The 288,358-nt window shown below is 42.2% G+C and overlaps 3 protein-coding genes, 1 non-coding gene and 1 pseudogene across 15 annotated transcripts; 2 read left to right on the forward strand and 3 right to left on the reverse strand.

Annotated features, from left to right (window-relative positions):
* Positions 1–18,487: 18,487 nt before the first annotated feature.
* MERTK (MER proto-oncogene, tyrosine kinase) lies at positions 18,488–150,599 on the reverse strand. Its single transcript, XM_021087030.2, has 19 exons — positions 150,407–150,599; positions 120,553–120,970; positions 105,889–105,989; positions 101,216–101,389; positions 81,923–82,009; positions 78,039–78,154; positions 71,243–71,426; positions 62,292–62,443; positions 55,526–55,679; positions 51,769–51,922; positions 48,834–48,919; positions 46,159–46,254; positions 44,509–44,589; positions 42,234–42,326; positions 39,945–40,063; positions 31,956–32,065; positions 29,370–29,529; positions 28,440–28,576; positions 18,488–19,537 (listed from the first exon to the last, which is right to left on the reverse strand). Exons 1-19 carry the CDS (start codon positions 150,465–150,467, stop codon positions 19,024–19,026), a joined length of 2,997 nt encoding a protein of 998 aa, XP_020942689.1. The 5' UTR covers positions 150,468–150,599; the 3' UTR covers positions 18,488–19,023.
* Positions 137,842–137,976, forward strand: LOC146404642 (small nucleolar RNA SNORA70). Its single transcript, XR_014842637.1, has one exon. It is a non-coding gene; the product is annotated as a small nucleolar RNA SNORA70 (small nucleolar RNA).
* Positions 150,600–176,886: 26,287 nt separating the features above from the next.
* ANAPC1 (anaphase promoting complex subunit 1) lies at positions 176,887–266,452 on the forward strand. Of its 12 annotated transcripts, none has more exons than XM_021087032.2 (49): positions 176,887–177,148; positions 177,777–177,890; positions 179,430–179,666; positions 180,663–180,824; positions 185,645–185,696; positions 185,912–186,012; positions 186,684–186,766; positions 187,825–187,898; positions 189,579–189,724; positions 190,191–190,411; positions 191,156–191,365; positions 194,077–194,172; positions 196,252–196,342; positions 196,440–196,505; positions 199,871–200,005; positions 201,599–201,739; positions 203,080–203,140; positions 204,490–204,677; positions 209,130–209,204; positions 211,803–212,071; positions 213,644–213,735; positions 214,916–215,064; positions 218,524–218,602; positions 219,287–219,323; positions 219,418–219,488; positions 222,337–222,515; positions 225,361–225,587; positions 228,636–228,754; positions 232,810–233,081; positions 235,211–235,445; positions 237,754–237,845; positions 239,119–239,253; positions 239,427–239,509; positions 240,408–240,486; positions 241,234–241,308; positions 243,055–243,131; positions 243,646–243,736; positions 243,833–243,886; positions 244,813–245,006; positions 245,760–245,846; positions 248,501–248,618; positions 249,545–249,622; positions 249,923–249,990; positions 251,428–251,566; positions 253,347–253,433; positions 254,350–254,445; positions 257,450–257,648; positions 262,105–262,239; positions 266,085–266,452. In XM_021087032.2, the coding sequence occupies exons 3-49, from the start codon at positions 179,454–179,456 to the stop codon at positions 266,198–266,200; spliced, it is 5,847 nt and encodes a 1,948-aa protein (XP_020942691.2). In that variant the 5' UTR covers positions 176,887–177,148; positions 177,777–177,890; positions 179,430–179,453; the 3' UTR covers positions 266,201–266,452. The 12 variants fall into 12 exon arrangements, 11 of the variants coding, with proteins under 11 accessions (XP_020942691.2, XP_020942696.2, XP_020942693.2 ...); XM_021087037.2 differs by having other exon boundaries at positions 225,373–225,587; XR_014841196.1 differs by lacking the exon at positions 177,777–177,890 and having other exon boundaries at positions 225,398–226,234; positions 227,315–228,754.
* On the reverse strand, positions 228,912–230,768 carry LOC146404643 (large ribosomal subunit protein eL33 pseudogene; annotated as a pseudogene).
* Positions 266,315–272,584, reverse strand: LOC100520015 (putative speedy protein E7). Its single transcript, XM_085020114.1, has 9 exons — positions 272,572–272,584; positions 271,701–271,808; positions 271,398–271,514; positions 271,011–271,205; positions 269,179–269,237; positions 268,791–268,876; positions 268,198–268,372; positions 268,022–268,119; positions 266,315–267,800 (listed from the first exon to the last, which is right to left on the reverse strand). The coding sequence occupies exons 1-8, from the start codon at positions 272,582–272,584 to the stop codon at positions 268,060–268,062; spliced, it is 813 nt and encodes a 270-aa protein (XP_084876240.1). The 3' UTR covers positions 266,315–267,800; positions 268,022–268,059.
* Between the last annotated feature and the right edge of the window lie 15,774 nt (positions 272,585–288,358).

Below are 288,358 nucleotides of genomic sequence, written 5' to 3' on the forward strand. Positions count from 1 at the left end.
CCAAAAAAGACATACAGATGGCCAATGGGCACATGAAAAGATGCTCAGCATCACCAGGTCATCATCATAACTAAACCATAAAGAAATTCACTTAACACCTACTGGTATGTCTACTGTCAATAATAAAAAATACATAAATGATTAAATAAATAAAAAGGAGAGAAAGCAAACCTCTTCCTAGGATACCAACAAATAAATATAGGGTGAATGATGGAGTTAGAAAATTGTCACACTTGGTAGCTGTCATACACTTGATTTGGAAATAATCATCAATTGGATTCTAAAATTACTGAAAGTTTGATGAGGAAGTATCAGCCATAAACTATGTAGTTACAATAAGAAAAATAGTAATTTTAGAGCAGAGAAAGCTGGTAGACACCACTTTCATAATCAAGGTTAATATCACAAGGAGTGGGACAAGTGGACAGGCTGTGTCTCACGATATGATGCCTTGAGAAGAAAGAAATGGCATCACCTCTGTTGTACCCCTGCCAAAAGTGCATTACCTGAATTGGATCACGAGGAAACCTCAGATGCACTCAAATTGAGGAACATTCTACAAAGTAACTGGCTAGACTGAATTTCTAACAGTTCCTTTTCACAAGAAATTTGTAATTGTATATACATATAATAGAAATAGATATAATAGAAAAATAAAAAAATATATAATAGAAAAATAGGTATATATAAAAATATATATTTCTATAGTATATATAATAGAAAATATATATATAATAGAAAAATAGGTGTATATATATTTTTTATGTGTCAAATTTTTCTATTGTGTCAAATAGAAGCCATACAACTCAATAGTGATATTTTTCTATTATGTCAAATATTTATTGGTTACTAAGACTTCATGCAGACCCCTTGTTATGCAACCATCAAAATTCAAAAGCACCAAGAAATAGGATTGTTTCTAGAACACTAACCAATCCTCACCAGCAGGTGACACTAGCAGATTGAAGATATTTTATACAAAATAGTGTCTACTCTAAATAGCTTTTTGATCCAGAGTTTTCATCTTCCAACTTTAATTAATGATGCTCTATATTCCTCTAATCTAAAACATTAAAAACCTTAACCCAGTCAATGAATTTTGTATGCTTTACTCAGTGCTAATTATCACACATTTGTACAGATTGCTGGGGATGGATTCAGCAAAGATTTTACATTATTAAAGAACAAAGGCTTTGAGGATCTAGCATTTTCACTGCTATGACTTGGGTTGCTGCTGTGGTACAGGTTTAATTCCTGGCCCTGGAACTCCTACATGCTGCAGGTATGACCAAAAAAAAAAAAAAAAGAGCAAATGTTATTATTTGTTATTTAGATTTTTTTTTTTTTTTTTTTTTTTGCTGTTCTATTATAACCTAGTTTCCAAGGAAGGTTAGAACCAACATCACTCAGAGCTCCCACTGTGGCTCAGCTTAATGAACCCAAATAGTATCCATGAGAATGCAGGTTCGATCTCTGACCTCACTCAGTGGATTAAGTTTCCAGTGATGTCATGAGCTGTGGTGTAGGCTGCAGATGCAGCTCAGATCCTGCATTGCTGTGGCTGTGGTGTAGGCTGGCAGCTACAGCTCTGATTAGACCCCTAGCCTGGGAACCTCCACATGCCACGGGTGCAGCCCTAAAAAGACAAAACAAACAAACAAACAAAAAAAAAACCCCAAACAAAAAACTAACGTCACTGACTTAAGTAGATCAAGCAGCATTGTTACTTCCTAAATCCAAGGCAGTGTCTGGATAAAAGGTACGAAGATCTCTGAAGCAAGGTCCTGTCCATCACTGTGAGGAGATGCATCTGTAAAGAGACAATACCAGGAAATACAAAAGAGGCGATACTGGATTGTGGATATCAAGAGTGTATTGGGGGAATTTGGTTACTTTTTTTTTTTTTTTTTTTTTTGGCTTTTTGGCTTTTTGGCTTTTCTTGAGCCACTCCCTTGGCATATGGAGGTTCCCAGGACGGGGTATAATAGGAGCTGTAGCCACCGGCCTATGCCTGTGCCAGAGCCACAACAACAAGGGATCTGAGCCTCGTCTATGACCCACACCACAGCTCACAGCAACGCCAGATCCTTAACCCACTGAGCAAGGCCAGGGATCGAACCCGGGACCTCATGGTTCCTAGTCGGATTTGTTAACCACTGCACCACGACGGGAACTCCAGATTAATTTTTTTCAAGAGTCCTTATCTTTTAGAGATTTCCTCCATTTGCATTCCCCCCAAAGCAAACTCTGAGAAAAGGATCTGAGTGAAAGTTGTTCATCTGGGGGCGCAGTAAAGGGGTTGTTATTGGCTGAATTGTTCTCCCCCCCCCAATTCTTATGTTAAAGTCTTAACCCCCAGTATCTCAGAATGCAAATGTATTTGGAGACAGGACCTTGGAAGGGATAATGAGATAAAAAATGAGGTCGCAGAGGTGAGCCTGACTTCCAATATGACTGGGTGCTTCTAAGAAGAAATTGGGACACACACAGAAGAAAGACCATGTGACGCAGGGGAAAGGCAGCCAAATACAAGCCAAGAAGAGAGGCCACAGAAGCCAACCCTGCTGGCACCTTGATCTCAAACTGTTAGCTTCCAGGATTGTGAGAAAATAATTGTTTTCCCACAGAGGCTGTGGCGCTTTGTTATGACAGCCTTAGCAAACTGCTCTCAGGACTGAGCAAATATGGCAGGGAAGGAACACAGATAACATGAGGTGTGGTAAGTCAGCTGTCCCTGTGGGCAGGGGAGTGAAACTTAGGGGAAAGATGAGGGGCACATGCCTCAGTCAGCTCACACAAAGGATGAGGGAGCTAGGATGTGTGTATATAAAATTTTTTTAACCCATTATTTCTTGTTGAGGGCTGTCCACTTTAAAAAAAAAAAAAAAGGAGTTCCTGTCGTGGCACAGTGGTTAACGAATCTGACTAGGAACCATGAGGTTGCAGGTTCGATCCCTAGCCTCGTTCAGTGGGTTAAGGATCTGGCGTTGCTGTGAGCTGTGGTATAGGTTGAAGACAAGGCTCGGATCCCGAGTTGCTGTGGCCGTGGTGTAGGCCCGCAGCTACAGCTCTGATTCGACCCCAGCCTGGGAACCTCCATGTGCCGAGGGTGTGGCCCTAGAAAAAGACAAAAAGAAAAAAAGGAAGAAAGAAAGAAAGGGAGTTCCCACCTTGGCGGCGAAGTGGAAACAAATCCGACTAGGAACCATGAGGTTGCAGGTTTGATCCCTGGCCTCATTTGGTGGATTAAGGATCTGGTGTTGCCAAGAGCTGTGGTGTAGGTTGTAGACATGGCTTGGGTCTGGTGTTGCTGTGGCTGTGGTATAGGCTGGCAGCTGTAGCTCCAATTCGACCCCTAGCTTGGGAACCTCCATATGCCTTGGGTGCAGCCCTAAAAAGCAAAAAAAGAGAAAAACCTGAAAGTTAAGTTTTTGGGGGGCAAAATTAGGACCTAAGCATCTCAATTAGCCCTGAGAAAACCGCTCCAAGGAGGCAAGGGTAGGAGATAGGATATATAGGTAGGTAGTAGGAACAAAAGCTTATAGAAAACCAGATATCTCAAGTTAAGGAATTCAGCACGTTGCTATGGGAAGGCATAAAGGTCTGGGCTTCTTGGACTCACTCCTTTGATATACACCTCAGCTATGGCTCTGAAATACCCCTCCAAAGAGGCAGGGGGATGTCATGTCAGTGACTATGTGATAAAGGTGCAGGGGCAGGTACATGCTGCCATGCTCACAAGTTTGCTTCTGGTCTTGTGAAGGTTACTACTAAGCACAAGTAGCAGACATCACCATGAGAGATTTTAGTATTTTTCTAGATATGAGGAGTTGCAATAACTGGGCTCATAAATCTAAAAATATAGAACTATCTGAAGACCTGTTCCTTCAGTTTTCCCAGAGCACAGAGGGCCTCACTGCTGATCTCCTCCCTGAACTCTGCTCGGGGGGTGTTGCAGTCAGCAGCTGCAGTGTCTCCTGATTTAAGCCATGTAGAGGCTGGATGGCAAGTGCCAAACTCCAGTTCACAGTGCTGTGCTGGGGAGGGCACCAGTCACACTGGCAATTCTGATAGGGATGGAGTAAGTATAGGTAGTTGTAGAAGTCCCTGTAAAGGACCACAGATAACGAGGGAAACTTAGGGGACGTTGGGAGATCACTGTAAGTAAATACCATCAGCACAAGGCAGTGGAAGAATTGCCTCAGGTTGTTGGGTGGGGGGTAGTGTGAGGCCTGCATTCAGAACCAGACCAAGGGCAGGAGTTTGAGGATCGCCCTTCTGCTGATTTGAATACACGCCTTACCAGATACCAAGGAGGAGCTGCTACTCCTGGAAAGGAAGAAGCAATCTTTTCCAACCCAATTCCCCTTGGATGATAAAACTGTAGCCCACCTGATCCTCAGGACAGAATCTCCTTGCCTGCCCGCTTGCATGTTTCACAAGTGGCCTATCTTAATACATCTCTTTCTTGCCTATCACTTTGTGTCTCGCTGCATTCCTTCTGCACGGACATCTGAAGAACCTGAACCTCAGTGAGTCCAGACACAGGGTGAGTGATTCTAATTTAAAACCTTGGGTTTAAGTCCCAATCTGGGTTTAGGCTGGGTTTGAGTCCTGGCATGTGGGTTCAAGTCCCAATCTGTGTTCTGGCTAGGTTTAGGCCGTTAATACTGTCAGTTTCAATTCCAGCCTGCTGTGAGCAGGGCACAGTAGCTTTCCCCACTTTTAGGGAAAGCCTTAATTTTTAAAAACAGTTTATTGACACATGTGTTACACAGGATTGTGGGAGGACTTGGTGATGAATAACTCAAAGTTATAGTTAGAACTTGGGGCTTTAACAGCGTTTTGGGGGGACCTTACCCGAGGCATGCAGAAGTTCCCAGGCCAGAGATTGAACCTGTGCCACAGCAGTGACCTGAGCCATAGCAGTGACAACACTGGATCCTTAACCTGCTGGGCCACCAGGGAACTCCTATTTTTAACTTTCTTTAAAAGTTAAAAAAAAAAAAAAGTTTCTTTAAATCTACCAAACTGTTTCCTACCATTTTCTCCAATAGCACCAAATCAAGAATTCCAGTTTCTCCATGTTTTCACCAACACTTGGTATTTTTCTTTTTCTTTTTTTTTTTAATCTCATTTTCTTTTTATAGCTGCACCTGTTCCCAGCTAGGGGTTGAATCAGAGCTGCAGCTGCTGGCCTACACCAGCAACACTGGGTCTGAGCTGCATCTGCAACCTATGCCACAGCTTGAAGCAATGCTGGATCCTTAACCCACTGAAATGGTAGGGATTGAACTGGCATCCTTACGGAGACAATGTTTGGCCCTGCTGAACCATAACGGGAACTAACCGGGCATCTTTTTTTTCTCCTTTGCTTTATTGCACTGGCTAGACCTCCCACGATGATGAATAGAAGCGGTAAAGAAGACATTCTTGTCTTGTTCTCAACATTAGGGGAAAGCATCAGCCTATGTGAGCCATAGGGTTTTGGTAGCTGCCCTTTATCAGATTGAGAAATGTCCCTCAATAACAAGTTTTGTGAGAGTATTTACCAAGAGTGGGTGTAGGTTTTTTCTATATCTACTGAGATGACTGAGTGGAGTTTTTTCGTTTATGCTTCTAGTATGGTTTATTATATTATTTTCGACAACAGCTTTATTGAGGTAGAATTTACATACATAAAATTCACCCATTTAGCTCCATATTTCAGTTGTTTTTAGTATATTCACAGAGTTGTTCAGGCAGCATCATCGATTTTTTTTTTTTTTTTTTTGTCTTTACTGTCTTTTCTAGGGCCAAACCCAAGGCATATGGAGGTTCCCAGGCTAGGGGGTCTAATCAGAGCTGTAGTTGCCGGCCTATGTCAGAGCCACATCAACATGGGATCCCAGCCACATCTGGGACAACACCACAGCTCATGGCAATGCTGCATCCTTAACCCACTGAGCGAGGCCAGGGATTGAACCCGCAACCTCATGGTTCCTAGTTGGATTCGTTAACCACTGAGCCACAACAGGAACTCCATTTTTTGTTTTGTTTTGTTTTGTCTTTTTATTTAGAGCCACACCCGAGGCATACGGAGTTTCCCAGGCTAGGGGTCTAATTGGGACTGTAGCTACAGGCCTACACCACAACCACAGCAATGCCAGATCTGAGCCGTGTCTGCGACCTACAGCACAGCTCATGGCAACGCCGGATCCTTAACCCATTGAGCGAGGCCAGGGATCAAACCCATGTCCTCATGGATGCTAGTTGGGTTTGTTAACCACTGAGCCACAACAGGACCTCAGCATCACTGATTTTTGAACACTTCCATCACCCATAAAAGAAACCTTGAATCCATTAAGCAGTCTCTTTTTATTCCCTTTGCCCCAGTCCTTGAAACCACTAATCTACTTTCTGTTCCTGCGGATTTGCCTACTCTAGATATGTCACTTAAATGGAATCATACAATAGGTGGTCATTATGATTAGCTCCTTTCAGTTAGCATATTATTTTCCAAATTAATTCATATTGCATCATGCATCAGTATATCTGAATATACTTTTATGGCTGAATAATTCCTTGGTATATTTATCCCACATTTGGTTGATCCATTCATCCGTTAACGGACATTTAGATTGTTTCCATCTTTTGGCTATCGCAAATAGTTCACATATAAGTTTTTGTGTGAACATGTGTTTTCAATTCTTTGGGGCATATACTTAGCAATGGAATTGGTGGGTCATGTGGTAATTCTGTGTTTAACTATTCAAGAAACTGCCAAACCTTTTCTAAGGCAGCTGCGCCATTTTATAATCCAATCACCAACATACAAAGATTCTGATTTCTCCATATTCTTATCAACACTTTTTATTGTCTGTCTCTTAGATTATAGCAATTCTGCTGGCTCTGAGATGGTATCTCACCTTGATTTTGATTTGCATTTCCCCAGTTGCTAATGCTGTTGATTATCTTTTCATTGTTAATTGGCCATTGTATATCTTAGGAGAAGCAGCCTACATTGTCTTGAACTGTTCAGACTGTATATAATGGAATTTTCATTTTCAAACTCCAACTGATGGCTCTAATTTTAGGTGCTATGGGGCTGGGCCTTAGTGCCTGCTTCCAGGGGAAGAATTTGATGCCTAGTTCTGAGGTTTGTTACAGAGTCTAAGCAGTGTCTGCAGGCTCGGCTAATCTGCTTTACTGTGGTATTAATAGACTTCAACACAATGTATGAGTCAGAGCATTCTGAGGAATATTCTCTTTTTTTTTTCTTTTTTATAATTTAATTTTTTTTCTGCTGTATGGCATGGGGACCAAGTTATACTTACATGTATACATTTTTTCCCCACCCTTTGTTCTGTTGCAATATAAGCATCTAGACATAGTGCTCAATGCTACTCAGCTGGATCTCCTTGTAAATCCATTCCAAGTTGTATCCAATAACCCCAAGCTCCTGATCCCTCCCACTCCTTTCCTCTCCCCCCGGGGCAGTCGCAAGTCTTTTCTCCAAGTCCATGATTTTCTTTTCTGTGGAAAGGTTCATTTGTGCTAGATATTAGATTCCAGTTATAAGTGATATCATATGGTATTTGTCTTTGTCTTTCTGGCTCATTTCACTCAGTATGAGAGTCTCTAGTTCCATCCATGTTGCTGCAAATGGCATGATGTCATCCTTTTTTATGGCTGAGTAGTATTCCATTGTGTATAAATACCACATCTTCCGAATCCAATCATCTGTTGATGGACATTTGGGTTGTTTCCATGTCCTGGCTATTGTGAACAGTGCTGCAATGAACATGCGGGTGCATGTGTCTTTTTCAAGGAAACTTTTGTCTGGATATATGCCCAAGAGTGGGATTGCAGGGTCATATGGAAGTTCTATGTATAGATTTCTAAGGTATCTCCAAACTGTTCTCCATAGTGGCTGTACCAGTTTACATTCCCACCAACAGTTCAGGAGGGTTCCCTTTTCTCCACAACCCCTCCAGCACTTGTTATTTGTGGACTTATTAATGATGGCCATTCTGAGTGGTGTGAGGTGGTATCTCATGGTAGTTTTGATTTGCAGTTCTCTTATAATCAGTGATGTTGAGCATTTTCTATGTGCTTGTTGGCCATCTGTATATCTTCCTTGGAGAAATGTCTATTCAGGTCTTTTGCCCATTTTTCCATTGGGTGATTGGCTTTTTTGCTGTTGTGTAAGTTGCTTATATATTCTAGACATTAAGCCCTTGTCCGTTGCATAGTTTGAAACTATTTTCTGCCATTGTGTAAGTTGTCTTTTTGTTTTCTTTTTGGTTTCCTTTGCTGTGCAAAAGCTTTTCAGTTTGATGAGGTCCCATGGGTTTATTTTTGCTCTTATTTCTGTTGCTTTGGGAGACTGTCCTGGGAAAATATTCATGAGGTTGATGTCAGAGAGTGTTTTGCCTATGTTCCCTTCCAGGAGTTTGATGGTGTCTTATCTTATATTTAAGACTTTCAGCCATTTTGAATTTATTTTTGTGCATGGTGTGAGGATGTGTTCTAATTTCATTGCTTTGCATGCAGCTGTCCAGGTTTCCCAGCAATGCTTGCTGAATAGACTTTCTTTTTCCCATTTTATGTTCTTGCCTCCCTTGCCAAAGATTAATTGACCATAGGTGTCAGGGTTTATTTCTGGGTTCTCTATTCTGTTCCATTGGTCTGTGTGTCTGTTTTGATACCAGTACCACACTGTTTTGATGACTGTGGCTTTGTAATATTTCTTGAAGTCTGGGAGAGTTATGCCCCCTGCTTGGTTGTTTCTCAGGATTGCTTTGGCGATTCTGGGTCTTTTGTGGTTCCATATAAATGTTTGTATTGTTTGTTCTAGTTCTGTGAAAACTGTCATGGGTCATTTGATAGGGATTGCCTTGGATCTGTAGATTGCTTTGGATAGAATGGCCATTTTTACAATATTGATTTTTCCAATCCAGGAGCATGGAATATATTTTCATTTCTTTACATCTTTTTTAATTTCTTTGATTAAAGTTTTGTAGTTCTTGGCATATAAGTCCTTTACCTCCTTGGTCAGGTGTATTCCTAGGTATTTGATTTTTTGAGGTGCAATTTTAAAAGTTATCGTATTTTTGTATTCCTTTTCTAATATTTCATTGTTGGTATACAGAAACACGACTGATTTCTGAATGTTAATCTTATATCCTGCTACTTTGCTGAATTTATTAATCAGTTCAAGTAGTTTTTGGGTTGAGTCCTTAGGGTTTTCTATGGATGGTATCATATCGTCTCCATAGAGTGACAGTTTTATCTCTTCTCTTCCTATTTGGATGCCTTTTATTTCTTTTGTTTGTCTAATTGCTGTGGCTAGGACTTCCAAAACTATGTTGAATAGCAGTGGTGAGAGTGGGCATCCCTGTCTTGTTCCAGATTTGAGTGAGAAGGCTTTCAGTTTTTCTCCATTGAGTATTATATTTGCTGTGGGTTTATCATAAATGGCTTTGATTGTGTTAAGGAATGTTCCCTCTATACCCACTTTGGTGAGAGTTTTGATCATCAGTGGATGTTGGACTTTGTCAAATGCTTTTTTCTGCATCTATTGAGACGATCATATGGTTTTTGACTTTTCTTTTGTTAATGTCAACCTTGTGAACCTGGGATGAAGCCCACCTGGTCATGGTGTATGATCTTTTTGATATGTTGTTGGATTTGGTTGGCTAAGATTTTGTTGAGAATTTTTGCCTCTATATTCATCAAAGATATTGGCTGATAGTTTTCTTTTTTGGTGGTATCTTTGTCTGGTTTTGGAATTAGGGTGATGGTGGCATCATAGAATGTCTTTGGGAGTGTTCCTTCTTCTTCTTCAACCTTTTGAAAAAGTTTAAAGAGGATGGGTATAATTTCCTCCTTGTTTGGTAGAATTCACCTGTGAAGCCATCTGGTCCTGGACTTTTATTTGTAGGGAGTGTTTTTATGACATATTCAATTTCATTTCTAGTGATCAGTCTGTTCAGTTGGTGTGTTTCTTCTTGATTCAGTTTTGGAAGGCTGTAAGATTCTAGAAAATTGTCCATTTCTTCCAGATTGTCCAATTTGTTGGCATATAGTTGTTCATAGTATTCTCTTATGTTATTTTGTATTTCTGCAGTATCTGTTGTGATTTCTCCTTTTTCATTTCTAATTTTGTTCTTTCTCTTCTCTTCTTAGTGAGTCTAGCCAGGGGTTTGTCAATTTTGTTTACCTTTTCAAAGAACCAGCTCTTGGTTTTATTAATTTTCTCTATTGTTTTTCGAATCTCTATTTTATTGATTTCCTCTTTGATCTTTATAATTTCCTTCCTTCTGCTGACTTTAGGTCTTTTTTGTTCTTCTTTTTCTAATTCGTTTAGGTGGAGGGTTAAGTTGTCAATTTGAGATCTTTCTTCTTTTTTGAGGAAGGCCTGTATTGCTATGAATTTCCCTCTGAGCACTGCTTTTGTGGCGTCCCATAAATTTTGAGAGGTTGTGTCTTCATTATCGTTTGTCTCAAGGTATTTTTCAATTTCCTTGTTGATTTCCTCATTGACCCATTGGTTTTTTAGTAGCATGTTGTTTAGTCTCCATGTAGTAGGTTTTTTCTCATTTCTTTTCCCATGGTTGATTTCTAGTTTCATGCCATTGTGGTCAGAGAAGATACTTGAGATAATTTCTATGCTCCTAAATTTGTTGAAGTTAGCTTTGTGCCCCAATATGTGGTCAATTCTTGAGAATATTCCATGCGCACTTGAGAAGAATGTGTATTGTGATTTTTTTGGATGTAGTGTCCTGAAGATGTCAATTAAGTCTAACTTTTCTATTGTTTCCTTTAGGATCTCTGTTGCTTTATTGGTTTTCTGTCTAGAGGATCTGTCCATTGATGTGAGTGGGGTATTAAAGTCTCCTACTATGATTGCATTCCCTCCAATTTCTCCCTTTATGTCTGTTAATATTTGTTGTATGTATCTAGGTGCTCCTGTATTTGGGGCATATATGTTGACGATAGTAACATCTTCTCCTTGGATGGATCCCTTAATCATTAAATAGTGTCCTTCTTTGTCTTTCTTTATGTCTTTTGTTTTAAAGTCTATTTTGTCTGACATGACTATTGCAACTCCTGCTTTCCTGTCATGTCTATTGGAATGAAATATTTTTCCCCACCTCTTTACTTTCAATCTATATGTGTCCTTTGTCTTAAGGTGAGTAGCTTGTAGGCAGCAGATTGAAGGTTTTTGCTTTTTTATCCACTCAGCCACTCTGTGTCTTTTGATTGGAGCATTCAGTCCATTGACTTTTAAGGTGATAATTGATAGATGATTATTTATTGCCATTTTAAATCTCCTGTTCGAGTGGATTCTATGATTCTCCATTCTTCCTTTCTTTTTTTGGTTGGATGGTCTGCGATTATTTTCTGCTTGAGTGTTTTATTTTTTATTTATTTTTTTATTTTTTGCGAATGCAATGTTTGGTTTTGATTTGTGGTTGCCCTGTTTTTTAAGTATGCTAACCCCTTCCTATAATTGTGTGTTTTAGCCTGATGGTCCTGTAGGTTCAAACACTTCATTACTGTACTAAAATTAAGAAGAGAAACAAAAAAAAAAAGAAAAGGAAAAAAATTTTTTAAAAAGAGTCTATTTATTTCCTTACTACCCTTGCCCACATTTTATGATTTTGATGACTCTTTTTTTCTTTTTAATTTTATTTTGTTTTAAACATGTTCATGATTAAATCTGTATGCTGGCTTATTTGAGTGACTGCTCTTTGATTGTGGTTTCCTCAATCCTAGTTCTTCCTCTTTTTTTTTTTTTCTTTTTCTTCCCTTTCTTTCATTCCTTTCTTTTTGGTTTAGAGAAGCCCTTTCAATATTTCTTTTAGCCTGGGTTTTGTATTGCTGTATTCTTTTAGCTTTTGTTTGTTGGAAAAAATTTTTATTTCCCCTTCCATTTTAAATGATATTCTTGCTGGATAGAGTATTCTAGGTTGCATATTTTTTCCTTTTAGCACTTTAATTATCTCTTGCCATTCTCTCCTGGCCTGTAGGGTTCCTGTGGAGAAATCAGCTGATAACCTTATGGGGGTTCCCTTATAGGTAAGATTTTGCTTTTCTGTTGCTGCCTTTAGGATCCTCTCTTTATCATTAACTTTTGCCATTTTTATTATAATGTGTCTTGGTGTGGGTCTATTTAGGTTCAACTTGTTTGGTGCCCTCTGTGCTTCCTGTATCTTGAAATCAGTATCCTTTAGATTTGGGAAGTTTCCAGTGATAATTTCTTCAAATATATTTTCCATCCCCTTATCTTTTTCTACTCCTTCTGGAATTCCTATTATGTGTAGATTGGCCTGCTTTATATTATCCCATAGGTCTCTTATATTGCTTTCATGTTTTTTCATTTTGTTTTCTGTCTGCTGTCCTGTTTGGGTGATTTCCATTATTCTATCTTCCACATCACTAATTCGTTCTTCTGCATTATTCATTCTGGTTTTTACTGCCCTTAGCTCAGTTTGTATCTCTGCAAATGAATTTTCTAGTTTTTCTTGACTCTTCCTTATATTTTCTAGTTCCTTTCTGAGGGCATCTGCATTACTGTTCATATCTTCTCTTAATTGAGGAATCTTCTTTAAAAGAAAGTATTCATTTGAAGCCATCTGTTCCCTCCTCTGGACAGTTATCCAAGACAGCAAGGTCTACATGGCTGTGTTTGCAAATCCTGATGTCCCAATTCTGTTCAGAATATAGTCTGAACATTCACCAATATTCTCAGTGAATATCGTTTGAATGGGTGAGTTGATTGTATGTGCCTTCACATGGCTGAGGTCCAAAAACACTTCCTTGGTTAGAATTTATAGTTGTGCAGTCTCAAATCCACTGGTGAATTTTAAATTATTGTGTCCTTAGGAGGTTAATATATGTCATTCTCAAGTATCTTACAAATATCTATATGTGGAATTTACATTTTAGTAAAAGATATTATATATGAAAATATTTTAAAATAGTGATCTTTGGGTGATGGTTTTTAGAAATAATCATTACGGAGTTCCCGTTGTGGCGCAGTGGTTAACGAATCCGACTAGGAACCATGAGGTTGCGGATTCGGTCCCTGCCCTTGCTCAGTGGGTTAAGGATCCGGCATTGCCGTGAGCTGTGGTGTAGGTTGCATACGTGGCTTAGACCCCGTGTTGCTGTGGCTCTGGCGTAGGCCGGTGGCTACAGCTCCGATTCAACCCCTAGCCTGGGAACCTCCATATGCCGTGGGAGTGGCCCAAGAAATAGCAACAACAACAACAACAACAACAAAAGACAAAAAGACAAAAGACAAAAAAAAAAAGAAAAAAAAAAAGAAATAATCATTACATTAAAATATAAATAAATAGGAGTTCCTTTGTGGTACAGCAGGTTAAGGATCTGGTGTTGTCACAGCTTGGGTTGTTGCTGTGGCATGAGTTCAATCTTAGGCCCAGGAATTATCCCATACTGTGGCATGACCAAAAATAATAAATTGATAAGTAAATAAAGTAATTTAGACATGTTTTTTTAAGTTAAATAGAATTGGCAGTTTTAATTTTGCTCTTAGAGCTTTTCAAGGGAGAAAAAAATCTACATATAGAAATATTACACGGTACTGAGATGTTCACTAAAGAAAGTAAAGCTTCCCGTTTTCTTATTTGTCATGCAAGGTTGCCTAAATGTCTTTAGAGAAGTTAAGTTGCTGTTATAACTGGTTTATGTTGAGGTCAGTTATTTTCCCATTGACTTAGCAGAAGTTACGACTCGCTTTTGCCATTGACCAGGAGAAGTTACAGAGGTCTTTGCTTTCATGAGTCAGGACAAGTCTGGTCAGAATTGACCTGATTTGTAAGATAAGGGCTGTGGTTTGGCCAGTTTCCTGAGTAGGAAACTCTGTTTGGTCTGGGGAACTGAGAGGCAGAGGGAGGGACTCCCATGGAGGGTACTGACATCTTAGGTCCCCAAATCCTGCTGATAAGGCCACCACTGCTTGCCATCACCTACATATGGAGAGAGAATGGGCACCATGGCTCAAAACTCCAGGATGAGGAGTTCCCTTTGTGGCTCAGCGGAAACAAATCTGACCAGTATCCACGAGAACGCAGGTTCAATCCCTGGCCTTGCTCAGTGGATTAAGGATTCAGTGTTGCTGTGAGCTGTGGTGTAGGTTGCAGACATGGCTTGGATCCCACATTGCTGTGACTGTGGTGTAGACAAGCAGCTACAGCTCCTATTTGACCCCTAGCCTGGGAACCTCCATATGCCTCAGATGTGGCCCTAAAGAGACAAAAAAAATAAAAAAATAAAAAAAAAAAACACCCACACACAAAACAAACCCAAAACCTCCAGGATGAGATGGCTAGGAGAGGCATCTGGGATCAGTGATGTGCAGGGAGCTGCCAGCCTTAATGAGGCCCAGGCCCCTTCACTCTACCAGCTTCTCTGTTGGCAAAGGTTAAATCCTTTTCTTTTTCTCTCTCTCCTGTTATTTTTTTCTTTTTGGCCACCATGCAGCATATTGAATTTCTGGGCCAGGGATCAGATCCCAGTTGCAATTGTGACCTAAGCTGCAGCTGTGGCAATACCAGATCCTTACTCCACTGTGCAGGGTTAGGGATGGAACCTGCCTTCCAATGCTCCCAAGATGCCGCTGATCCCTTTGCACCACAGTGGGGACTCCAAATCCTTTTCTTTTTGAGTTAGTTTGCATTACTTTGGAGAGAGTTGATAAACTCATCAAGGACAGTTTTTCTACTGTGACAAATGGTGAGTTTGCACTGCATAAGGAATGAAATGGGGAGAAGCCTCTATCTGGGAAAAGCCTGAATAACAAGTATAATATTCTTTCAAAGACTTTGCTGCTTCCCCTTCCTACCCAACTACCCAGAGGGGTGCAGAAGGCGTTGCTATCTTTATTGCACGATGATGGACATGTGGGCCCCAGGAGAGCAAAGTGACCTGCCCAAGAGTGCTCATGGGACTGGTTCCTGTTTAGCCTTTGCTGCCAGCTGTGCGGCCTGAATCATGAAGCCCTGATCCTCACTGCTCTTTTTCAGTTCAGAAAGAAAGCCCAGGAGTTCCCATTGTGGCTCAGCAGGTTAAGAATCCACCTAGTATCCTTGGGGATGCAGGTTCAATCCCTGGCCTCGCTCAGTGCTTTAAAGGATCTGGTGTTGCCGCAAGCTGCAGCGTAGGTCACAGGTGCAGCTCAGATCTGGCGTTGCTGTGGCTGTGGTGCAGACTGGCAGCTGCAGCTCCGATTCAACCCTTGGCCCAGGAACTTCCATTTGCTGCAGGTGCGGCCCTAAAGAGAAAAAAGTAAAAGAAAAAAGAAAGAAAGGCCAGAAAGAGGCGGGAGGAGAAAAGAAAAGGAAAAAGAAAAAGGAAAGGAGGGAGGTAGGGAGGGAAGGAAGAAAGGGAAGAAAAAAAAAACCTTCCCAAGACAAGACCTAGTCTCAACCTGTAGGTCACAAGTGAGTATTTCCGGTGTTTGTTTCTTTCTCTTGCCCTCCCCAGCCATGTCCCCCAGCCAAAGAGAATGACTTGCCTTGTTTCTCCCTGTTTCCTCTCTCCCACTTTTTGTCCATAAGAGCCACTTACAAAAGTAATTTGAGTTTATACAAAAGAGAGCTTGAAAGGCTATTTTCAGTTCATGCTCAAAAGACTGCACAAGTTTGCTGGCATTGGCTCCTCTGAGAATTAGTTCTTTCAAACCTTGCAATGCGGCTGGAAGAACTCGGTGGTTCTGATGTTCTCAGGGAGATTTTAAGTGTCTGAACATTGGTAGGCCAGCTCCATTCTCCTCTTGGGAAAAGGAAGCTGAGATGGGAGGTGCTGCCTAGCTTGTCCCATTTATCCAAGGCCCTGGTGTATCACTGTGGGTTGAATGAAATGAATTTCTCCACTTTGTTAATGTCTCAGGAAGAGCCAGAAGCCACAGCTTTCTCTTTAGGGCAGAACTGGCCCAGGCTTCCCAGCCCTTCTCAGGCCACACAGCATATGCTGAGCAAACAGAACTATTCCTTATGTATCTGTTTACATTATGTAATTAAAATTAGAAATATTAAACACAAAGCATATTAGTTTAGATATGTAACATTAAATGTATATGAAATGTCTAGGGACATTTTTCAATCTGCTTATTATCTTACAGCGGCAAACAATCCTTTTTAACTTGGATTTTTTTTGTCTTTTTGTCTTTTGGGGTCACACCCCCAGCGTATGGAGGTTCCCAGGCTAGGGGTCTAATCGGAGCTGTAGCCACCAGCCTACACCACAGCCACAGCAACGCGGGGTCTAAGCCACGTCTGCAACCTACACCATAGCTCATGGCAATGCCGGATCCTTAACCCACTGAACGAGGCCAGGGATCGAACCCGCAACCTCATGGTTCCTAGTCGGATTTGTTAACCACTGAGCCACGACAGGAACTCCTGGATTTTTTTTTTTTTTTGGTACATCTAATCTTTTGATATATGTATGTATGTATTATGTATATTTGCTTTACATACTTTGGGGTTCTTTTGCTTGAATTAACCAGTCAGTTCCTGATCAAGACATTCTCAATAGTTGCCATCAACAAGAAACTTTATTTGCACAAGTGGGTGATTGTAAGTTTTTTATTGATTTTTAAACCATTCAAAAATTTCTAACAGTGGAAAATTCTTTCTATAGAATCTAAAAGCCTTTTCTATTTTCATTCACTGATAAAAAATGTGAGGCTGACATTTCTCATAACAATGCAGATTCTTTTCCAACCCTTAGAACTTTCTTGTCTGGAGCATTTCACAGGAACAGTAGAGCCAGCTGACCCTTGAGACTGGGGCACCTGCACTGGCAGCTAGGACCAGGAGCCAGGCAATGAGGGCCACACCTCTGAGCCCAGGGCAGACATGGATTCTTGCAGGCTGTGGTAGCTTGAGTGAGGCTGTTTGCAAGTGCAACAGGCCTGAGGATGCCAGTGGCCCTGGGCCTACATGGCTGCTCTGGGGGCTGAGGGAGCTGAAGCTGATCCAATCAGTCTACTGCTTTACTAGCAGACTAAGTTAGCTTCCTCTTGCCTCAGTCTGCCCATCTGTGAAGTGGAGATAATATAGTACCTACCTGGTAGGGTTGTTACAAGGATGAAATAAATGCCAGGCCTGGCCACACAGTAAGTGTAATCTATGTGTGAAATAAAGTTAAAAGGCCAAGAAGCTCTGGAACAGGCTCCCAAATCACACACTCAGAACTAGCCATAATCAGGTACTTTGTTCTGAATTCTGGCTCCAGCCCTCTTGAGATGTGGGCCACATGTGGTAACAGTAGGTTACCCAACCTTTCCAGCCTGGGCTTCCATGCATGATGATGGCTCTAGGACCCATGTTAATGATGCACAGATTAAGTGTACAGTTCACATTCAGTGCCTGACACATGACAAATGCTCAACCAGCAAAGGCTGTTATGACCCAGCAGAGCCAGGACGTGAACTCAGGGGTCCTGAGCTCTAAGCTTGTTTCCGCCCACTGCCTGGGTCACCCTCCCAAGAGTCATGCCTTCCCACAGAAAAGTGCTTCACTTCTTGGACTCTCTTCTACAATTTATTTTATTTATTTATATTTTTGGCATGTGGAAGTTCCCAAGTCAGGGATCGAACCCAGGCCACAGGTGTAGCAAGAGCCACAGTAATGACAATGCTGGCTCCTTAATCTGCTGAGCCACGAGGGAACTCCTATTTTCATTTTATTTTATATGATATTATTTTATTTGCCACACCTGCAGCATATGGAAGTTCCCAGGCTAGGGCTTAAATCAGGGCTGTAGCTGCCAGCCTACACCACAGCCACAGCAATGCTGCAGCCAAGCCGCATCTGTGGTGAGCTTCATCTGTGACCTACATGCAGGTTTCAGCAAGGCTGGATCCTTAACCCACTGAGGCCAGGGATCGAACCCGCATCCTCATAGATACTAGCTGGGTTCTTAGCCCACTGAGACACAGCAGGAACTCCCTTACAATTTATTTTAAATCTTTCCACTCAGATTGTATTTTTGAACCCTTTAATATTTCTTGTTCTTCTTCCTCTGGGCTCTCTGGAGTGATTTTTCCATATCTTTAAAAAAACAATGCCAGGGAGTTCCTGTAGTGGTGCGGTGGTTAATGAATCTGACTAGGAACCATGAGGTTGTGGGTTCGATCCCTGGCCTCGCTCAGTGGGTTAAGGATCTGGCATTGCTGTGAGCTGTGGTGTAGGTCACAGAAGTGGCCCGGATCCTGCGTTGCTGTGGCTGTGGTGTAGGCTGGCAGCTGCAGCTCTGATTAGACCCCTAGCCTGGGAACCTCCATATTCCGCAGATGCAGCCCTAGAAAAGACAAAAAGACAAAACCCAAAAACAACAACAAAATAAAACAATGCCAGGAATGGTCAGAGCAGCTGCATCAAGAACCAGGCATCAAGGGAATTTCTTTGCAAAGGCAGTCAGCCAGTGACCATGGTCTTCCCAAGTCTGGAGTAAGTACTACACCTCCTTCCTCATTCACATTTTATTAGGAAGCCATATTGGAGGATGAATCAGTCATGCACCTTTAAGTACGAAATGAATCATTCTTAACAAATAGATGATCTGTGGGAGAACATCAGATTTTTCTTAAGACCAGAAGCAAAGTCAAACATGGCATTTCATTTTACAAATATTTAACAGTCATGAAAAAGAAAGAGAACTTTAAGAAAAACAACTTTGGGCAAATGTTAACATCCAGGGACTGTCGTAGAGATGAGGCTGTTAGAGCTTAAATTTTAAGATCTGTAAGATAAGTGACAGGAGATATGTCATCTTTTATTAAAATAGAATATCTTCGTCTCTTTCCACCATATACATATAGATATTTTCTCTTTAAATAAATATATATTACGTATTTTAAATGATGACGTACTTGGCAACATTCACGTGGTGCTTTCGGGCTGTGGCGTTTCCCTGGTAAGGGAGACAAATACCCCAAATATCAAGCGTCCGTGGATTCTGTTAAGGTGGAATTTCCTTGGTGGGGGAAGGTCTCAACTCCCCTCACTTGAGGACTTCTGAGTCTTCTGAGGAGTCGTCAGCAAACAAGAGTCCATCTGGTGATGGGCTCCCCAAGGGCAGCGTGCTCGACTGGGACCAGGATGCCCCATTCCTTCCCCGTCTGTCCTCCGGGAAAGTACCGTTCTTTCCCGCTGGCCCCGGGGCCAGGCTGGCAGAAGCCTGATCTTCCCATCCTTCGCTGCCCCCGTTGAGGATGTACCTTCCCTCCTCAGCTCTGTTCTCGTGCACTTCCGCCGTGACTACGCTGACCGCAGCGCCGGAAGCACAAGAAGCGATTACAGAGTTCGGATCAATGTTCAAGTCCAGCTGGACCAGGGCCGAGCCCTCGGCCAAGCCCTCGCAGCTCTCCGGAAACTGTGTGTTGATGTAAATGACGTCCGCTTTGTCCCGAACTTCAGGGAGACTTTCCAGGAGCTTTTCTAGCTGCAGCCTCAGCACTGAAAAGGTGGGGCGGTCCAAGGGCTCAGCTCTCCAGCACGAGTGCATTATTTCATACCTAGAAGCAAAGAGTCAGTTACCTTCTGGCACAGTACGTGGAGCCCTTAATGCAAGTCAGCCCTTATTTTCACCTCATGGTTGATTTTATTATCTTTTAATCGGCAGTAGTCCTACTTTTAGGAAATTACTGAAGTCTTCCTTGTATTATAATATTTTTGCAAGCTTTTTATTTTTTTGGCTGTGCCCTGGCATGCAGAAATTCTCCAGCTAGGGATCAAACTCTTGCCAGGCTGCCACTCACGCCACCTCTGCAGGGAACCCTGGATCCTTATCTGCTGAGCCACCAAGGAACCCACCATGCGACTTTTATAAATGTTCCATGGGTGCATGATAAGGGATCCTCTGTCTTCGGGAACAGAGGACTATGTGGCAATTGTATCTGGGAGAGAATATTTCAGGTCCTTTTTTTAATTCTAGAGGTTGGCAAACTATGGCCCATGGGCCAAATCTGGCCCACCTTCTGTTTTGTAAATACAGTTTTTTGTTTTGTTTTGTTTTGTTTTTTGCTTTTTAGGGCTGTATCCACGGCATATGGAGGTTCCCAGGCTAGGGGTTGAATTGGAGCTGCAGCTGCCGGCCTATACCACGGCCACAGCAACGCCAGATCCGAGCTGCATCTGGGACCTACACCACAGCTCACAGCAATACCAGATCCTTAACCCACTAGCAACCTCATGGTTCCTAGTCAAATTTGTTTCCACTTCGCCACAACAGGAACTCCTGTAAATACAGTTTTAATGCAACACAGCTACATTTATTTGGTTACATATTGTTTAAGCTGCTGACCCCACAACGGCAGAGTTGAGTCGTTGCTAGAGACCTTAATGGACTGCAAAACTGAAAATATTTACTATTTGGCACTTTACAGATAAGGTTGTCTGACTTCCATTCTAGACCACTGAATTGGGTTTGTCATCAAGAGAGATGAGTTAGGGAGTTCCCTGGTGGCTCAGTGGGTTAAGGATCTGGCACTGTCACTGGTGTGGTGTGGGTTTGATCCCTGGCCCAGGTGCAGCCAAAACATAAATTAATAAATTTAAAAAAGCTGAGTTCAGAGTTCCCATTGTGGCTCAGTGAGTTACCCAACTAGTATCCATAAGGGTGCAGGTCAATCCCTGGCCTCATTCAGTGGGTTCAGGATCCGGCATTGCCAGAAGTTGCGGTGTAGGTTGCAGATGTGGTTCTGATTTCACCCCTAGCCCAGGAATTTCCACATGCTGCAGGTGGGGCCCTAAGAAGAAAAAAAAGCAGAGCTGAGTTAGAAGGTCTAAGTGAGGGCCAGGTATATTTAATTTGCTTTCATTTATTCCATGTCTCAGGAGAAAGCATTTAAATAATCTTTTTTCACACAGCATAGTAGCCTTGTTACTTTGAAACTTCTTTTACTTTCAGTATTTTATGAAATAGCTAAAAATAGAAACATGACTTTTAAAAACATGGTGAACATGTATCCTGTCTAAGCTGCTCCCACAAAAGGGTGACTCCATAGCAGTGGACCAAGAACAATACAAGAGGGCTTGTACTGATGAGTAATGGGAGGGCTGTCATGGTGAATGATTTTGATTTTGTGGGTGGAATGAAAAATAAGTTTGGTAGCTGCCTTTGTAAATAGTCATTTTATTTTTCTGTTGAGATTTTATAAAAGATGCAATCACATGGTTGCCAGGGGTGGGGGGGGTGGAGGATGAGGAGTTGCCGTTTCATAGGTACAGAGTTTCAGTTGTGGCTTTTTTTTTTTTTTTTTTTTTTGCAGTGGGAGGCAGTATGTAGAAGTACCTGGGCCAGGGATCAAACCTGTGCACACAGCAGCCACCTGAGCCACAGCTGCAACAATGCTGGATACTTAACCCACTGTGCCACCAGGAAACTCCTCAGATAAAAAGAATTTGGAGATGGAGAGCAGTAAAGGTTGCATGATTATTTCAGTGTCCTTGTCACTCCTGAACCATACATTTAAAAATGGTTCAGATGGTACCCTATTACGTTACGTATATCTCACCAGAACCTAAAATTTGGATTTAAAAAGATGTGATGATGCAGATGGATGGAATTTATAAATGTATGGATTTACCCATATTCTTCAAGCACCTGCTCTGCTCCTGCCTCTGAGCATGGCTCAGCACAGAGCTTCAAGTTGCGTACCATGCGGAGGCGTGTACTGTGCAGGCAGCATATGGGTCTGATCCCAGCGCTGCCCTTAGCCCACAGCGATGCTATCTCACTCCCTCTTGGGGCCTGGGATGCCTCAGATGGGAGTGGAGGGCCTGGGGGAAGCTGGGGGTGAATGGGAGTCCTCGGAGTAGGCGGGGGCGTCAGCTCGTCTCCACTCCCACTGTCGTCTGGTCCCTGAGAGGCTCGACGAATGAAATGGAGAGGTGGGCTGGGGTGGGCAGGTGTGTGAAAAATGAGGGCAGTGCTATGACAGCGGCAGGTGAGTCCTGGGCAGAGACAGCCCCTGCTTCCCGGCGGTCACAGCTTCCTGGCTGGGAAGGGAGGGGGCTGCTCTGTTTCAAAGTACCTGCTATTGCTCCATGAAGGACAAACACATGAAACCTGTCTGTTTGCAGACACCAGGGCCTCTGCTCTTGTCTGTGACCTCTACCTCCTCCAGTAAAAATAATAATCACTGACTCAATAATAAATCATGAGTGTTTACTATTTGACAGCCATCGTGTAAGGTACTTTCAGGGATACTAGCTTGTTCAGCAGCATAACGCACACATAGGTACTGTTATCCCCATTTCTGCAGATGAGGATCCAGAAAGGGTGATGTTGGTCCCAGGACCAGGGTGAAGCTGTGACCCACATCAAGGAATATCTGGCACCACAGCCCATATTCTTTTATTTTCTTTTTCCTTTTACAGCCACACCTGCAGCCTATGGAAGTTCCCAGGCTAGCGGTTAAATCGGAGCTGCAGCTGCTGGCCTATGCCAGAACCACCACAACGCTGGATCTAAGCCCCACCTGTGACCTATGACGCAGCTTATGACAATGCTGGATCCTTAACCCACGGAGAAAGGCCAGGCCACATCCAGATGGATACTATGTCAGCCACAACAGGAACTCCCGCAGCCCATGTTTCTGCCTGGTGGGCAGTGGGGAACCACGGGAAAGATCATGTGTAGCTGCATCCTATGGTCGGGTCATAAATTTTAGAAAAGTTGCTTTGGATGCCACCCAAAGGATGTATTAGGTTCCTGGAGGCGATGAGAAGAATAAGACAGGAGACAGAAGAGCCAGAATCTCCTGAAGGAAACAGGCACCCTGACCCACTCATTTACATTCATTGCGATGTCACTGTGCCAAAGTTCCCACAAGTGTGGCAACCCCAGGCCCTGCCCAGCCCTGGGCTTCTGTGGTTTGCTGGTATAGGCAGAGCCTGTTTTATTGCGCTTAGTTATTATTATTATTATTATTATTATTATTATTATACTTCACAGGCACTGCATTTTTTTTTTTTTTTTTTTTTTACAAATTGAAGGTCAGTGGCAACCCCTACATCCAGCAAGTCTATTGGCACCATTTTTCCAACAGAATTTGCTCACTTGGCATTTGCTGTGTCACATTTCAGTAATTCTCACAATATTTTGAGTTTTTCATTAATATTATATTTGTTAGGGTGACCTGTGATCAGTGATCTTTGATGTTACTGTTATAATATTTCTGAGGTACCACAAACTGTGTCCATGTAAGACGGCAGATTTAATCAGTGAGTGTTGTGTGAATTCTGACTGCCCCCCTAACTGGTCCTTTCTCCTCACTCTCCCTTCCATTCCCCGAGACACAATATTGAAATTATGCCAATTATGTTGCCATGAGCTGCAATGTAGGTTACAGATGCGGCTCAGATCCTGTGGCTGTGGCTGTGTCTGGCAGCTGTAGCTCCAATTGGATCCCTAGCCTGGGAACCTTCATATGCTGCTGGTGTGGCCCTGAAAAAAAAAAAAGTTTCAAAGGACAGGCTGACCCTCTTATTTGGGACTAAGTTAGCAGGCGACTAAGTTGAAGCCAATGCTTGTTTACCATTCTAAAAGTCCTAGGGCCCTTGAGAATGATGTTAAATCTTTTCTTCCTGTGCTCTATAAATAGGACAACAGAGCCTGGATGACAGCATATTCACAACATGGCTTACTGAATATTTTCAGCCCACTGTTGAGACCTACTGCTCAGAGAAAAAGAGTCCTTTCAAAATATTCCTGTTCATTGACAATGCACTTGGTCACCCAAGAGCTCTGATGGAGCGTACAGTGAGACTAATGTTACTTTCATGACTGCTAACATATTCTGCAGCCTAAAGATCAAGGAGTAATTTAGATTTTCAAGTCTTATTATTTAAGAAATACATTTTGTAAAGCTATCACTACCACAGACAGAGCTTCCTCTGATGAATCTGAGCAAGGTAAACTGAAAACCTTCTGGAAAAGATTCAGCATTCTGGAGTTCCTATTGTGGCTCAGTAGAAACGAATTTGACTAGCATCCATGAGGACACAGGTTCAATCCCTGGCCTCGATCAGTAGGTTAGGATACGGCATTGCCATGAGCTGGGGTGTAGGTCGCAGATCAGATCTGACATTGCTGTAGCTGTGGTGTAGGCCGGTGGCTACAGCTCTGTTTCCACCCCTAGCCTGGGAACCTCCATATGCCGTGGGTGCAGCCCTAAAAAGATGAAAAACCAAAAAAACCAAAAAAACAAAAAAACAAAAAAAAAAAAGAAAGAAAAAGATTCAGCATTCTAGATGCCATTAAGAACATTTGTAGGAGTTCCCTAGTGGTCTAGTCATTAAGGACTCACTGCTGGGGCTCAGGTTTGATCCCTGGCCCAGGAACTTTTGTACACCACAGGTGTGGCTGGAAAAAAACTGTAATTCATAGCAAGAGGTGAAAGTATCAATACACACTGAAGTTTGAAAGAAGTTGTTTCCAGTCCTCATGTATGACTTTGAGGGGTTCAAGCCTTCAGTGGAAAAACTGCAGATGTGGTGGAAATAGCAAGAGAATCAGAAATGGAGCCTGAAGATGTGACTGAATTGCTGCAGTTTTATGATGAAATTGTAATGGATGAGGAGTTGCTTGGTTGGGGTGGGGGGTGTGGCACGCCCGTGGCATATGGAAGTTTCTGGGCCAGGGACTGAACCCTCACCACAGCAGTGACAACCCTGGATCCTTAACCCACTGAGCCATAGGAAGGAATTGCTTCTTATGGATGAGGAAAGAAGGAAGTTTCTTGAGATGGAGTTTCCTTCTGGTGAAGATGCTGTGAAGACCGTAGGAATGAGAACAAAGAATTTAGAATATTACATAAACTTAGTTGATAAAGCAGCAGCAGGGTTTAAGAGGACTGACTCCAAATTTTAAGGAAGTTGTACTGTGGGTAAAATGCTATCAAATAGCACTGCCTGCTGCAGAGGAATTGCTGGTGAAAGGAAGTCAATTAGTGCGGCAAACTTCTTTCAAGAAGTTTGTCTTATTTTAAGAAATGGCCATGGTCACCCCCACTTTCAGTAACGGCCACTCTGATCAGTTGGCAACTTCCCCCATCGAGGCAAGATGCTCAAGCAAAAAGATTATGACTTGCTGAAGGCTCAGATGATGGTTTGCATTTTTTACCAACAAAGGGTTTTGGAATTAATGTCATGTATGTTATTTTTTTAGCCACAATACTATCTTGCACACTTAATATTCTACAGCATAGTGGAATCATAACTTTTTTTTTTTTTTTTCCTTTTTAGGACCACACTTGAGGCATATGGAGTTTCCCAGGCGAGGGGTCAAATTGGAGCCACAGCTGCCAGCCTACATCAGAGCCATAGCCATGCCAGATCAGAGCTGTATCTCCAACTGGCAATGCCGGATCCTTAACACATTAAGCAAGGCCAGGGAGTAACCTACTTCCTTATGGACACTGTGTCAGGTTCTTAACCCCCCGAGCCACAATGGGAACTCCCACTATCACTGTATTTCTTAGAGCTGACTATAAAATGACTGAAGAGCAACTCAACACAGGAGTCTGCTCATCTCCACTAAGATTAGATAGCAAACAGATGAGAAGCTCAGAAGTTATCTGTCTTGGAGTTCCCATCGTGGCTCAGTGGTTAACGAACGCAATTAGCATCCATGAGGATGAGGGTTCGATCCCCGGCCTCGCTCAGTGGGTTACAGATCTGGTGTTGCCGTGAGCTGTGGTGTAGGTCACAGACACAGCTCAGATCCTACATTGCTGTGGTTCTGGTGTAGGCCAGAGGCTACAGCTCCGATTCGACCCCTAGCCTGGGAACCTCCATATGTCGCTGGTGCAGGCCTAAAACACAAAAAGACGAAAAAAAAAAAAAAAAAAAAAGGGAAGTTATCTGTCTCGTTTTTAAAAGAAGACGCCTCAGATATGGAAACACACATGGCTCTCTGGGGGTGGATGCTGTTCACCAGCATTGAGAGGGGACCTGAAAGTAGGCCTGGTTCACCAGAGCCTCTGCAAACCTGAGGCACAGAGGGCCAGCTGGGGCCTGGGGACCACAAAGCCGCTGCTTCCGCCCTGCTTCCCCAGCTACCCGCCACGTGCTGACACTGCAACTCTTTCACCTACCAAAGCTCCCAGAAAACCGACTCAGCATGGCTCCACATGAAACATCTAAAACCACAATGTGACATGGCTTAGACCTTGCTAAGACCCCAGATAATCAACTTCTCCTGGAGCACAAAGGCAGCCAAGAAAGAAATAGCAACAAAACTCTTCATTCAGTATTGTTTCATAGAAATGGCTTCCTCATTTTCAGAAGCAAACATTTCATTCCTGTGGCCCTTTCAGAAACTACCGTGAAACCCCAGGTCTAATTGAATTAGGATTTCACGGTATTTTTAAAGGGCTCACATTTTTCTTTCTTTCTTTTTTTTTTTTTTTAAGCCGCACCCCCGGTACATGGAGGTTCCCAGGCTAGGGGTCGAGATGGAGCTGCAGCTGCCAGCCTACATCATAGCCTCACATCTGTGTCTATGACCTACACCACAGCTCATGGCAACACTGGATCCTTAACCCACTGAGTGAGGCCAGGGATTGAACCCGTAACCTCATGGTTACCAGTTGGGTTTGTTAACCACTGAGCCACTACAGGAAATCCTGTTTCTTTTCTTTCTTTCTTTTTTTTTTCTTTTTTTTTTTTTTTGGTCTTTTTGCTATTTCTTTGAGCCACTCCCACGGCATATGGAGGTTCCCAGCTAGGGGTCTAATCGGAGCTGTAGCCACCGGCCTACGCCAGAGCCACAGCAACGCGGGATCCGAGCCGCGTCTGCAACCTACACCACAGCTCACAGCAACGCTGGATCGTTAACCCACTGAGCAAGGCAGGGACCGAACCCGCAACCTCATGGTTCCTAGTCGGATTCGCTAACCACTGCGCCACGACGGGAACTCCCTGTTTCTTTTCTTAATGTGATGGATTTACCATCATAATCACCAGCACCACCACCACCAAGCAGAGTAAGGTTCTGATCAAAGAAGTTTCCTCATGGTTGGCTGGGATGGGATCTGGGAGGCCCACATGCAAACTGACGGAGGTCCTCTCATTGACGTGGTGTGAGGAGGCAGGGCCAGTGTGTGTTGGGGGTGGGGGGGCAGGGGGACCCCTGCAGTCCTCCTGCCCCAGAGCCCCAGCACGGTGTTCCATGACAGAGCCCGTGCAGGCCCATGGTCCTAAAATGTTCTTGCTAAATATGGTGAGAACACCCCTCTTTAAGCCTGTGTTACTGGGGAGAGACTTGGCATTAGGAAGGTTTGGATCACCACACTAGAGGCAGTGCCATAAATATTTTTTTTTTTTTTCAGAGCCACACCTGCAGCATACGGAAGTTCCTAGGCTAGGGGGTCTAAATTTTGAGATATTCCTGGGATGAGTTTGTTTAAAATGTGGAATAAAAAGAGAATCATTGGAGTTCCCTGGTGGCCTCATGTTAAGGATCTGGTGTTGTCGCTGACGTGGCTCAGGTCACCGCTATGGGGCTTTTTTTTTCTTTTTCTTTTTAGGGCCCCGCACAAGGCATAAGGAAGTTGCCTGAACTACGGGTCAAGTTGGAGCTGCAGCTGCCAGCGCACGCACAGGCACTGGCAACACCAGGTCTGAGCCGCATCTGGGACCTAAGAGCACAGCTTGTGGCAACGCCCAATTCTCAACCCACTGAGTGAGGCCAGGGATTGAATCTCTGTCCTCCTAGACACTAGCTGGGTTCTTAACCCCCTGAGCCACAACAGGAACTCCTGTGGGGTGGGTTTGATCCCTGGTCCGGAAACTTCCACATGCCATAGGCACCGCCCCCCTCCCAAAAAAAAGTGAGAAAGAGAAGCACAACTGCAGCAAAAGAGGGCAGGGAATTATCTGAGTACCTCATGCATTTTTTTTTCAATTTTTATTTATTTTTATTTTTTGGCCACTCCCACACGTAGCAGTTCCTGACCCAGGAATTAAACCCTAGCCACTGAAGCAATAATGCTGAATCCTTAACCACTAGGCCACCAGGGAACTCCCCTCATGCATTGTTAAGTCAACCTGTTTATCTATAAGTGATATAGTGCTCCCTCGGTACCCGTGACAGATTGGTTCCAGAAGCCCTGGAAAACACCAAAGTCTGCCGATGCTCAGGTCCTGTACAGTCGGCCCTCCGTATCTGCGGGTTCTGCATCCCCCCATATGGAGGGCAGACGGTATTTCCTAGGGGCACTTAGGGAACCTCAGATCCTGTGTGGGGGGCTCATTAGAGATGTGCACACACCACTTCCCACCCCAGGAGAGGCTTCCGGCCTGTTCCTGCCACCTTCTGCCCATAAACCCTTGGCCAAGCGTCCCCGCCCCCGTGGCCATGTGTCCCCAGGTGCTTGCCCGGTGCTCTATGATATAGAGCGGCTGACTCACAGTTCATCCAGACAGTCCTCGGGCTGTTTCAGCCTGTGGCCGTGGAGAAGATAGTCATACATTTCGTGGTTCTGGACTCCGGGATAGGGGGTCATTCCTCGTGTGGCTATTTCCCACATGGTCACGCCAAATGCCCACTGAGGACAAAGCGACAACATCAGGACGCAAGTCTTTCCAGCACAGCTGAATGGACTTTTTCATTGGGAAAGGTCACTTCCTTAGAGCCCTGACGAGTGTGCACAAAGCTGACAATTATGTTTGAGACACGCTGCCCTCTCAACATGGCAATAACGTGGGGTTGGAACGTCACAGTTCCCCATTTTTAACTGAAGCTGTTTGGGAAATTTGACAAAGGCAGCTCTAACTATCCGTTGCCGCAATGCTCTGTTTAATACTCTGTTCTGAGAGTGGTGGGCAAGTGTTTTCTTTTCCTGATCTATGGTTAAGGGTATCATTACACAGCACCTTTTATAGAGCATCTTGGTTCCAAGAGCCACTGGATGAATTCATTTAATTTAATATGAATATGAAATAGCTTAATTGTAAGTAATAAGTCACTATATTGTAGCAAAGCAAAGTGGGAATAAATTAAGGGCCTGTGCCGTCCTTTGAACGTCAAGATGCTTCACTAGAATCTAGTGTTCCACTTGAATGAAAGCATCTAATGATAAAGAGGGCTGTGAGCGTGCCCCAGTCTTCAGTTTACTGAAGAGGAAGATGTCCTGCTGCACCAGCTTGAGTCACTTCTTTCAGCATGCTTTCACCATTTTTTTTGGCTGTACCCATGGCACGCACAAGTTCCCAGGCCAGGAACTGAACCTGTGCCAGAGCAGTGATGACAACGGATCCTTTAATCACTAGGCTACCAGGGAACTCCAGCAGGCCTTCATCTTTGCAGTGTGGGGCCCTGAATCAAAACTATGTACATACCACGTCACTTTTACTGGTGTAGACTCGGTCTGCGAGACTCTCTATGGCGATCCATTTCACAGGCATCTTAGCGATGCGACCTTGGCGGTAGTAATCGCCGCTGTAAATCTTCTTAGAGAGGCCAAAGTCCGCCACGCAGACGGTCATGTCATCTCGCAACCTACAGAGAGAGACAGAGTGAGTTCATGTCCCCAGCGACCTCAGAGGCAAAGCCTTACATCACAGGTCTGCACCCAATGCAGCTGAAAGCATTCATGGTAAGTCACGAAAAGATACAGACCCTGTCAATCTGCGAGGGTCCTGTTTGAGGACCAATGGCAGAGCCAGTGAGGGGGCATCAGAAGAATTATAACCGGGCAACCCTCTGTTCTGTGTAGGGATCTGTACCAGCCAGGGTACCTGGGCACTGAGGATGGAGCCATCTGGAGGGAACAGAAGTGCCACGCAGAAGTAGAAAGAGCAGCAGCTCTAAGCCAGGTCCCAGGGGCAGACTCGTCTAGAGCTCAGGAGCCTTCCTGCTGGATGCAGCAGCCCTGGCTCTGTGGACTAAGTGAGCCTCCTGACAGTTTGGGGGAGGTAGGGAAGCACCTGCTGTAAGAAGAGGACATTGGACTTACTGCTAAGATGGTGGGGTGGTACCTGAGGAATTAACTGGAAAATTAAAGGAACACAATGGTATTTACAGCCCAAACTGCGACAGGAAGGAGAGGAGGAGGAGGAATAAGTGGTCTGGATATAGGGTGACCACCTTGTCCCTATTTGCCCAACAGACTTTTCCTTTTAAATTTATTTTATTGAAGTATAGCTGATCTACAAAGTTGTATTAATTTCTATTGTACGGCAAAGTGATTCAGTTATACATGTATTACACATATTCTTTTTTCATATTTTTTCCATTATGTTTATGACAGGATACTGAATATAGCTCCCTGTGCTATGCAGTGGGACCTTGTTCTTTATCCATTCTCTATATGATAGTTACATTTGCTCATCCCAAACTCCCAATGCATGCCACATCCCCCCCACCTCCCCACCGGCAACCACAAGTCTATTCTTCTATCTGACACTGACTTTTAAAATTAAAAGTCCCCTGGAGTTCCCATTGTGGCTCAGGGGGGGTAAGGACCTGACGTTGTCTCTGTGAGGATGCATGTTCGATCCCTGGCCTCAGACAGTGGGTTAAGGATCTGGCATTGCTGCAAGCTGCAGCACAGGTCACAGATGAGGCTTGGATCCAATTTTGCCATAACTGTGGCATACACCTGCAGCCCCAGCTCTGATTCAACCCTTAGCTCGGACATATGCCACAGGTGCAGCCATAAGCAGAAAAAATTAAATTAAAAGTGCTATATCTGGGGAAACCCCTCAGTTCTGGGCAAACGGAACTGGTGGTCACTTTATGTGGTGGGAAAAACATGAATATATTAAGGAGGAAAAAAGGTTTTCATGATTCTCCCCCCCATGGTAGATAAGTTATTTAAATTAAAAAAAAAAAATCAAGAGTTCCCATCGTGGCTCAGTGGTTAATGAACCTAACTAGTATCCATGAGGATGTGGGCTCGATCCCTGGCCTTGCTCGGTGGGTTAAGGATCCGGCGTTGCCATGAGCTGTGGTATAGGTCGAAGACGCGGCTCAGATCCCAGGTTGCTGTGGCTGTGGTGTAGGCTGGCAGCTACAGCTCCAATTAGACCCCTAGCCTGGGAACCTCCATATGCCATGGGTGCAGCCCTAAAAAGAAAAAAAAATATATGTTCTTTATGTGTATACTATATATATATATATATATATATTACACACACACACACACACACACACACACTAAATACTATATAGTTTATGTGTATATATATTCTATATGTACATGTATACTATATATATATATGTTATATATATGTATGTTCTTTATGTGCATACACACACACACACACACACACACACACACACACACACCTGAATCACTTTTCTATACGCCTGAAACTAACACAACATTGTAAACCAACTATACTTCAAAAAGAGAGAAGCAGTAATTGTGTTTTGAAGATTTACAGCAGATAATGGCTTTGTTGAAGTGGACTGAGGAGCTGGGGAGCGCTGAAGTTCAAAATTCTTGTATAAGCCCCTGTCTCTCTGGGGCAAAAGGAAAGCTTGTGTACAGTCAGTACAATGCATCTTCACAAGGCAGCATCATGAAAATGGAGAGACAAAACTGTTATGATTTTCATTACTGTCTTCACGATTAGCTGACTTCTATGTAACTCTGGATCCATGTAAGCTGATGGCCATGGGGCAGCATCTCACAGATCACACCAAGCCCTCCTGGCCGAGTGAGAGTGTGAAAATAAGTAAGGAGTCGCTGGGGAAAGTTTTGGAAGCCAACCAGACCCTTGGAGGCAGACGTAGCGAAAAGCCCCAAGCAAAAACCCAGTCATTCATCAGAGCCGTAGAAAACCCATCTCCACACTATCCCCTCCCAAACCTAGCCCTGCTTTATATTTTAACAGCAACAGGCCATCCCCGCCTCACCAAAGATCTAACACCACAAAGTCCAACCCTCCCCTTCCTCCAGGAAGGGCCAGGACGCTTACATGCAGTTCCGAGCAGCTAAATCTCGATGAAGAAAATTCCTGTTGCTCAGATACTCCATTCCCTGGGCAATGTCCACCATGAACTTCAACAGTGTCTGCAGAGGAATATGCTATGGGTGGGAAAACAAGAATACACGTTATTATAGACATATTTTTTGGTTGTGCCCACGGCATGCAGAAGTCCCTGGGCCAGGGATTGCATCTGTGCCACAGCAGTGACAATGCTGGATCCTTAACCTGCTAGGCCATCAGGGAACGCCATAAAGATTTTTTTTTTCTTTTTAGGGCCACATCGGGGATTATGGAGGTTCCCAGGCTAGGGGTCAAATTGGAGCTATAGCTGCTGGCCTATACCACAGCCACAGCAACACCAGATCTGAGCCTCGTCTGCAACCTACACCACAGCTCACAGCAATGCTGGATCCTTAACCCACTGATTGAGGCCAGGGATCAAACCTGCATCCTCATGGATGCTAGTCAGATTCATTTCCACTGAGCCACGACGGGAACTCCAGAAAGATTATTTTTTAAAAGGAAAATCTGGCAAGTTATTTCCATTTGGGGGGGGGGAATTATGGGTTCATTTCTTAGAAGTGGGGCCAAGAAACAAGGAAATTTCTTTATCACTAATGTTACAAATAAGGTTTTAAAAAGCAATGAAAAATAAACAAATAAAAAAACAGTAAACCCTAAACTTCTTGGCAAATATCATGTTTTCTTCTCCCCTTCTTTAAAAGTATTGACAGTGAATAAGATTCTTTTCACAAGTTATGAGGTCATATGCGATCCTTGCGTCCTTCTGAGTGGTGGCAGGATAGGGAGGGGACAAGAGGGGAAGTCTGACTTGGGTGAGAGAGGGGCGTTGGGGGAGAGCCTAATATTTTGAGGGCAAAAAGCCCACGGAGACGGTGCTGTTTCCAATTATGCAGCCACATCTGCTATCAATTTTTACTTTGAAATGTTTTGAAAGATACTTTTCTTCTTCTAGACCGAAAGACGGATAGTCTTTATTCCCCTTTCCCAGGACCAAAGGATCGCAAGTAAGTATTTGGGAATTTTCTTTTTTGTTTTTCTAGGGCTTTCCTGTGAGTTTTAACAGTCTAGTGTTTTTTGTTTCTTTTTTCCCTATGTTGTAAAAGTCAAACCAGGCTGTGTGTTAGAAAACCAGCTGTGTTGGGATTGACTATGAGGATGACAACTGAGGAAGACTTCTGAGTAGGTACTCAGTATTTCAGTGCAGTCAGAGCCCCAAAGATGAGGGTTTACAAGCTTCTGGAAATCAGAAATGGTCCATCTGGGATACGTTCTCCCCATGGCTTATCCTTTATGACACATGAATCTGAGACAGGCTGGGACATGGAACCTGGGACCCTTTGCTGCAGTGTTTGTACCGGGACAAACATTTTCTTGAGCAACAGATACAGAGAAACTCTATGGGACTAAAAAGCACTGCATGCATGCTGCAGAGGGGCAAGGTATGAACAATAAGATACAAAAAGGCCAAAATCCAGCTGCCACTTCCGAAGGGCCAGGAGCAAAAGCAGGTACCAGGCATGATCCCTGCACACAGCACCACCAAGGGGGTGGACGACCACCCCTCCGGTCTGACCCAGGATCCACCCCGACCCTCACCCCATTTAGGGAACAAGCCTCCCTTCACCCCCGCCTCCCATCCCTCGGAACGAGGAGCAAGGGCACCTGTCACATGTTCTTCCTCCTTGTCTGAATCTCTCATATGGCCTCTTATCAATTTCTGTGATTAAAGAGCCCAAGAAACTTGGTTTGTAACAAGTCTCCTAAAGTGGTGCTCATGAAGAGGATGAATTTTTCATGATTGATATTTCCCAACTAAGATACATGTCAATCGTAGACAACAAAAACAATTATCCTTTACCCTCATATGATGGGGTTGTTTAAAAAATGTTAGCAAATCAGGCATGAAAGCCCTAATGCTTCTGTTCTGTATATCTGGGGCATTTGATTTTTCTAGATCCTAGGTTCTTGGAAAGGATTTGGGTGCCAAAAAATATCAAATCTGCTGTCATTTGCGAAAATATAATGAATATCAGGTACTACTCATTTGTGCTTCTTTTTTTTTACCAGCAAAACTATGTTATTGTTGCAGACTGTGACCAAAAGTCATTTAAAAGAGAATTATGTGGGAGAACGAATAAACGAGTTCAAAGAGGTAGCAGGATACTTGACTGACGCACAAGATCAACTGTATTTCTACCCACTAACAATGAACTGTCTGAAAATGAAATTAAGACAACAAAATACTTAGGAATAAATTTAACAAAAGAGGTACAAAACTTATACTCTGACAACTACAAAATCAAAGAATTAAGTTAGTACTAAATAATTGGGAAAGTATCCTGTGTTCATGGATTGTAAGACCAAGGACACAGAGGACAGAATGACACCTCGGACCTGCTGGTGAAGCACATTTATATGGCTGAGACCTAGCTTTGGGCCATTCTAGCAGGAACAGAAGGTATTTCTTCCCAAGGAACTGACTAGTAAGCAGTAGAGATTTGAATAAAAGCTTGATTTTCCATTTTCTCTATGATGCATTTTGTACTTTCAGCTTTACCTGTGGCTACATAGTATCAAACTGTGAAAAGACATCCCTTTTTAGTATTTATAAAAGCTGGGAGTTTCCATCATTGGAGATACACTTGTATTTTTTTTTTTTTTTTTTTTTTTTGGTCTTTTTGTCTTTTCTAGGACCGCGCCTGTGACATATGGAAGTTCCCAGGCTAGGGGTTTAATCTGAGCTGTGGCTGCCAGCCTACGTCACAGCCACAGAAATGCGGGATCCGAGCTGTGTCTGTGACCTACACCACAGCTCATGGCAACGTCAGAGCCTTAACCCACTGAGGGAGGCCAGGGATCGAACCCACAACCTCATGGGTCCTAGTTGGATTCGTTAACCACTGAGCCACGACAGGAACTCCGACACTTGTATTTTTGTACAATGAAACTATTCATTAGCCAGCCAAATGCTGTGTACTTGTTTCCTTACTTGCTGTTTTGTTCAAAAGAACCTAAGATGACAGCAGTACTTTTGGCAGACATCAACAGACCAATTCTGAAATGTATATGGGAGGGCAACAAAATTGGAATAGCAAAAACAATTCTGAAGAAGTAGAATAAATTTATCCAATTTTAAGACTTACAATAAAGCCACAGTAACCTAGATGGTGTGGTAGGGGTGAAGGATGGCTCATAGCTTCATAGAGCAGAACAGAGAACTCAGAGAGAGACCCACACATGCACAGACAATTGATTTTTTTGACAAAGGTGTGAAAGCAGTTGATTGATCAAGACAATTGATTTTTCTGACAAAGGTGTGAAAGCAGTTGACTGATCAAGGATAGTCTTTTCAGAGTTCCCGTCGTGGCTCAGCAGCAACGAAACTGATGAGAATCCATGAGGGCTCGGGTTTGATCCCTGGCCTCGCTCAGTGGGTTAAGGATCTGGTGTTGCCGTGAGCTGTGGTGTAGGCCAGTGGCTGTGGCTCTGATTCAACCCCTAGCCTGGGAACTTCCATGTGCTGCAGGTGTGGCCTTAAAAAGCAGCAACAACAGCAACAAAACAAAAAAAAACCTACGCATGAATTTTTATAGCAACTTCATTCAAGACTCTCAAAAACTGGAAACAACCCATAGGCGCCTCAGTAAGTGAATGGAAAAAGCAAAACTGTGATAGAACCATACAAGACAACATGACACAGCAATTAAAAAAAAAAAGAAATGAACTATTTTTTTTTTTTTTAAATGTTCATTATTTTATTTTATTTTATTTTATTTTTTTTTTTTGTCTTTTTTATCTTTTATCTTTTGTTGTTGTTGTTGTTGTTGCTATTTCTTGGGCCGCTCCCGCGGCATATGGAGGTTCCCAGGCTAGGGGTCGAATCGGAGCTGTAGCCGCCGGCCTACGCCAGAGCCACAGCAACGCGGGATCCGAGCCGCGTCTGCAACCTACACCACAGCTCACGGCAACGCCGGATCGTTAACCCACTGAGCAAGGGCAGGGACCGAACCCGCAACCTCATGGTTCCTAGTCGGATTCGTTAACCACTGCGCCACGACGGGAACTCCAAGAAATGAACTATTGATACACGCAACTTGGATGGATCCTAAAGGCATAATGCTGAATGAAGGAAGCCAGTCTCAAAGAATTAAAAACTATATGATTCCACCTACATGTCATTCTCTAAATGACAAAACAATAATGATGGGGGACAGATCAGCGGCTACCAGGAGTTAGCCATGGGGGCAAGGGTGACTACCAAGGGGTAGCAGGAAGAGGTGTTTGCGGTCAGGAAACTGTTTTACGTCCTAATTGGGGTGATGGTACATGAATTTATCTGCATCAAAACTTATATAACAATAAACCAACACGAGAAAAATTTATTATTTTCTGTATGATAATTTAAAATATTTTTATGGCCCCTCTATTTCTCATTTACAAAGATTCAAGTAAGACATCCAATATGATGTCTTTTTTCTTTCAATATGAAGCCATCCAATATATCTGCACAGGGGTCCAAAAAAGGAGGGGTTAGGCTTCACAAGACGTGTGATTGTTGGCCATCAAACAGACCTGTGAATTTTTTTTTTTTAACTATAGAAGTCACTCTTGTGCAATATGCAATGCCCACCCCCTCAAAATAAACTGTTAGGAAAAATCATACAATGTACCAGAAAATGACATGTGGGTAAAATCACTCATCGACATGGAACAAAGTCTGTTCAAGAGGATGCTGTGCAGCCATTCACAGCCATCTGTCTGGGGGTTGTCCTGGGGCACCCATGGGATGGGGCAGGGAAGAGCTGAGGGCACGGGGTCTGCAGCGTGGAGGCCAGTTCTGCCCCTTCCGTTGCTGATCTGTGCCTCGGTTTCCCCACTTGCCATTCTATTAGTAACTACTTCTTAGGGTTGTGGTGCCTTTAACACATTAATATTTGTAAAACACAGGCTGGCCTCTGCTCAACGTTTGACAAGTGTTCACTCCTGCTGTTGGCCTACAGGCAGGTGTGTACATACTGAAGAACAGCCTGTGAAACACACAGATGTGGAATAAACAGCGGGGCTGTACCTAGAGAGGATGCCAATGATAATGCTAAGATGTTGGGGATTGTGGGTAATTTTTCCTTCTTCTCCAGGCTTCTTATAATGTTACTGTGTCTCTTGGGGGACAGAGAAGAGAAGGAAAACACTCAGCCATGCCGAGTCCTCCGCTTTTGCATTAGGCCCTTCACCTCTTCAGAGGAGCCCCAGTGACTTTGTAACAGCTCTGTGATGTGGCCAGAGTTTCCTGTTGCTGGTTAGTATTTGTGCTGGTGAAAGACTTAAAAGAAGCCACGAACAGAGCACCTGTGCGCACGAGACCACAGGGGGAGCGAGAAAAAGAAAGGAGCTGGCTCTCCAATTTAGGTCCCTTCCACCTTCCCTGGAAAGAGCAGAACAGGAGCAAGAAAAAGGAAAGCGAACATCTCCTGGCCTAACCACAACCCACAGGCATAAACTACCAACAGCAGCAGCCATACACAGGAAATGAGGCTCCAGAAAGACGGTCCCCCTAAACTGAGTCTCAGCTTTAACATCTTTTCCAACCACCTTGACAAATGTGGAACAATGTTCCTATAGGTTCAGCTGTCTCTTGGGATGAGGACCTTCCCATCAACCCCCCACCCCCCGCCCCCACCCCGTCATCATCTCATTATTAGTCTCATCATGACTCTTTTACCACCTGTGACTGGTGGGTGCAGTACTTCAGTCTGGGCGCCTTTCTGTTTGGCTTTCTTTTCCAAACTGTGGAAAAGGGCCTCAGGACGGGTTTGTCCTCTGTGTGTGTGTGTGTGGCGGTGGGGGGGGGGGGGTCATGGCTCCTCACAGGGGCACTATGGAAGGAAAGCAGGTAGGTCTGACAATTCCCCCTTTTTTTTTTTTTTTTTTAGGGCGGCACCTTCGGCATATGGAGGTTCTCAGACCTGGGGTCGAATCGGAGCTGAAGCTGCCGGCCTATAGCACAGCTACAACCATGCTAGATCTGAGCCACATCTGCGACCTACACCACAGTTCACAGCAACACCGGATTCTTAACCCACAGATCAAGGCCAGGGAACGAACATGCTCATTTCTGCTGAGCCTGGGTGGGAACTCCCCAGCATGTTTTTGATTCTGAGGATGGAGCCAGTTTCCTCTCAGGGTCTCTGAAATGCAACTCAAAGCCACTTCCTCTTGGGAACTCAGACAGATCCAGCATCTGGGGATTTCAGAGGAAACCTAACTGTCTCTAGGCTTTTGGTGTCTTTAGGTCCTTACAGGGGCTCCTAACTGTCAGGGGCTAAACTGACAAGGGATTACTGACAAGGGATTAATCTCCAAAATATACAAACACCTCCTGTACCTCAATATCAAAAAAACAAACAACCCAATCAAAAAATGGGCAGAAGATCCAAATAGACATTTATCCAAAGAAGACATACAGATACCAAAAAACACATGAAAAGATGTCTAACATTGTTAATTATTAGAGAAATGCAAATCAAAACTACTATGAGGTACCACCTTACACCAGCCAGAATGGCCACCATCAAAAAGTCTACAAACAGGAGTTCCCATTGTGGCATCTTGGGAGCCCTGGGATGCAGGTTTAATGCCTGGCCTGGTAGAGTGGGTTAAGGATCTAGAGTTCCTGCAGCTGCAGCTTAGGTGGAGACTGTGGCTTGGATGTGACCCCTGGCCTGGGAATTCCATATGCCATGGGGTGGCTAAAAAAGAAAAAAAAGAAAAAAGTCTGCAAACAATAAATGCTAGAGAGGGTGTGGAAAAAGGGGAACTCTCTTACACTGTGGGAATATAAATTGGTATAACCACTATGGAATACGGTATGAAGATTCCTTAAAAAACTAAAAATAGAACTATGATATGATCCAGCGGTCCCACTCCTGGGCATCTATCAGGAGAAAACCATGATTTGAAAAGATACATGCACCCCAGTGTTCACTGGAGCACTATTTACAATAGCCAAGACATGGAAGCAACCTAAATTCCATCAACAGAGAAATGGATAAAGAAGATGTGGTACATATATACAATGCAGTATTACTCATCCATAAAAAGGAAATATTGCCATTTGCAATAACATGACTGGACCTAGAAATTATCATACTAAGTGAAGTTAATTAGACAGTGAAAGACAAACATCGTATGATATCACTTGTATGTGTAATCTAAAAAAAGGATACAAATGAACTTACTTGCAGAACAGTAACAGACTCACAGACTTTGAAAAACTTATGGCTACCATAGGGGACAGTGGGAGAGGGGGAGGGATGGACTAGAGGTTTCGGACTGGCATATGCACACTGAGATATATGGAATGACTGGCCAACAGGGACCTGCTGTATAGTACAGGGGACTCTACCCAATATTCTGTGATAATCTATGCAGGAAAAGAATCTGAAAGAGAACAGATGTGTATACATGGATAACTGAATCACTTTGTGGTACAGCAGAAATTACCACAACCTTATAAATCAACTATACTTCTGTAAAACCTTAAAAAGTGAAAAGGAGTTCCTGTTGTGGCTCAGTAGGTCAAAGACCTGAAAAAGTCTCCATGAGGACGCAGGTTCAATCCTTGGCCTCGTTCAGTGGGTTAAGGATCCAACATTGCTGCGAGCTGCGGCATAGGTTACGGATGCAGCTTGGATCTGGTGTTGCTGTGGCTGTGGCTGTGGCTCCGATTCAACCCCTAGCCTAGGAATTTCCATATGTAGCCAGTGCAGCCCTAAAAAGCAAAGCAAAACAAAACAAACAAAAACCTACGGGCAAGCCTGCTGTGAGGATGGACACAGAGGCCAAGGTCCCCTCCCTCCCTCCTTGGTTTTCTAGGTTAGACCCTGAGCTGGTCCAGGCCCTGTCATGGGAGCCCCGAGCACTGTTCGGAGGAAACGCCACTGGGTGATGAATGACCTTTGGTCCTGTGTCCAGTCGGGAGTAGAGCAAGTAGGTGTGCAGGTCCCCGTATTTCATGAAGGGTAAAATCACCATGGGCTTGGGGATGCCTTGAGGGCTCATTTCTATACATACGCCTGGAATGAAAAACAGAGAGGAAGTTACAAAGAACCCTTGTCACCAGTGACCAGAAAAAGCACGGTGGAAGCACCGGCCAAATTGAGGCCATGTGGCTCTCAAGTTAACAGTTAAAAAAGCAAAACAAAACACTCATAACTCAAAGCCCTAATTTGAGTTCTAGAATATAAAATGTACACAGGGTCCACTTCTCGATATACATTTTTCTTTCTTTCAGACTAGTCAATCTTTGCACGAAAGCTCCTCCAAATTAACAGATACCAAGGATAACCATAGAACCCCCTGGAGATTTTGTTGTACTGAGTCTAAGTGAGGGATGGTGTCTGCAGCAGAATTCAAGGGCAAACTAGTTTCCTGTGATGGGTTAAGTACTTGGTCATATGATGAAGTGCCCTGCAACCAAATGCTTAAGACTATTAAAAGAATTCTGAGGCCCAACATGTGAAATCTGTGTCTCTAAATGTCAACCGTTATACACAGGAAAAGCTCCACCCCATTTGTCGTGGATGAGATGCTAGAGTCAGAGCCTGTCTGTCACCTGAGATCAGGCTTAACAAAGCTCTTGCACACCCTGGTTCAATTACAAAGCACCACTGTTCTACAAGTCTGCTGAAGTCAATAGTTACAAATGAGCATCAGTGGTATCTTTGGCATAATATTGTCTCCAAACATTAGTTTTCACATCTCTCTGCAGTGTCCATTGTAAGAAAAACTTGAAAGTTCCACAAGGAATTTAGCAGTTATCTTTTTTTGTTTTTGTTTTTGTTTTTGTTTTTGTCTTTTTTGTCTTTTTGTTGTTGTTGTTGTTGTTGCTATTTCTTGGGCCGCTCCCGCGGCATATGGAGGTTCCCAGGCTAGGGGTCTAATCGGAGCTGTAGCCACCGGCCTACGCCAGAGCCACAGCAACGCGGGATCCGAGCCGTGTCTGCAACCTACACCACAGCTCACGGCAACGCCGGATCGTTAACCCACTGAGCAAGGGCAGGGACCGAACCCGCAACCTCATGGTTCCTAGTCGGATTCGTTAACCACTGCGCCACGACGGGAACTCCTTTTTTTTTTTTATTTTTTAATTTTTTTTATTTTTTATTATTATTATTTTTTTAGCAGTTATCTTTTAAATCATAGGACAGCAAAAAAAATTAAAAAGGTTGGCAGAATATTCAATTATTTTTTGGTTACTCTTCCCTCTGGAATGGGTTCACACCACACCCATTTGATACAGGCTGTTCATTTTGAATTTTTTAGCTAACGGTGCCACAAAACCAAATTCTGACTATTAAATCACTGACTCAGTTAAATCAACTGAATCAAGGCTCATGAAATTGTCCATGTAGATGCCAAGAAGTCAGTTCCTTGAAAATATGTTAAGAGGGAGTTCCGGTTGTGGTGCAGCGGAAACAAATCTGACTAGGAACCGTGAGGACTCGGGTTCAACCCCTGACCTCGCTCAGTGGGTTAAGGATCCAGCATTGCCATGAGCTGTGGTGTAGGTTGCAGACATGGCTCAGATCTGGCATTGCTGATCTGATTAGACCCCTAGCCTGGGAACCTCTGTATGCAGTGGGTGTGGACCTAAAAGGCTAAAGACAAAAAAAAAAAAAAAAAAAAAAAAAAAAAAACTAAGAAATTGTTTCTCAAAGATGTGCTATGAGCTTGTCTGCTGCTTTACCCCTTAGCATTTGACTCATGATCTCTTTTTATCTTTTATTTTTGTTTTCTTTAGGGCTGCACCCACAGCATATGGAGGTTCCCAGGCTAGGGGATGAATTGGAGCTGTAGCTGCTGGCCTACGCCAGAGCCACAGCAACGCCAGATTTGTTACCACTAAGCTACAGCAGGAACTCCCATGGATTACTTTAAATTACTACAAATTATAGTGTGACCAGCTTTCATGTCTTGTAACTGGGATACCTGGAAGCTGTTTTAATCCACAGTCCCCTAGAACTCTGTGGACACAAAACACTTCTGAACCCATTGGTGTCCAGGAATTGCAGGCCTATTTTTACTACCAGCCTCAGAAAAAGTAACCAGAAGTCTTGTGGGTAAAAAACCCAATGTTATAAATTACTTTGGGATTATATTTGCCCCAGAGGTTTTTCCTTTGGCCCAGAATGGACCAGCCAAGCCCCCACCCCAGGCACCCAATCCTGCATTTCCCTGAGATACCTAAGAGTCGGATGACATTCGGGTGGTTGAAGTCTTTCATGCATGCGGCCTCACTGAGGAACTCCTCAATTTCTCTATGCGAAAAGTTGTCCACTAAAAGAAAAGACAGAAAATGTTAGGCACAAATAATTCCCTTGGTGAAGGGGAGGAGAGAAGGGCAATTCTGCTCTCTCAAAGTCAAGTCAGGAAAAGGTGAACCAATAGGGACAGTAAGCAGATGAGGGGTTTCAGGGGCTGGTCAGGGAGGGATGAGTAGATGGGTATGGGGTTTTAAGGAGGTGAAACTTCTGTGTGATGCTGGAATGATGGTCACAGGACATGAGGCATTTGCCAAAGCTCACAGGACATACAACACAAGGTGAACCCTTATGTAACCTATGGATTTCAGTTGGTAATGGATCAGTACCTGTTCATCCCACACCCAGCCAATATGTTAATAGGGGTGACTGGAGGAGGGGAGGGGGGATGTGGGAACTCTTTCTGCACCATTTTCCTATAAACCTCAAACTGCTCTAAAAATTAAAGTATAAGAGTTTAAAAAGAAAACTGAAGTCATACCCAACTGATCTGTTGCAATGATTTTTGCCTTAAAAAAAAGAAAGAACTCATGCTTCTCTCTCAGCACATTTCTGGCAAGTCTGGTTGCTCAATCACGCCATGTGAACTAGACGGTCTTTCTTACCATGTTTCTGGAATTAAGCCAACTTAAGAGAGACATTTAAAATTCTATAGTATGCTAAGTGAAACAGGTCAGTCACAAGAGGACACATACCATCTGATTCCACTTTTATGAGGCACTTAGAAGCGTCAAAATCACAGAGACGGATATAGAACGGTGGCTCCCAGGGGCAGGAGGCGGGCAGAGGGAGTGGTGGGAGGGGGCTGTTGTTTCATGGTTCTGGAGTTTCAAATTCGCAGGAGGAAAAAATTTTGAAGATGGATGATGGTGATGGTTATACAACAATGTGAATGTCCTTAATGCCCCCGGAATGGTACACTTAAAAATGGTCAGGATGGTATATTTTATGTTATGTGCATTTTACCACAATTAAAATCAAACCTGGAGGTCCCACTGTGGCTCAGTGGTAACGAACCCAACTAGTATCCACGAGGATGTGAGTTCGACCCTTGGGTTAAGTATCCAGCGTTGCCCTGAGCTGTGGTGTAGGCCGGTAGCTGCAGCTCCACTTCAATCCCTAGCCTGGGAACTTCCATAAAAAGAAGAAAAAGAAAGAGAAAGAAAGAAAGAAAGAAAGAAAGAAAGAAAGAAAGAAAGAAAGAAAGAAAGAAAGAAAGAAAGAAAGAAAGAAAGAGGAAGGAAGGAAGGAAGAAAGGAAGAAAGAAAAAGAAAAATCAAACCTAAAGGCAGGCTTGCCTTCAGGAATTGTTTCCATGGGGGGAAGAGTTGACTGAAATCACATCTGAGAGCACCAAGCACAGTATCTGTACCCTCTATGGGCTTAATATAGATCTATCTTCCTTTCAAAGCGAATTTAAGAAAACAGTTTCTACAGACCTGCACAAGGTCTGCCAACATTGCCCCAAACAACCAGGTGGGAGGGCCAACCCCTCCCCAGGGTCCAAAATCCCCAGGCAAAGGTAGGTGAGCCTGGGGTTCAGAGGCCAGAGACTGGGCTTTCAATCTTTGATAATTAGCATGGATGCGATTCACATACCAGTTATTCTACTTAAGTTAAAGAAGGCCAAGGCCAGAGAGTAAACTTCAAAACCAAAATTTAATGGTTGTATCTGAATGGAGGAACTATAGGTATTTTTAACTCTTCTTTCAGCATATCCATGTCTTTTCAATATTCTATAATAAATATGTACTTGTCTCTCTTTTTTTGGCTCTGCCTGCGGTCAAAACAACTGTGGAAGTTCCTGGGCCAGGGATCAAATCCGAATTCCAGCAGTGACAACGCCAGATCCTTAACCACCAGACCACCAGGGAACTCTAATATGTAGTTGTCTTATAATGAGAACAAAAGGTGTTTTTAAAATATCTTGATCTGAGAAACACAGGCTTATCAATTGTAATACTACGATTGAGTCTTATCAATTCCTAAAAAATTTTTAAAAAAGAATAAATAATGCGGGAATGAAGAGCTCATCACAGCAATGGTCCCTCTGTGACCTGACCGTGCTCTGGAGGGTCTTCTGGCCCATCGATGATGGAGATCATGACATGTGAACTCCAGCATCCATCACTGGCCAGATGAGGCGCAGATACTGAAGCAGCTGCCCACCCTGAAGAACAGCATCAGGGATAACTCACACTTCATGGTTTTCACTGCCACCTTCTGAGAGGTCCCATCTTGCTGATTAAGATTTCCTTCCATGACAGACCCGAACTCTCCTGTGAAGTAAGACAACATCTATGTTGACCTTGTGCTAAACCTCTCCTGCCCACAGAAACGTGATAGCACCAGAGCGGCTATTTGCATGTGGTCTGAGAGTTACTCACACACAGCAGCCAGCAGGGCCTGCTCAGGCCACCCATGCTTGTAAACCTGGGACTCAGGTCCTGCGCTAAGTGATCATCACAAGCTTGGCTGGCTCAGACTTAGCTTAGCTCATTACTTAATTAAGCATTATCATTATAAGTGACTGAAGAAACTTTCAAGAGAACATGGAAATTGTTATTGACGTTCATCAAGTCCGAACTCTTTTTTTTTTTTTTTTAGGGCTGCACCTGCAGCATATGAAGTTCCCAGGCTGGGAGTTGAATTGGAGTTGCAGCTGCTGGCCTACGCCACAGTCACAGCAATGCTGGCTCCAAGTCACATCTGCAGTCCACACCGCAGCTTGTGGCAACACCAGATCCTTAACCTGCTAAGTGAGACCAGGGATTGAACCTGCACCCTCGTGGATGATAGTTGGGTTCTTAACCTGCAGAGCCACAATGGGAACTCCAAGTCCAAACTCTTAATACCACTATCATTCAGCCTAAGATCATTTTGACAGATTAAGTATATATTTTCACCTTTGTTCCTCTTTAACCAAGAAGGTGCCAAGAATAGTAAAGTTAAGAACTGGAGGAATAGGAGATCCCATTGTGGCTCAGTGGAAACGAATCTGACTAGGAACCATGAGGTTAAGGGTTTGATCCCTGGCCTTGCTCAGTGGGTTAAGGATCTGGCGTTGCTGTCAGCTGTGGTGTAGGTCGCAGACATGGCTTGGATCTGGCATTGCTATGGCTCTGGCATAGGCTGGCAGCAACAGCTCTGAATAGACCCCTAGCCTGGGAACCTTCATATGCCGCAGGTGAGGCCCTAAAAAGACAGAAAAAAAAACCAACAACAAAAAAGAACCAAAAAAAAAAAAAAAAGAACTAGAGGAATAAACTGAAAGTATATAGGAAGCCAACCAATGAATTGCATGCTTTTTTTTGGTATGCTTTTTAAAATGAAGGAAGGGAATTAATATTATTCAAGAGCCTATTATATTTGTTAGGCTCTGTAGAGGCCCTTTTAATATGCTAAATCTGAGTTTCAAAAATCACTATTTAGTGGCTTAATGAGATAAGAACCTGACATAGTGTCCCTGAGGATACAGGTTCGATTCTTGGCCTTGCTCAGTGGGTTAAGGATACGGCATTGCCGTGAGCTGGGTGTAGGTCACAGATGTAGCTTGGATCCTGTGTTACTGTGGCTGTGGTGTAGACCGGCAGCTGTAGCTCCAATTCAATCCCTAGCCCGGGATCCTCCCTATACCACAGGTGTGACTATTAAGAAATAAATTAAAATAAAAAATAAACAACTAAATTAAAAAAATCACCGTTTACTTTTCACTTTAAAAGTTATAAAAGTATTTGCACTATTTAAAGTTACACAAATTGTATTTTATTTAATAAATGCGTATTTTTAAAAATTACTGTGAACTGCTTACCTTCTTACTCACATTTTAAAAGAATTAAACTACCTACCTTCGCCCAGAATTTTTCCAAGAATTAGAAGGTTCCTGTCAATCACAACATCTTCTAGTTTATTCTGCAATTCCTCACTGACTCCCAAGCTCTGTACTATAAAAGAAGTGACAGAATGGAATGAGCTGTCAGTGTGCTTCTTTCCCTTTGAATATAGTTAAAATTACATAAAAAGACCTATTTAAAAAGTTAAACATTTCTCTCATTTTATACCCAGAACTCTCCCCCAAAATGCCAGAAATAAAATATCATGCTTAATCCTACTATGACTCAACTGAGTAAAATGAATCCTTCAGGGCCAAGATTAATCCTGAAGAATTAGCAAAATCAGAACCATATTTCTCTTCCCGTTGTGCAGTAGCAGCAGTTGGCAATCACATTCACGTACAAGAGGTTTGCCCTTAACTCAGTGATAAGTCAATATTCTTTCTAGGGGAGTATTTACTCTCATAGCTCTAACTGTAGTACACAAAAATGTATATATACCAGGACGTCTCCCCCTACCCTTTCAGCCAGGGAAGGCCGAACAGAATCCATAGGAAACATGGAAAGAACAGGCTACAGTTTGTTTTACCTATAGTATATAGTCCCTCATTAGAATGTCATAGAAAGTGTTAAATTGAATACTTGGTGGGGGATTGAAAGATTTTCTGTAATAAGGTGTAGACAGTCAGCAATGACAATCAGTGTTATCAATCTGGAGAGGGAGACCGATTCAATAACCATTTGGCAAATGGTTCAGTTTGTGCCAGGATTAGGATAAGAGGAAGACTTTGAAAGAAAAAAAAAATGTGGGAGTTCCTGTCCTGGTGCACTGGAAACAAATCTAGGAACCATGAGGTTGCGGGTTCGATCCCTGGCCTTGCTCAGTGGGTTAAGGATCTGGCATTGCCGTGAACTCACAGACTCGGCTCGGATCCCGCGTTGCTGTGGCTGTGGCATAGGCTGGCAACTGTGGCTCTGATTCGTCCCTAGCCTGGGAACCTCCATATGCTGCAGGTACAGCCCTAAAAACCAAAGGCCCCCCCCCCCAAAAAAAAAAAACCAAAAAACAAAACAAAACAAAAAACGTGGATAACTGAAAGGATCTATTAGCTTTTAGCAAAAAAAAAAAAAAAAAAAAAAAAAGTGACACAAATGGTCCTCCAATCAACTGAAGAAAAGTGGTCTAAATGAAGGATTTTTTTTCCCTTTTTTTTAGGGCTGCACCTGCAGCACATGGAAGTTCCCAGGCTAGGGATCAAAAGGGAGCTGCACAGCCACAACCACACTGGATCTGAGCCCCATCTGCAACCTACACTGCAGAGTGGGGCAACATTGGATCTTTAACCCACTGAGCGAGGCCAGGGACCGAACCTACATCTTCATGGATGCTAGTTGGGTTCTTAACCTGCTGAGCCACGATGGGAACTCCGAGGGTTTTGTTTTTGTTTTGTCTTTTTGCCATTCTCCTTGGGTGGCTCCCACGGCATATGGAGGTTCCCAGGCTAGGGGTTGAAACAGAGCTGTAGCCACTGGCCTACGCCAGAGCCACAGCAACGCGGGATCCGAGCCGAGTCTGCGACCTACACCACAGTTCACGGCAACGCCAGATCCTTAAGCCACTGAGCAAGGCCAGGGATCGAACACGCAACCTCATGGTTCCTAGTCGGATTCGTTAACCACTGAGCCACGACGGGAACTCCCCGAGGGTTTTTTTTAATGCAAAAATAGACATCTAAAAGTCAAAATTTATGGGAGAGAACAGTAATGAATAATAACATTCTACATCACAGGCATTTTTGTTTCCTAGCAATCTGCATTCCATTATCCTTATATTTATTTGTTGCTGTTTGTTTTTGTTTTCTGGCAAATATCCAGAAGATTGAATGTGATAATATGTGCACACTTTCTACACTGTTTCTGAAATTATTCAAGAACACAGCTCTCTGTCAATTCTCATTCTTCAAACTAAAGAGTTCTCGCTCTCTGATTCAGCAAAGCTCAAACCAAAATTGTCACAAAGTATGTTAGCAAACTTCTCTGACTTGGTTGCCAAGAAAAAAAAAACGGGAAATGAACTCAGAGATGATGACCCTTGCTTTGCTGGTTCCTTTAAGTCCTGATTTCTGCTCACATCTTCTCTCCTCACCCTGAGAGTTCCTTCTTCCCTCTATTTTTCTCAGCATCAGGAGTCCTTACCCCAGTTATTTCACCACAGATCCAGCTCTGGATTGCCAGTAAATGGGCCAGCAGGGAAGTCCAGGCCTTGTCTGACACTCTCCTTGTTAGGTTTCTGAAGAACTTTTGCACATTAAAAATAGACATTCTTTGGGAGTTCCCATTGTGGCGCAGTGGAAATAAATCTGACTGGTATCCATTAGTTCGATCCCTGGCCTCACTCAGTGGGTTAAGGATCCAGTGTTGCAGTGAGCTGTGGTGTAGGTAGCAGACACGGCTCAGATCCTGTGCTGCTGTGGCTGTGGTGTAGGCCTGCAACTACAGCTCCAATTCAACCCCTAGCCTGGGAACTTCTATATGCCGCGGGGAAGGCCCTGAAAAGAAAAAAACAAAACAAAACAAAACATTCATTGCTCCTTTGGCTTTTGTTAGAAATCCATCCATTATTTTGTGGTTTTTTCTTTGTTCTCAACTATTTTAATTTTTGCCCAAAAAGAGAACGCAAGTCAACTTACAAGTGAGTTCGATGGCTCGCCGACAGAAGGACTTCTTTGCTATATAACTGACGACTAATTCCGAATCTTCCTCTGTGAAGGCGCTCCTGGGTGAAAAAGGACAGATATCTTACCAAGAAGATTAGGGCTACCCAAGCTGGCACTGAGCCCACAAGATGCTACTAAGCTGCCACCTGTTGAAAGGGCTCCTCTAGGACAAAAACACTTTCCACTGGGAGGAACAGGTTTCTTTCTCAGGCCCATTTTAGGTTTACCTGGCAATGTCAAAACAACACTGTCTGGGTACCATCTAGAGTGGAGAACAATTGATAAGCTCCCAAGAGACAAAGCTGTGACAGTCTGAGGAACATGATAAAGTCATATTGGAGTTCCCATTGCAGTGCAGTGGAAATGAATCTGACCAGGAACCATGAGGTTGTGGGTTCGATCCCTGGCCTTGCTCAGTGGTTTAAGGATCTGGCTACAGCGCCAATTGGATCCCTAGCCTGGGAACCTCCATATGCTGCGAGTGCGGACCTAAAAAGACAAAAAAAAAAAAAAGAGTCGTGTTGCTTATAGGCCAAAGTATACCATGAATAACCCGTCTAGACTGACATATGTATACATATGCGTGTGTGTGTGTAAATAAACAAATAAATGGGGGAAAGAGACAAGTCCCCTGTGCAGAAGAATTCCAAATACTTTATATAGATGTTCTGTCCTTAAGAGGTGGGGGGAGCGTAACTCTTCATCATGTAAGTGTGAGCTGCACACACTGACTTGCTTCCCAAGAGTTCTGTATGGAAAGGGAGGAAAACTGACCATGGTAGAGAAAATAGGAAGACATCGCCTCAGCCAGGAGGTCAGGGTCAACATCAACAGTGAAAAATCATGTTGTCAGTGTGTATCCTTGACGCAATGGGCTGAAGATGATGTTCTACCTCTGGGGTCTTCCTCTCAGTGACCCATAACCTCAGTTTAATCATAAGCAGAACACCACACAAAGTCAAAGAGAGGGCATCCTACAAAACACCTGACCAGGACTCTTGAAAATTATCGAGTTCATTGAAAACAAAGAAAGTTGGGGCAACTGCTGGGGCCAAGAGGAGACTAAGGTGACCTGACAACGAAATATAAGGTGGTGTCCTAGAAAAGACGCTGGAACAGAAAAGGGATAATAGGTAAAAAAACACAAAGATATCTGAATTAAGTACGGACTTAAGTTAATGATAACGTATTGACATTGTTTGGCCGATTGTAGTAAATACACCAGACTAACATAAAATGCTAAGAAGAGGGGACCCTAGATGCAAGATATATGGAAAGTCTCTGTACTACCTTCTCATTTTTTCTGTAAATTTAAACCTTGTCTAAACAATCAAGCCTATTTTTAAAAATCCATTTACCATTTTAGACTAATTGGTGGGAAGGTATTATGAATGAGTGAGTCTAAATTATAAACTCAACCTTACTTTATCATGGGTATAGAGATTATTTAAAAAGAGAGAACACATTTTAAAAATAATATATTTGTATACAAAGCAAAGAATTTGGAAGGATTTATGCCAAAATAACAACTGAGAGGTGATAAACCCTAGAGTTACAGATAGGTTTCATATTCTACTTTTGACTATTCTATATAATCTGATTTTTAAAAACTATAAGAATGATACTTTTGTACATAAAAAATAAAGGTATTTTCATTAAAATGTGAACAGATGAAAGGTATAAAACAGAACAAATGGATAGGGCTTTGTATTGAAGACTGACTTAAGGATAAAAACAACCTGTGATCAACCTTTCACTTGTTTTAAGCTTCTGCTCAGCTTAATGGTTCCTGGAGATAATTTTATTTCTCATCATAAAATTATATTGTACTTTTGTTAATGTATTTGCTGTACATCAAATCCTGTTTTTTTATAAGTTCTAAAATATTCAACCTCAATCTTTCCTAAATTATTACAGCTGGGGTTGAATAAGCATGTAAGATCTACTTTGGTGGTAAACTTTTAGGTTCTGTGGAACCATGAGTTAGTGAAGGCTTAGTTGATAGGAATATTTTCAGATAGAGCATTTTCTTCTACATTTCTTAACTGCTAGACTATAAGCTGCATGTGGGCAGCCCCCATGTCTGTCCTGTTCATCTCTCTCCATCCAACACCTAGAGTGGGTTCTGTTTTTTGAACATTCTTTCCTTTCTCCAAAGATATGAAATGCAATCTTCATTGTATATTCCATTCCTGCTTATGTATGGGCACTCTGTGATGTCCAGAGTGAGTTCTCTCTGCTTTCAATAATACATTGTTACTATAATCATGCAAACTTTTGTGTTTGCAAAGCCATCATGGCTCTCTCTGATCATCTACTCCTCAAGATACATTTTCAAATCAGCTTTCATCAACAACCCTACAGCAACTTAGATCGTGATTATACTGAATTTATGGTTAATTTGGGGAAAAAGGATCTCAACAAAACTGAGCCTTCCCATCCATGGACATGGTATACATGTTTTCATTACAATGCAGACATTTCTCTTCTGAAATGTCAGTAAAGTTTCATAATTTTTTCCATGAAGCTCTTTCATATATATTGGGTTTCTTCTTAGGAACATTATAGTTCTCATGCCATTGTGGATGGGATGTCATTCTAGCACTTTGACTTTAATGCATTTTAAAGCCATAATCAAAATTGTTTCACAACATTTAATGTCCTGAGAAACACTGTTTCTTCCTAAAGGAAAACAAGAAAGGGGGAGAGACCTTTGAAAAAGAAAAAGCTTTCACTATTGGCTACCTTTGTGGCACTGGCCTAAGTAAGGAAGCTGCTTTCCCCAGGGTGTGCATAAGATAGGGACTAGGCTGGGTACAGGATCTGGGTCAGCAGAAGAGACATTGTCACTTGGCAGAGCAACTTCATCAATATCACTGAGAAAAACATCTTAAACTGAGAAACTTACCCAAATTTTGTCTCCTGAAACCTTTTCCTGATGGCCAGAGAAATATATAACACCAACCCAATCAAAACAAATCCACAAAAGCAGCCAAGGATGATGAGCACAGGATCTGCATTGCCAGGTGCTGGGGTTGACGAGGGTGCAAAATCTACCCGACCTGGTAAAATACCAATAACATCAATTCAAAACTCCTCTTTGTGTTTTGGGATAGTTGATTTACAATACTGAGGAAACTCTTTATGTCAGTTATAAATGTATAAGGAATTGAAAAAAATGGTAAAACTAATATTTAATGGGTACACTATAATTTAAGGCACCAGAAATATTGAGAATTAAAATGCTTTATTTCTTTGCTAAAAAAAAAAAAGAAAAACTTACCAAGAGTAGTTTGAACAGTGCTTGCCAGCTTCTGGTCACACAGTTTAGGATATGTCATACTTTTTCCTATGTTTGGATCAGTTTCCAATGTTTTATCCTTTGTGCTTTCAATGTTGTAAAATATCTCTGCAAGTTCCTTTAATGTTGTGATAAGAAAGCAGCTATTTTTGAGTTGCTGCTTAGATATTTTACGGTATGACAACCCTGCTCACACTAGAGTCTGGACATTTCAAAAAGCATCTGAGTTTAGGATTCCTGGTGCAAGTTTCTGTTTTGCTTATCCTGGGGCACCTTTTAAAATAATGGCTGAGACTTGAGCCCTTAACAAGTTAAATATAGACATTTGCTACCCTGCTCTCTCCCACCGGCTCTGACCTGGGATGGAGAGTTGCCCCTCCCCCGGGCTCACCCACCCCCTCACCCCACCCCTGTTTCTGGGATCTGTAACAAATCTTGTGACTGTACTTCCTTCGTGTGGGTGTATTGAAACTGCTCAATCAAAATGACCCCAGAGTTTTCACTTCCCCAAAGTGGGATCTTGGATGCTGAGGGATCTCCTGCCTACCCTGTGTGGGTGTCTGGCTTGTGCCTCCTCATTCAGCAGGTCATCATCTGCACATTTGCATTCAGTTCACAGCTATAGGGCCCCCGACACACATGTGGAGATTTTGGCCAGTGTTAACTTCCTCTGGGACATCTTCCTCTTTTTCAGCACAACCACTTCGTTCATGTAGGTAAGTCCATCTTTACTGAGCTCCCTGGCCGCGCAGCTCATGGACAAATTCACAGCAGCATCAACAAACCCACGGTCAACAATCTCTTCCAGAACTCCACATACATTCAGTTATAATTTCACTTCCAACACTATCACCTTTTCTTACCTGGCTGCATTTTCATCTTTGTTTGCCAGCTCCCTCTTTCAAATATTTATTTTTGTGAAATGTCATGTGGGTTTGCCCCTGGGAGACAAGAAGTAGCACAGCTCCAGGCCTCTAACATTAGATGTGTGTGAATACCGAAAGGGCGGTAACCAAGCCTGAGTAGACTTCAGAAGTCGTGACCTGATATGTCACAGCCATTATGCGCCTGTTGTTTACGGAGTGATTTGTGGACTAAAGAGCTGGTCGTGAAGTTTATAGTTATTTGATATATACTGGCAGCTCAAATTTGAACCATACTGTTGGGGAACAGGTGTGATTTAACTTGGCCATGGTAACTGAAATGTATGTAGACCAGAGCCATAGAAAGCTTTTCACAACTCTAGCCAGTTTATTGTGTATGAGGATGAAAGCTGTCATCTTAAACTCTGATTTTTTTTCAAATTGAAGTACAATTGATTTACAATGTTGTGTTAGTTTCTGGTGTACAGCAAAGTGATTCAGTTACACACACATACATGCACGCACACACACATCCATTATGGTTTATTATGAGATGTTGAATAGAGTTCCCTGTGCCATATGGAAGGACCCTGTCATTTATTTTTATATAGTAGTTTGTATCTGCTAATTCCAAATGCCTAATTTATTTCCCCTCCCCCTTTCCCTTTTGGTAACCGTAAATTTGTTTTCTATATCTGTGTTAAATTCTTTTTTTTTCTTTCAATGGCAGCACGGGCAGTGTATGCAAGTTCCTGGGCCAGGGACTGAACCTGAGTCGTAGCTGTAACCTACACAGCAGCTGTGGCAACGCTGGATCCTTTAACCCACTGTACTGGGCCAGGGATCAAACCCCCACCTCCACAGTGACCTGAGGTGCTGCAGTTGGATTCTTAACCCACTGAGCCACAGTGGGAACTCCTGTGCTAAATTCTGATTTTTTAACCTGTGCCTTTAGAATTAGAATTTCATTGTCTTTGAATTTCTGCCAGGGGGACACACCTTGTGTCCCCATCAGTAGTTATGAATGTTCCCTTGGGACAGAGCCTACGGGCTGTAGGAGCTGTAATATGGCTCCAACTTGGCACTAAAAGGGCAGCATGTTTGAAGGTCACTGGGACAGACAGATGGGAAGTCAACGGTCTGCTCACAAATCCTATCTGCTGCAGGTATAAAGGCCATATTTGGCAAGAACTTGTCAATACACAAATCATACCCATATAGATGTCTGCAAGGAGTTTATGACAGCAGTTCATTATCAAGCAACCTAGCTCAGGTAAAAAACAGAACAAGACAGCTTCCTTGGTCTATGGAAGCAAGTACAGCATTTGGAACAGTTGGGGCACCATGGTGTCAGCTTGCCAAAGGCGCTTCCAACAACCTACAGAAGCCAGCACACAGGGCTGGACATTAGCTGAGTTTTAGCCTAGCACCATCTGAAGATGGTTTCTGTAGGAAAGGCTTCGTGTTCTGTACCCACCAACCCCCAAGCACGTCACCCTAGTGAATGACTGACGACAAGGCAAGTTGCGCCACTTAAGATGAACACTGGCTGGAGTTCCCGTCGTGGCTCAGTGGAAATGAATCTGACTAGGAACCCTGAGGTTGCTGGTTCGATCCCTGGCCTCGCTTAGGGGGTTAAGGATCCAGTGTTGCCGTGAGCTGTGGTTGTAGGTCCCAGATGTGGCTTAGATCTGGTGTTGCTGCAGTTGTGGTGTAGGCCAGCAGCTGTAGCTCCGATTAGACCCCTAGCCTGGGAGCCTCCATGTGCCATGGGTATGGCCCTAAAAAGCAAAAAAAAAAAAAAAAGACAAACACTGGCAAAATAAACAAAAAGTCACATAAACATCGTTTAAATTAAATTCAGGTTGAATTTACAGTTCTGAAAGGACAGATCTTCCTAGTAAGAAGCTAGTATCACCATTAGTAGTAACGATACTGTAATGGCAGCTCCTTGGAGCATTATCCTATTAACCTATCCTTATCATTCCAAAAATTCCTTTTGGTCTTTTTTTTTGTCTTTTTAGGGTTGCACCTGCAGCATATGGAAGTTCCTGGCTAGGGGTCAAATCAGAGCTGCAGCCTGGGCCATAGCCACAGCAACACCAGATCCGAGCTACATCTGCAATCTATGCCAAAGATTTCGGCAATGCCGGATCCCCTAATCCATGATTAAGACCAGGGATCAAACCCAAATCATCACAAACACTATGTTGGGTTCTTAACCTGCTGAGCCTCAGCAGGAACTCCCTTCTTTTTCTTGCTCTCTCTCTTTTTTTTTAGTGGCACCCATAGTATGTTTGGAAGTTCTAAGACCAGGGACTGAATCTGAGCCACAGCAGTGACCTAAGCCACAGCAGTGACCATGCTGGATCCTTAACCCTCTGAGCCATCAGGGAACTCCTTTATTTTTCATTCTTAAACAAGCTGCCCATCCCACCGGCTACTCTGTGACAATCCATGTACCACTCGGACCGATGTCTCATCAGGATGCCAGCTCTCACCGTGTGCAGGGATGAATATCTTCACAGGGTCACTGAAGGGCCCGACCCCCCCTGTGGTGACGGCCGCAATCCTCACGGTACACGTGGCATTGTAGGCTTGGACAGAAAGCTGAGCAAGGCTGCTGTTCTGGCCGGCTTCTTCAGAGAGCTCTTTCTGGGGACAGAGAGGAAAGGAAAGGAGAAATGGAGGCACCAGGGCTTTGTGGCCTGTTTGCCCGCAGTTCCTCTGAGGGAAGCTGCTCCACCCACATCCCAGGGGTGGCGGCTGCATTTCCACAGCATCCCTTCCTCACTCTGGCCACAGCCAAGGGAGCCAAAAGGCGGGCAGAGATGCAGGATAGGATGCTGCATCCTCGGGCCTTGGGGACCCTGGCTTACCAGGCCCAAGTGGGCATGACACTTAGAGTGGTCAGTGAAGAAGCTTCTACAAGAAAGGGAGATGTGGCAGATGTACCCCAATGGCAAGAACATGACTGTCTCCTCAAGACCCCGCCCTAAAAACCCCCACAGGGCACTGCCCAGGAGCCACAGTGTACCTTGATCCTGCCCACCTGCCAGCTTCCTTGAACATGAGTGGGCTCCTGCTCCTCGCACTTCTGAGTTGTGACTAAAATCTACATTTAGCAGGGCATGCCACTGTTTTCTTCCAGTGTGACAACTATATAATGCATTCCATTTTCAAAAATCTGTCTTCACTCATTTTTTTTGGTTTTGTTTTGTTTTGTTGGGGGGGTTATTGTTTTTCTTTTTTCTTTTCTTTTTTGGCCTTGCCTAAGCCACTGCAGTGACAAAGCCAGATCCTTAGCTGGCCGAGTCACCAGGGAACTCCTGTTTATTTTATTTTAAAGCCAATGCCATGCAACTTGATCCATTAAAACATAGGGGCGGGGAAGAAAGATGATTTTTGAAAAAAATAACCCAACTAAGTGCTTATATAATACTTTCCCTTTTGTTTCCAAACCTTGACTCCGATGATGTTCCCTGGCAGAGGAAACTAATTTTGTGTTTGGGGTTGGGGTTGGCTTTTCAAATGGGAATGGCAGGGGTTGTGACGGTTGCATTTAAGCGCGAGGAACACGTCTTTTTAAAACATTCTTTTCTTTTTTCTTTTTGGGGCTGCACCTGCAGCATATGGATGTTCCCAGGGTAGGGGGCGAATCGGAACTGCAGCTACTGGCCTACCCCACAGCCACAGCCACACTGGATCTGAACTACGTTTGTGACCTATACTGCAGCTCGTGGCAACACCGGATCCTTAACCCACTGAGGGAGGCCAGGGATCGAACCCATATCCTCAGGGATACTAGTCAGGTTCTAAACCCACTGAACCACAATGGAAACTTCAGAACACGTCTTTAATCTGTGGAGATTTGTTCTCACAGAGGGATGTCACGTGTGCAGCACAGGCATCACAGACACCCCATGAACAGCATGGGTCTGATCTAGTGTTCTTTATGCCCTGGTCACCCGTGCTGATCACTTCTACCAATAGTGCAGGTGGAGCCAGCGTAGCCCTTACAGAAAGGGCAATCCCATCACTCAAGACCAAGGGGGCAGTAGGGTCAGCCACCCAGAGACTGTCCACCCAGAGACTGTCCATCATCTAAACAGGCAGTGAACAGTGGAGTTCCCGTCATGGCTCAGTGGTTAACGAATCCGACTAGGAATCATGAGGTTTCAGGTTTGATCCCTGGCCTCGCTCAGTGGGTTAAGGATCCTGAGTTGCTGGGAGCTGTGGTGTAAGTTGCAGATGCGGCTTGGATCCTGCGTTGCTGTGGCTGTGATGTTGGCTGGCAGCTACAGCTCTGATTCAACCCCTAGCATGGGAACTTCCACAGGCCGTGGGTACAGCCTTAAAAAAAAAAGACAAAAAAAAAAAAAAAAAGACGAAAAAAAAAAAAAAGGAGGACATACATGATTTTGAAAGAATTTTAATTCCCTAGAAGAGTAAGCCTAACAAAATGAAAATGATTCATTTGAAAATAATAAAAGCAGTTTACCACACCTATTCTCATATAGGGCCTATAACTCACTATGAAAACCCAGAGGAGGTACTTTTTAATTTCCACCTCCTATGCTTTGACTTCATACGTGTAAAGAGCTGATCTAAGTGAAGCGCTTAAAACAGTGCCTGGCCCAGAGTAAAGGTGATCTAAGGGGAGATGTGGCCACATCCCAGCTGTTATCACTCTGAATCCTGACTCCCGGAAAGGGTGCCAGCCGCCCCTCACTGGAACCCGTTTTGGAAATACATAAAGAATCATCCCACTTTCAGGAGTGAAATTATAATCAATGTTGAAGAGGCGATTAGAAAGATATATGACTAACATTTTAGTGGAGATGTCACGATTTTCCCTAAGAATATCCTCAAATGGTAACCTCAAATATGGCTTTAAAGCGATTGCTATTGCTAGAAACGGACGCAATTTATCCATGTTGTTTTGATGCCAAATAGGTAAGGAAAGACATGACTACATTCATATCCCCAAATATTTAGATTTACTTTTCATTTTGAAAGTTGGCAGGGAGCTATCTAAATTCAGCTACACGGAGTTCCTGTTGGGGCGCAGTGGAAATGGATCCGACTAGGAATCGTGAGGTTGCTGGTTCGATCCCTGGCCTCACTCAGTGGGTTAAGGATCTGGTGTTGCCTTGAGCTGTGGTGTAGGTTGCAGATGCGGTTCGGATCTAGTGTTGCTGTGGCTGTGGCGTAGGCCTGCAGTTGTAGCTCTGATTAAACCCCTAGCCTGGGAACTTCCATATGCTGCAGGTGCAGCCCTAAAAAGCAAAAATAAAAAATAAATTAAAATAAATTTATCTACATGCATGGGAGTTCCCATTGTGGCTCAACGGGTTAAGGACCTGAAGTTGTCTCTGTGAGGATACGGGTTGGATCCTGGGCCTCCCTCAGTGGGTGAAGGACTCCGTGTTGCCTCAAGCTGTGGCAGATAGGTTGCAGATGCAACTCAAGTCCAGTGTTGCTGTGGCTGTGGTTTAGGCTGGCAGCTGCAGCTCCAATTTGACTCCTAGCCTGGGACTTGTATATGCCGTAGGTTCGGCACTGAAAAGAAAAAAAAAAGGGACAAAACAAAAACAAAACAAAACAAAACAAAAACACCATAATATCTCCAACTCTGAAAGACTCCATAGCCTCATACTTTATTACTGTAATTAAGAATATGGCCCATTTTGTTACCCCAAGGAACAGTAACTTTCTTTCTTTGTCTCTTTCTTTTTTTGTCTTTTTAGGGCCTCAACTGCAGCATATGGAGGTTCCCAGGCTAGGGGTTGAATCGGAGCTGCAGCTGCCGGCCTACACCACAGCCACAGCAATGTGGGATTGGAGCTTTGTCTGAGACCTACACCACAGCTCACGGCAACGCTGGATCCTTAACCCACTGAGCAAGGCCAGGGATCGAACCCAAATCCTCATGGATGCTAGTCAGATTTGTTTCCACTGAGCCACAGTGGGAACCCCAAAGAACAGTAACTTTCAATGGGGAAAGAACTGCCAAATAAAAGTGTCTGTGGTGCTACAACAAAGTTGTTCAAAAGGGCTTCAGGTTTATAGGCATCGACGCAAAACCCTCATCTTACTGTACATTTGTGTCCTGTTTTTACTTCTTTCTGCTAAGAGGCCACACTGTGAATATGAATGTGAGACATGATATTACAGAGAAAGTGAAAGGCATCTGGGGAAGAGCAGTGAGCTCTGAAAAGCACTGGCTTTGGAATCATTCACACCCGGGTTCCTATCTCAGTGCTACAGTTCCAAGCTTTGTGACTCTGGGTAAGTTATTCAACGTCTCCGAGCTTCCGTTTCCTCAAATGAAAACAGAAAATAGTATCTTTCTCACAGAATTTTTTTAAGGGTTAAATCAGTTCCTTTTTGTAAAACCTGCGACACAAGGTCTTACAGTGATGTTTATTATTATTTCTATAATCCTTTAGTACCTATAAGGTGCCATATTTAAAAAAAAATTCTCTAAAAATTTTTTCTTTTTAGGGTCAACAAGCTTGAACCAAAGGACAAACACAGAATCCTGCGCAGAAGTTAATTAGCTATTCTAACACTTAAAACAATCTGAAATCTTGGAATCATGCATCAAGTGGAGAGTCTGGTCAAATGACCTCTAAGTTCCTAATTAACTCTGGGATTGTTCAGTCTAGTTTCAATAAATATTTCACTCAAACATTTAAAATAAATAAATAAATAAATAAAATTTTTTTTCTTTTTAGGGCCACACTGGCAGCATACGAAAGTTTCTGGGCTAAGGGTCAAATTGGAACTGCAGCTGCAGGCCTGTGCCACAGCCACAGCCACACCAGATCTGAGCTACATCCGAAACCTACACCATAGCTTACAACAATGACAGATCCTTAACCCTCTGAGGGAGGCCAGGGATCGAACCCGCATCCTCATGGACTCTATGTCAGATTCTTACCCCGCTGAGCCACAACACTGAGCTGTGTTTTGATCTTCTTTCCCTGTAACTACAAGGCTCTCATACAGAGTTGATCTTGTAGTATCTTTTAAGCCTTGTACATTAGAGAAAAGAATCAAGGTTGTTTAGTTCCCCAAACCAAGAGGGCCCCTCTGCAGAAGACTCTTTCTCCACAGCAGAAAGGACGATCTGCAGCTCTTTCAAAGAAGGTTTGGTTTGTTTCCATATCGCTCAGGTGTCCACAGAGAATCCCTATAGTCGGCCAACCAGACAGAGCTTCCTACTGAGTCGGAATGTAATCATTGGACCTTCATGTATCTTTCTTAAGAATGAAGTGATACTGGAGTTCCTGGGTGGCCTAGCGGTTAAGGATCTGGCATCATCACTGCCGAAGTGCAGGTTCGATCCCTGGCCCTGGGAACATCTGCATGCTGCAGGTGTGGCCCAAAAAAATAGCTCATAAAAAAAGCCTTCTTCTAAGAGGGGTATTGGATTCCCCTGATTCAGCCAGTGTGGAGATGCAATCGACTGGCACCTTGTACAAGTGCTTTGAGACAAAAGACCAGGAAATGAGAGATCTCTCTCACAGCTGCAACTCTTAAGCAGCGTTTGACTGGCACAAAGAGCATCCTGTTATCATTTACTATGTGACGGAAACACACACCATGGATTTCTTTAAGCCCTCTTCCTTTTCCATCACCTACTTGTCCCGACAATCTGCTCCCTGATGGGTAAATTGAGGCAGGAAAAGAAGAAGACTAGTTCTCTTCGTGGCTCAGTGGTTAACAAACCCGACCAGGAACCATGAGGTTATGGGTTCGATCCCTGGCCTTGCTCAGTGGGTTAAGGATCCGGTGTTGCCCTGAGCTGTGGTGTAGGTCGAAGTTGTGTCTCAGATCCCAAGCTGTTGTGGCTGTGGTGTAGTCCGGCAGCTGTAGCGCCGATTAGACCCCCAGCCTGGGAACCTCCATATGCTGCAGGTGCAGCCCTAAAAAGAAAAAAAAAAAAAGGAAGACGACGACTAAATCCCACCTGTCCTCCTGGAAGACAGCAATTTTGGTAAAAATTGGATGATGTGAGGTTGGAATGACTGACACAAATCTTGGACATCATCAGTGGGTACAGCTAGTCACCCGTCCTCCTCTCATGCTCAGAAACTGTACCGCTTTCATGTGACACCCAGACAAATGCCATGAGGATGCTAAATTCTGACCTATCACCACATGCACAAAAGAAGCATGTTTTCCACAGTGGCAGTAAAAAACGGACAGTCCTGAGGATGAAGCCCATGTGTCTACCCTTCCACGGACATTCCGTGTCTCAAGGAAGTCAGTGTCACCCGCTTCCTTTCCCAAGTGGGAAGGGGGCCTGTCTGGGGCTGCCCACCTAACCACACTTGGCTGCCCCCCTACTTTTGTCTTGGGTTCGAGGTTCCCACCATTGCGGTTCCCACCATTTTTTTTTTTAAGGATTTTTGTTGTTGTTGTTGTTGTTGTCTTTTCTAGGGCCATACCCGCGGCATACGGAGGTTCCCAGGCTAGGCGTTTAATCGGAGCTGTAGCCCCCAGACTATGCCACACCCACAGTAACTCGAGATCTGAGCCGTGTCTGCGGCCTACACCGCAGCTCACAGCAACGCCGGATCCTTAACCCACTGAGCGAGGCCAGGGATTGAACCCGCAACCTCACTGCACCACGATGGGAACTCAGGTCCCACCATCTTTAGACCTCATGGCAATCAAAATCAAATGTCCCTCTGGGCTTGATCGGAGTCACACCTAACAAAGCTGGGCTACACAGGGCATCCTACAGAGCTGTGCCAGCCACCTGCTTGCTTAGGCCTCCGCTTTGGAGTCTGGTTACTCTTTGCCATCCGCTATGAGGCTGGGGTTCTTCCCTGACCATCTTTTTCAGAAAAGTATCCTTCTGGAATTTCCAAGAAACACGAATTGCAGGACTGCCCTTCAGTAACTCCTGCAACCCCTCTGAGTAGTTCACACTGTCTTCTTCAAAGAGCCTGGGTTCCCTGAAGGCAAAAGCATCAGTGATCACAGAGGTGAGTGAGTTCTCTTCACATTGTCGGATGAGATCAAGGCATGGATGAAGAATGAGTAAGGAGAGCCTCCAATATGCCTTGGAATTTTGCAACTTTTCAGGCACTTCTAATTTTCACGACTACAGTGAGTTTATCTCTCACAGAAAGGTGCCTTGCCTCGCCCAATAATATCACATCTTTTTGCAACAAAAGAAAAGCTCCTAAAGCAGCATGAAAGCAGTATATCAAAGGAAGCAGGTGCACTCTTTTTACAGTGCAGACTTACGGAGGTCTCTGCACTCTGCCACTCGTGAGAGATCTGGTAGCCCACCAGCTCCCCATGCTGCCGCTTTATCGGAGGCTCGATCCACCTGACGGTCACCTTGTTGCTCGACTCATTCAGAAACAGAGTGACATTCAGAGGCGCTACTGATGGGGCTATGAAAGAAAAAGGAGAGAAGGATAAGGAACTATACAGAAAAACACAGAGATTCATTCTCTTCCTCATTTTTGTACATTCGGGTGTTGCATTTTCTAGGAAAAGTGTTCAAATGAGACTGAGATTAATAGTGGATTTTCACCTTTTTTTCAATTGAGGACCATTGAGATATCACGTGAGCTTAGAAAAGTAAGCCCTGTGGACCTAGAGAAGATCAAACTAAGGTAAGTCAGTCAGACAAAGACAAATGCCATATGATAACACTTATGGGGAATCTAAAAAAAGGATACAAATGAACTCACTTACAAAAAAGAAGTAGACTCACAGACTTAGAAAACAAATTTAGGGTTACCAAAGAGGAAAAGGGGGGGATAATGTAGGAGTTTGCAATTAACAGATACATACTACTATTAAGTACAATAGATAAACAACAAGGTTCTTACTACACAGCACAGGGAAGTACATGCAATATCTTGTAATAAACCATAATGGAAAGGAATCTGAGAAAGAATACATATACACACATAGACATATACATACATACATATATATGTATGTATAACTGAATCACTTTGCTATATACCTGAAACTACCATGACACTGTAAATCAACTATACTTGAATAAAAGTTTTGTTTTTTGTTTTTTTTTGAAGTAAGCCTTTTCCAAACTAAAACAATAAAAAAAGAGGAAGGCAGGGGAAGGACTGGGTGGTGGTGATATCCTCCTCCTGGGGAGGTAAGGCACATACAATCCCAGCACAGTTCTCAGCAGACACCTGTGGGACAGAAGGTCAGGAAACTCCGCTAGGGATTGGTTCTGTTTCATTTGAGCTACAAGACAGGGACACGGCTGAGCTCGTAAGGAAGCCACGATTTAAAGTCTAAAGCCAGGTTACTAATGGTCTGATGGAGCTAATGAGTCAATAAATTTAAACATGTATGTACATGTGTGTATGTGAGTGTGTATAAAACATCACATGAATTACTGGATTAGATGCCAAAGTGCAGAATTTAGCACTTGTTTCACTCTCTGGTTTATAGTGAGTTCTATACAAGCCACATATCTACTTTACGTCAAAAATGTCAGAGTTCTGGAGTTCCTGTGTGGCGCAGTGGTTAACGAATCTGACTAGGAACCATGAGGTTGCGGGTTCGATCCCTGGCCTTGCTCAGTGGATTAAGGATCCAGCGTTGCCGTGAGCTGTGGTGTAGGTCGCAGATTTGGCTCAGATCTCGAATTGCTGTGGCTCTGGTGTAGGCCGGTGGTGTAGACAGCTCCAATTAGACCCCTAGCCTGGGAACCTCCACATGCTGCAGGAGCAGCCCTAGAAAAGACAAAAAGCCAAAAAAAAAAAAAAAAAAAAAAAAAAGTCAGAGTTCCTGTTGTGGCTCAGAGGTTAACGAACCTAACTAGGATCCATGAGGTTGCAGGTTTGATCCCTGCCTTTGCTCAGTGGGTTAAGGATCTGGTGTTGCCATGAGCAGTGGTGTAGGTCACAGACATGCCTCAAATCTCCCATTGCTGTGGCTGTAGTGTAGGCTGGCAGCTGTAGCTCCAATTCGACCCCTAGCCTGGGAACTTCTATATGCCGAACGTTCAGCCCAAAAAAGGAAAAAAAAATGTTTGTTATGTCTCACAAAAATTCAGAGGTAATAAAAGTTACGGCATTTTTCTTAAAAAAAAGTACATATGTGAGTACAATGTATGTACAAAATAATTTGAGAAACAAGTCAAAGTCGTAATTACATTCTTTTATGGGATTGAGAAGTTTGACTGCAGCTATTAAAACTAGGGAAAAAATGCTCTCCTTGACCAAATATTTTATTTCCAGGAATTTAATCTAGAAAACTTCTCCTGTAGGTAGTGTTATATTTGTTGAAGCATAATAGTGACAAAAAAAGAATAAACATAATGTTCACATATAATAAATGCTGATAATCTTCCACTCACCACCCCACATTGAAAATAGTCTGGGGAGTTCTCGTCATGGCTCATGGGTAACGAACCCAACTAGTACCTATGAGGATGCGGGTTTGATCTCCCGCTCCACTCAGTGGGTTAAGAATCCAGTGTTTCCATGAGCTGTGGTGTAGGACATGGCTTGGATCTGGTGTTGCTGTGGCTGTGGTGTAGGCCTCAGCTGCAGCTCCAATTTGACCCTGAGCCTGGGAATTTCCATTTGGCACATGTGTGGCCCTAGAAGAAGAGGGAAGAAAAAAAAAAAAGAATATGGGAGACCATGTAAGTTGATACAAAGAAATGTCAAGTGGGGATAGGAATAAAATTGCAAAAAGTATGTATCAACGATCCATTTTATTTATTTATTTATTTACTTATTTATTTTTCTGTTGCCCCTGCAGCATATGGAAATTCTGGGCTGGGGATTGAAACTGAGCCAGAGCCATGACCTACACCACAGCTGCAGCCACATCAGGCCGGGGATCAAACCGGCACCTCCACAGAGACAAGCCGGATCATTAACCTACTGTGCCACAGTGGGAACTCCTCAATGACCATTTTAGAAATAAAAAAATAAGTGTTTTACATACAGAAAGAGTGAAAATTGTAATAATATATACCAAACTACTGCCTGTGTTTGCAAATTGTATATTTCTGATATATCTGAAAGGGAAACAAAAGGCCACTATAACCTCTTTGTCTTTGCTGATTCCAGGAGCAAGAATAATGAAGTTAGAATAAATTTCAGTTTAGGAAATATCACAGATAAAGCTGTACCTATGAAATGAGTCACATACTAGAACTTATGGAGAAATACGGGTGGTTCCACATGTCTTTATGTCTGCTCCCTCCTAAAAGCCCCTCTATGATGATATTAAGAAATTCAAAACAGAATAAACTCACGGGGTACAGAGGAGTCAACAGTGGAAGAGAAACACCAACATATATTCAAAAGCAGAAAAAGAGAGTAAGAAGGTGTAATTAATTCCGCAAGCTGATTCTCCCTGAAGAACCACAGAGAGGCTTAGACGTGGGGGGCCCAGGGAAAGAAAACTGAAGATTGAAAGTTTGATCAGGATGTAGTTCTCAAGATCCCTCTAACTGATGCCCACACACGCCTGGCAGGTACCCCTCAAATTCCCACAGGTGACAGGATGCTTTATTCTCCAAACTGAAAACCTGCTGGACCTGGGGCACCAGTAAAGAGGGACTGACAACTGGGGAAATCAGTGATAGTTTGTACACCGAAAGAGGGTAACTCCACCTCTACCTCCCACCTGCTCCTAGAACATCAGCAGCCATGATGCTTATATTCCTGAGACAAAGGACAGGAGGCTCAATCATAGAGAAAGTAAGTGGCCTCAGGGGAAAGAATTCCAGTGCTGACACAGGAGGGGAGGGTGTTAAGGGGATCCAAACCAAAACAGTTAGGTTGCTGCCCAGTCACCTGACAGTGAAACTTACAAGCCCCTCCCACACTCACAGAGCATCCTATCAATCACTGCTCCTTCACTCTCTACTAAGAGAGACAGTGGAAGATCAGCAGAGGCTGGGGAGGTCTCCTTCAGGAAGTCAGGGACCAAAACAACACATAGGACAGAGGGCTCAGAAGAGGCAAAGCCAATAATGAAATACACAAAATAAGAAACAACTAAACACAACCTAGAGACAACTAAAACACAAATGAAACCAATGAAAACACAAACAAGACCAATAATGAATTGGTCTTTGGATATGTCCAAAGACAAGAAAATGTTCTCTTAATTGAGAACTGGAAAAAACTGTCGGTGAAAAAAATACCTTTTTTTTTTTTTTTTTTCTGTCTTTTTGCCGTTTCTAGGTCTGTACCCGCGGCATATGGAGGTTCCCAGGCTAGGGGTCGAATTAGAGCTGTAGCCGCTGGCCTACGCCAGAGCCACAGCAAGGCGGAATCAGAGTCATGTCTGCAACCTACACCACAGCTCACGGCAATGCTGGATCCCCAACCCACTGAGCAAGGCCAGGGATCGAACCCACGACCTCATGGTTCTTACTCGGATTTGTTAACCACTGTGCCATGATGGGAACTCAGAAAAAAATACTTTTGAAATCAGCAACATAAGATAAATAAAGTATTTAATAGAGGAATAAGAAGATAAATCAGGGAGTTCCCACCATGGCACAGTGGGTTAAGAATCCAACTGCAATGCCTTGGTTCGCTGTGGAGGTGCAGTTTTGGTCCCTGACTGGGTGCAGTGGGTTAAAGGCTCAGATCCATTGTTGCAGCTGAAGCTCAGATTCATTCCCTGGCCCGGGAACTTCCATATGCCATGGGTGTGACCATAAAATTAAAAAAGAAGAAGTAGAAGAAGAAGAAGGAGAAGGGGAAGGAGAAGAGGAGGAGGAGGAAAAGAAGGAGAAGGAAAATCAACAAAATCTCTAAAGGAAAAGTAGGAGAAAAATTAAAGATGCCAATTTGAGGGAAAAAAAATGAGGAAGCAATTAAAGAGTTTCAACAAATGCCTAATACAATTTCTAGAAAGAAAACTAGAAGGACATTTTCAAAGAAAAAAATGTTCAAGAAAAAGTCTCAAAAGTATTGAGTATTCCTAGATTGAGAGGCACTGAAAGCCAGTGATGATCAATGAAACAGATCCCACATAACAGCCCATTACAGCACCATGATTAAAAAGACATTTTAAAAAATTGAAGCAAAAAAACAGTTCACTCAGAAAACTCAAGTATCAGAATTCTCTACACAATGTATGAAGCTAAAAAAAGAAGAAATACTTCTAAAAAAAAGTAGTTTCTAAAAAAAAAGAAAATTTGTTGGGACGATCATTTCCAACTTAAAATTCTATTGTAGAAAGAAACAGCAATCCAGTATGACATATAGACATGTAAGTTTCCATAGTTTTTATTTTTATACATATTCTCTAAGGCTAATTGAAATGTGCTCCATGAAAATGAGAGAGTGAAGCAAGAAAGACAAACGCCCAAGAGAAGGCAATGTAGTCATTAGGATGACTCTGAAGGAAGACAGGAAAGAACCACAGGAAAAAATTAAAGATAACAGTGGCTGGGCCTCATTCAGGGCTGGGAATGGTACCTGTTCCCATCAATCAGACTGGAAAATCTAATGTTTAAAGGAGTTCTGGGTGGAATACACATAATGGTTTTGTCTAAATAATGGGTAATAACTGACCCTAGACTGAGAACTGCCCTTGTCCAGCCTAATAAATACTAAAAACAAGATCTAAAAGGTTCAAAATTTTTCCAATAGCTTAACTGTGACTCCCCAAAAAGCTGAATAACTGTATAGGAATACAAAGTATGTAGCACAACAAAGTAAAATTCACTCCATCAGGAATCCAACCACAGGCTACCAGGCATGCAAAAAAAACACTGTAAAGTAATATAATATATATTATATAAATTACTTATGTATATTACTTATATATAAGTAATATATTATATTATAAGGAATATAAATGAATCAATCAAAACCACCCCAGAAATAACACTGATATTAGAATTAGCAGATAAGGACATTGAAACAGTTGCTATAACTGTACTACATATGGTCCAAAAGTTAAGCAGAAACATGAAAGATACAAAAAAGGTGACAAAATTACAATGTGAGAGATGAAATATATACTAGATAGGACTAATGGCAGATTAGATAATGTGCAAGAGGAGATTAATGAATTTGAAGACACAGTAATAGAAACCACCCAAAGTAAAATATAGGGAGAAAAGCCAGGAAAAAAATTAACAGCATCAGTGAATTGTGGATAACTTCAAGTGATCAAATATATGTGTAACTTGAGTCCTCAAAGGAGAGGAGAGGTGGGAAAAGAAAAAATATTTGAAGCAATGAACAATATTTTCCAAATTTGATTCAAATTATAGACATAACAGATCTAAGAAGTTCAATGAGTCCTAATCCCAAGGGATATAAGGATAATCAAATTGCTCAAAGTCAATGATAAAGGAAAAACTAGAGACAAAAGACACATTATACACAGAGGAACAAATTAAGAATAATCATCAATTCCTTATCAGAAAGAATGCAAGCAAGAAGACAGTGAAACTACATTTTTTTCCCCCGATTTTTGCTTTTTAGGGCCGCAGGTGTGGCATATGGAAGTTCCCAGGCTAGGGGTTGAATCAGAGCTGTAGCCACCGGCCTACGCCAGAGCTACAGCAATGCGGGATCTGAGCCATGTCTGTGACCTACACCACAGCTCATGGCAGAGATCCTTAACCCACTGAGTGAGGCCAGGGATCGAACCCACAACTTCATGGTTCCAGTCAGATTCGTTAACCACTGAGCCATGACGGAAACTCCCCAAGGAACAACATTTTTAAAGTACTAAAAGGAAAAAAAAAAACCCTGTGAACTTAGAATTCTATATATAATAAAAATATCTAACAAAAATGAAGGCAAAAAAAAAAAAAAAAAAACCCTCTAAAAGTTAAATAAAGATTTTTTCCAGACATACAGAAGCTGGATTTCTCACCAAGAGCCACACTACAAGAAATGATAAAGGAAAAACCAGAGACAAAAGATACATTATACACAGAGGAACAAATTAAGAATAGTCACCGATTTCTTATCAGAAACAATGCAAGCAAGAAGGCAGTGAATCTACATTTTTCCCCCCAATTTTTGCTTTTTAGGGCTGCAGGTATAGCATATGAAAGTTCCCAGGCTAGGAAACCAAGTTCTTTAGGAAGAAGGAAAGTAGTACCACATGGAAATACATATGGATTTATACCAAAAAATGAATAGCATTAGAAATGGTAACTACTTGCGTAAACACTTTTTTTTAAATCATATAAATCACTACAAAAGATTATTGACTATTTGAACAAAAATAATAATCTAGTGTGGGTTTCTAACATATGCAAATGTAAAATAGATGACAACAATAGCACAAAAATCTGGAGGAGAAAAATGAAAATAAACAATTTTAAGGTGCCTATAACTACACATAAAATGGTGTAACACCCCTTGAAGGTATAAGGTGATAAGCTGAACCTCTGTACTATAAACCCTAGAGCAACTATTGACAGAACAGAAAAAAAAGAGTTATGGCTAATAAGTCATAAAAGGAGATACAACAGAATTAAAAAATATTCAATTTATCCAAAAGAAGAAGAAAAAGAAGGGGACGAATTAAACTAATAAGAGCAGAATACACATTCTCCTCAAGTACACATGGAACATTTATCAAGATTAAGCATGTTTTGAGCCCAAATGAATCTCAATATATTTCAAAGTTCAAATGATACAAATTATGGTCTTTGGCCCCAACAGAATGAAATTAGAAACCAATAACACAGCAAGGCTGGAAAACCCCCAAACATGTAGAAACTAAGTTGGACACCTAAATAGCTAATGGATTAAAGAAGAAATCAAAACAGAAACCAGAAAATATTTTGAACTGAATGAAAATGAAACAGGATATAAAAAAGCTCCACAAAAGTTTTTCTTCCTCATCTACGATATTGTACAATCTTGGCACTATTTTCATCTGTGCAAGGATTAAGCCCAGTTTGTTTTCCAGAACTGTCCTTCAGTCTGTATTAAGATTAGAGAGCCCTGATTAAGTAAGGCTGGAGTTAAGGCAGCAGAGGTTCTAAGTAATTCACAACTCTAAATTGGGAAATAATAGAAACTGAACAATTCGAAACAATTTTTTGGCCTTGCCCACAGCATGTGGAAGTTTCTAGACCAGGGACTGAACCTGTACTGCAGCAGTGACCCAAGCCGCTGCAGTGACAATGCTGGATCCCTAACCCGGTGTGCCACAAGGGAACTCCTGAGCAATTCAAATTTAATAGGACTACAATGTTCATTCCAATATCCACAGAAAAATACAAAACCTCAGAAATTAAAAGCAGCACTCAGAAAAGAAAGTTTACAGACGTAAATAAAATTTGCCAGAAAAAATAATATAGAGATAATGGTACCTACTTTATATGATTGCTATAGGATCTAATTAAATAACGCATGTAAAGTACCTTAGATAGTCCTTGGCACATAGTAGGTGCTTGTTGAACATTAGCCACCTCACATTTATTAGTTTTATTATTTTTTTGGTGCAGCATTTGGAAGTTCCTAGGCCAGGGATCAAACCCGCGCCAGAGCAGCAACACAGTGACAACAGTGGATCCTTAACCCGCTAAGCCACAAGGGAACTCCATATTTATTAGTTTTCGTGAGTTTGATGCTGAGTAATAACTTTTATATATTATATTTTAATTAAAACCACATATGCTAGCAAGAGTGTGCTACTATCAATATCTCTTTACATAAAATAAAATATTACCTATACATACATAGTAAGTATAAGGTTTGTCACCAAGCCCTTTTTAAAAAAAAATTTTTTTAAAGTATAGTTGATGTACAATGTTGTACCAATTTCTGCTGTACAGTAAAGTGACCCAGTCATTTTATATATATATAATAATATATATATACACATTATATAAATACACACACACATATATATATACACATTCCCTTTCTTATATTATCTTCCATCATGTTCTATCCCAAGAGACTGGATAAAGTTCCCTGTGCTATACAGCAGGACCTCACTGCTTATCCATTCTAAATGTAATAGTTAGCATCTACTAACCCCAAACTCCCAGTCCATCCCACCAAACCCTCTTCAAGTATAGAAGGAAGTATCTTCTTTCCCATATTCATTGGCCACTTTCATCCAATTCTCCTCCAGGGACAAAGGCCACAGAAAGCAAAAGTTAAACTCTAATTCAGGCCACTGGGAAGGATTTGTTTAACCACAAGCCATCAGACACAATATTGATTCTGAACACCAGGAATTACCTCCTTCGGTGGTGCTGGCCAGAATCCAACGGCTCAAAGCAGACCAGCCAACTTCATTCATGCAGGACATAGCAATGCTGTAATTAGCCAGAGCCTGCAGCTGCTCGACGCGATACAAATGTGGCGAAGCAGAGGTGTTAAAAGTCATGACTGAGCCATTGCTCAGCGGATCAACTTCCTTGACCTAAACGAAGGGTAAAAATGTGGACCTGGCATTAGTAAGGGGGTCGGAATGTTAGACGTGGGGCATTCGTGCATTTGGGGAGCCTGGCCCTTCCTCCCCACTGAGGGGAAGTACCTGCTTCCTTTCTGGCCACACCCTGAATTTCCCACCAGCATTACTGTGTGTTACTCATGCCACTTAACTTGAGCAACAATCGAAGACCTGATGAAAAATACCTAATATAAGTGTTCTCACTGTGGCAGAAGCAAAGATCTATCGTCATAATATTATAATTATTATACTTTACATTACAATGTAAAGTAAAATAATGTAGCCCTTCCTCTCTCAGAATCACCTCAAATCTGGATCTTTTCTTTCAGCTATTTCACAGAATATGCCAGAAAGACAACAGATACTGTATGTGGGGGCAAACCTAACATATTTACTATTTGGCCCTTTAAAGAAAGCATTTCCCAAATCCTACTTTAGAAGTTGGGGAGTTCCCGTCGTGGCTCAGCAGAAACGAATCAGACTAGCATCCACGAGGACGCAGGTTCGATCCCTGGCCTTGCTCAGTGGGTTGGGGATTCGGCGTTGCCGTGAGCTGTGGTGTAGGTCACAGATGTGGCTCGGATCCCACATTGCTGTGGCTCTGGTGTAGCTCTGATTTGACACCTAGCCTGGGGAACCTCCATATGCTGTGGAAGTGGCCATAAAAAGACAAAAAAAAAAAAAAAAAAAAAAGAAGAAGAAGTTGGGATACTTAATTTGTTTTTTTAAAAAAATGGTATTTCATGATGTAACCTGAGGAATCCTGCTCTTGCCTTGAGGCTAATTTGTGTGTCCTTTATTTTCACCCCTCATTCCCACCCCTCCAAACGCATACCCAGACAATGTTGCTTTTATGGAATTTTTTGGTAGGGAGATAGAAGAAAAGGTCATTTGCACCTCACCCAGCAAACTTTTCTTCAAGTCTCTTTAAAACCTATCAGCTTTTTCCCCTGAGTCCTTCCCCCTCCATTAACTCCATCAGGCTCTCCACACCCCTCCCCAGATGTCCCCTCATGCCCAGGCAAGAGAGGTGAATTCCCAGCAAAAATCTAGTCCTAGGCGAAACTTTCAGCTTTTCCTTTAAGGATACCTCTTATCTGGGAATGGAGATCACGGAGGGTGTTTTTTCACAATTTCTTAAATATGTCAAAGAGATACAATCAGAAAAGACAAAACAGTATCACGTAAAACAGAAGCCACCAAAAACAATTTGGGCAAAAAAAAAAAAATCTTAAATCCACAAAACGTATTCCTGATAATAATGGGCTTGCAATGATGGGGTGTGGATACATAACGCTGTCATTTCAGGATATATGTGTTAGAAATGGAGGTCAAGGGGCCACAAATTGACATTCTGGAATTGCAAGTCCCCTGGTGGATACCACGAGGGTGGTGTCAGAGCCGAGTCTGACCTCTGACTCAGACCCACGGGCTCCACTGGGTGACAAGAGGGTCCCTGTTGGCCTGAGGAGCCCCCAGAGGAGAAACAAGGAGCTGTGTGCTTATCTCGGGGGTGGCTGTTGGCAGAAATTACTTTTTGTTTCTTCACCGTAGAGTCTGCACCTACTTCCTGGTGACCGAGCATGGAGACTAAGGGGGAGGAAATCTTGGTTCTCAACCCCCACCCCGTTTCCAGGGCAACATGCTGGACCATGTCCAGGGACGGAGACCTGCTCAGAGAGTGCAATCCTAGAAGAACACGGGGCTTCTACAGCCATCCTCAGTGGGTTCTGGGGGAAAAGAGGGCACGAATCGGCAAGACTGACGTGGGAGAGTTAAAAATAGAGATGGAGTCTGTAGCCCAAAAATGGGTGAAGCAAGGAACTAATGTCAGGCCCAAAGGAAGTGAGAGGGTGTGTCCTGCTAGCGCGTGGATCTGAATCTTGTTCAAAACATTCATTTGTTACCAAGTCAGAGTTTAAAATTGTAATGACCTGGGAACCTGCTACAAAACAATACTTGTCCCTTCAGAAAGGGGAACACACTGCCAATCAACAGAATATGACAGTATAACTTGTACGGCCAGTTCTGACTGACCTCACCAGGACTACCAGAGAAAATAAAGGACACCCAGTTAGATGTCAAGTTCAGATAGACTAAATGAAAATAATTACAGATGTAGGTATGTCACAAAATCAATAGTATAACTTAACTCATAAAGTAACTGCATTCCTATATGCTAAATCTGGTAGCCCTGTCAGGGATAGAAAGAAAAATGGGTGGGGAGAGGCTGAGCTAGTTAATGGGGCAGAGACAGGATAACCATAGACACCATAGGATCTGAAGTGGGCAAGAGGGGCTGCAATTGGCCATGGCAGGATGATTTTTCATGCCATTGCCACCCAAAGCCAAGACAAAGCAAGAGACCAATGGAAGCTTGTGAGCAATCATCTTCCGCCTGGAGGGGTGACCTCATGTTTTCATACAACCCAACCATCCTACTCTACCTCATGTCCACTCAAGGTGGCAGTGGTACTTTTTCTCAGTCTCCCAGAAGGTAACATCCTCCTATGGGAAGGACTCTCATGTCCTCTTGGACCCTCCAAACAGTTCAGCAACTTGAAACAAGTTTTTTTGTTTGTTTGTTTATGGCTGCACCTGCAGCATATGGAAGTTCCTGGGCAAGGGGTCAAATTGGAGCTGCAGCTACAGGCCTATACCACGGCCACAGCACTACTAGATCTCAGCTGCATCTGTGACTTATACTGCAGCTTGCAGCAATGCTGGATCCTTAACCCACTAAACAAGGCCAGGGATCAAACCCACATCCTCATGAAGACTACGTCAATTTCTTAGCCTGCTGAGCCACAATGGGAACTTTTGAAACAACTTTTTAAAAAGGCTTGTCTACACAGGGAATGCAGCCAATACTGGGTGATAACTATAAATGGAGTATAATCTACAAAAATTTTGAATCACTATGTTGTACACCTGAAACTACACCTCCAAAAAGGGGCGGGGGGTAGTCCACACTTCATTTATGTCCATATGTAGGGACAGTTATGCCCATATACAGGGAAATAGGTCCTAGTTGTTCCAGAAACAACAGAATCTTGAAATACATGAAGCAAAACTTGATGGAATTGAACGAAGAAATAGACAATTCAAAAATAATTGTTAAAAAAATAGTTGAGACCTCAATTCTCCACTTCCAGTAACAAATAAAACCACAAGGCAGAAGTGTAGCAAGGAAACAGAGTAAGCAAACAAGACTATAAACCACCTAAACCTAATAGATGTATAATCACAGCTGAACATACCTTCTCCCCAAGTGCACATGGACTGCTCTCCAAGAGAGAACATATTCTAGGCCATACAACAAGCCTTAATTGATTTAAAAGATGGATATCATACTAAGTATATCCTCTAAACACAATCATCAAAGGAAGAAAATTTGAGAAATTCACACCTAAGTGAAAATTAAACAACACACGCAATAACCAAGAGAACAAAGAAGAAATCATAAGAAAAATGAATTAAAAAAAAAAACCTTGATATGAATGGAAGAAGAAAACCCCCAAATACCAAAACTTATGTATGTAGCTAATGCAATGCTTAGGGGGAAATGTATAGTATAGATGCCTGTATTAAAAAAGAAGAAATTTCAAATCAATTACCTAACCTTCTACCTTAAGAAACAAAATGGGGAAAAGAGCAAATTTAGCCAAAGTAAACAGAAGAAAGGAAATAAAGATTAGAGCAGAAATGAATGAAATAGAGATGAGAAAAACAATTGAAAAAACTCATAATGCCAAAAGTTGGTTCTTAAAAGAAATCAATAAAATTGACAAACCTTTTGTTAGACCGAGCAAGAAAAATAAGACCGACAACTCAAATTATTAAAATCAGGAATGAAAGAGGGGACATAAACACTAACCTCAAAGGGGGGAAAAAAACAACTTCTAATGGAGTATTATGAACAACTGTATACCACAAACTAGCTAACCTAAAAGAAATGGACAAATTCCTAGAAACACACAAATTACCAAAACTGACTCACAAAGAAATAGAAAATCTGAATATATATATAACAAGTAAAAAGACTGAGCTACTATTGTTCAAAAAACTTTCCACAAAGAAAAGCTTAGGACCAGATGGCTTTGCTAGTGATTTCTACTAAATATTTGAAGAATTAACATCAAGCTTTTACAAATTTTTCCAAGAAACTGAAGAAGAGGGAACATTTCCCAAATCTCTCTATAAGGCCAACCTCACACTGAAACCAAAACCAGAAAAAGCTAACACAAGAAAATTACACACTGATTTCTCTTATGACTATAGACCCAATTAGACAGTAGTGGTGATTGCAGAACCCTAAATATATGAAAAACTATTGAATTGTATACATGGGTGAATATTAATGATATGTATAATACATTTCAAAAAAGCTGTTCAGGGAGTTCCCATTGTGGCTCAGCAGGTCACAAACCCAATGAGTATCCATGAGGATGCCGGTTTGATTCCTGGCCTCACCCAATGGGTTAAGGATCTGGCACTGCTGTGAGCTGTGGTATAGGTTGCAGACATGGCTCGGATCCCAAGCTGCTGTGGCTGTGGCTTTGGCTGGTAGCTACAGCTCTGATTTGACCCTTAGCCTAGGAATCTCCATATGCCGAGGGCATAGCCCTAAAAATAAAAATAATAATAATAAACAAAAAGGTCTTCAAAAAAGTTTATCCCTGAAGAGCCTCTGTAGACATAGGAGAATTCCAAATATTCACCAGTACTTGGGAGGTTTAAAAATAAAGTTGGGCAAGAATTAAGCAAGACTGTGGCAGCAGGGTGAGGGTGGAGGCTATTTGAGGAAGAATCCATGTTTTTACTCTTCAGAGAAGGAACAGCTGTTAGACAAGAGTGGGAGGCAGTAAGAGCAGAGAAACAAATTCCTTTTGGTATTAAAAACATCTAGTTGTCAACACATAAAATTCTTTGTTTTTGTTTGTTTGTTTTTTTCTTTTTTCTTTTTTCAGGCCACATCTGCAGTGTATGGAAGTTCCTAAGCTTGGGGTGGAATCAGAGCTGCAGCGGCCGGCCTACGCTGCAGCTCATGGCAACACCAGATCCTTAACCCACTGAGTGAGGCCAGGGAGCAAACTGGAGTCTTTATGGATACTAGTCGGGTTCATAACCCACTAAGCCACAATGGGAACTCCTATAAAATTCATTGAAAAGTCACTTCTTCAGCTGAGTTGGCATGACTGGCCTGTGTCGGGCTATTATGTTTTTGCTTAATAAGATCAGGCATTTATAAAACTAAGAACAATCCCTGACCCTAATGTATGATTAAGTACAAGGGAGAATGCATTCATGTTTTCAGTGGATAATTTGCAAGTGTTCAACTACCTGGTCCCACAGGCCATGTCTCTCCCAAGACCCGGAGGAGCAGAGGATCCTGAGTACAGCTTTGGGCATCAAAGCTTCCTAGGCTTGAATTCTGGTTCTGCTGCTCACGGGCTGTGTGTGCACTCCAGGCCTGCCAGTTCTGGTGTGGGTTTTAAGTAAGACAAAGTCTGCAAAGTTCCTGGCCCACTGGACACTCAGTAAAAGGTAGTGTTATGGTTTCCCTTCCATTTTTTTTAATGAAATGAACACTCAGAGCAGGGCCTACATCATGGCAAGGCATCATTTTACGATGGCTAAACTACTCTCCTTACAGCTCTATTTCCTTTGTTGTTTGTTTTTTCTAAAAAGGTGTGTTTACTTTTTTTTTTAATGATTTTTATTTTTTCCACTGTAGTTAGTTTACAGTGTTCTGTCAATTTGCTACTGTATAGCAAAGTGACCCAGTCCCACATACACATATACATTCTTTGTCTCACATTATTCTCCATCATGTTCCATCACAAGCTCTCTTTGATACTAATTTTAGGTGTAGTTAAAAATGGGGGATGACCCTGCCAGTCCTGTAATCCCCAGGTTTCTCTGGTGGCCTCAGGTGAAGGTGCCATGGTCAGCAGTGGAGATGATCCATCCCATACTTACTCCTCTGTCCTTCATGGCCACCACCCCAGGAGGAGCCAGGCTGAACAGTACCCAGCCTGCTAAATTCCTAGTGACAAGCCATTTGTGTTTTTGCACCTTAAAAATTAATTCTCTCTAGGGAGTTCCCATCGTGGTTCAGCAGAAACAAACCCAACTAATATCCACGAGGATGCGGGTTCGATCCCTGGCCGCACTCAGTGGGTTAAGAATCCAGTGTTGCCATGAGCCGTGGTGTAGACTACAGACATGGCTCAGATTCTGCATTGCTGTGGCTGTGGCCTGGGCACTTCCATATGCCACGTGTGCAGCCCTAAAAAGCAACAACAACAAAAAATTCTTCCTATACTTAAGACTTTCTATCTTGGAAACATGTTTCTCTTCCCTTTGGGTCCTGGACCACACACAGGAAGGAGGCAGCATCCTGGAGATGGAACATCATAAACTGGCACGTGCCTAGTGGACACTAGACCTGGGGTGGGGGCTGGGGTCAAGGGATTCTGAACGGAGGTGTTGATCTCAGAGCCCATCCTCAGGGGGAAGGAAAATCAGGCAGATCCACCAAGCACCAAACAGCTACCTCCCTTCATTATAGAAGTTTACCTGAATGTTGCAATCGCTGAGTGGGGAGTATCCATCGAAACCAGGGAGCCAGGAGATCAGGATGCTGTGTGCAGTACTGTTGTGGACCCTGACTTCAGATGGTGGGGAAGGAATTGCTAAGAAAAAAAACAGAGATACACACAAATACAATTAGAACCAATAGGAGACCACAGCTCCCAAACAAATGCATTCATACTAATTCTATTTTTGTTTCTTTCATTTGGGAAAATTCAACACAAGTTTTAAAAAGGAGCCACCCTGGGCTGGAGGGTAATTGTATTAGCCTACAGATAGGATGGCTCTGCCTCGGCCAGAGAAGTGTACCACAGACCTGCTTTCCTGCCCACTGAAGAGGTGAGAACTTTTAGCTCAACAAAGATGGGGAGACGTGGATTTCCCTCACTGAGCTTGTGCTCATGACCCTACTGTGTGCAGGGGCATTGCTGGGCAGTGGTGGTCTATTTGTGTGTGGGGGCAGGGGGTGCTGCAGCACGTGGAAGTTCCCAGGCCAGGGATCAAACCTTCTCCATAGCAGCAACTTGGGCCACAGCAGTGACAATGATGATCCTTAACCTACTAAGCCACCAGAGAACTACAAAACAACTTAGTTTGTTCGTTCATTCGTTCTTTTGTTCCTCCCTTCCTTCCTTTTTGGTAGCAGGAGCAGTGGTTTGTTGTGGGATCTCAGTTCCCAGACCAGGGATGGAACCCTGGCGACAGCAGTGACAGCATCAAGTCCTAACCACTAGCCCACCAGGAAACTCCCAGGCACTGGTGCTCTAAATGCGGGGGAAGAGCCGTGGCCCTACCCTTCTGGAGCTAAAGGTGGAGTTGGGGAGACCCACATTAACTGAGGATAGGAGTGTCTTGTGTCGAGAAAAGTGCATACGTGAGCTGGAGGAAGGAAGCTTTCCAGGCTGAGGAAAAGGGTCAAGTCCAAGCAAAAGAGCCAAGTGCATCTGCCTACAGAGAGCAGAGGGCATCCTCCTCCTGAAGGTGCGCTGGCCTCAGCCGCAGGTGGGACATGGACAGGTATGTAAATTAGAATCCAATAGATCTGCAGTTTGAGGGCCTTATTTTCTTGGGCTAAATTTAACTCAATTAATAACCACACTGATCATTCGCAATGATGACTCATGTCTCTGAGTGCTTATTCTGTGTCAGGAACCTTACAGACGTCATCTAATCATTACTAGATCCTCATCAGAAACACAGTCTTACGATCCCCATTTAAGAAGAAACTGAGCCCTTTTCTGAGCTGATACAGGTTCCTCCTTCCAAAGCCCTTCTCTGTTTCAAGTGTTAAATGCTGAGGTTCTGCACTGAAGGGTTAAGGCATATGAATTAAGGAGATTGCAATTCTCTCTGGAAGACTTAATTTTTAAAAATGGTAACTATTGTATGTGTGTTGAAGGGTGATGTATTTGCATCTAAAATTTGGATCCACTCTGGAAACTACTTGTCTAAGTAAGCAGAAATTTTTATTTTCAACTAAAAAAAAAGGGGCGGGGTAGCTCCTGTTGTGGTGCAGCAGAAACAAATCCGACTAGTATCCATGAGGATGAAGGTTTGATCCCTGGCCTCACTCAGTGGGTCAGGGATTTGGCGTTGCCATGAGCTGTGGTGTAGGTTGCAGACGTGGCTCAGATCCCTGTGTTGCTGTGGCTGAGGCTGTGGCTGGCAGCTGTAGCTATGATTCAACCCCAAGCCTGGGAACTTTCATATGCCACAAGTTTGTTCTTAAAAAGCCAAAAAAAAAAAAAGGAAACTGAGGACCAGAGAAGTTGACACGCATAAAGGTCACAGAGCTTGTGAGCAGTAGAACAGGGACTTGAACTCAGGTCTGCCCTTCCCCAGGGCTCATGTCCCTCAACAGAGGCTGGTAGCAAGGGCAGCAAGCAGACCAGTGCAAGGACCATTAGGGGCTGGGGAGTGTGGTCACTGCCTAGCCAGCCATATGGCCCACGGCACAGTTACACACGCTCTCTAAACTCAGTTCCCTCTTCTCTTAGGCGGGGTAGTGACAGCACTGCTCTATTACATGAGGTGGCACATGCACGAGGTCTGGGACAGGGGCAGTAGTGGTGAAGGCGAGGACAGGACAGGCAGGAGATGAGGGGGAAGGAAGGCTGGGACCATGTGAAAGCGTTCACTGGGTACCACACTGAGTTTCGGTTTTACCAGCAGATGCGCAGCTTGATGAAGAGAAAAAGTCAGCATTATGTTTGACTCACTTCCCTAAATAGCTTATCTGCTTCACCATGAAATCTGGCCCCATGTATACTTCAGCTATTAACAGATGAGCAGGGTGTCTTCACTGATTTGACATACATTTTGATTTTTATCGATATATATTATTAAATAAATGAAAGCCCAAATGTAAGTTTTGGAAATGGGATTTATTCAAATAAAGTCCTAGTTGAGATTCTGTTTGAGGCATAACATTAAAGAAGTGTTTCTCATCTTGTGGATTTTTAAACATCAAGATGTTTATGCTTTATGAAAATGTCCTTATAAATTTACACCCACTCACACATTCCTGAAATTCCCAACATTTCTTTCAAAAATTGTAATAACGGGATGCGTAATGAAGGAAGGAAGTTATATAGTTCCTCTCGTAGTAGCTTTTAGTTTGCTCATTTTTTTTCCTCTTCCAGGGAACTTGCGGAACATGCCCTCTCCTAGCCTTTTCTACTTGATTTGATGAAACTGAGTATTGGCACCTTTTTCAAGTATAACTTCTTGTGTAATGTTGAGTCTTGTGCTGTGTCTTCCCCCCCCCCCCCTTAAACAGTCTGTTTTTTCCCTCTATTATTTCCCCAAGGATTAAGACCCTTGTGAATATGTGCTCAATATTTCCTTCTTAATATTTAGATGAAAAGCAAATACTAGAGCATAATGTTTGCTTGCTTTTCTAGGAGAAAGGTTAAGGAAGATGATGTGAGAAGAAATAAAAAGACAGTATTGAGGTTTTCCTTTCTGTTCAAGTTGCAGGTTCGAATACCTTGGATCCCACAGGAGGAGGAGGAAGAGGCAGATGACTGGAGGGGAATGTCTCCACTAGGCTGGGGTACCCTTCAGACCCATGCAGCTCAGAGGAAGCAAAGTGGGAGGAGATTAGGAGAAAGAACAGGAGCCTTGAGCCCCCAGAAGAGTGACTCTGACCTTCTCCCTGACTCAGAAGGGCTTCTGTGGAGACTTGCTTCAGCCCCAGCTGCCCAGTTAAGGACAGATCCCACCAGTACCCCAATCCCCCTACCCCAAGATCAGTACCCCAAGCCCCCCTACCCTGGGGACTCTTCAAGGGGTAATGGGGACTAATTCCAGGTGGGAGAGGGAAAAGTGAATAATAGGAGTTAAGATGATTAAGGGTCAACATTTCAGCCTATCTTCTTTCTTTCTTTTTTGGCCGCCCTGTGGCATTTGGAGTTCCCCGGCCAGCTTAGGTCTAGCAGTATTTGCGTCCTAGGCTGCAGCAATGCTGGATCCTTAATCCACTGTGTGGGACCAAGGATCGAACCTGCACCTAAGACTCTGCTCCCGAGACTCTGCTGATCCCATTGCACCACAAGCAGGAACTCCTCGGCCTATTTTCTTCTCCAACTGAGCAGAACTAAACTAGCTGCTGTTGATCAAAGATGTGTGCCAGGCCCCTCTGGGACTACCTTTACTTGCATTACCTCACTGAAGCCTCAAAAAGAGATAGGTCCTGTAATGATTCCCATTTTACAGAGGGGAACACTGAAGCCAGAGAGGCGAAGTGATGTATCCAAGGTCACAGAGGGAAGCCAGAGCTCAGACCCAGGCAGCTGGCTGCAGAGCTCACACGGCCTTGCCAGCCCCTGAACCCCCACATGCAGGAGGGGCCGAGCCCCCCTGCTTACCTTTGATGTTGATCTGGATGCCCTTGGACACGGTCAGCCCTTTGTCATTATGGGCTTCACAGCTGAAGATGGCGGTCTCGGTCAGACCTGGAGAGGAAGGAGACCATATGACTGGCTTCGGAGAGACAGGCTACTGTTTATCAGAGTCCTACAGGGGTCTCAGCATCCCCTTACTTTTTTTTTTTTTTTTTTTTTGGCCACCCTGTGGAGTTTCTGGGGCAGGGATCAGATCCAAGCCACAATTGCCACCCAAGCCGAAACTGCAACAACGCAGGATCCTTAACCCACTGTCTCAGGCTGAGGATGGAACCCGAGTCTGGCTCCCAAGATGCTGCCAATTCTATTGAGCCACAGCAGGAACTCAGCATTCCCTTACTTCTTGATTCATTGCTCCAAGCCATAAATACAAAGTTCATTAAACACATGTGTTGGTGTTTGAAAACTAACCTAGAATTAAACCCTAGGTACCAGGAGCAAGGCAACTATGGGCTTAAAAGGCAGCTGTAATTCATTAAAATCCTTTATTTTTTCCCGATGGTGAGATGTTACATAACAAAGCAGGATCATTTAGTTTTTCAATTTCTGCAAGGAGGTATGGGAATTAGTGGCCCCCAAATCAAGAAAAGTGGTTTCTGAGGCTCACCCACACAATCCCTAACTCCTCAGTCCCCGGTACATCCTACATCACACACGATGGACATGTCAGGGTACCAGAAACAGCAGAGTCAAAGTCACAGTTTTAAATTTCAGATGATCTGTTGTAATAAATCCTTTATTAATAGTAAAAAAATCAGTGTATTCAGAAGGAATTATATAAACACAAGGCATCATTATTGTCTGAAGAAAAGACAGTGGTGCTGAATGAAGAAAAATTCTATCATTGCAGAAGTTTGAAGACGTCTGAGAAATGAAAAAAAAAAAAGTTGATTCATCGATTTTAAGGAGAAAAGAAGAGAGATAATCCAGATCTTGGTTTCTACATTTGATCTTAACCAAAAGAAGCGATCAGATCTTGGTTTCTTTTCTTTCTTTTTTTTTTTTTTGGTCTTTTTTTTTTTTTTTTTGGTCTTTTGCCTTTTCTGGGGCCATACCCGCAGCACATGGGAGTTCCCAGGCTAGGGGTCCAATCAGAGCTGTAGCTCCCGACCTACACCACAGCCACAGCAATGCCAGATCCGAGCCACAACTGCCACTTACCACCACAGCTCATGGCAACGCCAGATCCTTAACCCACTCAGCAAGGCCAGGGATCAAACCCGCAACCTCACAGTTCCTAGTCAGATTCGTTAACCACTGAGCCATGATGGGAACTCCAGATCTTGGTTTCTAATACTATCCTTCAGTAAAAAGAACCAGAGGTCTTTGGCGAAATGGCTGATCCTCAGGTTGGAGCAGAGAACACATAAGATGAGCCTGGAGCAAAATATAATACAAACAGCATACACTCACACACACACACACACACACACACACACACACACACACACACACACACACACATACACACAGTGTGATGGGATATGGCAGAGACACAGGAACCAACTGAAAGAACTCCAAACAGCCAAAGCTGGAACAATCCGCACAAGAAAATAAATCACATAGCATTCAATTGTAACACAAAGTGTAAAATAAACACCCATGAGTTCTGGTTGTGGCTCAACAGAAACGAATCTGACAAGCATCCATGAGGATGCAGGTTCGATCCCTGGCCTCGCTCAGTGGGTTAAGGATCCGGCATTGCTGTGAGCTATGGTGTAGGCTGCAGATGCGGCTCTGATCCCACATTGCTGTGGCTGTGGTGTAGGCCGGCAGCTATAGCTCTGATTTGACCCCTAGCCTGGGAACCTCCATATGCCATGGGTGTAGCCCTAAAAATACAAAAAATAAATAAATACCCCTGAGTCCATACTGATGTAAATAAATGATTAAATAAATGGGAGAGAAGAGACAAATCCCATATGCAGAAGAATTCCAAATGATTTGTGTAGAAGCTCTGTCCCCAAAGAGGAGCATAACCCCTGCCTCCTTAAGCGTGGGCTGGACAGACTGACTTCCCTCCAGAGAGGCCAGTGTGGAAAGGCGAATCAAAGAAAAACTTTCAAGTGGAGAAAGTGACAAACACTAGCTCAGCCAGATGGTCAAGGTCAAGACCAACAATGGTAAGTCATGATGACAGAATGTACCCTTGATATGATGTGATGACAATGGCACTTCCCCTCTGTGGGCCTCCTCCCCAAAACATATAACTGGAATCTACTCATGAGAAAAATGAAAAAACCATTAGACAGGGCCCAACAGGGGGATGCTCTGCAAAAAACCTGACCAGGACTCCTCAAAATCATCAAGGTCATTGAAAACAAGGAAAGTCTGAGAAATTGTCACAGCCAAGAAGAGCATAAAGAGACCTAACAACTAAATCCTGGAACAGTAAAAGAAGATTAGATAAGAACTAAGGAAATCTGAATAAACTATGGACTTGAGTTAGTAATGATGGATCAGGAACTCTCAGAGAAAAGAGAATAATCAGCTATGTCCTAGTTTAAGGCTTACATTTACCGAAAGGACATTTCAGTGAGATAAAGAGGCATTGCTTGGAATGCCAACTCAAAAGGACATCCAGGAGTTCCTGTTGTGGCGCAGTGGAAATGAATCCGACTAGGAACCACGAGGTTGGGGGTTCGATCCCTGGCCTCGCTTAATGGGTTCAGGATCCAGTGTTGCCTTGAGCTGTGGTGTAGGTTGCAGATGTGGCTTGGATCTGGCGTTGCTGTGGCTCTGGCGTAGGCTGGCAGCTGTAGCTCCGATTAGACGCCTAGCCTGGGAACCTCTGTATGCCGCGAGTGCAGCCCTGAAAAGAACAAAAAAAAAAAAAAAAAAGGACATCCAGTAATTCTAAGTTCCACTGCCTCCCAAAGTCTCAAAGAGCCTGTGAAAAATCTCTCTGAAGATGCTGAATCTACACACCTGCTGGGTTATCTTTCTTTCCTGATTCATTCTGCTAAGTTCAAAAAATAAAGCAACAGGTAAAAGAAGTAGAAACATGAATTATGATACACTATACGGTGTCACAATAATCATAATTAATGTAAGATGTTAGTAACAGGGGAAAATGGGGGTGGGGGTTATGGAAACACTCTGTGCAAGACTCACAGTTTTTCTGTTAATCTACAACTATGGAGGTTCCTTAAAAAAAAAAAAAAACCTAAAAGTAGGAGTTCCCATTGTGGCTCAGTGGTTAACAAACCCGACTAGTATCCATGAGGACATGGGTTCGATCCCTGGCCTTGCTCAGTGGGTCAGGGATCCGGCATTGCCATGAGCTGTGGTGTAGGTCAAAGATGCGGCTCGGATCCCATATTGCCTACAGCTCCAATTCGACCCCTAGCCTGGGAACCTCCATATGCCACACGTGTGGCCCTAAAAAGACAAAAAAAAACAAAACAAAACAAAACAAAAAACCCAAAAAACAAAAAATAAAAACAAAACAAAACCTAAAAGTAGAGTTACCCCTGCAATCCCACTCCTGGGTATCTATCTGGAGATACATGCACCCCAGAGTTCACTGCAGCACTGTAGCACTATTTACATTAGCCGAGATATGGAAGCAACCTAAATGTCCACCCATGAGAAATGTTCAATGCAGATGTGGTACATATACACAATGGAATATTACTTAGCCATAAAAAGAGTGAAATAATGCCATTTGCAGCAACCACGGATGGACCTAGAGATTATCATACTAAGTGAAGTTAGTCAAAGACAAACATCATATGACATCACTTATATGTGAAATCTTAAAAAAAAGATACAAATGAACTTGTATACAAAACAGAAATAGTCCTACAGACACAGAAAACAAATTTATAGTTACCAAAGGGGAAAAGTCAGGGAGGGATAATAACCTACAAGGGAAAAGAATCTGAAAAAGAATATACATATGTATATACATATTTCTATATATACATATGACTTAAAACCAACATATTGTAAATCAACTATACTTCAAAAACAAATTTCAAAAATAAAACTATTCTAAAATGTTAAAACGTTATCTTTAAAAAGCACAGCCATATATACCATTAGTTGAATCTGAAAACTATCTCTGACACATAAGGCATCTGGGACAAAGTTTATATCCTAAACTGGAGAAAGACAGATAAAATTCTTGAAAATTTGCCACTATGGCTTATTTCTTGACAGGCTTCTTTTGTTTTCTTCGATCTATCTACTTGGGTAGGGTATTTTCCATCTGATCATTTTAAAATCCCAAGCTTGTCACTGGTGGAGTCATTAACTATTTGAAACAAGCTGCCAAGGGAAACCTAGCTGGGCTTCAGGCAAGAAAGACTGTCCATGTTAGATTCCTAAACAGAGAACACTGTGCTGAGGCTGGGCCACGGGGCCTGGGAGAAGTTCTAGGAGGAAATGCGAATCTGACCCCTTTCAAGTCAGGTGCCTCTCCTGGGGGATCAGCTGCGCACAGAAAAACCAGTGCTGGTTAGTGTTTGTTTTTTTCCATCCAGATGGAGGTCTGTCCCACCGTCTGAGGTCTGCTGACTAGACTTTCAGTCCTACAGTTCTGTGGTGACCTTTGATCTCTCCTAAATAATGTTTGATCAGAATACGACAGTTACTTCGGGTGTTTTGTTTGTTTGTTTCATTTTTGGCCATGCTGCAGCATACGGAGCTCCCAGGCCAGGGATTAGATCTGAGCTGCAGCCTCGACCTAAGCTGGATCCCTAACCCACTGTGTCGGGCCGGGGAATGAATCTGCGTCCCAGCACTCCCAAGATGCTGACGATCCCATTGCACCACAGCAGGAGCTCCTACTTTGGGTATTTTATTTTATTTTTTTCCTATTATGGTTGATTTACAATTTCTGTCAATTTCTGCTATACAGCAAAATGACTACATGCTTTTTGCCTTTTTTTTTTTTTTTTTTTTTTTTTTGTCTTTTTATGGCTGCTCACAAGGCATATGGAGGTTCCCAGGTTAGGGGTCAAATCAGAGCAGCAGCTGCTGACCTACACCACAGCCACAGCAACACAGGATCCAAGCCGCACCTGTGACCTACACCCCAGCTCACAGCAATGCCATATCCTTAACCCACTGAGTGAGGCCAAGGATTGAACCTGTGTCCTCATGGATACTAGTCAGATTTGATTCCACTGAGCCACGATGACGGGAACTCCTATTTCGGGTATTTTAATTTTCCAAGATGAGCATCTCCCTTGGACTAGAGGAAAATCCTAAACCAGATTGTTTCATTAGATCCTCTAAACACAAGTGCTAAGGAACTAAAATGCCAAGTAGGATCCAGCTCATCTCACACCGAGTCACCTCCTCTCGAGCGAGAGATGAAACTGCAAATGGTTTGTGTGATGGTTTAGAAAATATTTATTTCACTGAAGAGGAATATTATTTCAAACCCATTAGCCACATCTCTAAAAGGATGTCTATGAAGGCATTGCCTTGAGGAGTCTTGAAAGAATTCCAAAGAATTCTGAAAAATACATGTAGCCTCTTACACATTTTGAAGTTTGCATAGTAAAGTGTTCATGATTTAAACAGCAGAAAAAAATGTAATTTCAGGAGTTCCTGTTGTAGCACAGCAAAAACGAATCCGACTAGGAACCATAAGGTTGCAGGTTCAATCCCCGGCTGTGCTCAGAGGCGTTGCCAGGGGCTGTGGTGTAGGTAGCAGACGTGGCTCGAATCTGGCGTTGCTGTGGCTGTGGTGCAGGCCGGCAGCTGCAGCTCTGATTCGACCCCTAGCCTGGGAACCTCCATATGCCTTGGGTGTGGCCCTAAAAGGCAAAAACAAACACACACACAAACAAAGAAAACTGGTTTTGGAAGATTTAACAATGAGATGTTATTAGCTCTTTTCACTCATTATCTCAGGAATGTCCTATGGAAGTTTCCAGAAGGCACAAATGTGATGATGTCATAGCTCTATGAGCTAATGGAATATGTGCTTGTGTATTCTTGTGTTTTAATTTCAAATTCAGTAACTGTCAACAAATGTTAATTCACAGAAACAAACACTTGCTGGTTCTCAATCATTTTTCAGACTGTAAAAGTGGAGACCAGAGCACTGATGCTCCATGGTGACTGTGGGGAAGTTGGAGAGAGGTCTTTTTTATTCTGTAAAGTGAGGGAGCAATGACAGGAAAGCAGAAGGTGAAAAAGAAGAACTGGCAGAGCATTAGGACGTTGGGCATTTTGTCAGACATTGATTTTTTGGAGAGAAGATACATACTGGATGGGCGTCCAGACACTGACCTCTCTAAGCCATCACCTGGGGCCCCTGCTACCGAGCCTTATGCCACAGGCAGGCCTGTAACACTTGGGTTTTCATCCTGAAGTGTCACCTTTCACCTTCCAGGTCATAAACTCCCAAATGAGAGGCCCTTTAAGCCAGGCTACAGGAACTTGCGAAATTTGGCTTATTTTTAGAAGAGCCAACTTTGGCTCAATTGGATGACAGAGAGTTGGTGTTCCACTTGTATTTTGCATATATTTGAGCAGACATTTGCAGGCTAAAACCAGTCATTTGGCTTCAATCACCCTTTTCAAAACTCTTGGAAAATATCTGAATCCCATCCCTGACTAGTTGGGAGGGGAAGAGGGGCCCTGCTATAAAACAAGAGGAGGGATTTATTTCCTTGAGATTCATCATTTAATTATAGACCCCAAAGTAAGAGACGTTAGGTCCCAGTTCCCCCTGTGGTGCAGTGGGTTAAGGATCTGGTGTTGCTGCAGCTGTGGTGTAAGTTGTGGCCCTAGCTTGAATTTGATCCCTGGCCCGGGAACTTTGATACACCATGGTGCAGCCGAAAAAGAAAAAATAATAATAACAAATAAAATAAAATTAAAAAAAGATAAGTTAGGTGCATGGTTCTCCAGTCCTGCAAGTTTTATCAGTTTGGAAAAGGAAACTGCATGGAGCATGGTTTTGGGTTAGGTGCACACAAGTCGGGAAAACAGTCTGCTGTGAATTCTCTGGCACAAGGTACTCACTCTGATTCAGAACTGCCCGCCAGCAGCCAAACCGTCTATGACAGCAGTTCTGCACGGAGGCTGAGGGGGTTAATGCCCACGGATGCCATGGACACTGGCATCACACCAAGGTAACTTTCTCCAGAACTGAATGGGCCAAAACTGAAAGCCAAATGCAGGCTTCTTGGCTTAATGTATTCAGTGACACATTTTTTTGTTTCGTGTCCCTGGCTCCCCAACTGGAGCCTCCTTTATAAGCCTGGAGCAACCAATGTGCACTAAGAAAGACAGCGCCCCTCACTTTACCATTCTCCCTCTGGGTGAACAACAACTACCAGACTGGACTAGACCTTGGCGTTGGAGAGCCCAAACCCTGTGGTTTTCCAGGAAGGAACCCCTGCCTCAAGTCTCCATCCTGCTTCCCACTTACCCCACTGCTCCTGATGCTACGAATTCTTCTCGTGGGCACCCCTCTTACGCCCTGACACCCTACCTAACTCCATTAGCATGGTTCATGCCCTCTTGATTGGTCTTCTACTGCTTTAAAAAAAAGACAGCCTTGGAGTTCCCCTTGTGGCACAGTGGAAATGAATCCCACTAGGAACCATGAGGTTGCAGGTTCGATCCCTGGCCTCTCTCAGTGGATTAAGGATCTGGCGTTGCTGTGAGCTGTGGTGCAGGTGGCAGATGCAGCTCAGATCTGGCATTGCTGTGCCTATGGTGTAGGCTGGCAGCTGCAACTCCGATTAAACCCCTAGCCTGGGAATCTCCGTATGCCACGGGTGTGGCCCTAAAAAGCAAAAATAAATAAAATAAAAATAATAAAAGATTAAAAAAAGACAGCCTTTGACCCAAGGTCTGATAGATATTTTAGGGAACACTCAGCAACAGGATGTTCCCTGGAGGGAAAACCAACCAGAACTGAGGAAGCTGCTTCTAAGAACAGAGTTAGTGTAGTTGTTTTAAGTTCTGGGTTAAGTAATCTTGTCCTTTTCATTTTTTTCCTTACTGTTCATTCTTCTATCAAAAGAGCCAAGAAATAGAAAAACACACTGCATAAATGAAGGATGTACACTTATTAATTTGGAGCTCGCTCTCTGCCCTGAATTCATTCACTGACATTTACTGGGTCCTCACTATGTGCCAGATGTTTCCCCAGGCACTTAGGGTCTACCCCTGAATAAAACTAAGATCCCTGCCCTTAAAGAGTAGGCATTCTCATGGAGAAAAGTGGGTGAGACCTAACAGGCTTAATAAATAAATAAGCTACACGCTCTATTAGAAGATGATTAATAATATGGAAAAACAGAAGAGGATCAGGGGGTCAGAGTGGGTGGAGAAGTGGTAGTGATTTTAAATACGTGGGTCAGAGGTGGCTCTTTGAGAAATGTCCTCTTGACTCAGGGGGAGGGAATGGGCCAAGCTTATCATGGTGGGGGTTGGGGGGGCGAGGGAAGGTTCTAAGCAGAGGGAACATGTGGGTCAAGCCTTTGTCCTTTGAGTGAGGTGGGAAAGCTGGCAGTTTGAGAAGAAGACTGACATGATTTAGCCTGTGTTTTATGAGGACTGCTCCAGCAGCTACACAAACACTAGATCTTAGGCAAGCAGGCTCTTGAAGGGCTCCAGAGTTTTTCCCCATCTGTAAAATGGGAATTAAAGATGTCTAACAATACCAAGTTGCTATAAGTTCAAAGTAAATCTTTGCCAAAAGCATTATGAGAATTACCAACTGACATATAAATTATAGTTACTATTGTTATTGTTGTTATTACAAGGAATATTAAGAACTATATCCAATTTACTAAAACGAAAACTAGCTTAGACGTTTTGTAAATGTAAAATGAGTAGTTATTTTAAAGTAAAAACCAGCAAGATCAGCCTAAATCCCCTACTCTTAGTAGAAAGTTCACTCAAAACTGACAGTGAACTAGTAACTATTATGTTTAAAAATCTGTAACAGGGAACATCTGGATCATTTCTGTGGGTTACTTCTGTATCAAGGCCTTGACCTTCATTATTTCACTGGATCCTCATAAATGGTCTATAAAGTAGATACTGTTATGAGCCCAATTTTACATAAAGGAGGTCGGTAACTTACTGGGGACACACAGTACTGAACTGACATTTAGTCTATATCAAAGTTAGGGATCTTAACAACCTACCCATCATGCATCCCACCACAAAACACCATGTAGAAAAAGCTTTCTGCACGTCTGCTCTTTATTTGGGGATTTGACTTTGCCCATGACAAAGTGATTCTTTGGAAAAAAAAAAAAAAAGCCTACAAAAACATTGTTTTGAAATCTTTGTCAATTAACAAGAAATTGCAGAAACAGTACAGAGTTCCTAGCACCCTTCACACAGCTTGCCCTAAGAGTACAATCTTACGTAATCATAGTACAATGATCAAAACCAGCAAAGAAACTTGGGTACAATACTATTAACTAATACACAGAGCTTATTCAGATTTCGTCAGTTTTGTTTTTGTTTTATGGTGAGGGAAGGGTGGAATTTCTATGAAATTTCATTGCAGATACAAATGAAGAACTGTTCCATCACCAAAAAGAAGCTCCTCCACAACACCCCTTTTATGAATATCTTTCTCCCAACTTAACCTGTTGCGAAGAGCTGATGTGTCTCCATGACTATAATCCGGTCATTTGGAGACTGTTAAATAGATGGAATCACATAACACCTAATCTTTGAGATTGGCTTTGACTCAGAATAATGCCCTGTGCACAAAGTACTTTGCTCATGCTTCTTAAAGACAGCGCTTACATCACAGAGGGGAAAAGAAAAAACCAAACAGGTATCAAAGGGAAAAGCATCTGAGTTCCTGTCATGGCTCAGTGGTAATGAACCGCACTAGTATCCATGAGGATGCAGGTTTGATCTCTGGCCTCGCTCGGTGGTTTAAGGACCTGGTATTGCCATGAGCTGTGGTGTAGGTCGCAGATGTGGCTGGGATCTGGCATTGCTATGGCTGTGGTGCAAGCCAGCAGCTGCAGCTCTGATTTGACTCAGCCTGGGAACTTCCAAATGCCACAGGTACAGCACTTAAAAAAAAAAAAAAAAAGAGTTCCTGTTGTGGCACAGTGGTTAATGAATCTGACTAGGAACCATGAGGTTGTAGGTTAGATCCCTGGCCTCGCTCGGTGGGTTAAGCATCTGGCATTGCCGTGAGCTGTGGTGTGGGTCACAGATGCAGCTCAGATCCCATGTTGCTGTGGCTCTGGCATAGGCCAGTGGCTACAGCTCTGATTAGACCCCTAGCCTGGGAACCTCCATATGCCATGGGAGTGGCTCAAGAAAACTCAAAAAGACAAAAAAAAAAAAAAAGGAACAGTTTATGACCTTCCTGTTCATAAACATGCCTACAGCCTCCACAATCAGGGCTCTTTAAACACTTCTCAACTCAGGATCCTTTCAGTAGAAGGAATGGGGTAATTCCAAGATAGAATGATAGAATGATGCCTCCCAGCAAACTTCAGATGGTACATCTGCATGGGAGGTGCCACAAAAGCATCCCCCTCAACAAAGACATCACAGGTCAGAACAGCCTTGGCACCTAGTTCCCTGAACATGAGCTACCTACTGGAGGAGGGCTCAGGTATAATACTAAAGCATCCTCAAAACTAAAACCAGATGCAAAGAGGAGAAAGTTTGTCTGTAGTTCTTTCACAATGCTACAAAAGTTCCCAGGCTTGGGAACAGTCGCAGTGGCTGACTTGGCATGACCAGTGATGTGCCCAGAGCAAGGTCTGCATTGGAAGCCTGCCCCCTAGACCCTCTCACCCTGGACTTCCTTAAGCCCTTTGGGTTCCAAAATGGATATAAAAGGCAAACATAGTGACACAAACACATGTTACTTTCACCCTCGCTTTTGTCCAGTGACATGAGGGGACTATTTGAAATTCCCTCAGTGCTCATTCATTCATTCATTCGCATGGTTCTGATGTGCCAGGCAAGATGCTGGGTGATGGGGCTAAGCTAGCAAAAAATGAGTATGTAATAATCACACCAATGGATAACCCGAGGGAGGACTCAAGCAGACGGGTGTGCTTCCACGTGGTAGGGAGGGTTGACAGGGAAGAGGAGTATACATGGGAGCAAAGATATCTGCATCAGTGCCCACGCAATTAAAACCATTGAATCCAGAAGACAAAGAGGAGGCCAAATCAAGAGGTAGGAGGGGCGATTACATGACATAAACAACCCCATACCTCCTGGGTAGGAAGCCCCACAGACTGGAAAGTAACTGGTTCACAGAGATTCACCTACAGGAGTGAGAGTCCTGAGCTCCACATCAGACTCCCATGTGTGGGGATCTGGCACTGGAAGAAAGCCCCTGGAGGGCATTGAAGACCAGTGGGGCTTGTGTGCAGGAGCTCCACAGGACTGGGGGAAATGGAGGCCCCATTCTTAAAAGGCACACACAGACTTTCACGTACACCGGGTCCCAGGGCAAAGCAAAGTCTCCATAGGAATCTGGGTCAAACCTGACTACAATTCTTAGAGGACCTCCTGGGAAAACAGGGGTGAATGTGGCTTGTTGTGGGGGAAGGACATTGGAAGCAAAGCTCTGGGGAATATTCAGCAGTGTGCCTTTCAATGGAGGTGGCCATTTTGGGAAAATCTGGCCCCACCCATCACTGCTGAGAATCCCCAGGCCAAACAACAATCCAGGTGGGATCATAGCCCCACCCCTCAGTAAACAGGCTGCCTAAAGACCCCCCAGAGCACAGAGCCGCCTTTAATCCCATCCAGAGACGAAGCCCCACCCACCAGAGGGAAAGGAATCAGCTCCACCTACCAGTGGGCAGGCATAAGTTCCTCCCATCAGGAAGCCTACAGCAAGCCCCTGTACCAAATTCAGCCACAAGGGGGGCAGACACCAGAAGTAAGAGAGGCTACAACTCTATTATCTGTAAGAAGGTCACCACACCAAAAACCTATAGAAATGAAAAGACAGAGAACTATAACTCAGATGAGGGAGAAAGAAAAAAACCCCAGAAAATCAGCTAAGCGATGAGGAGATTCTCTGCCTCCAGGAAAAAGACTTTAGACTGTTGATGCTGAAGATGATGCTAGACACCAGAAATAAACTGTAGGCGAAAATGGATAACTTACATGAAACACTGAGCAAAGAGATACAAGATATAAAATTTAAATAAGAAAAGATGCAAAATACAACAACTGAAATAAAAAATTAACTAGAAGCAGCTAACAGCAGAATACAGGAGGCAGAAGAACAAATAAGTGAGGTGGAGGACAGATTAGTGGAAATTATGGATATGGAACAGAAAAAAGAAAAAAGATTGAAAACAAATTAAGAGAGTCTCAGAGAACTCTGGGACAACGTTAAATGCACCAACATGTGTACCATAGGGGTGCCAGAAGAAGAGAGAGAGCGAAGGGGACAGAAAAAATATTCCAAGAGATAATAGCTGAAAACTTCCCTACCATGGGAAAGGAACCACCCACTCAAATCCAGGAAGCACAACGAGTACCATATAAAATAAACCCAAGGTGGAACACCCTGAGACACATATTCATCAAACTGACCAAAATTAAAGACAAAGAGAAAATCTTGAAAGCAGCTAGGGAAAAGAAACAAATAACATACAAGGGAACCCCAATAAGGTTATTGGCAGATTTTTCAGCAGAAACTCTGCAGGCCAGAAGGGAGTGGCATGATATACTTAATGCGATGAAAGGAAAAAACCTCTAACCAAGATTACTCTACCCAGCAAGGTTCTCAATCAGATTTGAAGGAGAAATCAAAACCTTCACAGATAAGCAAAAGTTGAGAGAATTCAGCAACACTAAACCAGCCTTACAACAAATACTAAAGGAACTTCTCTAGGCAGAAAAGAAAAGACAGCAACAGGAAACAAAAATTCCACAAATGACAAGGCTCACCAGTAAAGGTATATATACAGTAAAGATACGAAATCATAGACACACAATTATGCCACTAAAATCAGAAATCATGAGAAGAGAAGGGTACAAATGCAGGACACTGGAGATGCACTTGCAATTAAGAGACCAACAACTTAAATCAATTTCATATATATAGAGAGACTCATATCAAAACTTCAGAATAACTGCAAACCAAAAATCTACAATTGATACACAAACAAATAAGAAAAATCAACTCAAAGACAACACTAAAGATAGTCATCAAACCACAAGAGGAGAGAACAAGAGAAGAAGGGAAGAAAAAAGAGCAACAAAAACAAATCCAAAGCAATTAATAAAATGGTAATAAGAACATACATATCAATAATTACCTTAAATGTTAATGGACTAAATGCCCCAACCAAAAGACATTATAGACTGGGTGAATGGGTACAAAAACAAGATCCATATCTATGCTGTCTTCAAGAGACCCACTTCATTCTAGGGACACATACAAATTGAAAGTGAGAAGGTGGACGAACATATTCCATGCAAACAGGAATCAAAAGAAAGCTGGAGTAGCAATACTCATAACAGACAAAATAGACTTTAAAATGAAGAATATTCTGGAGTTCCCATCATGGCACAGTGGTTAACAAATCTGACTAGGAACCATGAGGTTGTGGGTTTGATTCCTGGTCTTGCTCAGTGGGTTGAGGATCCGGTGTTGTCATGAGCTGTGGTGTGGGCTGCAGATGTGGCTTGGATCTGGCATTGCTGTGGCTCTGGCATAGGCCAGCGGCTACAGCTCCGATTCAACCCCTAGCCTGGGAACCTCCATGTGCCATGGGAGCAGCCCTAGAAAAGGCAAGAAAAAAACACACAAAACATTAATTAAACAAAATGAAGAATATTTTAAGGGACAAGGAAGGTCACTACATAATGATCAAGGGATCAATCTAAGAAGAAGATATAACAATTTTAAATATCTATGCACCCAACAAAGGTTCACCACAGTATATAAGGCATCTGCTAACAACCTTAAAAGGACAAATTGACAATAACACAATCATAGTGGGGGACTTTAACACCCCACTTACAGCAATGGACAGATCAACCAGACAGAAAATCAATGAGGAAACACAGGCCCTGAATGAAACATTAAACCAGATGGACTTAATAGATACTTATAGAACATCCCATCCAAAAGCAACAGAATACACATTCTTCTCAAGTGCACATGGAACAGTCTCGAAGATTGATCATATCCTGGGCTACAAATCCAACCTCGGTAACTTTAAGAAAATTGAAATCATATCAAGCACCTTTTCCGACCACAATGCTATACGACTGGACAACAACAACAAGAAAAAAACTGTAAAAAACACAAACACATGGAGACTCAACAACATGCTACTAAACAACCAAAGCATCACTGAAGAAATCAAAGAGGAAATTAAAAAATACCTAGCCGCAAATGACAACGAAGACACCACACTCCAAAACCTATGGGATGCAGCAACTGTTCTAAGAGCAAAGTTTGTAGCAATACAAGCCCACCTCAGGAAACAAGAAAAAACCCAAATAAACAAGCTAACTTTACATTTAAAGCAGCCAGAGAGAGAAGAACAGACAAGACCTAAAGTTAGTAGAAGGAAAGAAATCATAAAGACCAGAGCAGAAATCAATGAAATAGAAACAAAGAAAACCATAGAAAAGATCCATGAAATGAAAAGCTGGTTCTTTGAAAAGATCAACAAAATTGATAAACCCCTAGCCAGACTTCTCAAGCAAAAAAGACAGAGGACTCAAATCAATAAAATTAGAAATGAAAAAGGAGAAGTAACAACGGACATCACAGAAATACAAAGGATCATAAGAGACTACTATATGCAACTATACGCCAATAAAATGGAAAACCTAGAAGAAATGGACAAATTCTTAGAAAAGCACAATCTTCCAAGACCGCAACAAGATGAAATAGAAAAGATGAACGGACCAATCACAGGAACTGAAATTGAAACTGTGATTAAAAAACTTCCAATGAACAAAAGTCCAGGACCAGATGGCTTCACAGGCAAATTCTATCAAACATTTAGAGAAGAGTTAATACCTCTCCTTCTGAAACTATTTCAAAAAATCACAGAGGAAGGGATACTCCCAAACTCATTCTATGAGGCCACCATCACCCTGATACCAAAACAGGACAAAGATTCCACAAAAAAAGAAAACTACTGGCCAATTTCACTGATGAACACTGATGCAAACATCCTCAGCAAAATACTAGCAAACCCCATCCAACAATAAGAAAGAACTGGAAATTTTTATTCCAGCCAAAATCTGAGAAGAGCATCTCTGAAAGTTCTGAGAAATATTCTGCCACGTAGAAGTCAAGATGGTTTATCTGTTTTTTGAGTCAGAGGGCTGTACATCAAATGCCATATTATCGAGTTTACATAATCCAGATCTAAGGTCCATCGTGGTGGGTCATGTGACCCCTCGGATCAAGTACGAACGTTATCTTTTTTTTTAATGGTTGCACCTACAACACATGGAAGTTCCTGGGCTAGGGACTGAATCTGAGCTGCAGCTGCAACCTACACCACAGCTGCAGCAATGCTGGATTCCTTAACCCACTGAGCTGGGCCAGGGGTTCAACCTGCACCTCCACAGTGACCGGGCCACTGCGGGCGGATTCTTAACCTGCTGTGCCATGGCAGGAACTCCAGATACATTATCTTTCAGGAGTTGTTTTTTTTTTTTCCTTTCTTTTATTTTATTTTTTTGGCTTTTCAGGGCCACACCCACAGCATATGGAGGTTCCCAGGTTAGGAGTCAAATCGGAGCTGTTGCCACCAGCCTACACCACAGCCACAGCAACGCCAGATCCAAGCCTCGTCTCCTCATCCGTTTCTGCTGCACCACAATGAGAACTCCCTCAGGCATTGTCTTTTGATACTAGAAGAACATTGCTCTTTTTGGTGAAGCAGGTATTCCTGCTGATGGGAGAGGCCTGATGGATGCATAACACAGATACACAATGCAGAGTGGGGGAGAGAGGAGGCAGAGAAGAATTTTTATGTTTAAATTTTTCTTGTCTTGCCATAAAATATGAATTTTATTTCACACTACCAAACTCTTTCGGGAAAGAGAAGAGGTGTGAACACTTTCAAACTAGTCTTAAGAGGTCAGTAATACCCCTACAGTAAAAAGAGTTTCTTGTTCCAGGAACACACTGATGTGACAGGGGGTGACACACCCTAATCCCACATATCAGGGCAAGGGAGGGCATCCTGTGCTTGGAACACTCCCAGACCTCACCCTATGTGCTCCTTTGTAAAATAAATAAATAAATAAATATATAAATAAACTAATGGTAAGTATAGCACTTTCCTGAGTTCTGCAAGTTGTTCTAGCAAATTATTGAACCCGAGGGGTCATGGGGACATCCAAATTTACAGCCAGTCAGTGGCTTAGGGACCCCTTGAGACTTGTGGCTGGGAGCTGAAGTGAGGGCAGTCTTGTGACATGTTGTCCTTAAACCCGCGGGGACTGCACCAAGTCCTATAATCAAGATCAGAACTGACTTGCAGTACAGAGGCGGCGTTACCCCAGAACAAGGATAAACACAAAAATCTTTTACTAAACATTAGCAAATGGAATCTACCACAATGCATCATGACAAATGTTAAACCAATGTTTAGCCCCGGAAGGCAACATTGGTTTAACATTTGAAAATCAATGTAATTTGCCATATAAAGAGAAGAAGGGAGAAAAACCATAGGATCATCTCACTAGATGCTGAGGTCTGACAAAATGAATATACACTTTTCTGATTTAATTTATTTAAATTTCAAGACCATGGAGTTCCCGTCATGACTCAGTGGTTAACGAACCCGACTAGCATCCAAGAGGACAGCCTCGCTCAGTGGGTTAAGGATCCGGTGTTTCCGGGAGCTGCGGTGTAGGTCTCAGACGTGGCTCAGATCCCACGTTGCTGTGGCTGTGGTGTAGGTTGGCAGCTATAGCTCTGATTGACCTCCTAGCCTGGTAACCTCCATATGCCATGGGTGTGGCCCTAAATAGACAAAAAAAAAAAAAAAAGAGAGAGAGAGAGAGAATAAATAAATTTCGAGAACAGGCAAAATTAATCTATGATAATAGACATCAGAACAAGGTTACCTATGGGAGGTGGGGGCTGATTGGAAGGGAGCAAGAAGGAGCTTCCTGGGTTGATGGCAATGTTCTCTGTCTCGACTGAAGTGGTGGTTCCGTGAGTGTCTACATTTATCGTAACTCATTGAGTTGCGCACTTAAACTCCATGCATGTAACTGTTTGTCACTTTAACCTATTTATTTAATTACATGCCCCATAAATCTTTCTTTATGGGACCCTCCTCTTCATCCTAGAGAAGGTGGAATGTATTTTTTTTTAAATTGATTTTGGACAAATAAATTATCTGATGATCAATTCCTTGGAGGAACTCAAAGAAAACTCAGAGGAAGGCAGAGACAACCATAATATCCCTCGTGGAATCCGGAATAAGAAAGGTGATTCAGATTCAATACCTCAGGCTAACAACACTCGCTGATCCATCCTCACCATAAATACTCAGGGAGTATTACCATGAGTCAGGCACTGTTTTGGGAGAGACAAACTCCTTGTCCTGATGGAGCATGTGTTCTCTAAGACAGGCAGGGAGACTAAACAAATAAACAGGGCAATTACAGATGTGACCAGTGCAGTGAAGGACGCCCACAAGAATATGTGCCTGGGAGTCCATAAGGCGGCGGGGCAAGGGGGGGAGGGAAGGACAGGAGAGAGTTAAGAGGGACCGACCGGAAAGGCCTCTGTGCAGAAGTGATATTTGAGATGTGTCATGGGATGAAGGGCAGATGGAACAACGTTGTAGGCAGACAGAAGAGAAAGTGCAAAGGTCCTGAGGCAGGAAGAAGGGTGATGTTTCCGAGAAAAGGAAAAACAATCACTGTGACTGGTGCTTAATAAGCAAGGAGGAAAGAGGGGGAGGGGTCTGGTGTGGGGAGTTGAGTGAGGACCAGAGCACACAAGACCTATGAGCCGGGGCAGGAAGGACTCTGAGCAACAGCCAAAGATACCAGAAGCCACTGAAGGTTTTTTGCAGGTGGGGGACATGGTCTGCCAATGATGACAAGAGTGGGGGCAAGACTGGAAGCAAAGAGGCCAGTTAGGGAGCTACTACAGTGCGGGTGGCAAGAGCTGATGGTGACGGGGACCAGGGCACTGCAGCAGAGATGTAGAAAAGATTTCAGATGCTCTGTATGAGCAGAACAGACAGGACCCGCCGATACATCTAACATGGAAAATGAGAAGAAGGAAAGATGAGCAAATGGTGACATCACTTACTCAGATGGGGCGTTCTAGGGCAGAGCAAGGCTGGAAGGAAAATCAAGAATTTCATTTTAAGACACCTCCATATCCAGTAAGTGGAAATGCCAAGCAAGGAGCTTGAAACTCAGGAGGGAGGTTTGAGCTGGGGATACAAAGTTCAAGGTCATTGTCACACAGATGGTCGTGAAGCCGGGGGTCCAGAGGAACTCTCCCAGGCAGAAGTGCCTCAGAGGGAACAGAAGCGGGTCCAGGGCTGAGCTCCAGGGTACCCCCACATTCAGAACTTCTGTCAAGGGCAGAGGGAGAGCAGTGAGGCGGGAAGGAAGTCAGGAAGACCATGTTTCCATTAGGTTCCCTCTCGCTTACAGCAGTCCTTTCCAGAACATTTGCTGAGTGTGTGGAGAAAGGAAGGACTGGGATGGGGGGGTGGGACAGCAACCTTGCCAGAGGCTGCTGGAAGATGCCATGACAGGAGCCAGAATCAAAGCCCACTGGATTTGGCAGCACGGAAACATCAATGGCACTGACCTTAAGAGCCCTGTCGTAGCAGGGACGGGAAGGAAGCCAGGGCACGCCCATTCAGATGGAAATCAGATGACTGCTGACCGTCAGGGCAGCCACTACCCCACAATGACTCAATCCTCCCACAGCCTCCCCCATGACCAATGCATTTTCCTTGCGGCCAAACCTCACTGAGGTCTTCACATCGATGGTTCCTGAAATGCAAGACCTGCCAAGCCAGCAAGGCCACAGCTGCCAAAGATTCTGGCCACTTTGCCAACTTAACCAGAGACACTTGTGGAGGGCACATCCTTACACCCTAACCCTGTCGGGTGACTTCTGACCCCCAAGATTCCCACCTGCCTCTCCACCGACCTGGCCCTCCCCTGCGCTGCCACACACCTGTGTCTTCATCGTCTATTACTGCTGGCTGCGATGCACTGTCGTGGTCACCAAACTTTTGCTCCCTTCTTCTACTAGGGAGAAAATAACACGTAAGCCACACAACTCAGACTCACCAGGAACAGTCAGGACGGAGGGGGATTTTTCTGGAAGTTCATTAACACGGCTGCTGTTCTGAACCCAGAAAATGTTGACGGGCTCGGGCGGGCCCACAGCCTGACAGGTGAGGTTGAAGGCTGTGTTTTTGGTGACATTCATACTCTCAGGCTGCCTCGTAAAGTGAGGAAGTCCTGCAGAGGAAAAGTCAAATGAAAGAAGGTTTTAGATCCATAGGCAAAGGCACAGCCCCCAGGGGAATGGAAACCACACCAGGACTTGGCAATAGACGCTTTCTCTGGACACCACTCAGGTGTGACATGGCAAGCGTTCACCTCCCCGAAGGTGGCTAAGAAAACACAGAGGCTAATTCCTACCAGTCTAGCTCCAGCTGGCTTTCTAGGATACTTTCTCAAAGGAGTTGTAAGGATGATTCAGAACTGGTTTTTCCAGAAGGCAGGCCTGGCAGTTCTCAAATTAGGTGTTGCTCAAACTCCTGGGACAGGCTGGCAGGTTTTCAGGATTTCTTACCAATAGACACAAAAGAAAAACAAAGCCACGTAACAGCCCTGCTCTTTTTTTTCTAAACTGAAGTACGGTTGATTTACAATGGTGTGTTAGTTTCAGATGTTGTACAGCAAAATGATCCAGTTTTTTAAATATATATATATATAAAATATATATTTTTTCAGATTTTCCATTTTAGGTTATTACAAGATACTGAGTACAGTTTTCTGTGCTATACAGTAGGTTCTTATTTACCTATTTTATTAGAGTAGTGCGCATCTGTGAAGCCCAGCTCCTAGTTAATCCCTCCCCCTCCTTTCCTCTTTGATAACTTTTCTGTCTGTGAGTCTGTTTTGTAAATAAGTTCGATTGTGTCTTTTTTTTTTTTTTTTTTTTTTTTTTTTTTGTCTTTTTGCCATTTCTTGGGCCGCTTCCGTGGCATATGGAGGTTCCCAGGCTAGGGGTGGAATTGGAGCTGTAGCCATCGGCCTATGCCAGAGCCATAGCAACACAGATCCAAGACACGTCTGTGACCTATACCACAGCTCACGGCAACGCTGGATCGTTAACCCACTGAGCAAGGCCAGGGATGGAACCCGAAACCTCATGGTTCTTAGTCGGATTCGTTAACCACTGTGCCACTACAGGAACTCCGATTGTGTCATTTTTTTAGACTCTGCACGTAAGTGATACATATGATATTTCTCTTTGTCTGAAGTACAAAGGCTTACTTCACTTTGTATGATAATCTCTAAGTCCATCCATGTTGTTGCAAATGGCATTATTTCATTCTTTTTTAATGGCTGAGTTATATTCTATTGTATCATGTACCACATCTTCTTTATCTATTCATCTATTAATGGATACTTAGGTTGCTACTAAGTCATGGCTATTGTAAACAGGGTTGCTATGAACACTGGAGTAAAGGTATTTTTTCTTTTTTATATGTAATGATTTTTATTTTTTTCCATTATAGTTGGTATACAGTGTTCTGTCAATTTTCTATTATACAGCAAAGTGATCCAATCACGTGCACACACGCGCGCGCACACACACACACATTCTTTTTCTCACATTATCCTCCATCATGCTCCATCACTAGTGACTAGCTATAGTTCCCAGTGCTATACAGCAGGTTTCCATTGCTTATCCATTCCAAATGCAATAGTTTGCATCTATTATCGCATCTATTAACCCCAACAGGTATCTTTTCTTTCCTTTTTTTTTGCTTTTTAAGGCTGCACTTGCAGCATATGGAGGTTCCCAGGCTAGGGGTTGAATCGGAGGTACAGCTGCTGGCCTACGCCACAGCCACAGCCACGCCAGATCCTTAATCCACTGAGCGAGGCCAGGGATTGAACCCGAAACCTCATAGTTCCTAGTCGGATTCTTTTCCGATGCACCACGACAGGAACTCCCCAACAGGTATCTTTTCAAATGAAAGTTTTCATCTTTTCCAGATATATGCCCAGGAGTGGAATTGCTGGGTCATTGGTAACTCTATTTTGAGTTTTATAAGGAACCTCCATACTGACCTCCATAGTAGCTGCACCAATTTACATTCCCACCAACGGTGGAGGAGAGTTGCCTTTTCTCCACACCAGCTCTGGCATTTATTATTAATAGACATTTGATGATGGATGATGGTCATTCTCACTGGTGTGGCCTGTCCATTTTTGAGGACAACCTATTGGGTATGAGACTCCCAGGTGGGTGATAATCAGTTTTTTTTTTTTTTGTCTTTTGTCTTTGTTGTTGTTGTTGTTATTGTTGCTATTTCTTGGGCCGCTCCCGTGGCATATGGAGGTTCCCAGGCTAGGGGTTGAATCGGAGCTGTAGCCACCAGCCTACGCCAGAGCCACAGCAACGCGGGATCCGAGCCGCGTCTGCAACCTACACCACAGCTCATGGCAACGCCGGATCGTTAACCCACTGAGCAAGGGCAGGGATCGAACCCGCAACCTCATGGTTCCTAGTTGGATTCATTAACCACTGCGCCACGATGGGAATTCTGTGATAATCAGTTTTAAAACCTGTACCCTTGTATGCAGCTGAACACTTTTCTGAGCACTTTCTCATGAAAATAGTGTAGACAGTTACACAGTTACAACCCCAAGATCTCCCACTTTGATTCCAGAACCAGGGTCATAGGGAAGTTAAGAATAGCTCAGAGAAAGCCAGTTGGTACTTATTTCGGGCATGTGCCAAAAATTTAACATATCAAGCTAACTGGCATTTAAATTGTGTTCTTGGGGGACTGGGAATTCACAGATCTGGTCCCAGCAGGAATGAAGTGGGAGTGTAAAATGAGATTCCTCTTTCATGTTTCGAAGTTTTGCAAAACTCCGTTTGGACCTAACTCGTTCCTGCCTTGGGCATTTTTTCTGGGATTTTACAAGTGAAATGTCCTCTGAATAGTTTTCCCAGATTAGCGGCAAAAGTAGGAACCTCCCTTCTGGCTGTGGCCAAGAGAACCCTGTGGTGGTGGCTGTCCAGCCTGTGATGGGCTTAAAGCAAAGCTCCAAAAAGAGACTCCTGCGAGGAGCCTCCTGCCCTCAGGCCTCCTGCGGCATTAGTGGGCATCAAGTTTCGATGCGTGAAAGAATGGACAGCACAACAGCCTTTTTTTTCTTTTCTTTTCTTTCTTTTTCGGCTGCCCTGCAGTATATGGAGTTCCTGGGCCAGGGATCAGATCCAAGCAGCAGCTGAGATGTAAGCTGCAGATTCTTAACCCGCCAGATCCTTCCTTAACCCGCTGTGCCACGTTGGAGATGAAACCCGAGTCCCAGTGCTTCCAGGATGCCACCTGTCCCGGTGTATCACAGAGGAAGCTCCATAGCAGCCTTTTTGGTGGGAGAGCTTCGAGCTGAACTTCCCTGAAAAAGCTAACCACCTGCCCTAAAGCCTGCCATGAGGAGGGTCAGGAGAAAACAGAAAAGCGGTTGTTCTGATGGCTTTGCTGATGGGGTACCTCAGAGAGAAGGGATGCAGAGATCCTGGAGGGCAGGCTCTGGGACAATGGGGCGTGGCCACCTTGGGTGATAATGAAGATGTTTCCTCCTCCTTCCCTTCCCGGACCCCGAGCCATACCCACAGCATGTGGCAGTTCCTGGGTCAAGGATTAAACCCGCACCACACGGACAACACTTAGATCCTTAATTTACTAGGCCACTGGGAAACTCCCTCAGAGCCTTTCTTGACAGGTCCTGCCATTGCTGAACCAGTCACGCAAATTCTGGGATGCTGGATGTGGGCTCAGGTGACCTCGCTCACAATCCCCACTAGGGTTCAAGTTCCTTGAGAGCAGATACCGCCTTCCCCTTGCCTGATGGCCCACTTCTTCCTGCCCACCTCCCCAAGCCCATCTTGTCATGGCACGTAATTGCACTGAATCATGCACCTGCCAAATCGTAGGACCTAAAAAGGAATCCCAAGCCGAGCCACTGGCCCAATCCAAGACAACAGCTCACTCTCCTCAGTGTCACCATCCGCATAAGCAAGACAGGAAAAGATGCTGAATAATTCACAAATTGGCACTTGATCAGGTGGGTAGTATCTAGTGTCAACTCTGAGAACTGGATAATAAAGCATGCACTTTGTTTTCTAAAATAGACTTCAGGTTTTTACATTGTAAGTAACCTTAGGACAAGGAGGTCCCTAATCTCTTTTCATCTCAGCCATAGCACCTAGGATAGAGCTAACACTTTAAGAATTGAGTTGCGGAGTTCCCGTCGTGGCGCAGTGGTTAACGAATCCGACTAGGAACCATGAGGTTGCGGGCTCGGTCCCTGCCCTTGCTCAGTGGGTTAACGATCTGGCGTTGCCGTGAGCTGTGGTGTAGGTTGCAGACGCGGCTCGGATCCCGCGTTGCTGTGGCTCTGGCGTAGGCTGGTGGCTACAGCTCCGATTCAACCCCTAGCCTGGGAACCTCCATATGCCACAGGTGCAGCCATAAAAACAAAAAGATAAAAAAGAAAAAAGAATTGAGCTGTTTCATAACTCCCTAAAGTCTAAAAAGAAGATGGCCTTGTAAAATGCCAGGCCTTATGGATTTGCAAGGTTTGCACACATGCAGACTTACAAATGGGCATGCCAAACTCTGGAGTTTTATACACAGACCAATGAATGCAGGCTTTAAAATAAACTGCCCTGTGGCACACAGACACCCCATGGCCTCTGCACTCACCTTGAACTTCGACGTAGATGGGGTCAGACACGATTTCTTCATTGTTGATTTTCATCTTACAGATATATGACCCATTGTCTGAACGCTGCACACTGGTTATGCTGCAGAGAAAAACATGAAGATATTTACAGTGACAACCTTTTAAGTTGCCACACTAGGAATAGAACATTCTTCAACCTCTGTCCTTCTCTGTGATGATTAACTTTGTGTATCAAGATGGTGAGGTCATGGTGCCCCAATAATTTGGTCAAACGTTACCTAGACATAAAGATTTTAATGTGGTTAACACTGAACTCAGCAGACTCCAAGTAAAGCAGATTACCCGCCATCACAGGGTGGGCCTCATTTAGTCAGTTAAATATCTTTTTTCTTTTTTTGCTTTTAAGGGCCGCATCTGCAGCCTGTGGAGGTTCCCAGGCTAGGGGTCTAATCAGAGCTGTAGCTGCCGGCCTACACAACAGTCACAGCAGGATCCAAGCTGTGTCTGCGACCTACTCCACAGCTCATGGCAAGGCCGGATCCTTAACCTACTGAGTGAGGCCAGGGATCGAACACACAACCTCATGGTTCCTAGTCAGATTCATTTCCACTGCACCATGACGGGAACTCCCAGTTAAATGTCTCATAAGCATAGATTAAGGTCCTTTGAGCAAGAGGGAATTCTGCCTCCAGACTGCCCTTGGGACTTAAGGCTGCAATGTCAGCCCTTCCCTGGGTCTCCACCTGATACTCCACAGATTTTAGATGTGGCAACACCCGCAGTTACATTAGTCAATCCTTAAAATAAATTTCTGTGTGTGCGTGAGTATCCTACTGGCTCTGTTTCTCTGAAGAACTCTGACTAATGTATATGTTGTCACTTGCCTGGATTTCCATGGAGGGCTCTACACCAGGGCTCTATCAGAGCACAGCCCCTCAAGGCATTTTGCAAAAGCGTGGGAGTGGTTTTAGATAATCCCAATAACTAGGGGGCCACATGGTTTTTAGGGTCCAGGACAACTTTTCCAGATCCAAATGACCTTCTGAGACCAAAAGCTAATCCCTCTGTACATACACACAAAGTATATTTTGTCTTTTTAGGACCGCATCCATGGCATATGGAAGTTCCCAGGCTACGGGTCAAATAGGAGCGGCAGCTGCCAGCCTGCACCACAACCATAGCAATGCCAGATCCGTGCTGCATCTACGATCTACACCACAGCTCACGGCAACACCAGATCCTTAACCCACTGAGGCCAGGGATCAAACACGCAACCTCATGGTTTCTAGTTGGATTCATTTCCACTGCACCACGATGGGAACTCCCACACAAAGTATTTTGCCTGGTGTTACTATTCACCTGACTCCCCAGGACCATGAAAATGAACGGACAACCACCCCTTGTCCTGTCTGAAACTTTGCTGGGACTCAGTCATCATCTAGGAAATGGATCACTGACAGCATGGCTCCATCTGCAGCTGCTGTGTGCATGCATGCAAGTCTCTGTGGATTTTACTATGTCTCTTGGTGTGGTCATGTCCAGCATGTACATGTCTATTTCCCCCCATTTATTTATTTATTTATTTATTTATAGCTGTGGCACACGGAAGTTCCCAGGCTAGGGGTCAAATGGAGCTGCAGCTGCCAGCCTACACCACAGCCACAGCAACACTGGATTTGAGCCACACCTGTGACCTACACCACAGCTGGTAGCAACATCAGATCCTTCACCCACTAAGCAAGGCCAGGGATCAAACCCACATCCTCATGGACACCGTGTCAGGTTCTTCACCCACTGAGCCACAATGGGAACGCCTCCCCCATTTTTTAAAGTTTTACTGAAGCGTAGTTGATTTACAAGACTGTGATCATTTCTGCTGTACCACAAAGTAATTCAGTTATCCATGTACACACATCCATTTTCCCTCATAGGTGATCACAGAATAGTAGGTAGAGTTCCCTGTGCTATACAGCAAGTTCATACTATTCAATTATAAACCACCCTCCTTTTTGTTTTCCTCATATTACAGTATGAACACGATATGCTATAAAATATCTGATTTAAAAGGTGGCCTTGGCTCTAGGAGGTTCAGAGTCCTGCTTTCCAACGTCTCAACGTGTTTACAAACAGGGGTCACACCACCTACATGAAACTCGCTCTGAGATGGAGTGGGATGGGGTGAGAGAATGAGGAACACTTTGAAATGCTCTCAGATGCTCCCAGAGAGAGGACGCCTTTATAAGCCCCGAAGCCCTGATTTCTTCTCCAGGCATCTGACACAGCAAGAGACCACAACTAAAGGAAAAAGGGAAAAGAAGAAAAACCTGCCTTGCCAGCAGCTTGCTGCCCAATGTAACTTACTCACCCCAAAGCAAAATAAAACCTGCACGCATGTCAAAGGCTAAAGCTTGAGACTTAAAAGAGATCGGGGAGTTCCCGTCATGGCGCAGTGATTAATGAATCCGACTAGGAACCATGAGGTTTCAGGTTCGATCCCCGGCCTTGCTCAGTAGGTTAAGGATCCTTCGTTCCATGAGCTGTGGTATAGGTCTCAGACACGGCGGCTACAGCTCCGATTAGACCCCTAGCCTGGGAACCTCCATATGCCACCGGTGTGGCCCTAGAAAAGACAAAAGGACAAAAAAAAAAAAAAAAAAAGACTTAAAAGAGATCAGGAAGCTGGCAAGGTCAGAGGGGGCCCATCCTGGTCTAGGGCAGCTGCCATGGTTATTAACACGGCACAGTCAGCATTAGGAGCTGACATGTGGCAGTGGGCACCCCTGGCTGGGAGGAGTCAGGGTCCCCTTGGGGGGAAAGCACGGTTTTCAGAACAAACATACAACACTGTAAATACAGCTTCTCCCCAACAACGCCCTTCTGCAGGTCCTTATTAGCCTCTAAGGAGAGTAACTAAATGTACGTCAAAGACGGTATCGGTCAGAACTAGGGGGACCAGAATCACCTTAGTGGTCCCAGGACCCAGTGATGTGACTGTCCCCTGCATTTCCCAATGCACCAGTCTGAGTGGTGTCCCATGGACTGGGACTACTCTGTCTTTCCCTCTCTCCTGATTCCTGTGTAGAAGCCATGTAATTCTGGAGGGCACCTGATGAATGAAAGCTGGACTTGGGGAAGAGGACATAGGGCTCAAGGAAAGGTCAGGTCTCTCTATGCTTTAGGGCAGGAGCTGAATGTTGCAATGCCTGGAGGTCACGGAAAGAAGAAAGAGACCTCATGGGACACATATCTTCAAATAAGGGGCCAGGTGACCCTCCTTTGAGAATCTGCCAGGATGTCATGGTGACAGGGAGGGGCCAAAGAAAGAGGGAGAGAAGCAGGTGCCTCAGATGGTGTGCTGCCCATCGCCCCCGGCTTTCAGTAGCTCCTGCAGTTTCAGCACAGCTGACCAGGCTAGTCTTCTTTGCAGTTCCAAGGGCAACCAAGGTCATGGCTACTGAAGAGAGGGTCCTTTCCATATATTTCACGTATTTACTTTACAAGAGGCGACATTTTCTTGAGGCAAAACCCAGGGAGGGGCTGGACAGAGTAGACAGTGAGACCTGACAGGCCAAAGACACCTGCACCCTCCGATTGTCGGGCTCTGGCTCAGGGTTCTGGACCCTGGTGTTATAGCCAGCTCGTCGCACGACTGAGGGAGCCAGGGACCAGAGAGGGAGGCAGGGCACAGCCTGGGGATGCATGGCACCCCAGGAACCCAGAAACCTGCAGGCACAAATTACAGTTGAGCAGCAAGTCTTGGGTGGCAGAAATCAGACTGCATGGAAGTCCAGGAGTACCTTCAACCAAGTGGCCAGGAAAATCCAGGCTGTGGGAGAACAGGAGAATGCAAAGGGACCGGGATTGAAACAAGGTCTTTACTCATTCATGTCAGGCAGGGTTTAGCTTCAGCCAGTGAGAAGGTTGATGTGTCCTCATTTAATTAGCAAATCCAGGTCCATCTCATCTATAGCACAGGAAAGGTTTTTCACAAATAATCCTACTGTGGCTCTCGAGACACCCACGGAAAGGCTTCCATGCTGAAGGCAAGGTGTGGGGTGGGACTGGAGATAGTAAAGTGGTCCCCCATCCCCCTCAATACACACAGAAAGTGCAGGAAGGGCTCCAAGCTCAGAATAGCTATCAAGGCATTCCAAAGACTGAGTAAGGAGTTCCAGAAAGAATGGAGAAAGGAAAGGAGAGGGCCTCATTCAAGAAGATGCCCCAAGGAGTTCCCTCCATGGCTCAGCGGTAACAAACCTGACTAGTATCCGTGAGGATTTGGATTTGATCCCTGGCCTCGATCAGTGGGTTAAGGATCCCGCACTGCAGTGGGCTGTGATGTGGATCATAGACCCAGCTCGGATCTGACAGAGTTGTGGCTGTGGTGTAGGCTGCAGCTCTGATCCAACTGCAGCCTGAGCACTTCCACGTGCCGTGGGTGCAGCCCTAAAAAGCAAAAAAAAAAAAAGGAAAGAAAGAAAGAAAAAGAAAAAGAAAAAAGAAAATGCCCCAAACTGGATATATGGGTCTGTCCTAACCCAGCCCCTTGGTGGGCAGCACAACTAGAGAGGAAAGACCCACCAAGGGGCTTCACCGGGCAATGTCACACACCTATGAGAAAGTGGAGCCCCCAAAAGCTTCCAGAAAAAGGAAAAGCGGGTCATTTGCCAGTGAATCAGAACAGCATCACACTTCTCAAAAACAACTCTGGAGCAAAAAGGAAATAGATCGATGACTTCAAGATGAGAACAGGAAATTATTTTCCTTTTAAATTCTGCATCTGGCCCAAACTACCTCAAGGTGGGGTAGGAAAAACAGGGCCATTTTCAGACATGCAAAGGGCCCAGGAAGCTAGCAGAGGGTGGGATCCAGGCTAATGCCAAGGACAAAAGCCAGGAAGGGGGAGGGGAGGCTGAGCTCCAGGAAACAGAAGCTCGAAAAGCAGGAGGCAAGAGGGTCACCCAAATGTAAGCAAAGACGACTCAGCTAAGCCCCAGACCTGTAGGGCCACCTGCATGGGCTGGAGCAGAAGCGACAGCTCCAGGAAGGGCACCTCCAAGGACAAACACCAGTCCGGAGAACTTTGTCCTTCTGGGAAGAGGTGTGTGTTTTTCTGTAGAGCTTAGTGTAGAGTGAGGGACTGAAACTTAGACAATGAAGCCAGTAAACTTACAGGCAAGGAAACTATTAAATTCAGCACAATCAGGGAGTTCCTGTCATGGCTCAGTCGCTAGCGAACCCAACTAGCATCTGTGAGGACATGGGTTCGATCCCTGGCCTTGCTCAGGGGGTTAAAATCCGGCGTGGTCGTGAGCTGTGATGTAGGTTGCAGATGCGGCTCGGATCTGGCATTGCTGTTGCTGTGGTGTAGGCCGTGGTGGCTTCAGCTCTAATTAGACCCTAGCCTGGGAACCTCCATATGCTGCGGGCGCAGCCTTAAAAAGACAAGAGACAAAAAAAAAAAAAAGATAAATAAATTCAGCACAATCAAAAAGCTCTATACGAACACAGTGAATAATTACAGTTGACAATGATGTGATTCAGCTGAAAATAGCATGTCCATGGCCACCAAAATTGTGACCTCTAGGTACTGATTTAACCAGAGCTGTGAGTAATATTCCACTCGCATAGAATTAGATTAACATACCCTACTGGGGCCTGGTATGGGCATGCAGGCAAGCACACATGCGAACACACACACACACACACACACACACACACACACAAACACACACACACACGACTCATGGATTCAATATCTCTGGAAAGCTAACCAATAGATGTGTAACCTCAGCTCCCCATTGGGAAAGAGCTGGGAGCTAGAGCAGGATAACTTTGGAGGCAGACTACTTTACCATGTGTAGGCACTGCTTAAAAAAAAAAAAAAAAAAAGGTATAAAAATTCCATCAGATTTTGGTCAAGTATCTGAATGGAAGACAACCAAAGAAACCATAGACTCAGCCACGGCGTCTAGACAGGAACCACCTGGATAGAGCCACAGGGTCAGCAGCTGCAAAAGCCGGTCACACCAGGGCCCCACAGCTGGGTTATAGCCCCAGGACTGCCTGCAAGGAGACACAGCGACTCCTGTCCGTCAGACCTACGACAGCCAGGCTGGCCTTCTCAGAAGTGGCTTGCAAGGGGAAACTGAACTCTCGAGTCTTCTTAAAAGAAATACAAAAAAGGACCGATCTTGGATGATTCCAGTTGAACACCTAGTGTTGTCACATTCATAGAGAAAGAATGTGGACCAGAGGTTCCCACAGGATGGAGGGGAAGGGAGGCAGGGCGTGAGTGTTTTCTGGGTGTGGAGTTGCAGTTGGACATGATGAAAAGCCTGGAGATGGATGGGGGTGACAGTGGCATAACAATGCGAATGGACTCAAGGCCATTGACTTGTATATCCCCAGAGGGTTAAAGTATCAAGGTTTATGTTATGGATATGTTATTACAATAAAAAAATTAAAAATGGAAAAAATCTTTCTTCCCTTTTTTACAGTTAATTTACAATGTTGCATTAGTTTCAAGTGTACTGCAAATGATTCAGGTATACATATATAAAAATATATTCTTTTCCAGATTCTCTTCCATTACAGGTTAGTCCAAGATATTGAGTAGAGTTCCCTGTGCTGTACAGTAGGTCCTTGTTATTTACCTATTTTATAAAGAGTAGTGTGTATCTGTGAAGCCCAAATTTCTAATTTATCTCCTCTCCTCCCCTTGGATAACTGTAAGTTTGTTTTCTATGTCTCTGGGTCTGTTTCTGTTTTGTAAGTAAGTTTCTTTGTATCATTTTTTTAGAGTCCACATTTAAATGATATCATATTGGTCTTTGTCAGACTGACTTAGTATAATCACCTCTAGATCATCCATGTTGCTGCAAATGGTAACATTTCATTTTTTTATGGCTAATATTCCTCTGTATGTATGTACGTGTGTGTTTGTGTGTGTGTGTTTGTGTGTGTGTGCATCTATACCACATCTTCCTTTATCCATTTGCCTGGTGACAGACACATTAGGTAGCTTCCATATCTTGGCTGTTGCCAAGAGTGCTGCTATGAACATCAGGTCTCTTTTTGAAATAAAGTTTTCTCCAGATATATGCCCAGGAGGGAGATTGAGGGATCATATGCTAATTCTATTTTTAGTTTTCTAAGGAACCTCCATTCTGTTTTCCACAGAAGCTGCACCAATTTACAGCTGCACCTCCAACAGTGTAGGAGGGTTCCTTTTTCTCTACATCTCTCCAGCATTTATCATTTGTAGACTTTTTAATGATGGCCATTCTGACCTAATGTGAGGTGATATCTCATTGCAGGATTTATTATTTTTTTTCCTTTTATGGCCACACCTGAGGCATAGGGAAGTTCCCAGGCTAGGGGTCAAACCGGAGCTGTAGCTGCCGGCCCAGCCCATAGCCAGGCCGGATCTGAGCCACATCTGCAACCTACGCCACAGCTTAAGGCAACACCAGATCCTTAACACACATCCTCATAGACATTATGTCAGGTCCTTAATAGGCTGAGCCACAATGGGAGCTACTCATTATAGTTTCTAAAGAAAAAGAAAAAAAAAAAAAAAAAAAAAAAAAGGAGTTTCTGTCATGGTGCAACGGAACCGAATCCGACTAGGAACCATGACGTTGTGAGTTCAATCCCTGGCCTCGCTCAGTGGGTTAAGGATCTGGCATTGCCCTGAGCTGTGGTTTAGGTCACAGATGTGGCTTGGATCCTGTGTTGCTGTGGCTGTGGTGTAGGTCAGCAGTTGTAGCTCCAATTTGACCCCTAGCCTGGGAACCTCCAGATGCCACAGGTGTGGCCCTAAAAAGCGGAAAAAAAAGAAGAAGAAGAAAGAAAGAAACTTTCAAAAGATTTACAAAGATCCACTGATAAGCATCCTGTTTTAACCTGCCATAGCTCCAACAGTACTGACAGGATAATACAGATCCCTTAAGTTCCAGGATCTTGCACAAAATCTGAGCCAAAAGGAAGTCTGAATATAAAGCAAGTCAAAAACACAAAGGGACCTATGGCTAAAAATAATTTTTCCAGCTGACGGTTTGGCTCAAGAAATTATGTTCTTACTTTCTAGATGTTTTGCTGACTTCTCATGTGCGATTCCATTTTTGGGTCACCAAAAGCAGCAGGCAGCACCACAAAGAACATCAGGCAGACCCCCACCCCTTCCCCTGGGGCAGGCTGTGGTGAGGGGCTCAGCACACAACGCTTGCAGGGGGGTCCCACCAACAGCAGCATCTCAGGCGCCAGGAGCCCAGAGGGACTCAAACTACCCACTTAACATCTTTATAAAGGAAATGTACTAAGCAAGTAAAATCCTTTCAGCTTGAGTTACTGGGAAGGATGCCAGTTGAAAGAGCACTGGGATTCCCTAGACTATGAAGAAAACAAACGTCAAATACTTTCCCTTCACCATAAATCACCCACTATCTAAATCTGCAGGGCCTGTCAGTTTCCTGGAGCAGAAGCTTTTGGTTTTGCTTAAGGATGGGTCTCCCCAAGACTTCTGATCTGAAGGCTGGTGCCTTCCTGGAAAGCTTTCCCACCTAAGCTGTAGAGCTTTTTACAACCTATAGCAGACTTTGGAGCTAACTCTGTCCCACCAACGACACCCTCCCTTTGAGACTCCAGGGGAAGGGTGTGGCTAAGCAACGTTCCAGGCTGGATGGATGGACATGCTGTGGTCTAACCCCATATCAGGTCCAGGTGGGGCTGGATGCTGGTTGGAGCACCAAGGGGGACTCAGCCTGGTGACAAGTCCCACTGTGGAGGCCAAGCAACTGCTTCTGACTGCACCATCCAGGACTAGGTAAGGGGTGGGGGGCGCAGGGCAGGGGGTAAATAGGATGGCGGTGCAGATTTTCAACATTAATCACCAAGCCATCTTATGAATTAGAAGTACTCCCACCTGCTAACAGATGCTGAGTGCTCCCTACACCCACTGATGGAAGATGACTCTTGAATCTACCAATAATAATAGAGCTCTAAGTGAAATAGGGGAAAAAATGTGACCTATTAGCATAGAAAGGACCCAGCTCAAGAAGGCATCTGGATGGGGAGGTCTCCTATCGGTCATTTTATTTTATTTTTTGTCTTTCTAGGACCACCCCCACAGCATATGGAAGTTCCCAGGCTAGAGGTCCAATCGGAGCTGTAGCCGCTGGCCTACGCCACAGCCACAGCAACGCGAGATCCAAGCTGCATCTGCAACCTACACCACAGCTCACGACAACACGGGATCCTTAACCCACTGAGCAAGGCCAGGAATCGAACCCGCAACCTCATAGTTCCTAGTCAGATTCGTTTCCGCTGCACCACGACGGGAACTCCTCATATCAGTTATTTCTTCTCTTGTATATACCACCTCGCTTGGCATTTGGAAAATAATTGTTAACGTTTATAAAGGGAACATTTAACTTTATAAAGGGAAAACTTTATAATGCCATTTGCACTCCTGTATAATTGAATCCGTTTTACCATAGCAAGTTACAAGGACACATTCTAGTCATAAAAATATTTCAAAGGCTTTTAGTAACATAGGGAAATGTTCATAATACAATGATAAGTGCATGAAACAAGAATTGTCTATGTCCTAAATACTAATTTGATGTCAAGAATCTTAGATTTACACATGCTTGGAAAAGTTTTCTTAGGATCATGGGACATAATTTCCTTTTCTGTATTTGTTTGGTATTTTCCAAGTATTTAATGAAATATATACACTACCATTAAAACAACTTAAAAATGCATAAACACAGGAGCTAAGAGCAAGCAGAGTCAAAAATCTTTTGGGGGAGTTCCCATCTTAGCTCAGTGGGTTAAGAACCTGACTAGTATCAATGAGGATGCAGGTTCAATCCCTGGCCTCGCTCAGTGGGTCAAAGGATCTGGTGCTGCCATGAGCTGTGGTGTAGGTAGCAAACGAGGCTCGGATCTAGCGTTGCTATGGCTGTGGTGTGGGCTCACAGCTGCAGCTCTGATTTGACCCCTAGCCTGGGAACTTCCACATCCTGCTGCCACCAGTACAGTCCTAAATAAAGAAAAAAAAATCTTTTGGGGACACTATCACGGATGATGCCAAAACAAATCTCCTTTAGCCTTTCCAGAGTACACGGGATTCGAACTGAACTGCCTGTGAGTTTACTGATACTGTCCCACTTGCCCACAACCAGTTTCAATAAACTGAGGTTTGACTATAAGACCTGGTTGTCCCAGAGCAGCAGAAGTGTCCTTGCCTTAGTTCTAGTGCTAGGTCCTCCTCGCCTAAAGGCAACGTTACCTAAACTCATCAACACCACCCAGCACTTCTGCACTTGATGTTTGAGTATCCCCTCCCCTGCATTCTGTTCACAAGTGCAAGGAGGAGGACAGGGCTGGTTTTTTATTGTATTTTTTGCCCCATTTTCCCTGAGAGTTCCTTTTTTAAATTTTTTTTTAAAGTATAAAAAGTGTACAATGTTGTGTCCATTTCTGCTGAACAGTCATACATACATACATTCTTTTTTATGATATTCTCTTCCATCATTCTGGATGTTTTTTAACTAGCAGACAGTTGCCTGTGTTGTGATTCAGAAAAAAATCTCTACTCCTTGTGTCTAAAATGTCACCAGTGAATGTAAAAGGCTTCCTCAGTGTAAATTACTCATCATATTCTTTTCTTTGGAAAAGAGAGAGTAATATGACAGTCACTCTGGGAAAGAGGAAGGCGTCACAGAGATGAAAGTTCCAGTGCATTACATCTGCACACCGAAACCATACCTTCAACTAGGACAGGTCATGTTTTAAGATCAAAGGCCAGGGAGTTCCCATCTTGGTGCAGGGGAAACAAATCCAACTAGGAACCATGAGGTTGGGAGTTCAATCCCTGGCCTCGCTCAGTGGGTTAAGGATCCAGCGTTGCCGTGAGCAGTGGTGTAGGTCGCAGACGTGGCTCGTATCTGACATTGCTACGGCTGTGGCATAGGCTGGCAGCTGTAATTCTGATTCGACCCCCTAGCCTGGGAACCTCCATATGCTGCAGGTGCAGCCCTAAAAGGACAAAAGACCAAAAAAAAAAAAAAAAATCAAAGGCCAGATGCTTGACTAACCCCAGTTTTTAAAATGAGGAGTTTGGGAGTTTAAGTGTAGGGTGGACAGGAGGCACGGGTCCGTATGATGTGAAAAAGAAAACATGAACCAGCATGAGGCTAAGAGAGCTAAATATGGCTTCCACAATCCTATCAGGCTCCAGCAAATCACGACTGCTTTGTATTTAAAGCATGAGTGCAGGTATACACTGCGGGCTTTGCAATACAGAGACCTCGTCATTTCAAAGCTCATGTCCATTCTCCCCAACCCCCTTCTGTTCTGGCTGAGCTTGTAGCCTGTGGAAGTTCCCTGAGCAGGGACTGAACCTGCACCACAGCAGTGACCACCCTCTGAGCCACCCAAGGACTCCCTGCCCTTTCTTATTGTAACGACACCTTGTAGAAAATTGGTTCCATGATCTAACTTAAAATACTTTCTGTTTCTCTTCTTCTGACCCTTCTGATGTTCTTCTGACATCTACATTTTGCACATTCCCTTAAATAAACATGGTCCATACAGATACTGTTAGGGGCAACTCCAAAAAAAACCTGCAGGCTAATGAATTCCTGATAAAACCAGCCATTGAAAGCCTAGAACTAGTTTTTAACTCTTCACTGTTTCTGGGAACCACAAGGGATTAGGGTCCATGATATGTGAGAAGACTTACTGGACGGGTGCAACTCAGGCTCCCTGTTTAAGGATGACCAGTTGACTATCTAGTGACCCTGGCCACGCCACCCTACTCAGGGGGACCTCAGGGTCCTCATCTAAAAGACACCAAATTTAGGCTCTCCAACATCCTTCTCTCTTACAAAGATCATACAAATATTGATCACCTTGATCAAGTCACTATAATTCACTGAATCACTCCTCAGCTACTGTGCCAGCTGAACATTACTTTAATAAGGCTGAAGAGTATTATAAATGCGGACTTAGCGTTGTTCCAAACATCACTCAGCACAGCTGAGAGTTCATCCTGCAAGAATTCTGATCACTAAATTTGCTTAGTTTGGAGGTCAAATATTTTCCCCTTCAGAATGAGTTTATGAGAGTTAACCTGAATATATGCAAAAGTATACATTTTTCTCTAGAAATATCACCCAGCCATCTTTTGAAATCTAAAGACAGAAGTTTAAAATAAGACACTTTCTCTAAGTTTGAAAACTCTCCAAGTCCTTCCTTCCTTCCCTCCCTCCCTTCCTTCTTTCCTTTTCCCTTCCCTTCCTTCCTTCCTTCCTTCCTTTTTTCTTTTTATAGCTGCACCTGCAGCATATGGAAGTTCCCAGGCTAGGAGTTGAATCAGAGCTGCAGCTGCTGGTCTGCATCACAGCAGCCACAGCAACGCAGGATCTGAGCTGCATACGTGACTTACGCCATCACTTGTGGCAACACCGCATCTTTAATTCACTGAGGCCAGGGATTGTACCTGCAACCTCACGGAGCAGGTCCTTAACCCGCTGAGCCACAGTGGAAACTCCAAAATACTCCAAATCTTTTGAATATCTCATGGCCCCTTAGAGCACACCTGGAGCTGCCAAGCAAGTGGTCCAAACCTATCTCCCTGGCAAGAAGACCAGGGAAGATGCGGCAGCCCATCCATGGTCTCACAGGGGCCAGTGGCGGGACCCCCCATATCTCTGCCCAGATATGCTTTCCCCCTAAATGACACTGGATGAGACCCATATGCCAGCTTTTTGTTTCTATAAGCCTCTAAATCTTAGACATTATGAAATGGTGATTTTACTTCGCCCATCAGAAGCTGTGTCTACGTAATGGAAAAACAACCACGTTTTGCAGTTGATGGAGAAAAAAGTATAGTCAAGTCTCCCGACTGGTCTCAGCCACTAGCTGAGAATGGCAGCCTGAGAGACTCAGCCAGGGTTTAAGTGGACCAAAGGAAAATGCTTGTTGTGTCTTTGCCCTGATGATGACCAAACTGATAATTTGGAAAAAAATGCCCCCCCCCCCAAAAAAAGAGGGGGTATCTTATGGACATGGTGACACATCACTCTAACTGGAGTTGTCAGGTTTGTGGTAACTCTGGGGTGGCTGTCTGAAAAGGAAACATGAAATGATTCACCAAGAGTGAATCAGTTTGGAACTGGCCCAAGCATCAGGTTGGAAAAAGTGAAAACATGACAGATCAAAGAGGGCTCCCCTCTGGGTGGAACCCCAGAGAGAAGCCTCTTGCATCAACTCTGCCTGGTTCTGACCTCATTCTGAGCTTCTAATGACCACAGGTCCACCTAAGTCTAAAACTGTACAGGCAAGGAGGATCTGTTATAAAAACAAACAAACAAACAAACAAAACCCCTCCCGGCTAAGAGGAAAGAAGAGAGAATGAAAAAGGATGATGAGAAGAGAAGCAGCTGTCTCCCTGTCTCCAGCATCTGCGGTATAAGGTCTCAATTCTTGGGACCCTGGGTTATTCCAGATTCGTGTCCTGGCCTGGCTTATCCTTGTCACTCCCTCATCTCATGCAGCCTGCCCCTGTCAACACGAAGCAGAATGCTGAGATGGTGAGCCAAGTGGCTGAAGATCTACCTCAATTCCCCAGGCTGCAGACTTTCCACCTTCTCCCTACTTCAACATGCATGCGGGCAACATTCGTACCATGATCTGTAGCAGCAGCGGGAGTTGGGAAAGGGGAAGGGGGGAGGGAGGGAAGGGAGAGGGGGAGGGCAAATGAAAGGGTAAAGGGTTGCATTGCTTTACAAGCTCCATGCCTACCAGGTGATTTAGAGGTGTCCTCATGCCCAGTAGGAACCCTGTTCTCACTGTGGGAACTCTTGAGTCAAGAAGGACTTAACAGAACTTGCAGGTCAGTGGGGAAGAGCATCTGATCAAATGTTCCACTGGGGTCAACATCCATTTAAAAGAGATTGGCAGAGTTCCCATCATGGCTCAGTGGTTAATGACCCCGACTAGGAACCATGAGGTCGTGGGTTCGATCCTTGGCCTTGCTCAGTGGGTTAAGGATCCGGTGTTGCCATAAGCTGCGGTGTAGGTCACAGACTCAGCTCAGATCCTGCGTTGCTATGGCTATGGTGTAGGCCGGCAGCTATAGCTCCGATTAGACCCCTAGACTGGGAATCTCCATATGCCATGGGTACGGCCCTAGAAAATAAAAATAAAAATTAAAAAGTAAATAAAAATAAAAACAGGAGTTCCTGTCGTGGCGCAGTGGTTAATGAAACCAACTAGGAACCATGAGGTTGTGGGTTCGGTCCCTGCCCTTGCTCAGTGGGTTAACAATCTGGCGTTGCCGTGAACTGTGGTGTAGGTTGCAGACGCGGCTCAGATCCTGCGTTGCTGTGGCTCTGGCTTAGGCTGGGGGCTACAGCTCCGATTTGACCCCTAGCCTGGGAACCTCCATATGCCGTGGGAGCGGCCCAAAGAAATAGCAAAAAGACAAAAAATAAATAAAATAAAATAAAATAAAAAGAGATAGGCAATACAATCGGCTGTTGACCTACACTCTAAAAGGACCAGTGGGGTCACTACCACAGAAAACAAAAGTCTGGTTTTTATTTGCAAGGCTTTGGCTTTTGGATCAGCAAAAACAGAACAACATTTTAAAAGGAAGGAAGAACGCTTACCTGAATGAAGCGATTACTGCTGTAACTTCATCATCTGGATAAAACTGAGTAATTGAATGATGGGCCCCCAGCAATTCCTTCCCATCTTTCCACCAAGAAATAGCCGCGCTGTCCTGGTAGATATTAGGAATGTTGATTGAGCAATTGAACTTCACATCTTTGTGTTCAGAAAGTATTATGTGGCCGACTGTGTGGTTAAATGCAAGACGCGGCAGGAATTTGGACCTGGAGGTTACCCTGGGAAGGGCTGTGTTTCTGGTGTGCGGTCTTCCAGGCTGGGTGGGTGGCAACATCGAGGTGGCCTGGTGCCCGCGGGTGTGTGGAAAGGAAAATGGCATGTGGTCAGCCTGCGGGCTTCCTGGGAGAGGTCCTGGGAACGGCAGAGTGTGCTTGGTGTCTTCCCTCGCTTCAGCAATAGCTGCAAAACAGACGTTGGATTTTTAGTCTTTTAAACAACACAGTTTTCTAAGTACCTCTCCAGCTTACCAGGCCATGATCAGAGAGCCACGGGCATGCGCAAGGTCCTCAGAAAATATGAGGGGGTTTGTTTAACAGGCAAAAATAATGTGAGGATTCTCATTTACAAGTTCATTCATTTGCTCACTTCTTTCCTTCTAAAGAATGCTTAATATTCAGAAAACTAAAAATAGAACTACCATATGATCCATCAATCTCACTCCTGGGCATACATCCAGACAAAACTATATAATTCAAAAAGATCCATGCAGGAGTTCCCGTTGTGGTACAGTGGAAATGAATCCGACTAGTATCCATGAGGATGCAGGTTCGATCCCTGGCCTCTCTCAGTGGATTAAGGATCTGGCATTGCTGTGAACTGTGGGAACCTCTATATGCATGGAGCCCTAGCATGGGACCCTCCATATGCCCTAAAAAGCAAAAAAAAAGATACATGCACCCCCAATGTTCACTGCAGCACTATTCACAATAGCCAAGACATGGAAACAACCTAAATGTCCACTGACAGATGAATTGTTTAAGAAGATGTGGTACATACACAATGGAATATTACTCAGCCATTAAAAAGAACGAAATACCAGCATTTTTTGCAACATGGATGGACCTAGAAACTATCACGCTAAGTGAAGTCAGCCGTACAATGAGACACCAACATCCAATGCTTTCACTGACATGTGGAATCTGAAAAAAGGACAGACTGAACTTCTTTGCAGAACAGATGCTGACTCACAGACATTGAAAAACTTATGGTCTCCGGAGGAGACAGTTTGGGGGGTGGGGGGATGTGCCTGGGCTGTGGGATGGAAATCCTGTGAAATCAGATTGTTATGACCATTATACAACTACAGATGTGATAAATTCATTTGAGTAATTAAAAAAAGAAAGAAAAAAAAATAATAAAAATAAAAATTTCACTGTACTGCACCTCACACAGCGACTTAAACTTACTAAATGCTCAATAAATATTTCCTATATAAAAAAAAAAAAGAAGATGTGGTACATATATACATAATGGAATACTACTCAGCCATAAAAAAGAACAAAACAAAGTCATTTGCAGCAACATGGCTGCAACTAGAGACTCTTACACTAAGTGATGGCAGACAGAGAAAGACAAATACCATATAATATCACCTATATGTGGAATCTCAAATGTGCACAAATGAACCAATCTATAAAACAGAAACAGACTCACAGACAGAGAACAGGCTTGTGGTTGCCAAGGGGTCAGGAGGAAGAAGTGGGATAGATGGGGAGTTCGGGGTTAGTAGATGCAAACTCTTCCATTTAGAATGGATCAGGGGAGTTCCTGTTGTGGCGCAGTGGTTAACGAATCCGACTAGGAACCATGAGGTTGTGGGTTCGGTCCCTGCCCTTGCTCAGTGGGTTTACGATCTGGCGTTGCTGTGAGCTGTGCTGTAGGTTGCAGATGCAGCTCGGATCCCGCATTGCTGTGGTTCTGGCGTAGGCTGGCAGCTACAGCTCTGATTGGACCCCTAGCCTGGGAACCTCCATATGCCGTGGGAGCGGCCCAAGAAATGGCAAAAAGACAAAAAATAAAAATAAATAAATAAAAAAGAAAGAGGGAGGGTGTTTAAAAAAAAAAAAAAAAAGAATGGATCAGTAATGAGGTCCTACTGTACAGCACAGGGAACTATATCAATGATATACTCTTTAACAACTTTCAAACATACAATACTGTATTACTAACTACAGTCAACATGCTATACATTACATCCCAGGACTCACTTATTATAACTGGACGTTTGTATCTTTTGAGCACATTCACCCATTTTTTAAATTTGCAATGACTCATTCCAAATCCCTCATACCCAACTCAACAGCACAGCAGGAATTCCTGTTGTGGCTCAGGGGTAATGAACCCTGACTAGTATCCATGAGAATATGGGTTCGTTCCCTGACCCCACTGACTGGGTAAAGAATCCAGAGTCGCTACAAGCTGCAGCATAGGTCACTGATGCAGCTCAGATCCAGAATTGCTGGGGTAGCTACAGCTCGGATTAGACCCCTGGCCTAGGAACTTTTATATGCCGCAGGTGCGGCCCTAAAAAGCAAAACAAAACAAACAAAAAGCCCAGCACAGCAGGCAGGTGATGGGACCTGAGATCACCTTTCCACTGCCCTGCTCAGGTACAATATGATGCTGCAAAGTTGGCCAACAGTCTTGCAAAGGCTGCTACTGTCACAGAGGGACGAGTTTATCATTCTGGTGCAGGACTCATCCCTCAGGGTGGGGGGAAAAATCAAATGTGCTTTTGTCACCAGTTATAGAAGGACTTGGAGTTGCCAACAAAACGTTTGCTACTGGAATGAATCTGGAAATACTTTTATTTCATCCGACCCACAAGTATTTCTAAAAATACAGGCTCACAACAGTTATACTTTTAGTTTTAATGGCATTTTTGGAGCGTACCCTCTATACTGGTTGTTATTTATTCAAACACTCTGACCATAAGTGGTGAGTCAAGCAGGGAGGAGAGACGCAGGCCAGCACGTTGTGGGGGAGTGCCTTGGGGTACACAGAAGCACCCCATTCCTGTTCAAGGGCTGTGCTGCCTGCCACACTCAGGATGTCACATCTTCCTGGGTTGCTAAGTGTGTCTGCAGGGAGTAGGGTAGTTTCTGCTCAAGGTTATACCAGATTTAGTGACTAAGAACACGGGACACCCAGTTAAACTAAAATTTCAGATAAACAGCAAGTAATTTTTAGTGTATTCAGGTAAGTACTTATTTGGTGAGTGGAGAAGGAGCAATCTGAGAATTTATTCCTCTGGCTTCCTCTCTGCGGGTGACTCTGGACCACCTTATCTGGGTAGGGGCCGAAGCTCCTGACAGGAGGCCCTCTCCATACAGCGCTCTCTCCCATGCCAGCTCGGCTCTTGCAGTTGCTGCTTCTGGGAACTGCCTGTGGGGGGAATGCCAGGTTGGAGGACAAGCAATTTCACTGTAAGAAATGAGGGAGAGCTCATCGCTTGTCCTTGAGGCTGAGGGCTCGGTGGCTATGGGAGTGTGCTGGGTGGGGTAGGGGGGCTCTGTGGGTGGTGGAGAGGGCTACGTGGGTCAGTTGTGGGATGGCCTTGAGCCCAGTCACCCAGGCAGATGAGCGATGGGAGTGGTCATTTATTCCAAGGAGTAAAGGTCAGGGTGACTCTGCAGAGAGGGGCCCCTGCCTCTCCCATTGCCCCCACACCAGGCAAACCTTATATACAGGTGTGATAGGAGGAGGCCCATCTTCTCTGATTTGGGGACACCTTCTGCAGCAATGGATGCCCTGGCTATTTCTTTTATGCTTGTAGCCCCTCAAGAACACTCTTTTTCTACAGACTTCAAAGCACTTACAATTTGCCTGTGTCTCTTAGAAATTCTCAGGCCAGGGATAGAACCCATGCCACAACAGTGATAATGCTGGATCCTTATCCCACTAAGCCACCATAGAACTCCCTAGTTGTTTCCTATTTGTTGAGCTAGAGAGTCAGGGGTTTTGCCCAAATCATTTTTGTTTGTTAAATATAAGGCAAAAAAGTGGACTGGCAAAGCCAATAACACTTCCTTTGATTGATTTAATTTACTTAAAAACATTTGACATTTCTAACTACAAAGGTTAACACAAGTCTGTGGTGAAAAATTCAAATATTTATAGGAGCACAGAAAGTATAAAATGGAAATCCGTTTTGTAATCCCAACCATGCAAGAGAATCTCTGATTTATTTGGGGGTATAACCTTCAGTTTTCCATGAACTGAGCTACTAACTCAACAAACTAATGGCAAAGCCACCCCATCAGATGTCATCTGGGAGCAGCCAAATCCTATCTTCATTAGGGATGCTTTAAAAGATAACTTATCTCCACAATTTGATTTGCCAGAACCTGGTAGTATGATTTAATTGCTAACAAATATTTATCCAGCACCTCCTGGTCTAAGATCTGAAGTGACTGTCGAATGAAATACAGGAAGGCACCTAACCCAGGAGAGGGGTAGCAGAAGGTTCCAGGAGTTAAAAGGGGACAGAAAGCAGCTAAGTGTGTATGTGTGGGGTGCAGGGGGGTGGGGGGGCTTCCCTGATCTCCCCCTCCCCCAACTTTGCCTAGTTAAACCTCCCACGTTAGGTGCTGGCATCCTCTGATTTTGTCATCACTCATTCAATTCTTTCTCCCCTGATGGACTGACTCAAAACCACACAGTATAATCAGTTCCTAAGAGATGTTCAAAATAGGTTTGTTGAATGAGTAAGTAAAGGAATGAATTAGAGGACAAGTAGGGGAGGATGGATAGAGTTTCAAGAAGCAGAGGCGGTGGAAAACTGGAGTGAAAGGTAGAGGCCCGAACAGTTTGGGAACACCGATTTAGCTCCAGGGTGGTACTTCTGTGCTAGGACAAAAATGTGAGATAAAGTGGAATTAGGCTGGACGTGGAAAGCCCCGCTGAGATAGAGGGCTTTCTGGAAGGTTTCTGAGCAGGGAGGGAGAAGATGAGAGCAGTGCTTGACCAGGGCACCAACATCTGCCTGGCGGGGAGGAAGACGAGCAGGAAAGGGGCAGCCAGGAAGGGGGAAACCCGCCAGGAAGATATCAGAGACCTAACTATGGGAGTGGCCAGGAAGCAGGAGGAAGGATGCACAAGACAGAAAAGGGGCTGATCACAACAGCATTCTCAGTATTGCCATCATTCCAAAAAGAAAGCTCAGTGTGACACCAAATATTTTGGAACGATGTAATCTCAGGACACAGGAGTGGCCAGTTGGTAGCTTTATCCTGGTCATAGCTTGGAGAGTACGGCCCCAAGGGAAAATGGGGTGGTAATAATCGTGCTTTGCAGAGTTGCCATTACGAATAAAGGAACTGGAGTTCTCATCGTGGCTCAGCAGATAATGAACCCAACTAGCATCCATGAGGATGCAGGTTCAATCCCTGGCCCCGCTCAGTGGGTTAAGGATCCAGAGTTGCCCTGAGCTGCAGTGTAGGTTGCAGACATGGCTCGAATCCCACATTGCTGTGGCTCTGGTGTAGGCCAGTGGCTACAGTTCCCAATTGGACCCCTAGCCTGGGAACCTCCATATGCCTCAGGTATGGCCCTAAAAAGACAAAAAAAAATAAAAAAATAAAAAAATAAAAAAAATAAAGGAGTCAGTACTATGTCTGGCTTGTAGTAAACACTCAATAAAGGTTAACTATTATTACTTCTATTATTTTTTCTTTTTACGGTGTAAAACCTGTCATGGCCTGACACATGAGAAATGCTGATGTACAGGGTGCTGACAGTGAGAGCTGAACAACCATGCATGCTTGGTGAGGTTCTCGCTGCACAGCTCTGGCAAGAGATGGAGCTGGTGTGGGGTGTTGCCATTCACATAGTCTACTGCATAAACCGTGCTTTACAGTATGTGCTATGCAGCGCATAATCTCACCAGCCTTATGTGGGGACCTCGAATGCATGGATAATATGGAGAAAAGACAAAATGAAAACCATTTCCAGGTTTGGACCCCAGGGTCAGGGCAATGACCAAGTAAAAATTACATTTTAAGCTGCTATTTTGTCAGTATTCTGCCCACTTCAATTGGAGAACACCCCTCCCCCTGCTTTTCCTCCAAAAAGTGGAATGCTTTAACATTATTGAGGGGGGAGTGATAGTAGGAAGATAAGATCAGACCAAAAATATAAAAGCTTTTAATTTTTAACATGTTCTTGATAATTCATCTTCAAGATAACCAAAGACAATACGGCGGACCTGTCTGATGATTCCCTGTGGAGATATTGTTTTTAGCCAGCATCCAAGATGTGTTAAAAAGCCACAGCCTTGGAGTTCCTGTTGTGGCTCAGCGGTAGCGAACCTGACTAGTAACCATGAGTATGCAGGTTCGAGCCCTGGCCTTGCTCAGTGGGTTAAGGATCCAGCATTGCTGTGGGCTTGGTGTTAAGTCACAGACGTGGTTCAGATGCTGCGTTACTATGGCTGTAGTGTAGGTTGGCAGCTGTAGCTCCAATTCGACCCCTAGCCCTGGACCTTCCATGTGTCGCAGGTGTGGCAAACCCCCCCTCAAAAAAAAAAAGCAAAAAGAAAAAAAAAGAAAACAAATAAACCAAAAAACCCACAGCCAGAGAATTAATGTGAATTTGGTCCTTTCTCCACGGCACGTGTGGAAAAGCCGGCTGCCTCTGGAACTCATAAGAAATCTTCCCCTTGCCCCCACCTTTAAAAAAAATTGTTGTTAGATGGCCAGCAAACACACGAAAAAATGCTCACCATCGCTGATTATAAGAGAAATGCAAATCAAAACTACCATGAGATACCACCTCACACCACTCAGAATGGCCATCATTCATAAATCCACAAACAACAAGTGCTGGAGGGGCTGTGGATAAACGGGAACCCTCCTGCACTGTTGGTGGGAATGTAAACTGGTACCGCCACTATGGAGAACAGTTTGGAGATACCTTAGAAATCTATATATAGAACTTCCATATGACCCTGCAATCCCACTCTTGGGCATCTATCCGGACAAAACTCTACTTAAAAGAGACACGTGCACCCGCTTGTTCATTGCAGCACTATTCACAATAGCCAGGACATGGAAACAATCCAAATGTCCATCGACAGACGATTGGATTCGGAAGATGTGGTGTATATATACACAATGGAATACCACTCAACCATAAAAAAGAATGACATAATGCCATTTGCAGCAACATGGATGGAACTAGAGAATCTCATACTGAGTGAAATGAGCCAGAAAGACAAAGACAAATACCATATGATATCACTTATAACTGGAATCTAATATCCAGAACAAATGAACATCTCCACAGAAAAAAAGATCATGGACTTGGAGAATAGACTTGCGGCTGCCTGATGGGAGGGATCGGGAGCTTGGGCTTATCAGACACAACTTAGAATAGATTTACAAGGAGATCCTACTGAATAGCATTGAGAACTTTGTCTAGATACTCATGTTGTAACAAAACAAAGGGTGGGGGAAAAATGTAATTGTAATGTATACATGTAAGGATAACTTGATCCCCTTGCTGTACAGTGGGGAAAAAAAAAAAATTGTTGTTAAAGTTTAGTTGGGGAGTTCCTGTCTTGGCACAGCAGAAACGAATCTGACAAGGAACCATGAGGTTTCGGGTTCGATCCCAGGCCTCGCTCAGTGGGTTAAGGATCCAGCGTTGCCATGGGCTGTGGTGTAGGTCAAAGACACGGCCTGGATCTGGTGTTGCTGTGGCTGTGGTGTAGGCTGGCAGCAACAGCTCCGATTAGGCCCCTAGCCTGGGAACCTCCACATGCAGTGGATTCGGCCCTAAAAAGACAAAAGAAAAAAAAAAAGTTTAGTTGATTTACAGTGTTGTGCCTCCCTCCAACCTTTTATTTTTTCTTCCTTTTTGGCTGCCCCATGGCATATGGAGTTCCTGGGGCCAGGCGGGGATTGAACCTGCGTCCCAGCACTCCCACGATCCTGCCGATCCCATTGCACCACAGCGGGAGCTCCCCTCCCATCTTTTTACTTCCTTGTGTTTACCTAAAGTGGGAAGTTAAGCCGCATAAGCTAATGCTGCTGAGCAGGCAGCTTGGATAAAAAGCCTCCCACTCAAGGGTCCAAGTGTAGCTGTCCAGGTGTTCCATTGGCTCATCTGCCACCCCCAGGGACTGGAGCTGGTCAGGGAGTACCCCCCGCTATGCCCTGTGTTTCCAGTCACCAACTAGCTCTTGACCTGAGTCCAACACAAGGATTATGTCTCATCATCTCCCTCTAGCTGGGGATAGGCCCATGAGAGAGGATTAGCAAACAGTTCTTCAACCAATGAATAAAGTGATTAGCTCTACTGTCCACTGTTTGGGGTTTGCCTTGCTATTCTGAACAAATTTGCCTGTAGTTTCCTTGAGGGCTGGAGGTGGCCTCGTCTGAACCCAGCCTGATGCCTGGCATGGAGTCGACATGTGGTGAACATCTACGGAATGTATGGGTGTGATGGGGGCAAGGGGGAGATTCTGAAGGGTGAACAGGGAAGAGAGGTGGTCTAGGCAGGGACACTGCTGTGGCCGGGGGTGGGACTGTGGTGGGACTTTTGCCAGGCCTCTGCAGCAGCATCTTTTCCACCAACCTCACACAGCTGTGGTGGGGCAGAAATTGAGGGACCTTAGTCTCTTAGATTCAAAACTAGTTGGAGTGGGAGATGCTAATGAAAAAGCTATTATCTGTGCAATAAACTTAGCGCATCTCACCCCTAAATCTATGCATAGTTGCTGAGTGTTGTGCATGTGTGATGGCAGGCAAGTTGGGGGACTGTGCGGCTCAGCACTTAGCCACCAAAGCCCACCTAGTGCCTGGATCCCTGAGGATGGGACTTCAGGAAAGCTCTGTAACTCTCTGACCCCCCGAAGGACAGGAATACCAGGGTGGGTGGCAGAAGAAGATCAGATGTAGGTCCATGAGTACAGGCCACTGACACCCACCAGCTGCTCTTGTGATTGGCTTGCACTTGAACCCGGCTTGTTGACAACTTCAAGTCAGAATTTCTGGGCCCAATAAGTGCTGGGCCTCGAGGGGGAGGTCTGTCTTAGACGCTGCATAGGAAATGGCAACACCAGAGCGACAGGATTGCTACAAATTTCAAGCTTGTGATGGTCAAAAGGCTCAGGGCTCTCAGGAATCTCTCTAGGGCTTGTCTCTGCCACCTTCCTCAGCGTGAGCTCCTTTACATGCTTCTTGAAGCCTCAGAACCCCAGCCTAAGGGAAGGAATGGCTGCTAAAATTGCAGGTCCAGAGGTGCTGGGAGGGGTGGCAGCATCATGCCACCACCCTGACCCTGGAGTCCCTCTGAGCTGTGGGAATAGGGCTGGGGAGGGCGGCAGTGCACAGAAGGTGCTTGGTGCCTTCAGCCTGCTTGACCACTCTGGGTACCTGGGAAGGGACGGAGAAGCACCTTGGCTGGACGGGTCAAATAAGGGCAGTGCTGAAGGGCCACCTGGGGGGACCCACACCCTTACTCTTCCTACTCTCATACAAGAGAACAGGCAGAGACATCAGCTGAGCTCTCTGAAGTCCAGCTTCAAAATCGGGAGGCCCAGAGGAGGCTGCAAGAGAGAGGACTTATACTTGAACTCCTAGCGGTTCTTTGCTCCCGGCTGCAGAACAGAAGTGGGCTAGGAAGATGCATGTGGCCCAGGCGCTAAGGGTTCCTAGACTGCCCCCACCCCCTGCCCCCGCCTCCAGTCCCGCTGCTTGCAGTGGGATTTGCTACCAAGCAGCCCCCTGTGGTTAGGAGGAGAAAGACCCCTTTGGGAGGTAGGTTTGTGGTTTACAGAAAAGGCTTTTGGCATCAGCAATCCTATTTGTGCAACACCCCTGGCCCCCTCCCCTGCCGTGCCCCAGGAGAAAGAGCTATAGATGGACCAGAGACCCCAACCATGCGTGCCGCCCCACCCCCCAAGGCTGATATTTGAATCATGTCCCTGGGTGGCTTCTCAGATATTTGGTTTAGTTTGGGGAGGGGATCAAAACTGCACCACAGCAGCAACCCAGGATCCTTAACTCACTGTGCCACCAAGGAACTCCTCTAGTCACTTGATTTAAAACTGGTCATCCCACCCCCTAAGCTGGCTGAGGCCAAACCCAGATCAAGCAGAAACTTTCTACTTAATATTGTTTCACTTCATGCAAAGGCCAAGGATTCTCTGATAAAGAGTAGCAACAACACTGAGTGAGAGAGCAGTTTAAAAAGTCCTTCTCCTGAAACCAACTGACTTGATTGTTCCCACACTGTAAATGGTGCACTCTACCACTTAGAGAAAATTAAGTAGGGGGGGGGAAAGGCCATTTACGGGGTAAATTGCACCAAATGCACCAAAGCCTACAGGCAGAAACTCCAGCCGAGCTGTAAGTAGAAGGGCCCTGGCAGGGGCTTTATAGCAAAGAAAAGGGAGCAACTGGTGGGTCCCGTGAGCCTGGAGGGGGTTAGAGCTTCAGCAGAAAAAGATGCCTGCAGAGTGAAGAAATGAGGTTGGGATAAAACACACAAGCGCCAAGGGGCGTAGGGTTGCCGATGAAAAAGAAGACGCTCCAGTCACACTTGGATTTCAGATAAATAATACCTATGCAGGTTGTACTTAGTTAAGTAAATACAACTTAGTATTCTTTAGCAGAAGCTGGTAGGAGCCAGACCCCAGGGAGCCTCTTGTTGCCTTCCCTACAGGCTGGGCATAGAGCAGGGTGAGGAGGCATCTGGATGGACAAACAGGGACCCCAAAACATCAAGCAAGCTACCCAACCTCTCTGAGCCCTCACCTGGAGGGTGCTAAGAGGCTCAGACCTCTGAGTGAAAATCATGATTATCAGGGTGATTCCTCACTTCCCCTGGCCCCCCGAATACACTGGCTCAAAAAGAAAAAAAGAGAAGACCCCCGGAGGTGACCCCCCCACTTGGTCTGGTGCACATACTTCAGCTGTGGAGGCTCCAAGGCCCTCAAAGGGCTTTAGGCAGCACCCCCATGACCCCCTTCAGCCTGCACCCCACTTTTTGACTTGTGTTTTTGACTTTTTCTTAGTAAAAGTGCTTTGCAAAAAAAGCTTCCCCAGTGGACGGCAAGTCTCCAAGTCTTTTCTGCAGGTTGGCACCAATGCAACCAGAAAAGAGAATTCCAGAATCTGACTGTGGCTCTCCATCGTCATCTTTCAACTCTCCACCAAGCTCACAAAACCAGCAGAAGGTCAGAATCTCCAGGGAAGCTATGAAAGCTCTGATGCCTGGGTTTCACCCAGAGCTTGAGTTTACTGGCCAGGAGTGCAGCTTAGCCATCAGAATTTTAAAAAATCTGAGTTCCCTGGTGGCTCACTGGGTAAGGATCTGGTGTTATCACTGCTGTGGAGCAGGTTTGATTTCTGGGCCTGGGAACTTTTGTGTAGTGAGGAGGTAGCCAAATTATTATTATTATTATTATTTATTTTTTTTTTTTTTAGGGCTGCACACACAGCATATGGAAGTTCCCAGGCTAAGGGTGGAATAGGAGCTACAGCTGCTGGCCTACACCACAGCCACAGCAATGCTGGATCCTTAACCCACTGAGCGAGGCCAGGGATCGAACCTGCATCCTCATGGATCTTAGGTTTGATAACTGCTGAGCCACAAAGGGAACACCCTTTTTTTAATTTTTAAAAATTAAAAAAGATAAAAATAAAAAGTCTCCTGGAATGAGTCTAACATGGGGCCACGGGCAAACCTTGTGCTCTAGGGAATGGATCTGGCCGGTGGCCCAAATCCTCTTAAATGTGGGGGTGGCTCCTGAGGATGTAGCATGAAAACCCTGATGCTGTGAGTGCATGTGGCTTGTGCGTGAGAAGAATAAGAACTCTGGACCCAAGGGGCAAGGTTCAGCCCCAGCTGAGCCGGGCAGAGGCCAGATGACCCTGTGCCGGTCACGTGTCCTGAGACTCAGTCTGTGAAGGAAGACAGGTAACACCTCCTCCCGGCAATCAGGGCAGAATATCGCATGGGGAACATGACACAGGCGCACAATCCATGGCAGTTCTGATTTTTATGGCATGAAACATCAGATCTGCCTGTTTCAAAGATGCAACTAGTCATGCCTGCACCATCAAAGACTAACATATGGAACCGATTATGCTGACTCAGACCATTCAGCCTCTTGCAGTGAAAGAGGATATATGTTTACCGAACCAAGGGTGGTTTTCCTTCTCTTTCCCCTTTGGCAGCATGCCGGGTGTCACAGAAAGACTGAGGGCACACTTTCTGGCCAGGGTCATGAAGCAGCCCCCGCCCTCAGCCCCTGTGTCTGGGGCTGGTTCTCTGAAAGGGTCAGACATGGCTTTCACATCTCACATCAGGAGAGACACTCTGTCTCCAAGTTTAACTCTTCTGTCCCACCCCCCACAACACACATCCTCCAGCCCAACCAATACCTTTTAGTCTTTCTTTTCAGGAAAAATTATTTCCTTTGAAAAGACGTCCATCTCTGAAAGACCAAATAGCTTCTCAAGAATAGTATATCCAATACAGCAGAAATGAACACAACATTGTAAATCAGCTACACTTCAATAAAATTAAGAAAAATATAAACATAAATGTAAAACTTAGGTTCTTTTTCAAAAAAAAAAACCAAAAGAACAGTTTGTCCAAGTCTTTCCTAAGTGACAGAGGGCAAAGAATTCCTCCAAAAACAGAATAAATGGACTTTTCCCTATTCCCTATTTCTTCCATTAATTACACCTAAAAATGCTGGGCATTAATTATATATATTAAACAAACATTTTTTTGAGCTCCCGTGTGGCTTAGTGGGTTAAGGACTCAGCGTTATCACTGTAGAGGCTCAGGCCGCCACTGTGTTGCAGGCTCCATCCCTGGCCTGGGAACTTCCACATGCCGTGGGCGCAGCCAAAAATTAATTAACTAATTAATTAACTTAAAAAACAGAGCAAACATTTTTTATAGCCCTGAAGAAGGGAGAGACAGTAGACAGAGCAGGGACCTCGGGACCCGAGAACAACATGGTTACAAGTTCTCTGGGTCCCCTTTTGTCCCTTGTGTCCCAGATTTGGAAATGCTAACAGGAGAAGACAAAAAACAACAACAAAAGCCTGCTATCTCTAGGCAAAGGACCAGGAAAGGATGTCTAGCAAAACAGAAGCCTTTTTATTTTTATTTTTGTCTTTTTGCAATTTCTTGGGCTGCTCCCACAGCATATGGAGGTTCCCTGGCCAGGGGTGGAATCAGAGCTGTAGCCACCGGCCTAGGCCAGAGCCACAGCAATGCAGGATCCGAGCCGCATCTGCGACCTACACTACACCACAGCTCACGGCAACGCCAGATCCTTAACCCACTGAGCAAGGCCAGGGATCGAACCTGCAACCTCATGGTTCCTAGTCGGATTCGTTAACCACTGAGCCACGACGGGAACTCCCAAAACAGAAGCCTTTTAAACGGTAAACTGCTCTCTTCCAGGCAAACAACCCAGAAAAAGCCACAACTTCATCCCCATCCATGCCAGCAAAGGTCAAGTGGGGAGCCTAGACTTCAAGGCTTACCAAGTTGTAAAATGCCACAGTGTGTCACTGGGTGGTAACGGAGAGGGCCAAGGAGGGAGCTGGGACTTTCATTCCACTGGCTGGTGTTATTAGTAAAAGGTACATGGGGAACCTATGCTTTTATTCCAACTTGGCATTAACAAGGCATGCCTCCTGCCCCCACCCCACCCCCTCAGGGGTGGTATCAGAGGAGGCCTAGTAGAGAGAGCTTTCACTACTGCCAGTGAAGTCATCCCTCCCCCACCCCTAGCATCAGGAGGGGAGATCAGGTGGGGAACAACTGAAGAGTAATCAGGACTCCTACCCCTCCTAGCCAGAATTCCCACCCCACCCCCGACCAGTAGTAGGGATGACCATCCCACATTCATATGTCAATGGAAGCTAAGTGGGGAAGCTAGAATTCCACCCCTACCTGGCAGTAAGAAGACCCTGCCAGAGCAGTTAGAGGAAACCAAGTAAAACAAAAGACTGAAATAAGAGCCAGTCTCATAATATTCCAAATGTCTAGGTTTCAATAATAGAAAAAAAAAAAAATTTCACCTCAAACTGAATAAAATACAAATAGCAAGATGATAAAGAATTATCTGAGAAAGCTTTTAAAGAAGAAATCATAAAAATAATTCAATAAGCAATTATGAACATGAAACATATAAATAAAACGGAAGACTCAGCGAATAAATATAAAGTCTCGGTAAAGAAATAGAAGATTAAGAAGAGACACAAATGGAAATTTCTGAACTGAAAAATACAATAACCAACACAAAAACTCAGTGAATGGGCTCAATAGCAGAATGAAGGGGCAGAGGAAAGAATCAGAATTACAAGATAGAGCAATAGAAAATCATCCAATCTAAGCAACAGAAAAAAAAAAAAAACAGAGTCTCTGGAATAGTCTCTGGACTATTACTAAAGATCTAACATTTGTATCATTAGCATTCTGGAAGGAGAAGACAAAGAGGGCTAGGCTGAAAAAGCACTTGAAGAAATAATAGCGTACAACTATAAATGTAATCAAATTCATTGAGTAATTAAAAAAAAATAAATAATGGCTGAAAACTACTCCAATCTGACAAAAGATATAAACCTACAAATAAACCTAATAAACCTTAAAAAAATCCATACCAAGAAACATTATAATCAAATTTCTGAACATTAAAGACAAAGATAACATTTTAAAAGCACGGAGAGATAACACATTGCCTATGGGGGAAAACCAGTTCAAATGACAGTGAATTTCTCATCAAAAACCATAAAGGACAGAAGGCAGTGGCACATTTTCTTAAGTGATGAAAGAAAAGTGAACTCAGAATTCTTCTGGAATGAAGAGGAGATCAAAATATTCTCAGATGAAGGAAAACTAAGAAAATTTGCCATCAGCAGACCTACCCTAAAAGAATAGCTAAAGGAAATGCTCTAAACTGAAAGGAAATTAAAAAAAAAAAAAAAAAAAAGAAAGTGAATCACCAAGATGGAGGAAAAAGGGAGTTCCCATTGTGGCACAGAGGGAACAAATCTGACTAGTATCCAGGAGGATGCAGGTTCGATCCCTGGCCTCCATCAGTGTGTGTCAGGGATCTGGCGCTGCCATGACCTGTGGTGTAGGTCACAGACGTGGCTCGAATCCCGAGTTGCTGCTGCTGTAGCATAGGATGACAGCTTCAGCTCCAATTTAACCCATAGCCTGGGAAATTCCATATGCCTTGGGTACAGCCCTAAAAAAGCAAATTAAATAAAAGGGGGGGAGGCATAGAAAGCAAAAACACTGGTCAATACAACAGAATTTCCTCCTCCACTTGGGTTTTCTAAATTATGTCTCTAAGACAGTCAGATGTGGTTTTATATATGAAGAGGAAATACTTAAAGATGACTATGGTGGGGTTTTTCTTTTTCTTTTTTTTTGCTTTTTAGGGCTGCACTCGAGGTATATGGAGGTTACCAAGGTTACCAGGCTAGGGTCTAATCAAAGCTACAGCTGCCAGCCTACACCGGGGTCACAGCAACATCAGATCCGAGCTGCATCTTTGACCTACACCACAGCTCACAGCAACACTGGATCCTTAACCCACTGAGCGAAGCCAGGGATCAATCCTGAAACCTCATGGTTCCTGGTTGGATTCTGTGCTCCTCAGTGGGTCAAGGATCTGGCGTTGCTGTGAGCTGTGATGTAGGTCGAAGACATGGCACAGATCCTGCATTGCTGTGGCTGTGTCGTAGGCTGGCAGCTATCACTCCAATTAGACCCCCTAGCCTGGGAACCTCCACATGCCGAGGGCGCAGCTCTAAAAAGAAAAAAAAAAAAATCAATACCTAATATACCACTAAATACACTAAATGTAAATGATCTAAATATATCTAGTAAAAGACAGAGATTGGCAGAGTAGATTACAAAAACATGACAACTATCTGCTGTTTATGGGAAATTCACTCCAAATATAATAACATAGATATATCATGCAACCATTAACCAAAAGAAAAACAAGATGGCTACATTAATATCAGATTTAAAAATAATACTAAGTAGATTTCAAAACAAAGAAAATTACCAGAGACAGTAAGGCACATTATGTAAGGATAAGAGTTAATCTACAAAGAAGACATAGCATTCTTAAATGAGTATGCTCCAAATCAAAAAGCTGCAAAATATGTGAAGCAAAAACTGGTAAACCTGAAAGGAGACATAAACAAATCAACGATTATAGTTAAAGACTTCAACATCTCTCTCTCAACAATTGATCAAAGAACTAGGCAGAAAATAAGCATGGATATAGAAGAACTTGATGAGACTGCCAGTGAAAAGAATCTAGACTACATTTATGGAACATTCCACCCTACAGCAGCAGAATGCACATTCTTTCCAAATGACCATGGGATATAAACCAAGATAAACCTTGTCTTGGGCTATAAAGAAAATCTCAACAAATTTAAAAGAACTAAAATTTTACAGTTTGTAGTCTCTGATCACAATGAAAATAATTAGAAATTAACAATAGAAGGTGACAGGAAAATTTCCAAATACTTGCAAACTAAATGTATACATAATTTATCAATCAGAGGGAAAGTCTCAAAAGAAATTTAAAAAAATACATCGGAACGAATGAAAATAAAGTTATAATGTATCAAAACATGTGGGACACAATTCACATAGTTCTGAAGGAAAATTTTATTTGGTAGTTTCTAAGCTCACAAAATAGAAAAAGAAGAGCAAAGCAAACCCAAAACAAGCAGAAGGAAGAAAATACATATAGGAAATGAATAAAAAAAAAAATAGGGAAAAATCAATGAAACAAAGAGTTGGTTGTTTCAATAAGACTGATAAATCTCTAGTATGACTGATAAAGAAAAAATGAAAACATAAGTTACTGATATCAAGAATGAAATGAAAAAAAAAAAAAGGAGTTCCCGTCGTGGCGCAGTGGTTAACGAATCCGACTAGGAACCATGAGGTTGCGGGTTCGGTCCCTGCCCTTGCTCAGTGGGTTAAGGATCCGGCGTTACCGTGAGCTGTGGTGTAGGTTGCAGACGCGGCTCGGATCCCGCGTTGCTGTGGCTCTGGCGTAGGCCGGTGGCTACAGCTCCGATTCAACCCCTAGCCTGGGAACCTCCATATGCCGCGGGAGCGGCCCAAGAAATAGCAACAACAACAACAACAACAAAAAAAAAACAACAACAACAACAACAACAACAAAAAAAGAATGAAATGGAGACTATCACTACAGACTCTAAAGACATCAAAAGTATAATTATTAAATACTATGTCTGCAGCCAATTAAGCCCACCATGTTCTTTTCCCCTTGGGAGCTCAGTGTGCAATGGCCGCAAATGTCAGCTTCCTCAGTAGTATAAGCAGCCTGTTGCCCAAATGGGTTGGCCTAAGGGACCCTGGAGACAGCCCTTTTCAGTGGACATGCATGTCCGGCATGCTGTCCCCAATCTAGGTTCCAGGCAGGTATGCATGATGCCCGGGAACCAGTGGCCAGGGTCCACTTTGGCCAGGTCATAATGTCCATGTGCACGAAGCAGCAGAACAAGCAACATGTGATTGAGGCCCTAAGCAGGGCCAAGTTCAAGTTCCCTGGCCACCAGAAAATTCACATCACCAAGAAGTGGGGACCTACTAAGTTTAATGTGGATAAATCTGTAAACATGGCGACAGAAAAGCAGCTCATCTTGGATGTCTGTTGGGTCAAATAAATACCTAATTACAGCCCCCAGGATAAATGAAAGCCTTGGTATTTTCCCCTCCTTATTCATGGCCTCCAGTAAACCCCACTTTCCTGTCAAAATAATAAAACTGCTAACAATACCATGAACAACTCTACACACAAATTTGAAAACATAAAGGAAATGGACTCATTCCTCATAAAACACAAACTATCACAACTCATCCGCTATGAAACAGATAATTTCAATAGCCCTGTAACTACTGAGGAAACTGAAATAATAATTTAAAGAACTCCTACAAAATAAATTTCCAGGCCTACATGGTTTCACTGGAGAATTACCCCAAATACTTAAAGAATTAACATCGATTCCACATAACCTCTTGCAGAAGAAACTAGAGGAGGAGAGGGCATTTCTCCCTCTTCATTTTATGGTTAGTACTGTCCTAGTAAAAAAACTGGACAAACAGCACAGAAAAAGAAAGCTAGAGATCAACATGAATATAGATGCAAAAAATCCCTAACAAAATATCAGCAAACAGAATTCAGCAATATATAAAAAGATTTACCAATACTAAGTGAAATTTATTCCATGGATAGAAAGTTGGTTCAATATATCAATATCAATCATCATTCACCATACTAATAGGTAAGAAGAAAAATCACATTATATATTATGTATACATAATTTTACAAAATTCAACAGCTATTTAACACCTATTCACGATTTTTTTAAAAACTCTAAGAAAAATAGGAAGAGAAGGGAACTTCCTCAGCTTGATAAAGGACGTCTACAAAAACCCCATAGCTGTCTTTATACTTTATGGAGGAAAACTAAATTCCTTCCCTCTTAGACTAGGAGCAACGCAAGGATATCTGATTACCCTGTTCTTAGTCAACATGGTGCAGGAAGTTCTAGCCACTGCAATCGAGCAAGAAAAAGATATAAAAGTATCAGTAATGGAAGATCAGAAAAAAAGAAAAGTCGCTCTTTGCAGAAATAATCCCACATAGAAAATCCACATAGAAATAATCCCACATGGAAAATCCACATAGAAAATCCCACAAACTCTATTAAAATACTCCTTAGAACTAATTAGTGATTTCATCAAGGTCATGGGGTACAAGATAAACCAACAAAAATTATTTTACTTCTACATACTAGCAATGAACACATAGACATTGAAATTAAAAATATGAAAGCATCTCTCAAATAATGAAATACTTAGGTCTAAATCAAAACATACAGAACTCATATCTTAAGAATAACAAAGCACTGAGAGGAGACATGAAAGAAGATCTAAAGAAATGGAGAGAGATACTGTGTTCAGTGACTGGAAACTCAACACAGTAAACATATCAATTCTCCTCAAGTGATATACAGATTATAATATAATAAAAAAAATACATGTATTTGGTCTTTGTCCTCAGATTCTCACACAGAGCTAATTTTGGAATTTCTTGAGTGACAGGAAATTCTTTTGTTATTCATAATGAGCCCCTTTGAAATATCTGAGTCTATGCTAATGAGGGAAGTACCAAATCCAAGTGGGAAAGGAAGGCATGGAAACTCTGAATTTGCAGTCAGCTGGGCACAAGTGTAGGTAGCCTGGACATTCCATTTAAGCTGGTGTCTGAAGGGGGGCAGAGGAGGCAGTCTTATGGAACTGAGCCCTTAATCTATGGGGTCTGTGCTAACTCCAGGTACTGAGTGTACTAACTGAGTTGAATTGTAGGATACCTATTTGATGTCCCCTTCGGTTGAGCCCCTGAAGTGAGGTTTTCTGTTATATGCAGGCGAATGTAAACCCCAACTGGCATGGTGCAAAACACCACCAATATAATTATATATGTTACCAATATAATTATGCATGATCAAAGGATAGAGAGACACATGGGAATTAAAACCCCTAGTGGGAAGGTGGGGGGAGTAGTGGTTTTCTCCAGGGGGAGGGGAGCCAAGGGATGAGACTGAGAGGGGAGCACTGGGGGACTTCAACTGAATTGCTAATGTCTGATTGTTTATGCTGACTGATGAGTACAGAGGTGAGTTTTAGCCCTGTATATTCGTGTATCCTAAACATTTTATCATAAGATTTGAGTACAAAGATAAGCGAGCAGATCAGAAAAAAATACAGAATGGTTAAAAGAGAAAGGAAGGTCTTCCTATTTACTGGTTGGTCCACCTGATACGAATGAAATCCCTCTGCAAAGTGACTCACATCAAAGCCCAGAATCTTCCATCCATTTGCAGGTCCTAAAGTCATAAGGGCACATGTCTTGAGGAATCGTCTAACCTTGCAGATCTCACCCTAGTCCAAGGCTTGCTATTTTCCTTGAATAAACATAACTATCTTATTCCTACCTTTAATGGCCAGGTAGGAATAAGATACTGGCCCCTGTGAGAAGGGAGCAGGGGGTGGTGTGAGGCTCTCCACCCCTCCTCAAGAATCAGATACACCAAGAGTTCTTGTTGTGCCCCAACAGAATTAAGAACCCAACGTAGTGTCCATGAGGATGCAGGTTCAATCCCTGGCTAGGGAGGTTAAGGATCCAGCATTGCTGTAAGCTGTAAGCTGCGGCATTGCAAGATGCAGCTCGAACCCGGTGTTGCTGTGGCTGTGGTGTAGGCCAGCAGCTGCAGCTCTGATTCAACCCCTAGCCTGGGAACGTTCATCTGCTGCAGATGTGGCCATAAAAAGAAAAAAAAAAAAAGGCCCCCATACAGAACAGGGTCACAGCCCAAAGACTGAGTCCATAGGTCCTGGGTGGGGCTTAGGCTCCTGTATTTTGAAAACGCCTCTTTACATGCCACAATTTATATTCTAAAACATTTTAAAATTTCTCAATACAAAATTATATCATAAAATTGAACGATGAGACCTTTAAAATGACATCATTCCCCCTGGACCCCAGTGTTCCCTGCTGTGCTCCTTGGGGGGGACATGCCTCAGTGCACCCAGCCCAGAAAGACAAATTTTTTTTTTGTCTTTTTTCTTTTCTAGGGCTGCACCTGCAGCATTTTGAGGTTCCCGCCAGCCTACACCACAGCCACGCCAGATCCGAGCCGCGTCTGCGACCTACACCACAGCTCACGGCAACGCCGGATCCTTAACCCACTGAACGAGGCCAGGGATCGAACCGGAAACCTCATGCTTCCTAGTTGGATTCCTTAACCACTGAGCCACGACAGGAACTCCAGAAAGACTGATTTAACCATCTCCATGCCTCCGGAATCCCGGAGTCTATGCTCCCTGCAGATTTGACAATAACAGGTCATAATTTGTTCTGGCAGGTCCAGTATCCTCAAAAATACACCTCTGTGTTTCCAGACTTTTCTATTGCCCCGGTATTTCATGGCGATACAGACAGCCCAGGCAGCGGGGAATAGCAGCTGCCCACAGGAAAGAAACCACGGCCATGACTCATTTTTAAGAAATACCCTGCCCTACCTTGGGCCCCACTTCTAAGCTGATGCCTGAGGACACTCACAGCCAGACTCAGGCACAGGGCTGGGGAGGTGGGGTGTCACACTCCTGCAAGGCACAGTGTCTGGGACCTCACCGTGACAAAGCATCCCATCCCACATCTCTCCTTGACATGCAATCTGTTTTCTGCCCGGAAGGAGCCCCAGCATCACCAGCCTGCCCTCCCCTTTGATCACTGGGGATGTGGAGTGTTGGAAAGGTGGGGCCCCTTTGACACAAGCGACAAGGTGGGCTGTCACTTCTATCTTCAGACTCTCAAAGTGATTATTTTGTTTAATCTAATGCTTTAGATTTCATGCTAAATCTAAGTGCTTCCTTTTTGATGCCTTCTTTTTATGGCTGCCCCTGCAGCATATGGAAGCATCCAGGTTAGGGGTTGAATCGGAGCTGCGGCTGCCAGCCTAGGCCACAGCCAAGGCAACATCGGATCTGGATCCAAGTCACATCCACGACCTATGCCGCAGGTTGTGGCAACACCAGATCCTAAACCCACTAAGGGAGGCCAGGGATGGAACCCACTTCCTCAGGGACACCTATTTTGGGTTCTTAGCTGGCTGAGCCACAACAGGAACGCCTAAGGAACTTCCTTTTTTCTTTGCCCCCAAACTTTCAAAGAACATTGTTTTCACCAACAAATCTTCCAATCATGTGCCAGAACAGTAAAAAAGCTTACAGGCTGGTTTCACTTCCTGTGTGGAGGCAGCCTGCCATGCACCGCAGCAAGCAGAAAGCTCAGTCTCCAAAGACAGGCCACCCTTGGGAGCCCATGAATATTCATTACCTCAGTGTGCATTCAGGGAGTAGAAAAGTACTTTCAGCAAGTTTGAGCCAATGTACTAATATTCTCCAAGAAGACAGCCTGTCCTCACTTATGAAAAAAAAAAAAAAAAAAGATCATTTTCCAAAAACGATAATGAGGTCGGTTGGCTATTAGCAGCTTTGAAAGCCCCAAGGCTTACAATAGCAAAACAATCCCTTCTCCAAAATAAACAAGGCTTTCCTTTGTATGGCCAAGGAGAGGCAGGACTGGAGCAAAGGCAAGTCCCGAATGCAGAGGTAACTGGAGCCTCCACCCCCACCCCCAAAATCAGATTACAAAGAAAAGGGACCTATCAGACAGCATTGGCCTGATGGTCAAGTCCAGCCTGAGACCTAAATTCTAAGGATGGGCCCCCTCCCGGAGTGAGCTGGGACAGAGCAGTAACCCCGTGGTGCTCAGTCCTCTCTGGGGCCTTGATTGGCTCCCCAGAAGCCAGACAGCACCTTTGAAGGGATTGACAGGGAAAAATCCAGAGGACACTGTTAATGACTGAGGACAAGGAGGAACAGACAAGCATAAAATTTGCTGCCACAAATAACTATGCATCGCGAATATGAAATAAAATGGTCTTTCTCCCACCCCAAGTTGCTCACATATTCTTAGCTTTTGGTGGAAAATTTCTCATAGACAATCTTGGCCCAAACATAAAGTCAACATCTGTCTCCATTCTCTCTCTCTGTCCCCCTTTCCCCTCTGCCCTGCTCCTTCTCCACCCCTGCCACCCCCAAGACTCCTGAAAAAGCCATTTAACCACTAAGTGAAAGCAGCTCTAACAGTAGATGAAATGGGCAAAAGGAGAAAATAAAAATTTTTTTTGTTTTTTGGGTTTTTTTTTTTTTTTTTTTTTTTTTTTTTTGCTTTTTAGGGCCATACCTGCAGCATATGGAGGTTCCCAGGCTAGGGGTTGAAATCGGAGCTACAGCTGCCCACCTACACCACAGCCACAACAACACAGGATCCAAGCCGCATCTGCAAACTACACCACAGCTCAAGGAAACGCCGGATCCGTAACTCATTGATTGAGGCCAGGGACTGAACCTGCAACCTCATGGTTCCTAGTTGGATTCATTTCCACTGTGCCACAAAGGAAACTCCATAAAATGATTTTGAATGGAGTGCAGGTTTCTCAATGAATTGTTTAAGACATAACTTTCTTCACTTTAAAACACTGGGACCTAGGGAGGTGACCTGGATGGTCTGGCCATGCCCACAGGATCCTGTGGCTGAAGAAGGCCCACACAGTGGGAGTGGCACAGCAACCAAAAAGAGGGAGGGTTGCCCAGCTGCTCCAGGTGCAGGCGGGGCTAAGGTTCCAGGGCCTCACAAAACCGCAGAAGATCGGGCCCTCGCTGTGGTTAAGAATCTTCCATATGATTGGCATATGCACACTGAGGTATATGGAATGATGGGCCAACAGCAACCTGTTGCATAGCACAGAGAACTCTGCCCAGTATTCTGTGATCATCTATGTGGGAAAAGAATCAGAGAGAATAGATATGTGCGTATGTGCGACTGGGTCACTTTGTGGTACAGCAGAAATGATCGCAGCCTTATAAATTAACTATACGTCAATAAAACTTAAAAAGAAAAAAAACCTTTCATACAGTTCAACAGCCACATTTCTGACAAAGAAAGCAAAGGCCTAGTAGGGAGAAAGTGCTGGGTTGGCAGGTACTCTCAGTATTCCTGTTCTCCAAGACGGGCTTTCAGATCCTTCTGGAATTCCCAACCCCTGCCAGGCTGCATTTTCAGCATTTTTGCTGGAGGCAGCAAAGCTGGAACAAGGAACAGGAAAGGGAGCAAGTTACCTCTGGGTCAAAGGTTAGCAAATGCCCAGAGTGTGGGAGGCAGAGGAGTCTGGGCCTTTCCCAGGGTACCTGGGGGCTCGCTCACACCTGCCACCCAGCAGGAAGCATCTGGGAGCTGGGAACGCACCTGAGGCTCCCTGGCCAGTGCATTGGCTACAGGACCTGCAAAGGCACAGGCACACAGATGACACGGGCGTCATCTAAGAAACGAGGCCTCATTCTCTATCCACTGCAGCCAGAAGATTTAATTTGGCAAACCTAGTTTTAGCTGGTAAAAAGGAAAGGAATTATCTGGATGTTTATATTGAAAAAACAAAACAAAATAAAAAATACAAAACAAAACCACACCCACGTTAGAGTAGAGTTACAAGGGAAAAGCTGAGCAGGAATTGGACTTCATTTTTATACCTTCCTGAGAGGCACATGACAGGAAGCTATTCCTGTACTAAGTTAAGTTTGAATTCAACAAACGAAGGTTATGGGGAGGGGGAGTGGTCAGGACAGGCCCTGCCTCTCGTGAGCCTGCAAGCCTGGGTTTTGCTCACAGCACTACTAGGAAACAGTCTTAGAGAAACACAGCAAGGACTTCAGTGCTGGGGGTGGACACCCCTCAGCCCCTCCAACAAAGCTCTATGAAGAGTAGGGGGTGGCCCACACCTCTGCCCTCTTATTTCAAGTTGCAATTTAGGATACATTTCAGGGAGAAAAGAAGAAACTTTCCCCCTCAATACATCTTGTTTAAGAATAACAATTACCCCCAAATTTGAGTTCAGAAGGGAGAGGTTGCACTGGTAATAATGGTAATAAAATGGTAAAGATGGTAAGAATAATTGGTAATAATGGCTAATAGTTTCAGAGCCTTGGCTCATTTATCTTCCCAATGGTCTCATGAATAGCAAAGAAGCCCACTGGAAACTGAAGTCCTGAGACTTTGCCACTGCCCCCAGGGCTTCCCAGAGGTCAGCCAGGCAGGACAGGAGGGCCAGCATGCTGGCCACTCAGCCCCCCAGCTGCAGCCCCTGTTAACACATTCATTCCAATCCCAAGAATCACATAAGGTGAGCTTTTCTTTTAGGTTTTATAATAATTAACCTCCTGCTAAGATGTATCCCAACCCAAAGCCCTGCGCTTTGGGATTAGATTAAACTAGTAACAACAGGGCAAAGTCAAGGCACCTGACACCACGACAACCTGGGCAGTGGACAATCTGCCCTGAGCAAGGAGCTGTTAAAACTGTGTCTTTAGGAGTTCCCACTACAGCACAGTGGGTTAAGAACCTGACTGCAGCAGCTCAGGTCAACTAGGGCTCAGATTCAAACCCTTGGCCCAGGAACTTCCATATGCCATAAAAGAAAATGAAACTGTCTTTAACATGAAAAATCGCCTTTTGATTTTTTTTCTAAGTTGGATTAGTTAACGGAATATAAAATATCTTGCTGTATTGGCCTTAAAATAGTTCAAAAATTTAACCTAATCTTTCTGCAATGAAATCACTTTGGCATCACAGTGAAATAAAAGATTGTTTTCTAGCAACCAAGCCCCAAGCACAAGGTCAAGGAAGTTGCGACAATTGTTTCTGGAAGACCAGTAGGAAGAGAAGAGCTGGAGAAGCACATGGTGAGATCCACAGAGGTCTGGTTCTTTGATGCCATCCATAGATGAGGAGCACTTGAAATGAGCATTGTATTATTTAATGGAGAAAGAGAGAGAGGGAGAGAGAGAGAGAGAGAGAGAGAGAGAGAGAGAGAGTGTGTGTGTGTGTGTGTGTAACTTTGGCAGTGCTGGGGGTGAGGGAAGGCCTATCCAGGAGAACATCTGAGTTGAAACCCAAAAGACTAGAAAGATCCAGTGTGCCAACTTCTTGGGGAAAAGATTCCACCCAGAGGAAACATCCATAACAAAAGTGCTAGAAAGGGAGTTCCCATGTGGCTCAGCGACAATGAGCCGAACTAATATCCATAAGCACGAGGGTTCGATCCCTGGCCTTGCTCAGTGGGTTAAGGATCCAGTGTTGCTCTGAGTTGTGGTGTAGGTGGCAAACACAGCTTGGATGCCGTGTTGCTGTGGCTATGGTGTAGGCCAGCAGCTACAGCTCTGATTCGACCCCTAGCTTCTATACAGCATGGGTGCAGCCCTAAAGAGACAAGTAATAATTTTAATAACAATAATAATAATTTAATAACAATAATAATAATTTTTTTAAAAAAACATGCTAGAAAGAAGACCCTTGTGGCTGCAGCAGCAAGAAAAAGGGGGAAGTAATTGTAAATGAGTCAAAGTGGGAGAGGAAGGTCCGAGTCCTTTCCAACCCTGGTAAGGAACAGAGCCCACTGGAGGATTTTAGAAAATGGACAATATGCTCCAATACATCTTTAAATTCTCATACTGGCTATTATGTGGGAAGCAAAGGTTCTAGGTGTGTTCACTGGCAGGTGAAGGAACCCATAGAAACCAAGGTCTGAGCTCAGTTTCTTTAATTGGGTATGTTCCCAATTCGCTGGCATCTAAAGATTCAAGCTATTTGTAACCTACTCTGACTGGCAAGCCCCTGGCTCCACTCTTAGGATTACCTGGAAATTATTTCTAATTAATTCTGAAAATATTTCTAAAAATATAATTATAATTAATTTTAAAAATAATTGTGTTCTAGTCACAGCTTTAAGAAAGTGTTCTAGTCATAGCTTTAAGAAAGTGGCTCAGACTAATTCGAAAAATTACTTTCTTTTTTTTTTTTTTTTTTTTTTTGTCTTTTCGCCATTTCTTGGGCCGCTGCCGCAGCATATGGAGTTTCCCAGGCTAGGAGTCTAATCAGAGCTGTAGCCACCAGCCACAGCCACAGCCACAGCCACAGCCACAGCAACGCGGGATCCGAGCCGCATCTGCGACCTATACCACAGCTTACGGCAACGCCAGATCCTTAACCCACTGAGCAAGGCCAGGGACCAAACCCACAACCTCATGGTTCTTAGTCGGACTCGTTAACCACTGAGCCATGATGGGAACGCCACTTCTTTCTAAACTATACCCTGCTTGCTTCCAAAAACTCTTTGGCCCCATTGACACAAAGCCCATAATCACCGAGATATCTTACAGTTCTTTCTGGGAAAATGTTTACAATATATTGTAATATGGTTACAGCTTCAGTTTGGGAGAGAAATGCTAACATTGAAGAAAGTGGTTTTATCTTCTCTCTCTCTCTTTTTTTTTTTTTTTTTTTTTTTGGTCTTTTTAGGTCTACACCCATGACATATGGAGGTTCCTAGGCTAGAGGTTGAATGGAAGCTGCAGCTGCTGGCCTACACCACAGCCATAGCAAAGCCGGATGCTTAACTCACTGAGCGAGGCAGGATTGAACCTGCATCCTAGATACTAGTCGGGTTCGTTAACCTCTGAGCCCTAACAGGAACTCCTCTCATTTTTTAAAGTTTTATTGAAGTATAGTTGGTTTACAGTGTTGCGTAACATTGAAGAGTTTTAAAAGCCCAATCAGTTCTCGGAGTGGCACTAAGGGCCAAGCACAGCCTCACCACCAGCTAGGTCATCGCAATGCCTCCACTTTTATCCACTTCTTTATTTCTCCTCCTCTAGCCTCTCCTGGGCCCTCTAGAGAGCTAGCCTTTGCCTGATTTGTTGCTCACTGGCACCCCCATCAGAGACAGCACAGAACGGACTGATTGGAAAGCCCTGAAATGCCCCTGGTTCAGCAGTTTCAGTTCTGAGTGTGTTTGTGGGATGGTGTTTCTGTGTATGGGTAGGGGTGGGGGTTAGGGTAGGGAGGATTCCTGGGTTAAAGTGAGCCACAGACTGTAATTATCCATTTCTCTACAGTGTAGAGTCTACACACCATCACACCCTGTCTCTCTCTCCCCTCTGCTGTCTGGTCAGCAAACCACTTGGACCCACAACACGGCAATTTAAAAATCTTAAAACGTAGCATCTAATTTCTGCTTTTAATCTCTTTCTACAGCACTCTTACTTCTGCTCTAGTTCTGCCAGTGAGAATCTCATTCTTTGAGCCTTTCACAAAGTAAAATGTTGACACTATCCGACATCTCACGGGTAAATTCAAGATAAAAACAAAAGGTAGGAGAAATTTTTCATTTTTCCAGCTGGGTAGGTTTTAACAGACCTTTTGTGATTATCTGACTCAAGTGATTATTAGCTACAAAAGTTCTTTGTTACAGCTTTTTTTTTTTTTTTTTTTTCTATTTTAGGGCCACACTCATGGCATATGGAGGTTCCCAGGCTAGGGGTCGAATCGGAGCTGCCTGTTGGCCTATACACCACAGCCACAGCAACGCAGCATCTGAGCCATGTCTGCAAACTACACGACAACTCACAGCAACGACAGATCCTTAACCTACTGAGCAAAGCCAGGGATTGAATTCACATCCTCATGGATCCTTCGTTAACTATTGAATCACAAGGGAACGCCACAGCTTTTTTAAAAAATTAGAAAAAGAGTTTCCATTGTGGCTCAGTGGTAATGAACCTGACTAGTATTCATGAGGATTTGGGTTGGATCCCTGGCCTTGCTCAGTGGGTTAAGGATCTGGCATTGCCATGAGCTGCGGTATAGGCCAGCAGCTGCAGCTCTGATTCGACCCCTAGTCTGGGAACTTCCATATGCCGCCGGTGTGTTCCTAAAAAGACAAGGGAAAAAAAAAAAAAAAAAGACAAGGAAAAGAAAAACTTCATTTAAAAAATACCTTCCACCAAAACTGTCATTTATGTTACTACTTTATCCATAATTTTCACTATATTCACTACCTCCAAAAATGGCCAGCCTTCCCTAGTGGCAAAATATAACAGATTAGTAGCAGATTATGGAAAATGGATCTGGCAGAAATGCTGAGGAGTTTTTGAGGGGTTTGTAAGGGGTTGGGGGTTAAAAACAGAACTGTTTTAGTTCTTTGCTTGATTTAGGCTGTAGATGTTTGCTTCGAATGGCTACACTGCCTCAAATTATAAACTGCATATGCAATTTAATGTGTAACCAGAGGGTGCACTGCTTAAGAATTTCTTATTTGAGCAACTAAGTTCGCCAATGAAAATCTCAGAGGAAAAAAATGTGAAGCTAAATGGCTTAACTAGAAATCGAACTCTCCAGGTATTCTTAAAAAATCTTTTGACTATAATGAGGTGAAAGCTAAATCTTTCAGTTAAGGAAAAAAAATGCTTATGATGTGTTTATTCAGTATAAAGCCTGGTTAAGTTTTTTCCAGCTTCCTCAAGAAATGCCATCAGCAATTAAACATCGAACCTGTTAATCACTTACCCTCCAAACAAGCTGCTGGTGCAGACTGGGACCTGGGTTCCTTGCCTCGACTTCCCGACCCAGGGTCTTATATTGGAAAGTCTAGCAGAATCGAGATAAACCCTAAACACGGTCCACACACAACAGTTTCTATTCAGCAATAATAGGGGTGAAAAGAATGTTTCCCCCCTTTCCGGGGCCGCCACGCTCACAGGGTGTCCTTGCTAATGTTGTCCATAAGGGCTCAAGCGGAGCAGCCGGGTCCGCAGTCCCTTTCGGTCGCACCCCAGCCTGGGTGGATCAGCACCGGGACTGCGACCCCAACTCCCACAGTCTGCTGGTCTCCGGGCGCGGGTCCCCCTGGAGATGGGGTCTGCCGCTCCCAGAACTCCCGCCACAGCCAGGGTCCAACCGCGCAACCAAGTCCAGGGCAAAGTTTCTGGCGCATTCCGCGCCAGACCTGCGACCAGCGTTCCTCTCCGCGCAAAACTTTTGGGCTTGCAGCGCTTCCAGTCAAGCTCGATTTCCCCCTGGGCGGTTAAGGGGAGCCCTCGGTACCCACCCCTTCCCGACTCCACCGGGACGCGCGCCCACGACCCAGCCTGGGTGCGGGGACAGTGGGTTGCTAGAAACTCCTGCGCGCCAGCGCCTGGCACCGCTGGGGCGCGGGGAGATGTTTGCAAACTTTCTTGCAGCCGGGTGCGCCCAGGTCGGTGCGCTCCCACCTCCCAGCTCCCGGCCGCGAGCCCCCAGCCCCCAGCGCCGGGCCCCTGGCCCCGGGCACTCACCTCCCCTCCAGAGCGCGGGGAGGAGGAGCCACCGCAAGAGCAGCAGCAGAGCCCGTCCCATCCTGGGGCGCGGATCTGGAAATTCTCTCTGGACCGACGGAGAGACAGACGTCTGGAACACGCCGCGTCGTCCGCCAAGCGCGCCAGAGAAGCGGCCCAGTACCGGCGGCCCGGGCAGCTCCAACCCCGAAGTGGCGAAGCCGAGCAGCGGCGGGAGGCGCTGAGGGCTGGAGGGGGCGGGCCGGGGGCCGAGTCCGAGCGGACCCTAGCCAGTTGGGTTGGGAAGCGGGCGGGAAGGCGGGGGGGAGAGGAGGGCCGAGGAGGAGGAGTAAGGGGACAAGGCTGGACTAGAGGGGCGGGGAGGGGCTGGTCTGGGCGGACCTGGATGTGGGGTGGGGGCGAGGGGACAGGAGAGAGGGGAGGAGGTGGGGGCCGTAAAGGGGAGGGGCGACCGGAGGTGGAGAGGAGAACCCGGCCCAGGCCTCTGGGCGGTCCCGGCGTCCAACACGTGCAGGTGGGAGGGACAGAGGGAGGAGATAAAGTTCCAGAGGAGTAGAAGACGCCCGAGGCAGCCACCAGACCTAAGAGGAGGGGCCAGCGGCTCCCGGGCAGCGGCGACCCCGCAATCCAGGCTTAGTGGACCCAGAAAACTCAGGCAGCAGCAGCTCTCCCAGAGGACAAGGCCACAGTGGTAGGCGATCTTTCTGAGCGCCGCATCCACCGGCTCCCGGCCGAGCGCTCCCCGCCTACACCGCCTCGGGTATCGGGCCAAAGGTGAGAGACCAGCCCTGGCCTTTAGGAACTCTCCTCCCCCCGGGGGAAGAACCACTGTGTCCCCTTGTCAAAGACGTGATGGTCATGGAAGATCGTCAAGGAAAAAGTGCAGAACACTAGCGGAAAGAGATAGCCCCGCAGTGATAAAGTGTGTAGGGGCCAAGGGGGCAGCCGCTAGAGTTAATGTATTTTAATGTGATCCTTTGACAACGTGAGCTAAATCTTGGCATTCCTCTAATCACAACTCCACTGGTGGTTCCTGCTTTCTCCCTGCAAAAGAGTCAAAGTCCTGCCTGTGGCTGACAAGGTCTTAGAAGACGTGGTCCTCTTTCCTCTCTGACATCATCTCCTTACTCCATTTCCATTTACGCTGCTTTCTGATCCAGCAGTCCCTGACTCCTAGGCTGGTGGTCACTTGGGGTATATTTGGCTGTAAGGAGACAACAAGCCCAAATGGATTTAGATTGGTTATTACACTGACAGCAAAAGTAACATCAGCATGGTGACATCACCTGGCATCCCTAGTCTCTCAGGGTGACACGGATCTCAAGGGGCCAGATGAACAGATGTGAACAGTGAGGGGATCTGCTGCTAAGAAGCTAATTCTAAAGTACAGCAGAGCAGTTTCACATACGTACCCAGGAGCCTGCTGCTGTGCTTGGGGGCAGGAGGAAACCTGGAGGGAAGGCAGCAGAAAGTCCTATGCTCAACTGAAAATATGGAGAGGGAAGAAAACAGCCTTGTAGCAGTTTTCCTCAAGTCGGGGATGTGACAGATGACAGACAGTCAGGATATGAAAAGATGCCCAACATCACTAATTATGAGAGAAATGCAAATCAAAACTACAATGAGGTATCGCCTCACACCAGTCAGAACGGCCATTATCAAAAAGTCTAAGATACTAAATGCTAGAGAGGGTGTGGAAAAAAGGAAACTGTCCTCAACTGTTAGTGGGGATGTAATTGGTGCAGCCACTATGGAGAATAGTATAGGGGTTCCCTAAAAAACTAAAAACAGAATTAGTATATGGTCCAGCAATCCCTATCATGGGCATATATCTGGAGAAAACTCTAATTGAGAAGATACATGCACCCCAAAGTTCAGAGCAACACTATTCACAATAGCCAAGACATGGTAGCAATCTAAGTGTCCATCAAGAGATGAACAGATAAAGAAGATATAGTATGTATACACAATGGTATATTACCAGCCATAAAAAGATTGAAATATTGCCATTTGCAAGCAAGATGGATAGACCTAGAGATGATCATACTAAGTGAAACTGTCAGAGACAAATATCATATTCCACTTATATGTGGAATCTTAAAAAATGATACAACTGATGAAAAGAGCATGTTTTAAAGAAGGCCTTAGGGAAAAAAAAGAAAGCATTAGGGAAGAAAAAATACATTTATAGTACTGTACTGTATTTACCAATACCATAAGTTTATATCACGTGTTTAAAAGATGTAAAACATGTCAATACCTATATTGATATTAAATAGTCTTATATGATACAAAACACTATAGATAGTACACGTATGACTAACATTAGACATCAAAAGTGAAAACATAACTTGAAAAATAGGGAGTTCCCTGGTGGCTCAGCATGTTAAGGATCTAGTGTTATCACTGTTGTAGCTTGGGTCACTGCTGTGGCTCAGGTTCAATCCCTGACCCAGGAACTTCTACATGACACAAGCATGGCCAAAAAAAAAAAATGCATATTTATATAAGGTACCATATTTACTTATTTACTTATTTATGGCCATGCCTATGGCATGTGGAATTTCCCAGGCCAGGGATCAAACCCAGGCCACAGTAGAACCCAAGCTGCTGCAGTGACAACACCAGATCCTTAACCTGCTGCACCACAAAAGAACTCTGGTGTCATATTTATCGAAAAAAATCTAGAGTTCCCATTGTGGCTCAATGGTAATTATCCCGACTAGTATCCATGAGTATGGGGGTTCAATCCCTGGCCCCGCTCAGTGGGTTAAGGATCCGGCATTCCCATGAGCCGCAGTATAAATTGCAGACACAGCTCAGATCTGGCATTGCTGTGGCTGTGGTGTAGGCCAGTGGCTACAGCTCCAATTCAACCCCTAGCTTGGTAACTTCTATATCTGCAGGTGCAGCCCTAAAAAGACAAAAAGAAAAAAGAAAGAAAGAAATCTGAGTGTAAATGGACCCTCAAAGTTCAAATCTGTGTTGTTTAAGAGTCAACAGGACTGGTATTAGACAGTGTAAGAGACTACATTTGGAGAGGTGAATGACAAACTGGAAGAACCAGTGTCTAGCCCTTGCAACTTCTGGATTCCTTTTGCCATGCTGAACATCTGGGATGTGCAAATATCTAGACATCAGCATTCACTGAAGCACTGAGATGCTGCTTAGCAGAGTCTTGAATCAGCATAAAAGTACAAGTGTCCAGCAGTTGAAGATTGGAGGAGATTGGGATGGTGGATATAGGAATCTCTACTCAGCCACTACTAAAGAACATACCAGAAGCACAGGGATCTAGAATTTGTAATCTGATGGGGAACTGAAGTGATGCTTTCAAGCAACTCCATTTAGCTTCTGGAACAAAATCCTAGTAGTCTAAATCCTTTGTAGTTCTAGAGGAATTTAGATGGGACATGTAGAAGACTCCATTTTTCTTCCCCAAACCATTCCAGAAAGAAGATGTTTGTAGTTGTTATAGTTTATTGGGAGAATGGAGGTGGTAGATATAAAAGATTCCGTTTGCTGAACAACATACTGAAATTGCAGAGGTCTGTTTCTTGTAGATTCTTGGTAATGGCAAGATGGTACAAAATAGAAAACCTGATTGAGGAGTTCCCTGGTGGGCTCAGAGAGTTGGGGATCTGGCATTGTCACTGCTGTGGCTCTGGTTAGTGCTGTGGCATGGGTTTGATCCCTGGCCCCGGAACTTCCACATGCCTAAGGCCAGAAATAAAAAAGAAAACCTAATTGATAATAATTTTTGATTGTCTCTGGGGACTGTTATCTCTGGCCTCCTCAATGCTGTTTGGCCTGTGTGTTTGCCTCTAGAGGTGCAGTTCTGTGAAAAAAAAAAATTGCGGGAGTTCCTGTCGTGGTGCAGTGGTCAACGAATCCGACTAGGAACAATAAGGTTGCGGGTTTGATCCCTGGTCTTGCTCAATGGGTTAAGGGTCCGGCATTGCCGTGAGCTGTGGTGTAGGTCGCAGACACGGCTCAGATCTGGCGTTGCTGTGGCTGTGGCCTAGGCCAGTGGCTACAGCTCCGATTAGACCCCTGGCCTGGGGACCTCCATATGCCGCAGGAAGTGGCCCTAGAAAAGACAAAAAGACCAAAAAAAAAAAAAAAATTGTGTGTGTGTGTGTTTGCTGGAGCTGCTGGACTCATGAGTTTTGGGTTTGTTTTTTTTTTTGTTTCTTTGTTTTTCCTTTTTATGGCTGCACTTGTGGTATATAGAAGTTCCTGGTCTAGGGGTTGAATCAGAGCTGCAGCTGCAGTCTATGCCACAGCTTGTGGCAATGCTGGATCCTTAACCCACCAAGTGAGTCCAGGGATCAAACCTGAATCCTGAGAGACCGCGTTGGGTCCTTAACGCACTGAGCCACAACAGGAACTCCTGGACTTGTGAGTTTTTGAATCCCTCATTTCCTATGACCCATAGCTGAAGTCATAAAATCTAAACTTCTAGATCCTTCTGTATGTGTGAAAATTTAGAGATGGGAAAAAAGCCTCCTCTCTTCCTCACAAAAATGAGGTATAATAACTCATCTTTTGCCATCACTTGTTTTTCTGTAATTTTTCCATATCTCAATTTGAGGGAACAAATAGATCCTGAAAGCTTGTTATTGTAGGTTCTGTGTAGCTCAATGCAGTGCAAACACACAGATTTTTCTTTTTTTTTTTTGTCTTTTTGCCATTTCTTGGGCTGCTCCCTTGGCATATGGAGGTTCCCAGACCAGGGGTTGAATCGGAGCTGTAGCCGCCGGCCTATGCGAGAGCCACAGCAACGTGGGATTCGAGCCACATCTGCGACCTACACCACAGCTCACGGCAATGCCGGATCCTTAACCCACTGAGTGAGGCCAGGGATCGAACCCGCAACCTCATGGTTCCTAGTCGGATTCGTTAACCACTGAGCCACGACGGGAACTCCAAAAACACAGATCTTTCTGATTCCTTCAGTCACGGGAGAAAATGCACACGATTGATGGAACCAGTTTAAACTGCTTTGATATATTGAGGGAACAAATGAGTCGACATTTTCAGGGCATTTTAAATGGTTTAAATAACAACTGAATGAACAAGTCACAGTGTGTGATGGACAGGAAACAATTGTTTCTGAATTCTTTCAAGTTTCTGGTCCTTCTGAGATAACTAGAGCTTGGAGAATACGGCTTTTTCTCTCTCTTTTCTCCCCCATAAAATCAAGGAGGTCCCCCAAATATTCCCATGAATCAGTTTGAGATGTGAGGGACAGCTCCATGTACAGCAATAAAATGTGATTAAAAATGAAAAACTAAGCCTCTAACTAGCTGCCACCTGCCTGGACATGTACTACATGTACCAGAATAGCTGGAGTTAAGCCAGCTATTACCTCCTCTTGAGGGTTCTAGCTTGCCCAAGAGTAACTGGTCTTCTGGAAGAAACATCAAAAGAGCCGCAGTTGAGGACTGTATCACAGAGCCAGGCTTTCCGGAATAAACGGATATGGCCAAACTCAGATTGCTGTCAGCCTCTGCTTCAAGACCGAGGTAGAACTGTAGACACTTTACTCCAGAAGCAGACAAATGCGTGAAAGGACACTGCTTTAACTTAGGAACCACAAAACTTACTTTTGATTTAATTATGGATAAATTCTGTTTCTAATGAGCGTATGAAAAAGGTTTTTTTCTTTATCTCTAGCCATCAATTTCGCTACTATACTTGCTCAAACTGTAATGAGACATTTAAAAAATAGTTATCTTCAGAATTCAGAAAAAGCCATAAAGGATTGTAGTATAAATTATAAGCTAAGTAAAGGAAAATATAATAATGATTCTGTTATGATTAATGATGGATTAGTCTTAGCCAAAAAACCTCTCAGAATAATGGTAACATTGGTCAAATATTATACAAAGTATCTTACCCAGTTCTTTTTTTTTTTTTTTTTTTTTTTTTTTTTCTGCCTTTTCTAGGGCTGCTCCCTTGGCATATGGAAGTTCCCAGGCTAGGGGTCTAATCAGAGCTGTAGCCACCGGCCTACGCCAGAGCCACAGCAACTCAGGATCCGAGCCGCTTCTGCGACCCACACCACAGTTCATGGCAGTGCCAGATCCTTAACCCACTGAGCAAAGCCAGGGATCGAACCCGTAACCTCATGGTTCCTAGTCGGATTCGTTAACCACTGCGCCACGACAGGAACTCCACCAAGTTCTCTTTTTTCATCACCATAAATTTTTTTTTATTTTCTGATTTTTATTTTTTCCATTATATTTGATTACAGTGTCATAAATTTTTTTTGCATAGTATCAGAATCTGTCCTTTTCACCAGGCAATAATTGGATAAATCAATTTATATTCATGTTCATAACAGTCTCATTTAAGTATAAGAGCTTTAGTAAGGAACAAGGTTGTTCATTTTCTTTACTTAGGTTTTGAGAATTCTTTATGTTATTCTGGATAAAACCCTTTTGTCAGTTATATCAACTGTAACATTTTCTCCCAGTTTGTGTCTTGTCTTTTTTTTTTTTTTTTTTGTCTTTTTGCCTTTTTCTAGGGCTGCTCCCATGGCATATGGAGAGTTCCAGACTAGGGGTCCAACCAGAGCTATAGCCGCTGGCCAACACCACAGCCACAGCAACGCAGGATCTGAGCCGCGTCTGCAACCTACACCACAGCTCACGGCAATGCGGATCCTTAACCCACTGAGCAAGGCCAGGGATCGAACCTACAACCTCATAGTTCCTAGTCAGATTCGTTAACCACTGAGCCATGACGGGAACTCCGAGTCTTATCTTAACAGTGTTTTTAGTAGAACAAAAATTTTTAATTTTGATAAAATCCAATTCACTGTTTTTTTCCTTTTTGGATTATCTTTTGGTGTCTTTAAGAACTTAAAGCTTGGGAGTTCCTGTCGTGGCGCAGTGATTAATGAATCCGACTAGGAACCATGAGGTTGCGGGTTTGATCCCTGCCCTTGCTCAGTGGGTTAAGGATCCGGCGTTGCCGTGAGCTGTGGTGTAGGTTGCAGACGTGGCTCGGATCCCGCGTTTCTGTGGCTCTGGCGTAGGCCAGTGGCTACAGCTCCGATTCGACCCCTAGCCTGTGAACCTCCATATGCCGCAGGAGCGGCCCAAAGAAATAGCAAAAAAAAGACAAAATAATAATAATAATAATAATAATAATAACAACAACAACAAAAAGAACTTAAAGCTTTATTCAGCTGTATTTCATATCACATAAACCTCTCCATTTTAAAGCATACAATTCAGCACTTCTTACTACATTACAGACTCGTGCAACCAACACCACTAATTTTAGAGCATTTTTATCACCTGAAAGAGAAACTCCATACTTACTATTCCCCCACCCACATCTCTATCCCAACCTCTAGCCCCTGGCAACCACTTTGTAACAAAAGCAACAAAAAATGTCAATTGGCCCCACTTCTTAAATGAGGACTGTGCATATTGTCTTCCTTCCAAAGAGTACAGTATGGAAATGGAGAAAAGTCGCTTAAGAGAAACCTTACCAACATCACCTTAGCTATGTGACACAGCTAACATCAGCACCAGTAAGTCCTGTGATTGGTATGTATCTTTGATGGGATTCGATGAAAATGGCTCTTTAACACTCCAGTCTTCCTCCTCTAATCCATATCCCCAAGGCCAACCATGAAAAAAACATCAGACGTATTCTACAAAATACCTGACCAATATTCCTCAAAACTGTCCAGGTAATCAAAAATAACAAGAGTATTAAAAATATAATGAGCAATGTGCCAACTATAATTTACACTGCTGTAATATTACATATGAAAGTTGTTAAGCGAATCCTAAGAGTTTTCATTACAAGGAAAATTTTTTGTTTTTTTTGGGTTTTTTTTTTGTCTTTTTGCCATTTCTTGGGCTGCTCCCACAGCATATGGAGGTTCCCAGGCTAGGGGTCTAATCGGAGCTGAGCTGCCAGCCTACGCCGAGCCGCGTCTGCGACCCACACCACAGCTCACGGCAACGCCAGATTGTTAACCCACTGAGCAAGGGCAGGGATCAAATCCGAACCCAAAACCTCATGGTTCCTAGTCGGATTCGTTAACCACTGTGCCATGGGAACTCTGGAAAATTTTTTCTATTTATTTTTGTATCTATGTAAAATGATGGGTGTTTACTAAACTTATTGTGATCATCATTGGATGAGGTTTGTAAGTCAAATCATTATGCTGCACACCTTAACTTTATAGTGCCGTTTGTCAGTTATACCTCAATAAAACTGGAAGAAGAAAATAATAATAAAAATTCACCAATCCTGCCACCCTTCAAAATTATCTTGTTAAACAAATTTTATTAAATATATTGTTGTTTGCCAACCAAAGTAAACGAAAACGTCAAGAATTAAAAGTTGCCTGACCTGGAGTTCCCATTGTGGCGCAGTGGAAAGGAATTCGACTGGTATCTATGAGGATGCGGGTTCAATCCCTGGCCTTACTCAGTGGGTTAAGGATCCGGCATTGCTGTGAGCTGTGGTGTAGGTTGCAGATGTGGCTTGGATCCTGCATTGCTGTGGCTGTGGTGTGGGCCAGCTACTGCAGCTCCAATTGGTCTCCTATGGAACTTCCAATTGGACTGCAGCTCCAATTGGAACTTCCATATGACATGGGTGTGGCGAAAATAAATAAATAAATACATAAAATGATAATAGTAAAATGAAATAAAAGTTACCTGACCTTATATTAGGAGTTAAAAGATGTAAGAGCTGCTGAGACAATGCCTTTTCTTTCCTTTTTTCTTTTTCTTTTTTGTCCGCCCTGTGCATATGGAGTTCCCAGGCCAGATGTCATATCCAAGCTGCAGTTGTGACCTACATGCAGCTGTGGCAACGCCAGATCCTTAACCCTGGCTGTGCCCGGCCAGGGATGGAACCTGTGTCCTGGTGCTGCAGATTTGCCACTGATCCAGTTGCACCACAGTGGGAGCTCTGACAGTGCCTTTTCTTAAAATGAATTTGCTATCAGGCTGGAGAGGTAAGACATATGCTTAAAACATATGAGAGGACAAAAGAATAGTAAGCCAACTGTCACTGAATTCCGATCAAGTGCTACTGTGCTATTTGAGATCAGGATAGCATACTATAGTAAGTAACAGTAGTGTGTGACACAAAAAGTAAGTGGATAATGAGTTAAATGTAGAAATTAATGTGAAATGGCCATCATCAAAAAGTCTACAAATAACAAACGCTGGAGAGGGTGTGGAGAAAAAAGAACCCTCCAACACTGTGGGGGATGTAAATTGATGCCACCATGGATAAGAGTATTGAAGTTCCTTTAAAAACTAAAAATAGGGTTACCATATGATCCAGCCATCCCACTCCTTGGCATGTATCTAGAAAAGATGAAAACATTAATTTGAAAAGATACATACACCCTAGTGTTCTTAGTGGCACTATCTACAGCAGCAAAGACATGGAAGCAACCTAAGTGTCCACTGAAAGATTAATGGATAAGGAAGATGTGGAGATATATACTTATATATATATATGTGTATATATATCTCCACATCTTCCTTATCCATTAATTATATATATATATATATATTTGGAATACTACTCAGCTATAAAAAAGAATAAAATAATGACATTTGCCGCAAAATGGATGCACCTAGAAATTATTATACTAAGAGAAAGACAAATATCTTATTTTTAAAATTTTTATTATTCAAATGAATTTATCACATCTGTAGTTGTATAATGATCATAACAATCTGATTTCACAAGATTTCCATCCCACAGCCCAGGCACATCCTCCCACCCCGCAAACTGTCTCCTCTGGAGACCATAAGTTTTTCAATGTCTGTGAGTCAGCATCGGTTATACAAAGAAGTTCCGTCTGTCCTTTTTTCAGATTCCACATGTCAGTGAAAGCATTGGATGTTGGTGTCTCATTGTATGGCTGACTTCACTTAGCATGATAGTTTCTAGGTCCATCCATGTTGCAAAAAATGCTGGTATTTCATTCTTTTTAATGGCTGAGTAATATTCCATTGTGTATGTGTACAACATCTTCTTGATTCACTCCTCTGTCGATGGACATTTAGGTTGTTTCCATGTCTTGGCTATTGTAAATAGTGCTGCAATGAACATCAGAGTACATGTGTCTTTGCGAGTCATGGTTTTCTCTGGGTAGATGCCCAGGAGTGGGATTGCTAGATCAAATGGTAGTTCTATGTTCAGTTTTATGAGGAATCTCCATACTGCTCTCCACAGTGGTTGCACCAATTTACAATCCCACCAACAGTGTACTAGGGTTCCTTTTTCTCCACACCCTCTCCAGCACTTCTTGTTTGTAGACTTTTGGATGATGGCCATTCTGGCTGGTGTAAGGTGGTGCCTCAGAGTGGTTTTCATTTGCATCTCTCTAGCAATGAGTGATGTTGAACATCTTTTCAAGTGTTTCTTGGCCATCTGTATGTCTTCTTTGGAGAACTGTCTGTTGAGATCTTCTGCCCATTTTTTGATAGGGTTGTTTGTTTTTTTGGTATTGAGCTGCAAGAAGTTGTTTATAAATTGTGGAGCTTACTCCCTTGTCAGTTGATTCACTTGCAAAGATTTTCTCCCATTGTGTGGGTTGTCTTTTTGTGTTGTTTAGGGTTTCCTTTGCTGTGCAGAAACTTTGAAGTTTGATTAGGTCCCATTTGTTTATTTTTGTTTTTGTTGTCAATACTCTGATAGGTGGATCTGAGAAGATGTTGCTGTCATTTATGTCAGAGAGTGTTTGGCCTATGTTTTCCTCTAGGAGTTTGATAGTGTCTGGTCTTATATCTAGGTCTTTAATCCATTTTGAGTTTATTTTTGTATATGGTGTTAGGGAGTGTTCTAATTTCATTCTTTTCCGTGTGGCTATCCACTTTTCCCAGCACCACTTATTGAACAAGCTGTCCTTTCTCCATTGTATATTCTTGCCTCCTTTGTCATAGATTAGGTGGCTGTAGGTGCATGGGTTTACTTCTGGGCTTTCTATCCTGTTCCACTGATCTATATTTCTGTCTTTGTCCCAGTACCATATGGTTTTGATGATTGTTGCTTTGTGGTATAGTCTGAAGTTAGAGAGCCTGACTCCTCCAGCTCCATTTTTCCTTTTCAGGATATCTTTGGCTATTCTGGGTCTTTGGTGCTTCCGAACAAACTTTAAAATATTTTGCTCGAGTTCTGTGAAAAATGTCCTTGGTAATTTGATAGGGATTGCATTGAGTCTGTATATTGCCTTGGGTAGTAGAGTCATTTTGATAATATTGACTCTTCCAGTCCAAGAGCATGGTATATCTTTCCATCTATTTGTGTCATCTTTGATTTCTTTCATCAGTGGCTTGTAGTTTTCAGAGTGCAGGATTTTTGTTTCTTTAGGTAGGTTTACTCCTAGGTATTTTATTCTTTTGGATGCGATGGTAAACGGGATTGCTTCCCTAATTTCTCTTTCTGATCTTTCATTGTAGGTGCATAGAAGTGCCATCGATTTCTGTGTATTGATTTTGTATCCTGCAACTTTGCCAAATTCATGTATGAGCTCTAACAGTTTTCTGGTGGAGTCTTTAGGATTCTCTAGGTATAGTATCATGTCATCTGCAAATAGGGATAGTTTTACTTCTTCCTTTCGAATTTGGATTCCTTTGATTTCTTTTTCTTCTCTGATTGCCGTGGCTAGGACTTCCAGAACTATGTTGAAGAGTAGTGGTGAAAGTGGACATCCTTGTCTTGTTGCTGATCTCAGCGGGAATTCTTTCAGCTTTTCACCATTGAAAATGATGTTCACTGTGGGTTTGTCATATATGGCCTTATCATGTTGAGATTCCTGCTATGCCCACTTTCTGAAGGTTTTTTTCAGAAATGGGTGTTGGATTTTGCCAAAGGCTTTTTCTGGGTCTATTGAGAGGATCATATGGTTTTTATTCTTCAGTTTGTTCATGTGGTGAATCACACTGATGGATTTGTGGATATTGAAGAATGCTTACATCCCTGAGGTAAATCCCACTTGATCATGATGTACAATCCTTGTAATGTATTGTTGGATGTGGTTTGCTAGTATTTTGCTGAGGATGTTTGCATCAATGTTCATCAGTGAAATTGGCCAGTAGTTTTCTTTTTTTGTGGAATCTTTGTCCTGTTTTGGTATCAGGGTGATGGTGGCCTCATAGAATGAGTTTGGGAGTATCCCTTCCTCTGTGATTTTTTGAAATAGTTTCAGAAGGAGAGGTGTTAGCTCTTCTCTAAATGTTTGATAGAATTTGCCTGTGAAGCCATCTGGTCCTGGACTTTTGTTCATTGGAAGTTTTTTAATCACAGTTTCAATTTCAGTTCTTGTGATTGGTCCGTTCATCTTTTCTATTTCATCTTGTTGCGGTCTTGGAAGATTGTGCTTTTCTAAGAATTTGTCCATTTCTTCTAGGTTTTCCATTTTATTGGCGTATAGTTGCATATAGTAGTCTCTTATGATCCTTTGTATTTCTGTGATGTCCGTTGTTACTTCTCCTTTTTCATTTCTAATTTTATTGATTTGAGTCCTCTGTCTTTTTTGCTTGAGAAGTCTGGCTAGGGGTTTATCAATTTTGTTGATCTTTTCAAAGAACCAGCTTTTCATTTCATGGATCTTTTCTATGGTTTTCTTTGTTTCTATTTCATTGATTTCTGCTCTGATCTTTATGATTTCTTTCCTTCTACTAACTTTAGGTCTTGTCTGTTCTTCTCTCTCTGGCTGCTTTAAATGTAAAGTTATCTTGTTTATTTGGGTTTTTTCTTGTTTCCTGAGGTGGGCTTGTATTGCTACAAACTTTGCTCTTAGAACAGCTTTTGCTGCATCCCATAGGTTTTGGAGTGTGGTGTCTTCGTTGTCATTTGCGGCTAGGTATTTTTTAATTTCCTCTTTGATTTCTTTAGTGATGCATTGGTTGTTTAGTAGCATGTTGTTGAGTCTCCATGTGTTTGTGTTTTTTGCAGTTTTTTTCTTGTTGTTGTTGTCCAGTCGTATAGCATTGTGGTCGGAAGAGGTGCTTGATATGATTTCAATTTTCTTAAAGTTACCGAGGTTGGATTTGTAGCCCAGGATATGATCAATCTTCGAGACTGTTCCATGTGCACTTGAGAAGAATGTGTATTCTGTTGCTTTTGGATGGGATGTTCTATAAGTATCTATTAAGTCCATCTGGTTTAATGTTTCATTCAGGGCCTGTGTTTCCTCATTGATTTTCTGTCTGGTTGATCTGTCCATTGCTGTAAGTGGGGTGTTAAAGTCCCCCACTATGATTGTGTTATTGTCAATTTGTCCTTTTAAGGTTGTTAGCAGATGCCTTATATACTGTGGTGAACCTTTGTTGGGTGCATAGATATTTAAAATTGTTATATCATCTCCTTGGATTGATCCTTTGATCATTATGTAGTGACCTTCTTTGCCCCTTAAAATATTCTTCATTTTAAAGTCTATTTTGTCTGATATAAGTATTGCTACTCCAGCTTTCTTTTGATCCCTGTTGGCGTGAAATATTTTCTTCCATCCTCTCACTTTCAATTTACATGTGTCCGTAGAAGTGAAGCGGGTCTCTTGAAGACAGCACATATATGGGTCTTGTTTTTGTATCCATTTAGAAAGTCTATGTCTTTAGGTTGGGGCATTTAGTCCATGAACATTTAACGTAATTATGGCTACGTATGTTCTTATTGCCATTTTATTAATTACTTTAGATTTGTTTTTGCTGCTCTTTTTTCTTTCCTTCTTCTCTTGTTCTTTTCTGCCTAGAGAAGTTCCTTTAGTATTTATTGTAAGGCTGGTTTAGTGTTTCTGAATTCTCTCAGCTTTTTCTTATCTGTGAAGGTTTTGATTTCTCCTTCAAATCTGAACAAGAGCCTTGCTGGGTAGAGGAATCTTGGTTGGAGGTTTTTTCCTTTCATCACGTGAAGTATATCATGCCACTCCCTTCTGGCCTGCAGAGTTTCTGCTGAAAAATCTGCTGATAACTTTATCGGGGTTCCCTTGTATGTTATTTGTTTCTTTTCCCTAGCTGCTTTCAGTATTTTCTCTTTGTCTTTAATTTTGGTCAGTTTGATGAATATGTGTCTCGGGGTGTTCCTCCTTGGGTTTATTTTATATGGTACTCGTTGTGCTTCCTGGATTTGAGTGAATGATTCCTTCCCCATGTTAGGGAAGTTTTCGGCTATTATCTCTTGGAATATTTTTTCTGTCTCCTTCTCTCTCTCTTCTCCTTCTGGCACCGCTATAATAAGGATGTTGGTGTGTTTAACATTGTCCCAGAGTTCTCTGAGACTCTCTTCATTTGTTTTCAATCTTTTTTTCTCTTTTCTGTTCTGCATCCGTAATTTCCACTAATCTGTCCTCCACCTCGCTTATTCGTTCTTCTGCCTCCTGTATTCTGCTGTTAGCTGCTTCTAGTGAATTTTATTTCAGTTATTGTATTTTGCATCTCTTCTTGTTGAAGTTTTAAATCTTGTATCTCTTTGGTCAGTGTTTCCTGTAAGTTATCCATCTTTGCCTCCGGTTTATTTCCAATGTCTTGCATCATCTTCAGCATCAACAGTCTAAAACTTTTTCCTGGAGGCTAAGAATCTTCCCCTCAGTTAGCTGTTCTTCTGGGGTTTTTCCTTTCTCCCTCATCTGAGTTATAGTTCTCTGTCTTTTCACTTTTATAGGTTTTTGGTGTGGTGACCTTCTTACAGATAGTAGAATTGTAGCCTCTCTTACTTCTGATGTCTGCCCCCCTCTGGATGAAGTTGGTATGGGGGCTTGCTGTAGGCTTCCTGATGGGAGGGGCTGATGCCTGCCCCCTGGTAGGTGGAGCCATTCTAATCCCTCTGTTGGGTGGGGCTTAGTCTCTGGATGGGATTAGAAGCAGCTGTGTGCCTGAGGGATCTTTAGGTAGCCTGTTTACTGCGGGGCGGGGCTGTGATCCCACCTGGGTTGTTGTTTATCCTAGGGCTTCTCAGCAGCTAACTGATGGGTGGGGCCAGATTTTCCCTAAATGGCCACCTCCAGGGAAAGGCGCTGCTGCTGAATATTCCTGAGAGCTTTGCTTTCAATGTCCTTCCCTCACAACAAGCCACGTTCACCCCTGTTTTCCCAGGATGTCCTCCAAGAACTACAGTCAGGTTTGTCCCAGATTCCCTTGGAGACTTTGCTTTGCCCTGGGACTCAGTGCACATGAACGTCTGTGTGTGCCTTTTAAGAAAGGGGTCTCTGTTTCCCCCAGTTCCGTGGAGCTCCTGTGCACAAGCCCTACTGGCCTTCAATGCCAAATGCTCCAGGGATCTTTCTCCCCATACCAGATCCCCACATGTGAGAGTTTGATGCGTGGCTCAGAACTCTCACTTCTGTAGGTGAGTCTCTTTGAACCAGTTAGTTTCCATTCTGTGGAGCTTCCCACCCAGGAGGAATGGGGTTGTTTATATCACGAAATCACCCCTCCTACCTCTTGATGTGGCCTCTTCTTTTTCTTCTGGAGTAGGGTATTTTTTTTAAGGTTTCCAGTCCATTTGGGTGAAGAGTGCTCAGTCTTTAGTTGTGAATTTTGTTGTTTTTAGGAGAGAAGTTGTGCTCCAGTCTTTCTATTCTGCCATCTTAATCCTGTTTTGGAAATAGAATATGACCAGGATAAAGGATCCCAAGCAAGTGGCCAGCACCATCTGGCAAATTCTGTTCATCCTCATCACTTTCAGCAGCGCTGGTTTCATGGCTTTGTCCTGGCTGTGGGTACCCGGGTGTCCAGGAGGCGCTCCCCGAGCGCAAGACAAATATCTCATAATAGCACTTATATATGGGATCTAAAAAAATAATACAGGGAGTTCCCATCATGGCTCAGCAGAAACACAGATATACAGAGCTTCCTCTGATGAATCTGAGCAGAGTAAACTGAAAACCTTCTGGAAAAGATTCAGCATTCTGGAGTTCCTGTAGTGGCTCAGTGGAAATGAATCTGACTAGCATCCATGAGGATGCAGATTTGATCCCTGGCCTCGCTCAGTGGGTTCAGGATCCGGCGTTGCCGTGAGCTGTGGTGTAGGTTGCAGACGTGGCTCAGATCCTGTGTGGTTCTGGCGTAGGCTGGCGGCTACAGCTCTGATTAGACCTCTAGCCTGGGAACCTCCATATGCCTCGGGAACAGCCCCCCAAAAAGACAAAAAGACAAAAAAAACAAATAAATAAACTTATGGTTACTAAAGGGGGCAGAGGAGGGAGTAAATGAGGAGTTCGGGATTGACAGTTACACACTACTATATACGAAATAGACTTACCACAAAGACCCATTGTATAGCACAGGGAATTATATTTAATGTCTTGTAATAACCTATAATGGAAAAGAACCTGAAAAAGTACATTTATATATATACACACACACATATGTGTAACTGAATCACTTTGCTGTACATGTGAAACCAACAGAACGTTGTAAATAAACTATGCTCCAATTTAAAAGACAAAAACGAAAAACGAGAAGTTCTGTTGTGGCTCAGCAGGTTAAGTATCCAACTAGTATCCCTGAGCATGCAGGTTTGATCCCTGGTCTTGCTCAGTGGATTAAGGATCTGGTGTTACTGCAAACTTCGATATACGTAGCAGGTGCAGCTTGGATCTGGCGCTGCTATGACTGTGGTGTAGGCCTGCAGTTGCAGCTCTGATTCGACCCCTAGCCCAGGAACTTCCATATGGTGCAGATGCAGCCATATGGAGGAAAAAAAAAGAAAAAAAAAAAGAAATTAATGTGAGTTGCAGGAAAGCTACTGCAAGGAGAAAGCAGGACTTTATTTTTTATTTTTATTTTTTGTCTTTTTGTCTTTTTAGGGCCGCACCCATGGCATATGAAGGTTCCTAGGCTAGGGGTCTAATTGGAGCTGCAGCCGCTGGATCCAAGCTGCGTCTGGGACGTACACTACCGCTCACAGCCTTGCAGGATCCTTAATCCACTGAGGGAGGCCAGGGATCAAACCCGTGTCCTCATGGATGCTAGTCAGTTTCGCCAACCACGAGCCACAATGGGAACTCCGTATTTTTTATTTTTATTTATTTATGTATTATTTTATTTTTATTTTTTTAGAAGGCAGAACTTAAAAGCAGAGAAGTCATTTCTAAGTTTGAGAGGGAGGGAAACATGTTAAAGAACCGAAAAGAGACTGTCCCATCTGAGGTGGAGAGGAAACATGAGATAGAAACATTGATTTCCACTCACAGAATTTGCTGTTCAAAGAAAGTGGATTAGGGGAGTGGGGGAAGAAAGATCCAATTCATATTTCAGGAGAATAAAACTGTCCACTCTTTGTAGAACATACAGGAAGAGGAAAAGTTTGGGTAGGGAGATCTGTTAGGAAGACAGGAAATATGAACTATGAGTGTCTGTGGAAAGAGTCTAAAAAATTGCCAGCATTCTATAAAAGGAAAGGTCCCCCAGCTTCTTTCTAAACCTCAGAAGGTCTGAATCCAGAGGGAAACGAATAAGCAAGACAAAGTGAGTAGAGTAGCTCTGAAGGTAAACATAAATATTTTAAAACCCAAGGCTGATGGCAATGGGAATGATTTATAAGAGAGAAATCCAAAAGAAAGGTTAACAAGAGGGTTAAATTACAGAGAAGGATGAAGATTTGATAGGTTTCAAAACAAACGAACAAGCAAAGGACAAACGAACAACAAAAACTCGTGAACAAAAACAAAAACAAGAAGAGCTTCAGGAACAAAGATGACTAAAAGTCATATTGTAATCTGAATGGGGTCCTGGAACAGAAAAAGGACATTCGATAAAAACAAATAAAATCTGGAGTTCCCATCGTGGCTCAGTGGTTAACTAACCTGACTAGCATCCAGGAGGACATGAGTTCCATCCCTGGCCTTGCTCAGTGGGTTAAGGATCTGGTGTTGCCGTGAGCTGTGCTGTAGGTGGCAGACAAGGCTTAGATCCCATGTTGCTGTGCCTGTGGCATAGGCCCTCAACTACAGCTCTGATTCAGCCCATAGCCTGGGAACCTCCATATGCCGCTGTTGTGGCCCTAAAATACAAAACAAAACAAAACCAAATAAAATCTTTATACAGTATAGATATCAATGACTACTAATGTATGGATACTGGCAGATTAATTTTAACAAAGGTACCATATTAAATAACGTATTAATAATAGAGGGAACGCAGCGTGGGGTATAAGGAAACTCTGGACTATCTTTGCCATTTTTCTTTCTTCTATTTATTTATTTATTTATTTATTTATTTATTTTTTGTCTTTTTAGGGGCAGACCAGCAGCATATGGAAGTCCCAGGCTAGGGGTTGAATGGGAGCTGCAGCTTGTGGTCTACACCACAGCCACAGCAACTCGGGGGATCTGAGCCACATCTTTGACCTACACCACAGCTCACGGCAACACCAGATCCTTAACCCACTGAGCAAGGCCAGGGATGGAACCTGAGTCCTCATGGATACTAGTCAGGCTCATTAATTGCTGAGCCACTACGGGAACTCCTACCATTTTTCTGTTAAACTGTTTCAAAAAAAAAAAACAAAGTTTATTTGAAAATAAATTGGCTCTGTTTGTATCTATTTCTCAACCCTACTGATGTGCATGTTTATCCTTTCTCCCATGACCCACTCTTTTTCTGCTTTATTGGCACTTAACTTAAACATACAATTGTAATGTATTTAAAGTGTACAACATGATGGAGAGTTCCCGTTGTGGCTCAGCTGGTTAAGAACCTGACATAGTGTCCGTGAGGATGTGAGTTTGATCCCTGGCCTTGCTCAGTGGGTTAAGGATCCCACATTACTGTGAGCTGCAGTGTAGGTTGAAAATGTGGCTGGGATCTGGCATTGCTGTGCCTGTGGTGTAGGCTGGCAGCTGCAGTTCTGATTCAACCTCTAGCCCAGGAACTTCCATATGCTGCAGGTGCAGCCCCAAAAAGAAAAAAAAAGTGTACAATGTGATGATTTGAGGTATATATACATTGTGCGGGAATCTTCTTCATCAAGTTAATAAACATATCCATCACTTCACAGATTTTCCATTTGTGTGTGTGTGGCATTGGCGGGGGGGAGTGAGGACACAGTCCTACTTGACAAATTTCAATTATTCAATACAGTATCATCAACTATAGTCACCAAGTTATACATTAGAGCCTCAATGTATAATAAGAAAGTCTGTATCCTTTTGCCGAACTCCCTATTTTTCCCACTCCTGAGCCTCTGGCAACTACCATTCTAGTCTCTGTTTCTATGAGTTGAACTGTGTTTTTTTTTCAGAGTCCATATATAAGTGATACCCTGCGGCATAGCCGACTCAGAGTTCTCAGACTCTTACATGGTGGTTATGAGAGTAAGCAAAACAGGAGCTGCATAGACGCTTTTGATCTAGCCCCAGAAACCAGTCGGTATTACTTAAACTGCATTCTACCGGCTAAAGGCAAGTTACCAAACCCAGCTCAGATGGAAGGGGACATGAATCAGGCCTACATTTTAATAATAGTACAGTCATTTGAAAAACCACTACACCCTATTTAAGAGTAGAAGATTAAAAGGCTGATTGGAAACTCTGACTGTACGTGTTGGCTTGTTGACATTGAGAGTTTCTGGTTTGGAAACTGGTGATGGCAATGCCCTTAGATTTTTCCCCCTTGACATAATCAGACCCCAGTCTCTTGATGGAAGAGTAGAGAGCAGTGGCTGGATTCTGGGAGAGTACAGGAGGGGACTGGAATGGAGGTTGACAAGGATGTGTGCATGTCAACATCAAATATGGCACATGCTCCTATTGTCACCATGGTGACATCATCTTTCTCTGTGCTTAGTGTTCCCCAACCAGAGACTTTCCGTCCATCCTCTCCAGGCTTTTTATTGGAGGGGGGACAGTTATTTAACTACATTGGGTATGAGCAGGGGAGATCAGACTCTTTTTTTTTTTTTTTGAGTGTTTTTAGGGCCGCACCCAAGGCAGATGGAAGTTCCTAGCCTAGGGGTCAAATCGGAGCTATAGCTACCAGCCTACACCACAGCCACAGCAACACCAGATCCGAGCCATGACTGCGACTTACACTGCAGCTCACGGCAACACTGGATCTCAGGCTCACTGAGCAGGGCCAGGGATTGAACTCAAGTCCTCATGGATACTAGCTGGGTTCATTATTGCTGAGCCACAACGGGAACTCATGGACTCTCAACCCAAACTCCTCATCTTAGCCCTCTGCCAGCTCTGTATTCATACCAACATCTAGGGTGCCTATTGTTACCAAGTCCTAAGACTTTTGTGGTTTTATGGTATAATCTGGCTTAGTTCTTACCTTTCTGTGTTGTTGCTTATTATCCAGTTTTCTTTTCTTTTCTTTTCTTTTTTTTTTGTCTTTGCTAGGGCCGCACCCTCGGCACATGGAGGTTCCCAGGCTAGGGGTTTGATTGGAGCTGTAGCTGCCAGTCTATGCCACAGCCACAGCAACGCAGGATCTGAGCTGCGTCTGCAACCTACACCACAGCTCACGGCAATGCCGGATCCTTAACCCACTGAGGGAGGCCAGGGATCCACCTGCAACCTCATGGTTCCTAGTCAGATTCGTTAACCACTGAGCCACGACAGGAACTCCTCTTTTCTTTTCTTTTTCTGGCTGCCCCCGTCCAGCAGGCAGAAGTTCCTGGGCCAGGGATTGATCCTGTGCCACAGTAGTGGTCTTAGCCACAGCAGTACAACACCGGATCCTTAACCGATAGGCCACCTGGGAACACCTCAGTTTACTTAAATGATTTACATCATATGTCATCTACTGCTTTATGGTTTCCAAATTATTGAAGCTATGGTCTCCTTTTCCACCCACACCATCCACCTGAGTTTATAACTTAAAAACATCCTTTATTATTGTTTAACATTTAGGGAAGGAGCACTCTGTTTACTCTGTCATTTTACCTAGAAGTCCCCTATTGTTGAGTATGTAGGTTGTTTCCATTTTCCCTCCTAGGATAAAAGCAGCCCAGTCTATTCATCTTATTCTCCTTTCTGCCTCCTAGAGAAGTTACCCATTTACACCCGATGTCTAGTCACTCCTGCCTTCATCAATGGTTTTGTTATCCATTTTTTTATTGATTTAAAAAAATACACATTTCTCATTATCTATGTACCAGGCTGAGTGGCAAGTGCCATGCCACTATCAAAAAAAAAAAAAAAAAAAAAGATGGAATTTATATTCTAGAGAGGGACTTTAGAAACAAGGACATAATTTTTTAAAAGAGGGGCTACTACAGTGTATGAAGTTTTCTAAACAGAGCAAATTGGATCACAGAGGTGGATTTGGGGTACTGAGTCATAGGCTGGTCAGAAAAGTCCTCTCTGAAAAGATAGCTTTTTTTTTTTTTTTTGGCTTTTTGCCGTTTCTAGGGCCGCTCCAGTGGCATATGGATGGTTCCAGGCTAGGGGTCTAATCGGAGCTGTAGCTGCTGGTCTATGCCAGAGCCATAGCAACGAGGGATCTGAGCCACCTCTGAAACCTACACCACAGCTCACAGCAACGCTGGATCCTTAACCCACTGAGCAAGGCCAGGGATCGAACCCGCAACCTCATGGTTCCTAGTCAGATTCGTTAACCACTGCGCCACGATGGGAATGCCTGAAAGATAGCATTTGTTTATTATTTTCTTTGTAAAACTATTTACTGTGAAAGGTTTTTTGTTTTTTTCTTTTTATGGCTGCACCTGTGGCATATGGAAGTTCCCAAGCTAAGGGTTGAATTGGAGCTGCAGCTGCAGGCCTACACCACAGCCACATGATCTAAGCCACATCTGTGAACAATGCTGCAGTTTGTGGCAATGCCAGATCCTTAACCCATTGATCAAGGCCAGGGATTGAACATGCATCCTCACAGACATTGTGTTGGGTTCTTAAACCTCTGAGCCACAGTGGGAATTCCCATAGACAATTTTTTTTTTTGGGTCTTTTTAGGGCTGCATCTGAGGCATATGGAGGCTCTCAGGCTTGGGGTCTGATTGCTGCAGCCACAGCAACACCAGATCCGAGCCATGTCTTTGACTCACACCACAGCTCGTGGCAATGCTGGATTCTTAATTCACTGAGTGAGGCCAGGGATGGAACCTGGGTCCTCATGGATGCCAGTCAGATTTGTTTCCACTGAGCCACGACAGGAACTCCCCCATAGATAATTCTCGAATAGAATAAGCATTGTCCTGGATTGCTATTCCTCTTTCTGCACACACTCCTGGTTTTATTTTCTCTACTCCTAAACTTCTTTGGGTAACTGCAAACCAGCCATAAACTTTGTCATCTCCAAGCCTTTTATCAGGCAGATTCCTTTGCCTAAAAAGCCTTTTCTGATTTATGCCTCAAAACTAATTTTGGAATCCTTCAAGACTCAGTGCTAACTTTGCCACCTTTATGTAGTTTCCCAAAATTCCTCAGAGTGAGACTTCCTTCTTTCTTCCAATGCTGTTGTAGCACCAATAGCATGGATCACCCTGTGTTAGTAATTGCTGGCAACTCTGCTCCCCACAACTGTGAGTGCCTTGAGGGCAAAGCTTTCACATGGTCATTTGTATCTCTGAAGTATCTGGGATGTGAAAGCTTACTAAAATGCTTCGTAAATGAATAAACCTCTCCATTTATTAAACAAATTTACTGTGTACTTTAAAATATGTGTTGGGAGTTCCCGTTGTGGCTCAGCAGAAAGTAACCCGACTAGGATCCATGAGGATTAAGGTTTGATCCCTGGCCTCGTTCAGTGGGATAAGGGCTCAGCATTGCCATGAGCTGTGGGGTAGGTCACAGATGCAGCTCTGATCTTGAGTTGCTGTGGCTGTAGTGTAGGCCAGCAGCTACAGCTCTGATTCGACCCCTAGCCTGGGAACTTCCATACGCCACAGGTGAGGCCCTAAGAAGACAAATAAATAAATAAATAAACAAAAATAAAATAAAATAAGTGTTAAAGATTCTGAGATAATTTGTACAGCTCACTAGATGATGGAGAAAACAGACACTGAATAAAATACAAAGTTATAATGGTATAGTAACATTTTTCTCTCTGTGGATATAGCTACATTTCCTACTTTCTGTTCCTTCTTTCTGGAATATGCCTCACACCCCCACCCCCCATATTCTTACTGCTGTCCCTCATTACTTGAGGTCTCAGTGAAAATACCCCCTTCTCAAAAAGACTTTTCCTCATTCTACCAGATACATCAGCGGAAGTAGCGAACAGCCAGCCCCCTCCATAAACACATCTGAAGGTCCCAACCAACAGAATGTAGCTGTGATGGCATGTATGTGACTATGTGATTCTCTTTGAATCTAGAGAATTCCAGACTGTAGAACCCATTTTGCTGGAGTTGCTCACTTTGAGGAAGCAAGTAGCCCCATCTGGCCAGGAACTATGGGTGGCCTCTTGAAGCATAGCCTCCAGCCCACAACAACCACGACTGAGACACCAAATCCCTCAGTTCTTCAACTGCAAGAAATTGAATTGTGCCAACAACCTGAGACCGGAAGCATAACCTTCCCTAATAGAACCTCAGATGAGACCACAATCTCAGCCAAATGTTGGCTGTAGTCTTGTGAGGTGCTAATCAGAGGAGCCACATAAGTGGTACCTGATTCTTTTTTTTTTTTTTAAGGGTCACATGTGAAGTATATGGAAGTTCCCAGGCTAGGGGTCAAATTGGAGCTGCAGCTGCCGGCCTACACCACAGCTCACGGCAACACCAGATACTTAACCCACTGAGCAAGGCCAGGGATAGAACTTGCAATCTCATGGTTGGGTTCTTTACTGATGAGTCACAGTAGAAACTCCTTATGCCTGATTCTTAACTTTAGGAGCTTAGATAATAAATGCACATTGACACTAGGTTTGTGGTAATCTCACAGCAAGAAATAACTAATATGCAACCTTTATGAAAATTAGGTCCTGTGTCTTTTTGTTTGCTTGCTTTGATATTGGAGAGGGGTGTCAGTTAATGTTTCATTAAAATAAAAGTTAAGTGGAGTTCCCGTCGTGGCGCAACAGAAATGAATCCGACCCCATAAGGTCTCGGGTTCGATCCCTGGCCTTGATCAGCGGGTTAAGTATCCAGTGTTGCTGAGAGCTGTGGTGTAGGTTGTAGACATGGCTCAGATCTGGCATTGCTGTGGCTGTGGTGTAGACCCTAGCCTGGGAATCTCCATATGCTGTGGGTATAGCCCTAAAAAGCAAGAAAAAAAAAAAAAAGTTAACCTTTCCATGTTGGGAGACAGTCTCCATGGGTCTTTCATGTTTCTGTTTGTTGCAAGGCGGGGGACTGTCTTTGTGCAGGAAATAACCTTGGAAGACAGGGATGGTGTCTGCTTTACTGCCCATGATTAAAGATTTGGGTTTCTTAAGCTCACTGTTCCTTTCCTGTGATGCAAGCCATGGTAGATGCAGATGTCATGTGGCCTTCCTCACATCCCCCTGTGGGAACTCGGACTCAGGGAACTGGCACAAAAATGCTGATACTCTCTGGATGTAATAAACTATCCTTCATCTCTGACCCAGCAGTTTGCTGGCTTCTACCAGCATTCAAGGAACTGTGACAGGCAGAGAGGGTAAAATCTCAGACCCCTCAGGGTTCTTAAAAAGCTATAGAAATGATGTACAGCACATATTTATTTATGGAAATTGGAAAGTTTTTTTTGTTTGTTTTGCAGAGGTATAACTATAAATACTATATAAAGTTACCTCTGAACCTATTAACTAGGTAAGTGAGAATTCAAGCCTTGTCATTCTTCTCTCTCAGCATATGGCATCCCTCTTTCTTTTCCACCTTCAACTACCCACCCTCACCTGGTAAAGTCTCACACCTGGGATTAGTTGAGCATGAACAATGGCTAAGAATACTTTTATCATGGACAGATTTTAGAAAGTACTTCCTAGGAGTTCCTGTTGTGGCTTAGCAGGTTATGAACCTAACTAGTATCCATGAGGATGCAGGTTTGATGCTGTGGCTGTAGTGTTACGTTGGCAGCTGCAGCTCCAATTTGACCCCTAGCCTGGGAACTTTCTTATGCAGCTGGTGTGGCCCTAAAAAAAAAAAAAAAAAAAGAAAGAAAAGAAAAAAAAAAAAAAGAAAGCAAGTATTTCCTTAGTCGTTGGTTGCTACATCACTATCCATTTGTAGTTAAGCCCCCATTCAGTAACATACATATTCACTGTGCTACGAAAAAGTCTATTACAGTCACCATTTGACTACTAACTTAGCAATTAAAGCAACAGCCAACAGACCCAAAGCCTTAAAACAGTAAAATATCGGTAGTTAAAATCAACTGGGAAGCAAGAACTTGATAGAAAAGGTACTTAGTAAATTAACCTCAGGCTTAATCCTTTGAATATAACTGTATTTCCACATGCCACCTATTCTCAATTTAATCTCTAAGTATAGCTCTAAAATTGTTGCAGTTTTCTAGGGGAATGTGGGTTACTGAGATTTGACAAGGTAGCATTTAAATTGGGGATGCAAAATATTGTAAACCCTCTCTTTGAGAAGGGAAAATTTTAAACTGGAAGTATAAATTCCCCTTTATGATAGGACAAGCTTTAATTAAATGAATAAAACCCCTAATATCCTAGGTTTTTAGACTTCCTATTTGTTCAGTGCAGTTCGGTAAATTGCCTCAATCTTGAAACGGTTTTTACAAATAACTGTGAGACATATATTTGGGCCAGCCACGCTGGCCAGAAGTTTGAAATGGAGAAGGCATTCTGTTTTACAAGCTGTGGGGTTTATTACCCAAAGTCCCAGAAGGTAAGGTTTTGCTCAGACGTATATACACAGACAGTTTTAATGAACATACCAAGTTTCAGGCAACTTTATATTTCTGAATAAGGAATTTGAACTTCTATTTCTCAGGCAATAGGACGACTATCAATCATATTAACCTAGAAGCACCACCCAATGAGAGATTGGAGCTCAAGAAAGTTGTTCAGTTTTCACAAGCATGATGCTGTACAGGTGAATCCACATACAAGGCGAGAGAGATAAAGCTGGGCTTCCTGACCTTGGTCTATGAAGTTGCCTGAGAAATTATCCGTGAAGCTACTAAACACAACCTTTTTATGAGGACCTCCATACCTTTCATAAACTTTTCAACAGGTCCGGACCCTCAAAGAGTTAAAGGGCACTGGTTAGGGAGAAAATCAGTACCCCTCCCCTCCTTTCTCTACCCTAAGGCTGGTGGCACATACTTCCCATTTGGGGGTCAGGAGGCTATAGCTAAACTAGCCAGAAAATCTTCTAATTCATAGTTAGGAGGCAATTCAGGCCCGTACTGACATGACCTGGAGACGATATGGACGTTGGGAAGGGCCTACCCCAGTGCAGACTCTGGCACTGGAAGCCCTGCTGCGGAACTCCGCGCTGCGCTGAAGAAGGTAGTGGGTACCCAGCAAATTTTGCCTGGCTCATTCTTCTCGGAACTGCGCAGGCGCTAGGACCGCGGCACCGCCGCGCGCTCCCCGCGGTGCCCCGCCCCCGCGCGAGGCAGGACGGGAGAGCCAAGATGGACGCGTCCATTTGAACGACTCTCGTGAGGACCTCTCTCACACGCCTGCCTGGCGTTTGCATTCGTTTCTCTAGCTGCTTCCCCGTCTTCCTCCGGAATAGCGGAGGGAGAGGGAATGAGAAGCTGCAGCGGCCGAGGAGTCACCGTGACTGACCCTGCCGCTACCCTCGGGCCCTCTCGGCCCCCGCGCCTCCGGGGAGCAGCCGGGGCTCGCCGCGCCTGACGCGTCCCGAGTTACACAGGTGCGGGTGCGGGCCCGGGCCTGCAGCACTGGGTGGTTCAACGCGTGGCCCATGGCCCTCTCGCCCGCTCCGAGGCCCACCCACGCCTGGTGAGCCGAGGGCGGGGAGCCCAGGGGCTGGCCCCGAGCGCGCGCAGGAGCCAAGAGCGCCCCAGCTTGCGGGCTGGGCTTTCCTGGGTGCGCCTTCCGGCTGCACTCTTTGCCCATCTCCTTCCTGAGCTCCATGTCGTGACCCTTGTGGGCCTCAGCTTCTAGATCGGCCCCTTGCTCTTCGCCCCTCAGACAGAGTTTTCTGAGGCCCAGGCTCTTAGCTTGCTTATTTCACCTTTGCCTTTTTTTTCTTTTTTTTTCGGAGCCTCAACTCTGTGTGTATTTGGGTTTACTCTTGAAGTAGCTTTGTGGTTATCCTTTTTGGGAGGGTAGTTTTTGTTCCTAGTAAGCAATGATGATATCTTGATTTATAACATCAGTTCAATATAGTACTTTTATCTGTAGCTCTTGGTGGTGGCCCTGTAAAAACACAGAAACTTGAGGTATTGTGAAAGTATGTGTTGGTTTAATTAGTACAAACAGATATTGTATCATGAAAATAACTCTATAATTAATGCTTTTGTAATTTTCTCTCAAAGTTTTAATAGAATAACATTTCAAAATTGCACAACTGAAGTCGGATGAACTCGCAAGTTCTTTAGTGTTGGTTATCCTGTGTGATAGGAGGACCAGCTGAATTTTGTTGTTTTCTTGTAAGTCTTATAAGGTACTGTTTTAGTTATATCCCAAGTTCAAGTCTTCTCAATTCTCAGTTTTGGCAGGAGGGAAATAAAAGTGTTTTGATTGTAATGTAACAGTTATGTCAGAAATAACTTAATTCACAGCAAAATAACTTTGGCTCTAGAGGAGCTGCATAGGAACTAAAGGGGCTTGGAGATTTTGTAGTTATAAAAACTTACTGATGCCAATAAGAGCTCAATGAGAAATCTAAGTCAAATTTAATTAAACTGTTTTAATTGTGGGTTCTGTTTTAAACACTGAAGGTTGTGGTGCTGACATCAAATGTTGGCTTTGGTTTCTGTGAGGATTGCAGCTTAAATGTGATGCCACAAAACCCGTTTTTAGTGTAGGTAGTGTCTTGGAGACAGACCTGGCATCTGCCTTATGTACCATATTATATGGTGTGAATTTTACTAGCTGTTAATTACTGTATGTAGAAATGTTTTGGAAGTAAAGGGTCGAGATTCCACTCACAGCTCAGCCATATCTTTGTAGTGATAAACTGTCCTTCACTAAATTATGTTAAATAAAAGTTAGGGCTCAGATTTGCTACAGGCATGGCTGTCCCATGGCAGAGTTCTTCATGCCTTGGTTTCCTGTGTTTGGACCCCAAATTTGGAATTGATTGTAGTTTTATGTTTATGTGGATCAAAGGGTCAGTACTGATGACATCTGACAGTTTACTAGCTCTTTTGTGAATTAGCTGAAAGGAGTATCAACTTGTGATGAATTAGAGTAAGATGTGTTTGTTTTCTTGTTTCATTCTTATATGCTAGTGATCCTTGAGGTGTGCTTTTCACATGAGGTTCTGGCATCTGAACAGAAATGACCTTAAATGTTGAGAAGCCGAGCAGTGATGGGACTATAAAGTACAACTTGTCTAAATACTTCCTATGTGAAGTGTGGAAAAACTATGTAGTAGCAGAAAACATGGGGTAGCTGTTATGGAACATAAATGCCTGTCTCAACTCAGTGGTTTCCATCAGTGATAACTGTCTGTTGGTCAGTCTGTAATTAAAATGTGGTGTTAGGAGTTCCCATCAGTGGCAGAGCAGAGACAAATCCGACAAGGAACCATGAAGTTTCGGGTTCGATCCCTGGCCTTGCTCAGTGGGTTAAGGATCTGGCGTTGCCATGAGCTGTGGTGTAGGTTGCAGACTCAGATCTGGCATTGCTGTGGCTGTGGTGTAGGCTGGCAGCTTCAGCTCCAATTAGACCCCTAGCCTGGGAACCTCCATATGCCTCAGATGCGACCCTAGAAAAAGACAAAAAGACAAAAAAAAAAAAAAAAATTTGTGGTGTTAACTGTAGTCATCTGAGCATCAGATCTGGAATGACTTTTGGTGTTATAATTACGTGTACCTCTACTGTGTAATGGAATTATGTAACACTCACCTACAACATAGTAGGATTATGTGGCACTCATTAATGACTCTTCTGTTAACTTTTATGATATTTTTATTTGGGTTTTGACTCTGAAAGCTGACCAGAATGTGTTTGAATTCATACAGAAATAATGTTGATATTTGGAACCCATGTCGAACGTCTATGAAGAAAGGGCAACAATGATTGCAGCCGGGGATTTGCAGGAATTTGTTCCATTTGGTCGAGACCACTGCAAGCACCACCCTAATGCTTTGAACCTCCAGCTTCGCCAGCTGCAGCCAGCCTCCGAGTTATGGTCTTCTGATGGTGCTGCTGGCTTGGTGGGATCCCTTCAGGAAGTTACAATCCACGAGAAACAGAAGGTCCATTAAGTTTCTCATTGTTTTTTGGAAACAGAGAGCAATGTGATCTACTTGTAATTTAAGGTTACCTGCACCTGAGAAATGAGTATGGCACCACTTCTAGGGTAGTGGTTAAGATTTGGTGATTTCAACCAAAGACTAAAATGAAGACCTTATTGTATATGTCATAACTCTTTGTTTAGGCATGTAACTCATGCCTAAACTTTTATAATGAGAGTCAAGTTCAGTACTGTGACTATGGTCCATGCTAAATCTCTTTCTCTTTACTTAGTATGTGGGGGACCAGATTTCATGTTGTTTGATGATTACATGGTAGAGTTAGAAATGGTCCCTGCTGCAAAAAACTTACATGTTTCTAGAGGAGAAAAGAAATACCATTGTAGACAGAGTAGTAGTTCTTAAATAGGAGAAGGAAATGTTAGTGTGCATAAGAAAATCAACCTTTCCTGTCTTATTCCACTTTCATACCATTTGGGACATCAAAGTATCAGGGAGAGGAAGTCTGTGTTGTTAGAAGTCTATACCTTTGTCTCTCCCATTTATTTTGATGAGTGGGATGAAGGAAGAAAGGTGAGTGTGTAAGTTGTCGTGAAGCAAGGAATAAATCCCCACTGATTCCGTGTGTACCTCACGGCCCCCTCTCCATCTCTTCTGTGTGCACTTCATATACCTTCTTAGTCTCCTGAGCACATTGGTTTCATTTTTGGGTGTATAGATATGGTATAATATTTGTTTCTTTACATTTTGGGCAAAGTAGTACATTAATATAACATAAAACATCCTGTGAGATGTGTAATAGGCATACTTACACACCTCACTTTGTTAATCAGTGGCACTAAACCTTCTAAGAGTTGGGCTTGGATTAAATCTTCCTCCACAGGCAAAGAGAGAGTAGGAGACTTGTGTCTGAATGATTAATTTGATTTCATTAATAAATTTGGCTCCATACTTTTGGAAAAAGTGCTTGAACATGTCTTACATATGTTAACTTTTAAGGAGAGCTGGCAATTAAGGAAGGGTGTAAGTGAAATTGGAGAAGAAGTAGATTACGATGAGGAACTCTATGTGGCTGGAAATATGGTTATCTGGAGCAAAGGAAGTAAAAGCCAGGCGTTGGCTGTTTATAAAGCGTTTACAGTTGACAGTCCTGTTCAACAGGTGAGTTGATTTGAATTTTAGCATTTGACTGACTATTTAACACTTAAAAATTTTTTTGTTATAAAATTGAACAGAAATGATAAAAACAGCATAATGATCTCAGCAAGCTGGGTGTACATTTTACAAATTTCACTTGTTTTCTGTATCATCACTTTTTTTTTTACACACTTTATCAACTTAATGATAGTCTTTGAACACTGTCCTTGAATAAGTTATTTGTTTTGTTATTCCCAATACAAATTTCTCAGGCATTGAGGGTATAAAGGGTACTTTAACACATGATGATTGTAATTGCTGAGCATTCAATGAATAAAAATCTGGTTCCTAGTGATAACTAGAAAGAGAAAAAAAGAAAAAGAATAACTTGCTATTATTGCAGCTGGATATTATACCTAACTCTGCTCTGAAAATTGGTAATTGAAGGGAAAGAAGCATTTGCCCTGCCTTTTTAGGAAGACATGCAGTTCATCTCCAGTTAATGAAGGAAAACCCTTATTTTATGAAAGAATGCCAATAATATATATAGGAAGAAAGGTAGAATTTAAAAAAATCACCATTTTTGTAATTTCCAATGTAATAACTGATTCAGAAAAGGATTGGTAATGGGTATTAACACTTTTGAGTGAAAGAATATTACCATGCACCAAGGTATTACCCTGTGGTTTACTTACTAAATATGAAGGAAAAAATGTCTCTCTCCTTTGGAGATAACTATTGGTCTCCATCTCAACCAAGTGATTGAGTTTGCTATCGCTAATAATGTGCAAGGGATTACTGTACTCCAGCTATAACATGAGATGAAGTACATGTTGTCATCTACTAAGTTTTTTTCCAAAAGGTATTTAATGAGAACATCTAGTGCTAACATCCAATTGGAGGAAATAAAAGTACTAGAGGGTCAGGTTTTATTATTTTTTTATTTTTTAATTTTAGTGTGCAGCAGCTTGATGTGGGATCTTAGTTACCAGACCAGGGATTGACCATGGGCCGCAGTGGTGAAAGCATGAAATCCTAACAACTAGACCGCCAGGAACTCCCAAGGGTCAACTTTTAAACTATCATGAGATGAGGAGTGGGTTGGAGGTATAGATGACAAGAATGGCTAGAGGTTGGGAGTTCTGTTGTGGGTTCAGCAGGTTAAGAACCTGACTAATATCCATGAGGACACAGGTTTGATCCCTGGCCTTGCTCAGCGGGTAAAGGATCCAGCATTGCCAGCAAGCTGTGGGGTAGGCCTCAGATGCAGCTCTGATTTGACCCCTGGCCTTGGAACCTCCGTATGCCGCAGGTGCATCCCAAAAAAGAAAGAAAGAAAGAAAAAAAAAAAGAATGGCTAGAGGTTGATAATTATTGGCTGATGAGATTTTAAAAAATCAGTCATGGAGAAAGAAAGAAGATGGGAGCTCTTCTAGATTAAAAGAGACTAAAGGACCATTTAATGTTGTTAAATGAACTTAATGAACTTTGAATCTTGGTTTTGAAAACCAACTAAAAACATTTTTGGGAAAATCTGAAATAGTTGAAAATGGATTGGATGTTAGGTGCTAGTAGAAAATTATGTATTTTTTTTACTCAGGTGGCATAGTAATTTTGTGGTTATGTAGGAGTACATCTTTAGTTTTAGGAAATGCAGATGAGGTGTTTAGGTGTGAAGTGTCGTGGTGTGTGCAGTTATCAAATAGTTAGCAACCCCCGCCCCATTCCACAGATACACGAATGCATCCATAAACAGATACAGCAGAAGGTTAATAACTGTCAGATTTAGGTGAAACAGATGTTCACTGTACTATCTCATCTTTTCTTACTGCAAATTTTTAGAATATCAAGTTGGGGAGAAATGGAAACATTATGGTAGTTGAATTAATGGGTAGGCTATTGACAAGAGGTTTTAGATTAAGTGTTCTTATGAGTGTTCTTCTCTTCTGACAATTTATTAGAAAGGATAAACTGAATTATTCCCAAATTCGAGGGCATGTGTGAAAGCATTTCTCTTCAGGAGTGTTGAAGCTGGTGATCTTTTTGATAAGTTCCCTCCATGTAACCCATATGTTTGAGGGTAGACATGAAAAGTGGATTTAATTATATCCACATAGTTCTTTGTTTCTATGTTTCCACCTTAATTTCTCTGAGGAAAAATTGCCTGTTTACTAGATCCCAAGGATAAGCAGTTAGATGTACAGGCTCCTTTCTCTTGTTTCCTTTAAGATCTTTTGTGGAGTTCCCATCGTGGCGCAGTGGTTAACGAATCCGACTAGAAACCATGAAGTTGTGGGTTCGATCCCTGGCCTTGCTCAGTGGGTTAACGATCCGGCGTTGCCGTGAGCTGTGGTATAGGTCACAGACATGGCTCGGATCCTGCATTGCTGTGGCTGTGGCATAGGCCGGCAGCTACAGCTCCAGTTCAACCCCTAGCCTGGGAACCTCCATATGCCACAGGAGCGGCCCTAGAAAAGACAAAAAAAAAAAAGGTCTTTTGCAAGTGGAGACATAAAATTTGTAGTTGTAGTCTTTCTGGTCTGGAAAACATTACTGTTATTGTTTTCTTGCTAATCTGGAGAAAGATTATTTTATATTTTGGTTAAGAAATGGTATTAGATGTATGACTCAGACTTAGTGTATTCCTTCCTTCATTCTGCAAGCATTTAGTGTCACTCTGTTTCAGACAGTATTAGTGGGTGCAGGAGTGACAAACGTGAATGTACTGCTTCTGCCATTGAAGGACTTGTAGTCTAGAAAGATGAATAAAGAAACTAAATGCTGCACTCGATAAGCTAAAGTCTGTGTCATAGCTGTGTGTCCACAGTGTGGTGAAAGCCTGGAGCACTGAGCTTTGCAAGGAGGATTTCACGGAGAAGATGTTATTTGAATTGGTGGTTGCTAAAAGAAGGGCATTCTAGGCAGAGAGAATTGCAGGAAAAATGATTATGGAAAAACCTGACATTTTCTAGCTTCAGAATGGCTGTACACAGTCTGTGGTTTGGAGAGATGCTAGTCGCTGCTGGATGGATCCAGACTGAAGGGCTTTGTATGTGAACCAAGGAATTTGGATTTTAAGCAGTGTGTAGAAGGGAGCCTAGCAAGGGTTTTAAAGTGGGAAGTCCATCATCAAGTCCATCGTCAGTGTTCTATTTTGAGAAGAGATTATTTTGGTGGCAATATAGGGGATTGGCTGGAAGGTAGAGAGTCTGTTGTCAGGGCTACTATTTTGTGGTAGTTTAGATGAAAGAGATTGGTGCTTTGAAGAAAGGGGAGGCGGAGTGAGAGACAAAGCTGAGGGAAATAGGAAAGGGGCTTGTAGTCCCTTAGATATAAGGGATAAAGGAGGATGCTGAAATATCTAGTTTTAGAGAATGAGAAGATAGGATTTCATAAAAGAGAGTTGAGACTGTATAGTGTAGATTTTTGACATTTCAGATTGGGCTGCAGCTCTGATACATGTTTCCTCCATGCATTTCATTTGCTAGAATGGCATTAAAAGCAAATCAACAGAACAACCAAGCAAGTTTAAAAATATGCAAAGGACTTGAATAGGTATTTGTCTGAAGATATACAAATGACCGATAAGCACATGAAAAGATGTTCAACATCGTTAGGCAAAATGCGAAGCAAAACTGCACTGAGATACCACTTCACACCTATGAGGAGGTTGGCTATTATTGACAAAAAGTGAAAAATAACAAGTGTTGGTGGGAATGTGGAAAACGGTTTGGGGGTTCCTTAAGAAGTTAAACATAGGATTACCGTGTGATCCAGCGATTCCAAAGAATTGAGAGCAGATGCTCAGATTCTTGTATCCCAGTGTTTATAGCAGCACTGTTCACTTGGGAAGCAGCCCAGGTATCCATTGACAGATGAGTCAATAAACCGTATGTGGTATATGCATACAGTATGTGGTATATGCATACATATATTATTCAGCCTTAAAAAGGAAGGAATTTCTGCCACAAAATGGATGCCACAACATGGATGAACCTTAAGAACATTATGCTAAATGTTGTAAGCCAGACAGAAAAGGACAAATACTGTATGATTCTACTTTCATGAGGTACTTAGGACAGGCAAATTCATAGAGACAGCAGGATAGAAGTTACCAGGGACTGGGGGAAGGGGGAGTGGGAAGTTATTGTTCAATGTGCACAGTTTCTATTTGGGATGATGAAAAAGTTCTAGAAATGGATACCTGTGAGGTTGCACAAATTGTGAATGTACTTAATGCCACTGAAAAATGGTTAAAATGGTAGATTTTATGTTATGTGCATTTTACACAAAAATACCATTAAATAATTTTGGATAAGTGATTGTCAAACATGCCAGTTAAAGTTTAATGGCTTTTCCTAGTTTATGTATAATTTTTAAGATCGGCCCTTAAGAAAGGAAGTGGGTTTTCTAGATATTTTTTCTAGGCAAGTCAAAGAATGATTAAGTCTGGAGATTATAAAATAGCTTGGCAATTTTCATCTCTTCTGATGATCTTTAGCTTTGTATGGATATAGGGTCTAATACAGGTTGAGCCACTGTATTAAATTTGTTGAATGCACTTTTGCGGCAAAGCTTCTGTCTAGTAGGTTTCTTGGTTTTTTGTCTTCCTTTCTTTTTTCATAAAACTTATTTGCAAACATAGTTTATCTTTCCTTAAAGTAGTTGTCATTAACTAGTCTAATTTTATTTTGTCTTATTATTTTTTGTCCCGATGGTATATATGTTGAGCTGATGTGGAGGGACAGTAATTATGTAGATAACACTATTATTTAGATACTATTAGTTAATCAGTTATTATTTAGATGCAGTTTTCTTAGGTAAGCATTTTGTTTTGATTTTAGGCGTTGTGGTGTGACTTCATTATATCGCAGGATAAGTCTGAAAAGACCTACAGTAAGTTTCTTTTTGAAATTTTATTTGATCTTATGATGATTTCAGATGTTTATCTCTTCATTCAAGATAAGTAGCCACTAATAACAGTGGTTTAGCTTAAGCATTTTTATATTGTGTATTAAAGAATTTGTGCTGTTGGGAATTGCAATTTGTGATTGTTGGGATTTTTATTTTTTTGAGGAAAAAAATGCATATGTCTTGTACTCTCTTTTCAGGTAGTGATGAAGTAGAAAAATGCATATGTATATTGCAAAGCTCATGTATTAACATGCATAGCATAGAAGGAAAGGATTACATAGCTTCTCTACCGTTTCAGGTAAATGTCAATGTTTTTGTTTTATTGGGGAATATTCTTCAGTTAATTAGTTTTAGAAGTATTGTTACTCTCCTGTGTTGTAATCAAAAACGTTATTTTTACTGAATAGAGGCTTACCATTTCTATCCTTTGCATGCAAAAGAAATTCCTTAGTGATTTATGAAATCTTTTCTGAGAGCTTTTTTTCCAGTTTAAGTGATATATAAGAAATCATTTTGGTTATATTCAAGCACATGAGCAATATTAGTCTTTTTCCTTTTTCTCATCATCTTTTTCATGCCCTAATGCTGTTGTTACACTTTTATCACATTGTCATTTTGGTACTGATATTAGCCATTGGCAGGAATTTCAGATTGAACTTGGCTTCTCTTTGTCTCAGACCTGCTTGTTAGAATTACCTAAAAAAATTTTAGTAGTTCTCTTGTGGCTCAGTGGGTTAAGGATCTGGTGTTGTCATTGCTGTGGCTGTGGTTACAGCTGTGGCTTGGATTTGATCCCTGGCCCAGGAACTTTTGGAAGAAGGAAAAAAATTATAGTTAATGCTTGTTACTTTGTAAACCTCTTATTAAATTGGAAGAAAAGCTAATGTTCTGTAATATTTCGTAAGAGCATGTTATAAAAGAATAGTTTATTTTTCTTCTGTTTTTTTTTCTCATCCTTCTACCCAATAGGTTGCAAATGTTTGGCCTACCAAATATGGATTGTTGTTCGAACGAAGCAGCTTTTCACATGAGGTTCCTCCGGGCCCACCCAGGTATGCAGGTCAGAATATAATTACTTGGGCTTTTGGTGTTGGTTCTGAGGTAAAATTGTTTACCTAAAAGTTTAGGATGATTATAATTTTCATGCTATCAGTGCAGATGTATACCTCTTTCTCTCATCTCAGTACTGTACACTTGTGAGTATGACTTCTCACTTGGCGCTTAATTATCTACAGTTTTCTTCCCCAAGTAGTAAAATTGGGCAAATACTTGGCTCAAAAGGTAACAAGAGTCAATTCTTAGCTCTGCCATTTTTTCCATTGTGTTACTTTGGGCCAGTCATTAGCTTGACTTTAGTTTCCTTATCTGTTACAGGAAGGATGCTATCACTTTCTTCTCAAGATTTCTGCAAAACTTTAGCAAGCTAGTGTATATAATCTTTGACACAGGGCTTCATACCCCTCAGATGCACAATAAATGGTAGTGTGTTCACCTTGTCTCCCCCATCAGCTGTGAGCTCATTGGAGGGCAGGACCATACGGTCCCTGTCACAGTGTGGTGCAACTAGTAGACCCTGAGTGTTAAGAAAATGGCTTATAGATTAATCTCGTTCTGTGTTTAGACAGAAGGCCTTTTTTTTCCCTCTTTTTCTCAGTCACTCCTTAAAAATGGAGCCATTTTATTTACTTGAAGGTTTTCTTTCTTTCTTTCTTTTTTTTTTTTTTTTTTTTTTATAAGTGCACTCCTTTTTAAATAGGTCTAGGTCTAAATTCTCTCTTAGCTGTCAGAAAGAAAGCTAAGAAAATGCCTCATGCCAGTTACTCTCTTGGTTCTGTAGTGTGATGACTGCTGCTTGCAGATATTCCCTGGGCTGTGTTGAGTTCCCTCTGCATGTGTGTGTGTGCATGAGAGGAGCGATTTCTAGGAATGGAGTAGAGGGTACTGTGAAAAACAGTATGTCACAAGTTCAGAGGGTTGCTTTTTGAGATGGTAGGTTTCTAGTTGTTAGTGTAATCTGCAGAAGATATTTCTTTGTAAGGAGGGTGGAAAATTTGTGCACAAATGAAATCATCTTGTGTTGGTGATACACTATTTATTTGTTCGTTTCTAGAGAACCTTTACCTACTATGTTCAGCATGCTGCATCCACTAGATGAAATAACGCCACTGGTTTGTAAATCTGGAAGTAAGTGTATTTTTATAAATTCTTTCACATGAGCTGTTTTTTGAGTTTGGGGTGGGGAAGTGGTAAAGGAGCTTATGACAATTTGATTTGTTTTATTAAAAAATATAACTTAAGCACTTAAAAATTCATATTAATGCAAAACTTGAGTACCCTTGTATTACCTACTTAACAGCTGTTCTTTTAGTAAAAACAGAGCCTATACAAAAACCAGGAATACTGATATATTTTCTGAGTAACCTGTAGATGATTCCGGACTCTGTTCCTCAGTAATTAATAAGTAAATTAACAATACATAGATAAACTAAACTTGTTTTTTGTTTTGGAAAAGAAGAACTATATGGCTTTAGATCTTTACTGTGTAAACTTTAATATTTCATTTCCCCTGCTCATAATAACATAATATGCTGGAGCTCTGACTTTTACTATTTCCTAGAGGTATTTCTAGATGGTTATTTGAAAATTTTAAGTGCGACCAAACATGGTAGGTAATTATGAATAATGAGGACTTGAAGGCTAAAAAAATATTTATAGTCTTTGACCAATTTAACTTTAAGGACGTCATCCCAAGTACATATTCTGAAATACCACTGAGATTTTTATCTTCTGTACCAGGGCCAGGCAAACCGCAGCTGGTGGGCTAAGTCTAGCTTGTTTTTGTAAGACTTATGAGCTAAGAATGGTTTTTACTTTTTTTAAAGATTGTAGAAGAAAACACAGTTATGCAGGAGAGTCAGTATGTTGTCCACAAAGCCTAAACTATTCACTCTTCGGCCTTTTACAGAAAAAGTTTGATAGTTCTATGTTATACTGCTAACAACCACAGACAGCCTAGGTAAACATGTCAGAGTCTGTGACTGAATGGTATACAGCCAGTATTGATCGTGTTTTTGAATAATATTTAATGACCTTAGGAATTGCTTATTCATAATGTTAGATAAAGCACAAAAATAAATATTCAAATTTTGTAAAAACAAAAAAAAGTATATTTGTATAGGAAAAAAAGAACTGGGAGGGATGCTTCCAAATATATTAGAAGTTATTTTGAGTGGAATTAGGAGTGATTTTTATTTCCTTTTAAATAAAGTACTTTTATAAAATAATTCTGCTTTTTTAATTTTCTATTTGAACTGAGAGGGAAGCATTTAGGAAGCTGTCAAATAAGCGTATTGAAAACAATTTATGGTACTATAGATGTAAAAGCTAAACTCACTAGGAAAAACTTACTTTGCGTGTGTACCCAGTTAAAGCAGAAACAGCAGTGTACTGTTCAGCATTGTTTGAATAGTTAACCATAAAGGACAGATTTCACATAGAAGAAAAGTACCAGTAAGGAAGTCAAACTTGGCAGGGTAATTGACGGCAGTTTTTGAATAAGTTGTTGTTAAAGGAGTCATGGACCTTTTACCTTTGGCTGATGAATTTAATGGTTTAGCCAGCACAGATCTTCAACATTTAATTGAATATGTGTGAAATCAAGACTCGTAGCACTCTCACCTTTAATATGTTTTAAGGAAATTGATGCCCAAAGTAAATTTGTTAAAAATTGAGGGTTAATTGTGTATCAGCAGGGCTTTTTGTGCTTTAATTGCCTTGGCATCTTCGTCTTTAGAAATTGAACTTCATAAACAGTCTTAGAAAGTCCATTGTTCTGTACCTGATCATTTCTGTTTTATCTTTAAGGTCTTTTTGGTTCATCACGGGTACAATATGTTGTAGATCATGCAATGAAAATTGTTTTTCTCAGCACTGATCCCTCCATTGTAATGACCTATGACACTGTTCATGGTTTGCATTCTGTGTGGACTCTCCGGAGAGTCAAAACAGAGGTAAGGATACAGGCAAGTCACTTCTTGGAGTTCTCATTGTGGCTTGGCAGTAATGAGTCCGACTAGTATCCATGAGGACTCGGGTTTGATCCCTGGCCCCGTTCAGTGGGTTAAGGATCTGGTGTTGCCATGAGCTGTGGTGTAGGTCGCAGACATGACTTGGATCTGGCGTTGCTGTGACAGTGGTGTAGGCTGGTAGCTGTAGCTCCAGTTTGACCCCTAGCCTGGGAATCTCCATATGCCGCAAGCGCTACCCTTAAAAAAAAAGGCAAGTCATTTCTTAATATGAAAGGTTAGTTAGTGCTAAAAACGTTGCATGTTTTTGGAAGAATCGTTTGTGAAATATGTTGAGTGTCTTAGAAAAAAAAGTTATATTTTTACTAACTGGTAACTACCCTGTATTTTCACAAGAAATTGCCCTTTTAATCCAGTTTTTGTCTCCTCCCCCCTTCTCTTTTGATCTAAGGAAGAGAATGTTGTTTTAAAGTTCTCGGAACAGGGAGGAACCCCGCAGCATGTGGCCACTAGCAGCTCCCTCACAGCGCACCTCAGAAGCCTCTCCAAGGGAGATTCCCCTGTGGCCTCCCCTTTCCAGAACTACTCCTCCATTCACAGCCAGAGCCGCTCAACCTCCTCTCCCAGCCTACACTCCCGCTCACCTTCCATTTCCAACATGGCAGCTCTCAGGTGCGACCTAAGTGTGGAAGCCTTTCCTTGTTCTAAACCAGACACCCCAAGAAAAAGATCCCTTCTTTTTAAACTCCTCTTGTGATTTGAAGGATTTAAAATTTCTCTTGACAGTTTCTGAGTATACTTTAGGAAAAACAGCATTATTCCAGTTGTGCTAGCTTTACTAAGACTTCCAGGCCTGCTGTGTTACTTTTTCAATGAGTCATGTTTAGAAGCCAAGGGTGCTTGTCATGAGATTGCCTCACACAACATTGTAGATCAGCTGTACTAAAAATCAACTAAAGGATTGCCTCATTTTTACCACTAAGTGGCAGAAGTTTAATAGGTATTAATTGCAAAAAATATTTTGGTACTATTTTCTTTTGTCTTAATTTGCATTAGCTTTTGTTTTCATTAATATCTGTCTGGTGCTATAGAGACATGGTTTTGTTGGTATGTATACATCTGAATGTACAGGAACATAGTTTAGACTTTTTTGAATAATATAAACCATTTTCTGAGGCAGAAAATGACTAATTTTCAGTTTTTTAAAAAATGAATTCTAACAGGGATTCTAAATCTATGGAATATACTAACGCATGTTGACACACCATTTAAGTAGCTACTGCTTTTTAAAAAAAATTTGTTTCTGACTGGGTTGATGCCATGAATACTCTGTACATAGAAGTTGGAATGTGTTATTGGAAAGTATGTGCTATCAGCCTGCATTATTAATTGTGATGCTCTCTTCTCTGTTTGCAGTCGTGCTCATTCTCCTGCCTTAGGAGTGCACTCTTTTTCAGGGGTGCAAAGATTCAACCTTTCAAGCCATAATCAATCTCCAAAGAGACACAGTATTTCTCATTCTCCAAATAGTAATTCTAATGGCTCCTTTCTTGCACCAGAAACAGAGCCAATTGTTCCTGAACTTTGTATTGACCATTTGTGGACAGAAACAATTACTAATACAAGGTTTGCAGTATGTATTTTCGTATTCAATGAAAAATGATGCTAAAAGTTTTGCTTAAAGCTTCCTTTGAATATAAGCCATCATTAATACTTAAGAAATACATGGAGATATATATTAAGGCTACCTCAGTTTCAGTAGAGCATATTAATTATATTAAGGTGATATCTTAATATTCTTTTGCCATTTGCTATTTCTTCCTTAAGTTAGTAGTAGTAATCTCTCACATTTGAAGTGTTTGATGTTTTAGGGAGAAACAACTGTTTTCTGTAGATTAGGAAACTTGGATTTTATAGCATTTTTTCTTAAGTTTTGTCCTTATGTTAGTGGGATATCAGCTGTTTTGGGAAACAAACTCAGATCTCTTTCCTGTGTGACCTTTCTCCTTTTATTTTCTCTTTGTGAGTGCCCGTGTGTGTGCTAGCGACTGTAGGTTATTAGTCAAGTAAGTCACCATCCCTGTCCCCAAAAAGAGATAGCTGGCGGATGGTGACACAGGAGGCACTGCTGTGTCTGCTGGTAGGGCTTTGGCAAGGTGACTCAGTATTTGCTGGCTGGGTAAATGGGGCAGGACACAGTAGGTGGTTAGAGGGGATCAGAACAAAAGTTCAGAAGTGTGATGTGTGGTATGTTCCGGAAATTACAGCTACTGTCAAAAACCTTGTTTGTGCAGGAGGAAGGGAAAGGACTGAGAAGGAGGAGGTTGAGAGAGATTGCCCTAGGGCTGTTGTGTTTGATGAGTGCTGCTGTAAGAAGGTGCTTTAGATGTGAGTCATAAACTCAGGGGAAAGAGCAGTTACTTATCAGTGGTGATTGAGGCGAGATGGGTGGATTGGAATATCCAGAGTGTGTAGAGGTCTTGTTCTTGGAGGGCCTGTGTATGAGCTTGCAGTTGTGGAGTTCTGGTAACCCTCTGGAATCAAAAATAGTAATTGTGTGTATGTGCAGTATATAGGATTCTTAAGGAGAGGGTTTTACATTCATTAGGATCTCAGACAGCGTCTGAGACCTCCAAGTAGTTGAAGCCAGGTTGTGTAGAATCAGAAGAGGGCCACAGACTCAAGTCCTGGAAATGTAAAATTTGGAGGTGAAAGAAATAAAGCTGAGGCAGAGGGACAAAGCAAGAGCAGTCAGGTGGGAGAAGCATGCAGGAAAAGTCATAGAACACAAGAAAAGAAGCTTTTAAGAAGGAGATGCCGGTCTTGCCAGTGCTGGTGAAGCATGGCACTAGGAGGTGGTGCCTGGATGGCAGTAAGTTCACTGCTGACCTCGGACAGGGCACCTGGGGGACAGGGTAGAGTGGAGTGGAAAAAGTAAATGGGGACTGAGGAGGTGAACTTAGATCCAAGGAATTGGCCTTTGAATGGGAATGAGGGTACAAAACCAGCTAGAGGAATCTCAGGGTCAAGGGAGAGTTGTGTTTTTGCTGAATTATGTTAAAGAAAATTAGTGTTCATTTTTGCCTGAAGTATCTTAGTGCGTGTCTCTAAAAAGTAAGGGCATTTTTTTACCACAATACTGTTTTTATTCCCAGCCAAATTAACAGTAAGTCCTTTATATAATCTAATATTTAGTCCATCTTTGTATTTGAAGTTTTATTTTAATATGAGAGAGTAGGCTACAAGGACTATACCCAGAGCAGGGAAAACATTGAAAATATGGAGGAGAAGAAATGATTGATGAAACAAGGAACCAGAATGAGCACAAGGAGAGATTAACCTTGGGGAGAAAGAAGGTGATGGTTATTGGGTAGGGCAGGAGTGGGGCCCTGTGAAACAGAGGGCAAACGTGTGTTCTTAGGCTGGCGGGTTGGGGATAAGTGGTTGGAGGAAAGTAAAGATGTGAGCCCAGTTGAAGGAGGTTCTATTTTTGTTCCTTTTATAGAAAATAAAAATTTCTTGTGTTTAAAATTCATTTGTCTTTAAATACCTTATTGGTAAGTTGGATATATTACATATCCTTATTTTACAGAGGTAATGGTCTTCTGTGCCAGTCTACAAAGGAATTTTTGAGAATTGAGAATTTTATTTTTATTTATTTATTTATTTTTGTCTTTTATATATTTCTTGGGCCACTCCCGCGGCATATGGAGGTTCCCAGGCTAGGGGTCCAATCAGAGCTTTAGCCGCTGGCCAACACCAAAGCCGTAGCAACGTAGGATCCAAGCTGAGTCTGCAACCTACACCACAGCTCATGGCAATGCCAGATCCTTCACCCACTGAGCAAGGCCAGGGATCGAACCTGCAACCTCATGGTTCCTAGTCGGATTCGTTAACCACTGAGCCGCAATGGGAACTCCAAGAATTGAGAATTTTTGAGGATGGTTTGAAAAAGGGATGAAGTGGAGCCTAATCTGAGAAATGGAGCAAGGGTAGATTGGAGAGGTCATGTTATAAAAAGCCTGACCCCTCAGAGCCTGTCAGAGATAGGAATTCAAGCTTGCGTTACTTTTGCAGTAGGCAGCTTATACACTGTGGAATTAAAAAGTCTTTGGTAATGATTACGTTTATTTAAATTCCCCAAAAAGCTATATAGTGGAACTGAAAGGGATCTAAGAGATCATGAAGTTCAATACTTAGATGTACTTTTGTGTCTTCAAGGTGTTTGCTTGGTCCAAGTAGTATTTCTTGCAGAATATTTTCAAAGACTTCTAATAGTTACTTGGTAGATTTTTGAGCCTGTGCTAACAATTTCTTTATTAATATATCTATCACAGGGAGAAAAATTCACAGGCCTCAAAAGTCTTTATTACCACTGACCTTTGTGGGCAAAAGTTCTTGTGCTTTTTAGTAGAGTCCCAGCTCCAGTTACGGTAAGTGTGTGTATGTATATATATCCCTTTGATTCTGTGTAAATAAACTTAGGACTACTTTTTCTTTTTTTGGCTTAAGTAGCTTTATTGATGTAATTTACATACCATAAAAGTAATGTTTTAAATTTACAATTAAAATGATTTTTAGTAAATTTATAGAGTTAGGCATCTACCACCACAGTCCAGTTTTAAAACGTTTCTACTATTTAATTAATTAATTAATTTAGGGCTACACCAGCAGCATATGGAGGTTCCCAGGCTAGGGGTAGAATTGGAGCTGCAGCTGTTGGCCTACACCACAGCCATAGCAATGGGGGATCCTTTACCACAGTTCATGGCAACAATGGATCCCTAACCCACTGAGCAAGTCCAGGGATCGAACCCGAAACCTCGTGGTTCCTAGTCGGATTCGTCTCCGCTGTGCCATGACGGGAACTCCATAAAACATTTCTACTATTTTAAAAAGATCCCTTGTGTTTGACTTGCAGTCAGTCTCTGTTCTCATTCCCAACTTTAGGCAGCCAGTATATAGGCTTTTAGCATCTGCAGATTTGCCTTTTTTGGATGTTTTATATAAATAGAATCATACAATTTGTGTTTTTTTTTGTGTCTAACTTTTTTTACTTAGCGTGTTTTTTAGGACCTGCCATGTCGTAATATGTATAAATATCTTATTTGTAGTAATGTATGGATATGACCTATTTTGTTTATCTGTTCATTAGTTGATGGACATTTGGTTTGTTTCCACTTTTTTGACCATTGTGAATTATGTTGCTATGATTGGAGCAGAAGTCTTTAGGTGGACATTCATGATTTCATTTTTCTTGGGTAGATACCTAGCAGAGGATCAAATGATAAATTCATTGTAAACGTTTTTCTGTGACTTGAGGAAGTTCCAGGGCCAGGGATCAAACCTGAGCCATAGCTTTGACTGGAGCCACAGCAGTGACAACATAGGATCCTTAAGCTGCACCATCAGGGAACTTCTCAGTGTAAACTTTTTAAGAAATTGCTAAATTTGTTTTTCAAATAGGCTGTACCATTTTACATTCCCACAAGTAGGTTTTTTTTTTTTTTTTTTTTTTTTTTTTTTGTCTTTTTGCCTTTTCTAGGTCCGCTTCCTGCGGCATATGGAGGTTCCCAGGCTAGGGGTCCAATCAGAGCTGCAGCTACCGGCTTACGCCAGAGCCACAGCAACTCGGGATCCGAGCTGCGTCTGCAACCCACACCGCAGCTCACGGCAATGCCGGATCCTTAACCCATTGAACAAAGGCAGGGATCGAACCCGCAACCTCATGGTTCCTAGTCGGATTCGTTAACCACTGCGCCATGACGGGAACTCCCCACAAGTAGTTTTTGAATGTTCTACTTTCTTCACCCTTGAAAACATTTGATATATTCATTTGCTTTCATTGTAGCCATTCTGGTGGGTGTGAAGTGGTTTTAATTTGCATTTTTCCAGTGACTTATGATGTCAAGTATATTCTCATGTGCTTATTAGCTGTTTATTTATCTTCTTAGGTGAAATGTGTATTCATATATTTGCCCATTTATGGACCTTTTAATTTTGAGATTATTATAGATGACAGGAAGTTGTAAAACAGTAGGGGTCCTGTGTACCTTGCAGTTCCCCGCCCCCCGGAGGTAACGTCTTATGTAACTATAGTGTATAGTCAAAACTAAGAAATTGACATCAGTACAATCCACAGACCTTATTCAAAGTTCATCAGTCTTACATGTGTTCATTTGGGTGTTTATAGGATTTCATGAAGTTTTCTCATGTATACATTTTGCAAACACTGTAATCAAGACTCAGAACTCTTTTTTATTACCTCACAGATCTCCCTCCTGCTCCCTCTTTAGAGTTACATACACCAAACCCACCTGCCACTATCTCTGGCAACCACTAATCTATTCTCTGTCTCTGTAATTCTGTCCTTTGAAAATGTTGTAGAGATGGAATCATACAGTAAGTAACCTCCAGAAATTGGCTTTTTAGCGTCAGCATAAAACCCTTGAGATCAGTACAGGTTGTTGCATGTGTCAATAGTGTATCTCTTTTTAAATTTCAATATTTAGATGTGTAAAGTTTCAAGAGAGCAATGATAAAACCCAGCTCATCTTTGGCTCCATCACCAACATTCAGGCAAAGGATGCAGCGCCCGTGGAGGTAAATGCAGGCGCATTTCTTGAGAAGTTGAAAATCATTGTGCTTTACAATTTACACCAATTGGAAAATAAAAGTTTTGCCCCCCTCCTTTTTTTAGAAGATAGATACTATGCTGGTCCTGGAGGGCTGTGGAAACCTGGTGCTGTATACAGGAGTGGTTCGGGTAAGTAATAAACAGCATTTTGTGCTTCAGTAGGACTATTTCCTTAATTATTATTTTTTAATGTTACTTTAGTGTGATATTTAAAATTTGTTAGCTCTGTCTGCAGGATTCTTGTAAGAGTTGAAAATAAAGTCTTCAATTTAGGTTGGGTCTAATTTGGAGTCTAGGATTCACTATCAGATGGATTGGCACTGTGAACACAGTGCAGTTGGGAAACCTTTAATGAGTATAGATGGATTATTAAATAAAAAGGAAGAGAAATTAACTGAAGTTTTATAAAGAATATAGTTTTAAAATTAATGTCTGGGTAGATTTGTTAAGTCTCAAAGTTTTAGTAAAGTTGCATTATGTTAAATGTATAGTAGGAGTTCCTGTGGTTGTGCAGCGGGATTGGCAGTGCCTTGGGAGCGCTGAGACACAGGTTCGATCCCTGACCTGGCACAGATCTGGTGTTGCTGCAGCTGTGGCTTGGGTCACAGCTATAGCTCGGATCTGATCCCTGGCCTGGGAACTCCATATGCTGTGGGGTGGCCAAAAAAAAAAAGTATGGTGTTTATGTTGGCTGTATTATTTTAAATAGTTGTGAAGTTTATATACAGAATAATGTAAATTTTGCAAATTTAAATTATGAAATTTAAATTCAACTTGAAGAATGAGGCAAACATTCGTATAACCACTACCCAGGTTAAGATGCGGACTGTTGCCAATATCTCTACAGTCTCCTGAGTGTGCTTTCCACGTTGCGGCCTCACCGCCCAGAGGTGGACAGTACCCTTACTTGCAATCAATCCCCTCTCCCTCCACCCTTTTTTAGCCTTGCCATTGGCACGCAGAAGTTCCTGGGCCAGGGATCGAACATAGGCCACAGCAGTGAAGGGTGGATTCTTAACCCTCTGAGCCAACAGGAAACTCTTCAGTCCCCCTTTTTAAAAATTAATTGTTTTTCACAATTGTGTATCACTAAGTAGTAAATTGTTTAGTTTTTCTTTGTTTTTGAATTTTCATGTAAAGGAAACATACCACATACTCTTCTCTGACGAGACCATTTTGCTCAACATTCTATTATTTTTAGATTTACATATGTCAATGTGTAGCTCTTGTAGACCTGTTCACTGTTACATAGTTTTCCATTGTATGATTATACCAAAACTTTACCAGCCACTATGGTTGTTTTGTTGTTTCTGCTGTTTTCTCTAATAATGCTTTAAAAAGTTTTTTTTTTTTTTTTAAGATACATGTCTTCTAGCCTTTAGAATATATTCATATTCAGCTTAGCCATGTGGTGCCAAATCGTATCAGGGTTGCAAGGTTGTACAGCAGTGTATGAGAGTTCTCAAAGCTTTTTTATATTCTTGCTAATCCAGAGTACTGTTAATTTTTTTCTCCCGTATTTGTGCCTCATTACAGCCAAGTAAGACTGGAAGGCTCCCCACCTGGCCTTTACTGACAGGCCTGAGGGGTAGGGTGCAGTATTTTCCCTTGATGTTTGTCTGGAGTAGGTTGGTTATTGTCTAGAAGTTTTCTATCTTGCTAGGCCATTCCTTTCCTGATTCTTTGGCCAAGGAGAGCAGGATTTCTTGGCTCTTTTTCTTATCTGCTCCCATAGTGAGATTGGGGTCTGCCTCAACTTCCACACTGCCTAGAGGCCAGTTTCTGAACTGAATGGTGTTACAGACCATTGTTTAGTTCTCACATCTTTTACTGTGTCATTTTTGGTGAGTTTCACACATGAGTCTCTCAGAGGCCTGCCCAGAATTTCATATACATATTTAGAAAGTTCTTTTGTCTATTTCCTTTCTCTCCATTCCTCCCCTCATTCCCCAGTTGGGACAGAGAGGGGTTACTGCCTTGTTATTGCAGGGTGGGGATAGAATACAGTGCTCCACCCAGACTCTGGAAGAGAAGGGGAGAGGTAGGTGCTTTATTATTGTAGAGCCTGGGTGAAGGCCAGACTCTTCCCCTGGGCAGGGGCTGCGCACCGTGGGGAGGTGGAGAGGGGCTGCCTGGTGATGATGAAAGCAGGGCTTTGTCCACAGTCTCTGGCTGCAGTGCCTGCAGAGCTGAGATGTAGGATAGGCCTGCCCCTCTCTGTGTGGACCAGGGCGCCACCTAGTCCTCGCAGGTGGGATGACAGGACCCCGCCCTCTGTCTCCATCCATGACTCATGAACAGGTGGGCACTGAGGGCCGTGGCTTTTTCCATGTGTTTGCCTGAAGTGGGGCAGGCATGGGGAAAATGTTTCTTCCCTGCTTCTTCACTCTTCCCAACCAAATTTTGGCAAAAAGAGTAAGGTTTCCCTGGGTCCTTTTGGTCTGTGCCTGTGGGCATTTCTGGGTTGCGGACCTTTGAGAGGCCAAGGCCTGGTTATGAGGGAGTTAGAGAAACACAGACAAAAAGCTCAGGAATTCCATAGGTCATTCCTGGTTCTCAGGTCCCTAGCCAGTCAGTCTTTTTTCCCTACCACATAGAGTCTTCTGTTAGTTTCATCATCAATTCATATGTTTTGTGGTAGTGGTAATTAGTGGGAGGAATAGCATGGGATATGCTTACTCCATATTTTTATGACCCAGAGGTGTCTCTGATGGCTTTTCAAAATCTTACATTTACTAGTGCTCACTGTCATTTTTGTTCTTTAATCCTAAGGATTTTATTTGGACAACTTTTGTGATTTTATTAGCTTTCAGGGAGTATATTGACATAAGTATGTATATAGTTAAAATTTCACTTTAGTTCTGAGTATCTCCTTTTAGTCCTTTTAGTCTTTATCTCCTATTAGTCTTTTTAGTTTTCAGCCTGTATGGGTGTGAATTTCTATTGTATTTTTCCTGAGAACCCTATGGATAGCTATATGGAGGAGGAAGCCTTTGAGAGTTTATGACGGAAGACAGGTTGTGAGCTAGAGAGTACAATTTGAATTAGGTTGGATTTAATTTCTTGAGTATCACTTCAGCCTGATTTTTTTGACCCTGAAGAAGTAATTGGTGTTCTTTCTTTCTGCCAGGAGACTAGTTAATAAGATCGATGCTTATAGTCTCTGAAAGCTTAGTGTCCTTGCAGTCTTTATCATCAATAGGGTAGAAAAATGCAAAAAAAGGTCCTTAATAATGAAAAGGACCTGCCAAAAAAAGGTCCTTAATAATGAAAAGAAGGAATCAGGCTAAGAGAATTTATGGCAAGATATTTGTAGTTGGATGGTGGACTGATACATTATTAAAATTTTAATTCTGTTTATTTTTTAGTTGCATTTGGTGAGCATAAACTTTGAAATATTAAAAGAAATAATATGCTTACATGCTGCACTGTTTTATTTAAGAATATGATACATTAAAGCTAATGTCTTTTGGCATGTATTTTATTGTTCAAAGGTGGGAAAGGTTTTTATTCCCGGACTGCCAGCTCCCTCCCTGACAGTGTCCAACACGATGCCTCGGCCCAGCACGCCGCTTGACAGCGTTAGTACTCCTAACCCTCTGAGTAAACTGCTTGGACCCTTGGATGAGGTAAGAAAGGGTTTAGGTGTTGTCGCAAATTAGTTGTGTTTTAAAGAAGTTTGGTCAAATACTCGTTTTTTTCCATGGTTAACCTTTTTTCTGTTTTAAAAATGACAATTGGAATTTTAGCTAATGCTTGTAGAATATAAATATTTTCAAACACAAGTGATTCAGTGAACATACATTGACTTTCCTCATGATGTGTAAGGTACTTTTTGAAGGTACTACAGTGAGGAAAGTGATGCATTCTTTTTCATCTAGGGCTCTCCCAGTTTACTTGGGTGGAACAGATATGCTGTGTGTTTTAAGAAATTATAATTTAAGATAGACTACTAAGGGGAGTTCCCGTTGTGGTGCAGCAGAAACAAATCCAACTAGGAACCATGAGGTGCGAATTCAATCCCTGGCCTTGCTCAGTGGGTTAAGGATCTGGTTTTGCCATGGGCTATGGTGCAGGTCGCAGACGTGGCTCAGATCTGGCAGACGTGGCTGTGGCGTAGGCCAGTGGGTACATCTCCGATTGGACCCCTAGCCTGGGAACCTCCATATGCCGCAGGTGTGGCCTTAAAAAGACAAAAAAAAAAAAAGACAAAAAAAAAAAAAAAAGGCTACTAAGGCTTATGAATGAGGAGCAAAGAGTACCATAGGATATTCATTGATTGGAAGATCTATCGTGATGGGGTGATATGGTAGAAGCAGAGCCTCCTCTCTGAGAGACCTGAGGGTAAGTAGGTATGTATAGGTGGAAAGGGGCATTGGGGTAAAGAGAGATCACTGGTGTGGGCTCAGAGGCTCCAGAGTGTGGAACGTTTTTAAGGTGTAATTGTGTCTCCATCTCCTAGCATACAGTAAGACTCAGCACATCTGTGGAATGAGTGAATGCTTATGAAAGTCCATGTAGAGTGTTGGGTGAGGCAGGGCAAAGGATGGGATAATAATAAGCTGTTTTCTGGTGTTATCTGTGTACTAGGCACTGTTCTGAGTGTTTCATATATGTTAACTCATTAAGTCCCGTCTAATAGCTTTATTAGGAAAATAATCCTTGCTTTATGAATGGGTACATGGAGGTACAGAGATAGTACTTGTCTCAAGACATAGCTAACAAGTGGTAGAGTTAGGATTTATACTCTTCCTAACATGCTTCTAAAGAAGGAAGAATGAAAGGTTTTTATTAGGAGTACAGTCACCAGAGCACTGTAGGTTTGGGGATGGTGGAGTTAGGAGTGTTGGATTTGTGGTTTAGATAGGTTTATCTTGGGACTGAAGATAGGGACACCAATTAGATCCCAAGAGGTGTGAGACTCTGGGGCCACCTCCTTCCGGTTTCCTTCTTTTTTTCCTTATCTTGGTCCTCAAGTCCGGGTTGTCTCCACAGCTCTCCAGTGCCACCGATCAGATGGTTTGCTATTTTTATCTAGTTTTTCTAGTTGCTTTTGGTGAGGACCTTGATCTGCTCTAGAGTACTTCATCATACTTAGAGCAGAATGGTTTTAAATCATTATTGGCAACTGTTAGTTAGACTGTAAGCAAAAAAGACAAAGTTTCTTCATGCTTAATTTCTCAAAAATGCTTCATATGTGTTGTATTTATGACTTTTTACAGGTTGTTCTATTGTCCCCAGTTCCAGAACTAAGGGATTCTTCAAAGCTTCATGATTCTCTCTATAATGAGGATTGTACTTTCCAACAGCTTGGAACTTACATTCATTCTATAAGAGACCCTGTCCATAACAGAGTAACACTAGTAAGTATGTGTATCTATTTTTAAAACATTAGGTAGCTTTCTAAGAATTATGGCCGTCATTCAAAATTTGTCAGAATGCAGAATTTTGATCCAAAAATAAAAAAAAATATGTGATTTTTAAAATCTCTTGTAGTGGGGGAGTTCCCATTGTGGCTCAGAAGGTGATGAACCTAACTGGTATCCATGAAGATGCGTGTTTGGACCCTGGCCTCGCTCAGTGGGCTAAGGATCTGGCGTTGCCATGAGCTGTGGTGTAGGCTGGCAGCTGCAGCTTTGATTCGACTCCTAACCTGGGAAGTCTGATATGCCCCACAGGTTCGGCCATAAAAAGCAAATGAAAAAACAAAAACAAACCAAAAAACCCTTTTGCGATGGGTCATTTTGGGGCATTATTTTACTCTAAGTAGTTCTGCCTAACTTTTCCAGAGTTTATACAGCATTTATTGAGGAGTTCCCGCTCTGCACAGTGGATGAAAACTCTGAGACTGTAGCAGCTTAAGTTGCTTCAGAGGCGTAGGTTTGATCCTCAGCCCAGTGCCTGGTTAAAGGGTCTGATGTTGCCGCAGCTGTGACGTAGATTGCAGCTGCAGCTCAAGTTCAGTCCTGGCCTGGGAATTTCCATATATTGTGGTTTTGGCTATTAAAATTTTTTTTTTCCGTTGAAAATGGAGTTCTCTGGTGGCTTAGCAGGTTAAGTATCTGGTGTTGTCACTGTGTGGCTCAGGTTGCTGCTGTGGCTCGGGTTCCATCCCTGGCCTTGGAACTTCTTCAAGCTGTGAGTGTGGCCAAAAAAATTTATTGAAAACAGAAGTGTTCAATCAGTTGAAATTTTTATGGACATGATTTTTGTCTTTTCATTAAAAGTAAGCCTCTCTTTTTGGTGATTTTGACGCTTAGTGTCTGTATGAAAATTAAACGCTTCATTAAAGACAAGATTGTAAATAATTATGCAGATTATATGTAATTACATACTAATGCATATTAATTATAATTATAAATAATTACAATATATGATCATAATTAGTTATAACTATTATAATTATAAATGGTTATGTTATAATATGAGGATATAATACATGATTATAAATAATTATATAATTATGTAAAAAATTATAAATAATTGTAATAATAAGACAAAATTATAATTATTAGTTATTTCTGAAATTTTAAAGTATTCAGTTCTATTAGAAAAATACTGCTTGTTTTTCATTTATTTTATTGAATTTTGCTTTGACAGGCAAACAATCTTAGAAAGCATCAACAATTTTTAAGACATTCAAAGACTTAGAATACATGGATTCTATTTACTTGCTCTTGTTTGTTTCTGTTCTTTTCCTTAGGAACTGAGTAATGGTTCCATGGTTAGGATCACTATTCCTGAAATTGCCACCTCTGAATTAGGTATGATTGAGGATCAAACATTACTTTTGTGTGTTCTTACTTTGATTTAAAAGATATGGATGAATTGCTGATTTGCATCAATAATTGGGGTTGTAAAAATTTTGCTATTTTTGAGGGCATGGGGTGAGGCTTTTTTTTACTGTTTAGAGAAGCTATAAAGAGCTGGGGAGCACTGTGCTGTCTACTTTGTGTGTTCTCTGGGGCTGGAGGTACCTTCAAGGATGTGCTGGTTCTGCTTCTGTGAGATTTCTTTTTTTTGTCTTTTTGCTATTTCTTTGGGCCACTCCCACGGCATATGGAGATTCCCTGGCTAGGGGTTGAATTGGAGCTGTAGCCACCGGCCTATGCCAGAGCCACAGCAACACGGGATCCGAGCCGAGTCTGCAACCTACACCACAGCTCACGGCAATGCCGGATCGTTAACCCACTGAGCAAGGGCAGGGACCGAACCCGCAACCTCATGGTTCCTAGTCGGATTCGTTAACCACTGCGCCACGACGGGAACTCCTGTGAGATTTCTTATGGTGAAGAATGTCTCGCAGTGAGATGACAGTACATGGATGTGACCCTGCAAGACAACTGGAAAAACAAGCAAGCCCAACCAACTAAAATAGTTTTTGGTGTATTTAATGGTTTTTATTCCCCAAACAAATCTCTCAATTGTGAGATAAATTGAGAAATTAACATAGTTGCTCTAACTAAATAAAACCTAACATTATAGTAAAAATATATCAGAAGTATTTTAATAAAATTAGCTCAGTGGGTTAAGGATCTGCTTGATTTATTATTGCTTGAGTTATTGCAATGCAATTTGGAAAATACTAGGTGAAGAAGACTTCTGAACATAGAATAGTAGAGAAAACCATGGATGTTAGGCTAGGTAAACACTGCTGTTTGAGGATGTACATATTATTATATATTCACTGAAGTATTTACGTAATATTTTATGTGAATTTATTCGTGTAGAAATTGTGTGTTTTTGATAGAATGACCTTTAATTAATTGTCCAAACTGGGCCATTTCTGAGAGTGAAATGGGGAGCTTTACTAGTTGTTGGGCCAGTGGGTGTCAATCATTTCTGTCTCATGTAATCTGGGCTATTTGGTTACTTTATTTCTGATCCAAAACTAATGATTGAGAAGCTGCCCTGAGACCTGTCTCAAGCCCTGTTAAATTCGCTGTCAGATGATAGGCTAGGGCAGGTTTGCATGCCATTGGCTCTTCAGTGACAGTTCTCTTTTCATAGGACTGGGCATTTATATAGAAGTAGTGTAAAAGCGTTCTTATTAAAAGAGGAAAAGAAAAGCGTGCATAGGAAGCATACTAAAAATAATCTTTGCTTTTAATAGTACAAACTTGTTTGCAAGCAATTAAGTTCATCCTGCCCAAAGAAGTAGCTGTTCAGATGCTTGTGAAGTGGTACAGTGTCCACAGTGCTCCGGGAGGACCCAGTTATCACTCAGAGTGGAATTTATTTGTGACTTGTCTCATGAACATGATGGGTTATAACACGGACCGCTTAGCATGGACAAGAAACGTAAGTACATGCAATTGTTTTTCTTCCCGAGTGATTCCATTGTTACCGATGTAATGTTGGAGCATTGGAAAACAACATTCAGAGAGTGTAACAGATCAGTTTTTTGGTAGGCATTCCTTATTCAACAAAATGAAATGATGCTAAGCCTTGTTGTATCTATGTGTTGTAAATCAAATATTGTTATTTAATAATATTTTACTAGTAATTAGAATTGGATTTTTATGCTAGGATTAATAGTAAGTAGTTTTGATTTTATTAATGAAGAAACTGAGTCACAAAGAGATTGCTGCCTAGAGAGATTTGCTTGAAACTGGGCCTACACTGTGTCTTCTGACTCCTGGTTACATGTTCTTTTCTGAGCCCAGGTTCTCTTTTCACACACAGTTGCTTGGCCTGTGAGGAGGAAGATTTGATTTGAGGGGAATTTAAAGTGCGATAGTCGAAGGATCTAGTCTGTTAATGATACAAAGCTGTATTACAGAAACTTTCTTATAGGCCCTTAATAGGTTATTGACCAAATCAGCAGGATAGTGTCTTTAATAATGGTGATTTCCTTTTTGCCTCTGGAGATCACTCCCAGGACAGCCTTCGTTGGGTCTCTCTGAAGAAGTCACTCTAGAACACACTTACTTTTGTCCAGGTCACTTAGCTTTAGCTGTCTATACATTTTAGTTTTGTGCGAGCAAATCTATTTTTAAAAAATTAATTTTTTCTTCATTATGTAAGTATACATGCTTACTAAGGAGTATTTGGAAAATGGAGGCATTAAGAGAAAAGTAATAATAAGAGATAACCACTGTAAACATTTTTTTTTTTTGCTTTTCAGGGCCTTACCTGCGGCATATGAGGTTCCCAGCCTTGGGGTCCAATTGGAGCTGCAGCTGCCGGCCTACGCCACAGCCACAGCAACACGGAATCCAAGCCGTGTCTGCGACGTACACCACAGCTCATGGCAGTGCCACTAGATCCTTAACCCACTGAGCGAGGCCAGGGATCGATCCCACAACCTCATGGTTCCTAGTCAGATTTGTTTCTGCTGAGCCACCATGGGAACTCCCCCACTGTAAACATTTTTGCTGTTGCCTCATAAGCATGATATAAATGAAAATTTCCCATACATTAAAAATTCTTTAAAAAAACCTCCTTCATTTTATCATCTTCATAACAGGCTTCCATGTGGTGTTGTAATAATTAACCAATAGCTAATAATTGAACTTTGTTGAATCAGTTTTCAGCTTATGAGTAATTTGCAAATCTTTATACCTCTAGTAATTTCCCAAGAAATGAACTTTAAAAGAGAGATTATTAGATCAAATAATGTTCAACCAGCTTTCTCACCAGTATCATTTAAAAGTGCCCATTTCACCATGTTGATTATTTGTGATGTGGTGAACCTTTGCCAACTTAGGAGAAGTTTTATCTTATGTATAAGTAAATGGGAATTTTTTTTTCAAATTCTTATTGGTCATTTACAGTTTCTGTTTTTTGAATCGCATTTCATGTCGTTGCCTGTTTCATTCTCCTCTCCAGCCAGTGGTCAGAGTAATCCTGTGTGATAAAGTCAGGTCAAGTCTCTCCTCAGCTAGAACCCTCCAATACCTTCCAATGATACTCAGTAAAAGCCGAAGGCCTGCCACACCATGTGACCCTGCCCTCTCTGACCCCTGGTTTTCCCTCTTCCTCATCCCTGCCTTGCTTACATTATCCCTACCATTCTGGCTTCCAGTGTTTCTCCTGAACACAACAAGCATATTCCTGCCCCAGGGTCTTTGCACTTACTCTTACACTGGAGAAAATGCCTTCCTTCAGACAAGACAAGCTGAGACCTTTTCTAGATGTCACCTCAGTGCGGCCTGCCCTATCCATTCTGTGTAGAATTGTACCCCCAGTCCCCTACCCCTGGTCCCCCACCCCCTGTACTTTTTATCCCCATTACCTGCTTTATTTTTTCCCTTAGAACTAATTAAATAGTCTACATATTTTACTTATTTATTTTGTATGTGTGTCTCCTCCTCCTCTCACTGAAAGGTAAATTCTTTGTTGTCAGGGATTTTTTTGGGGTGTTGTTCACTTCTCTGTGTCCAGGGCCAACAGTAGTGCCTGGTGGAGATGGATGCTCAGTGAGCACCTTTGGAATGGATACCCTTTCTATCTGAATGAGGAGGTAGTATTTTTAAGAGTTTGTGTCTGTTGTAGCATATGAAAGAATTGCCCTCTGTAGTTTCTTGGGAAGAATCCTATGGGGAAAATAGGGACAGTTTTCTTATTCCAAACAATTGAATGAATGCTACTTCATTCCAGATTTTCCCATCCTTTATTAAATATGAGAGAATGGAGCCTTCTAGAAACCGAGGATTTTTGCAATATGAATAAGTTTACTTCCACTTCCTGTAGTTTTGTGTGTTACTGTCCAGTGGAACTCGTTGATGAATGCAGATCACTGTGTCCCATTCTCTAGTGGAGAACCAGTGCCCCCTCACGATTCCCCGTTGTGGGGAAGACTGAGCACTCTCTGTTTGTTTTTGTTTGTTTTTTTTTGTAAAGACGCACATGACTCTTTGATTTACTTATTGCATAATAGCCCTAAAAGAAGGGATGAGGAAATTAGTTCTGAAGCTGCTTTGACATTTATTTGCAGGACTGTGTAGTTAAACCCTTGCTGTCTTTTGTGCTTGCAGTCAAAGCTCAGGATGAAATGGTCCTCAGTGGCAAATGTTTTTCATTTTGCTTTGTCCAGATATATCCTCTTTTTTGTTTTCATTTAAATAATAGAGTGGAGAGTAGAGAGTGCAGAATTTCTGTCAATGACTGGTTATGTAATCTTATGCCTTCCTTAATTTACTGGTGTAGTAAATGAGAGCACTGGGCCAGATCATGTTTCTTTTTGGTCCTTACCTCCTGTGAATGGTTGAATCTGAGGTTGACTGTTGTGTCCTTTGGGATGCTTGTATTTTCATTAGATAGGTATGGAGCATCTGCTGTGGACCAGGCATGAAACCAGGCTTTTCACATATGCATTAGGCAAGAAATAGTTCTTCTCATGGAATTGACTGTCCCAGGGGAAGGCAGATAAATATGTTATATCCAGGTTATGATAAATCAAGGTTGGGGGTCTGCAGGATTATATAACAGGATAGGCTAACCTGTGATGTAGTAGAATAATGAAAATAAAACAGATCTATATATGCCACAGGAGGCATCTTTGTCAATTTCCACTGTCCTTTTCCATAACTCCAAGTCTTAATGAATCTGATAACCAAAGGAGGAACATTAGACTCTGTGTGTGTGTGTGTGTGTGTGTACATGTATGTCCTATATATTTGGTTGAAGTTTTAGTAAGATAGCTATCATCATTTCCTTTGTTGCTTTGGTTTTGCTCTTGTCATTTTCGTTTTGTGATAATATTGTGTGTAGGTTGGGCTGTGTTTTATTTGAATTCTTCATGAGCAAACCTTTTCTCTTAATCAGTTTTAAAAATTTTTCAGTTAACATACTTTATTCAGTTTTTAAACACTCATTTTTGAAAATTAGTTTTCTATTTTTAGTTTTTATAAAGAAATCAGCTTTCAGTTGAATGAGGTTAATTGATAGATATGGAAGTTTTTATAGCATAGGAAAATAGCCATTGCGACATATAGAGTTATAGTTGACTAATTTGATAGTTCACTGCTCATGTGAATTGGCAGAGATGGCAAAGGTTATGCCAGAGGGAATTGAAAAAGACCGAACTTTTGGAAAATTACTTTTATGTAACTATATAAGGATAGGCCAACTATTATAACAGAAAGTCCTCAAAAGATATAATGACTCACACACAATAAAGATGTATATCTTGTTCATATAATAGTACTTAGCAGGTAAATAGGTCACATGATTATTAGGGACCCAGGCCAATGGAGCATCTGTCGTCTTCAACATGAGGCTTCAAAGATTGCCTTAGAGTTGACTCCATCTAATCTGGTGCAAGGGAAAGAGCATGGGAGGTCTTCATGAACCGGGCCTGGTAATGATGACATCCACTTTCATTCGTAGTCACACTGTCACCAGGGCCACACCTAACTGTGAGGAGCAGGGATACATAGCCTGACTGTGGGTCCAGGAGAAGGAGGAGAACACAGGTTTTGGAGAGTATTTACCATCTCTGCCATAGGATTGTCAGACTGTCCACTGTGAACAGACTCCAAGTGTCTGCTTAGTTCTGACATTTGGCGATTACTGGGTTGATTCTTTGAGACTTGGCATATTTTGGACATGGCTAATGGTCCTTGTTCTACCAAAGGAGTGAAGATCTGTGTCATCAGAGAAGTAGAGGAGGAAAAGAAGTTCCTGCAGCAGTACCTAGTCCAGGCACTGGACTAGGTGTTTTATAAACATGATTTAGTTTCATCTTCACAATGACTGTAGAAGAAAGGGGTTCATGATTTTGACTTCTCTTTTGGGGTTATCTTCCAGTTTGACTTTGAAGGATCACTTTCCCCAGTCATTGCACCCAAAAAAGCAAGGCCTTCTGAGACGGGATCTGATGATGTAAGCGTTTTTTTTCTTGCTAATATAAATTAATTTTTGGGTGCTTGTACTAGCCCCCGACATTTGTGGTATTCCTGTTGATTTGTCTGTACTTCTAACACCTTTTGCTTATTTTAATACTGAATGACAATTATTTTGAAAGATAGAACCTGTTGTATTTTCTGTGATTATTTGTCTTTAATGATCATTTAAAAATTACTAAATATACATAATGCTGTGTGATTTAAATTTGGGTTATAGATGTTTTATTGCCAGTTGATAAAGTGACAATGTTTACCTTTTTATGCAGAGTTTCTCTAATTTAGATTTTCAAACATATCAAATTCCATGAGTATATTCTTGTGTTTCAAAACACTTAAAAATTGAAATATAATTTATATAAATGAAATGCTCAGATCTTAAATTTACAGTGTGATTAGTTTTGACAAATGCACACTCATATAACCCACATCCCACTCAAGAATAAAACATTTCCATCATTCCATAAAGTTCCCTTCTGCCTTTTTAAGTTTTTTTCTTCTCAAAGTGTTCACTGATTTGAAGACCTAAAACTTGATATAAATGAATAATAGAGTGTGTAGTCTTTGTCGTATAAGGTTTCTTTCATTCAGCACTAAGGCTTTTAAGATCACCGTATTATTGCAGATTATCAGTTTGTGCCTTTTTATTGGTGAGTATCTCAGTCTTCTGATAGATACCTACCCTATTTTCATTATTGACTATTATGAATAAAAGTGTTGCCAACATTCAGTAACAAGTCTTGTGGGCATGTATTTTCATTTTTCTTGGCCAGATACCTTACAGTGAATTTGTTGGGTCATTGTGGGTTCTCAAACCATTTGTATTGTGTTATACACTGACTAGTAACATGTGAGCTCCTCTTGTTCTATATCTTGGCCACCATTTGCTGTTCTCAGTCTTTCATTTTAACCATTTAAGTGTGCGTGAATACTTTTTTTTTTTTTTTTGGTCCACACCTGTGGCATTTGGACAGGAGTCAAACCCGTGTCCTAACAGTGACCAGCAGTGACTATGCCCGATCATTAATCCTCTGGGCCACCAGGGAACTCCTGAAGTAGTTTTTTCCTTTCTTTCTTCCTTTTCTTTCTTCCTTCTTTCTTTCCTTTCCTTTCCTTTCCTTTCCTTTCCTTTCCTTTCCTTTCCTTTCCTTTCTTTCCCACAACCATGGCACATTGAGGTTTCTGGGCTAGGGGTTGAATCAGAGCTGTAGCTGCTGGCCTACACCACAGTCACAGCAACTCTGGATCCGAGCTGTGTCTAATATCTACACCGCAACTCAAAGCAAGATCAGAGCTCCTGAGCGAGGCCAGGGAATGAACCTGTGCCCTCATGGATACTAGTCAGGTTTGTTACCGCTGAATCACAATGGGAACTCCAGTAGTTTCTTTGGGTGGTTTATTTCACTTTTCTCTAATGACTATTGTTAGGCAATGTTTTTCATGTGCTTATTAGCTACCCACATATTCCTTATAAAGTTTCTGTTCAAGTGTTTTACCTGTTTTTTAATTGGATTTAAAAAATATTGAGCTGTAGAAGTGCTTTATACAATTTTAAATATGTCATGTGTATGTGTGTTTTAGGGATATTTTCTCCTAGTATGTGGCTGTTTAACAGTATCTTTTGGTGAGCAGAATTTTTTATTTTGGTTGTCCACCTTACTAGTGTTTTACTTTTATGGTTGGTTCTATATTTGTTCAAGAGTTTTTAAGTTAGAATAATACACTCTTAAGCCTTACAAATATAACAATAAATTCCAAGTTCTGAAGAAACCTTAGACCACATTCTCTCAGCACAATATAATAAATCTCAAGTAGAAACTATAACAAACTCAATACTTGTAGTACAATCTGAATATAAAACTCAGTTGAGGAAGTTCCCTGTTGTGGCTCAGTGGTAAGAATGCGACTAGTGTCCGTGAGGATGTGGGTTCAGTCCCTGGATGTGGTTAAGGATCCGGTGTTGCCACTAGGTGCAGTGTAGGCTGGCAACTGCAGCTCTCATTTGGCCCCTAGCCTAGGAACTTCCATATGCCTCAGGTATGGCCCTTGGAAAAATAAGGGAAAATCTTCAGTTGATTATTAGGTTGTATTACTAGCCTTAGCCTCTTACAAACATAGAAAGATAAATATATCAGCTGGATGCAAGTGTACTCCTTTTACCGAAATTCAAATCAGTGTAGTGGTCCTTATATCTTCCTGTCTACACTTCCCACCTTTCCATCTTTACTTTTGGCTTATAAGACATTGCCTGAGATTATCTTGAAAGCTTTCTCTTTCAATCTCTACCTATGTAGTGGAATTCTTCTCCCAAAGTTTCTTCCCTAAAAGGGTATGAGTACCTTTTTCAGGTGGTTTTTAAAGTTGACTTGTCTTAATATTTATTGCTGGCACCTGGAAATTGCTTAGCTATTTAGGTATTGGCTCAAATTTTTCAGCATTGTGATTTTTTTCATATTCTTAACAATGTAATGTGAAACTGAAATATAAGTTCCTTTGAGTGAATTAGGTTTTCTTTATTAATGATAACAGTACAAGGAAGGATTATTTTAACAGTTAATATCCATTTTATTCCTCTCAGGACTGGGAATATTTACTGAGTTCAGAGTACCACCGGAATGTTGAGTCTCATCTTTTGAATAAATCTTTATGTTTGAGTCCATTGGAAGTTTCACAGACGAGGGATGAGGATTTTTCACAGAATCTCAGTTTGGACTCCTCCACACTTCTCTTCACTCACATACCTGCAATTTTTTTTGTTCTTCACCTCGTCTATGAGGAGCTCAAGTTGAACACTCTGATGGGAGAAGGTATTCGTTCACTTGTGGAACTGCTTGTTCAGTTGGCAAGGTAAATATTGTTTATGAGGTTAGAAACTTCTAAGAGGTCATTAGATGACTTCATCTTAGTGGGGAATATCATATTGGAACCTTGTAATAAGTGCATTTCTGTAATCTACCTTCTCAACAAACCAGAGTATTTGCAGTAAACCACAGGATCATTTGAAGGTGTGCGCTATGTGTGGCTTGTGGGTCATGCTGGGGTTGCTGGTCTTTTAGTCCTAAGTGCAGTGGGCAGGCATGAAAGTGTGCTGCACAGAGGGGATGACCTACTCGGCTTTCATTTTGATGCGATGATTGGTTCCCCTGTGGTGGAAGGTGTGTAGTGACACCTGTTGTTTTTGTAATAATTCCTAACATTCAAGTAGTGTTCACAACTAACAGAATCATAGTTTACATATGTAAATTGTCAAAGTTGGTATTGCGATCCCTATTTCAGTGATAGGGAAACTTGCTCAAGTTTGTTTCTTTTCTTTTTTTTTTTTTTTTTTTGTCTTTTCTAGGGCTGCTTCTGCGGCATTTGGAGGTTCCCAGGCTAGGGGTCTAATTGAAGCTGTAGCCACCGTCCTACAGCAGAGCCACAGACACTCGGGATCTGAGCCTCATCTGCGACCTACACCACAGCTCACGGCAACGCCGGATCCTTAACCCACTGATCAAGGCCAGGGATCGAACCCTCAACCTCATGGTTCCTAGTCGGATTCGTTAAGCACTGCGCCATGACGGGAACTCCCTCAAGTTTGTTTCTAAGAACAAGTGTCATTTGCTAGTTGTGGGCTGTCTGCTGCCCCTTTTTTGTCGTGGTCTGTGGTCTCCTTGTCTTTCAAGTTCTTGTAGTGAATCAGCAATGAGATTGTTCTGATAATATTTTTAGCAGGCCTTTCTAGCACCTTGGGTTTGGCGTTGAATTCGAAAGGTCATACTTATGTGTTATTTGAGCATTTGTGACCCTTGGTGAAAAAGTTATATTTGAATCAAAATGCTAACCTCTGAATTGAGGTCATAATGCCTTTTAAAATTTCTGTTGTCTTCCTTGAGATATTGAAATTCTTTTCTGAGACAAGACAGTCTTAATTGATGGTTAGTTTCTCAATGATAAATCATTATTACTGTGATGAAAAGATTTTTCTTTCTTTCTTTTTTTTTTTTTTTTTTTTTTGGTCTTTTTAGGCCCGCACCCGTGGCACATGGGGGTTCCCAGGCTAGGGGTCGAATCGGAGGTGCAGTCGCCCGCCTGTACCACAGCCACAGCAGCCCGGGATCTGAGCTGTGTCTGTGACCTACACCACAGCTCATGGCAATGCCAGATCCTTAACCCACCAAGCAAGGCCCGGGATTAAACCCGCGTCCTAATGGATGCTAGTCAGGTTTGACAACCACTGAGCCACGACGGGAGCTCCTATACTGGGCACTTTAAAGTCCAGAAATAGAATACAGAGACTCCAGATTTGATTGTCTTCTTTCTCATAAGTAAATTTTTTAAATTTCTAAGTTCACCTGAGGAATCCTTTTAGCTCTATGGGAGGAAAATGCTGTAATACTTCCCTTGTTGTTTCTTTTTAATATGCTCTTATTGTTACAGGGACTTAAAATTGGAACCTTATATAGACCATTACTACAGAGATTACCCAACACTTGTCAGAACCACTGGACAGGTGTGCACAATTGATCAAGGTAAGTGTTTGTGCCATTAAAGATTTTCTGAACAATGTAATGACATTTGCTTATATTCTTCTTGGTAAAGCGCAGAGGATCTATTTCTTGCCTCTAAGTCAGGGGCAGTGTCTTTCACCAGGCAGATTTTAATTTGTGGTGCTTGATCTCTGACTTGCAGTAAGCTCTAATTTCTTGTGTGGGGGGAAATTTTGACTCATCCCTAAGCTTCTGACTTGTAAAAGCTTAGAGCTTCCAGTGCCAAGGATGCTTTGCCCTAGACCTGTGTTGTCCAATTAGTAGCCACCGCCATCTGCTATTTAAGTTAATTATGTTAAAAATTCAATTCCTCAGCCGCATTTCGAGTGGGGCTAGTGGTGGCCATGTTGGACAGTATAGGTATAGAATATTTCATAACCTGTATTGCCTTAGACTCTGAGTTAAAGAGACCCAGGACTGGGGCCCAGTTGTTAAAACAGCAGAATCTTGGGTGTCTCTTCTGTTTTCTCATCTTTAGTGTTAGGGCAGATGTTTTTGGTTAGATTCCCTTTGGCAATGCTGGATCCTTAACCCACTGAGCGAGGCCAGGGATTGAACCCACAACCTAATGGTTCCTAGTCGGATTTGTTTCTACTGTGCCACAACGGAAACTCCTGGTTAGATTCTTTGTAAGCCTTGAACATAAGAATTTGCTAAATTTCCTTCCTGGATTGGATCAAATAGTAGTCATTTAAATTCTACACATTATGAAGTTCCCTTCATGGTGGAGGGGAAATGAATCTGACTAAAAACCATGAGGTTGCAGGTTCAATCTCTGGCCTTGCTCAGTGGGTTAAGGATCTGGTGTTGCCTTGAGCTGTGGTGTAGGTCACAGATGCAGCTCAGATCTGGCATTGCTGTTGCTGTGGCACAGGCCAGCAGCAACAGCTCTGATTTGACCCCTAGCCTGGGGACCTCCATATGCCTCAGCTGTGGCCCTAGAAAGACAAAAAGACAAAAAAAATAAAAATTAAATTCTACACATTGTAATATGGTCAGTTATTTTCTGTGGCAAAAAACATGAAGCATTTTGGAGAATATGGAGAAGTATTATTCTAATTGTGTTCAAAGGACAGGTGTTGTTGGTATTTTTCTTTTAGAATAAAATAGTATTGTCACTATGTATTCTTGTATCTTTATAAGCATTTATCTGATTCTAAAGGTCAAACAGGATTTATGCATCATCCATCATTTTTTACTTCTGAGCCACCAAGTATTTATCAGTGGGTGAGCTCTTGTCTGAAGGGTGAAGGAATGCCACCCTACCCTTATCTTCCTGGGATCTGCGAAAGAAGCAGACTTGTAGTCTTGGTATGTATTCAAAGTGTTGCTAAACTTGTTTATTTTTTTATTTTTCAATATAATTAAAAAAAATTATCACAGTAAAATTAACTTCTTTTTCATTTTGTGTATAGCTCTATGGATTCATGTAATCACTGCCATTATTAGGATTCTGAATAACTCTACCCCCCTCAAAAAATCCCCTCATGCTTTTGAGATTGATCCAAGTGTTGCTGTATCAGCAGTTCATTGCGTGTAATTGCTGAGTTCCAGCTAGTTCATTGTGTGGATATATCACATTGGTTTATCCATTCACCCATTGAAGATATTTGGGTCATGGCTCCGTTTTTAACAGTTATGAATACAACTGCTGTAAACATTCATGTCCAGTTGTCTGTTTGAACGTAAGTTTTCACTTCTCTAGGGTATATTCTCAGAGGTGGAATCGATGGTCATATAGTAAGTATATATTTAAGATTAATGTGTTTATATTCAAGAAACTATAAACTGTTTTTCAGAGCATCTGTACCATTTAACATTTCCACTATAAGTGTTTGAGAGTTTCAGTTTCCCTGCATCCTGGTCACTGTTCAGTATTGTCGTGACTTGATATTTTTGTCATTCTGGTAGATGCGTAGTAATATTTCATAGTGGGTTTTTTTGTTTTTTTTTTTTTCCTATGGTCTTTCGAGGGCCCTACCTGCAGCATGTGGAAGTTCTCAGGCTAGGGGTTGAATTGGAGCTGCAGCTGCTGCCCTCACCAGAGCCACAGCAATGCCAGATCTGAACTGTATCTGTGACCCACACCACAGCTTGTGGCAACACCGGATTCTTAACTCACTGAGCAGGGCCAGTGATAGAACCTGTGTCCTCCTGGATACTAGTCTGGTTTATTACCACTGAGCCGCAATAGGAACTCCTCATAACCACCTCGTAGTGATTTTAATTTGGATTTCCCTAATGGCTAGTGGATATATTGAGTGTTTCTTGATATGATGTTATGTCAGATATATGGATTTCAGGTGTTTTCTATGATAATGTGTCATGTTCCAACATTCTCTTAGTGTTTCCTTTGCAGAGCAAAATTTTTTTTTTTTTTTTTTTTTTTTTTAATGGCCTCACCTATGGCATGTGGGAGTTCCCAGGCTAGGGGTTGAATTAGAGCTGCAGCTGTGACCATAGCCACAGCAATGCCAGATCTGAACTGTATCTGTGACCTACACCACATCTTATGGCAACACCGGCTCCTTTACCCACTGAGCGAAGCCAGGGATTGAACCCACTGAGCTACAATAGGAGCTCCCAAAAATGTTTAATTGTGGAAAAGCCAATTTATCCATTTTTTTTCTTTTATGGATAGTGATTTTTGGTGTCATGTCTATGAATTCTTTGTTTAACTTCAGGTCACAAAGATTTTCTCCTGTTTTCTTCTAGAAATTTTACAGTTTTATGTTTTACATTTAGATCTCTGATCCATTTTGTTAATTTTTTATAAGATGTGAAGTTTATGTTGAGATTTTGGATGGCCCATTCTTTTAACACCATTTGTTAAAAGCACTATTCTTTTCTCTTTTGCATTTTTGCCAAAGATCAGTTGACCATATTCTTATGGGTCGGTCTCTGGACTTCCTGTTCTGGGCTATTGATCTGTGTTGTGGTCTATACTCTCTTGATGACTGTAGCTTTGTAATAAGTCTTAAAATTGGTTAGCATGGCTCTTCCTTCCATTACTTTTCTTTTCAAAATTGTTTTTTAGTTATTTTAGTTCCTTTGCCTTTTCATTTACATTATATAGTCAGCTGTCTATAGCTACAAAAAAAATCCTACTTTTTTTCCTAGAGAAACAATTATTTTTTTAAAATTAATTCATTTTAAATAGTTAATATGGCATTCTTTTCATGACTAAGTAGTTAACAAACCCCACTAGGATCCATGAGGATGCGGGTTCGATCCCTGGCCTCTCTCAGTGGGTTAAAGATCTGGTGTTGCTGTGAACTGTGGTGTAGGTCGCAGATTCGGCTTGGCTACTAAGTGGCTGTGGCTGGCAGCTGTAACTCTGATTTGACCCCTAGCCTGAGATCTTCCATACGTCACAAGTGTAGCTCTAAAAAGCAAAAAAAAAAAAAAAAAAAAAAAAAAAAAAAGTTAATACTGATAGTTAACAGTAAATTTTGAAGATCAAACTTTCAAATAGAACCAAAGCATGTTGCTAAAAGGTGAGTTTCTTCATGCCCTGTCCCTCGGTGCCCCCATACTAGAGCGGCGTGCCTTTAGGTCTTCTGTGGACCTTTTCAGACTTATAGGAGAACTAGATCTTTTGTCTCTTCTTCTGGATATCACTGGACTATATTTATTTGCCCCCAACCCGTCTTTCCCTTTGCTGTACATTCTGCTTGGCTTCATGTCGAGAAGGGCTTCAGAGTCTCCTGTGACTCTGAAATAGGCATGCAAGATGGTGATTCTGTTTTTAAAAATAATACTGATAAAATATACATATTTATTATTTTAACTATTTTAAGAGTACAATTCAGTGTCATTAAATATATTCACAGTGTACTAAGAGCAGCTTAATCCCAGAACTTTCTCATTCTTTGCTGCTTATATGGAAACATTTAGTGAAATCACCAAGGACATTGATCCTATCCAACATTGCCGAAACGGGGTAGACTCACTGTTCAATCTACCCAAAAAGGGGAGCCAAAGAAATGTGAATAAACCAGAGTTGTTCAGCCTCCAACTTAGTCAACTTACAGATATTCATGTTATAGCATTCCTTTGTTAGATGTGATGTCAGCTAGCTTCAGGGCTATATCATTTGCGCTGCTTGTGTTGGTTTAGAGTGTAGAACTTTAAGGTCCTCCAGATCGGGCTGAAATTTCAGTAAGATCATGCTATACTTCTTTCTCTCAAATAACCCCAAAACAAATCAAAACAAAACAAAAAACCTCCACAAAAAGCCCAAAAGAACTGTAGGTGCAGATCTTGGCAGTAGTAGCAGATATTCAGTTGAGAACTTAGAGGGCTGAAGTGGGGAAGGGTTAGAGTTGGGGGGTAGAGAGTTAGGATTCACCTTTAAGTAGGTAAACCAGGGTTGGCACATCTGTAGAGTAGAGTACCCTTCAGCAGGAAAAAGAGTGAGTCACATACAGTAACGTCAGTGGCCCTCAAAGGTGTGCTAGATTAAACAAAGAAGTAGGCCACAGAAGACTACATGACTCCACGTGCGTGATGTTGTAGAATAGGCAAAATAATGAGAAAAAGATGACATGTCGTTCGAGGTGCTGAATGTGGAAGAGGGAGTGGATTGACTACAAGGGCACCAGGGAACTTTCTAGTGTGATGCAAGTTTTCTGTGTCATAATCGTGGTAGTGGTTACACGTTTGTATAACCTCTGTTGAAACAGCTGTACGTCTAAAGTGGGTGATTTTACCTATATGTGATTATGCCTCAATAGTTTAAACCAGAATGTTACCTTTCTCCTTCTGCAGAGTATTGCGCTCTACATACTTGGTGATGAAAGCTCTGTTTCTGATGAATCCTCACAGTATTTATCCAGAATAAGTATAGGTAAGTCAGTCTAATGTTATGGTTTCCCCAAACAGATTGTCATAGATGTCGATGTCAGTTGAAATTTAAAAACATTTTTTAAATTTCCTAGGTATGCTCGAGACCATGTTTTGCTTCATTTTATTTTATTTTAAATTAAATTTTTAAAAATTTTTTTAATTTTTAAAATTATGTTATTTTACTTTAATTTTTTACTTTTCAGGGATTCACCTTTGGCACATCGAGGTTCTCAAGCTAGGAGTCGAATTGGAGCTGCAGCTACTAGTCTACACCACAGCCGTAGCAATGCTTGATCCTTAACCCAGTGAGCGAGGCCAGGGATCAAACCTGCATACTTATGGATACTAGTCAGTTTTGTTACTGCTGAGCCATGATGGGAACTCCATGTCTTGCTTCATTTTAGATGTGACATAATTGCACTATTATAGTCTGGGGTCCACAACTGACTTTTAGAGACCAGGATTACTTAAAATCTAACAAATGTTGTATTCTCAGTAAGCCTAAAACGGACTATTTTAGCACCAGAGAAGTGATTATACTTTCCAGCCTGCCAGAGTACTGCTTATTTTATTATTTTTTAGGAGTTGCTTATTAATCAATTTTAATTTCCAAACGTTTTCTCCATGTTATGTGTTTTATTTACCAGGATAACTATCAAAATAAAGTCATTTTGTTACTTTTTAGCTCCCCAGAAGTCCCAAGCAGAACAAGAGGAGAACAGGTGACTTACCCAGATTGTGCTTTTACATTAAAGACATAAAACACTATTATGTTTTACTGTTCTGTTTAGTAACATCATGCTTCTTCTCTTACAGGTTTAGTTTCAAGCATTCTACCTCAGTTTCTAGTCTAGCTGAGAGATTAGTTGTCTGGATGACTAATGTAGGTAAGGTGGTCTTTGTTCCTTCTCACTTGTCTGTGAAATGCTGCCCCAGGTCACCTTGCTAACCTGCTTCCTCAGAGCTCACCAGAGCTGGGCCCTCTCGTGAGAAGGGAGAGCCTCTCATATGGGGGGATCCCACAGGATGGAGGTGATGCCCCATCCATCCCCCCTTCTTGCCTTGACAGTCTCGCAGCCTCCCTATACCACTACCTGGGATATACCAGCTCTTTCTCTATCTCTGGGTAAAAAATCTGTCCTTCCTCTGAGATCACCTGAAGCTGTGGCCTCAGAATGGAGAACACTAATCACAACACATTCAAACTTGAAGCCATTATGATACCCAGAGTTCAGAAGTGAGTATTTCTGGCACAATCTAAAAGTGATGTGTAAACCTTTCAGGATATACTTTTGGATGATATAGGCCAGGGATTTTATGCACTGAGAGGCAGTTTGGGACGAGGGAAAGGAAGAGAAGGAGTTTATTTTCTCTTCTAAAGCCTGTGCCCCCAGGTTCTAAACTGAGTAAAAAGAAATTTTTTATAAAAATGAACTAAAATTTTTTAAAAATTGCTGATAAGAAAATATTAAAAATGAGGATGTTAAAGTATAGTATGTTAGAAAGCAGTGCTTCCGTGAGCATCACAGGATGTTTCAGAATTCTTATTTAAAGAACATTCTAAATGACTTCGTTTTTCACACTCTTTTTTGTATGCTTCCTTGAAAATCCCGGTAATTGTCATATAAGTGCAGATAAGATACCTATGCTGAGAAGTATTAGATGAGTTCTATTCACTTATGTACTATATAATATTTAATACAAATGTTATTCTCATTTAAGGAAACATTTTTATCTCAATAGTTAGTCAACTTTCTGTGTTAGTGAGTAATGCATAATATAATAAAATTTAGAAAATCATTTAAATAAAATTTTAATTAACTAGAGAATCTGAAAAAATTTTTAATGAAATATGATATACTTACAAAAAAGCATATAAAGTGTGTATGTTTAAAGAATAGTTAGTGAACACTGATGTACCAGTTACCCAGCATTAGAAATAAAATGCTGCCAGTGCAGTAGAAGGCCCTGTGGATCTGCTCCTGCACAGTATGCTTTTCTCATACACCTGCTACAGGTAACTACTACTCTTACCTCAATTTTGTATTACCTTTCAAAGCTTTCTTATCTTTATATATTGCTTAGTATTGTTTGTCTTTTAATTTTAATGAATATAGATATAAATGTGTTTTTTCTATCTTATTTTATTTGCTTAGCGTTATTATTGAAAGATTCATTCATGTTGGAGTTCTGTTAAAGGATCTGGCATTGTCACTGCTGTGGCTCAAGTCACTGCTGTGGTGTGGGTTTGATCCCTGGCCTGGGAGCTTGTGCATGCCACGGGCATGGTTCAAAACAAAAAAATTATCCATGTTGACTCACGTAGCAATAGGTCATTCATTTTCACCTCTCTATAATCCATGGCTTGATTATATCACAGTTTATCCATTCTGCTAATGACAGCAGTTGGACTCTTTCCTCCCTTCCTTTTTTTTTTGCCATAATGAAATGTTGCTAATGAATATTTTAATACTTACATCCTGGTGCACATGTGCACAAGTTTCTGCATGGCAGTTGATAGACTGTGGGGTTGGACCTAGTTGTGTGTGTCGAATTTTCCAAAGTGGTTGGACCAATACATATCACCACTGTGTATAGAAGACAGTTATTATTACTCTACATTATTGCCAACACTTGGCGATGATGACTTTATTTTATTTTTTTTTATTTTCCCACTGTACAGCAAGGGGATCAGGTTATCCTTACATGTATACATTACAATTACATTTTTTTCCCCCACCCTTTGTTCTGTTGCAACATGAGTATCTAGACAAAGTTCTCAATGCTATTCAGCAGGATCTCCTTGTAAATTTATTCTGAGTTGTGTCTGATAAGCCCAAGCTCCTGATCCCTCCCACTCCCTCCCCCTCCCATCAGGCAGCCACGAGTCTTTTCTCCAAGTCCATGATTTTCTTTTCTGAGGAGATGTTCATTTGTGCTGGATATTAGATTCCAGTTATAAGTTATATGGTATTTGTCTTTGTCTTTCTGGCTCATTTCACTCACTATGAGATTCTCTAGTTCCATCCATGTTGCTGCAAATGGCATTATGTGATTCTTTTTTATGGCTGAGTAGTATTCCATTGTGTATATACACCACATCTTCTGAATCTACTCATCTGTCGATGGACATTTGGGTGGTTTCCATGTCCTGGCTGTTGTGAATAGTGCTGCAAGGAACATGCGGGTGCATGTGTGATGACTTTAGTATGTGTCTGTCAGTGAGCGATAAATTTTATTTCTTGGTGTTTTTAATTTGCATTCCTGACCACTCATTGGATAGAGCATCTTTTTATATGTTTATTGACCATTTGTGTTTTCTCTTAGGGAAATGTCTTTTTTTTTTCCACTCCCCTTTTTATCTTTTTTTAAGGCCATACCTGTGGCACATGGAATTTCCTAGGCTAGGGGTCGAATTGGAGCTACAGCTGCCGGCCTAAACCACAGCCACAGCAGCGCCAGATCCTTAACCTACTGAGTGAGGCCAGGGATCGAACCTGCATCCTTATGGATACTAGTCAGATTCATTTCCGCTGTGCCACAACGGAAACTCCAGCAGTTTTGTTTTTTTTTTTAAAGGAAACTTTCATACTAATCTCTGATGTCAAGACTCTGGTCTCAGTAAGATGAATAAATCAGTTTCTTATTCATTAAGATAGAGTTTACACACTTAGAGGATAATTGGGACATTGGCAAGTCTAAGCGAAAAATGTTCTCCCTTCCTTTCACCTTCAGGTTTCACTTTAAGAGACTTGGAAACTCTTCCCTTTGGAATTGCTCTTCCCATCCGAGATGCAATTTATCACTGTCGGGAGCAGCCCGCTTCTGACTGGCCAGAAGCTGTCTGTCTCTTGATTGGACGTCAGGATCTTTCCAAGCAGGCCTGTGAAGGAAACCTGCCCAAAGGAAAATCTGTGAGTGTCCACATAGAAAGTCAAAGTTCAGTTTTACCCTCCATAAAAACAAAGTGGAAATGTTCTTGTTTTCCTTTAAGTCTATTTGCAAATGTATATATCAGATGATCTTTTATATTATAAGCTAGATAGAGTTTAAAATTGGACAAATCTTATTGATTGTAAATTGAACACAGGAAAGGGAGATTTTGTGAATGCTCCGTCTTTTCTGGGCCTATCTTTGCCCTGAGTTAGGACAAGAGCTAAGTTAGTGGAGCAGCCACCACGACTGATTCCTTACTGGTACCATATCCGTCATTAACTTCCTAATTGCGACATGGAAATATCCTGGATTTAACATATAAAAGTTTATTTGAAGGGGCACTAATGTTGTTTAGATGCTGTCTTAATGTTACCTCTCCTCAAATATTGCCCTTCATCAACCTTCAAATCTTTTTTTTTTTTAGTTTTATTGGAGTATAGTTGACTTACAATGCTGTGTTAGTTTCAGGTGATAGCAAAATGAATCAGTTGTACATATACATATATCCATTCTTTCTCAGATTCTTTTCCCATATAGGTTATTAACAGAATACTGAGTAGATTTCCCTGTTTTATAACAGTAGGTCCTTGTTGATTATCTGTTTTATATCTTACATCTTTTATATCTGTAGTGTTTATCTGTTAATCCCAAATTCCTAATTTATCCCTCCCTCAAATCTGTTCTTTTAACAAATAGAAAGTGAAGTCCATCATTAATTTTTAGTCATCTCTTTTTTAAAATGAGCCTCCTTTAAAACTTAAAAGTGGAACTTTTAAAACTTCTAGAACTCTAGTCAATTAAAAAAAAAAAAAAATGGTAGCATTGCGTTACCCTGAGGATTGAGGAGAATTTGGGGTGGTTATTTTATGTCTCTGAGAAAACTGCACATTTGGCTCATCTCTTATTAGCCTTTGAACCAACACATAAAATCCACATTAGACCGTATGCTGTTAATGCTTCTTCAGAGACTGAAACATTTATTTCTGACATCTGCAGTTGGCTCCTAACATCAGAGTTGATAATGGGTCTGTAACAGAAGCAGTTTCCATGAGGATCCTGTCCCCAGCAGGGTCATACAACATATCTGTCTTTTTTTTTTTTTTTTTTTGACTTTTTGACTTTTTGCCATTTCTTGGGCCGCTTCCGTGGCATATGGAGGTTCCCAGGCTAGGAGCTGAATCAGAGCCATAGCCACCGGCATATGCCAGAGCTACATCTGCAACCTACACCACAGCTCACGGCAATGCCGGATCCCTAACCCACTGAGCTAGGCCAGGGATTGAACCTGCAACCTCATGGTTCCTAGTCAGATTCGTTAACCTCTGAGCCACGACGGGAACTCCCAGCATATCTGTCTTTCATTCTGCACTTAAATAACAACTCATAGTTGAATTTGCATTTGTCTTATTTTAAACAGAAAATCAAATGTTTTTTGCTAGCAATAATAATATCCCTCCCTTGACCAATGTAGGTCTTTAGCACAACCTCTTTTGTTGCTATGAGTGAGAACAGTTTAGCATCATTAGCACTGGAACCAAATGGTATTGATAATCATTCATCTGTATTTAAATGTTATTTTAGGGAATTCTATCTAAATTCAGTTCGTTTAGTTATTTGAGGCTACATTTTATTATTTATTTATTTATTTATTTTTATTTTTTATTTTTATTTTTTTATTTTTTGGTCTTTTTGCTATTTCTTTGGGCCGCTTCCGCGGCATATGGAGTAGGGGTCCAATCGGAGCTGTAGCCGCTGGCCTACGCCAGAGCCACAGCAACGCAGGATCCGAGCCGCGTCTGCAACCTACACCACGGCTCACGGCAATGCCGGATCGTTAACCCACTGAGCAAGGGCAGGGACCGAACCTGCAACCTCATGGTTCTTAATCAGATTCGTTAACCACTGCGCCACGACGGGAACTCCTACATTTTATAAAGCTATAAATTTATCAGCTATTTGCGTTTGTATTTTATAGCCAACTGACCTATTAGAATGTAGGTTTTTTTTGAACTTAGGTATTCCATAGGAATCATATAAAGTTGTATTTAGCATTTTTTTCTGGCTTTTTTTTTTTTTTTTTTTTTTTTTTTGCCTTTCACATTAAATGTTGCAGAACTTTAGCATTTCACGTAGAAATTAATGTTTTATAGCAAGGAGTATAAAACTCATTGAAAGAAGTGACGATTTCTGCCTTTCACATCTGTCTTGAAGTCTAATTGAATTATTTGGACTGGGAAGGCTCATATTAATATAAGGACATACTGAGCTTATGAGGGCAGAATGATAACCAAGGAATAACTCTTCTCACTTGTTTTGCTGCATTCAGTCCCTTTCCTTTTAGGAAATTTTATTTGGAACATTCTTAGTGAAAAATAAAAGTGAAAACCAGCCATGATCCATTCTGTTTAAAGTGAGAAAGTATTATCTGAGCTCCTCTTGCCCTGGGTTTATATCCTCCCAGTTGTTTACTTTTGCTTCTACTAATCAACAGAATATTTAAATTAGTGTGGGCTCTTTAGTGACAGTGAGTGGGGTTAATATTCCATTTGCAGTAATTTGTTTCCTTTTAGGAATATTTAGGATATAGCTAGTATATGTGACTATATCCTTGGCTTAGTAAAGAGCGTTTGCAAGTGGGCACTCTAATTATACTTAAAAAACAGATGTCTAGGTTAGATTCCCAGTGTACATTGGGAACCCAGTCCTGCACTGCTTGGGGTATATTTTGTCTCTGCACTGAAGCAGCCTTGATGGATCATCCTGTGTATGCTCATATTCAATACCTGAATGTTGACTGGTTTTTAAATTAGTATTACAACCCAGTCTGTTACTCAGGTGCTCTCATCAGATGTTCCTTCAGGAACAGAAACTGAGGAGGAAGATGATGGCATGAATGACATGAATCAGGAGGTGATGTCACTGATCTGGAGTGAAGACTTAAGGGTGCAGGACGTGCGACGGCTTCTTCAGAGTGCACACCCTGTCCGTGTCAATGTGGTGCAGTACCCAGAGCTCAGCGACCACGAGTTCATTGAGGAAAAAGAAAACAGGTAATGCAAGACACACTGGCATCTCTAAAGCCACTGAAAAGATAAAAGTACCATGTATTTTAAGTTTTCATTCAACTTTAGTAAGCCATGCATGTTTTCAAAATATTTTGGCATTTGATGACATGTTGTATTTCAGACCCTCCTCTTCCTCTTGAAATAGAGCTGCGTGCTTATTAGAAACGGTGAATCGAATACCATTTTGCTTATAGTTACCTTAAGAATTTACAAACAAAGCAAAATGCTAAACTCATTCTCTCATTCTTCTGTATCTTGACCAGGAAAGTAAAATATTTTGGTTTTTTTTGTTTGCTTCTTTAGTGTAGTTTAAACTTAACACTGGTATTTTTTTTTTTTTTTCTGATGTGATAGGTAATACTCAGTAAGCCTTCTCTCCTGCCACTCTCTAACATGGAGCCCTTGATAAGTTGTAAGACTCAGTAGCAACCAGTGTCACATGCTTCTGACATTCCAGAGCTATTGCTTTGGGACAGTTCAACTTATATTTTAAACTTCTCTCCTGTTCTTTTATCTCCCTTGTCTCTATCACCTGTCAGTCCCAGTGTTTTTTTGTTTGTTTGTTGTTGTTGTTGTTGTTGGTCTTTTTTGCCATTTCTTGGGCCGCTGCTGTGATGTATGGAGTTTCCCAGGCTAGGGGTCGAATTGGAGCTGTAGCCACCGACCTATGCCACAGCCACAGCAACTTGGGATCCGAGCCTCGTCTGTGACCTACACCACAGTTCACGGCAATGCTGGATCCTTAACCCACTGAGCAAGGCCAGGGATTGAACCCACAACCTCATGGTTCCTAGTCAGATTCGTTAACCACTGAGCCACGACGGGAACTCTCCCAGTGTTTTTTTGTTCTTCTTACTTTACTTACCGTACTGCACTGCTTTGGGGTAAGGACTAACTATACTGAACCACAGGCTGTTGAGGATCGGAGTTAGTCATAATCTCCCTAACACTGTTTCCTCTTTAGTACCCAGGTAGTCACCTAAAGGAGGAGGTGTATGAGAGAGAAGTGAGAACACAGTACTTGGCATGGGCTCTGAAACACTGCTTGGCCACTGACTGCTGGACGACTGGAGAAATTACCTAACATCCTGCTGCCTCACTTAGTTCAGCTATAAGAGTAGGCATGACGGTAGCAGTCACACTCACAGTTTGCTCTGTGTATCAAGTTGGTCATTTCTACGTAGTGCTCAGAACACTGCCTGGTACATAGTAATGCTGAGTGTACTCAGCCATTAATGTAAGAGTTCATTGATTGGGTGATGCTGATTTTTTTCTTAATTTTTAATATTCCTTTCTTCTTTCCTTTTTAGGGCCGCACCTGCGGCATATGGAAGTTCCCAGGCTAGGGGTTGAATTGGAGCTGCAGCTGCTGGCCAAACCACAGCCACAGTAGCATGGGATCACAGCTACATCACAGCTCATGGCAATGCTGGATCCTTAACTCACTGATCGAGGCCAGGGATTGAACCCACATCCTCATGGATACTATTCTGGTTTGTTTTTGCTGAGCCATCACAGAAACTCCTTAACTTTTTAATATTTTTAGAATCAGATTATGTCTTTGAATCCCTAAGCATTTTTAGGTGTTATTAGCTTAATTGGCAGTGTTTCTTTTTTCTTAGTATCTCATGAAATAGTGATGCATCTTTTTTTTTTTTTTTTTTGTCTTTTGTCTTTTTAGGGCCACACCCACAGCATGTGGAGGTTCCCAGGCTAGGGGTCAAATTACAGCTGTAGCCACTGACCTCACCACAGCCATAGCATCACGGGATCTGAGCCACATCTGTGACCTGCACCACAGCTCATAGCAATGCCAGATCCTTAACCCACTGAGTGAGGCCAGAGATCGAACCCACATCCTCACAGATACTAGTTGGATTCGTTAACCACTGAGCCATGACGGGAACTCCAGTGATGCATCTTAAAATCAATAACATCTTAAGTGAAGGGATACACTTACTGTTTTCATTATTATAATCTTGTGGATTATGTATAATGTTTCTACTAAAAAAATCTATGGATGTAGCCTCCTGGCCTCATTCTAAACTTCCCTGAATTTCCGTGATTCTAAATTAATGTGGGGCAGTGTTCCCAAAGAATCTTAGGGCTGCAAAATTTTCCTCCCTAATGAACTACAAAAGCAACTATATTTATGCACAGTTAGGAGGGAGGGTGCTTGTGAATAGCTTTGTCTGCAGAGAGAATTTTAGCTGCTTTTTAGCCTTAGAAGGGATATTTCTCTGTCTTCAGATGTAACTTCTGTTAAGTGTTTCCTGGTTATAAATGCTCCTCCTTCCACAGTTTGTTTGATTTTGCTTTAAGGGGCTTTTTATATTTTACAAGTTAAAACAAAAGTTAAGGAGTAGTGTGCAAACTAAAGAGTAGTGTACTAGTGTCAAAGCATGACCTATAGAAGCCATTTTCAGCCTTGAGCATAATTGATATATAGCGCTGTTAGTCCTGTAAATCCTAGCCGTTGAGTAAATGAAACCGACTTTGTCTTTCTTAGAGACACCACGAAATCCACTGACCCACAGAATAGGGACTTTCCTTTTCCCCCTTGCAACCAGACCATAGTGGTGGCACTTCTTATTGATAAAAAGAATAAAGGAAGGATCCAGATGTACTAGGGCAATTAAACAGAAAAAGAGCACAGTGAGGAAACTCAAGAAATATAGTATTTTCCTCTGAGGGGGAAGCTATTTAGAATATTTAAATTAAGTAGAATTTTAGATTTTCCTTTTTGGATCCCTAGGGAAGTTGACTTAGTTTATGGAATAGCTGGTATTTAATTCAAAGCAAATATGACAGAAAAAGGAATTATGTCTCTCCCTTAGAGTTTCTTATGGGAGTAAGAGTATTAAAAATGAGAATAATGATGTTTGGATGATTCAGCCACATCTTCATATGGATTTACTTTGCTGTGCCTTCCTCTTACACAGCACTGCTGCTTTTGAAATACTTCGCAACAGGTTATATTCCCAGTTTTTTTGTTTAAAATTTTTTTACATGTTGGTTTTATTTTTATTATAGGTTGCTCCAGTTGTGTCAGCGAACTATGGCTCTTCCAGTAGGACGAGGAATGTTTACCTTGTTTTCATACCATCCTGTTCCGACAGAACCATTGCCTATTCCTAAGTTGAATTTGACTGGTATGTTAAATTTTGGGCTCAGCAAGAAAGGAAAATGATTAAGATATGTTTAGTGGAGTTCTTTTGAATTATTTTAGTTAAAACCAAAGACATGCTCTTTCTTTTTTTTTTTCCTAAGAGAACAAATCCACTTTTATTTATTTAATTTTCAATAAGTTTAAATCCTTGAAGGGTACAGCATCGTGAGGATTCTGTGTCCAGTGGCCTTAGTAGAAAGGTTGCTTTGGAATTTGGCATGAACCCTGCCACTGTTGCTGTGAGCATGAGTTGCCTTTCCCCAGATTACTCTGGTTTTGTTAGGTTTTCTGCCAGGACTCACTGTGTTATTCTTTGCTTTGTACACATGAACACACCTCTTGCCTAGATAAAATTCAGTTTCATCTCGGGCATAAAGACCTTCAATTTTAAGAAGAGCTGTGTGCTCCCTCTGGTTCCAGAGACCCCGCTTATAACCAGCAAAAATGGCCTTGGACCAAAACCTTCCTGACCTATGTGTTGTTTTAGAAGTCCTCTTCCCAGCAGGCCTCCACGGGCTCCAAGATGGCTGAAAGAGAGAGGGCAGAAATGCTCTTTCTATCCTTAGTGATTTTAAATATTGTTCATAGCTACTGTAGTGGTTATCACAGCTCAGATAGCAAATCAGACTAAACATTGAGGGAAGTAGAATATAGCCCATTACTAATTTTGCTTCTGATGAGATCCCTTTCAAAATATTAAAAAAGGCAGCTGGGAAAGTTCAGGAAGATGATACTCATAATGATGAAATTATTGAACTTTAAATAAACTTGAAGTATAGTATGTAAAAATGCTTAGTTTCAAAATGTCTTGTTATGTCTTAGTGTGAATAGATGATCCTGTACAAAAACAAGAAAATGTACTAAGCAAAAAGGGCCACTCATAGTAGTTCCTTTTGCTGCAGTTTACTAGTGTTAGCATTTGGTTTATTTGTTTCCCAATTTTATTTCACCATTTTATACGTTTGTATTTGTTTCATTATCAAAATTTTAAACCTGTTTTAGAAATTGTTTTAAAAATGTACTATATAGCAAGTGAGCATCCTTCTATATCTATATATGTGTATATTTGTGTATATGTATTGTATATGCATTTTAAATCAACTTCATTTTTATTTGCTCCAGAGTATTTCTTTTTTTTTTTTTTTAATTTTTTTCAGAGTATTTCTTTTAATGGAAGATAGTTTATATAAGCAACCTGATATTGTTGGAAATTGTTTTTTGCCATCATATTGTTGGGATGTATTTATCTTAAAGTTTATTTAGGGTAATTGCTTAGAAGTAGAACTCCTAGGACAGCAAGATTTTAAGGCTTTAACATAACATATTGTCAAATTCCCTTTCTGGTTGGTTGCATGTGTTTTTTCTTCTGCCAGATATAAATGTGCGCATTTCTCAATGTTACTGATTATATTGGGTTATATATATATCTGGTTTGAATGTGTGCTAAAGTTGACAATTATATACAGTTGAAATTGTTACTGAAAAATCCCTCGAAGTACATAGTAAATATGGTTTTATGAGACCTGTACAAAAATATATATATAATGCATACAATAATATATAGGATATAATATATGCAAATGTAATTCCACCATATTCTCAGTTGCATAATTAAAAAACCAGGGACCCACTCAGATTTGTAAAGAGCTTGTGTTTCTAGCAGCATGCAGAAAATGAGATGAGCTAAGTGAAGAGCACATTCCCATGTCCTGTGTCATGCCTATTTTGGAGCCATAATCTCATTGATTATGAGATTACCTTCAGTATTTTAATTGTTCTGTCTCTTAGAGATAAAACAACCATGGCAGAATCTGAACAACTATTGAATCTTGATGGCAGCATTGTGTATAGGTGTTCATTTTATTAATCTTTCAACTGTTTGAATGCTTTCATTTAAAAGTTTGGGTTATAAAGAAAATCTCATTGGTACATGTTAAACTGTGTTAAATCTAGGCACTAATGCTGAGTGGGCGTGAAAAAATAAATACCTGAGTCATTGTCTCCTTTTTTGCTGATACATTTAGTTAAATCTGAATGATTTAAAAGGTATTTATGGGAGTTCCCATCATGCTTCAGTGGTAACGAACCCAACTAGGATACATGAGAATGTGGGTTTGATCCCTGGCCTCACTCAGTGGACTAAGGATCTGGCGTTGCTGTGGCTATGCGTAGGCCGGCAGCTATAGCTTTGATTGGACCCGTAACCTGGAAACTTCCATATGCTGTGGGTATGGCCCTAAAAAGTAAATGAATGAATGAATGAATAAATAAATAAAACGTATTTATGACATTGATCCCAAAGTTTTATTCTATTAGTGAATTCTGGTAGAGTCTCCTCCCAGACCAGCCCTCCACCAAAAGATATTGTTTTAATGATAAATTCATTTAGGGAAAGAAATACTTTGTTTAGCTTTCTTTTTTTAAGGGCGAACCTGCAATGAATGAAAGTTCCCATGCCAGGAATTGAATCTGAGCCACATCTGCGACCCATGCTGCAGCTGTGGCAACGTGAGATCCTTTAACCCACTGTGCCAGGTGGAGGATAGAACCTGCGTCCCCTGCAGTGAATCCAGCTGCTGTAGTCAGATTCTTAACCACTGCACCACAGCAGGAACTCCTGTTTTAGAAAATTTGCTTCACTTTTTTATTATTATTTTCTCTGTCCTTTTTGAGAAAGTTAAACTTATGAACTTGTCATTACTGTGGTACTGTCACAGACCAACATTTGAGTTAGCTTTTAGATACAAAAAGCAAATGGTAAATATAAATATATTTTATTTTATGCTTGTTTGTGTGTATTATTACAAATAAGATACTGTGCATCTATTTAAAATTTATATAACTTTCAGAACTCCTTTAAAATCACACTTGCAAACCTCTAGTGTACTGTATAACTTCATGTACTATTTGGAATATTTATTTTAAATATTCACCCATGACTTCAGCTAATATAGAATATTAAGAATATAAAGAGAATTCAGTATTTGTTTGTACAACATGTAGATCAATATCAGAACACTCAAGACAAGGAATTCAAAGCGAACATAGCATCATGAACATTTTATTTATGTTGCTCCTAATAAATTGACCGTAAATGTAAATTTAGTGAATACTCCTGTGGTTCCCTGGGTAACTCAGATGTATAAAATGATATTTTTAAATGTATTTTTGAATGCATTTTGGCCTTTTTAACAATAGTATATGGTTAGATTTCTATACAGAGACACATATGTACATATATATATATATATATATATATATATACACACACACATAAGAGCAAGTTCTTTGTCCGTTTTTCTTTTTATCTTTTTGCCTTTTCTAGGACCGCTCCCGCAGCATATGGAGGTTCCCAGGCTAGGGGTCTAATCGGAGCTGTAGCCACCGGCCTACACCAGAGCCACAGCAACGCAGGATCCGAGCCGCGTCTGCAACCTAAACCACAGCTCACGGCAACTCATTAACCCACTGAGCAAGGCCAGGGATCGAACCTACAACCTCATGGTTCCTAGTCAGATTCATTAACCACTGTGCCACTACAGGAACTCCTCTTTGTCCCTTTTTCAATACCATTTTTCCTTAATGCTCAGAGAAAAAAGATGGGATGGCTAATTAACATCATTGTCATCAATCACATTTTGGAATTTATTATTCATGTAGTTTGTGATGTTAATTTTTATTTTATTTTTTTAATAAGCTTCCTGCTGTGTGAAGAAAAGATTTTGAAGCAGTGGACAGATATCCTAATCAGATCTGTATAAGGTTAAATTGTTATCAGTTGTCATAGTATAGTCTCATGTATTTTGGCAGAAAGGACAGTGAATTATTTTACACAGTTAAGATTTTTCCACCTTCCATCAAGTTTGACTCACATGTGTAAGAGTTTAAGTACACATAACCTAATACCATTCCAAGGATTATGGGGTTATGGGTTTTGAATGTAGGAAAAGTCATCTCCGTTCTCAAAAACATAAATGTAACAATTTTGGTTTTGTGGATTTTTCGTCACTCAATTGTAAATTTTGTTTGCCTGATCAGGGCGGGCCCCTCCTCGGAACACCACAGTAGACCTGAACAGTGGCAACATTGATGTGCCTCCCAACATGACCAGCTGGGCCAGCTTCCACAATGGTGTGGCTGCTGGCCTGAAGATAGCCCCTGCCTCCCAGATCGACTCTGCCTGGATTGTGTACAATAAGCCCAAGCACGCCGAGTTAGCCAACGAGTATGCTGGCTTTCTCATGGCCCTGGGTCTGAATGGGCACCTTACCAAGCTGGCTACTCTCAATATCCACGACTACTTGACCAAGGTGAGCACTTGTGCTACCGGTCCCTGCACTGTGCTACCACTGGGCTATTGCCATAGCTCCAAATGGTTGTGTTTGCTTTTCTTCCGTCTTGTACCTCATGGTCCATTCTTCTCCTAGCAGGCAGAGTAATCTTTCTCAAAGTTAAATTGGAATAGATCGCTTCCCTGCTCAGACTGTTTAGTGATCTTCCATTGCTCTTAATGCATGTTCTAGAAGCCTATGTGATCCTGCTCACTTCTCCAGCCTTACTCCCTGCTTATTTTCCCTTGTTCCCTGTACTCTAACCATGGAGACTATTTTAGCTCCTTGTTAAATCAAACTCTTTTTCTTGGCTTTCTCTTCCACTTGCATGCCAGAAAAGCATACCCATGTAAAGTATACACTTCAGTGGTTTTTATTATGTTCACACTTGTATCTCCTATTGTTAAGTTTAGAACATCTTCATCATCCTGTGAAGGAACTTCTTACCTAGTAGCAGGCACTCTTTTTCCCTCTCCCTCCAGCCCCTGGTGAACCAGAGTTCTGCTTTCTGTCTCTATGCATTTGCCTATTATGGACTTTCATATAAATGGAAGCAAACAATATGGGGTCTTTTATGACTGACTTCTTTTACTTGTAGCGTTTTCAAGGTTTGTCCGTGTTGTACCGTGTATCATCACTTCATTACTTTTTATTGCTGAATAGATACTTTATTGTATAGCTATACCGTATTTTGTTTATTCACTCATTAGTTGATGGATATTTGAGTTATTTCTACTTTTTGACAATCATGAATAAGGCTACTATAAACATTTATGTACACATTTGTGTGTGGATAAGTGTTTGCATTTGTCTTGGTTATATTCCTTGGAGTGGAATTGCTGGATCATATGGTAGCTGGTGGTTTAAATTTTTGAGGAACTCCAAACTTTTCCAGAATGGCTGCATCATTTTATAATCCCACCAGCAATATATAATGGTTTCTCTGCATTCTTGCCAACAATTATTATTACCTCTTTTTTAAATTACAGTCATCCTAGTAGGTATGAAGTAATATCTCCTTGTAATTTTGGTTTGCACTGGTTTCCCTGATAGCTAAGGCTATTGAATATCTTTACATGTGCTGCTCGTGTGTCATTTGTATGTCATTTTTGGAGAAATGTCTATTCTAATCTTTTGTTTATTTTTTAATTGGTTGTCTTTTTATTGTTGAGTTACAAGAAATCTTTATATATTCTGGATACCAGTCCATTAAGATAGAAATAATTTACAAAAATGTTCTCCCATTGTGTTGTCTTTTGGGTTTTCTTTTCACTTTTTGGTGGTGTCTTTGAAGCACAAAAGTTTTAAATTTTGAAGAAGTCCAAATCATGTAATTTTCTTTTGGTTGCTGTGCATTTGGTGTCATATCTTAAGAAGTTATTACTTAGCCCAAGTTCGCAAAGATCTATACCTATGTTTTCTACTAAAAGCCTTTTAGTTTTAGTTGTATCTTTAAATCTCAGATCCATTTGGAGTTGTTTTATGTTTGATGTAAGGAAGGGGTCCAGTTTCATTCTTTTGCAAGTGACTTGACAGTTATCACAGCACTGTTTTTGAAAAATCTCTTCTTTTCCCATTAAATTGTCTCAGCACCCTTGTAGTCAATTGGATATCGATGTGAGGGTTTATTTTTAAATCATCACAGTCATTTGTTTGGTCCCTCATGTGACATCATTTTCTCTCACTTTCTAAATTTGAAGTTGTTGTGTCTTCTCCCCCGCCCCCCACCCCGGCCCTGTACCACTTTCCTTAGCTAATTTGTACTCATTCTTCAGATCCTATTGTAAATTTCACTGTTTAGAGATTCCTGATAATTCTCCAGTTCCTCCTAGTCCTAATTAGGCTTTGTTAAAATAGTCCTTCATAACCTTTATACTTTTTCATTGTGTGAGTTTTTAATGATATATATTTTAGTTTAACACTTTGCCCCTTCAGGGGCACTAACTTCATGAGAGCAAAGACCATGTCTATTGTCTGTTTAGTTTGTTCTTATATTCTTGGAACCTCTCACTATGGCTATCACATCAGAGTACTTATTAAAAAGTACTGGGAGGCAGTATTTTATTTAAGATGATATGACTTAAGTCTCATTCTATTTTCTATCTTAGGGTCATGAAATGACAAGCATTGGGCTGCTCCTTGGTGTTTCTGCTGCTAAACTAGGTACCATGGATATGTCGATTACACGGCTTCTTAGCATTCACATTCCTGCTCTCCTGCCCCCAACGTCCACGGAGCTTGATGTTCCTCATAACGTCCAAGTGGCTGCGGTGGTTGGCATCGGCCTCGTCTATCAAGGGACAGCTCACAGGCACACTGCAGAGGTCCTGCTGGCTGAAATAGGTATGGTGTCAGTAATGCTGTGGTCTCAGAAGCACACATTTCCCATTCCACCAAAGTAAAAACGATAGTAAGATTCTAACAATTGAGGAAAAAATGCTAGCTTTTATGAACATAGAATGATTTATACCAATAAAGAAAAAACTGCAAGTAGTGTTTTTCAAGGCTGATATGACTGTGCAGGTTATTAGTCTGCATACTTACTTGGCCAGCCCATCATTGAGCTCCAGTACTCCTATTTAACGCAGTAGCCTTTGGTCTTAATCACGTATGAGTGTGCTGGTTGTCCTGCTGTCTTTACCAGGCAATGTCTGGCAGTGGCCTGCACTTAATGTTTTGATCCCTAAAAGCAGAGTGTTTTTTCTGTTGGACAATAGCACTTCTAAGAATAGAAGTGATTGTCTCCTGCTTTCCTCCTTTACATGCTGGTGGGTATATTAGTGATGAAATGCATTTTTTGTCTTTTCGTTTTTTGGAAATGTGTCTTATGTGTTGTCATCTTTTCCTGACAAATGGAAGTGCTATTGGCCTTATTAGTTTCTTCAGTCATTTAGATACATACTTACAAATCTTGTTCTATCCCTATTGAGGATCTTTTCTATATATATTTAAGGGTAGCCCCAAAATTGGCCTGAGCATTTCTGCTTCAGTCTGTAGATCTATGGCTCTCCTCCAGACGTCATGTTGTGGGACCCAAGCTGGAGGGTGGGCTTTCATGGTGGTGACAGAAAGGCAAGAGGGAGAACTGCATAATGGAAGCACATTTCAGGCCTTTGCTTACGTTAGGAACCAGGTCAAAGCCAGTCACATGTTCGGTGAAATGGGAGACTGTTGAGAATGTGGATGTATATTTATGAGCCATGTAGGGCAGTAAGGAGTTGGGAGCAACAGTTCTGTCTACTACAGTGATGAAATAAATTGTTCACAAAACTGAAATTTTCCTGTTAGCAGAATATGTACTAGCATAAATGATTGGTCTGAGAAATGTTTACTCAAAAGATTCTCAAGACTGACTTTTAAAGCTTGTTCATCTACTAGGTAATTTAATATTCTTTGGCTGTATCGTAATGATTTCTAATGATGCCAGCATTACACACATCTCACAGCCATAGCACATCACTTTCATGTTGTATATAGAGGATTTTATCTGGATTCATATGCATAATTACATAATATATTTATTAATCATCATAATTATAATCAAAATATACCCGTTTTTATACTGCCCTTTTCATATGTCATTGTCATAAATGCTTTTAAATTTAATTTTGTATTGTGTACTAGCTCACTGAGTTGGTATTCTATAAATTGCCTAATCATTTTTTTATTTTTCAGGACTTTAGGTTTTTTAAAAATTCTTTGGTGTTAAGCAATAAACATTACACTGATTACTTGTGTATAATTTTTTTTTTTAATGTTTTCCTGCGGCTGTAATTCCAGGAATGCAAGCTATTTTTTGGGGGGGAACGTGTCTATGTATAATATGTTTTGCTGCTCAAAAAGCGTGGAGTTAGAGTTAGGGGGTACTTTTTTTTTTTAAGTATGAATTTTATATCCAGTCAGACATTTAGCATCAGTACAGAGAAGTTCTATCATAGCAGGGCTCAGTACTAATATAGATTCAGAGTAAGTGTCTGGATGCATCATGTTTAACGTTCTTAAAAATTTAAAGGAAGTGTCGTTTCTGTTTGTTATCAGTATTTGAACATTTTTTCACTACATCTAATGAATGAATTTGAAAATAAGAAGAACAAAAGGAAAGAAATTACAAATTGAAGCTTTTTTTGAGCATCATGCCCCTTAAAAAAATTTTTTTCCTGCTCTTTTTTTAAAATGAAACCCAAAGTTTGGCAGTATTTTAAAGTCATTGCTTTCAAATTGGCAAATTAGGAGTTCCCATCGTGGCTCAGTGGTTAACGAATCGGACTAGGAACCATGAGGTTGCAGGTTTGATCCCTGGCCTTGCTCAGTGGGTTAAGGATCTGGTGTTGCCATGAGTGTGGTGTAGAGCTCTGGTGTAGGCTGGCGGCTACAGCTCCGATTGGACCCCTAGCCTGGGAACCTCCATATGCCACAGGAGCGGCCCAAGAAATGGAAAAAAAAAATTGGCAAATTAGAAGAACCACTTTGGGGCTTTATTTTGTAGCAGACTGTAGTTGTGGACACCATTTGGGATAACATCAGATCTTTCTGAGTGGGGTTATATTGAATCCACAGTTCTTAGAAGACTTATTAGAAAGTCAATTCTAAAAGTTTTATGAACTAGGATTTTAAGAGGCCAGCTTGAATTGTGCTGCTTTCTGTTTTATAGGACGGCCCCCTGGTCCTGAAATGGAATACTGCACAGACAGAGAGTCCTACTCTTTAGCGGCTGGCTTGGCCCTGGGCATGGTCTGCTTGGGGGTGAGCACAGTCTGTCTTCAGTTACGACATCTGCTTTTAAGACAATAACCTTGGCACTTTACTCTGAAGACCACTCTGCCTTATTGTGACTTAACTTACCCAGATTCTCAGCTCTTCCTTCTTTTCTGGATATTTCTCAAAGTGCCAGGTTTGGGAAGGGAGAGAAATTGTAGTGAAGAGTGGGGCTTTAAGGTTTCTTTCCCCTGGCTTAGATGTAAGTGTTTATGAATGAACTAAGGGAATGACGTTTTTCAAAAGGAGCTCAAGACATAAGATGAAGAAGTGACAAGTCACTCAGTCAGAAAACGGTGAAAATGTGTGTATGATGGGAACCCTTAAGGGTCTGTAGTCATTATTAGAAATAAATCGTAACCTTCTTTTGGAGCCTTGGTGTTCACTCAGTACCCCAGAATTTAGCCACAATTGCAGCTGCTTTGTGACAGAATGCAGAATCACCCTGACCCATCTTTAACCCCATCCAAGAGACATAGTGTTGAGTTAGCAGAAACATTTCATTAAATGAGTTTGTCAGCTAGAATCTAGGTCTTTGAAGAACTGCCAATACATTGTTACAGTGAAACTGAATTATATAAAGAAAATTGACTGTTAGGTTTATGATTCTTCACATTTGATGCGTGAACTAAAGAGACAGATGATACAGTGCAAAAGCATCATACTGGGAATTGGGACCTGAATTCTGGTCATGACCAGTGAGTCGTGCCATTTAACTGCAGTCATGTCTGCTGGTTAAGCAACTTGATAGACTGGAGCCAAATTGCCTTGTTTTATATGCATTAACTATGTAGCCCTATGCTAATATTATGTAGCCTTGAGTGTAATCTCTCTGTGCCTCCCTTTTCTCACCTTTAAAACTGAACTGTTTAATAGAATTATATTAAGTAAGTTAATCAATGTTAAACACCCAGAATTTCCCTGGAAGAGAGTTAAGTGTTCAGTAAGTTATTATTATAGTTACTATTGCCTGAATAGTTCATAGTAGTGAAAGGATTCACATATTCATAGTTCAGATTTCATTTACCTACCTAGTATTTTTTTAACTCTTAATGCAGTTAACTGTATTTTGAAACCTTTGTGTATTTTATGAAATTATATGCATTATATGTATAATGATTTTTAATGAAGTATTTTAATTGATAAAAAACCTCAGGTACCTGGCATTGAAGATAGTTTCTTCTTTTCTTTGTCATTAGTATGTGTTACGGATCTCATTCCATAAGACCTCCTTTCACATGTGTGTGATTTTGCTTTCCAGCATGGTAGTAATTTGATAGGCATGTCTGATCTCAATGTTCCTGAGCAGCTTTATCAGTACATGGTTGGAGGCCATCGGCGCTTTCAAGCAGGGATGCACAGGGAGAAACACAAATCTCCAAGTTACCAAATCAAAGTAAGTCCAGATCAAGCAACAGATCAACATTATGGAAGCTAGGAAGTTAATATGAAAATAGTAGTTTTCATGTCAACATTTGTAAACATGTTAATTTTAAGCATAGGCTAGTATTCAGAAGAATTTAAAATAATTCAGAACTCTTTTATACAAATAAGATTTTCTTTCGATAGGAAGGAGATACCATAAATGTGGATGTAACTTGTCCGGGTGCCACTCTTGCCTTGGCAATGATCTACCTAAAAACCAACAACAGGTACTGCATCCCTTGCGGTGATGGTGTGACTTCTTTTCTGACCTCACTAGGAACACTAAATAGTCTTACTGTGTTTATCTCCCCTGTGCTAGATCAGCCTGGTTTTAGTGCTGTCAAATGCAAGTTATATAGATTTTTATCCAAAAACCATACATTTTGTTATTTTAATGATATTTGATAGTATAGTTGCCAGTTTCTAGCCACTTTTGTTTTATAGTTGTCACTGGCAATCAAACAATGTCCAAATTCCTTTCCATTAATTTTGTAGGTTGTTTGTTGTGAGGACTTGTTAAATTAGAAATACTTAACATTCTTATATTCCTGGTTACCATTCATAAAAGTGGTTTCTAAGCTCTTAGTTCAAGAGCTTGCCTAATGACCATACCTTCTGCCTCCCCAACTCCTAGTAAATAGTGCTGACACCTGAAAGTAGACCTTTGGTGTTTATTCTTTGACATTTTGCATAGAAGAGTAAGTTGGACAGGAGACAGACAGTAAACCATGTTCTAAAAGTCTTAATTTAAAAAACTTTCTAAGAGTCAAGAAATTTTTCAAAGTTGTAAATTCCTTTTTTAGAAAAAGTGAGTATTTGCAAAATTAACAAGGTGGTTAAAACCAGATTTATTCATCGTTTTCATAAAGGCATATGTCATTGCTTCCTGAGCACTGGAGATACTTCACTGAAGAAACAAAACTAAAGATATCTGTCCTTAGGAAGCTTATAGTAAGGCATACCTACATACCTAATAAATTTTACATTGGAGAATGTAAAATACTATGGCAAAAAGATAGGGCAGTTGTTGGAGTGGAGAGAAAATTCTTGAAATTTGTCTTGGGATTCTTGATTATCTTGCCCTCTTTTTGAGCAATAATGTTTACTGATATCCTCCACCAACAGATCCATTGCAGATTGGCTCCGAGCTCCTGACACCATGTATTTGCTGGACTTTGTGAAGCCAGAATTTCTCTTACTTAGGGTATGATACTTTGCTATTTTTCCTCTCTGTTAACATGAGGAGTCTATTGTGATTCTTAAGTTTAGCTTGCAAATATAAATGTCTCTCTAAGAGAGCATTTTACTGTGGATCCATCGTGTGTGTGTGTGTGTGTGTGTGTGTGTGTGTGTAAAATTGGTAATATTCTTTTGAAATTCCCCCGGTATAACTGTAGAAATTGCCAAGAAAGGCAACCGCATTGATATGTAAAACTTGGAGTGACATTTCAGCTTCTCACATTATTATTCAAAACTTCCTACTAAGCAATAATTGACTAGGGCTTCATTACGTCTTTATTTTGCACTCTTTTGTTATTAAGGATGCAATCATACTATTAAAGGCATTATTAGTAACAGAAATTGTTTGACATAATTGCTTCAAATTTTTCCTCTGCCTTGATGGTTAAATGTACTTAGCATATGAAAGGCTTTAAATTATGGTGACAGAGCTGTATGATTTTTCTTTTATGGAACAAGTTTTAAAAACTTCTTCCAAGGTATCCAAACTTGGATGATGACGAACTCAATTTTAGGGGGTCTTTTTGTGGTAAAATGTAAATCTTCAGTTTATTTTAATGAGTTAGCTTAGGTTGATACTATATACCTTATTTTTCAAAATGTTCATCAGTTCAGAACTAATTCTTAATTGTTCTGTTTATGATATTGACTTTGTTACAAAATCTATGAACTTTATCTGCTGTAACTAATTTTTCTGTATTGCATTTTTAAGACACTTGCTCGATGCCTGATTTTATGGGATGATATTTTACCAAACTCCAAGTGGGTTGATAGCAATGTTCCTCAAGTACGTATGTATAATAAGTATTATATCTTTAATCACGTGAAATTATGATTTCTTGTGGGATTTCCAAAACCCTGAAAGTACTTTTTCTCTTGAAGGCAGTATTGATGTTTTTCTTGAAAACATAGGAACTTTCATTTTAAGATTGTGTGCTGAGCACAGACCATACTTTCCTTTTTCAGTTACAGAGCCCTAGAAATTGTGATTTTTTTAAAAACTAAACGTCTCAAAGAACCCTAAAAAAGTATTCTGACATTTTTATCCTAATTAGGTACATATTTATTTAAGGTACTGTTTTACCCTGTGATAATTTTTTATATTGTATATAATAAGTGTTTTCAATTACTTAATGGACTTGGTGTTTATGATTTGATGATTTGCAGTACATAAGAAGATTTTATCATAAGCATCTTCTGAATACTTATTGGTTTATTATAGAAAGCATCCTGATGCTTTCTGAACAGTCTTCTAAAAAGAATTATAGGAATAGGAGTTCCTCTTGTGGCTCAGTGGGTCGGGAACCTGACATAGTGTCCATAAGGATGCGGGTTTGATCCCTGGCCTCCCTCAGTGGGCGAAGGATCTGGTGTTGCTGCAAGCTGTCGTGTGGGTCACGCATATGGCTTGGATCCCACATTGCAATGGGTGTGGCATGGGCTAGCAGCTGTAGCTCTGGTTGGAACACTAACCTGGGAGCTCCCAGGTGCTGCAGGTGTGGCTGTTTAAAAAAAAAAGAAAATATAGGAATAAATATTAAAAGTTTTACTTCTGTGTACTTATATGCATACGTTTAGAAAATATATACCTTTATCTTTTTTGGGGGGGAGGGGTTCTGTAACTGCAGCATATGGAAGTTCCCAGGGGTCAAATCAGAGCTTCAGCTGCTGGCCTATGCCACAGCCATAGCCACGTGGGATCCAAGCTGCATCTTGGACTTCCACCCCCGCTCGCAGCAACGCCATATCTGTAACACACTGAGCAAGGCCAGGGAGCGAACCCGCGTCCTCATGGATCCTAGTCGGGTTCGTTACCACTGAGTCACGATGGGAACTCCACCTTTTTTTTAATTTGTATTTTTTAAGTGAAGTGAATCAAGTAAGTTCTTGTTTGTTAAAGCTAGATAATCTGTGTTTTTTAAAAAACATTCTTATTCACTACCTATGCTGAAAGGGAAGTGTTTGTAAACCCTAGTTATAGATTAACGTAGATGGTTTAGTTTAGCTTGGGTAGTGAATCTAGTAACAAACTTCACCTTTGGTAGGTAGGTAGGCTTAATACTAGAAGCCTACCTTCTAGTAGCCACATCTGCAACCTACACCACAGCTCACGGCAATGGCCATATCCTTAACCCTCTGAGCGAGGCCAGTGATCAAACCCACAACCTCATGGTTGCTAGTCAGATTCGTTTCTGTGGCACCACGACGGGAACTCCTGTGGTCATCATCTTTTTATTTTAGTTGACTGGTGTGAAATATTATTACTCTGTTATTGATTCAGAATGTACTAAAGTCCGCCAGTTTATATTCATTTATATTCATTTAGTCCTGTTATTTGGCCCATCTTAGATTTGAAATTGGATTTCATTCAATGAGAAATGTGATTGCATTCAATATAGGCCTCTGAATGAAATGGTTTGATAAAGCTTATTTTATGTAAATAAAGCCATAATAAGCAGTATGTATTCTTCAAATTATTAAATACCTGTAACTTGAATTTAATGTCCACATGTTCTTGTTTTTATCTTGACAGATTATAAGAGAAAATAGTATCTCTCTCAGTGAAATTGAGTTGCCTTGCTCAGAGGATTTGAATTTGGAAACTTTGTCGTAAGTCATGAATTGTATAATACAGACTAGCTACTCTAGCACCTGTCAGATAAATGAATTGAAATATACTGTATAGGAGTAATACTGTTTTGGTTTGAGTGATTCTGAATCTGCCACGTTTCTAACCATTGTTTATCTGATGTTCACAAGTTTGATTTTTTAGCTTTCTAAAGTGTAGAGTTTATATCCTCAAAAAACAATGCTGGAGATTTTAATTTGTGTTAAATTGCTCTTTTATCCTTCCTGTTTAAAAAAAATGGCAGTGATTGTTAGAAATTATATTTTGCTGCATATGAAACAGTGCAGGCAAGAGGCACACTCTCACAGCCAAATAGATGATGCTTCTGCTGAAGAACAGTAGACAGAAATGTGTTGATTGAGCAGAGGCACAATTGAGCGTTCCCAGAAGGATAGAGAACAGGAATATTTATTATTTTTACCCCCAAATAATAGTAATAATAAATTTTAAAGCAAAACAGGGACAATATTTAAATTTCTTGTGGTCTGTTTCCAGGCAAGCGCATGTCTACATAATTGCAGGAGCTTGTTTGTCTCTGGGTTTTCGATTCGCTGGCTCAGAAAACTTATCGGCATTTAACTGTTTGGTAAGAAATATCTTCATTTACTCTGTTCTATTTTATTTTTTACAGAGCCTTAGTATGCTTCTTTTAACCTTAAATTTTTTTCTTTTGTTTTTCCAGCATAAATTTGCAAAAGATTTTATGACTTATTTGTCTGCACCTAATGCTTCTGTAGTAAGTCTTTTTATGATGATTCTCCTTGGGAATAAAATTAAACTTGAAGAAAACTCACTGATAATTCAATCACTTCTGTGTTGCCTTACTCCATTCTCAGTACTGAATGCTGGTAATTGCTTTTTGAAAAGATTAGTTCTTAGTCAAAATGCAATTGCTTTTGAGGATTACTGCTCTGATGATAGTAAGACTGCAGATTTATTTCCTGGCCCCAAAAAAAAAAAAACCCAACCCCACACAGATTTAGTCAACATTATTTATAATATTAGAAAATTGGAAACATAAAAAGTCCTAAAGGTAATCAAAAAATGAACTATGGTATATTTACATTGTTGTATAGAGGAGCTATATCAAAATCAGGTTCTGTAAGAATTTTTTGAGTGGAGATTGCTTATAATAGATTCGAAAGCTTAAAAATATTGTAGTAATATCTGTTTCATTAAAAAAAGAAAAAAGATATTGGAAAAGATATGGAGAAAAAAGAAAGCCAGATGTGTATAGCTGTTAGTATTCCAAGTGATTCTTATTTCCTTTTTGATGCTTTCTCTTCTGAATTTTTGACACTGAACTTAAATTCCATCATCTGGGAAAATATTTGTTTTTTCAGGTTTTTAAAAGTTGTAAACATTTGTAGTCTAATGATGGCCGATTGAGTTTTGATAAAAGAAAATGCAGGGCTTCCCCCTGGGGCGCAATGGGATCAGAAGCATCTCTGCAGTGCTGGACCGCAGGTTTGATCCCTAGCCTGGCACGGTGGGTTAACCATCCGGTCGGTATTAGACTGCAGCTGCAGCTCGGATCTGATCTCTGGCCTGGGACCTCACTATGCCTAGTGGTGGCCAAAAAAATTAAAAAAAAAAAAAAAAAAAAAGAAAGAAAGAAAATGTTGCACCAGGGTTGTAGTATGTTACCTTTCTCGTCTCTAGACAGGTCCTTACAATCTGGAGACTTGCCTCAGTGCGGTGCTGCTGTCTCTGGCCATGGTGATGGCTGGCTCGGGGAACTTGAAGGTTTTGCAGCTTTGTCGCTTCTTGCACATGAAAACAGGTGGTGAAATGAACTATGGTTTCCATTTAGCCCATCACATGGCCCTTGGACTTCTGTTTTTGGGAGGAGGAAGGTAAATGAATGTGTGTGTGTGTGTGTGTGTGTGTGTGTGTGTGTGTGTGTGTATTTTTTTTTCCCCTCTCAGTGAAAAGGATCTCATGAGCAAGATGTCTAAGAGCGACTTATGCTGCAGGTGCAGCCAAAAATAAAACTGAAGAAGTTGTTTCCAGTTTTAAGTATCTGGGGTTTAGGATTGCATTCATGGTGCTCACTACTACACTCTTTTAGTTTAAAACTTTTCTTACTAATTCAAGTTTTGAATTTAACATTTGTTAAATGGGGAGTTTCCATTGTGGCTCAGAACCGAATCTGTCTAGGAACCATAAGATTGCGGGTTCGATTCCCTGGCCTTGCTCGGTGGGTTAAGGATCTGGCGTTGCCGTGAGCTGTGGTGTAGGTCGCAGACGCAGCTAGGATCTGGTGTTGCTGTGGCTGTGGTGTAGGCTGGTGGCTGTATCTCTGATTGGACTCCTAGCCTGGGAACCTCCATATGCCATGGGTTAGGCCCTAAAAAGAAAAAAGACAAAAAAAAATATATCATTTGTTAATGAGATGTTGCTTCTGCTTTAAATGGTAGATGATGTTGACATGGCTTAAGAACTAACTGTAAAGTAAAATGTTCACAGTGTTGACACACTTGTATTGATCGAGGTGTTAGTCTCAGCAGTGTGCCTTGCCACAACACCCCAATTTCCTGATTCTCAAGAATGCCGTGAAGGTTCACACTGTAGGTTGATGAATGTGTCCCTCCTGGTTTGTTTTGCAGGTACTCTTTGAGCACATCGAACTCTTCCATCGCTGCTCTCCTCTGTGCCCTCTACCCGCACTTCCCAGCTCACAGCACAGACAACCGGTGAGTCTGGTGATTTTCTCAAGTTCTCTGAGGAAATAGTTTGAGTGTATTTTGGTTCCATAAACTCATTTCCAGATTAGCTTTATTCTGTTGTTGAACTTAGTTATCTTCCTGGGTAAATCTTTTGAAAAGCTTCTCTCTCAGAATATTAAGCCAGAACAGAACTTTGGGCATCTGATGGATGGATGATCAGCCTTCCACCATTCTCCAGTCAGTAGGACAGGTTCCCTTTAGGGAAGAGCTCATCGTGCAAAAAGATAGCAACTAAAAGAAGCTGTATGTGTCTTGGCAACTTGTTTAATTCCAAGAGAGGAATTTGTCTGATTTAGTGGCAGTGTCTGTATGAATTCTGCTTTTTCCCTCTTTTACATGAATGCTGAGAACTTTTGTATAAATGACAAAGAGGGGAGTGAAGAGGGAAGTGCAGCAAAGCATCATGCAGTTTAGAGGTGGCAGCGAGCTGCAGACCCTCAGACAGTCTGAAGAAGCAGTCTGATGATGCCATAGCTCTGCGTATAAGCGCACAAAGAACCACCAACACTTCAGTTTCTCTAGAAGTTTCAGGCAAAGCCAATCTCTGTTGTTTGTGGAAGAAGGGAAGCAAATGTCTCCTTGTATCCCAGTGATATCTTGCTATCACCAGTGAGCTCAGCTGAGCCCCTGTCCCCCACAACTTGTCCTCTCTGTCCAGAGAAGGATCAGGAGAGGGAGCACTCATTGTAGTGATTAAGCCATCATTTAAAGCTATTATCCAGTGTACCACCAGTAATGAAGGAGAGAAAAATGTTTTACAAAGGTAGTAGTAGTGGTAGGTGGTACATAGGAATAGTCTTGTTAAATTAATGTAACTTTCGGCAAAGTGGTCTCTCACTGGTCAGTTTAGGGAAGATTGTTTTGAGTTATTGAAGTCGCTGTGGTATAGAGAACATGGGAGAGCCTCTTTCACATGTTGCTGGTCAAAGTATCAGCTGTTTTAAAACAATTTGGTGATAAGCACCAAGAACATTATATGTATCAGTTTTTTTTTTTTAGCCTTGATTGATTTTATTTCTGATAGATTTAGGGGGTGGGTAAATTTGGGTGAGAAGAGGGGAGGGTATTGATATAACTAAAATTATGTGTGATACAACTAAATTAAATTACTTACTTTGCCAACTTACTACACTAAAAAGCTTTCTGTGGGCAAGCTTCAAGTCTGAGGCTAGCAGTTGTGTGGCTCAGTGGCTCAGTCAAGTGGCTCCTTGATTTCATACAGAAATGAATAAACTGTAATTTCCCTTTATTAGTCCTTTGAATCAGCCCTTCAGTAGCTGCCACCGTTCCTGGGTCTGCAAAGTCCACCCTGGTCTTCCCAAGTGCTGATAACCAAATATTTCTACTTCCTCTTCCTCTGGACACTTGAACCCCTTATATTCTGGAGGCCACATGACAAGTGGCCACATTTGAAGTCTTGCTTTATCCTTATTAATGGGATCTTAAAAATGTAAAACATCTTTATGTGTTTAAAATCTAAAATAGAAATTTTAAAGTTTAAAAAAAAATTTTGAGGGAGTTCCTGTTTTGGCTCAGTGGGTTACGAACTTGGCTAGTATACATGAGGATGCAGGTTCCATCCCTGGCCTTGCTCAGTGGGTTAAGGATCCAGCATTGCCGTGAGCTGTGGTATAGGTCAAAGACACAGCTCAGATCCCTCATTGCTGTGGCTGTGGCGTAGGCTGGCGGCTGCAGCTCTGATTTGACCCCTAGCCTGAAAACTTCCATATGCCACAGGTGTGGCCCTAAAAAGGCGAAAAAGAAAATTTTTTTTTGAAAACTCAGAAAAGCACACAGGCAGCAAGAAAATACCTCACCCATTAATTTTTGGTGTACTGTGTTCTGGGTGTTTATGAATGTATTTGTGTTCAGGGATGTTTGTGTAGAAATGCTTTGCCATCTAAGGAGAACTGTTACCCTTTCTTTTCCCTCCTCCCTACCAGCCCTTTAAAAAAAAAAAAAAAAAAAAAAAAGACCTGGAAGTAAACCCCTTAGGAGGTGAAAGAGATGCCTGTGTTGAACAGAAAAAGATATTTGAAAACTGATGTTATAAGTGATCACTTCATAACTAAACATGTTCATGCTTAGATAATTTTTACTTCCCTCTAAAACTTCTTAACTGAAAACTCAAGTAAAGAATGCTTGAATCAAGGCTCTCATGTCCAGACTTTTTTTTTTTTTTTTTTTTTTTTTTTTTTTTTGTCTTTTTGCCATTTCTTGGGCTGCTCCCGCGGCATATGGAATTTCCCAGGCTAGGGGTCTAATCGGAGCTGTAGCTGCCAGCCTACGCCAGAGCCACAGCAACTTGGGATCCGAGCCGCGTCTGCGACCTACACCACAGATCACGGCAACGCCGGATCCTTAACCCACTGAGCAAGGGCAGGGATCGAACCCGCAACCTCATGGTTCCTAGTCAGATTCGTTAACCACTGCGCCACGACGGGAATTCCCCAGACTTTTTTAAAGAGAATTTCTCCTTTACGTTTTAGTTGAATCACATCATCTTCCTTTAGGAGATGGCCTGGGAAGCTGCCACTCTGGCTCTGACTTGGTTCTGCTTGTAGGCCACAGCAGACAGAAGAGCCCATGCCTGTTACCACCTGTCTGTGTTCTGTGAACAGGTACCATCTCCAGGCTCTCCGGCACCTGTATGTGCTAGCTGCGGAACCGAGGCTTCTGGTGCCTGTGGATGTGGATACAAACACGCCATGCTACGCCCTGTTAGAAGTGACCTATAAGGTAACACTCCCCTCCCATTTGTAACCTTATTGCCACTCTCCCATCTTTGCAAGTCAAAATATCTTGAAAGTGTTGTTTTAAAAGGTGGCAATAGTGAGTTGAACTCTGATAAAAGTTGACACTTCCGAAGTTCTTGTATACCCTGCCAGGCCATTCAGGCTCCTTTGTCTTCTCTAGGTGTGGTATTTTAGAGATTGTCAGCAGCTCTTTTGTCTTTAGAGTGTGTAGTTTGAAAATGCCCCTGTTTACATAGCTGGTAGTAGTTTCTAAAAAATGAATTGAGTTATAATGATTCTTAGATTTTTTTAGCAGTGCTTTTAAAACCCAAGGTTGTGTACGTGATGAGCGATCTTTGATTTAGATCCACAGATAGATTGTAAGTCATATATCCTTCCTTTGTGAAATTGTTGGGGACCTTTGGTGTATTGAAGCTCTGCTAGGCTCTGGGGTACCAAGCTGAAATGACATTGTCGTTTTCCTTATGAAGCTTCTGTCCTTTGGGGAGTCAGGCATGGATGCAGTAAGAGTAGCGTGTGATAATTGGAGGTTTGTGTGGGATGCAGGGGGTGCAGAAAGTGTTCCCATCAAGCCATCATAAGGGGGCCTTCACACTAGACCTGGTGTCTGGGCTGAGGTGTGCCGGCTGAGCCAGGCACATTCCCATGTTCTCAGCAGAGAAGACACGTGGGCAGAGATCCAGAGGCCTCAGTACTGCTGGCTGGTGCAGGGCTTGGAGTGTAGATGGTGGTGCCTGCTCTGCCCAGGATTGTAGATGGGAGCCCTTTCAGACTTGAGAGTCGGAGGACTTTATGCCGTTTGACAGTCTGTCTACAAACTGCAGGGAGTTGGAAGTGTAGAGCCATGTCTTTTTTTGTACTTTCCCTGACTATGCAGTGAACTGTGGCTGTTCTTTTACATTTGTAAAGGGCACTCAGTGGTATGAACAAACCAAAGAAGAATTGATGGCTCCCACCCTTCTTCCAGAACTTCACCTTTTAAAGCAGGTGAGTAGGATGTGTTTTAGGGGGATTTATCCGGGGTTACATTCAGCCAGAGTAGTGTAGCATTAAAGATAGGAAAGCTGCAGCAGGAGGAGCAGAGGTCTTTGCCGGGAGCTCTTCACTGATGGTAGATGGCTGGAGAATGTGATTTGCACACATGTTCCTCTGGAAACGGAGCTTGTTAACCTCTCCATGTCTCTTTCCAGCCCAGTTATTTTTATTTCCTCTAAGAAGCATGGGTTTCATTTTGTCAAACTAGCACTTTCCCAGAATTGGATTGACTGATTATATTTATCTTGGCAGATTAAAGTTAAAGGTCCACGATACTGGGAACTGCTCATAGATTTGAGCAAGGGAACACAACACTTGAAGTAAGTATGTTGAATTTCTTAGGTGTGTCTGTGAAGGGAATAGTAATGTACGGGAAGGTTTGAATTATATTTATTTATTTATTTATTTAATTTTTTTTTTTTTTTTTGGTCTTTTTTTTTGCCATTTCTTGGGCTGCTCCCGGCATATGGAGGTTCCCAGGCTAGGGGTCGAATCGAAGCTGCAGCCACCAGCCTACGCCAGAGCCACAGCAATGCAGGATCCGAGCTACGTCTGCAACCTACACCACAGCTCATGGCAACGCCGGATCCTTAACCCACTGAGCAAGGCCAGGGATCGAACCCACAACTTCATGGTTCCTAATCGGATTCGTTAACCACTGCGCCACGACGGGAACTCCAAAGGAAGGTTTAAATTATAGGTAATTTTCTAGAATGCTCCTTCTCATCCTTTAATCTCACCCCGGACAATATGTAGAGTATATATTAAATAAAGTGGTCTGTGTCTTGAAACAGAAAATTAAATTTTAAATTTAGAAATCAAACCCTAAATATTTATATTAATTCACTGAGAAACTTGAAGTGACTTATATTTAGACAGTAATGGAATTGTCTTTTTTTTTTTTTTTTTATTTTTATTTTTTAGCTGTGCCTGTGGCATGTGGAAGTTCCTGGGCCAGAGATTGAACCCATGCCACAACAGTGACCTGAGCCACAGCATTGACAACATCAGGTCTTTAAGCCACTGAACCACATGGGAACTCCTGAAATTGTCTTTTGGAGCAATAATGAAAGATTTAGTTTAAGAAAATAGGCTGATTTATATGTCCACAAAGGGAACTTTTAACAGTTGGTGTTTGTCAGACCACATCTTCTGTTGCACCTTTTTATCTTTCTTTTGTTAGATTGTTCTCATAAAACTAAGATTATGGTAGATTGCTTTTGCATAATCATATGCAAGTAATTACTTTGATGAGCAGAGAGTGTTAATAATTTCATACCTCACTTACTGTGTAAATTAAGTATGTTTCCAGAAAATTTAACAAGCTTGTAACAGTTTTTATAGTATAGTCCTCATTCCTCTTTCTCCCAAACTATCTATATAATAGCTGTTTTCTATATTATTCTATCTTAAGATTTGCAGCAGCATTTTCTGTTTGGCTCTAAACCAATCAATAGATATTTATAGGGAATATGAAAAAGTGTTGGATAAAATACTTCCTTTGAAGTTCGCACTGGAGCAGATAGTCAGAATGCCTCCTTATTGAAGAGGTTCCATGAATCTAGACAGCAGAAAAAAACAGCTTTATTACGATTTTCTTGTAGGGCATGATTTAGTTTAGACATGGTAAATGGAAACTTTTAGTGGAAAGTTGTTAAGACCTCATCTCCTGTGAACATAGAATTGGGAAACACTTCATTTCCAGCCAACAGCTGCCAGTAATACCTCATGTAAAATCAATTCTCTTTTTCTGTCAGGTCAATTCTTGCCAAGGATGGAGTTTTATATGTTAAGCTCAGAGCAGGTCAGCTCTCCTACAAGGAAGATCCAATGGGATGGCAAAGTTTGTTGGCCCAGACTGTGGCTAACAGAAACTCTGAAGCTCGGGCTTTCAAGGTATCATTGATGGGTAAAAGCTGAATGATATTCTCACAAGAAAAAAATGTCTTTATAACTATGGATGCTGATGGATGTTAACCAGACTTCTTATGGTTGTCATTTTGCAGTATATACAAATCATTATGTTGTACACCTGCAACTAATAAAATGTTGTTTGTTGCTTATACCTCAATTAAAAAAAAAAATTGAACCATGAGAGGGAATAGGTTCCAATCCCACTAGTCCATGCAAAGCATGTACCTCAGTGAGGACATTTATGGTACCATTTAGGTAGATCTGCTCTCTCTGATCACTGCAGATTTTAAGGACTGAATGACCTTGGGCCTGTTGGCTGTTTTATGTGACAGCGTTATAAAATATGGGCTATCTGCCAGGACTCTTAAGGATGATTTACATTTAGTGACAGGGACAGTCAGACTACATCTTAACACACAAAAAAATTAGCTTAATAATCATAAACTTATTAATCCTCATATCTATCAAGATTTACTTAACTCATGGCAAAATTTAAAAAAGATTTTTGCAAGGTAGCACTTAGTTCTCATGACTGAGTCTTTGTAATTGTTTCCAGTGAATAACTAGATGTAGTTGACATCAGTGAATTTTGTCAGTATTCAATAGGGTCTCTGCGAAATACTTTTGAAGGATTTTTGGACAGTTTATCTTGGATTAGCACTCTTGCTTTTATATAAATTAGAGCGCATCTCAAAGACTCTCATCCAGTTTTTAAAGAAAATAAGTTTAGATTCAAGTTTGAATGGGGGGAAGTATGTAAAAATTAAAAGACATCGCAATTTCCTGCCTGCTGGGAGTTCAGAATTAAAATGTAAACCTCAGTGGAAAATAGTAATAGCTTTATATTCTGTTTCCAGTCTTGAACCTTGAGTGATATTCCTCCCCACTCTTTTTTCCAGTTTTAAAAATTGTGGTAAAATACATGAAACATAAAATTAACTGGCTTAATTCTTTTAAGGGTGTAGTTCACTGGTGTTAAATCATTCATGTTGTGCTGCCATCACCACCGTCTGTCTCCATAACTCTTTTCATCAGTCTTTCCCATTAGTACATACTGACCCCCTGGCAACCACCATGCTGATTTCTCTATGACTGTGATGACTCTAATGACTTTAAGACTGCATTTGTCTTTTTGTGAATGGCTTATTAAGGTGATAATATTTTTTCCTTATCTTTTGAGTAAAATTCTAGTTTCTAGTTTGCCTTTCATTTCGTTAAGCTGGGAGGGGGCCTTTTTTGAATTAGTTGTATTAAGAAACACCTGTTTTCATCTGCATTTTGATAAATCAGTAGCTCATGGTAACTTGTGCAAAAAGTTTCTTAAAGCTTCTCAGCAGAATGGGTTGATGAAACTAGCAAGTTTTATAACCTTGGGTTGTATGGGAACATTGGGTGAAAAAAATAAGGTAGATTTTTTACAGTTGCATGTATTATAACTTGTAGTAGGAAAAAGAATCTTTACTATCTCAGAGTTCCTGTCGTGGCACAGTGGAAATGAATCCGACTAGGAACCACGGGGTTGCGGGTTTGATCCCTGGCCTTGCTCAGTGGGTTAAGGATCCGTTGTTACCCTGAGCTGTGGTGTAGGTTGCAGATGTGGCTTGGATCCCGCATTGCTGTGGCTGTGGTGTAGGCCGGCAGCTCTAGCTCTGATTCGACCCCTAGTTTGGGAACCTCCATGTGCTGTGGGAGTGGCCCTAAAAAGCGAAAAACAAACACACTTTATTATCTCACTTAGACTTGTTGTTTGTTTATTTTTTAGCCTGAAACAATTTCAGCATTCACTTCTGATCCAGCACTTCTTTCATTTGCCGAATATTTCTGCAAACCAACTGTGAACATGGGGCAGGTATATATTATATGGTTTGCTCAGTTCTAGGACTAGAGTTTGTTTTTTTCTATCTGTGGACACCAAAAGAATCTTTAATATCCATATTTGTCTTTGATTTGATGACATGCCTCAGGCACATCATTTCAGATGGCTAGGACTGGATATAGGAATTAAACATACCCTGTTGCCTGCATGTGTGTGTGGCCTTGGGAGAAATTTCCAACCTCTTTGAGATGTAGTTTCCTTATTTCTGAAAGTGGGATTATAATAGAACCTACCTTACATTGTTATCTTGAGAATTAAGTGAAATAACCTTCCTGCCTTATTTATTGAATCTTCACTTTGTATCAGGCACTCTGCTCAGTGTTCTTTGTAATTTTTTCATTTCATTCTGACTCCGAGGGTAGGAACTTTATTGTTCCAGTTTTACAGACGAGGATACTGCCTCTTAGAGATGGCACACGCCCAAGATCACACAGCCAGTAAGAGCTGGGGCCTGTGCTCAAGGCCTCAGGTCTCTGGTGAAAGCCTGTGCCTGCCTTAACCCCAGCAGTGCTTGGCCAGGCTACCTCTCCCACCTGTTCTACTGCATCTTTGCGGATTCTGGGTGTCCTTTCTGAATCCTTTTCTTGCCAGCCCAACCCAAGGCATATGGCTGTGTTGTCCTGTCTGCTGATTTTGCTGGCTTGGTTCATTCCTTTCCCCCACAGCACTTATATCCTTAACTGTTCATTGGGACTTAATTTTGATTTTTTTTTAAATTGATGTTTAGTATTACATGCACTATGATTTTTTAAAGACTTAGCTATTTTACCCTTTTATATCATTCACTACAGAACTTAAGAATGGGCCATAATAGTTACTATACAGTTGTTTTTTAATTGATTTTGGAATATACATTAAGGTGCTACAAAAAGATTTTGACTTTCCACAGAAACAGGAAATTCTGGATCTCTTTTCTTCAATTCTCTATGAATGTGTGACTCAGGAGACCCCAGAGATGTTGCCTGCATACATAGCCATGGATCAGGTATGGCTCAAAAAACCTATTCCAGTTCTGATGAGATTTATCCTGTATTTCAAGTAACATACCGGTCAATGAGTTAGGGTTCCTTACGTGTCCATTTATTTAGTTTCTTATTTCTTGGTTTCAAAAATGAAATTCCTGGGGTTCCCATCGTGGCTCAGTGGGTTAAAAACATGATTAGTATCCATGAAGTTGTGGGTTTGATCCCTAGCCTCACTGTGCTGTAGGCTGGCAGCTGCAACTCTGATTCAACCTGTATGTAGTCTGGGAACTTCCATATGCTGCAGGTGTAGCTCTAAAAATAAAAAGGGAATTCCTATCAAAGTTGAAAGTGCTTTAGTTACCAAATGCGTAGAGTTTATGCTGACAGGAGTGCACCTTGGTGGGCTGTCTGACTCCAAGGGTTTCTACACTCCCCTTGTGGCCTTTTCCTCTGACTGGTCCCTCCCTTTCTCCCCGAGCTCCTTATGTGAGCTCTTACCTCCCCCTCAGCAAAGCCTCTTCATGGCAAAGATTATGCGTATGAGCAGTTAAGTGAAGAAACAGTGCCCTGGCGATGGCGGTGGTGTGCACTCACACCTGCATGGTTAAGCTTGCGGAAGTCACGGCATCAGTATATAGGGACTTAGGGAGCTGGAGTTCATTTTAAAATTCTTTTGTGTTAATGCTATTTTAAAAGAGCCTGAAAAGGGGTAATGCAGAAGAAAATGCATAGCGGCTTTCCTAAAGAATGGGACTCACTTGTTCACTTTAGGTTATTACTTCTGGCTTTTTAATGATATTTTCATATTTTTCAGACTCAAATTTGCAGTTAAACTAAGCCAGTAGTTTTCTAACTTGGCTAAAATTTATCTGGGATATTTTAACAATACAGATCCACGAGTCCCATTTCCATAATGACTGAATTAGAATTTCTATGAAGACTTTGCTTTGCCCTGGGACCCAGTGCACATGAAAGTCTGTGTGCGCCTTTTAAGAATGGGGTCTCTGTTTCCCCCAGTCCTATGGAGCTCCAGTGCACAAGCCCCACTGGCCTTCAAGGCCAGATGCTCTGGGGGCTCTTTCTCTCAGTGCCAGATCCCCAAACGTGGGAGTTTGATGTGGGGCTCAGAACTCTCACTCCTGTAGGTGAGTCTCTGTGAACCAGTTACAGTCTGTGGGGCTTCCCACCTGGGGAGGTATGGAGTTGTTTATATTGTGTAATCGCTCCTCCTACCTTTTGATGTGGCCTCCTCTTTGTCTTCTGGAGTAGGATATCTTTTTTAAGGTTTCTGGTCCATTTGATTGAAGATTGCTCAGCCTTTAGTTGTGAATTTTGTTGATTTTAGGAGAGAAGTTGAGCTCCAGTCCTTCTATTCCGCCATCTTAATCCCATCTCTGAACCAGAATTTCTGAGGTGAAGCCTAGGACCTGTAATTTTAAACGTCTTTTTGAGTGAATATGATATAATGAGTTCACAGATAAGAATTCAGTGTCTAAAGACAAAGGAAGTAATCTCTAATGAGAAACTGATCTCTGCTAAAAAGCTGAGTGGGGGGAGTTCCCATCGTGGCGCAGTGGTTAACAAATCCGACTAGGAACCATGAGGTTGCGGGTTCGGTCCCTGGCCTTGCTCAGTGGGTTAAGGATCCGGCGTTGCCGTGAGCTGTGGTGTAGGTCACAGACGCGGCTCGGATCCTGCAGTTGCTGTGGCTCTGGCATAGGCTGGCAGCTACAGCTCCGATTCGACCCCTAGCCTGGGAACCTCCATATGCCGCAGGAAGCGGCCCTAGAAAAAGGCAAAAAGACAAAAATAAAATAAAATAAAAAGCTGAGTGGGAAAATGCAGAAGGTAATTCCCCCAAATCTGTGTTAAGTAATATTCTGTCTCTTTCTCTTTTTTTTGTTTTTTTAGGGCTGCACCTGTGGCACATGGAAGTTCCCAGACTAGGGGTTGAATTGGAGCTGTAGCTGCCAGCCTACGCCACTGCCACAGCAATGCAGGATCCGAGCTATCTACAAGCTATACCACAGCTCATGGCAACGCTGAATCCTTAACACATTGAGTGAGGCCAAGGATCGAACCCAAGTCCTCATGGATACTAGCTGAGTTTCTTACTGCTGAGCCACAATGGGAACTCCAGTTATCTACCTTTTTTGAATGGTATGTACACTCACATGAGGTCCATACTGGTACTGCTTCTCTGTACAGCAGCCCAGTAATGAGTTGTATCTTTCAATTGCTGGCTGAGTGTGTCCTCTTTTTACACTCTGAACCTTCGCCCCTTGGCAGTCATGGGCAGGTATCTGTGGATTATGATCCCCCCTGGTTGCAGCCATGGTAACTTTGCACATGGGTCCCAAGAACAGCATTATCAGTAATAACTGTTTTTGCCTTCTGATCCCGGCCATGTCATTGTACCCCACGTGGGATTCCCAGAGGTGATTGGCTGTAGACCTGTTGGGTCTTCATTGTTCAGAACCATTGAACCAAGATTGAATCATTTGCCTTTGCTGCCTTTTACCTGAAGGCTGTTCTTGTTCATTTTGAAGAAAGCGGGCCATGTATCTAGAGCCAATAAAGGGCCCCTCTGTGGTAAACTGCATCAGAACACAGAACAGGTTCCCATCTGCCTTTTATCAATCTAATGAACCACATTTAAAAAATCCTCAAGTGTACGGGAGTTCCCGTCGTGGCTCAGTGGTTAACGAATCCAACTAGGAACCATGAGGTTGCCGGTTTAATCCCTGGCCTTGCTCAGTGGGTTAAGGATCTGGCGTTGCTGTGAGCTGTGATGTAGGTCGAAGATGTGGCTTGGATCCCACGTTGCTGTGGCTCTGGTGTAGGCTGGCGGCTATGGCTCCGATTCGACCCCTAGCCTGGGAACCTCCATATGCCATGGGAGTGGCCCAAGAAAGTAGCAAAACAAACAAACAAACAAAAAATCCTCAAGTGTACAACTCTGAGGAGGTGACAGCACCTTCACGCTTTCATTAAGTGCATTGCTGTTCCTCTTTTCTTTGCAAGGCTGTAAGAAGACTGGGGAGAAGAGAAATGTCTGAGACGTCTGAACTTTGGCAGATAAAGTTGGTGTTAGAGTTTTTCAGCTCGAGAAGCCACCAGGAGAGGCTGCAGAACCACCCCAAGCGAGGGCTCTTTATGAACTCAGAATTCCTCCCTGTTGTCAAATGCACTATTGATAATACTCTGGACCAGTGGCTACAAGGTAACAACAGCACTGTGCCCTTTGTGCTTTTAAGCCAATTTGGGACTCAGGCGTTTCTATTTTAACCTATTTTTTAATTGGTAAGCAAGATAAATCTGAGTATAATCCAGAATGGCTATAGATTAATATTTCTAGTTAGGTAAACTAGACTCTGAGTCGCAGTTTTAACTTCTTTAACAGTTACATTTAACTCTATACTTTATAAGCCAGGGAGAGAATATACATGTAGCAATTCCAGACTCCCGATGTTTGTGTTTAACACCTGCATCTGCTCTATTATTTCCTCTTGGAATTTGAATGCCAAGTAATATAATGTTGCAATTTCTAAAAATGTGGTCATCATTTTTGTTTTCATGTGTGAGGAAAAAGACAAATTATTTTATAGGTGTCAGTATTTTCTTTTTATTCAGTTTAGCATTTGATCACTCATAGCAGACCCTTGCTATTATTGATAAGAAATAAGTCCTCACACCTTTGCAGACTCTCTGACTTGCATATTTTGTGTGATGTAATGAAACATTGGCAGTGACTGGAGCATTCTCTAAAACAGTGCCTGAAGTGCTGTCTCCTCACTGCTCTTTAGGGCATTCACTGGTTTACAGCATTGTTCTGAGCCTCCACCAGATTTGACTTGCTGCTCTGGTTGACAAAAATGTGTATTTATGGTTTTATTTAAAAAGAACCATCACTTTAAAAAACTCTTAAATATGTGGTCTCCTCTCTCATGGATACTGTTACCTTTGGGAAGGAGAACAATAAATTAACTGAAGATGCAGAGGCTGTGTGGCAGCATTGGAGAATGTCCTTCATATTTGTGTCTCAGGGAAATTGTGGATACACATGTGGATTTTTAGGGCCTCTCAGTAGTAAGCCAAACTATAATCATGAAATCTGAAAATGCAGCAGAATTATTATATTGTATAGTCATTTTGTGATTTATCTCCTCAATTAGATTTTAATATTGAGTAAAGAAAACGGGTTCAAAGTTTAAGAACTTAAAGTTTACTTTTATATTTTATTGTATAAAATTTAAAGCATAGCACAGAGTGAACATAATAATGTAATACATTCTATCACGCAGCTTTAGGAGTATCAGCATCCTGCCATTCTTGTATCATCTGTATCTTCACTCATTGCCATGCTCAGTTATTTTCCAGATTGTGCCATTTTACATTCCTGCTGGCAGTGGAATGCTGTGCAGTTTTTGGCATCTGTAGTTTTAGAGTCTACTGAGTACGTAGTGGTGTCTCTTTGTAGCTTTAATTTGCATTTCCTTGATGACTCGTCATGTTGATTATTTTTGCATATCTTTATTGGTTTTTCATATACTCTTTGTGAAGTGTCTTTTCATAACTTTACCGAGTTATTAAGTTGGCTATCTTTTGATTATTGAGTTGTAGGAATTTTTCCGTATTCTGGCTTCAAGTTCTTTGTTAGATGTGTGTTTGCAGATATATTCTCCTATTTCATGCCTGGCCTATTTTCTTCAGAGTGTTTTTGATAAACACAAGTTTTTAATTTTGATGAAGTCAAATGTATCGATTTAATTTAGGGTTATTGCTTTCTGAGTGCAAAGAACTCTTTCCTACCCCAGGTCATGAAGCTTTTTGTTTAAGATTTCTATTTAAAAGCACTGTAGTTTTATTTTTTATATTTAGTTGTATGATTCATCTCTAACTTTTTATGTGGTATTAGGTAGGAGTTGTCCCCTTTTTTTTTTTTTTTTGTCTTTTTAGGGCTGCACCCATGGCATATGGAGGTTCCTAGGCTAGGGGTCCAGTAGGAGCTACAGCTGCCAGCCTTTACCACAGCCACAGCAACACAGGCTACACAGCTGACGGCAACACCGGATCCTTAACCCACTGAGCGAGGCCAAGGATCCAACCCACATCCTCGTGGATGCTAGTCTGGTTCACTAACCACTGAGCCACGACAGGAACTCCTTTCTTTTCTTTTTTTTTTAACTTTAAATATGGATAGCTAATTGTTTAAGGACCATTTGTGCAAAGACTTTTTTCTTATTGAATTGCTTTGGGGCCTTTGTTGAAAATTAGTGGTTTGTATAAGTGTGTCTCTCTGTACCGTTGATCTGTTTTGTCAATCTTTCAGGCCAGTACTACACTTTTCCTAACCACTTTGGTTTAGAGTAAATTTGGAAGTTTTGTAGTGTGAGTACTCCAGCTAAAGCAGTATTGAGAGGGAAATTTATAGTGCTAAATGCTTCTCAAATCACTAAGTTCTTACTTCAAGAAACTAGGGGAAAAAAAGCAAAATAAACCCAAAACAAGCATGTAAGAGCAGAAATCAATGAAAGTGAAAACAAAAACAGTAGGGAAAATCAGTAAAACAAAAAGCCAGTAGGCATGAGCGAGTCATCAGTAAGGAACTGTGGCGACTGTGTTCTGTCCTTCTTGTGACAGGCTGTCACAGCAGGGTCTCTAGCCTCCTTTATCACTACTCCTGCTGCCGCCCCCAGTGTCCCACCTCGCATCAGACTGACATCCTCACAGCAGGCCCAGTGGACTCCTGATGATGCTCTTGTCACTCCATCTCATTATTAGGGAAACAGGCCCTCTTGGTGTCTGTGCCAGTGCATTTTATCCCACTTTCTCAGTTTTTTTTTTTTTTTTTTTTTTTTAAACCCTCTGGCCATTCTTTCTCAGTTTCATCACTGTTTCTCTGTCAGTCCTCCACTAGTTTTTCTGGGTGTCACCCTTGATTCTTCCTCTCCCTCCGTTCCCTCTCTTCTTTGGTAGCCAGTCCATTACCATAGCCTTTCAGTCCTCTTTTTTTTTTTAAAGTTTTTATTGGGGTATGGTTTATTTACAGTGTTGTATTACCTTTAGGTTTATAGCAAAGTGAATCAGTTATACAAATACATATATATTCTTTTTTCTAATCCTGACTCTTAATTAGCTCTTAAATCTGTCTACATTTTGCTGCTTCTATCCTGGAACAAACCATGATTATTTCTTGCCTGGACAACTGTTGTAGCCTCCTGCACGTCTTCCTAATTTTTATTCTTATCTCTCTCTCTCTCATCATCTCTAATCAACTGACAGAATGAGTAAACTAACATTCCTGCATTCCTTTCAAAGGCTGCTGACTCAGTTGTGAAAAAATCTGTACTGTGTGGCCACGATGCCTTTCATGGCCAGCAAGGTCCCAGTCTCCCTCTATAGCCCCTTTCTATACCACTTGAGCCCCACAAACTCCACTCAGGCACCCTGGGCTCTTCCAATCCCTCCAGAGCATGGAACTCCTTCTCAGCACAGGACTGTTGAATATGCTGCTTCTCCTCCCAAGAACCTTTTCCTCTCTTTCTTTACCTGCTCAACTCATAGTCACTCTTGCAGCCTCCATTAAATTCCCTTTCCTCACAGGCCTTCTGATACACACTACCTCAGGCAGCTTTCCTGCTGTCTTTATTTCTCTGTCAGCCTTTTCCTCTGTATTAAAATGCCTTTGCCTGCAAGTAACAGAAGGCCTGAGCCAGCATGATTCAAACCGTAAGGACACATGTAAGCTTATATAATTGGGATTCCATGGTTACAGCAGGCTGAAGGGTCATCTTATTCTTGTAGCTTCAGCTCCATTTCTCTGAGGTTCCATCAGTGACACTATGGGCCATGGCTTTATTATCCTCAGAGTACTTTTTTCTGATGGCAGTAAGCTGTAACAGTTCCTTGCCTCAAGCTCAGCATTTTGCTCAGAGGAAGTATAGAGTTACTTTTAGAAACTTTGCCCTAAGATGAGGAAATTTCTTTCCCAGAAGCCTCTAGCAACCATGGTCTTCAGTATCATGTCACGTCTCTGGCTTGAATTGGAACTCAGGCACATTCCTCAGCTAGTCCCTGTGGCAGAGAGTGTCTCCTGAATGGCAGAGGCCTGCCTGACCCTGAACCGTGTTGGGGATGGGATTGCATTGATTGCCCCAGATCAGTGGTTCTCACAGTGTGGTCTCTGGAACAGCAGCAGCAGCAGGATCACTTGGGAACCTTTAAGTGATGTAGGTTTTCTGACCTTATCCATGAAATGGTGGGAGTCCACCAAGTGATTCTGATGCCTGTTATTTTTGTGAACCTCTATCAAGACTAATCAGGATCCAGTCCTGGAACTGAAATCAGTCCCCTCAAATGTTACAGAGTGGAGGGAAGGTTGGTAAGTGGGGGTTTGTGGTGACCCATTTTAAATGGACTACGGTGACCACTGCACTGTTGGGGCGCTCGTTGTAATTCATGATTAGCATTTGTTTGCATCATTAGGTACATATATCTCTGTCCCTACAACACTAAACTACAGTGACAGGTGCTCTGTTTGGTAGCCTTAATGCCCAGCGTAGGACCTGTATGGTAAGTGCACAGGGAGTTCCTTATGAGAAAATAATGAAAAGAGGGCATTCCTTGTGCCTCTTAGTTCTGTAGTCAGTTGATCTGTTCATTTGTGTCTCTTGCAGCTGGGGGTGATGTGTGTGTGCATACCTACCTCAGTGGGCAGCCCTGTGAGGAGTCACAGCTGAGCATGCTGGCCTGTTTCCTTGTCTACCACTCAGTACCAGCCCCACGGCACCTGCCAGCTATAGGACTAGAAGGTAATCCCATGGCTAGATCCTCTCTTTAGTATCTGTATTACCCACTGATGGGTTTAGTTTCTTGGTAGGAGGCATTTCTAATGAGTTATTTTCTCTAGTTAGGATTTTGGCTTCGTTCATATTTGGGTGTTGTTATGTTTTTCTTTATTTTCTGAGTTTTTAGTTGGGATTTTTTTTTTTCAATCACATAATATTAATTCCAAATATTATGAGGATTAAAAATGAACAATTTTGTATGTATTTGACTGTTTTCCTAATACAGTTTATATTTTTCAGAATATGGAATCAGATACAAAGTTTGTTCAGTAAGCTGAATAATAAAATATAATCAATTCTGAGCACCTTTATTTATATCACTTTCTATTGCCCCCTAATTGAGGGTGAAAGATATTTTTGAGAAGGGCAAAGATTGCTCTGTTTCTTCATTTAAACTTAAAGTTTAATGACATTACTAGTTTATTGCTGTTTTGAAAACCTCAGATAAAAATGTCTATTTAGAAACTTCTAGTTATGGCCACAATGGAATTGCTTGTATTGGATTGACTCTTCCATAAAAACAAACATAAAAGTGGACAAACTACATATAGTTTAAAGGAATTGGTAGCAACCATGCTTGCCAGACTTGACTGAGGGGCAGCAGTCTCTGAGAGAATGGAAGTATGGTGAGGAGCTCTGTATTTATGCTGGCTTCCTCCCAAAGACATTTGTCAATTTGTGGCACAGGATGCAGAGTCCCAGCAAAAAACAGCAGTCCCACTGGGCAGATGGGGGAGACGGTGGGTAAATGATTGCTCAGGCCTAGAACTTGAGCCTCAAAATCTCACATAGAAGGGAACCAAAGGGATTATAACTCAAACACCTGAATGCACTATTCTCTTGAGGTATTTACCACATCTTAACCTGCATATGCACCAGGTAAAACAAGAAATCTAGCAAAAGCCAGGAGGATAAAAATGTGAGCAAAGATTTCAGCAACAGAGTAGTGCCAAGGAGACAAGAGTGGTGCTCAAGGCCTACCAAGGTGGATGGGCTCTGGTAAGCATCCCAGCCATTCAGATGAAGTGATAGCAGAACCAAGCCCTATGAGTAAAGGTCAAACTGAAACACACCAGACCTAAAATTAACCTTGAACAGAATTGAGGACATCTGCTTGCATTCTACCTGCTTGATAGAAGAAAATTTAACCTTCATAGGAGGAAAAAAATATATCTTGAACCTCTATAATTTTTAATGCATAGTATTGGCATTGCAGCAAAAATTACAGGATAGAATGGGAAAAAAGGTAATAGAACCAGGCTTATATATGATCCTGATATTGGAGTTCAGACTTAAAATAACTATGACTAATGTTCCCAAGAAAATAGAGGAGAAGATAGAGAATTTCACCAGAAGTCTGGAATCAGTAAAAAGTAGTTAAATGGAAATTCTCGAACTGAAAAATATGACAAAATTGAACCCATAATGAGGGAGGTGAGAAATCAATTACAACTGACCTGGAATTGACATGGATGTTAGTTTTCAGACAAGGACATTAAAAGTTATTATAACTATTCCACCCGTATTTCAAAATATTAAGAGATACAGAAAATGTAAAAAATCTAATTGAACTTTTAGAAATGAAAAGTTCTAATAATTCTGAGATGAAAAATACTTTGACTGGGATTAATGGCAGATTATATGTTGCAGAATAAAAAATTAGTGAGTTTGAAGACATAACAATAGAAACTATCAAAAATGAAATGCAAAAAGAAAAAAGAATTAAAAAAAGTAACAGCATTAAAAATAGAGTAAGCTCTGGGACTTAAAGCACCCAATTTACATGAGATTGGAGTCCCTGAAGAAGAAAAAAATGAGTGGGAAGGACAGGAAAAAAATTTGTAGAAGTAATGGCTGGAAAATTTCCAAATTTGATGAAAACTCTCAGTCCACAGTTTGAAAAAGTTCAGTGAATCCCAAGCCTGAGAAATATGAAGAAAGTTATACTAAAGCATGTTATAACCAAATAGCCCAAAACTAGTGATAAAAAAGTCTTAAAAGCAGTGAGAGGAAAGAGACCTGTTATAGAGAAACAAAAATAAGAACGGAGGGGTATTTCTCATAGCAAACAATGCAAGTGATAAATTGAGTAACATCTGTAAAGCACGCAAAGAAAAAACACCATCTAGTTAGAATTTTATACCCAGCAAAAATGTCTTTCAAAAGAAAGAAAGAAATGAACATAAAGCCTGTTTCAGACAAATCAAAGCTGAAAGAATTAGTTACCAGCAGACCCACACTACTAGGAATGTTATGGTAAGTCCTTGAGGCAGAAGGAAATAATGTCAGGTGGAAATATGGATCTACACAAAAGTATGAAGAACATTGGAAATGGTAACTACATGGGTATATACGTAAGGTTTGTTTCTTTGAAAAAATACCTTGTAAACAATTGACTTATAAGAATAATATCAGTCTAATGTTTTTTGTAAAATCTGAAAAGTAAAATGTGTAACAGCAATAGTTCAGAGACTGCCAGGGAAAATGGAAATGATGCTGTTGTACTACATGTGAAGATTACTTGAAGGTAATCTGTGATAAAGATACTATAAATCACAAAGCAGCCACTAAAATAAGAAAACAAAGCTAATAAGCAGGAAATGATCTGTAATGGAATCATACTCAGTCCAAGAGAGAAAAAGAGGAAAGAGGGAACAGAGAACACATGGAGCAAATAGAAAACAAGTAGCAAGATGATGTGTTTAGTTGAAACCTAACCACAGCCATAGTCACATCGAGTCTCGGTGTTCTGTTGGAGTCCACAGTATATCAGAACATTGGAGATGTTTTCATAGCTCATATGTATTTGTTGCTCTCTAGGCTTGGGTTTTAGCAGGTCTTGGGAGCACTCTAGAGTAACAATTAAATAGGAAATTTGTCTTAATTTCTGTTGAGGTTTATTAAAGATTTAATTTACAGCTGACTGGTAGAGCTGATATAAGGAAATATTTAGGAGAAATACTTCTTTGTATTCTATGCAGCATTACAACACTTTCTTGTTATGTCTTTATCAGCAAGTCACTCAGTTCATGAGACTCTTCTCTGTCCATCTAAGTGGGTTTGTATCACCCACCTGTGCCTTTGCTGTCTTCACTGCTAGGATGCTTGTTGGGCTCAGAGACTCATAGGGATCATGTATATGTATATGTTGGGGCTGAGGAAAGGAACTGTGGACAGTTGCATGTAGTGGGGATGGAGGCAAAAAGGAAAATGATGCCTAATAGAATTTGTAGGTAATACACTTCCTGCTTCCCCTTGGAGCAGTGGTTCTTGACCTAGGCTGCACATCAGAATCACCTGGGCAGCTTTCAAAACTCCAGACGCCCAGGCTGTTCTCTATGTAAATTAAATCAGAATCTCTGTTGGACCAAGGCTGAGAACTATTGCTTCTTAGAGAAAGAGGCATTGGATTAACTTTTCTGTTAGTCATTTTGAGCCTGGGTTTTTTTTTTTTTTTTTTTTTTTTTTTTTTAGGTTAAGTAATGAGTGCATGGATTATGGTGATTGAAGATAGATGAGTGCATTTATCAATGATATTTAAATAATATATGTATTTAAACAGTATTGATAGTTTCACATACAGTTACAGGTCACTTTATGAAGTACTGAACAGATAAATTAAAATTTTATACCAAGTCATATTTTACATTGCATTCAGGGAATTCATAACTAAATATTTTTTGGTAATTGTTTTCAAAGGGAGGACTGCCAGTTTTAAGTGTGGTTGTGGGTCTGAAGTTTCCTTGGAAACTTTATTGGCAGACTTTATTTAGAGATGTGACCTTTTCCCTCCAATTCCATTTCTTCAGGGAGCACGAGCTTTGCAGAACTCCTTTTCAAATTTAAACAGCTCAAGATGCCAGTGCGAGCTTTGCTGAGATTGGCTCCTTTGCTTCTTGGAAACCCACAGCCAATGGTTATGTGATCATGTCTGGTGGTAAGCCTGCCCTGAAACGTGACTTCTGCACAAAAACGTGACCAAACAACAAAGTTAAAGCAACATTTATAAATTTTATAACATAACTAGGAAGAAACGAGCTACACAAACTTCAGTGTATTTTAAAATCAAAGTGATTTAAATATCCCAGAGACTCTTGCTCTTGGCATTAACATTATAGGATACATAAAAGTGAGTTAAAATTTACTTTTGTAAATAAAATTTTTTGGTTTGTTTTCAGAACTCTTTCTGATTAGTTTGGGGTTTCATGGAGTAGAGCAGTGGGGGCTGGGGTGCATATTGGTTTTTGAAGTCTTTCAGCTGTGGTGGTTCAGGTGACATGACTATGCTCGAAAACGCAAAGTTTTTTAAAAAAGTTCTGTCATAAAGTTTTACTTTCTACAGTAACAAAAAGGCTCTTAGCGTTTCCTAAGGTGTGACCGTTGGCTTGGCAGAAGGAGGTTTGTACATCCTGTGATGTGCCAGGCGTCTTCATAGTTTGATCAGTCATCTTGAACAGGAGGAGACTTAGACCCTAGTGAAGAAGTGCGCAACATGAAGCTTGCTCTAAATAGAAAACGCAAGAGGTTTCCACTGTAGAGAGGCCTTTGGAAATTGTATTTTAAAACAAAAGACAGTTCATTTCCACCCAGGCTTTAGAGAACGTATGTCTGTATAGGTTTCTGAACGAGATGATCATGAAAAGTATTGCTAGGAAGGTGTCTCCAGTGCAGGAAGAAGATGGCTCCCTGTGGGTGCGCTCCCTGCTTCCTAGAGGCCAGTGGAACCGTAAACTGGTAGGAGCAGCAAGGTCTGTCCACAGGGATTTCACGTTTCCACATCCTGAATTGTGGGGTTTAGCTTTAAAAGAAAACTTAAAGCAAATAGAAATGTTTCCATTGGGATCTGGACAACAACCCACGCGGCGTCCGTTTCTGCAGAGGAGGCTAGCGTCTGAGGGTGTGTGCAGGCAGTGGTTCTCCTCACTTTCCCTGTTCACCTGCCTGTGAAGCAGGGCCAAGGTGGCTCACTAGGAGGGAGAAATGTGCTCCCCTTCACACTTTAAAGAGTTTTTCTTCTAATTAAAAGGAATAAAATGGTGGATTTGAATCAGGATATGAAGAATGTGGTATGTAGGTGGCTGTTGTTCCCTTCACTCTCAATTGTGTATAATTTGTAAGCTTTTCTCTGATTGAAGAATGACTTATTTGCATACGTATGAACCCTCCTGTACAAAGGAGAACAGTCATTATGTGTGCTTGTTTCCTTTATTTTCCAGCAGTCTTATTTGTTTGGCCTAGAGAGCCCTAGGAGCTCCTTCCGTCTGTGTGAGGCTAGACCCTGACACCTTCCTCAGGGACCCAGCTCAGGATAGCTTGTGTCACGTGGGAGCAGAACACTCAGAACTTTCGATGACATGTTGGAATTAATCTTTCTCTTTTTTTCCCCAAGAGCCACCATGGTAACAGTTCCTTTTCCAGAAAGGATGACCTCAGTGTTTTTCATATGTTCATATTTAAAATTTTTAACTCAGGTCAAAACCCTGCAGAGGTTTTCATTACTTAGATCAGCATCTCCAAGAGTTTTCCTTTAAAAAAAAAGAAGGAAATTGATACGCAGGTTGGGGCTTTGTCTAGCATTGTGCATGATTCGTAATCAGATCTCTCGGATGAATTTTGATGTAAACACAGTCATTACTTTCTGTACCATGGGAGTTCTCAGAGACCTTACTATGTTAAAAATGTATTAGGGGACTCAGAGGGTGGATCTGTTCCCACCCTGCAGCCCCTGGAGGCTCCCCCCACTCACCTGGACCACCTGGAGCCCCTGCTCCATGCCTTGGGGACCTAGGGGGCGCACTGGCGCACCCGACTCCAGACCCAATGATGTGGGTTCTGAGCCTGGATCTGAAAGAGAATCACAGCAGGGTGGCACCTGGAGGAAGGGCCCTCTGGGGTGCCCCCCTACCCTCCTCCCCGACAGACCTCCTCACACAGCTCTGGCGTGACCCAGGCTCGGTGCCCCATTGCGTTGAAGAATTCCACCTTCAACTTGAGGAACTCCTTGTAGAGGTCTGGCCACTGCTCCCTGCCTAGCAGGAATTGGAAGATGCTCCTCTTGGACATAGGGTTGTCTTCCTCCATGTCAGAGGCGATGTAGCTGCCACCAGGAAAGAGGACAAGCTTGTCCCAGCCCTGAGAAGGACTCCCAGCCTGAGGTGGGACGATGCGGAGACACTGAAGAGGTCACCAGAAGGGACCAGGGCCTGGGGCTGTGTGTCCAGGAGAGGGTCTGGGAAGCCCCACCTGCTAGGGACCCTGGGTCCAGAGGGGGCAGAACCGCCGTTAGCACCAAGCCTGGGGCTCTCCACCTCAGTTCCTGGGCAGCAAGTGATGATTCCTGGCTATGCTGCTTGTCCCAGGATCTTAATGCATCGCCTCCCCTCCTCTGACCACGTGGGCCCTGAGGGCCTTGGATCACCACTGGGGGCCCTCGGGTGCCTGGGTCACACTGTCTGATGGGGCAGGGAAGCGGAATCGGGGCAGAAATGAAAGCAGGGCCCTGAGGCAGCACTCACAGGGCCAGGAAGAAGTGGATCCTGTTGTAGAGGTGACCAGGGAGCCCAACACGGCCGAAGTACTCCACCACCATGGCGAGCAGGTACTGTGTGGAGACAGGGCAGGGAGGGGTGGCCAGGGCGTGATGGAGGGGGAGGGTTGTGAGGGGACCGTTGTGTCCCGCCCCCATCCAAGGCCAGATGGTCAGACCAGCCAAGGTGGCCCTTTGACATGTGGTGATGAGTTGACAAAAGGCCAGGGAGGAGATGGCTAGGGCAGGGCACTGGCACTGTGCCCTTTGTTCCTGGCATCAAGGGTGGGTGCAGACAGTGTGTTCTCATCCCCACCCCCATGGAGTGGGGACACTGCAGACCCCTCCATCCCCCATCGTTTTAGTGCTGCAGGTACCTTGTCAGACACTTTCAGAAAAATGTCAGCTTCCAAGAAGCTCTGGATAACAGGATCCTCTGCAAAGGAAGGGAGCAGTGGTGAGGGCCTTGGAGCAGCCCTTCTGGGGGGCAGTGAACCTGGGGCTGTGGGACGTTTCACAGGAAAGAGGAAAACGGTTCCTCAGTCTCAGGAGGCCACGCCCCTTCTTCCACCAGGGCTCAGAGCCTTTTTTTTTTTTTTTTTTTTTTTTTTGTCTTTTGTCTTTTGTTGTTGTTGTTGTTGCTATTTCTTGGGCCGCTCCCGCGGCATATGGAGGTTCCCAGGCTAGGGGTTGAATCGGAGCTGTAGCCACCGGCCTACGCCAGAGCCACAGCAACGCAGGATCCGAGCCGCATCTGCAACCTACACCACAGCTCACGGCAACGCCGGATCGTTAACCCACTGAGCAAGGGCAGGGACCGAACCCACAACCTCATGGTTCCTAGTCGGATTCGTTAACCACTGCGCCACGACGGGAACTCCAGAGCCTTAACATCAGTAACAAATGCTGTTCTTTGCATTGGCACAGATACCTGAGTCTCAGCTGTGGGGCTTCGGTTTTGCTGTTATTTAATCTTCAACACTTGGGAGGTGGTCAGCGTGTTTCATGCAGAGACCTGGTTCTCAATGTTTAACATACTTGCCTCAAGCCAAAGCTTACATGTGGCCCCTGGGCCTCTGGACATCACATCCTTGTCACTAAATTGTGCTGTAACTGCAAAGTTTTTCTTCCCCATCCGATAACTGAGCACTCTGGGGGCGGGGGGTGGGGGGGCGCGGAGAGAATTTATCCACCCCTGCCCCACAACACTGGGCATCCTACCCTCCTTTTCTGGACCCTCTCACTTCTTGTAGGTAATGACCTGGCCTCGCCTGCCCCCAGCAGGTTCATCTGGAATTAGAGCTGTCCCCTGGAGGTGCCATTTTCCAGTGTTTACCCGAGAGTGCCAGGTCCTGCCTGTCCTTGTCCCGGACAATGACATCTGCCCAGATGGGAGGACAGAGGAGTCAGGGATCATTTTGCCCTCCCAGGCCCATTGCCTGGTTCTCGAAAGAGTGCCATCTCATAGAGCTTTCTGTGATGATGAAAACTGTCTGTGCTGTCCAGCACGGTAGCTGTTAGCCATGTGTGCCTCCTGAGCATCTGTCTAGTTATGGCTAGTGAGACTGAGGCCTGAATCTGAAAAGTTGATGAACCCATTTAGAATTAAATTTGAAAAGCTCTGTGTGGCTAGTGGACAGTGTCAGCTCTGTGTCGTCCTCAAATCTGCCCCACAGGGTCCTGCCTCTGGTCCCAATGCCACATTCTCTGCAGACTTTCCTGAGTATCCCAGTAAAGGCGCTCCCGCTCTTGTTCACACCTCACCTCTAGGTGTTATTGCCTTTTTAAAAGTTCCTTCTCTGCGCTTGCCACTGGCTGAGAGCAACTTATATTTCTGTACATTTTATGGGTCTCCTCCCATTTTGAGCATAAAGACAGAATATCTGGTTTGTCTTTTCATCACTGAGCTCTAAAATCTTAACTGGAGGAAGTAAATGTGGACAGAGGATTCCCCCATGATTTGTTCTGAAATGTCTTGATGACGGAACTCAGGTGGGAGCCTCTTTTTCCCTTCTCCCTCCGAGAACTTGTCTCAGAAGAAAAACCCGTCAGCACCACAGTCGAACCAGCACATGGAAGCAGATGGATCTACGGCCATGCTGCCTCGACTCCTTACAGCTTCGAGCCCCAGGGGAGGTTGGGGCATGAGCCCAGAGCCACTGGGGTCCTCAGTTAAAGGGCCTGAGACCCTACAGCTCAGATCACACACCCAGAAGTCGGTAGAATGCTTCTTGATCTTCTGGACGGTAACTAGGTCTTCTCCTCTTGTTCATCCTGAGTTTCGTTCCCTCAACATGATTGACTGTCCATATGTTCCTCTTCTGCCCCCTCTTCTTCCAGGACTTCAGCTTGGAGACAGCTTCAGAGGAGGAGTTGGAGGGCAGGGGGCTGCTCTCAGGGGCAGCTGCAGGAGCAAGAGTCCGTGTGAGCAGGGACCTGAGCCACCTGGGAAGTCCTGGGTCCTTCCCCTGCAGCTCAGCCTGAAGACTGGACCCTGGGCCCTGCCTTGTGAGGACAAGATGACCATCCAGTAATCATGGATGTTTCGTCCAGGGCCAGAGGTACTAAAGGGAGCCCGAGGACAGTGCATACGTACCGGCCCTGACGTCCACCATTCTCTTCCTCTTCTGGCCTCTCGTCTTCCTGGTTCTCTGCTCAGGGACAGCCTCTGGAGGGGCAGAACTGGAGGCCAGGGGGCTCCCTTTTTGAGCAGCTGTGGAGGGAGGAAGGACCCTCTGTGTGTGATCCAGGCAGGGACCCAACTGGGAAATACTGGGCTCTTCCCTTCTCACTCACCGTGAGGACTTTGCACACTGACTCTGAAGGGAGAGGAGAAGAATGACCCCCCCACCCTTTGCCTGTGTCTGTGAAGGACCATAGGAACTGATTTGAAATTTACCTTTATTTGCCAGGCAAAAGCTGCTCTCCTCTGCCTCTTTCCATGGATCTTTCTGCCCTGGGGACACCTCTGTGGAGACATGTGAAATTCTCTGGGTGCCTTTAATAACTATGGAAGTGAACAAGAGAGTGGCCTCCTGTCTCGCCCTGGATACCCTTCCCCCCCGCCCCTGCCCTGCGAACCCACACTCGAGTTGAGGGGAGAAGAGAGGCTGGAGGCACGGTGATCTATCACCTTCATTCATGCAGAGCCCAGGATTCAGGCGAATGCCCACACACACCTGCCTTCCCTTCCATGCACGCCTTTTTCTTCTGACCCCTCTGTGCTGGGTCCTGCTGGCTGGACCGGTTTCTAAGGCAGCTGATAGGGGCTCAGAGGGATCTGGCCTTCTCTGGGTGTAAAAAAATGGAAGGAAACACAACTTGATTCTGGCCGGACTCTTTCTTTTTACTTTACCTGCTTCTTGTGAAACCTCATAATTAAAATGGCGATGGTAGTGGCTAACAGTTATTGACTGCTTATTGAACTTCAGCTACTGGTTGGTGCATTAAGAATCCTCATTCAATCCTTGTAGTGATCTGTGAGGTGAGGTGTATGACTTGCCTTGTTTACAAATTGGGAAATGACGTAAACTGTCTGGGATTTGCTCCTTGAACAAGGTAGAGCTCTTTGGACTTGAGACTAGAACTTGGGTCTGACCAGTGCTCAAGGGAAGGATGGCTGATGGCTGGTGGCAGCGACAGTTGAGCCTCAGTCACATTTCATCAGGGTTGAGCTGGATGACCTTACGTGCTTATGTCATCAGCTCTGCCTAAACATCCCTGGGAAGCACTATAAAATTAGGGGCTGTCAAGCCCGGCAGACATCTGACCAGAGTGGCCCATGCCTGTTGAAGCGGCCCTGGAAGCTGATGAGGGGCAGTGCTTCCCCACTGGAGATGAAGCTCCCCCCCCCTCGCTCCTCCTGCTCCTGGTCCTCGAGGGTGAGTTTTCTACACAGTGGCTTTACTCTCCTCCTTCCCCGTATTTGCTTTGTTCTCTCCTTTGCCCACATCCCCTCCTAGTCTGTCTCTCTTGCCCCAAACTCAAGAAAATTATTTTTATTCCTGCTGCATCCCAGTCACTCATCTGGAGATTCACAGGTGATCCTTCCACATACCAGGGACTCCTTGGAGAAACCTATTTCAGGATGCGAGACTGGTACAGAAATGAATGACGCCCTCAAGGTTCCTTCAAGGTCTAGGCCCTTGCGCTTGCCCAGAGTGCAGCCTCACAACAGTGTGAAGAGAGCACTGACCGTAGCCAAGTGTTAGGATCAAATGGTTTCCAAGATTCTGGAGCCGTTGCTGTGAATCACTGATGACATCACACCATTCCATTCATGGGGGAGGGAGTTAGTGTCCCAGCTTCTACCCTGGGATCACTTCTTATTCCAATAGTACCTCTGAACCTCATCATGTGTTTGTTTAATCAGTTAATAAAAGTGATATATCCACATATCAAAAAGTTGAGAAAATACAAAATTAAAAGTTGATTGATATCCAGAGTTCCTGTTGTGGCTCTGCAGGTTAAGGACCTGATGTGAGGATGTGTGTTTGATTCCTGCCCTCACTAAGTGGGTTAAGGATCTGGTGTTGCTGCAAGCTGTGGGGTAGCTGGCAGATGAGGCTTGGATCTGGTGTTGCCGTGACTGTGGTGTAGGCCTGTAGCAGCAGCTCTGATTGGACTCCTAGCCTGGGAACCTCCATATGCTGCTGGTGTGGCCCTTAAAAAAAGATTAATATCTTATAATAAAGTTATTAATGTGGTTTATTTTTACTGTGTTTCGTCTGATTTGTGTTTAGCCATGCTAGTATTAAGATAAAAAATAACTTTAATGTTAAGATAGTCGTAGATTCACATGCAGATGTAAGAAATGATGTAAAATCCTATATATCTTTCATCAGATTTCCTCCAATGGTACATATTTGCATAACAATAGCACAGTCTCACAATAGGCATTTGACATTGGTATGATCCATTGACCTTATTCAGATTTTACCAGTTTTGTATGCAGTCACTTAAGTGTTTTTTTTTTTTTTTTTTTACAATTTTATCACATGTGTACGCTCTGGTGTACCACCACCAAGATACAGAGCAGTTCTGTTATCAGGATTCCTCATGCTACTGTTTTATAGTGTCCCACCCACAACCCCTGGCAATCACCATTCTCATCTATATAATTTCGTTATTTCAAAAAATATATAAATGGAAACAGTATATCATACTCTGACTTGACTTTTTTTACTTTGCATATTTCCCTTGAGGACTATTTAATTTGTTGCATGAATCACTAGTTTATTCCTTTTTATTGTTAGTAGTGATCCATGATTGTGCGGTAACCTGCATGCTTAGTTCTGTAAGAATCTGCCATGCTCTTCAGTGGCCCAAGCGTTTGATATCCCCACTAAGAATGTGTGAGTATTCCACTTTCTCCACATTACCAGCATGTGGTTTGTTGCTGTTTTTTATTTTAACCATATCTCATTGTGATTTTAATTGGCATTTCCCTAATGATGAACATCTTTCCATGTGTTGATTTGCCATCTCTATATCCTCTTTATGAAATGTCTGTTCATGTTTTTCTTAGTTGAATTAACTTTTTTACTGTGGAGTTTTAGGAGCTTTTTATATATATCCCAGATAAAAAGTGCTTTGTAAGATACGTGCTTTGCAAATATTTTCTCCCTGTCTATAGCGTGTCTTTTAATCCCCTTAACAGGGTCTTTCACAGAGCAAAAGTTTTAAGTTTTGATGATATCAGGTTTGTTATTTTTTTCCTTTTTAAAAATGTATTTTTGGTGTCAATCTAAAAGCTCTTCACCTACCCCAGGGTTTCAAATATTTCTCCTATGTTTATTTTCTAAAAGTTTTATCATTTTACATTTGCGTCCATTATCTACTTTAATTATGTGAAATTTGTGTGAAGTGTGAGGTTTTGATAAAGGTTCAGTTTTTTGACTGCAATGTATTATTGCTCCAGTACCATGTGTTGAAAAGTATTTCTTTCCTTTACTGAAATGATGTTGCATCTTTGTCAAAATCAGCTTTTTTTTGTTTTTTTCTTTCCAGGACCTCACCCGTGGCATATGGAGGTTTCCCAGGGTAGGGGTCTAATTGGAGCTACACCTGCTGGCCTACACCACAGCCACAGCAATGCCAGACCTGAGCTGCATCTGTGACCTATACCACAGCTCATGGCAACACTGGATCTTCAACCCACTGAATAAGGCAAGGGATCAAACCCGCAACCTCATGGCTTCTAGGCAGATTTGTTTCCACTGTGCCACTACGGGAACTCCGACAAAATCAGCTTTAATTTCTTGGTTCTGTATTATGATCCATTGATCTGTGCCTGACACTCTACCAAGACCACATTGTCTTGATTACTGTAGCTGTATAGTAAGCCTTAACCGTGGGTAGAGCTATTCTGTTCACTTTGTTCTTCTTTTTCAGAATTACTTACACTCTTCTAGGTCCTATGCCTTTTCATACAAATTTAAGAATAAGCTTATCTCTGTCTATAAAAATCTTTGCTTGGGTTTTGAAAGGAATTAGATTATACCTTTAATTTGGGGAAGAGTTGACACCTTTAATTTGGGGAAGAGTTGACATCTTTACTATGTTGAGTATTCCAATCCAGATCGCAGTATATCTACTTAAGTCTTTGATTTCTCTCCACAGGTCATCTAATTATAGGTCTGCTTAGAGGTCATCTATCCAGTTCTGATTTATTTCATCAGTATTCTGTAGTTTTCAGTATTAAAAGTCCCATACATGTTTTGTTTAGTTTATACCTAAGTATATCATTTTCTTTGAGGCAATCGTAAATGCTTATTATTATCGTGTTTTAAATTTTGGTTTCCACATGTTCATTTTAGTATATCAAAATGTGATTGATTTATGTGCTGTAAACTTTCCAGTTTCACTGATTCTAGGAGCTTTTATGTATAATTCTTGGGATTTTAGACCATCATGGCATCTGCATTTAGGGACTGTTATTTCTTCCTTTTCAATCTGTATGCCTTTTATTTTATTTTCCCTGCCTTCTTGGCTGGCCAGAAGTTCGAATGATTGCTGAATATGAATGGTAGTGGTGAGCCTTGCCTGTTTCCAGCCTTGTCAGGGACGCATTCAGTCTTTCACCATTTAAGTATAATGTTAGCTGTAGGGCTTTTAAAATGTTTGTCAAGTTGAAGTTCCCCCTTCATTCCTAGTTTTCTGAGAGTTTTAGTCATGAGTGGGTACTGGATTTTGTCATAGGATTTTAATGCATTGATGAATATAACCCTGTGATTTTTTTCTATTTAGCTTGCTGATATGGCAGATTATGTATATTGATTCTTATTTTTTTCCATTTTGTTTTATGTTGTAAGATTTTTTATTTTTTCTTGATTTATAATGTTCTGTCAGTTTCTGCTATACAGAAGAGTATGCACATATATACATACATATATACACATATATACATACATACATACATGTATACATATATACGCTCACACATATATGTGTATATTCTTTTTTTCACATTATCTTCCATCATGTTCCATCACTAGTGACTAGATATAGTTCCCTGTGCTATACAGCAAATCTCATTGGTTATCCACTCCAAATGCAATAGTTTGCGTCTACTAACCCAAACTCCTAGTCCATCCAGCTCCCTCCCCCTCCCTCTTGGCAACCACAACTCTGTTCTCCAAGTCCATGAGTTTGTTTCTTTTCTATAGAAATGTCCATTTGTACCATTTATTAGATTCCAGATAAAAGTAATATCATATGGTATTTGCCTTTTTCTGACTTACTTCACTCAGTATGAGAATCTTTTTTTTTTTTTTTTTTTTTTTTTGTCTTTTTGCCATTTCTTGGGCCGCTCCTGCGGCATATGGAGGTTCCCAGGCTAGGGGTCCAATTGGAGCTGTAGCTGCCAGCCTACGCCAGAGCCACAGCAACGCAGGATCCGAGCCGCGTCTGCGACCTACACCACAGCTCATGGCAACGCCGGATCGTTAACCCACTGAGCAAGGGCAGGGATCGAACCTGCAACCTCATGGTTCCTAGTCAGATTCGTTAACCACTGCGCCACGACGGGAACTCCTCAGTATGAGAATCTTTAGTTCCATCCATGTTGCTGCAAATGGCATTATTTTATTCTTTTTATGGCTGAGTAGTATTCCATTGTGTATTCATCTGTCAGTGGACATTTAGGTTGTTTCCATGTCTTGGGTATTGTGAATAGTGCTGGTATGAACATATGGGTGGCATGTATCTTTTTCACTGAAAGTTTTGTCTGTATATATGCCCAGGAGTGGGATTGCTGGGTCATATGGTAGTTCTGTATTTAGTTTTCTGAGGTACCACAATACTGTTTTTCATAGTGGTTGTACCAATTTACATTCCTACCAATAGTGAAGAAGGGTTCCCTTTTCTACACACCCTCTCCAGCATTTGTTATTTGTTGATTTGTTAATGATGGCCATTCTGACTTGTGTGAGGTGGTACCTCATGGTAGTTTTGATTTGCATTTCTCTGATAATTAGTGGTGTTGAGCATTTTTTTCATGTGCCTTTTGGCCATCTGTATATCTTTTTTGGAGAAAAAAAGATATTCAGGTCTTCTGTCCATTTTTCAGTTTTTTGTTGTTTGTTTTTGCTGTTGACTTGTGTAAGTTGTTTGTATATTTTAGAGATTATACCCTTGTCAGTTGCATCATTTGAAACTATTTTATCCCATTCCATAGGTTGTCTTTCTGGTTTTTTTTTTTTTTTTTTTTTTATGATTTCCTTTGCTGTGCAAAAGCTTGTAAGTTTGATTAGGTCCCATTGGTTTATTTTTGTTTTTATTTCTGTTGCCTTGGGAAACTGAACTAAGAAAACATTTGTACAGTTGATGTTTTGCCTATGTTCTCTTCTAGGAGTTTTATGGTGTCTTCTTATGTTTAAGTCTTTAAGCCATTTTGAGTTGATTTTTGTGCATGTGTGAGGATGTGTTCTAGTTTCATTGGTTTACATGCAGCTGTTCACTTGCGGAAGAGACTTTTTCTCATTTTATATTCTTGCCTCCTTTGTTGAAGATTAATTGACCTTAGGTGTCTGGGTTTGTTTCTGGGTTCTCTACTCTGTTCCATTGGTCTGTATGTCTGTTTTGGTCCTAGTACCACACTGTCTTGATTACTGCAGCTATGTGATACTGTCTGAAGTCTGGGAGAGTTATGCCTCCTACTTGGTTTTTATTCCTCAGGATTGCTTTGGCAATCTGGGCCTTTTATGGTTCTATGTAAATTTTTGGATTGTTTGTTCTAGTTCTGTGAAAAATGTCATGGGTAATGTGATAGGGATTGCATTGGTTCTGTAGATTGCTTTGGGTATGGCCATTTCAACAGTATTAATTCTTGCAATCTAGGAGCATGGAATATCTTTCTATTTCTTTGAGTCCTCTTTAATTTCCTTGATTAATGTTTTATAGTTCTCAGCATATAAGTCCATTAAGACCTTCTTAATCAGGCTTATTCCTAGGTATTTATTTTTTTGGAGTGTGATTTTAAAAGGTATTATATTTTTATATTCCTTTTCTCATATTTCATTGTTAGTATACAGAAATGCTACTTTGCTGAATGTATTGATCAGCTCAGGTAGTTTTTGTATGGAGTCCTTAGAGTTTTCTATATATAGTATCATGTCATCTGCATAGAGTGACAATTTTTCCTCTTCTCTTCCAATTTGGATACCTTTTATTTCTTTCGACTGATTGCTCTGACTAGGACTTCCAATACTATGTTGAAAAAAAGTAGTGAGAGTGGGCATCTTTGTCTTGTTCTAGATTTTAGTGGGAAGGCTTTCACTCCATTGAGTACTTTTTCCCATTGAATATTATATTGGCTGTGGGCATAATTGATTTTTAAATTTTGAAACAGATCTATATCCCTGGAATAAATTCTCCCTGAGTCATGATGTATAATTTATTGCTGATATATTGTTGAGGATTTTTACATCTAAGTTCATAAGAAATATTGACGTGTAGGTTTGTTTTTTGTTTTTTTGTTTTTTTTTGTTTTTTTTTTTTTGTCTTTTTGCTATTTCTTGGGCCGCTCCCGCAGCATATGGAGGTTCCCAGGCTAGGGGTCTCATCGGAGCTGTAGCTGCCAGCCTATGCCAGAGCCACAGCAACTCGGGATCCGAGCCGCATCTGCAACCTACACCACAGCTCACGGCAATGCCGGATCGTTAACCCACTGAGCAAGGGCAGGGATCGAACCCTCAACCTCAGGGTTCCTAGTCGGATTCATTAACCACTGCGCCACGACGGGAACTCTGGTTTTTTTTTTTAATTAGATTCCTATTTTCTCTTTTTTTTTAAATTAAAGTATATTTGATTTACTATGACGTGGTAGTTTTCTTTTTTGTACTGTTTTTGTCTGGTTTTAAAACCAGGGTGTACTAGCCTTATAAAATGCATTGAGAAATGTTTCTCCTCATGTTTTCTGGAAAAGAATTTTAAAAATATGTACTAATTCTTTAGATGTTTGGTAGAGGTCCTGCCAGTGAAGTCATTTGGACCTAGAGATTTCTTTCTTTTTTAGGAGCTTTTAAATTATGAATTTGATTTCCTTGATGATTAATGGATTTTTTCCATCTTGGTTGAGTTCTGATAGTTTGTGGTTCTGAAAAATTGGTACATTTCTTCTAAGTTATTGAGCTTGTACATAGTATTTGCTATTATCCTTGTACTGGCTGTAGGGTTTGTAGTGATATTCCCCTTTTCATTCTTGGTATTGATGATTCGTGCCTTCTCCCTTTTTCTTTGTCAGTCTAACTAGAAATTTACCAATTTTATTGATTTGTTTCAAAGAATCAGCTTTTTCTCTCATCGATCTCTCTAGTTGTTTTCTTATTTTCAGTTTTACTGATTTCTGCTTAACTATTTGCCCTCTTGCTTGCATCAAGTGACTTTGTTCTTTTTTTTCTAGTTTCCTGAGGTAAGTACTTAGGTAATTTATTTTAGACCTTTCCTCTTTCATAATATGAGCATTAGTGCTATAAATTTCCTCATCGGCACTGCTTTAGTTACATCCCACATATTTTGATATCTTGTGTTTTCCTTTTCATTCAGTTCTATGTATTTTTTAAATTTGAGACTTCTTTTTGACCTATGGAATATATAGAATTATATTGTTTACTTTCCAAGTGTGTGAAGGTTTTTCTCTTTTTGTTGTTGATTTCTTGTTTGATTCCATAGGATCAGAAAACTTACTCTGTATGATTTCAATCCTTTTGGGTTTATGGAGGTTTTTTTTTTTTTTTAGTGTTACACAGACAAATGTATTTTTTTTTTTTTATTTTCCCACTGTACAGCAAGGGGATCAAGTAATCCTTACATGTATACATTACAATTACATTTTTTTTCCCCACCCTTTGTTCTGTTGCAACATGAGTATCTAGACAAAGTTCTCAATGCTATTCAGCAGGATCTCCTTGTAAATCTATTCTAAGTTGTGTCTGATAAGCCCAAGCTCCCTATCCCTCCCACTCCCTCCCCTTCCCATCAGGCAGCCACAAGTCTTTTCTCCAAGTCCATGATTTTCTTTTCTGAGGAGATGTTCATTTGTGCTGGATATTAGATTCCAGTTATAAGTGATATCATATGGTATTTGTCTTTGTCTTTCTGGCTCATTTCACTCAGGATGAGAGTCTCTAGTTCCATCCATGTTGCTGCAAATGGCATTATGTCATTCTTTTTTATGGCTGAGTAGTATTCCATTGTGTATATATACCACATCTTCCAAATCCAATCATCTGTCAGTGGACATTTGGGTTGTTTCCATGTCCTGGCTATTGTGAATAGTGCTGCAGTGAACATGCAGGTGCATGTGTCTCTTTTAAGTAGAGTTTTGTCCGGATATATGCCCAAGAGCCACCTTGCAAAATATGTATCCTGGAGTTCCCACAATGGCGAAACGGGATCAGCATCTCTGCAGCTCCAGGACACAGTTTCGATCTCTGACCCAACACAGTGGGCTAAAGGATTTGGCATTGCCGCAACTGCAGAGTGGGTCACATGTGGCTCAGATCTGATCTGTGGCCAGGGAGCTCCATGTAACATGGGGTATCCAAAACAAACAAACACCCAAAATGTGTATCCCTTTGTGGTTCCGGGAAGTGTTTTGACAAACTGGAATGTCCTGCCACAGATGGACAGATGATGAAGGGTCAGAATGAAGAAAGTGTAGTAATTTGTGCTAATGAAATACCTTCAGCCTGAAAACTACAAGACCTAATGGAGACTAAAGAAGTCCCCTCCCCGTTTTTTATTTTCAATGTTGTGGGTGCACCACAGCATGTGGAGTTGTGGAAGATCTGGGGCCAGGGATTGAATCTGAGCCACATTTGTGACCTACAGCTTTGTCAGTGCCAGATCCTTTTAACCCACTGTGCTGGGCCAGGGATTGAGCCAGAGCCTCCACAGTGACCTGAGCTGCTGCAGTCGAATTCTTAACCCACTGCACCACAGTGGAAATATTTGAAAATGTGCTGGAGGAAGAGGAGCCAAAACTAAACTTGGTGGGGAGATGTTAAAGGACCAGATTCTTTCTCAGAAGAAAATTAAAAAAAAAAAAAAAAAAACCACCAAAATATTTTCCCACTATTGTATTACAGAAACTTTCAAATATCCAGTAAAGATGAAAGAACTGTACAATAAACACCTGTGTGCACATGACCTATAAGGAACATTTTACTTTTATAAGGAACATTTTACTTTTACATTTCTATTTGTTTTTATGATTTATTATACATTTCTGTTTATCTTTCCTTCCCTCTGTCCATTCTTTTATAAGGAACATTTTACTTTTACATTTCTATTTGTTTTTATGATTTATTATACATTTCTGTTTATCTTTCCTTCCCTCTGTCCATTCTTCAATCCATCTTTTTTTTTTTTTTTTTTTTTTTTTTTTGCTTTTTAGGGCTGTGCCTGCAATATATGGAAGTTCCCAGGCTAGGGATTGAATCGGAGCTACATCTGCCAGCCTACACCACAGCTATAGCAACTTGGGATCCGAGCCACATCTGCAGTCTACACTGCAGCTCACAGCAATGCTGGATCCTTTGACCCACTGAGCAAGGCCAGGGATGGAACCCACATCCTTCTGTATACTAGTCGGGTTCATTTCTGCTGTGCCACAGTGGGAACTCCCTCAACCCATCTATTTTTAAACAGCTTTATTGGTGTGTGTTACATAGCATAAAATTCACTCATTTAAAACATACAGTTCAATGAATTTTAGTGTATTTACAGAGTTGAACATCCCAAACCAGGAATTGAACCTGCACCACAACTGTGACAATGCTGAGTCCTTAACCCACTGAGCCACCAGGGAAGTCCTAAGCCCTTTGTTGATAAATGAGAAAACAGTAGCCCTGAAAGCACCAGGGTCTAGCTCAAGACCACACACACGCACTACAAGGCAGAGGCCAGGTCCCTTGCGAAGAATTCTTTCCAGTGCTGACCTGGTTGCCAAGCTTTAGTGTGGAGTAAGCCACATGTTCTGCCTTGGTTCCCTCTGATAGATGTCTCATGGGAAGTGCCCTGTGGGGTCCAGAGCTGAGGAAGACAGGGTGGAGGAGGGGCAGCATCTTCCCTTCTCCCTCCTAGATGCTGTTCCAACTCAGGTTGGCTCTGTGGTCTCCATCTCTAGTTCTAGCACACTGAGGGTTATCACTGAAACCAGGGCTGCCTTTCAGCTTGTTGGCTGAGTTCCTCCTTCCACATTCCTCAGATTTTGTACCAGATAAGTCTTCTCCAATGAGATAAGACTCTTGGAGGGCAATTTTTTGGGGGGTGGAGGTGGTGAAGGGAGAGGGGAGCAGGAGCTTCTTTATCAAGTCTCTATTTGGCATTGTCACTTGCCTCGACTCCATAATAGGTGTCTTCTGGGACTAGTCAGCACCACCACGGTGAAGCCAGCGCAGACCTGGAGGCGAGAGGGCTCCAAGGGGAGCGGCTGTCACCCACCCCAGTTCCACATGTTGGCTTAGGCAGTGGATTCATAGGGGGTCTATGTCTTGTGATATTTCAAAGGAAGCCAGAAATCCAGATTTCTTTATGTGAAATCTTCCAAATTTTAAACAATGGCAACAAATTAAAAAAAATTAAGGGTGCCGTGTAGAGAGCACACACCCTGGGCCTGGCCAGGGTCTCTGTGCTCTTCGGATTTAGATCCAAGAACCACTAGCAGGGGATTCCAGGGTGGTGGGGTGATGAGGGGCTTGACAAGAACTGTTTTCTTCTTTTTCTTCATCAGGCTGTGTCTATGCAGGCCTAAGTCAAAGATGCTTTCATGCTTTTCCTTTAAAACATTACCTCTCAGTGACTTAGGTGTTAAGCAGGGCAGTGATGGCTTTTTATGATCATTCTGGTGAACTGTACCCTCCCTCCCTGATGTCTGCTCTCCTAACTTGAAGGGGGAAGACACTATCTTGGTCTGTCACTTAAGCTGTCACTTCCATCTTCACTCCTCCTGGGTTGGAAATGCGCTTCTTTCTCTGTGTGGTGGCAATGGTGGTGGTGGTGATGGTACCAACCTCTCTGTTCCCTTCTTTCTTAAAGCAGCTGGACTGTCTGTGGCTGTTGATCCTGGGAAGGTGTCTGTGGGTTCCCCCACTCCCTGATCATTGATAGGGTGTGAGCTGTGAATGCACCTGGCTTTCCCTGTGGGTGTGGGTGTGGGTGTGGGCAGTAGGATGTTGGGCGTTCTTCCCCCTGGGGGTTCGCTGCTGTGAATCCAGAGGTCAGGAGGATGACTCTTGCCTGGCTGATTGGAGAGCACAGTAGGGACTCTTAACAGTTGCTTGTGGAATGGATGCCAGCATTCGTGTTAGATAGAGGTTATTGCTCCTGCCGCATGTTGAGAAGGCAGCCAACTTTCCTGAGACGTACTGTCAGGGGTTGTGAGCACATCCCCACCATGTTCTTGGCCGGCCAGGTCGTATTTGATTACTGGAAATAGAGGAAGCCTTTGTTAGGGTTACACCATCAGCAACAGAGGAAAAAACCACGCCCTCCCATAGGTGCATCAGAGGGTGAATGGAAACAGAGCCCTTGGGACTTGCCATTTTTCCAAGAGTGAAAAGGGGTAGGGGGTCCTAGAGACAAGCCGTCCTGACTAGTCTGAGTAGCTCTGTATGGGTTTGGTAATGCCTGTGATTCTGAGGGTACAGGACTATAATAACCATGAAGATACCTTTGTGAACCACATAGCAGTGCATGGATGTACCATTCCCAGCAGGGACAGATGTCTTAATGACTTTGAATAAAGATGCAGAACAAAGGTAGAAGCCACAGCTCAGACCAGGAGGGTAAAATTTATTCCTTTGCCTTAAAGCTGAGTAACATCTCACTCTGGAATGTGGCTAGGAACCCACTACAATACTGTAAATTCATTCCTTACAGCACATAGGTGGGATAAGCCAGGTGCTTTGGCAAGACTTGGAGACTTGGGGTTTTTTTGTTTGTTTGTTTGTTTGTTTGTTTTTGCTTTTTAGAGCCATACCCGTGGCATATGGAGGTTCCCATGCTAGGGGTCCAATCGGAGCTGTAGCTGCCGGCCTACACCATAGCCGTAGCAATGTGGGATCCAAGCCTTGTCCACAACCTACACCACAGTGCATGGCAACACCGGATCCTTAACCCACTGGGTGAGGCCAGGGATTGAACCCACAACCTCATGGTTCCTAGTGGGATTCGTTTCCGCTATGCCACTACGGGAACTCTTTTTTTTTTTTTTTTTTTTTGAGACTGTTTTAGATTGTGAATGGGGATATATTGGATCCGCCTGGATGTTATTGCAATCAAGGAAGAGATCCCAATTACACAGTCTGGTCTCTCCCTGTGCCGGGCACTCCCAACAGGCTGCCCCAGTATGACCAGAGCTGATGGAGGAGCTTGTGACAGATTTGGGGAAACCTCTGTTTATTCTCAAGTCTTAACTAAACCCTCCCCACTTCCCTCTGCCCCCTATCTTGGTGCACCTGAGACCAACATCTCTCAATGTATGACCCCTGGGGGGCTGGGGGGAGCCTAGAGGGGCACTCCCTTTCACCCCGTGTCTTGCTTCTTCACTTAGCTGGAGTCTGGCTGGAGTTCTTGGTGAGACAAATCTGCTGCCAGCCCTTTTTCCTCAAAGAGCTGCTTCTGTGCACTGGGTGCTCACATACTTCCATTTAGGGGAGAAGAGCAAGTAAGCTTAATCCCTTACATCACCATTACAAAATTTCAGTTGGGCAGTTAGAGGAAATACCCAAGTAGCATTATCATGGAGTTGGCTTTGAGAAAGAACCTGGAATTGCTCGGGATATTTTAGGAACACTTAGATAATATCTAAATGTTGTATATATCTCTTGAGAAATTTTCTTTGCTCTGAAATCTACTTTATTTGATATAAATGTAGCCATTCTTCTTTTGACTGCTGTTTACATGGCATATCTTTTTCCATTCTTTTATGCTTAGCCTACCTCTTCTGTTATATGAAGTGAATTTCATGCAGATGGCATATTACTGAGTTATGTTTTCTAATCCATTCTACCAATCTCGGTCTTTTAGTAGGTGTATTTAGACTATTTACATTTATTGTCAGTATTTATATGTTAGGGCTAAGCCTGCCATTTTCTCTTTGACTTTCTTTTTGTTCTCTGTTTTGTTTTTTTCCCTGTTTTCTTTTTCCTGCCTTCCTGTGAGTTGCTTGAATATATTTTATAATTCCATTTTGGCTTATAGTGCTTGTAAGTGTATTTGAATCAGATGTATGGTGGTTGCTCTTTTGGAAGAATCTCCACGTGGCTTCCTCTGGCACTGCAAGTGATAGGGCATGCTTCTCATTACTAGGTGTGGATGAAAATCCTGGGCTCCCTGTCAGCCTTGTCTGACACCATTCTGGCTGTGATGGAGAATAGATTAGTAGTTGCTAGAGATTATGGATATGGATAGGGAGTGAGGTGGCCATGACTGTTAGATAACATGAGGCATCCTGTGATAGGACTGTTGTGTCTCTTGACTGGGGGAGAGTGCACAAATCTACACATGTGATAAAATTGCAGAGAACCACACACACACACACACCCCTCAGTGAATGTAAAAGCGGTGAAGTGTAAATAAAGTGGATGGATTGTGTTAAGGCGACTTTGTGGCTGAGGCCGGATACTACCCAGAGACCTCCACACCCCTCTCCTGCTGAGGATATTGTGCTGTTGTTTTGTAAACTGTTACCAGGGGGAGCTGGGTGAAGGACATATGAGCTTTCTGTATTATTTCCTACAGTTGCATGTGAATCTATGATAGTTTCAAAATAAAAAATTTAAGAAAGCGAAGAAATTGTGCTATTTCATATGTTCTTCCTCTGCAGACTACCCTCTCCTTCTGTGACACAAGCAAAGAAGAGATGGATGGCTTAATTTGGTTTATGCTTGGTGGTCTCTAATGTGCATAAAAACCCCATTTTCGCATCAGCGTGAGGGCAGGTTGTGTTTCCTGATGAGCTGTTGTTTGGGTTTTGATGGGGTGAGGTGGAGTTAGGATTGGGGACTGACCTCTGCAGGCATAGCTGTTCTTTTCTTTGTGTTCTTCAGGCCCTCCTGAACAGCTCACATACTCCCTCTGTGCAGTCCTGAGGCTCCGTCCCCTGAGACTGGCTCTGCACAAAGATGCTAAAGGCTACCACCCTCCCCAGTGGCCTCGGTGGCCCCTCCTGCTAGTGGAGAGCAGAAGACATTTGAGTCTTCATGGAAGACATTGTTGCAGGCAGACGAGGCCTCAAGGTTTCTCTTGTGGTGCCAGGGGCAGGAGAGGTGCCCATGAGCTAGACAACATTCATGACTTTGAGGAAGAGAATGAAGTTAGAGCCTAGATCTGTGAGACACTTCATGCTGTTCTGAGCACTCTTCCAACTCTAAAGGTCAGCTATGGGTTTACCTGCTGGGTTAGGTAGACAGAGTAGCTCTGGTTACTGAATGGTATCATCTGATTTTAATAGGAACTGATGTATTTGTAGAAACTGAGTTGCAAGAAAATGGGAACTTTGCCTTGAGGTGCAAAATATCTGCATGGAAAGCAGAGAAAATACCCTCACGTATGTATTTTAGTGCAGAGTAGGCATGATTGCCAGGGGAAATTCTTGGCATTTCTCAGTGTTCATTGAGTATCAGGGCCCTCAAACTCAAATGCCAATAAGGGCCAGAAGAAAAATATAGGAAGTAAGTGGATAAATAATAATAGGAGGGGTAGGGTATTGCCAACACACTAGAGACCTTGGACTCAGTACAAATAATTTCAAATTCAATTTTTGAGCCTTGTGCTGGCCAGCACCTGCTTGCAGACATGTGGGACAATTCCAGGGAGATGGTGTCTGTGTCCTTGAAAGCCCCTGCTGTCTGGACACCTTCAGTACTAGTTGTGATTGACTTTTCTATATCATGAACCAAGAATTAAGCTTGGTTGTGTATAATGAAAACACAAATATCAGTGGCTTAGGTAAGATAGGTTTGTTGTTTCCAGTTCCGATGTAGAAAGATATAAACACTTTCTTCCCTTGTAGGTAATAAGAATTAACTACATAGAAAAAAAAAAAAAGCATATGTTTCTGGGGTACTTTCTACAATGGGTAGATGTAAGGAAGACTTGATGGGCTGGTCTTCAAAGAGACACCCCCTCTGCAGGTGAGCAGAGAGCCCTAGAGTTCCCTGGGTACAGGTGCCTGGGTGATCATAGGCTAAAAAGAAGCATCCTGGGTGTTGGGGAGAGAGCAGGGTCTGAAAGTTCTACTTCGTGGAAGACATTGAGGAAGAGAACAGGCCAACAGCTTGCTCCCCTTCCCTGGAATTTTGCTGGAAAGGTAGGATTGGAGAAGGGGCTGGTCAACAGAGAGAATATCCATTCCTGTGATGCTTAGGTTCCAAGCCCTGCAGGAGGTGACTGTACAGGTGAGCCCACACTCACCCCTCTCTCCCGCCCATCACGAGGAAACAATCAGTCCCTTAATGGCAGCAGGGTAGGGGGCTGTGACTGGGCCACTTGAGTTTCTTACATTAGGTGTAAAGTGGTATGGTAGAAATTCAAAGGAGAAATTGCCAGATTGTGTAAAAAAATAAGACATGCTTTAATATACATTATTTTTTATTTTTAAAAATTTTATCAGTCTAATTGGCTTTCAATGTTGTGTTAATTTCTGCTGTCCAGCAAAGTGATTCATTTGTGCATATCCGTATATCCATTCCCATATAGGTGATCACAGAGCATTGAGTAGATTTCTCTGTGCTATATGGCAGATCCCCATTGAGCATCCATTCTGTATGTAAGAGCATGCATAACATACACACTGAGTGTGCATAACATTACATAAATAAAAGAATGGAAAAGAGAGTTCTTGCTGTAATTCAGTGGGTTAAGAATCTGACTGCAATGGCTTTGGTTGCTGTGGAGGCGGGGGTTCAATCCCTCCAGTGGGTTAAAGGATCCAGCAGTTGCTGCAGCTTCAGAATAGGTCGCAGTTGCAGCTCAGATTCAATCCCTAGCCTGGGAACTTCCATATGCTGTCAGTGCAGCCATTAAAAAAAGAGTGGAAAAGGAAAAAAC

The sequence above is a fragment of the Sus scrofa genome, chromosome 3, assembly GCF_054392235.1.
Source record: "Sus scrofa isolate SSC_HxYL_T2T_F1_AM1 chromosome 3, Sscrofa_HxYL_maternal_Yorkshire_Landrace_v2.0, whole genome shotgun sequence".
Lineage (NCBI taxonomy): Eukaryota > Metazoa > Chordata > Mammalia > Artiodactyla > Suidae > Sus > Sus scrofa.

Bases quoted from the DNA above. Each gene is read 5' to 3' on its own strand.
- MERTK (XM_021087030.2), bottom strand. From the start codon at position 150,467: ATGGGACGGGCTCTGCTGCTGCTCTTGCGGTGGCTCCTCCTCCCCGCG. The intron at 120,971-150,406 runs GTGAGTGCCCGG...TCTGTTTTGCAG, and splicing joins CCCCGCGCTCTGGAGGGGAG to CTATTGCTGAAGCGAGGGAA. The intron at 29,530-31,955 runs GTAAGCGTCCTG...CTCTCTCTGTAG, and splicing joins TTAGCTGCTCGGAACTGCAT to GTTGCGAGATGACATGACCG.
- ANAPC1 (XM_021087034.2), top strand. From the start codon at position 179,454: ATGTCGAACGTCTATGAAGAAAGGGCAACAATGATTGCAGCCGGGGAT. The intron at 243,132-243,645 runs GTAAGTCATGAA...GTCTGTTTCCAG, and splicing joins TTGAATTTGGAAACTTTGTC to GCAAGCGCATGTCTACATAA. The intron at 248,619-249,544 runs GTAACACTCCCC...ACATTTGTAAAG, and splicing joins TGTTAGAAGTGACCTATAAG to GGCACTCAGTGGTATGAACA.
- LOC100520015 (XM_085020114.1), bottom strand. The intron at 271,515-271,700 runs GTAAATTTCAAA...CTCCCTCCACAG, and splicing joins CTTTTGCCTGGCAAATAAAG to CTGCTCAAAAAGGGAGCCCC. The intron at 271,206-271,397 runs GTACGTATGCAC...TTGCTCCTGCAG, and splicing joins AATGGTGGACGTCAGGGCCG to CTGCCCCTGAGAGCAGCCCC.